This window comes from Vidua macroura, chromosome 4 (assembly GCF_024509145.1).
Source record: "Vidua macroura isolate BioBank_ID:100142 chromosome 4, ASM2450914v1, whole genome shotgun sequence".
In the NCBI taxonomy this organism is placed as follows: Eukaryota; Metazoa; Chordata; class Aves; order Passeriformes; family Viduidae; genus Vidua; species Vidua macroura.
Window position 1 is genome coordinate 45,737,271 of NC_071574.1, and position 243,793 is coordinate 45,981,063.

General features: G+C 37.2%; 1 protein-coding gene across 3 annotated transcripts; it reads left to right on the forward strand.

Annotated features, from left to right (window-relative positions):
- The first annotated feature begins 16,724 nt into the window (after window positions 1-16,724).
- On the forward strand, window positions 16,725-235,892 carry DLC1 (DLC1 Rho GTPase activating protein). Of its 3 annotated transcripts, XM_053975618.1 has the most exons (19): window positions 16,725-16,904; window positions 17,779-17,960; window positions 33,002-34,166; window positions 71,160-71,309; window positions 73,796-73,936; window positions 108,261-108,294; window positions 210,533-210,604; window positions 213,662-213,743; window positions 220,578-220,641; window positions 223,380-224,809; window positions 225,912-226,088; window positions 228,027-228,186; window positions 228,429-228,627; window positions 230,547-230,760; window positions 231,159-231,273; window positions 232,169-232,390; window positions 232,834-233,051; window positions 233,220-233,393; window positions 233,917-235,892. In XM_053975618.1, the coding sequence occupies exons 3-19, from the start codon at window positions 33,114-33,116 to the stop codon at window positions 234,035-234,037; spliced, it is 4,626 nt and encodes a 1,541-aa protein (XP_053831593.1). In that variant the 5' UTR covers window positions 16,725-16,904; window positions 17,779-17,960; window positions 33,002-33,113; the 3' UTR covers window positions 234,038-235,892. The 3 variants fall into 3 exon arrangements, with proteins under 3 accessions (XP_053831593.1, XP_053831594.1, XP_053831595.1); XM_053975619.1 differs by lacking the exons at window positions 16,725-16,904; window positions 17,779-17,960 and adding an exon at window positions 17,615-17,778; XM_053975620.1 differs by lacking the exons at window positions 16,725-16,904; window positions 17,779-17,960; window positions 33,002-34,166; ... (1 more) ...; window positions 73,796-73,936; window positions 108,261-108,294 and adding an exon at window positions 197,646-197,680.
- Window positions 235,893-243,793: the final 7,901 nt, after the last annotated feature.

Consider the following 243,793-nt stretch of genomic DNA (forward strand, 5'->3'; position numbering starts at 1 on the left):
AAAATACATACTTATCTCAATCCTTCTCTTGACATTTCCAGTCTCCTTTGCAACTCCTGACTTTTTTCTCTGAATTCCCTTGAACTTGCTAACAATCTTGTGACAACAATGCACCAAAGTAGTTTCTGACTCCACTGTTTTGGCTGTATGACTTTGAGGGGAAGGGTTATCAAGAATAAGCTATGTAAGGACATGCTTAAAATCCAATGGGATGGAAGGTTTTTTTACTGGTTTCCACTTTTTCCATACTGACCACATGGGACTCTGACCAGTCAGACTGAAGTCTGTTTGAAGCAGTTAGAAAATGCCTGTATCTTAGTCATACTGGCTGGCCACCCACAAATCCTCAAAATTTTTTTTTCAACTTCATCCACCGTTTTTATTGTCTTGAGTCCAACAAATGGAATGATCTGGATATTAGTCACAGATGTCTGTGCTACTTCATATTGAGTGTGGGCATTGCCCAGATGTTGTGTGTACATGAGCTTTTTGGACTTGCGGAGTCCAGAGGGGGAGGGGGACAAGACACACCGACACATATGTATATATAAAAGTTTATTTGTGAGTGAGCTCATCCTCCAGTATTTTTTGATGATGGGCTTTGGAATGATTTAGTGAGGCAGTTATATTTAGGTATATTTAACTTCTTGTGGGCATGCAGACAAATATTTGCTATAGCTCTACTTCACCTTTCACATGCTATAGTATATTAAACCACAAAACCACACTAGCATAGTTAAAGGGTGGATATTTAACATTATGCTCTTCTTGGAATAGATGTGTTTGAGGAGGAATGGGGGATGGTTTTGTGTGTGGTTTTTTTTGGTTTGTATGTTTTGGGTTATTTCCTTGCGACTGTGCATGCCTAATAGAAACTTTGTTTCAACATTAAAATCTTATCATTGGTGACACTGCAACTCAGGGGTTCAATTACACTGGACAAAATTACAAAATATCATCCTAATTTTATGGTGGCCCTGAAGATGGCAATGCATCAAGAGATTTTCTCATTCAACATAGGAACTTAATGCAAAGAATATTAAAACATGCCATTCTGTGTTCATTTGCAAAAAGATTTGATGTGAATATTGCTCATATTGAATTTTTATGAACACCTTGAAAAAAAAATCAAATTCAATACCAGTAACCTACATTACAGCTACAACTAATTAGTTAATACTAATTGGTACCAACCTTAATACGTATTTATAGTAGCCTCAGAGGTTGCTTCATTGAAGAAACAAGCATGGAACAAAATATTTCCTCATTAGGTTTTTGTTGCCTTAAAATTTGTCTCTTTGGCTCCTGCTTCTTGAGTTGTGTCATTGCCTAACAGGGAAATCCAGAGAGACGAAATGCTTATATTTAGTAAAAAAAAACCTTATTAGCCTGCAATGTTTTCTGTAAAACACTTGCATTCACCTCAGAAACAAACATGCTAGCAACAGCTCACTTAGTTTTACTTTTGCATCATTTACAACTTCCATCCTTGTGACACCTTCTTATGTCATTTCTTCTGCTGTTTTCTGGCACTCTCACTCTCCTCAAATCATTTCCTTGTCAGACTCTCAAGACCCTTAAAATACAACAGTATCTTGATACCATCCAAGTGTTCTCTTAGAATGAGTCACAGACTCCTGCTAATTTCATCAAAACTAATTTTTTTGCCAGGAAATTCATCAAACTCAAATTCAGGAGGCAGAGATAGGGAAATTTATTCTGTACATTATGCTGATTTGCTGTATATATTGGTTTTGTGTAATAAAAAACCTAGGTCATGGATGTAAGTTTCTACTTACCTGGACTTACCTTAAATCTGGAATTAATTTGTCAGTGCATGTACTTTTCTATTTCCACTAATAACTATTCTAAAACCCTGAGTGGTTCAGGAACACAGTGCCTGCTGAAAAATTTCAGTCAAATCATTAAAATATGTAAAACTTCTCTAATATATCTTCAGTGTTGTAAAACTTAATGGGGAAATGTTTCCTTTGAAATTACTGTATTAGAACTGAATCATTGCTAATAGCATAGGAAGCTAAAGTCTTATTGTTCTTACCTCTCTAAAAACTCCAGTAATACAACAAACTATGAAGCTAGACATGACACTGAATACTGTGCTATCACAGAGCTCTCTTCATCTTATCTTCCAAACTGCAAAAAGTACCTTCATCCTTAAAATGAATTGCATTCCTAACCTTGTATTTTGAACAATATTAAAGGCTTTGTGCAAATGTCTTGAAAGTACATTTTAAGAGATGACACAGACAAACTATGTGTTACCTTGCATAATATGTATTACTCTTCCATTGTTAATTTGTAATTTTTTGACTAAACACCTTTTAAAAAATCTGTAACTTCATTCTACTGAATGTTAACCAGTCACATCAACTGCATCATGTGACAAACTGGCATATGATTACCAGAACAATTACAACCTCATTGCCAATCTATGACTTATGTCACAGAATCATTCTACATTAGACCTTATTTTGCCATGCACAAAAAATCTTATGAGAAGGATATTTATGAATTAAGGGTGCTAAAGAATGACTTTTTCTTCCAATAATAGCAGCTAGTAGAGGCTATGTATTAGTGTGTGGTGTTTATGCTTCTGTTTAGAAACCTCATGTTCCTCTGTACAGTCCCTATTTATATACTTTCTTCTGCATTAACAGTAATTTCTTCAGTAAAACAAAGCTAAGCTGTGCTACACCAAACTAGGCCTTGACTCATAGCATGATTCATAGCAGGGGAATCTAAGTGTGTTATTGGGTATGATCCAGCACAGCTCAACATGCTCTATGGCATCTGTGGAGTTTGTTGGGACAACAAACCAGTCTTCAGGATGCGTGAGTATTGCACACTGTGTACCCATATGCATTTTGAAGCTTAAAATAAATCCACAATTGAAAAGGATGGCCGGATTGTATGGGTGAAAATTATGGTGAGGTGAAGTATGTCTGGTATCTCTTGCTGCTCATTATGATCTGCCGTATTTAGACTTTGCTTGTCCTCTCTTTCTCCAACCTAAATTTGAAGAATAAAGCGACTGGTAGCAAATAGTGATTAGAAGAAACTATAATGTCAAATTCATCTGATAGAGGAGTGACCCTGTGCCCTATGCTCTACAATGTACTTCATAAATCTTTGGAGAGCCTACAAAAAGCAAATCTTTTCTCCCTACTCCCTCTTCATTAATTAAGGGATAACTCATTATCAAATCCTGAAAATTTGAGAAGCTTCCTTACTGTTCCCAAAGTGTTCCCTTGTTCTGTTTAGTCTTTCCACTGACTCAACTTCTGGCTTTTGGTCAGGCAGCAAAAGTCAAGTCACTGATGGGGAATGAAGATCTCTGTCTATTCTGGATCACATGGCCTGAGTATGCACGTTGGACAGAAAGTAGATAACCCACATGGGATCCTTTAACAACCTTTCAGACAAGTAGGAGACCTTAAGGGTTTCTCTGAACTGGTAAATTAAGCAAGTTGTGAAGATACTTAATAAACAAATTTATTTCATTACAAAGTAGAAACTAAACCTGAATTACAAATACTGGTACCTGGGGGAAAAAAAACCAAAAAGAAAAGGGGAGGGGAGCAGGAGGAAAGAGAGCTCAAGATGGGAAAGAAGCCTTTCAGGATGAAGATCTGCCCCCAAAAATTATCATCTTATGAAGGATGGTATTGGGAGATCATTTAGTTATGTATATCAAGATTCATTTCCAAATCTTCCTGAAGCTTCCTATTATGAATAGGCTTTAAATGTGCTGATTGCAATTTGAACTATGCTGGAATGGGAAAATTTTATTGCAATGTGAGCAAAATCTCATGAACTGAGAAACTGGACCTGAACACTGAGCTTGTAATTCAGTTGTTCTCGAGATTTTTCATCTTGCAGACCAGCTCATTTTTCTAGTTCTCTCAAACCCCATGTGATACATGATTGCTTCCATCTGTTTATGAGGTTAAATTTCTGAACTGCAAGTGTGGAAGGAGAAATTCAGTTATGCATGCTGCTAGCTGGATAGGGCTGCTTAAAAGAGAAAAATGTTTTGGTAAAACTTTTCTCGAGTTGTATTCACTGTAAATCACTTACTATATTAATTTATAACTGTGACATAAATAAATTACAGTATAAAGCTACATCCCTCTTTCTACGTTTTAATAATATCTGTCATGTCCTCAGAAATGCCAATGGAATTACACCTTTCTGAGGTGTAAGGTGCAGAGTTATCTTGGCATCACAGTCCTTTGTGACAGCTGCTCTGACTCATGAGGGTTTCTCTCTTACTGAGCAATGTAACTTAAAGTCCTGAGATTCACAAGTCTTAAGAGTTTTGTTACTTGGGATGCTTCTCAAAAATATTACTGTTACATATTTGGCAATTTTCTCTGAGTTACCTAACCTAAAAATATAACCCCACATTTATTACTATTATAGAAGGAGTTGAGATTTTGATTATAAAATTTGAGTCAGTCCCAAGAAATAAATGAACAGTGTTATATATAGGCAGTATTTAGCTATAAGGCTGTTAATGAGCTGCTGAAATATTTCAAGTTGTACTTTGGTTCGAGAAGAACTTGTTTTGCATCACTACAGTTCCTTTTCAGAAAGAACTTGTCTTCCTATGCATTCTTAAGTACTTTTTATAGTTGATCTCCATTAGGAACCCTGCTTCAGTATCAGAACTCTGTGCCAGACTTGGCCATAACAATTTGCAGATCTTCCTTTTAGTCCTTTGGTATTAGGATTTTCTTCTCTTGTTCCCTGAAGTTCATCTAGGAGGCATGTGAATGTGGGAAGTATACCCAAGAAGGTAGTACTGACTAAAGTGAACAGGTCTTTATCTTCAGCTTCTTTTCAGGTTGATAAAATGCACAGTTTATTCTAACTGTTTTAAGCATAAGGGCCACTATGTACCAGGAACACCTTCTCTCCAAAATGAGAAGATTTGTGAGAAGGCTAGTTCTTTCTAACTGCAAGATGGGGAAAAAAAATTAAAAATTGGTTTGATCTTTAGAAATCATATCTAATGGGCTTTGTGGGTTACCCCAATATGCAGAACAGCATATTTCAGTGTTTCCATTTGTGTTCTGCTTTGAATCCTTAGATTAGCATAATAACTTTGTGCTAGCCCTGTTAAGTTCTTAACTTTTGCTTTTTGGTGTCTTCTAGGAAATTATGACAGTCAGCATGGAGTCAATACTTACTATCTTGAATTGTAAGAAAAGAATAATCATGTCTCCTTAACACACAGAGGAAACCAAGTAACTGAGAATTTACCATAATATCTTCTTTAAAACTAAGCTGGGATGTAACAGAAAAGCTGAGTTCACTGAAAATAGGATGCCTATGAGCCTAGCCAAGACAATTAAAGCATTGATCTTGGTTAGACAGACAAGAGTTCATGTCTACTATAAAAATACTCTTTGTTTCTGATGCAAAACTTGATATATTAAAGACAAGAGAAACTACAAAAAAAGCTTTGTGGAAATCAGTGGATATGAAAGTGTTTGATATACCTTATCTTGATATATATTTGTATGTCTGTGTTACTAAACATACAAATAGAGGAAACAACTTGAAATGAAAATTCCATGTAAAAGAGTACAATGCACGTTGTTGACATATTTATCACTTTGAACACCTACAAGTTTTGTTTGAAAATTTTGTGTGATGTAGGGGAAGCATTCCAGATGCCTGCCTCTCTCTCAGAAAAGCTGGGTTTAATTTCTCCTTTCCCCAGTATGTAAACTAATCTTACAAATATAGTGTGGTATAAAGGACATGGAAGTTGGGCACTTATTAAACATTGATAATTTTGTATTTTTCTTCTTTGACTTATCAGATGACAAAATAAGGTTATCCAAAATTCTTCTCTTGGTTATGTATATCTCTTTTATCTTCTGTTACCTTTAAATATCAGTTAGTCATGGGAGGTAGAATAAAACAGTTCCTGTTTTTTACTTTGAATATGCCATCTGCTGAATCTTCAGGTCTGATTCCAACCAGTTTTAGGTGAGAAAAACTGCTGGAGTCCTCAGATTTTTTTTTTTTTTTTTTTTTTTTGCTTCCTTTCATTTTTACCTCACTTCTTTTTGAAGATATGAAGATACCTTTTTCACTTATATGTAATTGGTATCTTTTTTCCTTATATGTAACTACTCTTTGATCTTCCCCACAAATATTTGCTGTGTAAGTTTGCCACTCTTTGTCAGGTATCTTTTCATTATCATCTTCTCTCAAGTGACTTGAAAACTATACTTTTTTCATTTTTTACCCATTTTTATAACAGGATGCAGTTTCCCTGTTCCTTTGACATTTATAAAAATCTAATTAGTAAATCAGGTAATGATTTTTAAAGAGCAGTTTTACAAGCAATGCTGAGTTGCACTGTATGTTGATGTTAATTTTAGATTGTTTTACCAGCATAAGCTTTTGTTCCAAAACCAAATTCCACAGTTATCTAATTAGTTCAGTGGGGAGGTTCCTTGCAACTTTAACACTTGTTTATATAGAGACTCTTATTGGAGTTGCTTTTATAAATTATGGAATATTTATCTTAAGTTTCCTTTACTCTCATTCTTATAATGAGAAAAAAAAATACACACAATGCTATTATTTACTCTAGTATGTTTTTTTTCTTTTGTCCCTTGTCATTTGAGATTGCTTCTCTCTGAGGAAAAAATCATTGTTACTCAAGTATTGCACACACGCAAAGCCCACTGTTGTGCTTATCATGGTTTTGCTCAAGTTAAACATGTGGTCTTGAAAAAAGATGTGAAAACAGTCTTTATCATTGTCAGTTTTGCCACTTCTAGTAGGACTAGCAGCTGGGAAGTTCTGAACAATCATGGTAGTCAGACTAAGAAAAGTAGGCAATGTGAGAGAGAGGGGGAAAAAAGTCTTACTAAGCTAAATTTGGAGAAATGTTCTCTAATTTAGAACATCATGCAAGAACCAAATACTGCCAATGAAAATATCAAAAATGGAAAGAGGAAGAAAGCATCAGCAAGGGATGAATAGAATATTTATTCTGCAAAAAGGGAAGTGGAAATTATTCAAGATGAAAGCTGTATGTGATCTTGATTTCTACTCAGAATCAGCAATGCAGTTTTAGTGAAAAAATATCATAGTGGCAATTATAGCAAATTCCATAAAATCTTTATTACTAATCTTTAAATAAAGATTAGCAAACCACTCTAATTTCTAATCAAGATCAAAAAGGCTAAGCTCCCACCTGCCCATGACAAAACCAATAAAACCAACCAAAATTTCCCTTGAGAAGGATTGTTGTATAACTCCCTTACTGAGGTTTACTCTTTTACCAGATTCCTAATATATCTACATAGGCAGGTTAATACAAATTCGAAGCATTTTTTTTGAGGCAAATCTCCTAGTCATTCCTATTTACTATGTTTTAATAGCAGGCTCTAGGAGCATGTGGTTGGAAGTAAACTGCATCACATGGAGCACACCAAATACATCCAGCCCAGGGCACCCCACTAGTTAAAGAAACACAGCCTCTGACATGCATATAATGTAGATCTCACTTCCTTAGCTGTTCCCCTCTACAGGTTTACTTTCATTGGACACTATTCACCAATGAAGACATAAGTACTATGGCCCAAGACCAGACTAAGTAGACCACAAGATCATGTAGACACTGGTACAGCAAGTGTTTCATGAAAGGCTCTGTGAATAACTGATAGTCTTGGCTTGCAGGCAATTTTGAAAAAAATGGAAGAAGTCTTGCCAGGACATAAAGTTTTAAAGGAACAGAATCAAAACATGTCTCTCTCTAGTTTTTTCATGGTATTAGGTGTTAGAAACAACTAATAAGGAAGCTTTAAAAAATAAAATTATTGGAGTGAAACAAATTTCTATTCTAGAAAAGTGTTGGATGAAAATTGTGGTCTTTGAGCTCTTTTTTGCTTTCCCCCCCCCCCCCAATAGTCTCAATGCAATTTGGTTGCTTAGTCTTCTTTGTTTTTCAAAACCAAGTTGTTTAGGTGCAGCTCTTTCTTCAAACTCCTTTCTCTTTGAGGTCAGTTTCTCAGATTAGTGAGATATATTCAGAGTTGCATACATCTGTCTTGTCTTTAATTTTTGACTGGTTGCTGCCAGTTTAGGAGTACTTGTCTTGGAGAGTAGAAGGAGAGTGAAAGCTACTGAGAGTATTCTGTAAGAGCTCAAAGCCTTTTAGGCACTGAGAAACTAAGTGTAAGAGACAATACTGTGAGAAATCTCCCTTAATTATCACTGCTGTTCATGGAGGGTGAAATACTAAACAGCTAAATGGTGTGCAGAAATGTTAAATTTAACTCTTAGTCATCAGTAGTTACACATCAGATATTTCATTTCATTTCATGGAGACATTACTTGCATTTTATTTTCCTTATATGTTCTGTGGTCAGATTAATGTAAAAACCACCAAATCCTCTGGTTTTAATTTAAATGTTGAAGGGTTTTGAGTTTTGTTGGGTTTTGTTGAGCTAAAAAGGAAAAGGCAAGAAATATATAGCTCAGCATAAGCTGAGATGTATAGAATGTGGTTACACTGGTACATAACATATGTTTGTTATCTCCCAACCCAATTGGTGCTTGTGTTGCAGATATGTCTTTGTTCATATTTATTCCCTAACAAAATTAAGTTACTGCACTCGCCCAATACAGTCCTATCCCACTCCTGGATGGAAACCACCTTTGAAAAACTTGCTGCTGCTATTGATGCCCTCCTTATTCTCATCACTGCATCCCTCTAATTACCATTGCAATTTTAATACTTGCTGGAAATATGGAAAAGAGAGGGAGAAGGAAGAAAAGCCAGGTGGCTTTCACCCAGCATTATCTAGCTCTCTGCTCTGTGGATTAGGTCTCTCCCATCATACAGGAGAAAAGATTGCAGGAAGTATTCCCCTGGAAAGCATAATGAATTCCCTGGGGGGACAAACAATTTTACTTCCCCTGCAGAAAGAGGCATGAGGAGTTACCTTCACTATGCATCTGCACAGAGTCAAACCATCTCACCCGAGAGAGAGCAACAGGTAGACTTCTCAGCACCAGCCCAGATGTTGGAGTGACCAAACACATTCCTGCCATTGCAACCTCATCCACAGCTCATTACACAGTGTGCATGTTTGCCTAGTAAAATAAGGAAACTCATCTCTTCTCTGAGTTCCAGCAGACCCAAGCTTTACTGTATTTTTTTTTTTCAGAAAGGTCGATTAGGAAAAAAGTTTGCTCATAAAAGCATTAAGTGTTCTCAATTTTTAATAAGTTAGGAAGCAGGCAAAATAGACACTCCACTACAATGCTAACAAACATTGTAAATTTCGGCTTTTACTTCTGTGTCTCCAAGGGAGAAATAGAAACAGGCATAAGGATGTCAGAAATGTTGGGTTTTCTTGAATTTGAATTGGATATTCTGTACAAAGACAGTCATAAGAAAACATGATGTAAGAATGATGGTACTGTACAGCAAAGTCAGGCCCAATATTCTGTGTCTTACAGGGGCAAAGAGCAGATTCCTGGTAGTGGTGAGTCATGAAAGATCACAAGAACAAGACCACCTCACCTGGAGGATTTCTCTGCTAGTTCTTGTCTTCAGTGCCCCAGTTTCCTCAAAAGTGTAGATGAGAAACTGAAGCCAGTGTTTGTATCTTTGTTTAATAGCCCTTGATACGTCTGTGTACAGATGGAGGAAAGGTCATTCTCTCTTTGCTGCCTTAGCTAATATGAACCACAAATTGGGACCCTCCTTAACTCATCAGAATTCTGAATAAAATACAGTAAGATTAAATACCAGCATGCAATCTCAAATATACTTTTTGTTCAAACATTTAAGTTATGTTTAAATGCATACCTTTGCACCCTGGAGGCTTTTAACATCTGTGATATTATTGATAAAGTATTGATAATATTTTAGTATATTGGTAAAATATACTAGTAAACAATGTTAGTTACATATTAGGTACTTAATATATTAAAATTATTAAATTTAATAATTTTACATCTGTAATATTAGTAAAGTGTTATGCTGTGGAGTTTTCTCCCACTAAGTCTCATTTATCTTTATGGTTACTATCTGCACTGTTAGAATGTCTAAAGACAAACTTTCTTCTAATGACCATGCAAACTGCTTTAAGTCAGCATAGCTAAGGTTAACAATACTAAATAAAATGATACCAGGAAGGAATTTGTCTGAAGTAAGCCAAAAATTCCCTATTGTTTGGCAAGTCTGAATTTATTTTCAGTAACTGGTGGTTTCTATAAGAAAACAGTGATAATTATATTTGTCTCCCAAGTATTTTCTCAGGAAACAGACAAACAGCTTTTCTTGGTTTGTTTTAAGAACAAACACATTACCATTTTAAGTATTTTCTTAATGACTCTGAAGATGAAACAGGTTAGTAATGGAATGAAAAGTGACACAGAAAGGGTAAATTTTTAGGGTATTTTGCAAAAGAGAAAATAAAGGCAGAGTTTGCACAAACTTCACAGATTCTGTAGAAATGTTAATCAGAGTATGCACATCCAAATAGAAAAAACAGAGCCCTGTGTTTTTCCAGCACTGTGTTTCACCAACTACAAATTTACATGTTATTGCAATGAGAAAAGAATGATAAGCTCCTGGGGGTTATTCAATGCTCTTATGCATCCAGCCACTCAAAGAAGGTTAGGAAATGGATCAACAGCTTTGATATTCTTATATATTCTTTATTCTTTATATTATTTTATATTCTTTTATTTTAGATAGGTGGACAAATATAAAATAATTGATAATAAATATAAATACAGAGATACCACAAAACCAGTATCAGTAGAGGGAGAGAGGAAACAGCCTCAAGTTTCTCCAGGGGAGGTTTAGATTGAATATTAGGGAAAATTTCTTATCTGAAAGGTTTGTCAGCCAATGGAACTGGTTACTCAGGGAAGTGGTAGAGTCAACATTCCTGGAACAGTTCAAAAGGTACATGGATGTGGCACTTGGGGATATGGTTTAGTGAGGAAACACAGTTGTGCTGGATTAACAATAGAAATTGATGATATTAAAGGACTTTTCCAGCCTTAGTGATTCTAAGGTTCTAGGTCTGAAAATTCTCATGTAAGTTATGCTGAGCATAACACAGCCATTAAGAGACTGGCATTCCACAGGTCTAAAAGCAATTAGGAATGATGAATCCAAACAGTTCGCTCAAGTCTGGAACAACAGGACCCAATCCTCAACTACTACATTAAATTGAAGTATCTCCCCTGAGTTTAGTAGAACTATTTTGATCCTTTCACAAGAACATTAGCAGCAATAAAATGTGATTTTTCAAGTAAATATACTTCAACATCCTTCCAAGAACATTCATATATATGAGATTTAAGGAAAGAATTGTCTTCACTGAGAGAATGAAGAATGTTGAAGAACCTGGCTGCATATTGTCTACTCGTACTCAATATTTAATGGCACTATCCTTAATATTTACCATATACAAGAATGTATTCTGCTTTATCAGTGCTTGTCAATTCTATGGATATAAACATTACGACCTGCACCCATGAGACAATTTTTAATTAATCTTGTAACCACAATACTTTTGTACAGTACTTGAAAATGGAGGGGAGGTAATGTATCTTCATACTTCTGCTTGAAATTTGTGCTTTTTAAAAGAAAAACTATCTTCACAGGGGCTTGATTTAAAAACTAATAATTGCTTGAAAGATATCCTCAAAATAGAAGATACAGTTTTCACAACAGGAAATGTAAAATATAGTTCAGCAATACACAGCTTTCTGAGTTTCTTGCCAAGTTGTGACAGATATACTGATCGATTGCTGAGAGGTAGAAGCAATGCCAAAATATGGATAGCATATTCCAGAGAGACTAGAACTACTTATTCTGTGATGGGCTCTTGAAACTGTGCTTTATCTTCAGTTTATATCATTGTGTGACACTGTTAACCAAATAGTTTTACAATGTCTTGCTGAACTTTAGTGTTAGTTGTCTAGAAATAGGAAGTTGTAGATTGTGACAGGTTTTATTTCCATGGGGCCTGCAGTAATTGTAATTTTACTGGGTTTGTCATCAATTTGCCAACATAAGAAAAGGTGTGTACATCAACCAGCATGTCCACTAACAGGTACACTTGAGTCCTAGTTTGAGGAAAGTTTGAACATTTAACTGCTCGTATCTTCGGTGTTTCTAAAATATTTTGCTCTACTAAAAGAGAGTAGCCTGAAAGGATTTCATATGAATATTAGTGAAGAAAAGGTTTTTAAAATATTGACACAGACATCTCTACAATATGAAAACTTGAAAACAAGTGACATTTGTTTGGAGCAATGGCTAACAATCCATTTTAGGGAAAATGTAATCCACGCTGACAGACACACTTCAAATAGCCTACTATGTTATAAACAAAATAATTCTTTTGATCATTTGAACCTGAATGTTAATGATCAAAAATCCCAAAACAGGAAATAGAACAAACAGTTCTAAAAATAGGCAATCTGCCTGAATGTTATCATCTACTCAATTTGGGAAGTCACTGCATTCTTTTAATCCATGTTAATCTTCATTTAGCATATTATTTTGGTGCTGGGGCCTGCCTCAGCAGCAACCTCAGATTTGAGAGTTTATCTTCTGTGGAAAAGTTAGAATCTTTGAACAAAAACCAAAAGGGCCTTAACTTTCTTTTTATTTTTAAGGGCTTAATGATAATCTTCATTAATGCATCACTGAGAACAAGAAGGTCTATAAATACATGCAAGACTAAGGGCTCCTTTAAAACATTACTTTAATATTTCTGTCTAAATTATTGAGTTAAGTCCTTGACAATTAGAATTGAATATTCCAAATTGCAGAAATGCAATTGGCAAATTCCAAATGAATTGTGTATTTAGAAGCAGTGCTTACTTTATTTGGTATGGTTTTTATTAAAAAAACCCAACACTATTTCTCACAGTGATGCACACAGATATGATTCCTTCTCCTAGTGATTTGGATGAGGATTTTTTCAAACAGTTCCAATTGTATCCTGTTAATAAAGTCTTGGGAGTGAAGAATTGTGCATTTAGACATAGTTTTAATATATTCAAATTAATTTCATTTTTCTGAAATGGTCACTTGTAAATTTATTTCAACTGGGAAATCGTAAAGAGCCTTTTTCAGACTTCCTCATGCAGCACATTTATACTGCAATTCATTGCACTAGGATCTATCAAGGATATAGGAAACGTGGTCATGTCCCTGAACAGGGTTAGTACATGAAATCCATGTTTCTCCCATGCCTGATCCCCAGCCATTCTATTATACCAATCTCTGTGTGCCTGATGGATGCTTCTCTTTCCCTCCACTTGCTCCCTCTTGTGTTTTATAATGTTTTCATCAAATCCAAAACATCTTCCTGAAATGTCTTGGCAAGAATAAAATCATATACTTGATACCTATGAAATGTGAAAGTGTGGAAATCATGAAATCAGCTAATTCCATTGTGAACCAAAAGCAAACATTGCAAGTTTGAAAATAGTTTTTAAAATAGAGCTGTTCGTATCTGTCTTGCAGTATTTTTGGCAGTTCCAGGTGTATTTAAACAAAATAGGGTTGGGTTCTTTTCCTATCCTTCAGTTTTTAAGGGAAATATATCAGGTTTAAATATGCTCTTTAAGAAAAAACAAAGATGTTAGTGACAGCTTTTGTTTTCTGTAAGGAATATGGCAACTTCTATTTCTTAAGACAAATAAGAGTGAGACCTCATGTGTCTTTTTTTTTTTTTTCTTATTTAACGCATTACTTTTTCAGCAGGATTGCTTCTTAAGCATGAAAACAGATTAGGTCTGTCCACAAACCCTGATGATACTGTTTCACAGAAGTTACTTGAATTTTGCATTCAGTAAACTATAGCTATATTATGTTAATAAGTTCCTGTAAACCAATGGTGAGATTTGGATAAATTCTCACTGCTTTATGTAGGGATTTGACTGAGCAAGAACTAAATTATGGAAGAGCCGACCAGCATGTGTAGTTTGAGGCCTAGAAAAGACCATCAGATCTTCAGACAAATAAAGAGTGTCTGAAAATATCTACATCTGCATTATATGAATGTCTGTGTAGTGCTACAACAGAAATTGTTTGACTTCTTTGCATTCTTCTTAGTTTTTTAATTGTTTTGGTAGTTTACTTTATATAGGATCATGGAAATAACATATTATTAGTTACTTTTTCCATAATATGTCATGGAGTGTACTCAGCTTACACTAGTATGACAAAAATGTTTTATGTTTGTGAATAAATAATATTATATATGTCTGATTTTTTCTACATTCTTCTTATTTAGAAATAAAATATAATAATAATAGAATATTATAATTCTTCAATTAACGTTGCTTAAATGAAAGTTGGAGCTGTTTGAATACCTGATTTATATAGCGTAGCTTTGAGACATATGTTTTCTGAGTTACAGATATGTTAAGAAAAAGACCACCTTTGTGTTTGACTTAAGCTTAGAAATAGCAAGGAGATAAATTCTATCATTTCAGCATAGTCAGTCTGACCATAGTGGAAGTGGTATTAACTGGACTTGTTAGTGAATTTCCTTGTTTCTCATTAGTACTCCATTCCGCTACTAATTTTTTCCATTCCATTTATTGTTCAAGATCAAGTAGAATTATCAAGATTTCAGACTTAAATGTTCTGATTTCACATGTTCTTTCTATTCTACCATTGTAAAGTTTTATTAAAGCAGCTCTTGAATAAGTATTCAAACTCTGGTTATTCCCCTCCTTTCTGCAGATGTGATAGCAAGGAAAGATATTTAGGAGACAGTCTGCCCTCAGTTTTCTTAGGCAGGAAATGCACAGACAATGTCTATGAGGGTCTTTTCTCTTTTTCAGCTATTCATCAAGCACTAGAATATTTGAAATAAGTTTTCTTTTTGAAACTGTTTCACATAACAGATCATGTTCTAATAATCTCATACCTTTTAAATATGTCCCCACTTATAAATTTTTCAATCATCTGTCTTATTCCTTGTGACTGGCATCTGCAATAAAAGAGAGAACACCTTATTTAATTAAAACCAAAGGTTTATGATGAAATATTAAGTGAACTTTAGCTAAAGAAAAATAATTCTTAAAAAATAATTAAAATTCTGTCTTGAAATATTTGTTTACTTTTTTGGAACAGTGTGTTACAAATTTTCATCACTTTTTTTTGCATTATAAAGCCAAACAGTTTTAGTAAATTTTAACTGCAAGGAAACTAAAGGCTTTTTGTTTTATTTTTATTCCCATAAACATAAATTTTTAAATTGTGCAATTTGTGCAATTGCATAATTGCAAATAAAATGTGTCCCTTCACAGCTTGTAACTTATTCAGTAAATTCCAAACTGAAATCTTGCAGGGGAAATAGTATAAATCACACTTCACAGTGGAGTAAAAGTTATGGATTCAGAACTAAGAGTAGCCAAATGTAGTTAAAAATAATCCTGAAAAGTTATTTACCTCTGGGGCTGTGCTTCTGGCTGTTCTGAGTTTACCAGCACATGTGCTGTTTCCTTTTATGGGCTTCAAAGACCTCTGCCTTTGAAGATGCAGAGGTTAGGCTGGGAAGTCATTCCACTTAAGGCTGTCTACCTCCACTATCCATGGACATGAAAGCTACTGGGAAAAATTTCAAACCCACTTCCATTTGGGCCTGCATAACTTTGCAACTAACTTTTAAAGCTAATACTGTAATTTTAAGGCTGAAAACTGCATATATAAAATTACATGTGTGACAACGAAGACCACATTCGGCAAATTTAGCAGATTTTAGCACAAAGTTCCACATGCTCAGGAACTAAAGCTTGACAAATTAGCTCCAGATATGGCTACATTTGTGGGAGCTGGAGACAGCCCTACAGGGCTGGCTTTTCGTTGACTTAAGAAATGTCCTTGAAAAGATTTAATTGAGCTAATGAAGGCATTATATAAACAGTTAAAAGCAGTTGTTGGAGGCTGGTAGAAACTCATGTATCAGCAGTTAGTAATTAAGATCTTCTATCTCCTTTCAGAATAAATATCCTGTCCTAGTTGCGGCAGGCCTGCTGAATGCAGACTTTCTGGTCAGTAAATGTCCAGACATTATTTTGTGTACGAAAACATCTGCAATGTGTTACCTCTGTAGCTCCCTCTCAAAGCCAGACAAAGACCAAAGTTTCCAATGAATAACCTGATCAATAACCATAAAATCATTTACTCAGACCAATAATTAATAAAGAGGGTTTACACCAGCCAAAGGGGTCATCAGACAGTAAGTGATGTATGACTGACCCACCTGGTAAGATGAATAAACTTAGCAACAGCACTACTTTCTGTCTTAAGTGTAAAAAAAAATTAAAATTGTACATGTTGATTACTATTATGAGTCACACTGACTTAAATAAAATAAATACTAAGTTATTTCACCTAAATATGAAACCAGTGGCCAAAGATGGGGGTTTGCATGTGTTTATTAGTAGAATTTGTTATGTGAATAGCTAATATTTATTACTAATAAATACACTAATTAAAGCCATACTAGTAATTTCCATTAGCTTACCCTCAAACTTCCACGGAGCTGTCCGTCTGGTTTTAATCAAAACCAAATGGTAATCCAAGTTCTCAGGCTGGAACAGCTAAGAGGAAGTCGTTCAGAGAAGGCAGAAGAAAGCACAAAAGATAAACAAATGATATTCACTAAACTTGTCTAGAGCAAAGGATGTAGATGCTGTGGGTTACTCTGAAGACATGATTCAGGCACCCTGTCAAACTGGAACGAAGTAGTTACAAGTGTTTTATGTCAGCAAAATACTAATATGATCAAGATGGAGTCTGTCCTTTTGCTTTTGCAAAGCTGGATTTGTGTGACTCTGGAGGATTCCCAAAAGAGGTAAAGCAACATATTCCATTGCCTGCAACATGACTGTTTAAACTGTAGCATTCATTTTTAAAGATCCAGCTTATTCTCTTGAGTAGGAATGCAATTTTAGCGTATGTCTTTAAATGGAATCTGCCTGACTGTGTATATTCGACAGAATAGTACTAGACCTTTTGTCACTGTGATGTGTTAAGTTTAGACCATGTTTCTCACTACCTGATGTCAAAGACCAGGTGTTTCAGAAATGTTCTTGTGTTGTTCTGGATAGCTGTTACTTTTGCATGAGCATTAGAGAAGCATAAAGTATTTTTTTAAAGGAAAAAACCCAGGAGGGAGAGGTTTAAGTACATTTTTACATTATGTAGCTGTGGTAGAGATTTTTTTTCTTTGGCAGGAATAGCCCTGCAGTGTATAAAGCTGACTGCCTTGAAACACTTGGTCTTGACGTTTTCTTTTCCCTCCATTTCTGCGCTCTCTCCCTGGCGCAGGCAGGCAGGCTCGCTGTCTCTCTCCCTCTCTCTCTCAAAGGCAGGAAATACTTTTCAGGCAATCTGGGCCTGGTTGTTGAGGCCCCCTTTCACAAAACATCAGTCTGAATTTAGTAGACAGAAGTCACTGGGAAAAGCTTGACAGGCTCGTGCTCAGCTAAGGCTCCCTCCAGCTGCAGAGGGTGTTTTTGTTAGAATCACACATTGAGCAAAACTGCTTAGAATAGAGCAATGATCTCAGTAGCGAAATCTGAACTTTTATGCTAGCAGGAGCTAGCTGGGACTGGGCTCTTTTGTTTGTTTGTTTGCTTCTTCGTTTTGTTGTTTGGGCTTTTTTTCTTCTAATGGCCAGAGATTTTAGGGAGGTCATGTCTGAATTCCTGATTCTCTTCATCTAGGTAAGGCTGTCTTGGAATCTCTCTGTACTTTCAACTACTAAATATTTTTAAGAAAAAGAAAAAAAAAAAACAAAGAAAAAAAGGAAAAAAATAAAAGAAGGTAAGAAAAACCTCAGGAAAGAAACAAGCATTATCCAGCACTGGAGTGTTCTGCGTTCAGGATCTCAGCACTAGACATAGAGGTAAAAAAATTTATAATCTTTAAAAATATACATTTAGTTGTAAACTGTGACAACTCTGTTTTTTAAAATATGCCAGACCTATAAAAAAAATTACTGCGCATTTTTCCTCATCTTTTAAAAATATGCTTGAAATGCTGAACTTTATTTGCGTTCTTATATAAATAGAGCTATATGGTATTGCTTGCATATTTTTTAATGTACATTAAATAGGAAAGTACGGTGTGAGTGATTCAGGTTTTTTCACCTCATTTAACAACAGGGAGGGCATTTAGGGCTATGTTTTTTTTTTTTCTCTCCCACCTTTCCTTCTCTCCACTCCAGAGGTAATGATGACGAGGAGTGTTTTAGGTAGATATATCAGTTATACCTCACTGGGCTAGGTCTCTAGCCTTTTCTCAGTCCTAGATGAAATTTGTAGTAGAAGTCACAATACAGTCTTAAAGGTGTATACTCTGAATCTGAAAATCCAAGGTTTATTTGTTGGCTTTAGCTAAATTAGGTTATTTTTAGTAATGCATTATTAGATATAGAGATTGTTGTGCATTGTGCTAGCATTTAGAAGAGGTAAAGTAAGATTCAGTAAATGTCAGCTGACTATAATTTTTGGGAGGATGTATGGATTTACTCTTTTTTCTTCTTAACCTAGTAAACATGTAACTAATAAAAATAACAGGAATCTGCTGTTAAGGAGTTTCTTTCACTGATATGTGAATGTATTTATATTTTATGTAAAGTTGTGATTTAATTATTAATTTGTTCTGGATATGAGAAGTATTTTTATGTCAATCTATATAGTAGTCTTTGTCTTCCTGAAAAATGTTGCTTATAAGTAATATGAAAATCTCTCTTTCTTTCTTCTTTCTTTCTTTCTTCTTTCTTTCTTTCTTTCTTTCTTTCTTTCTTTCTTTCTTTCTTTCTTTCTTTCTTTCTTTCTTTCTTTCTTTCTTTCTTTCTTTCTTTCTTTCTTTCTTTCTTTCTTTCTTTCTTTCTTTCTTTCTTTCTTTCTTTCTTTCTTTCTTTCTTTCTTTCTTTCTTTCTTTCTTTCTTTCTTTCTTTCTTTCTTTCTTTCTTTCTTTCTTTCTTTCTTTCTTTCTTTCTTTCTTCTTCTTTCTTTCTTTCTTTCTTTCTTTCTTTCTTTCTTTCTTTCTTTCTTTCTTTCTTTCTTTCTTTCTTTCTTTCTTTCTTTCTTTCTTTCTTTCTTTCTTTCTTTCTTTCTTTCTTTCTTTCTTTCTTTCTTTCTTTCTTTCTTTCTTTCTTTCTTTCTTTCTTTCTTTCTCTCTCTCTCTCCTTCTCTCTTTCTCTTCTCTTTCTCTCTCTTCTCTCTCTCTTTCTCTCTCTTTCTCTCTTTCTCTCTCTTTCTCTCTTTCTCTCTCTCTTTTTTTCTTTCTTTTCTTTCTTTCTTTTCTTCCTCCAAATGGCAGTAAAGTGTACTTTCTTTCTTTCTTTCTCTCTCTCTCTCTCTTTCTCTCTTTCTCTCTTTCTCTCTCTCTTTCTCTCTTTCTCCTCTTTCTCTCTTTCTCTCTCTCTCTTTTTTTTCTTTCTTTTCTTTCTTTCTTTTCTTTCTTTCTTTCCTTCTTTCTTTCTATCATTAAGACTCCATGTAATTCTTGGCCAGATTGGTAACTAAAGAGAAGTCATCTGTTCATGTATTTCAAGAATATTTTAACTTTGCTTTTACTATTTTTCAAAATGATTCTTGTGAAAGGAGATGACTTTGTGGTGTGAAAGAACATGAAGGATATTCCAGAATGGGGTTAAATATCTCCTATGCAATAGACTGAGAATTGTACACTTTACTGCCATTTGGAGGAAGAAATTTGTTCAGGGTGGTCAGAATTGGCTCTGAGTTGTGAAGGGAATGCATCTGAACTGGACAGGGAACAACCAATAGGCAGTAAATTGTTCCTGAGTATATTCTGGGGTGAATTTTAATATCACAATCACTTATTTGGTTATGGACAAGTCTTCTCCAGTGAGATGTTCTGGTCTGAGAGAGCTGTGATATGTAAGTGGTGGGACTGAGAAGTTGAGAGGAATTTGACTGAGTGAGTCTTTTTGTCATCCTTGTGAAATTTGTGCTGGAACACTGATGTCTCAAAGGATTTGGCTTTAGTGGCTTCTACTGCACTGTGTTCCCATGCTTGCTGCTGCAAGTATAAGTGCACGTATTTAGTATTTGTGAGTACTCCAGTTAAACAGAAGAAAATTTTCCCTATTAAGCAGTTATCTTCTGCAGCACCACCTCTAGGGTTTAAAGCATTTAATGACCTCATCTGACCTCACTTGCAGATGAAAATACTTGACACCTGAGGCAGTTGAACTACAGGGTGGACAACAGAAGAGAACACAAAAAGTATTTTCTCATTAAACTCTGAAGTTTCTTGTAGACCATAAGAAAATATAACACTGATAAATGCCTATGTTTTTGATTTAGAAGGTTTAAATGAAAGTCCTGGAGACAAATCACTATTCAACTTCTGGTTCTACTTAGTCTAATTTCTCTGTTATGCTTACCTTGTTTTGGTTTTTAAAGGTTCAAGAAAAAGGATTCACAGAAAAGTTACACTCTAAAAAACCTCTGAAAATTATTTTATAGATATATATAGCAAAAATGAACATGGCAAATGAGCATCTAGAGTTTTTTGACCTTCCTGTGTTCCTTCAGAAATGTTAAAGTTCTTTATTTGAAACAAGAAAATAGCCCAAGTAGTTGGATCAAATGACTCCCTTGAAGGAAATAATGAATTTATGTCTGCAGCCTTGAGAAAAATTAACACAAATGGTTACATCCATGTAATAGGAATTATTCAAATAGCTTTCCTTCACATAAATTTATGTGCCTAAAAACTAATTTTCTTTTGAACTTGTACCTGTTGACCTTCATGTCAAATTCCATACTCATAATACTGGGGGAAAAAAGTTTGTATATTTAGGCCTAATTCACAAAGACTTCTGTAACACAAAGCAATCCCTCCTAAAAGAAAATTAAAGACAACATCTTGGATGTGCAGTTTTTAAATAGGCAAGAGTTACAGTAATTCTTTTAAAGTGCTGGGCTTAAAATCTATTTTAAAATTGTTCTTTAGGTGATGGAACAATCTAAAGATTCCTCTTTTGTCATTTTCGTCTCAAAAGTTACTTAATTTTTATTTTTCTTGATTGTCAGAAGTATTAAGCCACATTTTATATAATAGTTTTCTGCTGTTCTTAACATGAATTTTGTTGCTGGAATGTATCTTCTTTGTTATAAAGCTTCCCTGAGGACAGCAGTAGCAGAAGGAGGAAGAGAATTTACAAATGTTTTCCTCTTTTCTCAAAAAGAATCTATATTTTAGAGTACTCTCATTTTTTCTTTTATTCATCTGATTCCATTTTCTATTACTTGTTTGTCTGGAGAAAAATAATAAAGTATGGGGGGGGTTGTTGGTGTTTTGTCCTTTTTACAAAAGAAAGAGCAAAAAGACAAAAACAGAGTAACATAAGGGCCAGAGCAATTGAAATAGCATATCCAGAAGTATCAGATCTTGATTTCCTTCCTATTAGGCGAGAGCCTCTGGAGGTCTCTGATCCAACATGTCATTCAAAGTGGGCTCAACTAGAGCCAGTTGCTCAGGTCCTTGTCCACTAGGGCTTTAAATATGTCATCCAAAGATGATCACTGTGAATTCTTAGTAAGGACTTTAAGACTGGCTGGGTGTATTTTTACATATATGTGTGTATGCATATGTATATATACATGTAGACATATGCATATGTGTATATATGCATGAATTATACCTCAAACCAAAATTATCTAGAAATTTTACATGTAAATCCTATGTATATCATATGTGAACATTATTTTATTGTAATAACTACTGATATTGAACTTCAATATATTTTATATTTTATTTCACCACTGATATTTTTTGATGCTTTCAGGTATTACTTATTTAAGAACAGTCTGTTGGTAGATAATTTCAAATCCACTATTACCATAGTTGCTTGTTTCCCTTTAATGAGAAAAATCACTTATGTTGATATTAGTAATGCCCAGAGTTTTATCTCTGGTGTATTTTACATCAGTCACATCCCAAATACCAAGTTTGCTTAGGCTGTGTGTATCATTAAAACCAATTTCACTCATACTGTGTACTCTTTACTTCTAGCCTTCACTTTCATCTAGGCTCGTCTTTTTCTTACAGTGATTTGCAATACTTCCTGATGGTTATTCTATTGTACCCTGTGTCAAAATCTATTAGCTTTAGATGAAATGCCCTTGAATTTTAGGAACTTTTATAATCAAATTTCTTACGTTTGAATTTCTATTGGTTCTCCCACCCTCTTGCTCACTCTTTATCAGTTGTAGGGTTTCCAGGTAGATAGGACTTACTGGTGAGAGTTTCACAATAGGATTAAACCACTAGTAATACTTTTTAATGCTGGAACAAATAAATGTTCCAAGTTGAACATCATGGTACTTGTGAAAGTTCACCTTATGGTAAAAAATTTTGGGATAAGAGGGAGTTGGTAGTGAGTTTGAAATAAACATCATTAGACTGAGAAGTGAGGAAAATCTGGAGTAGAATGGAGGACTGTTGCAACGTGCTGTTCTGCTAAAGGAGCTAAGGGAAGATGGAAGGTGCAAGAGGAACCAGTGGCAAATACTCCAGGCCAAAGCAATTGGGGTTACATTATCAAAGCAAATGGGGTTACATTAACTGCACCTTATAAAGGAGCTTTCATAACCTTAATATTGTATTACTAGCATCTTTGCTAAGACTATCACAAAATGTGAACTTTTTTTGACCTCCTCATGAATTTTCTCATAAATGACACAGACATGTAAAGAGCAAGGAGAACTTACTTTGGATTCACTTTTTCAGTCTGGAACATTTAACAGTCCAATTCTTAGCAGTCCTGAGAGGCTCAACACACTGGAAGTTGTACTGTTAAATTCATTGCACATTTTTTTTTGTCTGCAGCCAAATTGAGATATCCCTTTTCATTTTGCTTGAATTGTTTATCTTCAGTTAATGCTCTTTTATCAGAGAAAGTTGATGGCTTCCAATAATAACTACTAAAATGAGAAGCTTTTTCTGAAAGGACAGTTTCTATGAGTTGTATCCTCCACAGCAAAACCTGAGCTTTGAGGATTCCATATACAGAAACAATTTTACACTCTACTACCATCAAATACCTATGTGCAGATGTCACTGACAACTTCCAAATATTGAGTCACTGTCAGCTTAATTTGGTATACCATACTGGATATAAAGATTTTTTGAAAGATTTTGCATGTTGTAAGAGAATTGGTAACTGGTAAATAGATCTGAATTAGTTTTAAAATCAAGGGAAAATCTCCATGTGAGCTCACAAGTCATCTGTTTTATTTTTCCTGTAGTTATGTACTCAGAAACAGCAATTTCCAGGGCTGAGCATATCTTTCCAGGCAGGCTACAGACACTGAATAGAAGAATATCATTATAAAATCAGGAGACCAGCTGATGATTTTGGAATTGAGGGACTCTGGAAAATACTGTGAAGAATGTCTATTGACTATAGCAGATTCACATTATGCCTATGAGAGGCAGAGAGAAAGGGGATATAAAGGTGAGATACACATACTCCGTAAAAGTCCTTTGACAGACAGGTTTCCTGAATTCCAAAATAAGAATAATATAATGAAAAATAATCAATTTTGGGGTTAGGTTTGGAAACCAGGGAGGATAAATTAAATTTTTACTTTCCCTTCCTTGGAGGAAGTGGGTTTAATTAGGCTGTCCAGTGCATTTACAAAGCCCTCAGTGTACATTATATGTTATTTCTCTCTCTACTTTCAAAGGAATAGTGGTACAGCTGCCATTTTGAATAATTTTTGCTTTTTACATCTTCAGCTACGTTCCAGAAATACTTGCTCAGTTTACTCTCAGTACCTTTTTACAGGTGCAAAAAAATGAAATCCTGAATGATTCTGCTAATAGTTCATTTCCACCAAAAAGCAGAGTCAGCTCAGTAGTCATTCTCTGTAGACTCTCAATGATAAAATGTTTGTCTTTCTCAATGGGAGAAAATAATTTTCAGCTCTTTAGGTACAAAGTATAGGCAAAATAATGTCAAAAATAGTTTTTAGTAATGTCTACACCAGAAATGAAAACAGCCCCCCTACTATTCAGTAAGGAGGCTGGTTGCCAAAAGTCATTGTCCATAGTGCTTCATACGATTTCACAGCTCATGGCTATACTGGACACCAGCAACTTTTTTTTTTAAATAGAAACACCATATTAGAACCTTAAATCTAAAAAGCAACAGGAATACAATCTGGTTAATTTATATTGTTTTCAAAAAGACCTCCTGTAGCTAAAATATGTTTTTCACTAGAGTTGGCTAGAAAATTAAATGTCTTCTATGTGGGGGAAGGGGGGACATATTTGTGGAAAAACATTTCCCTAATTCTGGACAAAAATAATAGCCACAGTTTTCTAGGTTGCCATGTCCCATGGGATGACCTTTTCTCATTTAATGTCTTTTCAAGATGCTTCCAGTTCAACCAGGGAGTGAAAGGAGGTGTAAGAAATCTATAAATTATGTTATCTTTTCTATTTTCTGGGAATAGAGAGCCAAAATTATTTGGGGGAGAATTGGCAGAGTGATGAATTTTCCACATAAACCTCCTATGGAAAAAGAAGACATTAAACCTTTACACTTTAGATTACTTTTATCACAAAGAAATAAGAAATTTAGATTATGGAATCAAGACAGTATCTATAATAACCTTCACACTACTAAATACTAAAGACCAGCAGACTCACAGATCTGAATTGCTAGATGGGTCTAATTTTCTTCTTAAAAAGTCTATACTAGAAACTATTTTTTGGCTTAAAGCCCTTTTACGTTTTAGTGGGCACTTATAAATTTGATGGCTGTCGTCATTTTGCAATGGTACCATGGTGAAGGGGATGGATGCTTATAGCTGCTAAAATTACTTTAATGCCGATTATTATTAAACTACCATTAACAAAATTACAGTAAAGTGGTACCATTGTGCTATAAATACTTGAGAAAATAATATTTCAGGGTTTTATTGACTATTCAAAATAGGACAGAAACATAAAGTCGGATATATTTAAATGTTGTGTTTAATTGGTTTTGATTTGATAATTAAATTGGGTGCAAACTATATAGATCTTTAGTAAGCCTGGATAACTGTGGATATGTTTGGATCCCATCATTTCCCCTTTCTCATCCTTGAGGAAGAACCTCAGCTAATCTGAGGCTCAGCACTGGAAATGAACCAAATACAAATACAACCAAGCTAAAACCACTGTAATCACATGTTGGCTACAAGTAAAAGCTCTTCATTGTATGATGATGAGCACTGGTAGTGCAGCTGCTTTTTGAGGAAGAGAAAACTCCATGATGTATTATGTTTTCAAGCTATAAATTAAGGCATATTGACAAAGTTTGGGTTCATATCTTAGGAACCAGTAATATTTTCACAAAACAAGCAAGACTTTTGAAGTCTCTGAATGAATAACTTACCAGCTTGACCTTACATTTTGTGATGTCTAAGGTATTGAGATCTTATAACGCTGCTGGACAGTATCAGTTTTTGTAACATGTTAAATACCGTCCAAAGGAAGGATGTCTACAACCTTAAGTGTGTTAGGCATTTCCATGACAGTAAACTGTAATAAGGATGTATGACATATGTCAGAATTCGTGAAGAAGAAAAGAAAATAATTTGTAAAGGGATAAGGAAACTGATCCCTGAAGGAAAGAAGAAATTCTTATCAAGTCACAAAAATTATTTCAGGTACACGGCTTGATTTTCTTGTGTGCTATTTCTTGTATTGGAAATAACAAATATTTTGCAGTATGACTTATATTTGTTGTATATTATAGCTTCTATTTGCTTACATGGACAAGCAAAAAAAGTATTCTTTGGTCTGTTTTAATATTTCTGCTTTCTACTTCTACCTTGCACTTCTGCAAATTCCTGCTGTATGAGGCACAATGAATAAATGTTCTTCTTCTTCATGATACTGTTGATTTTTATATGGCTCTAAATTTTCTCTTGCCCAGACAGGAAACATTAATGTATTTCATGGCTCTTCAGACAGAAGCTATACCATACATTTAATCCTTTCTCTTGTTTTTTGCTGTATGTTTTCCTACTCTATTTCTGTTTCTGAGATGGAATTACCATCATTACAGGTATTTTTAAGTTCATTGCATAAGAAGAATTTAGAAAATATTTTTTATTATGCCACTGTACACTCAGCCTCTCTTTTGCCTATTGTGCTACATATCTTCTAATTTTCACTGAGCTTGAAATTCAGTTGCAGATTATCAGCCTCAGTAACTTAGTTTTGGGTTTGTTTTCTGGATTGGTAGACGATATAATAGAGACTTTTAATAGGCATTTATAATTAGAAGTTTTGGGTTTGTTTTTTTTTTTTAATCAGTCCATGCCATTTTATTTAGTACAGAGAGTTTCATATGCAGTTTTACCTGCTAGTTCTCCATTTAAATTTGGTGAAATTAGTAAATTTCATAATTTTACTTTTCTTGTTCTGAATAATCTACAAAACACAGTTTTTAATACCTGCCTTCACAAAACTATTAATAATCTCCCTCTATATATAAAAAAATGAATCAGTCACATATTCTCACTTCTGGTTTTCTGTTTAGTTTCTGGTTTTTGTTAATTTATATTTTTGTAATTAATTAGATTTTTTTTTAGCCAATTAACTGCATATGGAAATCGGACTTGCAAGTATGTAGTTCACAACCAAGTGGTCTTTTTTTTTATTTTATTTTAAACCAGCTTTTGTTTCATCTAATTATTGCCCACAGTACCCCAAGGCTAAGTGTGCAGAGAAATTCCCATTTCTCCCATCTTCTCATTCTGTGGAGATTCCACTCATGAGGCCTACTTAGGGAGATGGGAATTTGAGGGGCAGAAATCCCTCTGCTTTGTCTTCCTTTTAATGATCAGAGAGGAAGATTGGTAAAAGTCTCTTATCCTAGAAAGGCTGTACTTCCCAGCCCTACTCCAGTCCCTGCTCAGCATCCCCTCTGGCTCTGTGGCTCTCTCTCAAGTAAAGCTCATCTCTGACCCCAAAGGCATTAGCCATTAGCTTGGAAGAATGTCCCTTTTGCAATTCCCCAGATTTGCCATCTCTACATGTGTCACCCCTTTCATTCCTTAGTGCAAAGAGGGTTACTTGGACACCTTTCAGAGTCACAAGTTCAGTAATATTTCATTTGAGTATTGTTATGCAATTCTAATGTTTAGTTCCTGATCACTTTATGTTCTTGGAATCTCTCCTAACAGATGCTTTGAGGAGAGTTTGAGGAGTCATTTCCTCAGATTTATCAGGGAAATATTAGCAGTTGTGTGCTGTTCAATCTATAGCTGGGCAGCAATTTTAAAATCCTGTATGGTAGGGTATTCTGGAAGGAATGTTTGTATGTTGGACTTAGTACTATTTGCCTCTATTTCTGTCCACTGATTCATTGCTGGGAACCAACTGTAAGATCTCATCAAAGGACAAGTATCCTGTGAAAGGAAAATATTGGGATGTGGTACAAAAATCAGCAACACCTATATTTAATAGTCTGTGTTCACATTTATAAGTACATCACATGCATACACATGCAAACCTGACCATTAAAACTTATATAAAACATTTAAATTGTTTTATTATTTCATTCTGAAGACATACTTGTCTTATGAGTACTATGCTATTTCTGATTTTTAGAATAAAGTTGTAAATATTTTTAAATAATTATAAGTTCAAACTGGTCTTAGCATTTGATTTTACATACTAAAGAAATCAGAAAAAATTGTACCTGGTATTCACTAGATTAATACCCCACAACAAACCATCCTTATATTTCTACTCTACGACAGCAGGGTTTGTCATGGTCTAAAACCCTGCACTGCAAATGTTGCATATACAGAAACTGCAGACAAAGTAAGCCTCCCCTTCAGTGAAATCCTAAAGGTGCTCTATGTCCACGAAATAAGAAAATAAAGGATTGCATTTTAAAAGCAGGAGATCTTTTAAAATAAATAGCTGAGTGAAGACCTAGAGGCTTATGTTTTATCTCAAATTATTTGTCAACAACATTCTGTGTCAGAGATTGGTATGGAGTTACTGAAAGAACTGTATGCAAGCCAGACCAGGAGATGTGAGATGAGTTTACAGGAAACAGACCCTGTTCACTTAGACTTCCCTAAACAAAATTTGCTGACTGGGGTCACAGACCAATGAAGATAAAATAATGACAACAAAATAAATATTTCTGCTTGATCTCCATTGCTCACATACTCCTGCTATGTAAAAAATGTAATGGAACAGTCTTTCATCTTTGTTTACGTTCATAAGCTAATGCTTTGCCTTTTTTTTTTTTTTTTAAGAAAATATTTGTATCCCATGTAAAACTTTATCAAAAATTAAATTCCACTGGCATGATGGTGGGGCTGTACAGCCTGGGTTGTCCTCTCAGAAACTTTCCTGCCATAGACTTTGTAAGCTGTGTTCTCTGCAACTTCCTTCCTTCCAAAGCTTTTCTATTTATTGCCAGGTGATGGGCAAATATGGTGCAATGAATTGTCAGAATGGAGGAATTGGTGGAGCCAGCAGGGATGTCACACCTGGGTCAGTGGCAGTGCTTGCTTTGGTCATACAGGGATGCCACCAAGTGTCCTGCACAGCAGTGTCTTACTTAGGCCTGCCTTTGCCATAGTCCTTCCCTCCTAATGGCTTGGGGTTCACTTCCTGAGCATGTGTGCTGGCTGTCATTGCTGCATGGTCCCAAGTTTCTCTCCTTATCTCTTTCTTCCACTCTGGGAAAAACAGGGATCCACTCCCGTGTCCTGGAAGTTTGAGGGGCAAGATGTAGGACCAGAGAGCCTTGGTTGTGTGCTTCTGCCCTCACATTCTTGTAACTGGGATGTTTATGTGTCCTGTCCTAAGCCCCAGCAGGGAAGCTGCTCTGACAGGTCTGTGCAGCCACAGTTCCAGATATTCAAGTAGGTGTGCTTCCTTACATTTCCATTCTCCCTCTAGCTCCAAGACTCAGCTCTTCCTGATGCAACTTTCACAGGTGTCAGTCCTAGTATTGGGTTTGTGTTAGGATAGTTCTTGTAAAGTATCATTTTTCCTTGAGGAGGGAAGCAAGAGAATGTAAAACGTATCTTGAAAAATGTGTAGCACAGCCAAATCTGAATGGAATTTTATGAGATAAAAGAAAATTCTCTGTCTGAATTTTGAAAGCCTGCTGCAAGCAGTTTAACATGAGTTTTTCTGAAAAAAAATTCACAGGAATCCTAATTGAAGGAAAATGTTAGGCAGTCTAATTATGAGAGCCTACCAGTTCATCATCATTTTGTGCTTTATCAGTTGTAAAGTCACGTAGTTTTGTGAGACTAGACACAGTTTCCAAAAATAAACTAACCTAATGGTTTGCCCTACTTTTCATTAACATCATATTTTACAGTGAAAGGAGATAGGCAGTAAATTAATACAGAATCCATCTAAATTAACATCTAGTTTTGTAAACAATGTGAAGCATCATAGAGGGTTCTTGAATGGGCTTCTGATGTAGTATGATGACCCACCACTCAGTTTCACTTTCTATAGGTCAAGAATGACCTATTGGGTCAATGTTGCCAATATTCCTTAATTCAAACCCAGGATCAAGAAATTTTGCCCAGAAGTTTTATGCTTTGTATTTTTGTTTCAAACTTTTGTTCTTCAGAAAGTTAATAGTACTAAGCAATACCAAAGAGTGCTGTTGAAAAGTAAAGCAAAATATAAGTCTGAATTATAGCAACAGCTGAGTGGACAGTATCATATTGATAGATGTTTTGATCAGAAGGTGTTTTCACTCTGCAAAACATTTCAACAGACTGGCAATGGTTCATCTGACACTCCTAAAATTCTACAGAAATCAGATATAAAGGTTGCTAGTTGTGGCATGGCAAGAATAGAAAGTGAGAAAGAGGGATGCTTCTTCCCTTGGGCAAAAGTACAAATGGACTTGAGAGGGGTATTTCTCAGATGGTAAAATATGGTGCGTGTCAAGAAAAAAAATGAGTAGCAATAGCAGGAAAGCAGTGATCAAGGCAGGAACGCTTTCTTCTGCAAAGTGGCAGTGCACTTTGTTCTCTGGCAGAGAATCTCTTTCAGAGGTCTGGAGCAGTAAACCCTCCAAGGCACAGCTTATGTGCTTGCATGTGAGTGAAAGGAAGTAAGTTGTCCTGAGCAAATAGGTAGAAAAGAAAGAAATTTTCTTGTCAGCCCTTAAGTGTCAAGCAATTACAGCAGGAAAATAATTTCTAAGCTGAATTGTTTAACACAGTCTTTGAGGAGTGGAGAGGGAGCAGAAGAAAAGTAAGCTGTCACCAAGCTCCTTCATGCATCATGGGAGTGAGGGGATTTCAGGAACTGTTGGTGAAGCTGCTTGGGGAGCTGACATATGTACTGTAGATATTCATATTAAGTGCTAACATACACTCATTTGTTAGAGAACAATAAAAGTGCCCATGTCGTGTATTTATTTGTCTTGCATTTTAAGCAAAGTATTTTATATTTCTCTGTTTAATAATTTTTCTGCAGTCTATGAGGCAGCCAAAACTAGTGACAATGCAAGCAAAACGGAAAAGTTCCTAAAGTAAAATTTGGTTTTCATTCCCCATGAAATATAACCCACTACATCCAAAAACTGAAAAACAGTAACAGATCTGTTCTTCCATTTCTGTAAGTCCAGGTAGCAGCAGCAAGGTTAACACTTACCCATTAACTTTCTGAGAGCCTGCCTTCTGTGCAGGTGGGTAGGTGGGTTAGGTAGGTGGATGCATGAATGTCATTAGGAAGTTGCATTTTTTAGCTTTTTACCCTTAACTTCTACTATCATTATTGATTGTTGTCAGAAATGTCCCTATGTGGCTGTAACAACCATGTTTAATTTTCTCTAAAGTAGATGAGGGTAGTGTTCCAGTAGGGGAAGAAAGGGAAACTGCAAATGAGTTGCACCCGCGTGCAACTCCAAACATTGCTCACGGAGGATGTAGAAATCATTGAGCCCTTTCTAGTAAACATGCCTCTTTTCAAAGATCAAAACAAAACACTGTGGTGGCTGTAAAATTATTTTAATTGAAGACCTTTAGTGTCCATCAGGAAAAGGTGTAGCAGAAGTTAAAAGTATTATCACTATTGATTTTTCACTCTGGTAATTTTGGACCACATGCACTTAGAAATAAAGATTAAATCAGAATAAGAATGTGCTGCAATTTATACAATAATTTGAATTTGGATTTTAATATTTAGGGTTCATCTCATATTTGATCAGGAAAAAGAGTGAATTATAAAATTGTATTAACTTTTTACTACTAAAATTTGCCTCTGAAAGCAGATAATTTTTTTGGCCTGGCTCTGTGTGTTATTTTCCATTTTGCTCAGCCTCCCACACACTAATGACTTGTGCATGGAATTTCATATACTCTATGAATATATGTTCTTTTTAAGCAGAGTCTCCACAGAGGTGGAAAATGTGAATGTGAAATGAAGCTTGCCATTCCTAAAAGAAGGTTAAAGATCTAGGACTGTGTGCAAGCCTATCCTGAAAGTCAGTTTGTCAAGGCATAATTTATGGAGGTTCTGTTGCCCAGGCATAATTCTGCATTTCTTTCAAGATAAATACTTTTATACTTTCAGGCATGTGATTTGTCAAGGCAGCTTTGTGGCCTGGTGGGCAATCAGAATTTGCCTTAGTGGACTGAAATGACCCAGAACAAACTCACTACTTAATCTTCTTTATTGCTGAAATCAATAACCAGATCCATGCTAAGTGCTGACAGTTCTTGTGTAGGGAGTGAAAAGTAGAAGTGTCTGCTCCTTGAACTTCTAACATTTTATGAGCCAGAAGTTTTGTTTTCTTCTTTGACAATGAACGTGTTAATTTTATTTTATAATTCACAAATTAATATATTTTCTTTGTGCTAGTATACACATGCAATGACACAAGATTAATGTATCTCAGATGCCATCATACAGAATGCCTAATGCAGCAGTCAGTGAAAATTACCCACTTAGAAACTTAAGCAGGGACAGTGGCCTCTGGAAGAGCCAGGCAGTCCAGGTGAGTAGCAAAGTTACAGCCAATCATGCTGGTTCACAATCTACCCTTCTGGAGAGCCCTGTTCTAAATAACAGTTTTCTCCATGCCTTACACTAGAAAATCATGAATATATTCAGCAAGGGAGGTGTGTGGCAGGGTTCAGGTTTTGTAATGCATTTGAATGAGGAAATAAACCAAAAACTTAAAATGGTTTTCCAAGTGTTGTATTTTAGAGAGTAGGACTACATGACCTTTAAAGGCCCCTTCAAACCCAAGCTTATCTATGATTCTATTTTTTTTTATTATTATTATTATTACTACACAACAACTGATTTACTCTGCAGTTTCATGTAACACTTGTAATTACAACTTGGCCTGAAGAGAATGAATAGTAACAATAAAAATAAGAGCCACTGAAGGGGCCAAAGATACTCAGAAGATAAGTAGTTTATACATTTGGTAAATTTGGAAAAACTCTCAATTGTTCTCTGCCTCTTTGGGAAACAGCCAGAATTCTGCACTCCACAGGTATCTGTGGATGCAGAAGAAATAAAGTTACAAAGCAACTATAAGTTATAATGTCATTTTATACCCATTGAAAAATTATTATCTTATGAGAGAAACAGTTAAGAGGAGCTTGTTGTAAAATTTTGGCTCTGCAGCTACTTGCTTGTCCATGTGCCTGTTTATACCATTTTTGTTTACTTGATATTGGAAAGTAATCAGAAAAAAATGTTATACTGAATTATGAGTGCCGTCAAGTTTTGTATGAAAAGTATTAAAACTTTAAACAAAACAGTCTTTTAAATCCTGTCCTTCTGGTCTCACAGTCTTATCTTGTTTTACACTTTTGTTTAAACTGTTCCTTCCCTTTCTTTTTTTTTATTTGGAGTTGATTCAATAACACAGTCTTTTTTTATTTCTTACAGATGTTAAAATGATGAAACCTTCTCTCCCTCAGGAGCAGTGCACAGCAGCCATGACATCTCCTCTGGTCCTCTGTGGAAGGTACATTGCAGTCTGCTGCTGAACTGTTATGACATGTCTCTAGCAATCAGAAAGAAAAGCTGGGAAGAGCATGTGACCCAGTGGATGGGATTGGCTTTGGAGCCTGTGGAGTATAATACAGCATGTCGTCACGGACTTGTAGCTGATAACTTGCAGACAAGTATGGAAAAAGATGAGGTTTTGAGCATGGACCAGAAAGAAAAATGCGCTTCATTTCCAGAGTGCTGCTATAGCGGAGAGGTGACTGGCTTCCCTGAAAAGCAGCTGGGAAATGTTTCAAAGGAGGTGGATGAAAATGATAACCATGAGGACGAGGAATATTTTCTGGAGGCGAGCACAGAAACTCTAGTCCATGTGTCTGATGACAATGATGACTATTCTGCACTCAGCCTGGATAGTGTTAATTACCACATCACTGCTGTAGGAAGTGAATCCAAAGATGAAGGGCACAGCTTAAATGGACCAGGCTCCTTAACACAGACGGTACCAATAACAGAGGGTAACAAGGCAGCTGAATCATCTGGAATCAGTGGAGATATAAGTGAGGAACCTGGCTGTGATGCAGTTCCTAAAGAGGAGAGGAAAGAAGATGTTTGTGGCAGCATTGGTCAAAGCCTGGAGCTTTGTAATTATGAAGTCTTAAATGAAGTAGTAGATGTAGAGAAGGAAAATTTTATCAATTCTCCAAATGTGAAAGAAGTTATTATGTCTGGGAAGCAGCTGCTTCATACTGCTGTAATTGCACAACAGCGCCGGAAATCTGATGCTTTCAAAGATGGGTTTGGAAAGTCTGAGTGCAATGTGGTAGAGAGTGGGATTTCTTCTGAATCATACACCAGTAGTGATGGACAGCTCTGCTCAGCAGTGCATCCCAGCAACGACCTTATGCAATCTCCTCCTTGCTCTTGCATCCCGGCAGTGGAAAATGGTCTGGATAAAAGTGGTTTCACAGAACCTCAAGTGGCCCCTGAAAACAAATGCCTTTCAAATGTCAGTTCGGCAGAAGACATTCAGTGTTTACATGTAAGGAATCATTTGACCACACACGAATATTCAGACAATCAAGTGAAACTGCGCAAAAGAAAGGTAGGATGCTTGTAGATTGCAGAGTGTTTTTCAAATATTTTCACCCAATTTCTGATGATGGTGATACTGTGCCTAATTAGCTGGAGAGAAAAAGTGATTGTTTCATTAATTTTTCAGGCTCAAACAATTTCAAGACAAATATGTCTATGCAACAACTGAATTTTAGGAGCTTTTTTTAAGGTCTGAAAATGGCTGAGCTATGAATTTGGATGGTACCTTATATTTACTTTATATATATTATTTTATATATTTCATATATGCTGTTGAAGGATAAATGAGTATATGTCTTCTTTTTTTGGTTTTCTACTGCTATCATTATTTGATTCCTCTTAGGAAAACTTATTGTGTCAAGGGGTTTGGAAGCCTTATTGAAAAAGAGAGTACAAGGGAAAAGTGCAACAAGATTTTAAAACAGAAAAAAGAGTGGAAATATTTTTCACTAGTTCCTTGGTTTTTAGCTCAGCCCCATGAGCATAAGTTCTTGCAAAAACAAGTTTTGCTGGCTCTGAAACCATATTTTGTAATTTTAAAGCAACCAGAGAGTTTCACTGTCTTCACAAGTAAGGAAGAGTATCAGAACAAAATTTTAATTGAGAGATTCCTTGGCAATAAAACTCCCACTGACTTTAATGGAAGGAGATATGCTGATTGTGGCACTATGGAATTTATCTTAAAGTCTGGCTTTCCCAGTAATGCTGCTTATTCTAGCTAATAACCAATTTGTAATTGTTTACTTCTCTCTGCCTTTTTTTATTTGACATCATCCAGCTTCTTTTGTCTGGATTTTTTTTTTTTTTTTTTTTTACATCTGGTTTCTTTTAATTGTGTGGGTTTCATCTGTCAGCTGCAGTGCCTTGGTAGCTGTTTCACTGAAGCACAAATTCACATATCTGAAGTACTGTATGCCCACACTGCATCCTCAGCTGCTGGCTATTGCTTCCTTGTGTAGGCTCTTTGATAACAGTAACACTAGGTTAACATGGTGAGGAAGTTTTGCCAAAGGTTTCAGAAGCCCTCAAAGACAGTCTTCTTTTGATAATTTATGCAATCACAGTTAATGCAGTAACTGTTCAAATATCTCACAGTAAGAATATCTCAGAGTCACAAATAGTCATATTTTTTTTCCTTACCAGTACTAGAAATGCAATGAAAATGGTTCAAGTTTAAAAAAAGAAAATTAACCAAATTGACATTGTAGTTGAGAACTAATTGACTATTATAATTTCTCAGCTGCTTTACTTTGGCATCAAATTTTCTTTTTAAGTATAGTTACTTAATGTAACTATACACTGATGTGTACATTCATATCATTAGCAAGATGCAGCATGTTATGGTTTTTAATAGCTCTGATTTGATGCTAGTTTCCATGTATCTCCTTCGATCTTGTTTTGAGGTCCCATACTCATCAATAATATTTGAGAATGTATGTATGACTTGTGTTTGTGCCATTAAATATTTTAAAGGACAGACAATAAAAATTCCACAGAGACAATAGTGAGAAAAATTAAGAAAGGAGATGAGCATAAAAAGGAGAAAAGCAAGCAGCTTCTTCAAGGAAGTTTGAGCATTACATGGCTGCAACAACTGCAGAATTGTGTGTAATGTAAAAGGGAATGGAGTCTGTAAATCTCAAGGAGACCTCATTCTATTTTGGTTAAAGAAATCTTTGCCAACCACTGTAACATGAATGGCAAAAGAGAAAAGATATGATCTGTTATTGTTTGTGGTGTTATTTATCTCTAAGTTCACAGGACACTTCTACAAGAAACATTCCTGCATAAGGGATTTTCTCACTTATATCTAACCATGCATTATTTTACAAAAGCCTGTCTGTGTTGGTAATAGCGTGCAATGAAAAATGTGCCTATGTTTACAAACTTCCCCTGAAAGCCACTTTTGTAATTTTAAGAAAACATTAGAAAAACTGCAGACTTGAAACTGAATCCATCCATAAAAGCCAAGTATTTGCTTTGCAGTGACAGGAAGACTTAAGAGATTGGGAATGGTATATAAAACCTTTTCTCTCAAGGTCAGCAGTTCAAACAGTGCAGTTAAGGCCTAAAACACACCACTGTCTGATTAATGCTCAGTGTCAATTATAGTTGCACATAATCATGTGCCCATAAAGGTCAGAATACGGGAAAGGCAGATGGAAATGAATTGCTAAAGGTATTTGGGCACCCAAATCTTCAGGTAGCACCTTGGGTGATCTTAGGAATGTGCTGATCTTCAGGCATCTTCAGCTTCATGACAGTTAAAACTTAGGACCTTTGAGTAGACTTCTGCTTTTGCTGGTACTAAATTCTTTTTCAAATCTGTTCCTCGTTAACATATTTTAAACTGTTTTTAATTGTGGCAATAGAGCATGACCTTCCTTCTTATCTTCAGATCGGCTGTCTTCAAACCAGAGCTGAGGTGAGAGACAGTGTGGATCTGATATGCTTGCTCTGCAGACGGATGCAGGTTTGAGGGCTTAAGGGCTTAAAGTTTAGCATCTTTGACCAGCACTAACTCCATTGCAGTAAATTGCTTTAGTCATGATGGATGTACTGACACTGAAGATGCTTCTTGCAAACACGTCCAGCTGTTACAGCATTCTTTGCTCCCTCAAGTCAACAGGGTTCAAATGTTCAAAGCACAGCACCGTCTTTGCCTTCGCTTTTTCAGAAAGACTTCCTAAGGCTCGGAAATAGGAAGGACCTGAATTTAATTGTGAGAAGTTAATGATATTAGGTCTAATTGAAAGATACAAAATAATCAAGCTTTCCTGTTGTTCCTGATTTGATAATCAATTCAGTTCCTCCACAACATGAAATTTATCGTTATTAATGGTTCCCAGTAGCAGAAACATAAATGGATTAACTATATGTGGGTAAACCAGCTAGACCCTTCTGTATGCTTTCTTGGGTTAAATAAATTTAGATTTTACAATAGTCACTTCACAGAATTGTACATGAAATAATATTTGGAACTAAAGAGAAAACTGTAGTGCTTGGGGTATCAAAACAGTTCACATATATGTTCATATGTAAAAATCAACAGAGCTTTTAGCGAACAGTATTATATAAAACTAGAAGACCCCAAGTATTAAGAGAATACCAACAAAAGGAGACTATTTAATTATTATGCACTGACTTGTACATGTAAGAAAAAGGCCATTATCTCATATAGAATCTGTCAAATTTTTGTATGTGCTCCATTTTACATTTTCTCCAAGCAGCTCATCTCATCAAGCTTAGGCAAAGACAGGAAAATCCCTGCTGGGGCATATTGAGAAGATTCACAAATGAAGCAGAAATCTAAAAAATTAATTTCAGTTCTTTTTCAACACAAAAAAGAACTACTTTTTTCAGCACCAGCATAAAAAGTTGGGTTGAGGTATATAGTTTCCCAGTAAGTTCTCCGCACTCACTTCCCAAGCACAATTACCCAGCTGTGCTGTTGCAGCCAGCGATAATCAGCATTTTATAAATGCAACTCTTAAAATAAGGCTCAGACAGCTCTTTTAAATGATGAATCAGTAAAGGAGTAGAAAATCAACATTGTAAAGTGTGGTTCTAAATAGTTTGAATAAAAATCCACAAGTTTAAAAAAAAAAAGGTGCAACATCATAGCAAAACACTTAGAAAACAAATTTTGTCTTGTTCTGTATATTTCATTGTTCTTCCACCATTCCCCCCTCTTAGATTTCCTAAAGATCATTCAACATAAATAGGAAGAAAACAGCTACAGAAACAACTGTGACTGTTCATTTCTCTCCTGTAGGACAATGTAGTTCCTCATGGCAGTCTGCTTAGATGTTTTCCAGTTTCAAATAGATAATGTTATCTCAAAGTCATTCTTGCAAGGCCAGAGAATATGAGAGTCAGGGCTATTCCTTATGATCATTATTATTGCTGCTACTTTAACACAGATTTCTAGATCAAATACTGTGTGATTTGCAAAGGATGCTTAAGGACACAGCCAATGTCAGCATAACGACAGCTGCCGTTGTCAATAAGATGAAAATTAATTAAAGAGTAAGATTAACAGGAGACTGCCAGAAAATGTCAGAAGAAACCTGGGTAGAAGGTTACCTGGAATGATGTATGTCTTTGGAACAGTGCCTTTTCCCCACAGGAAAGCTGTGAATTTTTAAAACATGGTTTTACATTTCCTGTACTGTTGCAATAAATTTTATTTCTTTATTTCAACAATTATAATTATACTAATGTGAGAAAGCAAAACCATTGCTTACTTGAATTCAGATTTTTCCATCTGTATTTACTTCTTGATTATTATGCATGTCCATGTGATGTGAAGGCTGACTCTCTTCCATTGCGATCAGAATTACGTTTTGTTTCACAATGCTAAGACTATGATTTTTGGGGCAAGTTAGGAAGTTATGCTCTTTCAGAAGCTTCTATTTGTATCACCACAAACTAATTTCACAGAAAACTTATGGAGCTTTGCTTGCTGGCTCATACTAAGGTACACGGTAGAGGAAAGCTTCCCCAAAAGTAGTAAGTGTCACCAAAAAAAAAAAAAAAAAAACCCATAACAGGTACCTGTTTTACTGAAATTGTTTCTTTGCAACTCTTTCTGTGCCATCTATTCTCATTGTATGATCCTTTTCATGTAAGCACTTAAACGTAATACGATCTTGTTGTGAGCAATAATATTAAACATTGTAGGTATTTTTCTTATTTTATTGCTGTTTGTATACCAGAGTTTCCAGCCCTATCATCAGTATGTCTTTCCAAAATCTTAATCTCACTTTACCTCATTTCTGTCTTTTTTGAATTGCGATAATTTAATGACTCATTCTTTTTTACTTTTTTTTTTTTTAATTTAAAGATTCTTACACTGGTTTTGTAATTTCTATTTCATAGAAGGTGCTTTCATAGGGATCCAGCCTGTACTATTACTCCATAAGTAGTAGGATGTAGGCTTGTTAGGGTTGCACAGCAACAATAACTCGGACAGATCAACATAGAAAAAAAGCATAGAAGATAAAATCAAGAATAAAAAAAATAACAATGTGCAGGAATATTAATTAAAAGTGGAAATATGCATTTTGGTGTATTCTGACTTTGCAAAAGCAAATTAAATTTACCTTTTTCTGAGACTCAGTCTGCAAATATATGTCGGTCAGAGGAAGATGAAAGCTTTAAAAGTTGGTGATTTTCCAAGTCAATTATCTTTAATTATTCCTCTGCAAAATATGATAAATAAAGGAAGTCACTTCTCACAGTTTGTTTTCCCATTGAGTATTTTGGAAGATAGTCATCTTGCAAATATTCTAGTGAAGGAATCCAACAAGCAGGGAAGAAAACTGTCTAAACTCATAATGATCATTAGAAATTCTGAAAGTGTGGACAGTCATGAATGTTTTTTGGATGATTGTTAGAAGACCAAGGTTTCTGAGCTTCATTACAGTCATGGGAGATCAACTCCCAGCTGCTTAGATCTAGACATTGAAAAAGAATTCATGGATGTCAGTGGAACTACTGTGTTCTTAGAGTGTGCTTAAGCGCCTTGCTGAACTTGGGTGTTATAATAGTTTGTAACTGTAGAGACAACAGATGCTAGTTACTATAGAGGCGTTATCATAGTAAAATTACCTTCAAATCATATGGTTCTCTAGCTATATTTCTTGTACAATTCAGACCTGCACTTATGCCAGAGTAGCTTCACTTTCATATACAGAGATAGATAATATAATCTTGGCATCTAGGACATTATTTTCTTAGTTTTGTAAAGGACAATGGCAAATGCAAATATTGGAATTGTGATAATCTCTTTTACAAGAAGATCTTTAAAACAGTGGAAATCTATTTTATCAGGTGTGAAATTTGGATTTGTTTTTGTTCCATTTGTTCCATTTCTGTATCTCTTATAATCTTCAAACTTTATATAGGTTTTTTTAAAGATTCTCAAACTTTCTAAAAGTTTTAGAGAAGAGCATGGATCTGTTTATCCAAATTCATACTGTGAATGTGAGCACCATTAATAATTGGTGAGAGATATTAAGCCACAATAGCTTTTGAAAGGTTAACTCCTACCCACAACTCAGAGACACAGTCCATAGTAATAGTACAGTGGGCAATTATTATTGAAATCCACAGTTGCTTCACCACAAGGAATTTGCTGCATCTGCACATTGCTATTAAATGGTCATGGTTTTGAAGGCATTGGGAAGAATCTGGCAAGAGATGCAAGTGAAGCAAAACAAATAGTAGGATTTCTTTGAAAAAAAAATGAAACTTTCTTGGCTATCATGAATATTTGTTTCTCTTTTCTGCACTAAAAACTTGCTTTCTAAATTTATCACTTAATAATGAAAATGTGGTTCAAAAATATAAATGGACTGAAACAGTTGGATTTACCTTTTTTTAAATTATATGTATTTTCTATGGTAATTAGTAGAAAGTGGTCATAAAGCACTCCTATTATTGTGGTTACATGACCACGAATTTTCTCTATTACTTTCACACAAATATATACCATAAATATTATCTCCATCTGGGAAGCTAAAGAATGCTTTCCGACAGACTTCCTTTATGTTTGGACTGAAGTATGATGTATTTCAAACAATGTGAAAAGTATTTAAAACAAGTTCAGAACAGGATGGGATGATTGCCAGGCCAATACAGGATAACCTTTATGCAAATTTTACTTTGGCACATTTTTGTGACAGTGTTCAGCAATAAATTTTCAAGGCAGTGTTGTCTAGACTGCAAACCAAGAGACTGTTGCACATCAAATTATGGTCAGAGCTGAGCTACCTAAAATGGTCATGAAAGTATTTGTATTTATAAGCAGTTTGTAGTCACACACTAATGCTTCACCAAAATCATCTACATGATCCTAGGGACCCATCTAGAGATCTTTAGTTGCATGCCGTGTGTACTCAGAGATTTCTAGTTTTGTCTAGCTCTGCAGTACTGATTGGAAGAAAATTTCTAAGGTATTTTTCATTTTGTTTTTAAAATTAATCTTTAAAAACTCCTTACTGGCCAATTATTTACTGTCTGCACTCTGTAAATAGTCAGTGGTAGGTCATGTTAAATGGGCCAATGACCACTTGCTAAAATGACACCATATTTTTAATTAACAACAAACTTTTGAGGGAAGCTGTTTTGGAAGGAATGAATAGTATGTAAAACCTTTAACAAATGGGAAGTGGAATTAAGACACTTGGATAAAACACCCTGGATTACATGACATCACTGTCCACAACACACTTTTCTGTTGGTTAAATAAAAATTTTAGAAAAGGAATTTGCTCCCTTGAGCTGTTCCTCTCGCACTTTCACAAGCATAATGCTCACTTTGAAATAACCTTCAAGTGAAAACAGAGAGATCTAAGAGGCACACTGAGATCCAACTTGCATCCAAAACCAGTATTTACAGCAGTAATCAAAAAAGACAGTACTAGAGCACTGCTGCCTATATTAAAGAGCCTTTGATGCCATAGCAGTGGCAGTACAGCTTTTTTAAGCACAACTGTTTACTACAGACATGACCTGTGCTAAAAGTAAAAGGGTTTTTGTGTTGCTGTGTCAAAGAAGGAGACAGAGAAGAACAGCCTACCCTGGCCAGCTCTGGGAGCTGAGGCTTTACAACAATGTAGTTTTTGCCACTGCTATCAAGGAGTACTTGACCATGGAGATTTGGTGGTGGGTTAGTCCACAGGCATCCAACCACTCCCATGCGATAGTTAAAAGCAAGCAAAGAGAACCTCTCTTGTGAGCTGAACTGCAGCAGGGTGGAAGCCATCTGCAAAGCTTATTGTGGGATTTTTTCTTGGTGTTTTATTTTGGTTGGGTTTTTTTGTTGGTTTTTTTTTTTTTTTTGGTTTTTTTTTTTTTTTTTTGGTTTTTTTATTCTTTTGCTTCCCACCATAATGGTACCTACGATTAAAACACCTAAAATGTGTTGCTCATGCTTATTTCCTTTCATTGCTCTCTCTCAAAGGTGACATAAGAGGTTTGTAAAGGCAAGGAGGCTTATGCCACAGAAAATACACATGGTGTATTGAATATGGCTTTACAAAATGAAACAATACTCCTTCTGCTGCCAAAAGCTATTCCAAGCTCCAGATGATATGGCCAAAAAAGGTTATGAATTCAAATTTAGAGGGGTATTCTTCCTCTTTTGAAAAAAATCTAGGCAGCAATGCATGTGTGAGCATCTGTGTGCACTGAGGTAAATGTATGGCAAATGTATACCAGATCCTCGCTGTTTTTCATAACTCTGTCACAGCTGATGTCTAAAGCTTTTACAACAATGGACATAATAACTTGGTTTATGCACACAATACTAATGAGAAATTGGCTCACTGTAACATGAGGATGTCCTTCAATATTACAGCAATAACTGTCATATCTGAAGTTTTGCACTGTCTTCGCACTCTCACCTTACGTAAGACTTAGAATAGCAAATGCAATATGTATTTATGTTAAATATGTATTTATGCTTTATCCTTTTCTGTAAGTTTCCTCCTTTCTAAACCTTTTTTTCACACAGCACATCCAATTAAACCAAGGTTTCTATTTGAATATCCTGAATATTTTGGTAATGTATTATCTCATCTGACCTACAAAAAGGTCTTTAAGGAGCTGATTATATTCTTGCACTATGTGTTTTAATATCTTGGATGGTATCCTCAACCTTCTTAAAAAAAGATGGTTTGCATGCACTACTAATCATTGATATGTGATTCATAGCTGTTTGTTATGAAGGCATGAAAAAATTCACCAGTGCTAAAGCTCATGGCTTGTGTTGCATGTAATTTTAGCTTCAAAATATTTTAAAAACTGACACGTTTATTACACTGAAAATAAAAAAGCACGGCCAGAAGCCAAACTTTGGTAATCTAAATCAAACTACTTTCCTACACCCAGATTCCCTGAAAAACACTTTTCTTCTGATAAATGCCAAATTGTATTTATCTCACACAGATTTACTAGTGATTCTATGTGCATATTACACCTCAATACATCTACTGAATTTGTTCCAGCATATTAAACTCACTTCTTTACAAATACTACTGCTTGGCAGATGATGACAAGATGATCAAGTGGTAAATGAACACTGTACTGTTTTGGCTTTTTCTAGGAAGCAAAATTGACAAAGAGTAAATAAGAGAAGAGATAGTCTCTCAAGACCTGTCTTTTTCCACTATCTTAGAGGTGGGGTAAGACTAGAAAATAAAGATGTGAAAAACAATTGATTTTCTGTGTAAAGTGAGAATTCAACTTGTAATTACATGAAGATTTCTCAGCTCATGAAAACAACTCCCAGTGGACCACTCTGTTCCCAGGTCTTTTTCAATATTACTAGTATCAAAGATAATTTGAGAAGAAGTTCTTCTATGTTAATACTTTTTATATTAGTACCTTGTAGTACCTTGATTCATATTCTTGTGTGTAAGTCTTCTTCAGGACTCATAATTTATCACATTTCACAAACATTTTATAAATGTTGAAATGTTGAAATTTTATAAATGTTAGAAATGTTGTGTCTTATTTTTTACTGTAGCTTCTTTTGCAAGATATGTTTTAAATCAATGGCTTGTGCTTTTGCAGACTCAAGCACAGGAATAGTTATGACAACAGAGAAACCAGCTTTAATCAGATTCAAAAGAAATACATATATTCCTGAATTTTGCTCTCTTGGGAATAGTAACAGTAGCCTTAGATTAGAATGTCCATAATTTTTTTTTCTCTACTTCATCCATACTCTCTGTCAGACACAAAAAAAATCCTTTTTCATCCAGAGTCTTCTAGTCAGGGTGTTAAGAACATTGATTGTTCCCTCTACTCTTGCCTTTTTACAAATGCTTTGTTGTTTGGGGTTTTTTCCCCTACTTCATGTACAAACCTGAGTGAAATATTGAGAATTTTAGCCATTTGGAGCTTATGTGCATATAAGGGAAAGATTACTTGGTGACATGAAAATAATTTGTATTTTATTCCTTGCAAGTGTCATCATTTCACAGGGTTTGATTTCAAAGCAGCAGCCAAGTAGAGCTCTGTAGTCACATCCAGAGATTAGGGAGTATGAAGTTGTTGGTGAAATGGGTGAGTGACTTCCATGACTCTGCTCCACTTTGGTATGAGGGGAGAGTGGTCCCAAACACTCTCAAATGCTAGTTCTGTAGTAGTAGCAGTGGTTCCTAGACCTCTTGTCCAGCATTCATTCAGTTGCCTAAAATGTGTACTCAATCCTAAATATTATGTGTTTTTTTCACAGCTTCTTTAGTGGGTGGAGTCTGTAGTGACTTTGTCCCTGATTCTGGTCTCTCTTTCTCTCTCTCAGTCCTTTCCATTATGTTTAGTTCATGGAGAACAAACTCTCCTGTGTCAGCAGCATTGCCTCATGAAGCATAATAATGACAGTTTAAATGTCAGCACTGTTAGCACCAATGATTGTCTTAGGGTTTAAATAGAAATGTCTTACTTTTTAGCCACTCTGTTCAGAGGGAATGTTTACCAGCAGCAACATATAATTGTGGAGCTTTGATCTTTGCTTTGAAATGTCTTTTTGAGTGTAAAGAAAATTCATCTATGCTGAGAACAACATTAGACGCTATTTCTGGAGTTAGACCAGGATTCTGAAGGTGAAAGGACACTTCTCCAGCTCTCTCAACAAGTCCTTGGGAAAGTTAAAAATAAGTCTTGCTGAAAAAATATTGGCACTTGTTATTTGAGAAAATTTCTTTATTCCAGGAACTGCCTCATGTAGCAGAAATTTATTTACCATCTGTGTAGACTTGAAAAATTTTCCATCTACCAGATACACAACTGAAATAGCAACAGATTTTCCATCCCAATGGTTTCCACCGACCTCCGTTTTAAGGGAGTGTCGTAAAAACTTACGAAATTTTTGTGCTCTCAGAAGAGCGGTAGCTCAGTTAATAGACCATCTGTGAAACTCTGAGTTCTGATTGTGACCTCTAATAATGTCACCTCACTGTTGCTAAAGCATGTTACTTGGGGGACATGACCTCATAGACCTAATAGCTAAAAATTTATTAGGTTTTTAAATTATAGTTCCATTTTTAATTACTATTACAGTACTGACTTAAAAAAAAAAAAGTAGTCACTTGAGAAATTTATTTACTTTGAGTACAGATGTACTTCCTTAATTTCACAGCTCTGCAACTGCAGGGGGAGGAAAAAAGTTAGAAAAGAATAAAAGGTGCCACCACCAAAAATATCCCCACTGATTCTTGAAGTAACTCCAGTCCTTTAAAATATGAAGCAGCCTGTCTGTAAATCTGAATATCACTTCTGAGTATTCATATGAATACACCGTCTGGAAAACAATGCAAGCAACTCCTGGGAGACAGAAAAAGAGAAGAGCTCAGGAATAGATGTCAGAGTACACAAGCTTAACTTCTGTTTGTTGTTTCTGCATTGATTTCTTTCTTTAATGAATCCGGTGGATGCATTATACTTTTGCTTTTAATGCACATCAAGAATGCTCAAGAACTATGGGGGCTGATTCTTAGTTGATGCTTAGATGGATTTTTTTTTTATCCCATCTACCAAAATAATATTTGTGTGATTAGAAAGCTTGGTGTTCAAGGCAGTTGTCAAAAGTTTCCTTTTAATTCAGAGATCTGATTTGCTGAAAAAATTAAAAAAACCTATCTACCATTCTTATTATAATTGAAGGGCTTTTCTGCCTTAAATATTTCTACCTTTTTTACCTGTCACTCTGTTCAGGGTGTTTGACTGAAGATGCTTAATCCTAAACTGGCCTATCAAAGATGCTTTTGCTTTCATAATTCTGAGTCTCTGAACTAGCAAAATTGTACTATATGTGATTTTTTTTAACTAAAATTGTTACCGAATTTTCTAATCTGGTAATTCAAATCCGTATTTCAAAATTATTCTGTCTAATTCTATTTATTTTGGATATCTGTATAACTTTTCTATTTGACTGCATGTGGTAAGATAAGATACTGTTGTTTCAGCAAAATTGTATAACTGTGAAAATGAATGGGTCTAAGTTTTAAGCTGTTCTATATTCTTTCTTGCTGCTGCTAAACCACCTGCAATTCCAAACGGAGACAATTACAGCTTATACTATCAGCATTCAACTGAATGTTATTTAACAACCTGGACTTTAAAATGTGAGTTGCAGTTCTCAGGGAAACAGAAGGTTTTAGTTAGGTTTGTGCTAGTGGGTTAAGGTATGTATGTCCTGTTTTAGTTTGGTCCAGGAGCATTCTTTTGAAGGGACTTTGCTGAGTGACATGATATAAATCATGAGAGATGAATGATATCAGATGGTGAGATTAAGTGTGCGCTCTCTGATTTGATAGCTGCAGGGCAGATTTGATAGCTCTAATACATTGACTCACAAAGAAAATATGTATTTTGGAATTATCAATAGTCAGTGAAAATTTTTCAAATATTAGAAAAAAATGTACCTCAGATTGTAGCATATTCATATCTGCACAGTACAAGTGTGAACTGAAAGACATCGTCAAAGGATTTTACATTCCCATCACTTGCAATGTGAAAATGTCAAACTCTACCCTCACACCAAACAAACTTGTTGCAAGATACATAATTGTTATGACTTTGAGAACAATGACTACAAAAAAAAATCTTCTGAAAACAGATTTTTAAAATAGATCACTACATCACAGTTTCCTTTTAGGTGAATTTGATAAATATTCTCTGCTAGAAGAATATAGATTTCTAGCTATAGAATAGAGATTTAGCCCCTAAACTATGCAGTCTCTTGAGATTTTTATAGGTTTTGCTTTATCTGTCTGAAATGTATCAGATGCAATGCAAAACTAGTAAAGAATATTTTCCTCCTGTACTTGTGCTTTCTAGTTCTCTCACTAATTCCCAGTAGTCTTGTGGTAATGTGTTCATTCTGTTGGCCAGCTGTTCAGCTCTCCATGAACGCATCATCCTGATGTGCATTTCCCAGCATTTTACAAGTCAATGTTCTTTTCCACTTCAGTATAAAACTTTTTTGAAAGCAAAACTGTGTACCATTGGGAATGTAGACAGGGAATCTAATGTAAACTCAAACTCAGTGAGGAGTGAAGAAATATATATTGCACAGTATAAGCACTAAAGTGTTTTTAATGTGTGTTTGAAATAGAAGTAGCAAGAAGACTGTCTTTTGTACTAGGGTTTGTGTTGTTTGGATTTTATTGGGGTTTTTTAGGTGGCTTTTTTTGGTTTGTGTTTTTGGTGGGTTTTTTTGTTTGGTTGGTTGGTTTGGGTTTTTTTGGTTTGGTTTTTTTTTTTGGTTTTTTTTTTGTTTTTTTTTTTTTGTCTCTGACAAAATTACCTGTACTTTGCTCTTACTGCCTATAGTAGAAAGGAACTCTTTGGTTACTTTCTCTAGGCCCTTGGTAGTAGGACCCAATAGTAAAGCAAGTAATATCCTCCACCACTGCCATTGATATTAACTTCAGTCTTTAGTAAGGACAGAGTTGTGAGCAAAAAAGGTAAAGTTTGTTTGTACAGGAGGAATAGAAAGTGTACAAGCAGACTAAAACAGAATGAACGGATTTCTTTCCTCTAGGAACATGTTCTTCACCAAAAATGGCTTGTGGGATTATTAAAGAACAAGTGTTAAGAGAGCTGAAAATGGGGATTGTTTTATCCCTGCTACTGTCCCTAATTATTCAAAACAAAAGAGAAATTTAACAGCTAGAAATGGCAGTACTCTCTGGTCATTCCAAGGCCGTTGGAGGTGGGTTGTGTGGGGCTATGCTAATTAAAAAATGAAAAGGAAATGTTTGTGCACAATGTATTTGATGAATCTTTATTTGTTTACTGTGAGGAAGCCTAACATTTCATTCATTGGTATACAGCTCTTGGATTCAATTTGAAATTTAATTCTGTACAGACAGAGGAACAACTGTTGTGTGTAGGACTCTGTAATACTATAGTGTAGTTTTTAGGGAGTATTTTGAATTTGGGCCATTTGTCTAATTTGAATTGCTCCTTCTTATTTAACATCAACTGGGATTTACACCCAGGCCACAGTTTCAGCAGGCAGAAAAAGTGTGGAGTGTGACTTAACTCAGTAATGCATGAGGAGGCTCTGTGTCAAGAGGAATCTATGGCATCTACTCGATAACATTGTTCATTCTCTGCTTGAGTGATTCCCATTACTCCATGACAAATAGTAAGATTTGTCTTTCCTACCATGACCAAAGCATAAAACTTTGCCTGTGAGTCCCCATGTTGGGTGCACACATATTATATGGCAGTGGTTTTTTGATCATTTTTGGCAGTATGTGGAACAGTTGTTTTGTGATTTTATTGCTTCACGTGTTCTGTAGGGAACTAAGATAAGCAGTCATTTGTTCTAGTTTTTTCTGTTCTGTATAAATTATATTCATCTGTGTATTATTTGTGCTTTAAAAGGCAGCCTAAGAATTGCAAGAAATAATCTTTGTAGAAGCTTTTTGTTAAAAAGAGTGTATAATATTTATCACATAATCTCCAGTAAACACCCAGAAGTTTTTGATTTGTTGTTTAGGGAAAATAACCAAAATTTATCAGTCTGGGAGAAGAGTTCCTGATAACAACATGAGTACAAGCATGAATAAATAAAACCAGACAAATGACATTCTCAGTCAAAGGTAGAGCTGGTGTTAGGACTTGGCAGTCTTGAATTCCAATATTCAATAGGCTTTAAGAACATAGCATTCAGGCAAAATAATTATTTTATTGTTATGCATATTTTAAGTAGTCAGTAGAATAATATTAAATATGAAACTTACAAAAGGAATATCTCAGTTGAAATAATGTAATGTGCAGAAACTATCTACAAAGACAGTGTAAAGATAGTTTGGATGTATTCTGGAGATTTTTTTGCAAGTTTCAGCCTATTGACTGGCCTTTTGTAGCCAGAAACTTGAGTCCTGAACCTGGGTCAGGGCAATCACAAGCATAAATTCAGGCTGGCAGAGAATGGATTGAGACTAGCCCTGAGGAGAAGGATTTAGGAGTGCTGGTGGATAAGAAGTTCAACATGAGCCAGCAATGAGCACCTGCAGGCCAGAAAACCAACTGTGTCCTGGGCTGCACCAAAAGAAGTGTGACCAGCAGGTAAAGTGATGAGATTGTCCTCCTCTACTCCACTCCCATGAGATACCCACCTGGAATACTGCATCCAGTTCTGGATGCAACATAAGTACTCCCCAACATAAGAAGGACATGGACCCACTGGAGCACGTCCAGAGGAAGCAAAGAAAATTCTCAAAGGTCTGAAATACCTGCTGTGAAGACAGGCTGAGAAGGCTGGGATTGTTCAGCCTGGAGAACCCTGGAGACCCTGTAGCACCCTTCCAGTACTTGAAGGGGATGTGCAGGGAAGATGGAGGGAGATATTTTACAAGAACAAGTAGTGATAGTACAAGGGGAGTGGATTTAAATTGAATGAGTGTAGGTTTAGATTGGACATTAGAAAGAAATTCTTTAATATAAGGGTGATGAGGTACTGGAAGAGATTGCCCAGAGAGGCTGTGGACTCCCCATCCCTGAAGGTGTTCAAGGTCAGGTTGGATGTGGCTTTGAGCAGCCTATTCTAGTGGAAGGTGTCCCTACCCATGGCAAGGGAAATAGATGATCATTGAGGTCCCTTCCAACCCAAACCGTTGTATGATTCTATGATATGATCTTTTAGGAGTGTTTTGATTACTTCTACTTTTGCCAGATATTTAGAAAGTTGTCTTGGCAATTGCTGGAGCCTTCCACATTCCCTTTAACAGAGAGTCAGAAAATATGCTTCTAGGCAGTGAGGGAGATATTTCAGATAGGTTGGATATCTAATGTCAAATGAACCACCTCACCCAGGACAGAACATGGCTACTCACCACAGCAGCACAAAAACTGTGTATTGGTGAGGAGGATAGGGACAAAAAATTACAAATCTGAAATGATGCTCATTCATTGTCTTCTACCGTACCTTGACCATTCACATCAACATAAGTCATACAGAAGAATCCTATTCTTTGTCACTTGCTGGATTCATTGGGTATAACAATTGCTCTACAATCTGCTTATAAACAGTGAAAGGGTTTCGTGACTATAACATATACTGCTAGAAGGACAGAGAAAAATTCATTAAGAAGGAACCGATCTCCAGTTTTAACAAGCAAAATTTTTATTATTATGACAATATATATTGATAAAAGGACATAGAAAAATTTATTAAGAAAGATCTTAGCCTTTTATTTAAATGAGCTGCTTCATGTAAGCCAGAGTTCCTACAATTAGGCAGTCTTTGCTAAAGAACACTGCAATGGAATTTACTAACCAGAAAGATAACACTTGTTCCTTGAAAGAAAAACTCAAAAGATTTGATAATTAGCTCTCAGAGAACTCCACTGGTTATTTTACAGCTGTGGGAAAAACAGTAGAAACCTATTTATTGATCTAGCTATCTGATAAATCAGAAAGAGATCAGTGTCATGGAATCTTTTTGAACAGATCACCTCCTGACACTGGGAAAGATGCAGATGAGGTCAAAACCCTCAGTTTCCTGTCTCAGACAGGAAAAGGAGAAAAAAAAATCTGATAAACATAGAACTAAACAGAGTTGCTTTGGAAATCTCTAGAGATAAAGAGAGCAGGGGAAAACATGAAAAAACCAAACTTCTCTTGTTAAATGTAGCAAGACAATACATGTATTCAATAAAAACAAAAAAAACCCCTTCTGATTCATATTTTTTTCCAATTTGATTACACTGTCAGAACTGACCCTGAAACATAAAAAGAAGTAATGAAACATCCCCAGCAGTCAAAATCATAGCAAACACAGTATGCTGTGTATATCCCACTGACCAGAGCATTAAATACACTTTCAAATGTTACCACTCCATGGGTGGATCAGAGAAACAGGGCTCAAAACGGAGGGGTACTCAGCATTGTTACTTAGGTCAAGTTCTTCTTTAGCCTTGGGAAGATACTTACCTTGCCTATTAAACAGAGTTAATATTTTCCCTTGACATGTGTAATGTGAGTTTAGCTATATTAAAGATGAAAAGAAATGTTGTAATAAGAACTTTGCAATTACCTGAGACACATAGGTGAAAGTTCCCCCAGAGCCTTAACATCTTTTAGAGTTGCAATATAACTCCTGCTTGTTGCACTTCCTTCTATTCTCTATTAAACCTCATGGTTTGTTTCCAGTGAGGACAAGTCTCCTATTTTTACAGTGCCTGTGCTTTAAAATCAGATTTGGATGAAATTTAGCAGCTCCATGTAATATAGGTATGCCCTTACTCATTTGAATGTGCTTTCTGTCTCTCTGAGGTCTTCATACAGTAACTTGAGGAAACTGCATTTTCCAATGCCATTTTCTGTCTTTCTCTGTATGAGAAGTTCCTTTCAGTTCTCTATATGTCTTTCTTCTTTTCAGGAATAATATAAATACTCAGCATCTTTTGAGGTTGTGTCAATATAACAATTCAACTTAATTGCACATTTAAAGATATTTATCTTCTTAAGCATAGACATCTGCAGATCAACTGTGCCCTGGACATGAGACAAATTAAGTCGTAGAATGAAAAGGCTTCTCCTGCTTGCCCTGGGTGACAAACATAGCAGAAGGATGCAAATCAGATTGGTGAAATCCTAATTTTGTTGCTAGCAAAACCTGGGTTATTTCGTAGGGCCTCAGATTTTATCAAGAGTCATCAAGTAGCCTGATAATAAAATCTATTATCTCATATTTTAAACAAAGAGCCAAATGGTATTTTGCTCCTATTAATAAGCTCATTGACTTAGTGAAACAGCCATATTGTCATTTATGTCTCACATTGTTATGAGTCAGAGGAAGCAGGATTTAACTAAAGCAGTGGTGGGACTGCAGTTCCAATTTACTGGAAATTCTGTAACAATAATGCTTTTTTATTTCTCCCCTATGCAGAAGGATGTGTTTGATAATAGTGACATTCATTTCAACATTAAGTTTCTGTACAGTAAGAAATACTTTTAAATTATAAATGTCCTACTCTTCAAATTAAGCAATCACTAGTCCAGCATCACTCACCATCAGATGCTTTGAATGCACTTAAGTCCACAGTATTCTCTGTGCAGCTCTTCCTTGGGGAGGCCAGCTGGTGGTGACTAGAAAGTCACTACAGCTAGTTTCAGTGCTGGCTGTGGCCTGAGTCAGGTCCTTACTCCAGACATGTATTTCTGCTATGTGGTTTTGAGACTGTAGTGTCACTCTTTTGGCCTCACTAGTGAATCAGTAGCCAGAGTTTTCATGTGTTTCCTTCTTCCCCTGAGCTGGTTTTGTCATGGTGTGTTAAGTCAGTAAAAGTTGGCTTATACCAAGATAAATATCAAACCAAATAACCTGATATTAAATATATATATAAAACAGCGTAGAGTTGGTAATTCTTTAATTCCTCTGGGATAATGCAGTCATACCTCATGAGATAATGCTTGATTAAATTCAGAAAAAAAAAATACTGGAGAATACTTAAACACTCTCAAGCTGGTTATCTCAAGTTCTCTAATAGAAACATTTTGATTGTATGAGGACATAGGCTAATCTGTGCCAGCTGTTCTGTAGTTAACTATTCCAAAAGTCCCATTCCCCCTTCTCAAGGATTTTTTTTTCTCTGCAGACATATTTCATGCAAAAGCTATGCTGACCTTTAAAGATGTTTTATGTTTTTGTCACAAAATATGGTGACAGTGCTTATTTCTTTTAATATTAAGAAACCTCATATTAAAATGGTTCTTTAAAAATGTAGCAAATGTTTAGTTATTTCTAGCTTTGTGAAGGGTAAAGAACAATAACGGCTCTATGGTTAATTTATATAGGTGAATATAAGGGAAGTATTAAGATAGTAATGTTAATGTTTCATCATATAGAAAAGAACTATTATTTTAAAGTTAAATATTCAATCAAGAATGTATCATTTTCCTTAATTCCTCAGCACATTTACTGGATATGATGGCTATTGTTTACCTTATGAACATATGCAGAAATAATAGGTATAAAAAAAGTATTGCTCTGCTGACTTAAGCAATTTTCAAAGATCTGACCAGTAGATATTCTTTTCACAAAAATGTACAGTGTTACTTTTGCACTTTTAAGTACAGAGGATGAGATATATGTACATATATGTTTGAAAAAAAAAATCTGTTCAAGAAGTATCCTATTACCAAGGGTCACTATGTTGCACTGGGAATCTTCTAATATTCATTTTTCTGAGGTGTTAATCATAGTAAGATCAGTCACTTTTTAACCCAGAAAAGTAAGGGATTGATTCTAAAATTAAGAGGGGCATTTCAGCTTATTATCAACAAAACATTATTTTATGATAAAGGACAATAAAGCCAAAAAATTATATAACTGTTTCCATTTAAGGCATATTTTTAAACAAACATGTATACTCCATCCTATGGTGGCTTTATAACTTTTGGTGAGAGATACTCTTGTTACTGCATCATGTCTTCTTTTCTGTACATGGTAGCAGACAGTGATATATCCTAGGCTGTCTATTACATAGCTTAAAAAGGGAATGAGTCACCTGGGAAAATCCAGCTGAAATATAACTGCCAACTTCATTTTTGTTTTGCTTTAAAAAAGCTTAATTATTAAAATGGCATGTGCTTGTGCATGTTAAGATACTGAAAAACAGAATGATCAGACATTTCCATGCAAATATAATTATAAATGCAAAATATTATCCAGGCTTTGACATGTATGGATATATGAGCATAAAATTTTGCTTAAAATGTTTAATATTTGAAGTGTTCTTCACTGCAATCCACCTAAGCTGGAATATGCAGATAGGAAACTCTAATGTATACAGGCTGCTTCTTACTCCATGGTAATTCTTTGTTAGTTTTTGGTAATTCAGTTTACCAACACTCACTGAATCAGTTCTACAAATAGCTGTTGTTTGCATCTGATCATGATAGTGTCTCCATTGTCAGTACCTAGGTTCCTCCAACCTGAATTTAATTCACCGGATCATATTCAGAGACTAGACTCACTGATTTCAGTAGCACTAATGGGGAGTAAGTGGCAAGCAAATTATTTTATTCTGTTAACTTGAAGGGTTGAACTACTAAAAATGCAATTCAAACAAAAGCTGAGGATTTGTGAAAATCAACTGAGTTAACTGCTGGACTTTTAAATATCACTTCATAGTTCCAGCAAAAAAAATGATCCTTCTTATCTTCCACAGTTTCTTACACTTTAATCTTATAAGATAATTAGGGTATCATACTCTTGACTTAAATAGTTAAGGGCCAGGAGACATAGTGCTTAATATTACTGCTAAGCCCTGAATTAAAATAGTTTCTCCACTTTTACTTAGCACCAGTCTCTAAATACATTGAATTTCTATAGTGCCATAATTTTTATTTAATGGTAACACCATATAAGCCCACTAAAGATCCAAAACATTATGAATCCTTGGAAGCTATGTATTTGGATTTCAAAGAGCTGGTAAGGGTCTTCCAATGATGCTCATAAACAGTAGAGAAAATATTTTTACATCCTTTATTTCCATCAATTCTAAGATCTACTATAATCTGTCCCATCCTTTCAGTAACTTTTTGCAGTGTTTGAAACATAATACTGCAGAAACCTAAATTTTTCATTAAATATCCCGGTCACTGAGCTAACTGATCATATGCCTTCCTACTGCTTTCCTCACTGATTTTCCACTCAGTTTTTAATCAGCTGAGGTTTAAATCAGACACTAACCTCAGAACACAAGAGATATGATTGACTCAGTAGGTCCATCTTGCACATTGGACCCGAGAAGAGTTTTCCTCCTGTGCCCACAGTGCCCGTGTTTATACCCAGTCCAGCTGACTCGTCTGTGGACAATGCTGACCAACCTGTCCTTCTCAGTCGCCATGTTTCCTTGAGTCCTGTGGTTGCCTTTGAAAACTGGCAGCTCTTCTCAGAACAACCCAATTTTTCTGCTTAAATCTTTCTGCAATTAAATAATGAAATTATTAATAAGCCACAAATGACAGTAATACTCTCAATGACACAATACCAACTTTTCCTAGAGCATATAACTCAAAGAGTCAAGGAAGCAAAGTCAAAATAGACTGAGAAAAAAGATTTTCCTTCAGCACTCTTGAAAAGTGATGCTCTTGAAATTTTGAGATTTTGATAGTAATATGCTTCATGAGAACCATTCATTTTGCAGAAACGCTTTTGTATTTCAGACTGAGGAACTGAAAAGGAAGTTCATTGTGCAATTCTCCTTACATTTGAGATCTCTTCCTTCAAAAGGAGAACACTGTTGTGGAATTCACTTGAGGGTAGGAAGGTTGAATTAGAAAGCCACAATTTGTGATCACTGCCTATTAGTCTTACAGCTTTTGTAATCTATGTTACTCCTAGTCCAAATAGCCCTTCAGCCAGACCATGTGAATCATTATGGATTTGTTTAGTCAGGTGGGTTCATTTCAGTAGGAGATGTTAAAGATTTTTTTCTACTGGCCTGAAGCATGGATGAATTACGCTATGGGCCAGCTAGAATTTCTGAAAATGCTTGAAAAAAATATGTATTTTTATTTATTTACTTCTCTTGAGTTGAACTGTTGATATGACTTTCATACCATTAAGACATGGCAATCACACCATGCTGAGTTTTCCAAACAGATACAACTAAATCCAGAAGAATAAACTTCCCCTGCAACATATTCAAGCTAACAGTCTTATTGGATACCTAGTCAAAACAGTAATGTTCACTATTTTTAAAATATCCCTTGCTATTTGATGTTCATATCTGAACATTTTAACACTTCATTGATCACAAGAAACACCAGGCAACTTGTGAAGAGTAACAGAAAGTCCAAAATTATGTATTTTATATTCTTTTTTTATCTTCCTGTCTTGAATGTCACTTTCTATTAGGCCTTATAAAATTATGTTTATCCCAGTAACTGTTTTGGAGAAGATTTTGGAATTGAATCCAAGTTTGTTGAACATTAGTTAAAATATGTGATTTAATCCTGGCCCAGACATGTTTGTCTTTTTTATTCTATCACCTCTTTGTGATAACTCTTGAACTCAAACCTCCTATTTGACTTGGTAAAGTCAGACTTGGAAATAACATTGACTTCTGAATCTATTTTCCCAACTTTTATATGCCAGTATAAGAAATGTTTGTATGTGTGTGTGTATGCAGCGCTGTGGGCATATTTATAATAGAAATATGTTGGGTGTTAGTGAAAACTAGACCTTGCAACCAGCCTCACCTCCCATTCAAATTGCCCAGCTCCTAATCGCAGCCTGCTGCTTCCTTTATGGACAGACACACTGACACAGACTGACCGGCTGAACCCAATTTGAGCAGCATGTCCTTCCTGAGCTGCAGGCACTTCTGCTGCTCTGTTCCTGGGAGACAGAAGCTGTGAAAGGAAGCTGTCAGTCATCAGCTTCCCGAAACGGGGAAGAGATGTGCAGACATGTAGAGGTGCTGTAGGCTGAGCTGGGAGGCAAGAACTCACCTCCCAGCTGGGTCCAGAGCAGGGCACAATGCTTTTCCTTCCTCCAGGCTGTCAGACCTGAGCACTAATGTCATTACCTGCTGCAGCCTGGCTGAAAATGTCAGAGACAAGAAGAAAAAGGAAAAGGCTGTGGCCACAGCCAAGTCTCAGCTGGACTCAAGTTCAGGTAGGGCATTGCTAGTTAACTTCTCCCTGGGGGTAGGGGCTCAGGTTTCAGCTCAGGCTGTCATTTACTGCACTTACTCCTTATTACTCTCTTGATTGACAGTGTAAATGCAGCCTATGTTTTTCAGATAAAGGTTAAGAACTTGGAATGATACACAATAATCTGTCACATCAATATTACTTATGTGATTTTTTTCCTTTAATATTTTTTCCTCACCTCAGTACATCCATGTGAGATATTTTCAGATTTTATAGTAAGAAAACCTGAGTTTTCCTTCTAATACTGATGCATACAATTTGGAGTCTAATGTTTTGGTTACTGCTGATAAAGAAAGTGAAAATCATCAAACAGCCCTTGTATATGTTACACAATACTGATCATTGCCGCCGTGCCTACCCTGAAGCCCCCTGGCTTCGCCTGCCCGGCCAAGGCACGGTCAGCAGCAGGGAACACTCCCCTGTTTCTCAATGAGATTCGGGGAGTGGCTAAGACAGAGCGCTGCGCTGTTTGTCTTGTATGGAAGAGAGGAGGTGTCCGAGGAGGTAATGAAGGAGTCGACTCAAGGCCGGGGAAAAAGTCTCAAGTTTAACACAAGCTCCAGGGAGCTCTGAATGCCATTGGCAGCCAAAAGCGCCTCGACGCTCTCACAATCGTCTTAAGTACCGGGGCGGTGACAAGGGGGAAGGGACGCCCACCACCCAATGGGGGAATCTGGGGGAGTGGAAGACAGACAGACAGACACACAAACCAGTGGGGGAAGTTCAAGGGAGGGACCCCAGCCCTCGTCCACTCACTCAATGCCCAAGGTGGAAGATTCTGGGAGAGTGGGATGGGGAGACGAGTGATGGACAAGGTACCAGGGAGGGGACAGGGGAATGACTGAGCATTTTCAGGGAGAAAATGGGGGGTGAAGGGGCAAACCATTACAGAACTGTTACAGAGGTATAAAAACACAATGTAACAGATCATGTCTGAGCTATGTTGGGAAAGAAAATAACATGGTGATAACCCCAAGGAATGCTATTGGTGCTGAATTTTCGCTTTAGTTGCAATAAGTTATGGGTGCTTTTAAAAATACTATACCATTCTATTTGGCTTTGAAGGTATTTTTCTTATCTTCCAAATAAGATTATTTGGAAGATAATGTAGTATAATTCATTTGCTGGAAGGTATGGCTCCAGGGTATGACTGGCAAGTATACCCTCTGTGTGAAGGCCACAAGCAAAAGCAGCAATACCTGTCCAACAGCAGTACAAACACTAAGTAGAATACAGTGAAAAGGTAAATCACTGAGCAAAATGCTTAGCTGCATTCAATTACAATACTTTCTACCCAACCTGATTTCACCAGTAATTTCTGTAAGTAATAATTAATTTCCATCCAGCAATGGAAAAATTAAAGACAACCCTAGTAACTGGTTGGAAGGGACCTCAGGAGGAGTCTACTGAAGCAGGAGTAGATTTGAGATCAGATGAAATTTCTTGGTATTTTTTCCAGTTGGGTCTTGAAAGCCTCCAAGGATGCAGCCTATAGAACTTCTCTCCAAGAAAAGCTTGGCTATACCAGAGTCATTCCTGGCAATCAATCATTCATCTCACTTTCTTGTTGCTACCTGCTTGTCTCAGTGAGCTGCCAGCAGTTTTGACCTCACAAATGCTGTGAGGCAAAATGGCTTCAGCTGACATTTATTTGCTGTCACAACAGAAACATGCCCTGAGAATAGCGTGCTTTTCCATTCCTAGAGATGTGCTTTCTACATCAGCTTCACCTGCAGTGAACGCAGAGGGTTTTGCAAGTTGCTCTTCAGGAGGAGAGTCCAAGAGGGACTAAAGAATTGATGTGAGAATGGCCAGAGATGGAAGAATGTCCCTGCACTTGCATTGTGGAGGGACAGGAATGCACCTGAATATGGGGATGGAGGGAACACTATCATTTCCAAGGAGAATAAATTTTTGTTCTGGATTTCCATGCAGAACAAAAATTGGTAAAAATTAGAATTAATAAGTTCAAGCTAGAGAAAGACTGTGATTCCATGTTAGAATTAAGTTTTTAGTACTAAGGAAGGTAACACTAGAATAAGACCTTTTTTTTGTTTGGGGCAGTTTTGGTGGTTTGTAAATAGAGCTGGAAAACTATCAAGTATGATAGCCTTGTCATTGCGAGACAGATGACATGACATTTCAAGATCACTTCCAGTTGTATATTTTATGATTCTAAGACTTTCTGTTGTTAGCTCACGAACAGAGTATGTGTAAATGTGTAATATTTATTATTGTGTAATATTTCAAGCAGTTAGTGTTGATGATTTCAGATTAAAATAGTCTTGTGAAGCTAAACTTACTGCTGAAAAAAAAACAGTGAATGTTAGAACTTATAATACAAAATGTATTCATTTAAACCTCTATGAAAAAATTGCTGAAGTAACAATTATGTGGTGCAGCTTTGGGCCTCCTAAGGATTTAGGATAGAAATGAAAAAGGAAAATGAGTACTTCAAGTGAATGACAGAAACATATAAGCTGCACACTTTTAGGGGAGAATGAATTCAAGGATTCAAAAAGGTAGTGGCAGAAGAATGAGACTTTCAGAGTAGCTTTCTCTTTTGGTTCTGTGTTACGTGGGTTCTGTCCTTTGATGTGAATGGAGAGTGACCCCTAAAGGCTCTTAAAGACTGTCATCTATAGGCCAGTGTGTGTGTCTGAGCAAGCCCTCAATGCTGGGCACTGTGCACAGATCAGTCCCCTTAAGTAACATTTAATAGTTAGAATAATTCCAGTGTGCATAAACATATTTCAAAGGCATACATGAAATAGCTGAATATATTATAAAGAAAAGCGGAATTCCTTGTCTGAACCACAGACTTCCCCAAAATTCCAGTCAACCACTTACCACATGGCCAGACATTTAGCTTTGATGAATTTCAGACAACAATATACAGAAGACAGATGCTATTAAGGGGTATTTGAGGTAAACAAGGGAGTTTTGGTATTTTTTTACCAAATTTGGGCCATTATCAGCTCTTCGGAATCATCTCTGCAGAGGTGGTGCAGTAATTGCTGCAGAATTTTAGAAAAGCTTGTGTGACTGCAGCATCTTGGTTATTTATTTCAGAAAACATCTTAGTTGTAAGATATGGTCCGTGACATATAAAGGGTGATTCAGCTTCCTTTGATGCTGTATTTTTCTCAAGCCCTCTAATTACCATTCATTACTATTTGCTAAGTATTCAAAGTGAGAGAGCAAACGTGCTTTTGGTTTTTTCTGGGGTTTTTTGGGGGTTTTTTTGTTGTTGTGTGTGGGGTTTTTTTGTTTTTTGGTTTTTTTGGGGTTTTTTCTTTTGTTTTGTTTGTTTGGTTTTTTTTGAGCTATCTAGAATCTTTCTAAATGTGGAATGTGGCTGAAATGGAATAACAATTTCCTTGATCAACACTTCCACTCCCAACATGTTAGATCCCAATTCCAGTTTTGGGGGGCTTGTTTTGTTTGTGACTAAGCTTCCACATAGTTAAACTAAGAAGTCTGATATGAACGTCTAATTTTGTAGTCCTTTTGTTGAAACCCTTTTATTGAGGCAAGTTTTGAACTTTCAAGTTATTGGGCATTAACCCAAACCTGAACATCTTAGGCACAAACAAGAATGTTATCCCCATTCAAGATCAAGAGTTTTGCTACCACTTCCTCAGTAGCCAATTACAGCTCTCATAAATATCAGTGTGCAGTGAATTGTGATACAAAAGTAACTTTAGTTTAAATCTTACCGTGCAGAAGTAATTTAATAAGAAGGTAATTGTCACTGAGGCAATCCAATTTTCACATGGGAAAATGCAAGCTCTTTCCCAAGACAACAAAGCACTGAAACCTCTTCCTCTGAATATAAAAAATTAGCAAGGGTTTTTCTCATGCTATCATGTTCTCTTACAAACTTCTGACATAAAAAATATTTCTGGCATTTCTTCAGCTGCATAGGTTGGCAAAGCTAAAGAATAAATGGGTGAATTAAGAGACAGAGGACAGCAGTGTGCTGCTGTTTTTTGACAATACACCTCTCTTTCAGACCCTCAGAAAGTTACTAATGTACACACTTCCTAAGTTCTTTGTTTTGGTATTCTGAAGAAAAACATTTGAGAAGATGTCATGACCCTACAATATCTGTAAAATCAGTTTAACTGCACGGGCAAAAAGCAAGGTTGCAGTTAAATGATCACTTCAGAATTTAATTACAAGCTTTTTGCAAGAAAAAATTAAATTCAGTACAGCTTTTTGTCCTGCCTTTTTTAGTCTTCCTTGGCCAGCACTGACATTTGTAGGGTTGCACAGAAGACCTTGATGGGCACTACAACTTTCCCAGGGACTGTGTTCAGCTGGACCCCCAGTAGCTTTCTGGAACTTTCTGGAAACCAGCGCTGGGTACAAGGAGAATTGAGGGGTAGGCTGGGCAAATAGATGAGAGAACAGGAATTTGTTAGAACCAGGAATCTGGGGAAAATTAAAGTAACCATGTAACCATGACCTGTATCAGATAATGATTTAGATATCTATTTTTTTTAACTGAATTTTGAGTACAGCTATAAACAGAACAAAGTACAAAGTTGCTAAGCACTTGTTTTCTGATCACCTCTGATTTTTGAAATACTAAACTATTAATATCATGTAAGGTGAAAGTATATTTTTAGTCATTTCCTACTGTAAGATTTTATAGAGGATTTACGATACAGTGGCAAACATCCATCAGAGTTCGTCTGGCAACAAGAGAGTGGATTGATTTTCAGTGTCTTCATAGTAATAATTTACAGCTCTGTAATCTCATACACCCAGGGTGCTTATAACCTAAGAGTATGAAACTGAATATTCTGATAAGAATGCAGAATAATATCTTGCTTACCTGAATGTTGTCTTTGCCTAATATTTAGTATCTCAGAGAATCTGCTGAGTAGCCTGAAGTAGCTTGTAGGATTCAGGAGACCTCACTTCTCTATTTTTGGGGTTGATTTTCCCTGTTGTTTCCTCATCCATCTTAGTTCTAGTGACACATCTACTCTATGGATAAAGGATGTATTTTCCTCAGATTCTTGTGTTTCCCCTTAATATGCTTACTCAGGTAAGTGTTTGTCACCATTCCTGGAGATATTTAAAGGATGTGTAGATGTGGCACTTAGGGACATGGTTTAGTGGTGGACTTGAAGGGGTGTGGTTTATAGTTGGACTTAATAATCTTAATAGTCTTTTCCAACCAAAATGATTCTCTAACTAAACCAATTGTGTCACTCAAGTCATATGCAAGGGTAAGTAGCATTCTGAGAATCTGTTATGGTGGTTTTGTTGCAGAAAACATTCTGCCTCTGAAAGAAACAGTGTTATTTTGAAGTTCACTGTTTCTAAACAAATACAGTCTTATTAGAAAAAAGTTTAAAATCTCAGCTACTCTATTTGTTATTAAATGTCTGCACAAGAAAAACATGACTGTGTTATAACTTCTGCAAGTTTGCAACAGCATTTATCATAAATTGCTACATTTGCCACAATGAGAAATCCTTCAAACAATTCTCCCAGGTCTCTTGCATGAATTTATAAAAATCTTCAGTTAGTGCATTGTTTTTTGATGAAATTAACCAGATGTAGCACCAAAATATTTAAAAACATTTCCAAACAACTCTGCATGGAAACAACGGTCTATGTATGCAGGAGTGCAGGAAAGCTTTGCAGCACAACAAAGAACTAAACAAAACAACCACCCTAAATTTTGATTTACATTTTGCCCATCTTAATGGGATCATAATTGCATATTGCCATATGTAGAACACCCCACATCTCATCACATAGACTCACTTCTTTTAACCTCCATTCTTAATTTAACTCTTAATTTAATGCATTTAGGCATTTTAGACATCTAAGACAATTTTCTGCTTCTCACCTGGAAGAAGGGGGAGAGTGCTTTATTGGTTTTGATTTTTATGTGGTGCTCTGATATTTTTCCCACTGAACAAAGTAGGTCCCTCCTGCAGTAGAACAGATTAACTGGTTACACATTTAACGTAGGTCTTACACACCTGGTTTGATACTTTTTGTTCCTTGATACTGTGTGTCCTTTCAGACACGAGATTGCTTCAGCTCCATGAGATTCGATATGGTTGGAATACACCTGTCTATATCCTCTAGATTTCCATACAAGAACTTATCCCCTCCTTATTATTTTTACCACCAACCCTGAAGTTCCATTTTTTATTTCTTGCTTCTTTACAGAGGTGTTCATAATCTAGTCATGCTTCAGGGTACAGGGAAGAAAATATTCCTTGTTGAGCACCATAGCTCAGCTTTCCTTGATTCCTTTTTTCTTCTAATGGCCTCCTCCAGATATGAGATGTATTGGAAAATGTTTGTATCTGCCACAGAAGCCTAGTGAATTTCTCATGTAAAATGCTAAACTGAGCAGGATTACTAAAACCAGACGGATAAATGCAGACTTTTCTGTTTCTAATTAGATAGCTAATTAACTTACATAAGCACTGGGTGGATTTCAGTACATTGCAGTCTATGACAAAGTCTTCCTACATTTTGTCATTTATGATATAAAAATTCTCAGTCAAATCCTGATAATGAGCCAACCTCTCTGGTTAAGTAACCAGCTAAACCCATTCCTCTTGTATGAGGGTTGTTTTATGATTTTTATAGGACAAAGAAAAGTGAATAAAGGAAATTTTCTGTAATGTGTTAACTGGACTTGAAACAGTGAGTGGTGAATCTTCACCTTCACCTCACCCCCATACACTCCCACACATGAATAAAATGCAAATTGTTAAGGTAAGCAGGGGCATTGTGTTGTATATTTTTAATAGGCGTTTTTTCCATTTATTGCTGTCACAATCATATGAATGAAAATATATCTTATCTAAAAAGACTGAGTTGACGGTGCAACCTGTATTCTCAAAACTCTTAATTTACTAGGGTAGCATGAAAACCATTTAGGACAACAACTCCTATTTCTCACCTGTTTAGAATGTACAGATTTGTTTTAATTGTCATGTCTGTATTAGACCTGATTCCAAGTCCAGTGCAAATGTGGGAAGAGTTGCAATGATTTCAAGAGATTGCTCAGTACTACTATTGCTCTGTCTTCAGGTCTTGCAGGGTAGAGTGTCAGTAACAGAGCTTACATAGATACCAAGCATTCCTTAGACTCTATGTTTTCACTGGTAAACTGGAGGACAAACTAGGCTTTATATTTGTTCTTCTTCCTCCACTCCCTTTGCACTGTATTCAGTGCAGTACAAAACAGAAACAATTTGGTTTGCTTTCCATTCGTAAACAATTCCTCGCTTCCATGTTTGAAATGCACTAAATTATAAAAACATATAAAGTGTAAGTGCACAAAGCCATTCACTTTTCGGGGTATTTGTAAAAGACATGCCAACAAACATGTATCAAAGCTAAGTTTCATGTCACTGATGCTGATTTAATTGCTATTTAATAGAATGGTCTCTATTTTTCATCGTTTCAGTCTTTGATTTATAGTATAATAGATAAGAAACAAGATCATTGATGTATTTTCTTGTTCATTTTTACACAAAATTTCTAGATCTGAGGCACTTTTTCTATAATAAAAATATCAGTTGTCTATCACTCACATTCACATCACATTTCTGTTTAATTACAGTATTTCACATGTCTAATAATTAGTATTCAGATTACTGTTATAATATTCTCCACAAAGCAGAAGTCTTAGAGTCCACTCATAGCAAACAGAAATAGGGTCCAATAAAGGTAAAGATGTGTTTTTTACTTACTTTGTAAGTCATAAGCATTAAAGTATAGTCATAAAAAGTGATTTTAGAATAATTGTGATGCTAACTTAGAAAGTATCAAGAAGAACAAAGCTCAAAAGTAACTGAATCTGCTTATGCTGGAAAGAGCATAATTACATTATGTTTACCAATACTTTTTTCCACCCAGTGAACGGAAATTACATTTATATTGTGCTCTGTGTCTCTATGGAAATTGATTTTGGCAAATTTCTGTAGTCATAATCCTGGTGTGATGCTAAGTCAGGAATGCCTACTGGGAGTTGGATGTCATCAGACTGGCTACTGTAATCAAGTGTAACTCCAAAGATAGAGAGCAGGATTTCATACATCATTTATACTTTATGAAATTGTAGTGAAATTATAAGATAATTACCTTCTACATTGGACAACGTGTACCATTTTGAATTGGTTAATTTTACTTTTTTTTTTTGCTTCTCTTAGTTACTGGAACTAGTGCCACCACTATTTGCATCAATATTACGGGCAAGTTGGTATAATTTTAGTGTAGTAATGGCAGTCTGAGAAGTCGATGTTTTCCATTAATATCTACCTGTGGTAATTTCTAGCATTAGCTAGAAAGGGATCCTGAATGACTTTGTTTAATGCAGAGGTGTTCTGTTTCAAGAACAACCACTTCAGGAGTGACTGCTGCCCCATCCCTGCTGAGTTAACACAGCTGTGCCACAATGATTCCTCGGATTGTTTTGCACCAAGGTTTTTGAATGATTTTTCATTTCATCAATAGTAAATTGCTAAATTTCATTATTAAAACAACATTTCTGCTAGACAGTTTACTCAGCTGACATGAAACATGGAAAACTAGAATGCTAAAAAAAACCCCTAAAGTTAGCAAATAGTCTATGGGTTGAGTATGTGTTTAGGCAAAAAAAAACAGCTGTAGGAAGGAAATTACTACAAAGGAAAGCTTTTGTTTGGATTAAATTGGCTTTGAATGTGAAAGATGTCAAGTTTTTGCAATGGAAATTGGGTTAAGCTTGGGAGACAGTATCAGTAAAGAGGACATGAGTTTGAAAGACCTTAGGAAAAGTTAGACAAATTGAGATGCTGCACCCCACTTCTAGTGCTGTACCTCACTCCTAGTGCTGAAATCTTGTTCCTATAACTTGTCAGTTGGGTATATTTGGATTTTTTGTTCTCTGTCATTTTTCAGCACATTTTATTCTTCTTCCAAGAGTGCAGCACTATCCCTGCAAGCAGTCTGCTCTACAGAAGGAGACATATTTTTTGCCTAGAAGTAGAAAAGGCATTGGTTTTGTTGAGACAACATATTATTCAGAGATAGGTTTTCTATTATGGTTGTGTTTTTTACATTTTTCTGAGGATACAGTAGTGAAAATCAAAACTAGGACCTTACATAGAAATCAAAATCCTCTGAAGACTTCGTTTTTACAAACGTAACTTATTTGTGTGTTTAACAGAAGTGAAAAAGCACATGTATACTAGTGCTGTTGAACACTTTATATATGGAAAAACTGATCAGTGATCTAAAGTTCTTGTAAGGAAAATGAGAAGCTTTTTGAGAAGAAAAGCTATTCTCTCAACAGCAAGTATGAATGTGTAGATGAATAGCTGCAGGAATATATGAGCATGTCTCCTCATCTGTGGTGTGTACACCACTGTAGGCCTACATTATTAGTTCCATTTTCAGTCTGTTCTATCTATTAGTTCAAATATTATTTATAATAATAATCTTACTGTGATTTTTCTGGTGTGTAGGCTTGTATCTCATGTCAAAAACAAATAGAATGCTTTATCTTTGGTTTTAATGTTCTCTGCCTGCAATCCCTCCATAATCAATAGGACTCTAATCATAGAATCATAGAGTGATTTGTGTTGGGAAGGGATCTTTAAGATCCTCTAGTTCCAAATCCCCTGTCATGGGCAGATATATGGTGAAGTATAGCATAAAATTTAGAGAAAGATAAAATACTTAAGTATTTTTCAAAGTTTGTGAACTCTACAGTCCAATGTAGAAGGATGAAAATTACAACTTATTTGCATATCTGCTAGTAAAAAATCATCAGACTAATTTCAAAACTGCATATTTTGCATTCTTCATTTGTTTCTTCCCACGAAAAACTTTATAGTATTAAATCAGTGATATATAATAAAATTCTCTTTTTTCAAAAAGGATTTTTTTAGCAAGGAAAGACAAGAATGAGTAATTTAATGCCATCTGAAATATATAGCATTAATATAAGATTTTTAACTCAGTCCAGCTGGCTGCAGATCAAGAATTCCAGGCAAAACTCAGCCAGGTCTTTCCATAAATGATCTCTTTCTTTTGTGGGTACTCCAGCTCGCCTTGTCAATTGTGTAAAAATCTTTCCTCTAAAATCCAAGTTTTCCTTTTCAAAGCAATTATGAGCATCTTGACACAAGAGTGTCAGGAAAGAGGTGGTGCCCTGATGGCCCTAGCAGGGGGATGTTTAGAGTGGGATATTCTCTCCTCTCCTTAACCCCAGGGGACTGCAATGGTACTGGGAGGGTCTGCCCAATCTGGATATCAGCAGATGCTTTCAAAGAGAGAACCTCCAGGGTATGGGGGAGTGACTCAATCCCCCTGAAGGTAATAAGAGAGAGCACAAACTTAGAGTACCAATTTTTTCTGTACAAATTTTTTGCTATGAAAATTAAAATAGGTTTTGCACTTAACAGTCTACACTCTTTTCAAAAAGTGCCCTTTGCTTCAGCTCTACTCAACCAAAAGAGGTATATAGGGAAAGGGACTGCAGTAGGATCTGTGTGTGATGTAAAACAGTGGCCAGAGGTGAAAGGTGAAAACACACTTGGAGAAATACAGGATTTAAGACAGCAAGCAAGTGAAATACATCCAGTTCCATTTTTCCATGCTTGGATAAAACAAAATGGATGTATTAAATCCAAATTTAGGGTCATACCCTTAAATTGGTTTCTTCTGTTTGAGTTGGTTAAAATAATTGTAATGTATTACTATATGGGTATGAAATTCTTGAAACCATAAATAAAAAGGAGGGGGTAAGTTTTTTTCTAGAAATACTCTGATTAATACTGCCCTCATACAGGGTTTTTCATTGAGTGTTCAAAATAAAAATTACAACATGTGTAGAGAATATTATATTCAGAAATCGCCAGGTCTTCTCACACATTGCACAAGGCAACTTGGTAGAAAAAGACACACAAGCACTTGAAGACATGGGAGTGCGTAGTGGGAAAATGTACTGTTATTCTTGTCAATAATGATATGAGCTCCAAATTCACAAAGCAACTAAAAAACTGGCTAAATCTCATTTGCAGGCATGTTCTCAAAAATGTTTTCATTCTATTAACATTGTTTGCTGATGATAGCAACAGGACTTGTAGACTGTTTTCCTTGTAAAAACATTTGGGGTTTTATAATTTAGGCAATAATTCAAATAATTCAAGCATCCTTCATTCTAGGAAGAGTTACAATGTTTTCTGTTCTAAACATATGGATATATTCAAATTTAATTAGCTTCTTTATCACACCAGTGAGGATACAAATTAAAAGAAATATTGTTTTTTCCAGTTCATGACCTAAACTATTTCCTCCTTGTGTGGAGACATGTTAAAAATAAAATCTCCAGACAAAAAACATATTGAGTTTGACCTACTGTTTATATTTGTTCTGCATGCCTGAATTGCCCTATGCAAATGCCTTAAGGCAGAAATTAAGGTTGTAAGGGCTTTCTTTGACCAGACATCTTCTAATGCCCAGGTTTTGACTTCATAATGGTAAAGGTAGGATTTCTGCATAATTCTATAAATGTTATTTATATTTTTGCATTCTAATTTGGAAGGTACATAGCTACCAGTGGGGAATAATGTGAAAAAAATGGAAGCAAAGGAGATACTGTGTTTTCAAAAGAAAACAAATTAATTGCTAATACCTTGTTGGCTATAGATCGTATCATACATCAGTAATAAAATCTCAGAATATACACAAAAGTGAGATACAAAATGATAGGAAGGTTATAAAGCTCTTGGAAATTCATTGGAGACTATCAAGGCTAAAACTGTCTAAACATAAATTAATCTTATAATAATATTTGTTCTATGTGTTGTGATGAATTTCCAACTCAGGATTATCTTTTTTTATTTTCTATGTCATTTTTTTTGTATAATGCTTAGACTTGCATATATACAAATTGATAGTGCCACAGCAAAACAGGTGTTTACTAAGTTGTAAAAGCAGAAACTATAGTAAAAATGTTAAATTTCTTATGTAGATGTGAACATCAGCCAGAACCACAAAGTCAGTTAGGACTTCTAAACAGAATAGCTAAATTCCATAATGATAATATTATTGTTTTCTGAAAGAAGTGTTTCCCTGCAAAGACAGCATATAATGTCAAGCTGGAGTATCTCTTTGAGCAATATTTTGCCACCTCTTCATTTCAGCAGATTCTTCTTCAGCATTCTCAATCTGCTGCATACAAAGCAAGTTTACACTGTTTTGGCAGGATGGATCAAACAATTTGCTAGAGGAAAATGACAGATTTTTTTTTTTTTTTTTTGTCTTTGAGTGAAATACCTCATATCTTTTTAGCCTAAGGAAAAAAAAAAAAAAAAAAAAAAAAAAAACAAAAAAAAAAACAAAACCAAAACCAACCACAAAACCAACAAACTTAAAAACCCTACCCAGCCATCACCACTTCCTTTGTTGTGGCATGGCAATGAATTTCCAGTTTTTAAGTCCAGTGTCAATTTTAGGTTGATTAACCTTTACAGTGATTATTTCCAAGCAAAACCAATAGAAATAAAAACACAGTGAGGGGACTGTGTTGGGAGCTAGTTTAGTAACAGCACTGGCATCCTCTAGATGTGTGAACTGGCGACAGTCATGCTCACCATGGAGAACATGGCCCCTGTCACAAAGGAGATCACGAATACTCTGTTAGCAGACACTCAGCTGCTCCACTGGGCTTTCTGATTGATGAAATTGCATACAGATTAGATGAAATAACTGTTCTGACATTTGTAAACTTCAGGTATCAATTTAACGTCAGTTAAAATGAAGATCCATTCAGTGGAACAAATCATTTGCAACACTGTGTTTTCAATTTGGAAGAAAGTGAAACTTAACCCATTTTGGTGTTTTCTAAGGTATTTTGAGGTGATATTCTTTCACTCTAAACTCAGTTCTCTCATCACTCTAAACTCAGTTCAAAGTCATCAGGGCATCCTGCAAATTCAGCATCTTTTTAAGAAACCCTTTGCATTGTACATTGTTTACAACTCTGCTATGGACTAACAGATTTGTTTTTCTGCTTTTCTAAGATTTGGCTAAGTAACCATCACATCTGTCTTCACATTCTAAAGATCATGATAGACTGTGTTTTATATGACTATTTTATCTATACATATCCTTTAATTCTAGCAGGAATCATCTAATTCATGTTTTGCAATGCCTTTCAAGCCGTCTACGAAAATCCTGCTAATGGAATCCCACCAAGAGAAGTATTGCCTGAAAAACTATACTCTGTATAGTTTAGTGACTATAAAATAAAAGGCCAGTTTGGACACTTATATTGCCTACTTCTTGGGCACAATGATGTAATTGTAACATCTTTGCATCTATTTCTTGAGAAAGATTTAAAAAAATATTATTTCAAGTGAGTTAATGGAACTTCATATTTTCTAAATTCAAACTATGAAAATCCATACAGGAACTAGTAGGGGTTTTCACAGTCCTGAATTTTGAGGCAGGCTAGTTATCTAACTTTTGTGTTAAGTCTCTATTTAAAAGGGAAAGGGAGGAACTCCTTGAGAGCATAATTTAGTCCATCTAATTGAAGATCTTGCTTTGAGTTGCACTTTTGAGGATCTGCTCTGCCTCCTTTTTCTACACAGCATAGGGAAATTAGCTACATAAACTAGGTATTTAAAGCTGTGATGTGAATACCCCCTCATCCAGCTCTCTTTCCAGTCAGAGGATGTCTGATGCTGTGTTCACTATTTCCCTGATGTACCTCATGTGTAACAAGAATTTCCAACCAAGAAAGAAATCTGCTACAAATCAACAGAACATAGTTACACTACTGAGTTCCACAAAGAAAAGAAGTTGGGGTTATCCTCAGCTGGAAAATGGCCTCTTTGAACTTGTCTCCTGTTTCCATCACAAATCAACCTTCATCATTTGTACTGGTACAACCAAGTTAATTAATTTGGGGTGAATATATTGAGGAGTGTTTAGAATCCGTAGCTGTTTTGAAAATATATGTATCCAGGTAATGATGCATTTATTCCAAACAGTTATGCTTTTAAAAAAAATAACTGCTATAATGGATATATGTTGAATATTAATATAAAATTTTTTCCAGCAGTACATCAATACTTAGTAAGCTGGTTACAAAAAGCAGCTTTTTTTTCTACAAAAGCAACTATTTAAAAAAAATATATAATTTCTATATATTATTTAGTGTGCTTTCCTGGCAAATTAAGAAACAGGGCTTTCATAATTTAAGGTTATTCTTTCCAATTAATACCATTTCAGATTTATCAGTTGTATTTTCTGTTCTGTAGGAAATAACAGAAGATCGAGATCGTTCACGATTGGATTCAATGGTGCTGTTAATCATGAAACTGGACCAGCTTGACCAGGATATTGAAAATGCTCTCAGTGCAGGCTCTTCCCCATCCAGCACCCCGACATACAAACGGAGGCATATACCTGTAATCAATTTTTATTATTATTATTCTAAATAAGATCTTTTTTTGCTTCACCTTTTTCTTTCAGTCCTCACATTTTTCAGCTCCTTAGTTTAGAACTAAAGCTCTTTTTGTAAAGAATTTGACTTGTATTTTTTTTGTGTGTGTATGTAGATGTTTTGAAGGCAATAATATTGCCATCCATTATTTCCTTTTGACATCCTCTCACAAATGAGATCTTCAGAACTCCCAGGTAAAACAAAGGGAGATCAACAAGATTCAGAAGATGTCTGGCTGTCTAATTGTCACCTACTGTAAATGGAGAGTCAACACAGGCTCAGGGTCACACCAGTCTCAGAAGATGACCATGTGTCATTTGACATAACATAGAACTGAGCTACAGGTCTTGTTTTTCTGCTAGGGGAAGGCAAAAAGTCCTTAGTCTTTCAAAGTAAGATTCTGGGCAGAACTTGAATTTAATGTAGGGGTTATTTTTATTCACTTAAAAGGATCATTCTTTGCTGAGAATAATCCAAAAGAGGATGGGACAGCTCAGAAACATGACATGACTGATGCATTCTCTTTTTTTCTGTAAAATGTTTATACATGTAACTCTGAAGAACATTAAATGGCTGATCCAAGGTATTCTTGTGCAGGCTTCCTGTTAATTTCACCCACATGTGCTGCAGCTGTTTTTCAATTCAAGAAACCTAAGAAACCTGAGAAACACTGCCCCAAAATCTCTAGACTAGCATTCGTATCATTTGTTTTGGTTAGTGATATTTTCTTTAAAATAACAAGGAGTTTTTCCTTTGAAAGCCAGGCTTCATTATTGCTAAGTGAGTGGTCTGTAGGTGAGAAAAGTTGTATTTCACTGGGTTTGATCAGCTGAAAATTATGTGTTATTTTTAGAGGAAATCACATAATTTTGCTTTCTATCGTTAAACATTTTCCCACTGAATATCAATGTTCTCACAATATCTCCTTAAACACACTGATGACACAGGAAACCTGAAATACAATGTTGACATCTGTTCTCTATAACTCACCAATCTATGCCAGCACCATGGCTAATTTCTTACAGCAATAAAGAGAGTGGAGGCAATGTGTATGAGTAACCCTGCCTGATAATCAGAGATGGTACCTGTTCCCATGCTGCAAAGCAGCCCTGCAGAAATCTTGCATCAAACATGGAATATATCCTATCTATGGACAGTGATTTCCTAGGAATCTAGGAACCTTTGATTGTTGTGGACCAGAAGATCAAAAGATCTTGTTTTCAAGATATATAGGTATTGAGTTCAGGCTCATATTTATTTTATAGTAAGAAATCATTTGAATACGATGTAAAGACCTGGGCAATGCAGCAGAGGTCATGGTTCTGCACTGTGGCAGCATAGCTCTGCTAACCAGAAACTTCTGAGAGCAGCTGTAGCCAAACTGACTGCTACAGAGGCTTCTCCATGGCTCTGCTGCATTTCCCAGTGCTTCACATTGCAGATGACTCACTGGCAGGAAATATCTGATTCAAATACATGGTCCTACCTAGAGTCCACCTTTGTCCCAGATTTCTAACCCTTTTCAGAGCACCACACACTCATGTACATGGCATATAGGCACCTGTCTAAATGGCACTTTGGCTTGGCAGACAGATTCTTAACTGGAATTATTGAATCAAAGCGTGCTGTATCTTTTCAGTTCAGGAGCAGAACCCCTGAGATGACACTGCCCCATATTTCACCTATTCTAGGAACTTGCCATTAGGAAACTGAGGCTTTATCTGCATGGAGTTTTCTGGGATTAAAAGTTTAGGAGTTTTTTTTTTTTTTTTTTTGCATACTGTGTAACTGTATTCATGCAGGCTGCACCTCATCTAATAATCCTGGCAGTATATGGCTAGTTCTACACATAGCCAGTGTCACAATTTATCTGCAAACAGTATAATCCCTTGCCCTCACCCTATGCAGTAAATCAAGCACGCGCTAAATTTTTACTTCCTCAATAATAAAACATACTGTATATCTTCTTTTTATTCTCAGAAAGAGGAATGTAATCAGTGTCATTAAAAGTAAGAGCATTTTAACCAGAAATGGTATTTGGCTGATAAGTGTCTGGTGATTCAAAAAAACTGAGGAGCTGTACCTCTGAATTGTATAAACTGCTGGAGGGTGAAGTCATTTCATCTGCATAATGGCTTACAGATGTTCACTAGCTTGCAGTGCTGCAGAGACAGAAGGTGGGAGCACACAGGAAATACTGAATATCAGAGAAAAATGTCAAACTTCTGCATCCCTTAACTGATTTTTCTTACCTTGCATTCTACCATTTAGCTTTGATGTTAGTAGTGATTTATAATTTCAGAACAGCAGCTAATGCAAATCACCACATTGAATGAGATAGCAAGCATATGTATTTAAGCGAGCTTGCCTAAATATTTCCATTATTTAGCAGAAATATGATTTTATTTCACATTCACATTTACTAAAGAGACTTGCAATATTTTTATACAGGATGTTGAATCTGGTTCTGAAAGTGGAGTGGATGTTGCTTCAGTAAATCACTCGCAGACCAACTTGTCTTCTAATATCCACGCTCCTGACCTAGCATCTCCCTCTTCAGTAGCCAGCTCTGGAGCTAAACCAAAGGCTGGGGTGAGTACAAAGGTTATATTTTTTTAAACTTCTCTTGTGATTCCAGTTTGAAAATGAAATAAAAAAATATTATAATATTCACTACTTGGATTATACAACAGAATGTGTGTGACACTGAGGAAAAAATGAAAGTGGTCTCAAAGGGCCATTTTAGTGGCAAACAATATAGAAGTTTCATATTTAAAAATATACTATTAACAGCAGATTATTACAATAAGCTGAGATTTTATATGAGAAAATAATTTAAAGGAGATATGCTATTTAGGAGGGTAAGTTTTTCTGAAGTTGTATCATTCAGAACATTTCCTGAATCTTATGAAGGATGCTGCCAGAGAAAAATTGTGGCTGATTTATGATGTCCAAACCCAGTCATTCTGGTCCTCTTGAAGGTATCTACTACCCTACTGATCTGAGAGTGTCACTCTAAGGCAAAATTTGTCCAGTGGTTCCAGATGCTTAGGACCAGAGGAGAACCTCTGAGCCAGCAACGCTTTTCTGCCGGTCCCAGTGCATGCTAGGTGGTCAGGAAAGGCTGGCCTGAGAGCTCAGATACGGCAAGGAACCTCCTTCTATATTCATTCATAGATACACAGAACTATGAGAAGCATGGTTCTTTCTTTTGCTTTTTTTCTATCTTTTGAAGAATTCTTCTTCATAATGCTTCAGCCATCAACATGTGCAGAAATTCTCAGATGTCCTAGAAACTCCTGGTATACTATCTGTTCCCTCTTGAACTTGCTGTTTCCACTACAACACACTGCCTCAAGAAGCACAGAAATCTAGACTTCTAAGTTTTGCCTATGCTGAAAAGTCTTAGCATAACTCCTACTCCATCTGTTCATTTATTGAAATGCTTCTGGTTACCAGACCAGCAAAAAATCTGGGATAAAATATTAAAATAAAAAGTGTAGTTAGCATAAATATATGTTTAGAACAATTCTATAAAAAGTAAAATAGAGGCTACCTGTCATTTACTGCACTACAATAATAGCAAGTTAACTAATGCCTTTGATTGTGGCTAACAGAAGTTCTAATAAACATTTACATTTGGGATTGTTCACTTGTACAAAAATAAATTCACTTGTAATTTATCATCAGTGCATAACTATAGCAAATAGAGAGCTCTGCACTGTGTCACTGCATACATAGCAGCACAAATTCTCAAATAAGTACATATGTTATTCTGGAAGGTGATATCCCATTTTACCAGATCCTGAGAAGCACACAGAAACTTTTTCACTTTTTAAGGTATTAAATGTCCCTTTTAAATTTTGGTTTCTCTGCTAGTATTTGGGAAACTCTTGACACCTGGCTTTGCAGAAGTGTGATACTTCTGGCTGTGCAGAAGTATCTAACTCCTGGGAGTTAGATATTTTGTGTTAATTCAGCTTCAGCAAGTATTTTTCTGACTTTTGCTGTGATTAATGTATCATGCTGAACATATATGCAAATGTTATTTTATAATTTTATAATTTTTTAATAAGTGAAGTTAAATTTTCTCCAAACACAACTGTCTTCTAAAGTTTTGCAGTCACAACTCCTTCTACCCTGTAGCAATCCATGTAGTGATCTCCTCTGAAAATCCACAATGTGGTGTTCTGTCTATAAAGGAAACTGTAGTTTTTGAGGTTTGGGGAAATTTTTTGTTTTGTTCTTGTTTTTCTAGTTTTGATTTGGATTTTGTTTGGGGGTTATTTTGTCAGACTAGCTATAAGAATAAAAATAATTCTGCACTTGAAACTCAGTGAGGTACTTTTTAATGGTAATGGACTGTTTCAGAGATTTTGCTCCCTTTTTGGAGTTTGTAACTGTTGATCTCCAAGGATTCCAGATGCTTAGTCTCCAAGGTCAACTTCTTTTGTTGTGTTTATTAATAGTATGTAAACAGGAGTGCAAGGGTGATTAGTTATATTATGGAATGATTTGTGGTATTTTTAAACAAACTATAGCGAACAGTTGACTGCATCAAAGTCAGACTGTAAAGTTAAACACCACATTGCATGCAGACCAGGGTAGTGGGAATACCAAGGCAGGGCAATGAGACATGAATTTGGATCTAGTTCCTGATAAAGAACTTGTAAAAGATATTAACTACACAGGATATAGCTCATAGATAGAAAATTTGTGTACAGAACAAACCATGTCCATTCAGGTTCATTCAGCTTTATGTAGATTTAAACCAAACAATTTCAAACAGTGTCACAGTGTGTTGGGATATCCATAAGCAAAATTTGGTTTGATAGTCCTAGTGGAAATGTTTCACTCCTTGGTTTATGGAAAGCAGGACATTTTAAATTTTCATGAGAAGATTTTATAAAATATTAAACAAGAATTGCATTTAAAATAGAGTGTCAATTAGAATAGTCTTTGCAAATTAATAATATGTATTATTTTAAATAAAATTAAGGTTATGTGTATATATTTTCATGCACAAGTCGTTTAACATTTCGTGAAGGTTCACTTATGGATAGTCAAACCCATTCTTGTCAGTGTGAATGCCTGTGTACACTACATATCCGTATGTATAAGCACACGCCTGCGTGCTCACACACACAGAGAACTCCTTACTGAACACAGGCATGACAAGGAAAAACAGGATTCTCCACAGAGCATTGTGAAAAGGCTTCTCTATGATGCTGCAGGGTGCAGCATCTGCCTTTGATATGCAGGTGTACTTGGTATTTTGGGCTTATGAGAAGCATACAGCTGAATAATCTCCATCCTAAATTTAGGATGCCACTGTTAGATCTCATGGTGAGGGTGAAATAGCATCATGTGACCAATAGGGTGTTTGAGCCACAAATTGTACATATTTGGAAAGGTGCATATATGGACAATCCTTGCAAATATAAGGATTCACTTGACTGAACAGATATATTTCCTACATAATTTAGGATGGGATAGTAAGAAACATCTTTATGTTACTTACATTTACAGAGAAAAAAGAAATCCATGCTTCTATAATTAGCACATCTTTATGTTCTGGGGGTTTATTAATCAGTCTCCAAAATAGACAAAGAATTTTGTATATCAGCATTGAGGATATACACTTGGCTAGCACTAATCACATGAGAGTTGAAATCAGGCTAAAAAAATAAGAAATCAAGAGTCTTTTGCCCCAGCAGCCATGAGAAACACTGGAAAAAGGGAGTGTCTTGTCTGGATTTGAAGGGAAAGGAATGTAAATATTCTACGTGTCATTGCCTTCTACAAATCAGTGCTATACATTTGGACGATTAAAATATTCTTAACAATAAAGACCAGAAATTATTTATTTTTAAATGTGGTTTTTATTATTATAGAAACAATATGGGACTACATTACTTAAAATGTGTTTTAATGACTAAAGCTAAGTTACCATATCTTTCTCCAATGCCCAGTTAAAAGCTAATCGGTTAAGGAAAACTTCAATTAATTAAATCAATTATCATTGTCCTTTTTTTTTTTTTTTTTTTACTTCCTCTGTACAAAACATTGGCTAAAGGACAGCAGCAACTAAGGCATAAAACTTGTGGCCAAAATTTTGTCCTTGAACATCTGCTCTGCAAAGCCTGTTTATTTTCTGTTCAGGTGAAAAAAAACCCAGCCATAATTATTTTCTATTCCTTGTCTTGGCAGTCTTATCCCTCCTGCTTCAATAGTGTCCAAGTTAACCTTAATCACACTGTACAAAGGTAATCAGGCATCTATTATCACCAGAATAGCTGGTACCTAGGAACAGATTGTTTTTCAGATTAGCTATAATGACTCATTTAAGATGCATTCAATTCTCAAAGTGATTTAAGACATCAGTTATGCCTGCAAGTATAAAATTACCTAGTCTGGCTGAGCACTGGAATGGGCTTCAGGCATAGCTGCTGGTATCCCCGAAGCCTTGGATGAGCTCAGGAGTCCACTTCCACAAATCTTGTTACTGGATTGGGACAAAAACCTGTATTACCTAGATGGCAGATTTGCAAACTTTTAATTTCTGTGCACTAAGATAATTTAACCAAATGTGATTTTGATTCATAATCATTGATTTTAAAATTTAAGCCTTTTGAAGAAAGCCAAATCATTTTATGAAAAATAATTTTGAGATCTGTAGATTAAGAAAGGGTTCAAGATTCTTGCTATTTAACTACACTTTTTTTTTTAATTATGAAAGAAGATAAAATTTATTGTAAGTACAAGGAAACCTTTATTTCAAATTAAATATTAATGACAGAGAATTATCAAACTATTCCAAGGGTTTGAAATGCTTACATTTCCTACTGCATTAGGTTATATAGTAAATTCAGTGAACCTTGAGGTATGCAAACACATACAGAATATGTCAGTGCTGACAAATCTTTAGCAGTGGGTCGTACAATTTGAAAGGTGGTAGATTTTGGTCTCTGAATTATACTTTTATGTTATATTTGCTTATTTATCAAAGTCCTCATGTAACTTTTCTAAATTTTGCTGCCATTATAATATTCCTTGAGTTCTTATTTTAACTGAAAGTTAATCTGGTAAGCATCAGGAAGAAAGATCCTTACTGTGCAGCAAGCAAGATTAGTTCAAAAAGTGTTTCTTTAAAACTTGATTATTTTTATAAATACAAAATGAGTGTCTTCTCAGTGCCTGCTCATGTTGATTAATTTAGTATTGTCTTTCATATCTATGTTCAAAAGAAAGTGGTTTAGACAACCAAGGTAAGGGAATTATGAAATTAACTTTTCACACAATCACAATTTCATTTGAATTCTAAAAACCTGTTATTTTCGTGTACAAAAGGTAAAATACCATTAAGTTACATTTGCCAATCATGTATAAGAAAACAGCAGGATTATACTGCATTTGTTATATGAACTTCTCAAAAGTTTTCTTTGACTCAGTCTTGTTCCCCGAAGGAATCTGTATTCTGTTTTAAGTATCTCTTCCTATGATAATCCTAAGTGTATTTATTTTATCTCAAGTTAAATGACAGAGCTTTTTGTTCTGTGGAGTCTTTTAAGCACTGTAAATCTTAAAGGTGAGCTTTGTCTGGGGAGGGGGGGTGGGTTTTTTGGGTTTGTTTTGTTTTGTTTTTTTGCCATGAGCAAGCTACTCCTACAATCTGAAGCAAAATCACTAAATCCAGTCATGACACCTTTGACAGGTGTCACCTTTGCTTTGGTAAGGGACAGTCTCTCTCTCTCTCTTTATCTCTCCTTCAGTATTGAATCCTGAGTGACCAGTGTAAATTCACAATGCAATGAAAGGTTTGCAATTTTATACAGGTACAGCATGACCCAGGAAATACATCTGTTAGGTTAGCTGCTCTTAGTTCCAAGTTCAATCCCAACAAAATATTGGTAATCTAAATAAATACCCAGCTTCTGAAGTGCTAAGCATGAAGACTTCTGAGACTTTCCAAGATGTCAAGTTGTATACTTACATTTCTGTCTCTTCTTGCAAATTCTTTATAGCAGCTATGCTTATATACTGATTTTTTTTTCTCATGTTTTCTACCTTTTGTAGAGTTGCTGACACTGTCTTCAACACTATCTCCATCTGGTTGTTTTTGATAATCATTTTTTATAAACTGAAGAAGAAGTTTATGACTTCTTCAGCTGTAACATCACTAATTGTGCTGTTAGAAATATAAAGTACATTTTTTCACTGTATGCTGCCACCTGGCGTCTTGCTCTTTTAGATGAGGGGCGCTGCACGGGGGACATCAAGAACTTGGACACAGGCAGATATGTTTTTGCAGAATTAGTTAAAAGTTTAATGATCAAAATTAATTATCATAGTTTATTTTTAGTTTATATTTAGAAATGAGGTATTGCAACTTTGATAACAAAATGCTTTGACTGAAGAAAAAGCTCTAAGTGAAAATTTCAAAGACACTTATTGACTTAGAAGTTGTTCCCAAAGCAATGTTTATATTGGAAAAGTAAAGAAATATGCAGACATCAATTTGCAAGTGGGGAAAAAGTGGTTTTTATCTACTATGCATGGATAAAATAACCTGTTTAGTTATTTGCACCTCTTTCCAGCAAATAGATGCTTCTCGTCATGACACACAGATAAGTCTCCTGGCAGCCTTGTCTCCTTCCAGTGGTTTATGGATATGCCTAAACTGTCTCATTTAATGGAACCTTCCAGGTGACAATTATGAGCAAATGACTTCTTCTAAAAGCTATTTCCAAACATTAGGTTAAAGGGTTAACATAGATATTAGGGTGATGGTAACAGTGGGTGGACATTGATGCTCCCTTGGTTTAAGACAAAGAGCCTAAAGAACTTTCAAAGCACACGAATAGCAAATTTTAGATGGGCCTGCATTAACACTATGTTGAATACTCTTTTATCAGACACAGTCTTATTTTGCAGACTAGCATTGTTGAGGACAGGGATTCAGCCTCCTACATTAGATATAAACCTGAGAAGGAAGAAAGCAAAACTATGCTGTGTATAAACTTAGGGGTATTTGCACTTGAAAATAAATTTAAAGATTATTCTTCATCTGTAAACCTTCTTCTCTTGTGAAATCAACAGTAGAAGGCTCTGTTTCTCTAGACATGCTAGGTTTGACAGAATGTCAGGATATCAGCATTTTTTTTTAGTTAAACAACTCTCATATGAAGCTGGTCAAGCCTAATTTTTTGAGAATTTGCTGGACTTTACTTTCCATGACAATACGTTCTGAATGCCAGACACTACATGAAATGTTCCCATTTGTTGTCCAATTTTCATGCCTGATAAGTTTAGTTCAAGTCTGTCTTCTGTGCTCTTCCATATGGATTGAGTTGAATCCCTACCAAGTTTCCCTTTTTTCCCTGAAGTTGCTTAAATATGTTTAACTGTACGTCAGTATGAAGTTTTAACTCTTTTTCAGCACCTGCCAAGAAAAGCATACATGACATTTATATCGTATCATAGGAGTTTTTAAAAAATACTTTGTAAATTTTCCCTGTCAGTATGTAATCCATATAGTGCATTTCTGCATTGAAGAATTTCAATTCTGAGATGGAGTATGGCATTCTTGTTGCATGTATGTGGAAAGCTGGGCAAAATTCTTAAATCATTTTCCATTAAAAGGCTGTGAGTGCAAAATTGCTGCAACTTATGAAAATTGCTTATTAATGTCAGTGACATTAGGAACTTATTTAACTGAAGAAAAACAAAATCCACTAAGCACGGAAAAGTTTTATTAATGATTTTTGTTGTTGTTTAAATTGCTACAATGCAGAGTTTTATACATCTGTATGAAATTGCATTATTTTTAGTATCAGCCAACACTTGCAAAAATGATCACTGCAGGAGATGATGGTTGGAAAGGTGAGGTACACAGCAAGTAATCACTACTTCTTAAAAACAAGGGACAATCCTTTTCAAGGATTAAATCTATGAACATTACTGATATTTTGGAATTTAAAAGTAAATTGATCTCAACACGTGCTTAGGCATTTTTCTGGGAAAAAGTTTATAACCCATCAAAACAACAGATGGTGCACATTATCATCACAGGCTTACTGTCAGTCATGAAATGAAGTCCTAATGCAGGACTTGCATTTTACTCAAGAATCACAATTTGTCATTGGGATTTCCATGTTTTTATATACATCCTCTAGTCTACTGCAGATCTGGGGAGTGGAAAGTAGACCAAATGTATCCAACACATGTGGATATATGCTCTTAACCACCGACATCTGTACATGGAAGCCCTTAGTGGACTATTTCTCTTCATGGAAGCTTTCTTTCTCTTGCACTGAGTTTTATCTCAACACAAGTTCTCCTAGTGACACATGCCTTCTCTCTTTCATGATTGATAGAGCCTTTCACAGCGAGTAATAAATGCCAAACATTTCTGGGAAACTGTTGAAAAGAAGAAATCTGAAATTTCCTGTTAAAATTGTACTGAGATATATTGCATCAGTTATTACATCTGTACATCTCACCATTTTTAGAATTCTACCTCTTTGAAAGGAAACAATTGGAGGATATGATGGGGGATTAATTATACCACATGCAGATTAGCATAAGGATTTTAATTATATAATTCCTTGAAACAGCATTGAAGATCTGTGCCGAAAGGAGGAAAAAGGTTCTGTGTGAAAGCCTTTGATAAACACCATAGAAAAAGAGGTATGCATACATTTGTGGCTGTTTCCATCCTGTTCAGTGATAACTCAAGATACCTTCAAAATCACCTGGAGTAGAATTTCAGAAAGGGTCAGTAGGTCCCCTTGCTGGACAGCATGAAGGGATGGAAAGCAAGAGAACTTGGAGACTTGTTGCAGAAAGCTAGGTCACAAATTTAGTGGGAACTGGGCATAAAGGGCTTTAAAGCTATGAAAAACATGAACTTTTTGCCAGCAGACTAATAGGTGACAAAAGGTTGCAACTTTATACAGCCCAACAGTGTTGCACAGGACTTTCAGCTGGGACAAACTGTTGTTAAAAGCTGAATTGTTTGTTACCTCGTAATTGGCGAAGGACGCCTTTAATTTTAGTTTTGGGTTGCTCTATGAAGAAATACATTGTATCTCTATCAGACTCTGTGAGTACTTATTACATCTCCAAGAACTGAGATCACTGGGAGATAAGTAGTCAAACTAAATTGCAAGGATTTAAGACCATCTTGTGACTTAAAGACTTTACTTATCCCTCTGCAATTCAGAAGAACAGAAAGATCAGAGTCTTTTGAAGACGGAAAAAATAGTGTCATTTCAGAAGTTCATTTGTAAGGTAATGCTTAGGTTTAGGAGTGCAGTTCTTTCTTTCTCCTCCTTTGTGTGATTCAAGGAGGGGGTTCAAACCACCCAGCTGTCCCATGCAGTACTGCCATGTAAAACAGGTGAGATACAAAATTATTGCAGGCAATCATATTGAGCTGCCAAAAAATTACTGAGAAACCTACTTCTTTGAGTATCTGCTGTGCTAATCTCTGAAGTGAGAACTATTAGTGACCGTTTAAACTAATATTTAAAAAGCTGTCTTGACAAGGAATTATAGGAATAGGAGTTGTTCTATATATTATAAAGTAGTGTTACTGTAAAACTGTTTTTAAGTAATCCTCTGTTTTTCATATCCAAAGGTTTGGTGCTTGATGGGATTTTGGCCTATGTTGAGATGTTATGAAATTTAAATCACTTATGGCATAATTGTATATATAGAAACAGGAATTATCAGAATTATTTTAAAATTATTATTTACTTTAACTTAATTACGCTCCTGAATAATTAAGGTATCTTTTTTCCTGTTTCTTCTTCTTTCTTTTTGTTTCTTTCCCTTTTTCCTATTTTGGTTTCTTCTTTTCTTCTTTCTTCCTTCTTTCTTTATTCTCTTTCTTCTTATTATTTTTTTTTTCATTTTCTCCTGTATTCCTTCTATTTTCTTCGCATTTTCCATCTTTCTGACTTTTATTCTGGCTCTGCATCTTGCCTAAAGTCATTATAGTTACTTACACCAAATTGTACCCACCCTGCTCCAAAGTACAGTTTGCCTCCTGCATATTCCATTTCACCAGATCACTCCCAATAACATCACTGGAATGGTTGTGCAGCCATAGTCTTGCTCATTTCTGTAAGCATCTCAATTTCTTCTCTTCTAATATACAGCTGGACAGCAAGTCTACCTGTGAATTGAACAAGGTAGAATATTGGCACTCAGTGCAAAGATGGGTATTTGATGTTTTCCCAGCCATGGGCTGGAGCCCAGTGCCCCTGGGGGACAAGTACATCACTAATAATTGTTTACACTGTCAGTCTTGCTTGTATTGAATTCAGACTCCATAAATTCATGTCTGTGCTTGCAGTTGTGGTTATTTTAAGTGTGATTTGGGGGGAGGGGAATAATGTGTATTTAGCTGAAAAGAGAATATGCAAAACCTCAAGAAAGAAAAGCTGTATTAAAGGGGAAAGAAACAATGTAATATGTAAATATATCTTTTGTGAGAATTTCCTGTGTTTTATCTAAGAAAGAATTTCAGGCTTGAGTCCAAGACAAATAAAGGAGCACAGAACAAGGGAATGAAGACAGAATTTGAGTAAGAAAAGCAGTGACAACAGTTAAATCTTTCTGCCAGTAGATGGAGAGCACAGGAAAGTATAAGCATTCACATAAAGAAAGAAGGAAAAACCTTGCATCAGCTTCTTTAAGGGAGTGAGAGATGAAAGAAGAAAAAAGCAAGAAGCAGGGTGGGAGGAGGGAACAGATTGTAAACCAGGGGGAAATTGGGAAGAAAAATGGATTCTGAAAAATAAAGAGGAATTTATAATTGCTAGAGTGTCAGCTCAGATTGGTCAAATCAGTTTGTTGGCAGCAAATAAATAATTATCTTCTTTTATGCCTTGTACACAGTATTCTTTTCTTCTGGAACATGGTTTGAAAACGTGGCATGAATATTTTGCATTACTGAAATGGAATAAATCCATGTCTGCCTTTTCAAGTACTTTTCCAGACACAGACATGCTGTGAGTGACATCATGGAAAACCTTTTCTTTTTGTCCTTTGCATATACCTCTCTTATAAGGAATTTTCTTCCTCCTGAGCTCTCCTTCTTCCTGTCTCTCTCTCACTCTCTTCCATGTCTCACTTCTTGCTTGCTTGCTTTGCTTTCCCTTTTTCTTTTTTTTCTTTTCCTTTTCTTGTCTTTCCTTTTTCTTGTTTGTTTTTTTTTTTTTTTTTTTTTTTGGACTTCAAAGCCAGGGTGGAAGCAAGGAATTTGGTTAGCTCTCTATTTAATAGTTGAAAGAGTGTGGTTTGGGGTTTTTTAATGCACAAAATTCCTCTCAGTGAGACATGCCACACATTCTGATCTCTCCCCTTCAGGCAGTTACACACTATTAAATATGGGGTTGGAAATGACACACGTCTGGAAATACAGAAATGAAACAACCTTCCACTTTCTGCACTGCACTATACAATGAAGGTGTTGTAAATTGTTAATTGAATGGCATGGGCTTCTAGTTAGTGGGGCTTTCTATATATAGAAACTGTACATTCCAGTGTGTTGCCACTTTTTTATTTTCTTCAAACTGACAGAAGAACCTTTCTATGTTACACAGAGATTAGCAAAGTTTTATTTTGTAAACCACATAGGTTGTGCTCTGAAAGTTTTCTTTCTATTTACCTTCCCTTACCAAACAGTCTTTATGACATTTTTGTACTATCCCTGTTTTAAAAGAGAAATAAAATCCAGACTACATGTAATGGTACTTGATACTCCCTGTATCCTGCCACCCAATAAATGGTGAAATATGATTACTGTATTTTAAATAATACTGCACATATTACATAGAAAATAAAGTATTGCCATGAAGAATACAGAAAGGAAAGTAGGGTACTGTTTAAGATGGAAAGATGGGAGATCCTTTGAACTCCCAAAGTTATTCTGAAGTTTTGGACTCCCACCCTGAGAAGACAATATTGTCTGTATTGGTCAAATCACTTTGTTGGCAGTAAATAAATAATTATCTTCTTTTATGGCTTTTATGCCTTATGCCACTCTGAGAAGACAATAATGTCTGTATGTGAATGGCACTGGACTGGGAAGTTTATTCTCCCACAGCAGTTTGATAGGTGACAAAAAACTGCACATGGGAGACATCTAGTGAGGAATTATAGGCCATTGAGTCTGAAGACTGCAATGTGAAACTGAAGTAGGGTTTAATTTCATAGAGGGAGTGGAATAGATGATGGAATTAATCACTCAGTAGTGTGACATCCTGCAGAATGCACTTTCTTTACAAAGCCATCACTCTTAGTCCAGCATATTTTAACCACAGTGCTATAGCCCTAGGAGTGTGAACACAGTTTACTAGTATCAATGAGTAAATGCAAGATTATGTGGGAGTAAATATACTGTTCCTTTTAAATGTGATGAGTTTCAAAACACCTCAAAAGATTGACTGAGACAGGTGTCCTTGGAAGCCTAATGGAACTTTCAGATAGCAATATTTTCAATTTAAAATATTTAGTATTTAAAATTCTGAATTTTCTGCTATTAAGTTCAACAATTCAGTGTCGGATTGGAGAATCCATGGGGTGATAATTTTAAGGCACATAGAAAAAAACATGACAGAAAGTGATAGAGCCAATTTCATATCCAGCTTTCAAACCATTAAAGCAGAGCTGTGTTGGCTCATTGTAGAGGTTTGTTACACAGTCACATGCAATTTGTCTAATTCTACTTTTGCTGCTTTGCCAATACAAAAGCAATTCAAGAAAGATCTAGTTTTGCTGCTGCCAGCATTGAGTGATGTTTCAACATGCTTAGGGATTTCACATAGAGGTTTTTTAAAACCTCTATTCTTAGGAAAGGAAAAAGAATCCTTAACAGGTTTCTCACGTAGTTTAGCACATCCTGTGGATAATGTCTTGGAAATGCAGAAATTATAGGGAGAAAAATCAACGCATATGGATCCTATATAAGGAAAAGATAGAGTTGTTGTTTTTTTTTTTTTTTTTTCCCTTAATTCAGAGAACCTATCTACCTAGAAGCCATTCTTCACTTCAGGAAGACATGTGATTGTCAAATATTGTGAAAAAATTGCCAAGAAATAAATTAATTTGGGGATTTATATGTTCTCTTCCTTCCACTTTTAATAAAGAAGAATTTATAATTTCTTCCAAGAGCCTATGTTCTGCCTTGAAAGCATAACAAAATTTTCAGAAGTCTAGTTAATTTATGCTAAAAATTTCTCTTCTGTAAGCAACATAAATATTTGGGAGTCAATGGGATTAGGCTTGTAAGTACTTCCAAAAGTATGTTGCTCTTTTGCTCTTTTTCTTTTCATGTCCCAAAACTATTTGCACTTTTCTGAAGTAGTTGCTCCCTTCATCCATAACACACAGTGCTGAATTCAAAACAGGTTTTTTTAGTCATAGGCTGAAGTTTGTGCATACACAGAATGCAGGTCATTTTTCCAAAGTGCTACCACAGAGAATCTCTGATAAATTTTCCTAGTCCCACATGATATTTATACCTCATTTTTTTATATACTTATGCAGAATTTTCTTTTTTTTTTTTCCCCCTCTTTTTTTCCTGATGGGTCCTTTGACACACCTATTTGAAAATGTTTAGCTGATAGATGAGATTATTTGCCAAAGGAATTTTGAAGACCAAGAACATTTGAAGAGCAGGACCTTGAGTCACTGAGACAGAACCAATATGTCTTGTAACCTTATTCAGAATTTCACAATCCTTGCTAAACTGCAAGATAAGGGCCAAAGGCAACAAACCAGCAGGAGCCAACTCAGAATGTGCCAAAGTTCATAGAACAGTTGCTTCAGGCTAAAGTTTGTTGACCCTTAATCACCGGGGGTCATCAGTGGTTCTGCTGCAGGGCCCTGCAGAACGTGAGCCCGATCAGATCTCCTGCTGCTCCTGCCCAGGCTACCGGCGGGGCGGAGTGAAAGCTGGGATATACGAATTCCACGGCAGCGCTTCATCGGTGCCTGCCTGTAAGAATGATTTTTTGGGTTACCATCCTTCCATAACATGTGTCTTCTAATTCTAAACTCCCTTAATCTCTTGCAAATGGTGTAGGTGGGGTTAATCACAACACAGGCAAAAGATTCCTTCCAGTTAACATGCCTTGTATGCTTTTGGTACTGTGTTTTGTCACTGACTGATATTAATGTAAGCACATATATACACAGTTTAAGTTTTAAATCATTTTTTGTTAAGTCACAGGGATAACATTGTTGAGAAATGCCCTTTTCCTGTTAAGTCTCCTTTGACTATTAGTATTACCTTTAATAACTGCACTACAATGACTATATTACTTTGCTGCAGAATTCTGTGAAAGACTGTAGAGAAACAACTGGCATTTCACACTCTAATCTTGCAACAAATTCAGCATTCAAGCATGCACTGACAAAAAACATGATTTGGTCTTGTGGTCTGTAACAAGATACCCAGCAGTAGCTACTAATGAGTAAATGTAGCAATGATGCCGTTCATGATATAGTAAAATCTTTAATGCATATTTTTATGAGCTGTGCTATATATTTGGACAGTTCACAATTTTTTTACAAATGTAATCTTTATGACAGTGATAGTACTTTAGTAAAGATCTCATTCCTGCAAGTTAAAGGCATTTTAATATAGTCCATGGAGAATATAAATTGCATTAAAAAGTTCTTCAAAAGCTCCAGAATTGTCAGTGATTCTCATAATTCTTTTATATATGAAAGCAGAAAAAGAGAAAGAGGCATAAGGGCATATTGACCCCTGGAGCAGCAGTGGGCTGAAGGGGCTGAATATTTTGGAAATGGAGGATCCTCTTTAGAAGGAAAGTGGGAATGGGGAAATAAGAAGGATAACAGCAGTTCATGTTTCACTAAAAATTAGAAGATTAAACAATTAATGAAGAAAAAACACCAAAATATTCTGGATCAAAAATATTCAGTATTTTGTAATGTTCAGGATTATGAGAGCCTAGATGCTTCAGAAAAATACTTATAGGGCAAGAGTCACAATTGTGATAAAAGGCAAAACACAGGAGGCTGGAACCCTTCAGGCTTTTCCTCATGAGGGTCGTGCCCACATGAGCAAAGCTTTCTCATTGACTGTTCCAAGTGCTTTCAGTACTGTACTCTTTGCTGTGATATCCAAAAACGTTTGATTATCAGTCAAGATCCCAGTGTTCCCAGAATAATTAGAATGTTATTTATATGACACAAATGATCATTTTCCTTGTACTCCCACATCAGTCTGCTTGAGGACTGTTGCTTTATGCTGGTTACATTCCTTCTGGTGTATGGGTAATTCTTCTGCCCTGTTTGTACAGGATCTTGCACAATGAGGTTGTGGTCTCGGTCTGTGGCTTTTGAGTACTTCAGTAATACAAATAATGTTGTCAGTACTTAAAATACATTTGTGAAGTGTAATCATGTCCGATCTCGATGATAAGTAAAGCAAAAATACTAGCAGGCTACCAATATCACCATTATTCTTATTTTTTTCAATTGCTGCAAGTATGGTCTTTGATTTCAGTAACAAGAAGATTTTTTATTTCAAGAAGATTTCAGTCTAAACACCAAGGAAAGGCAGCTCACAATAGGAGAGAAACCAAAAAAAATCACAGAGTTGTTAATGAGTAAAACATTTTAAAAATTGCTCTCTCATTATCTTGTCTTCAAACAACAGTGGGCCAGGGGCAGCATTTGACATGGGAAGGGACACTTATAAGTCTTTGTGGAAAAAATTGCTGGATGCAATGACTGACTGTATTTTACAAAATAAGCCAGTGAACAAGGCATCTATGAGCCTGTTTTTGATCTAGGAAAGAAGGCATTCTGTGAGAAAGAAACAAATAAGCATGGTCATAGCCTTTGTCAGAGTTCAGATCAGAAGCAGGGAATAAAACAATAGCAATGCAAGTACGGATTTGGACTGTGCTAGGTGAAATATGAAGGTGATGACTGATAATTTTCATCTGAAATTGGTGGGTGTTGACTATCTCTACAAATGAGAATCAAAACAGTTTTAGACAACAGATACAATCAATAACTTATATTTGAAGTTATGGAAATGACATAAATATATGTAAAAGCATCATTTGAGAAACACACGTGATATGTAGCTATGATGGGAAAGTGTATATGAAGAATTAGGTAAAATGTTTAAATGCAAGACTTTTTGTATCATTTATACATGATGGATTGAGGAATTTATTTTAAAAATATGTCTGCACATAATTTTTCCTAGTTTGAAGGGGTTTTTTAAAGATTTCCTCTTCGGAAAATAAACAGTGGATTTTTTCATTATGTGAATAATTGATACCTCTACCTTCTTCCACATGTCATTGTCATCTTCTAGCAGATAGTCTTTAAGATTTACTTGGAAAAAAACCACAAATTTGCATTTTTTGCTGTCTGGTGATCTTACAGTACTATTAGCAAATTATATCCCAAAACCACTATCAATATCACCTTTCAAAATGAGAAATTGACTCAGTTCTTCCCACTGGCAAATCACCTTCCTGTGTGAATCCACATGGAATATACAACTTCCATAAAATGCATGGGAAATCTTTCTTAATTCCTGTTGAGGTCTGTGTGGTTATCTGAAATTCCCACAGAAGCTGTATGAGCTATTAAATCTCTCCTTACTGTTTTCACTGAATTCTAATAGCTAGAATCAAAGTAGTAATTACACTGTTGCTGTGTTTTTGTCCCATGGGTTGTGTACGTGCATGTATGAAATTCCCACTCTTGCAAGCATTGTGCAGGTCAGCTATAATGTCCAGCACTGGGAGTTCTGGTGTTTACCAAGCCCTTTATTTCCTCCTCTTCAACAAACACATCTGCTCTGTCAGTTTCTAGATACTCTGGAACTGACTCTCAGCTAAATAAGATTTTCCCAAATAGTGCAGCTGTCCTTCCACTAAAAGGCAGTACCTGAGGAAAATTTCACCAGTTCTGCCTTCCACTCTCCCAAGTCTTGGCCCCATCAGCTGTTCATTAAAATCATACTGATCCCACTGTGATCCCGCTGTGCTCCTCACCTGCAGGAGGAATTCATCCTAAGGAGAGAGATATTTCATTGTAGGATTACTGCTCCACTGCCTATTTTATTTTGGACTAAAGTAATTTTAAAAGATTTTGGTAATTTCATTTTTAGGTAATAAATTAGTTGTTAATGCCAAAGTTTGTATAATACATAGAAAATAATTCCATGTAATAAGATCTTAAATTACTTTGAGAAAATTACTTTCAAATAGAATAATAGAATCATTAAGGCTGATCATCTAAGATTCAACCATGAATCTAACACTGCAAGTTCCCCCACTAAACCATGGGGGACACAAACATTACATACAAACCTAAACACTACATCTATATGTTTTCTGAACACCTACAGGAGTGGTAGCTCCACCACTTCCCTGAGCATCCTCTTCCAATGCTTGACCACACTTTCAGTGTGGAAATTTTTTTCCTTTTATTCAATCTAAACCTCCATTGTCTAAACCCCGCAATGTGAGGCCATTTCCTCCCACCCCTCTGCTTGTTATTTGTGAGAAGAGGCTGATCCCCACCTTGCTACAGCCTCCCTTCAGGTAGTTTTGGTATCAGAAGTTGTATTATGTTACTAGGCATTTTAAAAATTGGTTCAATATTGTTTTTAAGGCTGCACTAATTAATTGTTTTATGACTCTTTTCCCTAACTGGCAGTAGAAAATGTACTTTGTCTTGTTGGATTTGTCTTTCTGAGTCTTTCTGATCATGAGGTGGCTCAACAGTTTGCTTCCTTCTCACATGAGGTACAAAATTACACAGACACGTCATGACCCTTCTTTGATGGGGTTAATTCAATTGGTTCCCAGGCACCAAAATTGGTTCTCAAACATTATTTCAGTAGCAGGTTGTAAAACTGACAGGGCAAATAAAGCATCTGATGAAAGTGAGATTGAATTGGCCAAAGAAACATCAATTTATTTAGCATTTGAAGTCAGAAATGATATGGGAAGGTAGTCTTCAGTGATCTAGGAAAGGAATCAGTGGTTGCCAAAGTCAAGGAAGGCTTCCCACTGATTTCTCTTAAGTTTAATTAACAAAATTACTGCAGTTGATCTGTGTTCAGGGTTTTACATGGGATCATGATCAGTGATAATTCCTGGAAAAGTTCATTTATCCACCAGTAATTCAAATTAAATAAATACTCACAGATGGAATTGAGGTCAATTTTGTCACTTCAGAAGTAAACACTTTTATAGTATATCATATCTTTCATTCCTGGCAAACACTTGGGAATCAGCCCAAAGTATAGCAAGTGGTTTGATAACTGTGTGTCGGAATGTGGAAAAGATATCTAAGAGTGACTGGCTTTTAAGTCTTGCCAGCAAAGGCGTAAGAAGATTGAGTCATTTGCTACGGAATGTAATTGAAAGTTCAACCTTGTATTACATTAATGGTAAAAAACCCAGTTAATTGTCACACCATATACAAGAGAAAGTTGCAGACTGGAATCATCTGAAGTCTTTAAAACAAATTAGGTTACTTCCTAGGGAGCAAGATTGGATCCATCTTCCCATGTCTTTGGAAAGATGTGTCATGATTTCAGAAGTCTCTCTTGTTCCAACAGTTCCCATCCACAGAAATTTCCTTCTTAGGTTATGAAAAGATTGAGATTTGTTCATGAATCAGTATGTCAGCAACTTTCTTAGGTTTTCAAGAAAATAAGAACTAAAATAAAAGCTCACACTTTACTTCATCACCTCTAGGCATTGGAACAGAATGATTATCCCTGGCTAGTCAGGGGTTTCCAAAGGACAAAAGGCTGGCTATACTTTTGTCTGAAGCATTCGTCACAAATAGAAATAAGATACAGACCAGAGAAGCCCAGGGATGGTATGAAGACGCTCTTCTCTTTAGTATGCAATCACATTATTAAACAAATCTACAAGAGGACTCACTAGATACAACCAGCTGAAATACTGATTTATTTTTCTTTCCCTTCATCATAATGTCCTACACAAAATTTTTTCTTTTTTCTATCTGGTTTATTTAAATTAGTTTATTTAATTCATTTACTGACAAACACTTTTGACCTGCTGCAGCGTTGCGTTCTTCTCCCCGGTCCCAGGTGGCTCTGGAGCCTGGCTAGGCTCTGCCCCTTCGGCCGGACTGGGGCCACCACTGGTTTGGAGGCTCTAGTGCCGAGCCTCCACGTGGGTTAGCCGCGCTCTGTAACCAGCGCTGAGAGGAGATAAAGGGGCGAAGGAGGCACACCCTGCCTTGCGGTTTGCTGGAGAACTTTTATTCCTGCATGTCGCTGCCGCGGTGGAGAGCGGCATCCGCTCCTAGCACCCGTGTGGACAAGATGGTGACGAGAAAAAGGATGCATGGGGTTTTATAGGGGGCGGGCAGACACGGGTGGAAGCCCCCCTCGCCCAATGGGGACAGGCAACGGGGGGGGTGACGTGGACCACGGCAACCAATGGGAACACGACAGGGGTGTGTACAGGGTTCTGGGACAAATAGGGATACGGGGATGGGGTAGCTGACACAGAACTCTCAGGAATGAACGGGGGGTGGCCACAAGACTGACATGGGGATGCTCCTATGGCAGACAACCTGGAGCGAACCACTGTGAGGGGAAATGGGGGTACATAGAACCAGCTAACTAACATTTATCAGAACTCCTAACTGACTCAGCCCAGGAGCAACAACCTGCAACCTGAACCTCTCCTGAAGACTATTTCTTTGAAATGCATGGCAGATAATTGTCTAGAAGACATAGAGGTCAGAATAGCTGCTCTCTTCTACTTTGTTTCATGCAATTTTTGTGAGAGGGAAAGAAAAAAAAAAAAGAAAAAGAAAAAAAAATAAAAAGAAGAAGAAAAAAAAAAGAAAATGAAAACTATATTGTTGAAATCCTTTAAATTTTACAATACATGAGTATGTTAACTTGAAAAAGAAACAGGAATAACAGGAAGTGATCATTTTCAGCACTTCCAGTACTTTTTAATCAGCGATGGTCTGAACAGTATCTAACTGCTTTCAGAACATTTTGATTTTTAATGGAAGCCAGAAAACTGTAGCTGCAGCAGCTTTTCTATAGCTTCATATGAGAGAACAGAGTTGTTGAAGATAAAGGCTATCCTGAAGAGCCCCTCTAGTCATGAAATACTAAATGAATATTTTGTGACATATTTTCCTTAGTCTCAACTTCGTAGTAACTTAACTATGGAATTTTCAGCTTCCTAATAACTTAACTATAGAATTTTCAGCATAGGAGAAAAAGAAATATCAGGAAACTTTCTGCAATGTATTTGCTTGTATGTCACGTTGTTTCTATGTATATAGGAATGACTTATGGTTTCTTTAGAACTAGATGCTTCTAGTGCCAGGATTTCAGGACTGCTCTGTTAGGAATATTCAGGTTTCGTAACACTCATACCAATCAGGAGAGCAAGTGTTAAAATATATGGTATTTTGTATGGTGTTTACTAAGCTGAAAGTTTGGATTGTTTAGTCTTGTTCAAATGTAGCTTTGAAGCTATGTACACTTGTAAATACTGTCACGTTGTCACAAACATAAATTGATCAGACCGCTGGGAAAACCATGAAATTTCTCATTACTGCTTATGGCAACATCATCTCCTTCTACTGCCATTATTTGTTTTCTTGATGTCTGTGGAAAATACTTCTGTCACATCTGCAGCAACTGTAAGGGTAAACTTTGAGCCACACTCTTTTTCCTGCTTGTATGTCAGGATTAAATTTATGCATTTCTTTGATGTCTTCACAAGAAATTCTTACACTTTGTAGGACTCAGTGCACATAGCAGGAGATATATCAGCTTCCAAAGGTTCCCAATCCTTTGCATTTTGGGGAACTCCTTGAAATATCACTGATTCTAGTTTTCATAGAATTTTGTCTTTTCCTCAGGCTGAGTGCAGAAATGTTCTTCTGTGTTCAGTGGTATTTGGCATTATCTTCTCAGCCATTTTGTCCTGCATCTAAAAGGGGCATCCAGATTCCATTAGGAACTCAGAACAAATTAGTTGCACCACATTCTAAAAACTCTAAGAGACAAGCTGGTTTTGAACTAGATATCTTAGCTAAAGATGTCAGTTTTAATGGCTTGGCAATTTTGAATTATGTTAGTCCAAACTGCTTTCAACTCATTTCATCATCTCTTTTTCCAGCTCATACTTCCAGCTTTTAAATGAGGCTGCTTTGGGAGACACTGTAGAAAATCTTACGAAAGTTAAGGTATATTATCTGCTCTCTACTTGTCCATGTAGCCAATGATTACATCTTGAAAGATAAATCAGGTTGGTCAAGGATGATTTGTTCTTAGAAAATTGCCTTCCTGCGACTCATGTCTGGTAATGGATTCCAAGGTCTGCTCTGTGGTCTTTCCCTGGTCTAAGATGGGCTTACAAGCTTAGAGTCATTGCTTCTTTGCCTCCTTTGAATAGAGGTGTAAGTCTTGCTCAGCCATCAGGAACACCCCAGAGCTGTCATGGTTTTCCACTGATGTAAGTTTCCCTGCAATCATATCAGCAATTTCTTTCAGCACGCTGGGTAGATTTCCTTTAGTCTCACAGGTTAGAATACTTTTAGTTTCTCTAAATAGTCCCTAGCCTGTTGGGTCCTCACATCTGGATGTTCCTCTCTTTTCTAAATCATGTTGAGATTGTGAGGTTAGGGAGTAGGATTTGATTACGAAAAGTGATCAGAGTGATGCAAATTTTGACTAGACTAGAAGTACAAAACAATGGAGAAATAGGCATTAAAAAGGCAGATTGAAAAATCTTGATCTAATTTATCTGTGGGTTAGCTTATCACAGCTATCACTAAATTACTTAAAAAGCAGGCAAATTTAAATAAAACTTTCATTTTTTACTGCTGTTTTGAGAGATACAGTAAGTTTTGCAACTTACTGCATGCACAGCCCATTCGTTCCTGAACTGAGTTCAGGTCGCAAACAGTTTGAAGGTCTAAAGTACATGGGTGGCCAAGGGTATTGCATTCTCCCATTCTTTCCAATGAAAAACAGGCACTTATACAAGAATTGGTACAGTGTTGTTGTTTTGTTTGTTGGTTGGACGGTTTATTTTCATTAAGCCATGTTTCTGCTTACTTTGCTGCCAAGACACAAGAAAGAAAAGTTTTTTTTTAAAGAGATATCTACCCTTCATGTAGCCAGCCTGTAATTTAAATATACATTTTACAAACTAAGGATTAAGATGGGTGGATACAAAATTTTATATTTCTCTTACTCATATAAATCTTTCCACAAAATCTTTTTTATATGAAATACAGCTATTTTGTCATAAATCTACTCCACCAGTCAGCAGACTAACTGCTTTTAAAAACGCACCTCTTCTTTTTGAGTGATGAAATGGGATTTGCAGCCTTTTATAGTTTTTTGCACTATTGTAGTGATCAGGATTTTTAACTGCTTGTGAAAAATTGGTTCTAGAAGAGTTGAGTGTGAACATAAGATTCAGTCAAAAGTGTATTGGCAGAAAATGCTTCATACTTGTAATAGTCCCTCTTAACTAAAATACAGAATAATTCAAACTCTCCTCAGGGAACTGGTATTGGTATGAAAGGCAAAATTATACTTGGACTTTTGTGTGCTGTTTTCCTCTGGAAGGTTTTGAAAGCTTAGAAACTGTGAGCTACATTTTTGTAATATGCCACACAAAGTTTGGGAAAGTTGGAAAAATTCAGGAGGAAACTGTACTAGTAAGTCATGATCCTGGGGAAATTCAGGAAATGCTCAGCACTTCACAGAATTGGACCCTCTTAGTACTCTCAGGATCTGCAGTGCATCTGCACGCCTGAGTGAGATTTTCATGGGAATAGCGTGGGAACACAGACATTGATGAGATACTTCTTTGCTCAGAAACCAAAAATAAAATTCAGAACAAAATAAATAAAGCAACCCTGAAAGAAGAACAATTTTAGAACTTCTGGAAAAGAAAGGAGTTTAAAAGGGCTCTCTTCATAGTAAATGTAGCAATTAGTAAATTTTTGATAGCAATCCTGTGTTTTAAGAGTAGATTTTTATTAACTTTTATGCTTATCCATATGTGCCTACATAGAATTGTGTCTTTAAAAAGGAAATAGACACAACACAGATAGGAAGATCATGAGCCAGGTTACCCCAACTTGAGGCTTCACTTACTAGAGTTCTGTATTGTGCTCTTATCAGTAACAATTTCTTTTTTCCCATGAATTAGAAATGTATAACGTATAGAAAACAAAAATGTTTGGAATTTATGTTAGATAAATGAATGGCAGTATTGAATCATCTCCAACTTTTAAGTACCTCATATAAGAGTTTATAAAATAAGGATTTTTCAGACAAAGCATATCCTTCACAAGCTCTAGTTGGCCATTCTTTAATTACAATATTATTATACATGTTAAATAAAATAAAAATTTCAATATAATTTCTATACATCACAGTGATATATGGAGCTGTGTCTACTCTTACTCTCGCTCTAAGTCTCGCTAAAAATCAAAGTCTTATAAACAGTTGAACTAAAATATGGAACTTCCTACTGGAAAACGTTTTGATATCAGAATGCAAGCTACAGAAATACAAAGCATGCTGGATCATTTAGAAGAGAAAAGCTTAGTAATTGTAAGAAAAAGGTGTATATGTTCAAAAATAAGATGAATTAACTTTTTTTATGTGTTAATCCTGCAATATACTACACTTTTATGCATGAAGCATAGAAAAGTCTATCATGACAATCAGAATATTTGCAGAATTGTTTTTCAGGCACTTGAAAGCCCCCAAACATTTCTTTTACTGTTAAAGCATTATTATTCACATTTTAAAGATGAGAATAATTAGATGTTTATAAGATTTTTAAGCGGCAAAAAAGATTTTCAGACTACTATTGATGTGTTAGGGGCAGACCATGGCTATCACCAGTAGTCTTGCTCTAAGAAAAGGAATAACTACTCTGCCATGTTACCCATGCAGTAAGCTCATCCTAACTTTAACCTGCAGCACATATAGCTGATTATTAAGGTGTTGAATGGAACCCAGAATCTCCTGCAGTCAGTCGCAAAACTCCTCCTTCCTCCCAGGTTTTTTAAATTTGTCAGCAGCATGTGCAAAATATCCCAGATGTATTTCCCTTGGTTTCTGCGTTTTTATGGCAGCAGAGATCCTAGCTTGGCAGACTAAAATGGAATTACTGCAGAGATGGAAGACATGTAATGTATATGTTGTCTGTGCTGGTGTCTTTCCATGTAGGTGTGTACTAGGAGAGGTTGGGTCAGGCATTACTCAGTTAAACAAGGTGTTAAAAGTCCCTGAAGATGTGTAACAGGAGTCGATCATATCACAGACCTGGAGTAGTGATCTTACAGTAGTACTTCCAGCTGAGGAAATCATACGGCACACAAAACATATATTTCTCTGATTTATTAACTGTACCAGAAGAACCAGGTACTGGGGGCTCTGAGCAGAGGAAATTTGATATTCAGTTTTACCAGAGTTTTGATGTTAAAATAGATACGGCTATAACTGGATTTTTTTTTCTCAAAGAAAGGAAAGATTAGGTTTTTAGCATAAAACACATAAAACAGCTGTGCTGATGAATCTTTTGTTTTCCAAAGAGGATTTTCAAGGGCTTGGGGTATTTTTTAGAGCTTTCATTTTTATGTATGGATTTTAAAAACTACTTTGCATCCTTTCCACAGGCCTTTTTTGGAGTCATTTGGAGCGCCCATTTCTTTTTCTGAAAAAAAAAGTTCTCATGTTTACTTGTTACATGATTTTGTTTCCTTTTTTCTGTCTTTGGGTTGTTTTCATACTAGCAATATATTTTCTTTTTTTTTCTTTTTTTGAACTTGACTATATTGAAAGAAACAGAAATTCTTGAATGAGCTAAAATGTCAATTCTCTACTTTTCATCCAAAAAAATGTGGTTTTGATTTACTGACTCTCCTCCAAAACTTTGACAAATATTTAAAGGTTAACAGACTAGGTATGCAAAGAGCAAAAGAACTCATTTTGTTTCATCTCTTTTTCTCTTGAATGACCTAGAAATAGGTCTTAGTAAGGTCACAGTATTGGTGTTTGGTTATTTTTTAAGCTCATGGTTGTTAATGTGCATGTTGAAGCATGAACAAGCTGAGATTCCAAGAATATGGACAAATAAGCAAATGAAGTCCAAGTAGCATATTTTAATTTTTATTCCCTCCTATTTACCTCCACCTCCTGCCCAAGCTAAAACCATTGTCATCTTGTGTGCTTCTAGTGCTTGTCATTTTTCTTCTCACTGTAAAATAAAGTAGGGCATTTTATGTTAATCTATGTTTCTCTACCTTTTAGTAAACCAAAAATAAATATGATAATTATCACATTTATCAGGTTTGGTGATAACTTAATGAAACACATTCGTTTTACACTTACTCTGTTATGCTCAGCTCTGCTACCTTGCAAAGTTAGATGTACTTTTTTCCCTCAGTTAAACACCCCCTTAATGCTCCCAAACCCATCACTGTTTCTGTCAGGCATGCTCCTCCTCTTCTGTCTCTATCATCCCACGATTAGCGTCACATTTTTGTGACTCTTCAGCTTTCTGAGCAAAGAACTGTGAGGCTCTGCAAAAAGTAAAGGTTTCAACATCATAGAAGAAATATAACTTTTGTAGTAATTTATTCTTTTATGCCTGAAATAAAGCTCAAGATCAAGAGCCTCCTGAAGGATCTACTTTAGATCCTTTCCCAGCTGGTCTAACAAAAGTAATATCACAGTGACTGAATACCCATGAGACTGTAAGCATCAAGATTCATTCCAAAACATACATACCATGTTTTAAAAACTAGCTTCTTGGGATTTGCTTTTTTTATTTATTTAGTTAGAGAACTCCAAACAGTTGTAATAGCCTCCTGTAGTTAAAAATGGGAAGAGGCTCTGCAGCTGGGATTATCTGCAGAGATTCAAGAGCACAAACTCACACAGGATCAGTGTTAGTAAATCTCAATAGTTGCTGCTCTCTCAGTAGGTGTCAGCTGCTGCAATGCTCTACAACTGATTTTCTTTTGCAGAACATAAAGCTGAGCACAGTGAGGTCTCTTTGACCAGCATAAATACCAATCCTTCATACATAATGTTCCAGAAACTATTGCAGAGTTATGGCTGCTAACCTCAGTGATATCTGAATCCAGGAGAAAAACATTAGTGGAATACAAAAATGTAGATAGCAATCAACCACTGAATTTGGGCTGAGTGTCAGAAAGATTATTAGAATCAGATTGCTCACTTATGTAGCTGATGATTTTTACAGCTAAGCTTTTTTCAATTAGCTCATGAAGATGCAGCATTGGTGTTATAGATTCTGGCACTTGCAAGCCACTAGGTGACCTTCCTCATTTTCATATCTGCATCCTTCAAAATTAGTAAGAGTGACTTGCTTTTCTCAGCATGAAGTGTAAAGGACTCTTTGGTTTTCTTTGAGGAGGCTAAGGAAAGACGGGAATTGTACAAATTTTTTTGGTTTAAATTCCATTTTATTCTGCAAGTAGGTGCTCACAGTTGATTTGTAACTTGGATTCATCATGTAACAAATTTTAGCTTCTATCATCACATGATACTATGAAATTTTTATTTACATGAAACATGTTCTAAGGTTGCAAGTATTATATATAAAGGGATGAGTGAAAACTGAAATCACGTAGGATTCCTGTCAGCCACATAGAAGCATTCCTCAGAATCCAGGGCTTTAAGACAAAATCACATTTGTAGACATTACATGGTGTTGAAGCTAATGTGAAACATGAGACACTAAATATATTTTACTGTTGTCTTATATAGCTGCATGCCTTCTGGTTCAGTTTTGCCAGTGTGGCAGGGTTTATTGATATGTTTGTTATTGTAAAAGGTTTTATAAGATAAATATTCGCCAAAAAGTTACTTGTGAACTTGGGAAAAAGCTCTCTGTGTAAATGAATCTTAATAGAACAGCTGGTGATTGATGAAAAGCATGAGCACTCTTGGGGCTGCTCCAGTTCGAGACATAGTGTGTCACATCTCAACTTTGGTGTTAACATTCAAGTTATGGGTTTTTTTAGGGAAGAGATACATATGTTTGGGGGAATGGAAGGAAGCACAGATTTTTGTTATTACCAAAAGTTATATAAATGTTCCTTAACATTGAATTAAAATTTAATTGACTTCATTTTCAGGTATTGTATGTCCAACCCAGAAAGTAAAGGGCAGTTTAAGTGGAAATCAAATTTCTTTTTTCATGAACTCCTGTGAAGTTAAACCTTTGCTTATATTTCGAGTCCTTATATATAAAGAAGTTGAGGTCTAGTAATTGCTAATTTGAAAAAAAAAATGTTTCTCGCAAAACGTGTGACAGTAACTCTTGGGGTATTCAGGAATCCCCAGATGCTGCTGTGAAATCTCTAGTATCCCTATAAAGAAAGAAATTAATTCTTTATTATAGCCAAACTCTACTTAATGGTCTGGACAAGCTGCAGATAGGCTTTTGTCTTATCTGTCATATGAACCAGCTTCATGTGGTCCTGGCAGATTTCAGAGCATTGGGAGCTTACCCTGATCTCTGGGAAGTCTATGATAACACCAGACAGAGCACAAGGCAGTTACTCTGCATCTTTGTTCTGTGCTTCCATTCCAACAAGTCATACTCTGCCAGCTGAATGACAGAGGAAATTATCAGACCACCCCAAATGAAGGCTCTTGGCAATTGCCTCATGGAAGGAGAACTGCCAACCATCCAGCACTAACTAGAAGAGATCTCTGTGCATGACCTGAGTGGCATAAAGAGGCTCAAGCAAACAGAAATATCTAGTCAGAAAACAAAATAAGTGTAGAGAGGCATGCAACAGACTGGAGGACAACACATGCAGGCAAGCATACAGCTTTGCACTTTCACTGGAATTAAATTCATAGTGTTGTCATAACTTTAGCCAGACACATCTGAATGTGACATTAATTTCTTTTTAAAAATGAGATCGTTGATGCAGCTTTATTGCTGGGTGGACTTTAATTGCCTTCCGCTCTATTCTTCAGTAAAATTAAAGACCACAAAGAAAGAACTTGCTAAATTCCTCTTCTAAAGCTATTCTATCCTGAAAGTTGATGGTTTTATTTCTTCTTTCCTCATCCAGATGGAAAAAAAAAAAAAAACACCTTAGTTTCAAAAGCCACCAGCTTAATAAAATGTTTTGTAAATAAGTCTGAATGATAAACTAATCATTACTGGGGTTTTTTTTTCTATATTATTGCTAATATTTCTGTTCAATGAAAATACTAAAATATTGTGACACAATAAATTAATTAGAATTGTTGAAAGGGTTTTCTACGTGCTTACTCTCTTAATCTGATTCATTAGCATGAAAGGCTTTGGTTTCAAAAGATCAGAATTTACCAGTAGAGATACTTATTCAGTATTTTGGTGTAATGGGGACATATTACTGAGGAAAATTCTGCTTATGGACTGCAGTATTTCCCAATTCCAAACCATCTGAATGATCATGGATTTTTTTCTTTTGTAAAACAGCCCAGTTAATTTTTAGTTACTACTTATCCAAATTAAGAAAATTGGCACATACTTTCTAAATAAAATAAAATTAAAAGTCTATTTAAGGATTCCAGATTATACAGAAGATAGTCCTGTTTAATGATAAACTGAATAGTGCTTAAAATTTGTTTTCTATTTGAGCATTTTTTGCCTGTTTTCAGGTACAAACTACTTCTTGTTTACTGAAATAGAGTTCTCTATTTCACTTGGTTCACTATCTTTCCTTGGTAATTGTACATTATGTTGATATCACTTCCTTTCTTTCATGTTAGAAGCTCAGTACAACATCCATATTTAAAGGATTTTAGATTTTTGTTTTGATCAGTTGAGTAGAAAGAGGAAAACAGACATATATTTCAATCTACATGGTTGTTTCTGGTCTTAAAATTAAAGATCCTTTCTAAAACATAAATATAACATTTTCTATGTTTGCAGGTTTTGGAGGTTGATCTCTTTTCTGCTTCTATTGCAGTATAAAGCTTCTAGTTCTATACATTAGGAAATCAATTTGGTCTTGAAGCAAATTATTTCAGTGAAAGCCACAGTTTTTACTGTCTCTATTTTTCCTAACAGAAGCATCCTCTAAGGTGAGAATTTAGACCATGCTTTTTAATTGCAGGAATAAGAAGTGAATAGCATAAAAGTGATTCTAAAAATAGGGTAAAGTATTTATAATGTCTTGAGGTCAGCAATTGTGTGCCACCTTTGAAGGCTGGATTTTCCCTTTCTAGTCAAATACCCATATGTTAAGCTTTGCCCTGGAGTTCTCCCTTCACCCTGGATAGTAAAAGATATTATCTCCTCATGCAAAATTATCAAGAAATGCTTACAAATCAAGACCTGTTGAATCACTAGCAAGGAAATTCCTCAGCATTTCTATTCAAATACCTGAAAAAAGCTGAATAGCTGACAGATCTTTACAATGGAAGGACTTTGTAGAATATCCATTGTCGATTGGATGGCAGTAAATAATGTGATTTGCATAATGCCAAATGCACTTTATCTCCTGTAATTATTAAAAAAAAAAAAAAAAAGTGGATTTCTTAACTTTTTAATAGAGATGCTGTGTCTTTTTTTTTAATATTGAAATATAGAGACATTCCAATGTGTTTATGAGATATTCCAACAATAAATAGAGATAATGTATAGTTATTTCAGAAATAGTGTGATACATGCTCCTCTGCAACAACTTGCCAGTTTATACAAATATTTGCCATCTAGTGCAGCCCTTTGCAAACCAGTCATTCATGATAGAGCTGTTTATGTTATGTGAGTGCAAGGAACCAAAACAAAAGCTAGTTTTATTTTATTCGTAGTGGCTTTCTCTGCAGGTTTGGAGTCAGTATACAAATAATCTAGCTTTGCCTACACTTAAGGGAGAACCAAGCCGTGTTCAGGTTAGACTGGGTGTGCCTCAGCTTTTTACAATGGCAGTCTTGCAGCCCAGCATACCCTCACCATTGTCCCCAAACATGATCTGTCTTCTTTGCAGGTGATGCTTCTTGCTTTCACCACCAAGACACTGCACGCATTTATTGACTACACCTCTTCTATTCTGGAAAACTATGGCTCTAATTTTTTATCCAAGGTCAGAGATGAAATATGTGAATGCTGACAGTGTAATGGAAGGAATATAATTTGGAGTGTGGGGATGGATTCTTACTTGCCTGATTTCATAGCAAAGAACTGCTCATGGCAAAAATGAATTATTTCTCTATGAAATTGTGGGTCTTTTCATATTTAATACCCTTTCCTGCTAAAATATTCTTCAAAGCTCAGAAAAAAAAATTACTTTGGTCAAACAAAACTTTTAATTTGTGAAATTTTTTTATTTTATGTCTTGATTTACAAGAATTTTCACCATTTTTTTCTTGCTGGAAGAAAAGGATCTTCTCCATAAAACTCACAGGAAGTGGCTAATTAACCCGGTATTACTAGGTAATAATATCTATGTGTTCAGGGTAGCAGCAATTTTAAAGAAAAATAACCAATATGTGTTCAAAATGTCCAGCACAGCTTCCGCAGGGGCATATTCTGCCTGACCAATCTAGTTGATTTCTAGAATCTACTGATTCCACATCAGTGGACAAGGAGAGGGCCACAGATGTAACTTCTGTAAAGCCTTTGACTTGTGTGTCCCCCAGCATCCTTCTCTCTACATTTCAGATAGGTGGATTTGATGGTTGTACTGTTTGGTGGATGAGGAATTTGTTGGATGGTTGCATCCAGAGGGTAGTGGTCAATGTCCCTATGGACATTAGTGATAAGTGGTGTCCCTCAGGGGTTCATACTGGGACTAGCATGGTTTAATGTCTTCATCAACAGCACAGACAGTAGAATTGGGTGCACCCTCAGCAAGGTTGCAGATGACACCAAGCCAAATGGTGTTGTTGACACACCTGAGGGATGGGATCCCATCCAGAGGGCCAGCTTGATGACTGGGTCCCTAGGAAACTCATGAGGTTCAAAAGGCCAAGTACAACGTCCTGCACTTGGGCAAGCCCCACTAGGAATGCAGGCTGGGGAATGGACAGATCAAGAGCAGCCCTGCCAAGAAGGACTTCGGGGTGCTGGTGGAGGAGATGCTGGACATGACCAAGCCATGTGCACTCAGCCCATAAAGCCAAACTTGTCCTCGGCTGCATCCAAAGCAGCGTGGGCAGCAGGGTGAAGAAGGGCATTCTTCCCCTCTGCTCTGGTGAGACCCCACCTGGAGCACTGTGTCCAGCCCTGTGGTCCCCAACACAGGAAGCACATGGACATGATGGAGCCCAGCCTAGGGCCACAATGATGGTGAGAGGGCTGGGGTACCTTTTCTGTAAGGAAAGGTTGAAGAAAGACTGGGATTGGTCAGGCTTATAAGAAAGATGAGGGCACAATTTTTGGCAGGGCAATGGTATTGAAAAGAGGGATGATTTAAGTTAGATATGAGGAAGACTTTTTTTAGAACGAGGATGGTGAACTACTGGAGCAGGCTGCCCAGAGAGGTGGTAGATGCCCCATCTCTGGAAACATTCAAGGTCAGGTTGGATTGTGCTCTGAGCAACCTGATCTAGTTCAAGATGTCCCAGCTCATTGCAAAGGGGCAATCTCTAAATGTCCCTGCTAGCCCAAACTATTCTATAATTCTATAGCATTTTATATACACTTTACAGTCACATTTGCACACACAATATATTTTTAGTGACGCAGTTGCAATACAGCAAGGATGCACACAGAAATTTCACATAACATTTCAAGTAAGATTTTCATAATTTAAAAATCACATCCTCTAATTTGGAAGACAAAGCTGAATATATTTCAGCAGTGGTCTAGTTTTTTCCTTTATTTCTCTCCCTTTTTGTTTCCTTTTCTTTCTTGGTGCTGCTAAGAGCACAATCTATTAGAAACATAGAAAGGAGCCTGACTTTGGCAGACGTTTGTTGAAATCTTTGAAGGGTATGTGTCTGCTTTTTTTCTAAAATACACATGATCTGATCATACAGAAATTGTTAGTCCAGTTCTTCAGTTCTGTGAGGAAAGTGAGAAATAATGTGAAGTTACAGTGAACCCATCTGGTCAAGCAGGAAAATCCGGTTTAATTGCTCTATTGCCAGAAATGTTAAATCACTTCCTGGGAATGTAATTCATTTGGAACATATGGAACTCATTGGAAGGTCTCCAGTGAATTCAAAACTGTACTGAAGATGAGAGCGTTTCTCATAAGTAACAAGCATGTTTTCCCACTGGGCAGCATGTAAGCAGCATGTGTAGCTGTATTGACAAAAAACTAAACAATAGGAGGACTGTCTGAGATCTTGTTCAACAAGATTTACTCATGGTTTACTTTATTTTAGATTTTCAAGAAATGCTATGTCCATTTAGGCTTCTTTCCTTCAGTTTTTGAGCAGCAAAAGAATGTTCTGATGAAACTTTTAGCTAACTTTACATCTTAATTCAGAAGCACTGCACTCTAGAAAACAGATACTTGAAAGCAATCTACCTCATTCTACCTTTCGATTTTCTGGAACTTAAAGTGCTTCTTCATCCTACTAAACAGAAGTAGAAATTTTGTGACTTCCACATCTGCCCTGAGGCTTGACGATTTTATGTATTTCCTGCAATTAAACCCTAGCAACCTTTAAGACTGCCATTTAACAAATTCACTAAAATGTATATTTCATTGTACATCAGCATGTATTAATGATCATCAATTATAAATACTGTATATTTCCAGGAAATAAATTGATGTGACCAATGGCATTATTACCAATATCTAAATCTGATAAGCCAATATGAACAAAAAGCTACATGTTGATGTGAATGATTATGACAGCATTTTAGGAACAGTTCATTCAGGCTAAAGGCACTGCCAGTGGCTCGCAGTGCAATTATAAACATAACCAAAGTCCATTCAAGTCTATCACAAAGCCACCAGAAAATTATCTTCTCTATTTGTCATTATCATATCCCCATGGAGTCCTGTAATTGCTTCCCCAGAGCTGTTCCTCTTGGCTTTGCATTTAGACCTTCCCCATCAAATCGTTATCTCTTTTCCATGACACAGCTTATGATTTCAGTGCAGACACTCTTGGTTGCCACACCTTCAGCCACCTCAGTGTTCTTTAAGCTTTTCTTAGAGGAAGCCATCATACATTTTCTAGCTAACAAAACTCAACATTAAAGTGTGATGTTAACATGTTCCCATCTTTCCTTCTTTTGTCTTGACCCTCCCATTTGATTCACACTAATGTTCTCTCTTTTTTGTGCCATTAAGGGGTTTTATTTCCTGTTTCTTAGCTTATTTCTTACCTTCTCCTCTTTACAAAGTTCTGTCTTTACAAATTTCCTTCTTGGACTAAAGTGAATAGTGAATCTGAGCTTTTCTTTCTTATTTTCCTACTTATCTTAGCCAGTGAAACCACTTAAGTGTGGGAAAGATGAGAAAAAAACACATACTAATTTTCAAAATTATATAAACTTTTTATAAAAATTGATATATTATACCCTTTTTCTTTCTTTGAAATGAAGACCTTGATTCACTCACCGTGATTTATCTTTGGCATGTTAATTTTCCTCAGTCTATGTTTCCTCAGACTTTGTTGCATTACTCGTCCTTCTTCTGAACAAATATATGTTTGTAATAATGCAAGGAAAATGCCTTTCCAGCAAGAGGCTATTTTTGGTTTGAATAATATTAGTCTGGTTGTGTAATATCTTTGGATGTCAAAATCAACCAATGCACATTTAGCCAGACAGAGTACAGGTGAAACAGAAAGAATCACAAAAGGCATATATTAATGTTAATCATCTAAGACATAGAATTTCTAATAGAAATTTTGTTGAAATTTGATCCAGAAAGTTCTATAAGCACTATTGTATATAACAGAACAAATCAAATGAAATTAAAATTTCAAAGTCTGTTTTGAGAAATTCTATAGCAAGTCTGAAGCTGGTTGGTTTATTTCTGTCCATCTCTCCCCTTGTCCTTTTTCTTTGAATCTGCAGCAGGAAAATCTGCTGAATAAAGACTAAGCTAACATAAGGGAAAAGGAGGCAAAATTGATACCTTAACTCATGAGGCAGTTCTGCATACACTGCATACCCAATTCGATTTCTCATCCAGCCTTTCTTACCTGTATCCTACCTCCACATTTTAAAATTCTTTCTATATGTTTGACATATAAATTTCACTTTACTGTTCATTCAATCTATAACCTAATTTTTTAGGGAAAATGCACTCAGAAAGTTCTTAAATATTAGTCTGAAAGAAAAGCATAATATGAAAGCAAATTTGCATCCATTTCAAAAAAAGAAGTCTCATACTATTTTCCAAGTCCAGAAACAATAATAGCTGATATGAAAACAATTCTATTACTTGTCTCTGAAAATTTACACAAAAAGTAAAAAACTAGTATATTATAGAACAGCATATATTTGAGCCTACAGAAGAAAGACTTGGCATTTCTAGCTAATCTTCAGCCACATGGATTTTGTCTTCCTCCCTCAAAATTATTAAGTAATTTCCCAGTGGAATTTTGTGATCATGTGTTCTTTGGATGATTATTTCAAAATGTAATCATAGGAATATCTTATTAACTCCATCTCCTCCCTTCTCTCCTAGTTCTTTCTAGTGGTAATTACTTTCACGATAGTTTATAAGACTCTCCAATGGGAACTGTATGTTTCTCTCCAGAGTGCTTAACACGGTGAGACTGCAGTTTTTTCCAGATCTTCTAGACACTCACAAAATTTACCTCAAGATTTCATAAAGTTTCCCTAATATTACGGGCATCCCCTAAATACTCCCTAATATTTTTTAATAGTGGTATTATTTTTTCTTTCAGGCTATGCCAGTTATTTCAGAGAAGGAGAAGGCTGGTGAGTAAATATTTACTCATTTTCTCATTTCCTTGTTGTATTTGTTTTTGGAAAACCCTGTTACTTAACTAAGTGATAAAAGACAGGCTTCAACTGTGGGCTTTCAAACGTATAGGATTACAGATCTGACCAACATCTACGTAAAGGCTATCTGTTGTTTCCTGAATAGGGTAATTAATAAGGATGTTTGAAACTGTCCTACAAAGTTGAATTGCAGCTGCTCCATACACGTCAGTATTCCTGTAGTTGCTAACTTGTTATTTGGTGTTAACATGTCGTATGATTTATTAGAAGTCTCAATCAACAAACATGGATGCAAATGGTTTTCTCAAGTCAGTTGAATTTGACTTTTGACTGTCTATCTTTATATATGGTAAGAAATTTCAGTTATCTGGAGTATTTCACTGGAGATAGTAACATTTGTTTTGGCTAAGTACTTCCAGAATATTGAAAATTTGTTTTTCTGTTCTTTTCTGTTACATGTGTCCTCTGAACATTATATGTGCTTTGGTGTTGGTATGTGAATTCTATTACTGATTGTCTGCTAGACACTGTCAAATTCTTGTGATAAACACTAGGGAACTCAGCACTATCTCTCTTGAGAATCGCTGTTGGTTGTCTTTTAATTGATAATTTGATACTGTTCTTTGAATATAGCTTGAAAAATACCTCAAAATATCTAAATTCCACCTGGCATTCAGATTTATGTCTGATTTTTATTGGTGATGTTTTCTTGCATTAGCCTGGTTCAGATTGTTTCTTTTCTTTTCTTTTGCTTATTAAGGGAGAGGAATAGGTTAAAAAATTGTTTCAGAGAAAGTCCACAGTAACAGTCAGTACTTTAAAAACTTTGGAGCTATCTACTCAGGAGGTTGCTACTTTAGCTGTTGAAGTTGAGAAGTAATTCCTAAACTCTGACCCATATTTAATAAGATTTTTCTTTATAGATTTCTTAGGCAGCATTATTTGGTGTTTCTTTTCCTGAGGTTGTAAATTATGTCAAAACATGCAAACTCATTATAACTGGTCGTACCATTTGTAGCTAATTTCAAATAAAACTCAAAGATCTATGCTTACTTTTTTGGTGTCAAAACTACCTATCATGTCAGTGTTGGTTATGATACAAAATGAATGTATTTTTGACATACACTTTATAACCTGTACATATGCATATGAGCCTCTCTTTTCCTTCTTTCTGGTCAGACTCCTGTGCTATGTTTTTCTGTGGACAGTATTATATTTAATATTACAAATATTAAGTGGAACTTCATGACACATGATGTCAGTTTGCTAACATTTCCATGCACATGAGCACAAGCTAAACTGACAATAACATGTGGTTGCCTTTTAATCAGTTTTGGCTTTCATTTAACTCTACAGCTCAGGAGTTCTTGAGGTTATGATGAGTTATTTTGCAATATTAAGAATGCATGAGGGAGATGATTATTAAGATCAGGGCTAATCTCGTGGTTCTAGGGGCAGGAAGTGTTATTTTAGTTAAGTGCAACTGGATCTTCATTCAGATAGTCAGATCCCATGCTTCACAAGGTAACTTGCCAGTGCTTGATCATTGCTGCTCTCACTTCACCAGAATGACATTGCCTATAGTCATGAATGAAAAAGACATACCTAAGCCTTCAAAAAGCCTTCAAAATAATGTAACATATTTTCTTGTCTGCTGTAAGAGAACAAAAGAAATACTAATTTTGATATTTATTTGGAAATACCAACAATCTAAAGTTTTCTTGTTTATATTATCACAAGCAAACTAAAATGTATCACAAAATCTTACAGAACAAAAAGAAGTTGTTTATTTTATTGCTGGAAAAGCTAATAATTTCATAGGTAAAGCAACTGAATGACATTGTATTACAATTGGATAGAAATGCACTCAAAATTTCTAGTGAAACATCTTTTCTCATTTTGAGAATTTGAACTACTATTCTCTTGTAAGTTCCTCTTTTCCACTTACACTATTCCATCTGGGACTGGAACAAGAAATACAAGAAAGTAGAAAGGTTATTATTACAATGTTCCTGGTTTAGAAATTTTATATATACAGAAATAAAGCCCTGTTTTAACAAGACTTTCTATTCTGTAGACTCCAGATACCTTGATATTTTCAAATGTTTTCCTATAGGCAACAAAACATTTAGATCTTTAAATGGACTAAGCTGCCTAAGCAGCTTAGAAGTTCACACATTACTGATTATGTTTACAACATTTTTTAATCCTTGAAATTAAATATTTTTTCAATTTTATGTATTTTCCAACAAGCAGTAAATTTTGACATCAAACGCAAACTCCATAAGATGGAGTACTTATCAAAAAAAGCCAACACTCCCATACCATTTTTAGATTTGGAGCAAAGCCAAACATCTGAAAACGTTGGTTTTGTCAATTAATAGCTCAAGAGTTGCATAACATTTTTTTTAAATAGTGGAAAGCGACGTAAAACATGCAATTGCAAAGTGCCTTTGGGAAAAATCTATAAATGATCAGTATACTGAGCAGAACATTGGTCATGCCTAAACACATACACGATTGCTTCCACTTGTGTGAATTAGGGCATTGCAAATGATGTACTGTGGCATCAGCTACTTCTGAGTAATGAATTTTTAAGAAGTCTCAATATTTTTGACATTTCTGGCAATGTTGAAAAAATAAATCTTTCAAAATAATATTTTGAGGTAGACATTAAGATCAAGCAGTATGCACAGTCAGAGAAAATGGTGGCTCAAGCCAAGAGATGACTCAGGACTAGTAATGTTGGCACCTACATTAAGAATGCAAGCCAGAAACCAGATTCAAAACACTGTTTTTTTCAGATTCATCTGTTTTTCTTTTGAGAAAATTACATATTTGCATGCCTTTACTTACCTTGCTGACTGTTGTGATTTATATTCTCCAATTCTGTCCAAAAACTGTGAAGAAATTTGACGGATGGAGAATTTAGCACACCTGTCAATAATGGAGGTGTCCGTGTCAGGGTTTGTAGTGTTGACTCCATTTATAGTCTAAAAATAATCAGCATCTGAACCTTTGGTTCACATGGATGTATATCAGCATCTGTTTTACTGAGGTAATTCACATAGGAGACTTCATGAATGGTATTGGTTAACTCTCCACTAACTGTAGACTCGACACAGCTCCTGACATAGATACCAATATTCAGTTCAATGAATCCACTGTGAGCTTCCTAATTCAGGGCTAACTTCTGTTTCTGGAACAGTGTTCCCAAAACAAAGGTGAAATGACTTAAAGCCAATGTTAGAATTATTGCCTAAGTCTCTTTGTGTACCTGCTTCATGCTTTCCCAATTTATCCTCAAATATTTGTAGGGAATAGTGAACTCTGTGGCTTACAAAGATTGCTACAACAGAGCCAGTGGGAGAGGCAGAGCAAATATCCACATCTGGTCACAGACTAGCACAGCTTATTTCTCTTGAGGTGATGGAACTATGTGCTATCAATAAACAGGGCAGAAGGTTTAGTCTAGCCCTAAACAAATTTTAAGTAAATATTAACACCATAGGTCCATAATGTTCAGCATTATAATAAATAAGTGAGAATAGCAGTTGAACATGCTTTTGAGTTTTCATGACTTTATCAAAATATTCCCTTGTGCCTTAAAAGTATACTGTGAGAAAAGTGCACAGCCTTTTTGGGTAAATCTCAGTATTCTCTCTAACTTTTAGGTTAGAGAGATCTACTTCAGCACAAATAAAAGTGTCAGTCCACGATATGTAGGACAGCAGATTTGATAGCCCATTTCTCATCTGTGTTTTGATAATCAGCAGGCCAACAGGAGGATAAAACATGAAGCATAGTAAAAAAAATCAGTGGATCTCTTGCTTGCATACAGTTCTTGAAAGCTCCCCAGTGTCAGTATTAAAATATGGGCCTAGCAGTGAACAACTCTTTTTTTTTGTTTTTGTTTTTTTTTTTTTTGTTTGTTTGTTTGTTTGTTTGTTTGTTTTTCCTGCATCTAGTCTAGATTTCTGGCAAAGACTTTATATAATGAAGTACAGTTCTATTCTCCTTTGGTGTTAATTTTTCTGTTAATTTTGATTCAGAAGGAAGACAAATACAGAGATGATTAAAGAGGCCTTAATGGCAGGGTTTTTCCTCTCACAGGCTCTAATTGTCAGTGTCAGACAGCAGAGGACACTTGGTGCTCAGCCCCATGGTGAGCTGAGCTGCAGAACAGGAGGTGATGGAGTGATGACAAGGTGGGTCGGCTGTCTGTAAGAACTCACAGCAGGAGGACCTGGAAAATCCAGTACAACAGGTTCACTATCATGTAACAAGGCACATAAAAGACCAAATGCTTGGCTCATTAGGTAGAGGTCTTTTCATTCCATTTAATTTAACTGCAGCTCTAGTCAAAAGGGAAAAACAATCTTCACTAGATTTTACAAACATATTCTAGATCCAGAGAAAGCAATTTTTTCTATGAGCAGTATTCACTAGATGCTTTGTTTTCATAAAGTCATTAAGGGCTCATGCATATATAAACTGTTTTGAACCTAGAGCAAACATTACAAAATTCAATTTGGCTAGAAGATATCAATTTCCACATAAACTGGAGAGAAATACAAGGTAATTGGCACAGTTACTAGTTTTCTGGCTGCCTTACAATAACTTTAGCCAGTATTGTGGAATAAGCTAGGCAAAATGAATTATTAATTGCTCCATTTAGCAAGTGTTTTATCTGGTTTTAGTAGAACAATCTTACTAGAGTTTTTGTGAGACCTTAATATGAAGTACTAGCTTCCAGTTAGGTAATCCCTTTTTTTGTCAATATTGCAACAGTTATAAAATTTGGTGTGTGTTTTCTAAATAACAATGTCAGGTGAGCACTTACTTCAATCTGTCATACTGAAAAAGAGTTATAGAAGCTCTGCAAGAAAATGCATGGATGGCTACCAAACACTAAAAATTTTGATAGATATATTTTTATTCCATTGCTATTCATTTTATTACTAGACAAAATGATTATGCCAATAGATACTGAAAGCTGACCTCTCATGCTAAGATTCCTAATCATTTTTGGTTGTTTAGTTTTCTTTATTTTTTTCTAAATGCAGTAAAGTAGCTGATGTCAGGATTTTTGGTATTTGATTTTTAGTGGCTTATTAACCACACACTAGTGTAGTTGTTCTTCTGAATAAATTACTTCACTTTTAAAAGTCATACTATATTCACTGGCATGCAAACATAAACATACAAACTTTAAAATCCACATAGCACTGTGTGAAGCCAAAGGCGCTGTTGAAGTTTTCTTTATGTTTTGGGGGAAACAGGAGGTCCTAGGACTGCAGCTTTCGTATAAAGGTCCCCTTTAAACCATGCTAAATGCACTAGAAGCAGGATGATGCCTAAAAGTCCTCATGGTTGCCTCTAGTACATTACTTTTGCTAATCTTAAAGAGTGAAGGTTAGGGCCAGGTAGTGTGAATGTGCTCTGAGGGGAGCCAGTGATAACAAGGCTGTGCACCATTGCAGAAGGACACAAAAGTTCAGGTACCAGCCTGGACAGGAAAACAGGTGTTTTATGGAAGGAAACTATCTCCATTAAAAAATTTTATAATGATTAAGTACCTCTGCAGTATCTGGGAAGTAGCAGAACCTGTTGTGCATAAAATTCCTTAGTCAGCTTCTATTTTCTTTCCCCACATACTTTGTGGAGAAAGTATGGGCTCTTAGTATGGACCTGCTTTTACATTTTTTGGAAGAGCTTCTTAAATCAAAATATGCTGTTGTTATCTTCAAAGGAGTTTAATTTTTTTCATATCTTTCATCAAATCTCATTTATTTACATCTTTAAATGCTTAGACAAAGAAGCTTAACTGAATTATTTCAGGCTAGTAACAAGGCTAGGCCATTATTTTTACATTGTATTATACATACATATACTTTATCATACACTTTAGGGTATTTTTAGTCATACTATCTTTCTAGGCCCCTCAATGATTTTGTTAATTGTGGAAACAACTCTAAATATTTATTTGAAAAATATTCAATTGTCCTTTTTCATTTTAGAGGAGACAAGCTGTGCCCAGGTGCCTTATATTTCTGTGGTGAGCAATCAAATCTTGATTTCTCTGCCGGTTTAATGTCTTTTCTTAAGTAATAAAATTACCTTATTCAAGTCAAGATAGTTCCCTGATAGGAATAAAATTTTATATAATACCAGCTGAGTGATTACTGCTCCCAGCCATCATGCTAAACCTTTCAATCCAGTGTGTTTCTAAGGCAACATGTACTTCCCTATTTAATGCAAGTTGCTTTTATCACAGAAATTATGTGATTATAAAAAAACCCAAGCATTAGCATTGAATTATTTTAAAGATATTTGATATTAATATTTCATCACAGATTGATGTATTGTAAGAACATATAACAGACTTCACCACCTGTTAGTGAAATATAGTTAAACAAAGAATAACTCTCAAGGAGTTATTCAAATAGAGCCTCTTTAGAGGCTCTTACTCCAACTTTCTGTTTAAGCAGGCCAGCCCTGAGTTCAGACTAGATTGTTCAAGTCTTCGTCCAGTCCAGTTTTGAACACTTCCAAGAACAGAGCCTGAGCAACCTCTGTAGGCTGTGTGCTCCACTGCTCCACAGAGGAGCCTTTCCTGATGTCCAGTCTGGTCCTTTCAGCTTATGCCTCTTGTCTCCTCTGTTGTCATCCTCACATGCACAATATGATGAGCCCAGCTCCCTCTGCTTGTTGCCCTACTGTGAAGTCCTGGGGAGCTGCTGGTAGGACCCCAAAAGCCATCTCTGCAGGCTGAACAAGTCCTGCAGCCTCAGCTCACAGGCCAAGTGACCCAGACCCTGACCTGCTTGGCTGTCCCCTGCACGTCCCTTTTATCAGTGTCTTTCTTGTGTTGGGAGGATCCTGAGGCTGGACTCACTGTCGCAGGTGTGGTCTCACAAGCACTGCACAGAGAGGGATAACCCCTCCCCTCCATCTACAGGCCATGTTTTTATTGATCCATCCCAGGCTGCTGCCAGCTCATTTTACTGCCAGAGCACACTGCTGGCTCATGCACATCTCACTGTCTGCCAGCACCCCAGGGCCTTTTCCACAGAGCTGCTCTCCAGCCAGTTTTTATCATTTATTTATCCACCCTTACAGACTGTAAAATCCCAACTTACAAACAAAAATACTGTGGAAATTGTGATCTTTGTTGTCAAAACAGAAAATAGAGCAGGAAACCCACGAATTTGTTACTTTCAGCCAAATTCAATTTTGTATTACATTATAAGTAATAATAATATGCTCAGATTTTAGAACACCACCAAATAGACTGTAAACTGGTACTCAGTATATTCTGGTTAGTGTCATATAATTAATTTTAATCAAGTGGATTCTCAGTATAAAGTTAGGTATCAGTTACACAGTGACTTGGTAGCATTTATTTTACCCAGGCCACATTGTAGCCTCTTTTTGAACTGCACATCAGAAACATTCTAAAAGAGGTAGTCCTTGACCAAAAATAGCTTTTAAATCAAACATGATCAAGTTGTTCTTTCTTCCCTTTTTTGGCTATAACAAGTGTAACAGAGAATGGTGGTAACCAATTAATCAAGTTATTTCTAGGCTAATTTTCTTCAGACTGAGTTCATGGCAAAGACATGTGTTGATTCAATTGAAATATAAACTAGTTCACTTGGTCCTAATTGATACTGACATGCAGTCATGAGGTTGTGGTTTCCAAAGTAATGATGTTACTGTTGATTTGGAAATCAGGTGATGGCCTTTCTTTTTCAGTGTCCAGACATAGAGGCGGCTTTTGAAAAGCTGAGGTGCCTACAGTCAAATTTTAAAATTAACTTTTGACTAAGTTTTAATAGTTATTTATGTACCTGAAGATGAAAAACAAGCTCTCTGTGACACCTGCTAATTTTGCACCAATTCCCTGTCAAGGTTACTTCTGAGCAGTAAAGTCTGCATGTGACACAAAATTATGATGATACCTAGTCATTTCTGAAAAGCATAAGATGCTCTTCTTTGCTTCTGTGGGCTCCTAGACAACATTCAAAACATCTGTAATACATTATGCTCCTGTGTCCATATTTGAAAATAGGACTTGAACTGCTGAATTGTTTCAGAGTTGTTGAAGATGAACCAAAACAAAAGTTGAAAAATTTTAAACCATGTTTAATATGAAGAGCTTAGAGTACTTAAAATTAAGTGTTACAAGATAACCTATTTTTGTGTCTGATAAAACAGAAGGGTAAAAAATGGTTTCAGTTCCAAACCACTGGAACTCGTTTTTTGTTCCTTATACACTTGAGGTACTTACATGCTCACTTTACTAGAATAAGAAGTTGCTATTCAAAAATTCTTAGGGAAAAGAAAGAGGTCTTCGATTTCTGATGAGAAGACATGATTACTTATCTGTGATTCTGTGTCATGATTATTTACATTTCTCTAAGGACATGCTGAAAACTCAGGTTTTCAGAGAGACACCCAAAAGCACACAAAAGTGTCTTCTTGATGCAGAACCATCCTTGGCAGGACAATGATAGGTCTGGCTGTAACTCCAGAGTCCCAGGTGGCTCAGACTGGGGTTTCTTTATTCCTTGATGGAAATATCAACCTGTGCTCTGAATGTCTTCCCTTATAGCAAGTCATGTTTGAGAGAATTGTGGCTTCTGCACATAGTGTGTTCTATGTGTTCTATAGCTAGCCTGAGCAGCTAGACATTTTATCTATAAACTGAAAGATAGCAACTACACTGACAAAAAGTGTTTTCATCATCCTGAAGATTTTAAATAGCTTGTGATATCTAGTCATCAAGTTTAACCATTTTCTCAAATCTTCTCTCCAAATACTGTTGTAAAATTAGAGTGCTTTCTCACATATCAAGAAATGCTGATTCTCCAACATGTAGTATATGCTCATGGTCTTTAAAATGCACCAGTGTACAATTCTTATATGTAAAGTCAGTCACTTGCCTCATGCTTTATTACCTCTGTCAATCTACCTCTGTATTAATTTTGACTGTTAGTGAATTTCCCCTTTGTGACATTTTAGGAAAGAATAAGATAACTACTTGAAATGGTTGCTTAATTTATAAGTATTACAAATCAAGAGGTAACTGAAAAAAAAAAAAGTTTATTGATAGACAAAACTGCCAAATGGTCTCTAAACTATAAATCTGCAAGGAGTTATTCATGATCATTCAGACCAGGAGTTATTCAAGATGATCATTCTAGTCACATGAGTATGGACTAAGCTTGGTAGTAGAGATTTGCTAAATCTCAGTCTAAATGATTTCTCTGGAAGTTTCTCCATGTGAATATTCTCTTTAATTTATTTCGTAGGTCATTAATTTAAATCCCAGTCTATTCTGGATTGAGTTGCACCTGCTGCTGTACATTGGCCTAAAAGAAGAGGAAATATTTGGTAACCAATTTCAGAGTGCTAGCCAGGTATATCATATCTCAGTAGCTGCCTATGAGCAGAATTGAAAGGCAAAGAGGAAAGTAACCATGGATTTTAATACATATCAAAATACAGGCTTGAAATTAGAGAAGAGTAGTCAAAATATCTGTTAAAAGGCAAGGAAAAGAATTCAATAAACCATAACATCCTCTAGGCAGGTGTCTAATTTACAGTGTTATCCTGGGATGTGTTTTCTTATTGCAAGGAAGAAAAAGAAAGACTGATACTTTAGTCAAGAATTTATCTATCAATTGGTTAACATAGAATACTGTTTACAGAGCAATCCATCAATACACCAGAAATATTTTTCTCATATAGTTATCATGGGAGGCTCTCAAAATAGGGATGAAACTACAGAACTCTCAGAGAATGCCAAGGCTTTGTTTTGGTGGCATAGCTCACCAAGTTTGTGAGTGGGACAACTGTTTTTGTGTCAGCACAAGTGTGCCTTCAGCAAGTGTCTGCTCCACATTTGTAACCCATATACCTGGTCTGGTATAACTTTATCATCTGTATCAGGTTAACCATTTTTACCAGGAATAAATTCATCATTGTCAGTGAATTTTTGACTGGAAAATGAAAAATATAATTTTCCTAAAATTTCTTCCCCCTTTTAGAAGATGTCAGACTAGTGCTTTTTATACAGAATGCCCTTAGGACTTAAGTCTGGCTCTGTGTTTTAAACCATGGATCCAGCCTAGCACTTGTAGGAAAATGTCTTTTAGCAGCCATTCAATGAGCTGTTGCAGGATCAGATAATAACAGTGGATGATGCAGAAGAAACTGTTCCTGGCAAGCTAGAGGAGGATTTTCTTCTCCTAGCTTGGAAGTGGTACTGGCTTTTTCAATCACAGATCTTTTTTTTTTTTTTTTTTTTTTGTGTCCCAGTACCATACTGTACATGTTTTATCACTCTGTGTTGACAAACATTTGACTTTTATATGCAATTGCTTGTCTCTTCCTGTAAAAGAATGAGAAGACATCAGAGGTGGCAGATTCAAAACAAACAGGGGGAGGCAATCTAGAACTGAGCTGTGGAGCTCCTCACCACAGTAGACTGCAGATGCTAAAGTTATACACAGCTTTAGAAAAAACTTAAGCAAACTAGTAACAGAGAAATTAATTAGTATAACCCTTTCTTCAATAAAATTAATAAAAGTTCTTACATGGCTTCTGCAGGACTCACACAAATAATAATTCTCTATATACCAAATCAAAACTTGCCTAGAATGCCAAATTAATAATGCAATGCATTCTGTAAATATTGAGTTTGATTTTAGTGGGTCAAAACTGGTATTTGTAGTAAAAATATACTGAATATTCAGTCTTAACATGTACACTGAATATACTTTTATTGCATGGGTCTTTCTTTTCTTTTGTAGGAGGCATGGTTTTAGACAAACTAAGACAAATAAGAAACAGACGTCTTTTCATAAAGCAAATCTAGATAAAAATCTTCAGCAAAGTAAATTGCATTTATTTATATTAAAAGACTGGGAGATAAGAAATGAGCCATGATTTTTTTTTTCTTAAAATAATCATTATAGCTTAAGTAAGTTAAGCTAACTCTACTGATCCATAGAAAAAATTCCACATCTGGAAAATCTTTGCTTCATCTATTTCATGCTTTTTGGTGCTTTGTTCACCAGTTCCCATGACTCTAACTTAAACCTCTCCTTAGGAGCATTCCAATTCCAATGGAAGAGCATTCCAATTCACCTGAAGATATAGTGATAATTTCATTTCCTGATATATTATTTAAGCTTCCTTACCTGTTTCCCTAAACAAAGCAAAATAAATCCTCAAAAAAAAAAAAAAAAAAAAAAGTGACAATGTATCTTTGAAGCATGCTGCAGTATGGACAATTATTTTAATAAGATGAAATGAGATCAAAAATTGTAATTGTCAAAGATAACAGAGAAGTACATTTTTTGTTATTGTAGACTTCTAGCTGTTTTTTAGCAAATAGAAGTTTAGACACACTCCAGCACCAAAATCCCCTGTTTGCCACGGACCATTCACAAGCAGCACTGCTTAAAATCTGAATTAAGTATCGGCCAAATGCACACAGTGCAGACAACCAGAAAATAATTGCCTCCTGTATTCCCTTCTGGCTGTATCCTATATAGTGCTACACAATTGCTTACTCTTTGCCTCTGTATTTAGAAATCCAGGAGATAGATTTAGAAATATAAGTATGACAGAAACAAAGTAGCACAACCAAAGTGTTTCCAAAACTGGGATTTTTTTTCTCTGTTAAAGGAGCTGTGGGCTGAGTCACAAATGTTTGTTTCATATGTATTGTCAGAAGAAGGTCTGGGCTAAATAACAAAATAACTGGAAGTGCACACATCCAGTCACCAAGGTTTAAAGGGTGCCTGTTTCAAGAACATAGTCATACAGCAGCATCTGAAAAAGTAAATTAAACAAGAGAAGGACTCAAGTACAGACACAGAGTTGTCCCAGTTCTTTAGTTATTATTCTTCCTGCTTGAGTTTTGGCCCATGTCATTCAGTAGTTTTCTAGAAAAGACCCATGAATGCTTGGAAGATAAGAAGATCCAGGTAGGAGATTCACACTTACTGTCATTGAGTGGTCTGGATCAAAAAGGTCAAAGAGATTAATTCATTCTGACATCCTTTGTCTACCACAGACTTCTCCTGGTTTAGTCCTTGCTTAGAGGATTCAAATAAAAATTTATGAGCAAATATTCCTCTCAGTGGAAAGGTCTTTAGCCTCTTGTAATGCATGGAAAATACTCCTCAGTGAGATTCTAGCAGAAAAACTTGAACCACTGCTTTCACTTATCTCTTCTCTCCACGTTCCCTCCTTCTGACAAACTGCGTTCAAGGTTTTTATGTTTGAACTTCTGCTGCAAAGGAGATTTAGGAAATAATTTTTTTGTTTGTTTACAGACAACTGGATCTGATAACTGTACTTTTGTCTTTTAATTGTTTACCTATCATGCAACAGTTACTAGTTCAGGAGGGGAAAAAAAAAAAACTGTGAAAATTAGCTCTACTGCTGCTCTGTTACAAGTACCTGGAAAGTGGGGCACAAATGACTTTCAGCTGCTTCCCTAAATGGCAGGACAAGGTAATCCCTGGCATAACTGTAAAGAAAGGTGTGGCTGACAAGGGCAGGCATTAGCAGCTGTCCAAAATTATGTTCCCTGTAGAGCAGCTTTTTGTACCAGTTTGCTGCTGCACTGCTCCCCCTCCTCTGGGACAAACCTGTGGAATGGGCAGTTATGCTGAGCCATGCTTAGCACCTGCCACTTGTCTATCACTCCCAAACCATGCTGAGTTATTAGAAGGGGTAAGTGGAAGTCACTGTAGCCATAATTATAGCCTGCGTGCAAATTGTTATCTGCATGAATGCTCACTCTATCAGCAACCTAACAACAAACTGATGAAACTTGAGAAAGCCTCTGAGTGTGACAGAATAAAGCTCAGGTACAGGGCTCCACATTAATTCAATAGAAAACCACCCCACTTTTAACATCCTGACCCTATCAACACTGAGGAAGTATTGCCTTGCCAATGTCCTCACACAGCAGGAGTCCAGATGGAATTTGCTTTTATTTCTAATGGACCTTTGAACAGCAGATCTCACTGATAAGCAGAAGATTTCACTGATTCAGTCAAGTGACTGTCAAGTGAACTCAAAAGCATATTACTTTCCTGAGCCTGCAGCAATTAGACACTCACCCATTCATAGAATAGTCCTTAAAGAAGCAAGAAAAGTGTGCTGTGTTCCCTGGCTTATGCTATAAATAGTAAAAATTTTGGAGCAAGTTATCTTGATCAAGAAAAAGTTAATTTATATTCCCAGACATTAGAAACACCCCTATGTTAATACAGAGACCATCAGCTGACCCTATATAACTGTAACTGAGGGATAAAATAATTTCAGAGGAGCACATAACACCAAACTGAAATTTAAAAGCTGCCAAATTTTTAATTAAGGTTTATTCCTGAAGAGCATCCAAATAGATTATAGTAAGAAAATCAAAGAGGCATAGTTCTGCTCTTCAATGACATTAGAAAATAGGTATACCATTATGATTAAGCTAGCATAATTTCTGCAATATCTGATTATCTTTAACTGATTTTGAAAATGCACTACAGTATTTTTTATTTCCTACTTTGCCAGCTGTGGATCTGTTGAGAGAAACACAGTGCCTAACTTGCAGTCCAAAACCTGTAAATCCTTTTACATTTAACCCTGAAAGGACACACACCACTCTGTAGCTTAGGCTGCAGTGCTTCATGTTGAGAGCAGTATTAATTCATGAAGGAATGTGCTAAAACATGTAAGTCACTGATTCAATTTTATTGAGACTTGGTTACATTTCCTATCCACCCTTCTAATTTATTCTGGACATTTTGGGACTTTTTGGATTTAACACCCAAATGAATGTCATAAAAAATAGGGACTTTGTTTCCACTTTCAACAATCAGGATTGAGCTGGACTCCCGTCCAGCATAGCTTCAACTCTATGCTCCTCTCCAAGCCATTCTGTCTTCACTGCCTTACCCCAAACATCTCCTGATGGATTTTCCCAAGGAAGGCCTGTGCTGTTTCCAGCCTCCAGTTCCAAAGCTGACCCCAACTAGTTTGCCAGATCTCTGACTGTGAACTCACATCTTCATTCTAAGGGACAGTTAATTCTTCTAGAATAGCTAAAGTTTTTAAATGAACCAACCAGTTTTTTTGTAGTGTGTCCAGTATTTTTTAATAATATACTTTTTAGTTAGCTTACACAGAAACAAAAATTACAAACCCAGCATTCTTTTTCTTGAATCACTTTCCTTACTTTTGTGATATATACTTCTGGCTTAACTCCAGTCATCTTGAATAGCTTAGGATATTACTGTAGGTCATGTTGTGTCACTTGAATAGGGGAGGCTTTCCAGCTCATTTTTCAGAGCATTTTCATATTCTCTAGCACAATCATCAGAAAGCAATGACTCAGGCTATGATAAACTGTCAAACTAAGTTTGTCTCTACCATTTACTGCTAAAGTTTTCTTGACGCCTATTCAACAATTCATTTCATTCATAGTTTCTCTTTGATAAGTTTCCATTCCTTCAAGCCTTTTCCTCCCAGCTAGGAAAGAAATCTGGTACCCTTGGGGCTATTTGTCATAAACTCTCCACCTGGCAAGAGCTGACCAGAAAGCATACTTAGAGTCTGAACCAGAGCCTGGAATGAAACTTCCGCATTCAGTAGCATCTACAAAGGCTCACAAGCACATTCCTCTATTAGCATATATAGCAGCTAATAGAGTCTACTGATTCTCATACAGTGGGTGTCTTGTATCCCTTGTCCACCTTTCCTGTATGTATTTTTTCATGGTTCTTTTAGAGTGTTCATTCAACATACTACCAGGTGATCACGCTTAATTATCTCATATTTCATACAGAATAGTTTACCAATTGGAGACCATGCAGCTCTTCAAGGGCAGTTGAATACTTTTCTTCACATTCTTGCAGTGTCTATACTTCATTTTTCATCTCTTGGTGTTACAGCAAACAGCTGTAGTATGTTCAGATTCTAGGAAGTCTTTCTACCTGAAATGTTGAGATAGGCATCTCTAAAAGTTATCCTAATTGTTTAGCTACGTATCTCAATGTGGATTTGTGATCAAATGCATGCTGTCAGTTTTTAAATGGAATTTATAATCTGGCTTAGAGTTCAAGCAGTAATTCCTGGGTTTCATTATGCATGAATCTGCTATGTTTGCAAAATATATATATCCCTTCTCATGTATTCAGTGGGCCAGACTGTGATTCACCTTGGCACAAATAGATTGAAAGTTGTAACTCCCTGAAAGAGAGCTTTGTTTTGAAGGTGAGTCACAGTGTTGCATCCCCAACTTTATTTCATTGCCTTCTAAGTTCAGGAATTCAACCATTTGCTGTAAACTGGATCATTGAAATGATTCATATTAGGTCTATTTTTTACCCTATGTTGTTTTAATGAGCTGACTTTCAGCAAGCTGTGCAAACAGTCACCCCAGTACCATATGAGAGGACAGTTTGGTGCAATAAGGGACACAGGCAAAAAGACTTTGAATTATGAAATACTTCTTGTAGCAGCCTTCTGCTGCTGGTGTCTTGGGAACTAAGTGCCTTAAAGAGGCTGACAAGACTTAGTGAATTTGGTAAAGAAATGTATTTAAATACTAAAATATGCAATTCTAAAGGACCAAGGACTATGTGGCTACACAGCCATTCAGATGATACTACAACAGCCTCTGTTTTTTAATAGAAACTTTGGAGTCCCTTCAGAAATTTGAGACTTTTACAGACTGTCTTTTGCAGACTAAACATCTCCCCTTCCACTCTCGTTTTTGCTGTGCTGGCCTATATGAGCTGCACAGACATCCTCATCTGGACTCCTGGTTCATATAACTTACCTCTCTTCTACTGCCTTTTGTGACTCTCCAACCTGTACTGTGCCCATGGCATTGGTCTCCTAATCTGTTTCAGCTGAACTGATTTTTCTGTCAATCCTTTAGTATTTCCAAAGCTATGTCACACATTCACAATCAAACCATGCCTTTACACACGCTGTTGATATAATACCATGCTCTAGTCCTTCCTATTCTTGCTAAGGGCTACCATTCCTAACAGAGGTCCCCACCATTAACATCCTTTATTAGCTTTCAGGAATATAAAGATCTTGTAACCTTGGTGCAGAGAGTGCTCTGCTGGGAACTGTAAAAGCAGTGTGTGTTTACAGTAACACTAGACACTGAATTTCAGAATAAGTCAGCATTTTTTCCCAACAGGAATCCAGCACATCGGTTCTCAGGCAAGGAGGAGCAGAGTGGACCTAAGGTCAGCATGTGCTTGCTGTTAACGCACAGTTCAGTTCTTTGTTTCAAGCTTCAGCCCCACACTTACCTGGCTTTTTTGAGTTTCTTTGCTTGGTAGATCTTAGGAGTTAAGAGCTGGTCTCCCCATATTTTTCTGAGAGCTCCTTTCGTGGGGCTGTCATTGATAAAATAAATATAGTAATTGCAAAGGTTTGCATGACCTTTTTTGAGTTCCACAGATTCATTCATGTCTTTACAAACCATGCACAACAATGTGACGAAGTCCATTTTTTCCATAAAAGGGTATGAAAATATCTAACTTTCAACAGATTATGAAGTTTTGCAACTAGCATGGAGTTAGATCTGACAAGTGAACAAGGCATTTATAGAAGAAATTACAATGTTTTTAAAAATTGATACAATTAAACTTCCTTGGTCAAATAGAAAAGATTTCCTTTGGATATATTTACATTTACTTCGTATTGCCTCTTAGAGAGAAAAACCATATCTACTGAGGATCAAAATATGCAGTGGATTTTGGTGAGCTAATCATGATTAATACATCATAGGTAACTATGACACCCTGTTTTGGTTGATGATCAGCAGTACTTTACTGAAAACATTGTACAAAATGCATGGGCACAGATGGACACTGTACATATGAAGGTCTTCTCTTGAAATTAGAGTGAAAATACTTTTTCTGCAGTATTCTCATTCCAAGGCATGGTAAGCTTTAAAAATGGCATCATTCCTCTAGATGAAGGCTAATAAAAGGTGTTTAAACTTTGAAATCCAAAATTTAAAATCTAATTTATCTTTGATCTAAAATAATATTCAGTATCTGTCAAGGATTTAAAAACTTTCTTGAAATGTATTTTAAATGATACATTATTTTTAATCCTAGGTGCTAGAATTTATTTTTTACTAATTTGGTTGTCCAGATGCTGAAATTTTACAATTCTTACATAGAGAAGGAGGTTTTCAGCATCAAGTAACTAGGTTAATTAGGTTGAAATGAGGTTAATTAGTAACAGAATCTAGTCCTATTAATTGACGTTCAGAGCCGTCATGACTTGATAGGGACAGAGCTTTTCAAAGTTTAGTATTGAAGGACTTATATTAAAACCTGGGGTTTAGTTGCCCCTTTGGATTTTCTTATGCATTTTGATATACAGTTTATATTTAAGTCTTGACTTTTTGAAATATATTTGTTTTATTCCTGACTTTTATAGAGAGTTACCCAAGCTCAAATTTTTATCAGGACACTGACAGCTGCTCACTTCAAATTTCAAACAGTCTATAATCAGTCTTTTAAGAAAAGTACATCAAGACTAGAAGGGTATACTTGCTTGCTGTACAAGAGTACATTTTCTCCTATAACTTGTTTTGGAAGTTTTCATTGAATGTAAAGAAATATTTAATGCCTCCATATGCAATTTTTCTACTGCTTGACTACAGGGTAGTAAGTTTGGATTGAAAAATATTAGCAACATCTAAGTTTTGACATCTAAACATGCCATCATTTTGTTGCATCTTCTGAAGAATTTTAATGTTTCTCCTTATTTTGGTTCCTTATGCATAAAGTGTTATAGAGCACCAATGACATTCAAAAAAATCTCCTGGATATCTTTCAAATGTCTCCTAAAGACACACTTATTCTATATGCCTTCAGAAAGTTGCCAGCGTCAGCAAACAGGGATGAGCTGATTAAAAAAAAAAAAAAAAAAAGCCAGTTATATTTTAATTAAACTTTCAGTTATGACTGAAGTTTTGATATGACAAATTTTATGTCTGAATAGCAGGTCCTTTTCCACATGGAAGGGGTAGCAGGTTATCAAGGAACTACAAAACTTTCTGAGCAAAGCAAACTCACTTTCAGAAGATGTTCTTTCTAAACAAGTTATGTACTGTGGTACTGATAAGGTTCCCCTAACATTATATTCTGCTCATTTGTCATATTTAATCTTTTTTTTCAATTTTGATCTTTCTAATTCCTATGTTTAAATACTACATCGAGGACTTGCACCACAGCTGATAGATGTGTCATTCGGTTTTACATTTGCACAGGGCTTTTTCCTTTGCACACACATATTTTTTTGTCCATACATAAGCTCCATAGATTAATTAACCTTAGTTTGGAGGAAAAACATACACAAACACAATACTCTCCCCAATACCAAGTCAGTGTTTTGAAACCTTGTACTACTTTAAATCATGTCCACACTTTCCTTTATATGCTCATGCTTTAAATACTTCTTGGCTCTTATCATTACTCTTCCCTTGCATTATTAGCTGTCATTTGGCTGAGCAGAAGAGGTTTTCATCTTTTCTTGTAAATCAAACTCTCTAGCCCCTTAATAATTTTTGTTGGTCTTATCTGAATTCCTTCAAATCTTGTTTATGTCTTTGTGGTACTGGAGAGACTAAAATTACATGCTGCATTTGAGAAGCAATTTATTTGTGCCAAACAGAGTATGTCTGGTTGCTCTTTATGGAAATATTGAGGAAGTAAATAATAGGGTTTTTTTATAATACAGATGCATAAAAAAATATGATGAAAACTTCAGAAATAATAAAGAAGCAATTACACATATTTTACCACACTTCTCAGTGTGGTAATATTTGACATTATCCTTTCACCATTACTGCAATACCTTATTTTTAAAAAATAAGCCTTTAAAGTATTAGTTTGACCTATCAATCTCAGGTGTAAGCCTTGTTTTCTTGTCTGTTTTCTTCAACTTCTTTGGGAGTGTTTTATTCCCTTCTTCCAAATACCACTTTTTTCCAAGGAATTTCTACATCATCTACTCACAAATATGAAGTAACTTCTCCTATATTCCACCAGGTCTTTCATTGCTTCCCTCCCTCCTTCTGCTATGAAGCACTTAAAGAAACACTTGTACTCACTTGATTCTAGTGCACATCAAGATTTGTAAGTAGTTTTTCTATGTATGTGCTGCAGCTGCTATTTTAAATACATTTTTCAAGGCCTAATTTGGATTCTTTCAGAGCCATTAATATCTTTCATTGAACCTGAGTACAAGACTAATTTTTCTTATTTTATTTATGAACTGCATAAATTCATTATTGTAATGATGTCTCTAAAAACTTTATGTTCATAGAAGATAAATAGAATTTTAGATTCTCTGATGTAACCCACCTCATCATCTAGATATCTTTTTAACAAGAAATGACAGAAGTATGCTCAGACTGAAGAAGAGCAGAGCAGATAATTTTCATCATATGCCACCATATATGTCTATTTTCAAAATTATCTGACAATAGAAAAATATTAGGTTAGATATAGCAAAATACAGATCAGGCTGCCAGCCCTACAAACACAAGGGTCACATTTTCACCTTGCTTTTGAGACTGTGAAGTGTACAGTTTACTAAATATATACTAACAAAAGAACCTACTAAAATAATTTAGGGGAACTTGCCATCCAGTAACTAGTCTAAGGACATAAAAGACAGACTAAATACTGCTGTATCCTGTCAACCTCCTTTTCCCCAAACCATCTAGTCCAAGCTCACTATTTTTCCACAGCCAGCCTTCAAATACAAGTGTCATAACCTGAACTCTAAGTGAAGATTTTCCACGTGCTGCAGTGGGACTCCACAGGGCAGATATGTCATGGCTGAAAAGAGATGCCAGCAGGAACAGCAAATTTCATGCAAAAGCAATTTTCGATGATTAGCTGTGAAATAAATTAAGTGAAGATTTGGAGAAATCCAGTTCCTAGAATAATGGTGTTGCTAGCTTCATGGAGTAAATATGAAATATTAACATCTAATAACAATTTTAGCTAGAGTTTTAGATTTCTTTTGTAAGTTTTTATGGCATGCTGTGTACATTCAGTATTCACAAAGGCTTTATTATGGAAAACAGAATGTATGTTTCAGCTGAGATGATGATTACTTTAATCTTCCAGATAATTAAATTTGACACAGTCCCCATAAAGCTTCAACTTGCATCTGTGATATATTAAACTTAGAAAAGGTAAAGCAAAATATTAGATTCTTTATTTTTTAAAGGTTAGGCATTAGAACTTGTAATCAGCAAGATTTCAGTTCAAATAACAAACCCCAGAAGAAAGGCATCCTAAAAAAATTGCATGAAACACTTGGAAAATCATGGGTTTGATGGGTTTGCTTCTTGATTCTTTTTTTTTTTTTTTTTTTGAAAAAGTAATCTAATTGTAGCCAATTGTTCTGAAAAAAAAAAATCTGTTCAGTGCAGAGAAGCTAATTGTTTGAAATTATGTTTATTTAGTCCCATCAGAGCAGAACTCAAGGAAAGTTCTCACTAGCTATGTAGTGGCTGAATTTTAATTCCCAAATGGAAGCATGCAATTAAAAACCACAGTAGATGACAGATACTCTCTTCCCCTTATCTCTTTCCCTGTGTTCTTGTCTCTCCACCAAGCAATGTGTACCCATCTCCCTCTTGACCCTAGCAAACCTTTCTCATTCTGTGTTAACATTTAATGAGGGACCAACCCTTTTTCACCCTTCTGTGAAATGAAGGTGGAGCAAGTAAAAGCCCTAGAGAGATAGGTTCTCTCCTTCATCTTGCAGGGCTGGCAGCAGCCTGGAGCTGTGTTTGCAAATATTTGCCAGCCTGTACATAACCCAGGAGAGAAAATATCTTCTGGGCTGTTGGTCACTAACATACAAAGTTGCAAAACTGCTGAGAAATAGAATTTCTCAGAGGCTTGCCAATGGCTACAACAAATGAACTTCCAGAAAGATGAAAATTGAATATGTCTACAAAAGAGCAAGTTGCCTTACCAAATCACTATCAATTATTTAGGGATAAATTGCTAGAATTTCTCAATGTCAGGAAAATAACATGTCCTCTCATTCATCTCCCAAAAAAACTGGTTTTATTATGAATACACAGATAAAGCACCTCAAAGAAGTCATGTCACAAACAACTCCAGAACAAAGAGTTAAAGCATGGCGGATACGTCAAACAGAAACCCAGAGTTTGAGGAAGTTAAGCACCTTTAAAAATAAATCCCCAATTTAATTATGTAAATGAACATTTGCACAAAAAATGGCACAAGGAGAAGTTACCATTAATAAACTGTCCAGCAGTGCCTTAATTAGTGAAATCTTGAAATCTATTGAAGGTTTGGTCCAATACCTATCCAAAAGCTTAGATTGAGTTTGGATCCTACTTTCTATGTCATTGCTCCCTTTGAAAATTCCAGCTTTTTTGCTGTTTTCTTTACCAGTGAGGCCACAAACCAGAAATTCAGGGATGGTTATTACATCCTACTTTTCATCACAGTAACAAACCTGCAGAGATTGTGTTTCACACTACTGCAGTGGCAGCAGCAGGGATGAGAAGGCAGGAAGACAGCTCTGCCTCTTTGCATCACTTAATAAAACACACATTACACAGAGCAAAGATAGTTGAAGATGACTTACATGAGACCCCTAAATCTCACTAAATCTTCTCAGGAATAAGCATTTTCCATTTTTCCCTGCAACCACTGGGACTTTCTCTTTGATTTAAAATTTCTTGCCGCTCTTTGATCTCTCTGTTCAGAATGATCTCTGTACTCTGAATTTTCCCTCTGCTCTCCCTCTGACTTCGATGAGTCCAGCTCACATAACACTCCTCACTCTCCCCTTCTGCTCCCTGCTCTGTACACAGACACCAGTCTGCCACCATTAGATTATATAGAACTCATTCTGCCACCATTAGATTATATAGAACTCATTGAACCAAATCTGCTCTATTCATAGTCTCTGGGTATGTTGGTCACTGCAGACAAGCTCAAAGGTTTTATTTCTTTGATATCTTATTGTGCCATTTTGTACGAGATATGTCTGAAGAGGAGGATTTGTAATTGAAGGAACTTGCCATCTTAGTATGACCACATAAGCACCATCTTAGTATTACCAGGAGGGACAGAGAAAGTGGAAAAGAGAAAAAAGAGAAGAGAGGAAAGGAAAATTCCCAATTATGAAACAAGATGGTAGAGAAGATTTTAAATAGGCAGTAACATTAGTGAGTTGGGGGTGGTTTTGGAAGTGTTGGGCTGTTTGTTTCGCTTTGGGGTTTGGGGATATTTTTGTGGATTCTGTACTTTTCTATTACTGCAATTTCACATACAGCCTAATTTGCATTTCTACTGGAAAGAAAGAAGTTCCTTCTGCCATGCCTTTTATTCTATGAAATTGTATTCATCCTGCTCTAATTCCAGTGATGGGACCAGTGAAGTCATAATGCATTACTCAGCTAACAAAAAGCTATGTATGGGCATTTTGCCTGACAGGTCACTGAAGGAAGGAGAAACAATGCTGTTTAATACTCTTCTGCAGTGGTGAAGTATAACACATGGCTAATGCTAAAAACTAATCTCAGTTCACAGCTTATTGCCATCAACTACTTTATAACCAAGACAGTTCTGTTGCTCAAGTTTAGATATTTGGAAGTGTTTGGACACTCCCATGGATTAATACTCTCATAAACTTCTCTAAGCAGGTGCCTCACATATGGCTAAACAGAATGAAGATTTAACACTTTCTTTCTCATTTGAATTTTAAACTACAGCACCAGCACTAATGTATCTTTTTTTCTTCAATATGTAGTATTTCAGAAAACATTTGTCTGCAGGGGCAGAACTTCTGGGTTCTTTTTGGTTTTATTCTAATAAGGTAAGAATAGTTTATAACCAGCTACATTAAAAAGAGGTTAAAATGGAACGATGTGAAAATGAAACTGGAAGCACATCTTTCTTTCATGTTATTCAGTTAATTATTATTTTGTATTTATGACTGTGATTAAGAATTCTTTCTGCGTTCCTGTGTTGGTTTATTTATTATTCTTGGAGCACACAGTGATAGTGAGAGAGCAGTTCAGAAACAGCCAGATAAGCTCACACTTTGAAGTGCACAGAACTCTAATTAAGCTCTGGGGCTGTTACAAAGCAGGGCCATAATCACACCATGAAGATTGTTAATATTTATTTGAGATCATGTTTAATTTGAGACTCATGGATGTATATTAGAAGGCTACACTACTCAGTTTATATAAACCCATTAGTATGTATTTAACTCACAACAAAAGCTAATTAAGGTAGATACTTTGACAAGAGCTTCTCAGTGTTCCACCAGAAGAAGGCTTCAAGGTTAAGACATCAAAAAATTCATGAAAACAACAACAGCTGTAGTTTGCATCACGTACTGCTGCTGGGGTGGGTGGATTTTGAGCATTTTCTTTCTTAAAATTATACATCCCTGTTAGAAAATACAGGTCTGGACCATGGCATGAGCGTAAAAGGCATGTACATCTTGCAAAAGCAGTGTGTACAGAGGCAATTATGGTCACCTGGAGAGTGATTGTCCTTGGGGCTTCTCCACCCCTCTCCTACCACGAGGAAGGAGAATGCAGAGATGCCTGGCAGTGCACTCTTGACATCAAGGAGGGCACTCAGGAGACTTTCTCTGTTGGTCTACTGTCTCATGGTCTACTATGACTGCACCCATTTAGCCCCTAGGCTGTTCAAAGGTTAACACCAGTGTGTTGACAGGAGTCAAATGGGCCCTCTTCTGAATGCAAAATATGGTGGGACACATAGGGTTGAGTCCATGGACTGATAAATTGCCCAGATATTTGCACAGTTACAAAAGGACACATATGTGCTAAATGCAACTTCTGGATATTTTTAATTTACCTAATTGAAAAATAGATATTTTTTTAAAAAACAAATCCAAATGAATCAGAATGTGGCTTTGTCATATCAAGAATTTTGTTGAGATTTGTCAAGCTTCTACTGAAATGTTTATGTTTTAACAGAATACATTTTATTTCCCTGTCTTTCCATAGGAACTTCTCTAAATCTTTCCAGTCTGCCCTGATTGGTGGCTGCTGCTTAACCTGATACATATCAGATTTCTCAAATACTGCAGATATTGCAGAACCAGATTTTCTTTTGGAAAGCAGCACAAGTAAAATTCAAAATTCAAAGTGCTTCTTTCCCAGCCTGGTCTCCTAGATAGCATTTGGAGACATCTCCTGAGACATGAAACAATGACACATGCCATGTGCCCAGTAGCCTTTTTTAATTGGATATAAAATTCTGATTCTGAATCATTCTTTTGTTTTGTCATACTTTCGGGGAATTATGGCATCGGTTTTTTGCTTCTCTAACAAGGGGAAAGAATGCATCAGATCAGGTAGGCTGCAAAACCACTTGGCAAAGACACTCTGGATTTGCCACACCATTTGTTGCAGTCTTTAGACAAGTCACAGCAAAGCTCAAACTGGTGTCATGTTTTAAAAAATATGTATCTCTGACTGCTTGAGCATATTTTGGATCCATACATCCTTCCAGACTCAAGGGGCCAGAATCACACAGAAGAGCCAGAGATATACATACGAATTTGATGAAGAGTCAGAGCAGAAGTCAATGTATTTTAGAGCAAGCTTGAAGAGCGTGAGGCTTGTGCAATTGTTAGTTTAGTTCCTGAGAGCTGGACTTGCCAGAATTAAAAACAATATCTCCATTCCTGTCCATCCTAGTACCCAATGCATTTTGTCTGGTCTTTGTCTTAAAGAGCAAAAAGGATCTTTGGTATTATGTTTGCAGACCAGAGTATGGATGGAACCACTAAGGGACAAAAATCAGATAGGTTTGGCAAGTGTAGGTCCTTCAGCTGGAAGTGCTGAGTAAGGGTAAGGTTATATGGAATTAGCCTCTGCCTCCTGCCCGTGGCTGGTTTGAGAATTATGTGTTCAAGAGCAATGAGCAGCACTTACAAGTAGATTCAGCCTTGAAAGGAAGATTGGAGAAGCACAGCTTTGCTTATGCTAACAAGAGGTTTCTAAAAATATTTCCAAAACAAGAAGTGGGAGGAGTCAGTGTTTGCAGTCCCAAGGCAGGCCAGGCCTGGGGGACAGGAAAGACACTGCCCTGGGAGAGTCAGGGGTGGAGCTGGTCTGAACTGGTGGGAGGGCTGGCAGAACAGGGAAGGTAGGCTCTGCTCCCTCTAAATATTTGCTTCCGGAATTACACAAAGACTCTTCCTGGGCATGCATGAAGTGGGCAGCTGTCTCTCTCCTGAGGATGTGCTATCACCTCACCCCTTCAACACCAGCTGCTGCAATCTGCAATCCCCTCTTGTCAGCAGCAGAGCCCTCTCCTTCAGATTCCCCTCATATTATTTTTAATTCAGCACACATCTTTGTTGACCCATCCCTTTTTTAAGAATTTACTTTTTGTGGTTTTTTTGTTTTGTTTTTTTTTTTAATCTCAACCATTAAACAGAAAAAACTGAATAAAATGAAATTATTCTGGACGATAGCTGGAGTATTGATTGCACTATGATTGTGGTCAACACCAAAATTATTCAAATACAAAATTATTCAAATACAAAAACCTGTGTCTGATTGTGGTCATTCTTAAGTTTCCAGACACAGTGAAGCCAAAAGATAGAGCTGCATCATGAATTTTATCTAGACGCTGGTTGGTGGTTTAGGACTTCGCTTATTTTTGCATGCATTTTGCTGTAACATCTCTATACAGCTAATTGAATGTAAGACATGGAAGAGTGCATTTTCCCAGTTACAGAAAGGGTATTTTATTTTCAGGAGATTTTCCAGTACATTGTCAAATAGAGCAGCAAAACATTTTCCATTTTCTTTAAAAATACATTCTTGCCAACCCATAAATCTCAACATTAAAACCTTTTGCCCTTTATGTCACTTGCAGTTCTCCAGGTCAGCTGTTTGGTTTAAGAACAAATGAATCTAGTACACTCATGCTGATCAACATCAAAGATTCACCTGGTGCGGTCTCTACCATGTGTACTTGGTACCAATGGCCCCTCTCTCAGTTCAGACTGTAAGCATGAGTTTACCAGAGAAATGGAGGAAGCTCTTCCACACAAACAGTCTGCAAGTAACTGCAGGCCTGTGATTCAGGTAGATGTCTCTGTGAAAACAGCTACACCTTCAAGGGGAGCGGGAACAAGCCTGAGCTGAAATGGAAAATATGTCCACATAAGCAGACATTGTTTGGGCAGTAGCAACTGGGAATGTGGGAGGTGCTTGCCTGAGATTCAGAGTAGGGCTCTCAACAAGAATAATGGCACAGTGGTGGTGGCAGTTCAGCAGCTATCCCCTGAACACATGGCTGTTTTCCAGCACACACCTCCTTGTCATTGTCACCCTGGCCCTGCTGCCACCACTGGGCTCGGGGATGCCTTTTCAGCATCACGTGGGTATTGAGAGGTGCAGAGCAAAACTGAGTGTATTGTTCCACAAGAGGCTCTGCACTAATATGATCTTTTAACATGATTTAAAAAAACTTTAAAGATCATATGCTTTCATATTGCATGGCAAATTCTTACCTCATTTTGTGACTATAATGGATGTCATGAATCTCAGATTTCCTGCTGATCATATGTATTTGCTTTTAACTATATTCCCCATTTCCATTTATATCTCTGTCTACACTTTTCTAAAATTAATATCCTTTATTTTCTATCCATATTTCTTGCCTATCTATATCTAATTATTTACCTGCCCATGGCCCATTAAAAATTTTCTGATGTTTAATTCTTTACACAGTTTTACTTAGATTACCTATTAATTTGTGTTGTAGCATCACACAAACAAATGTTTTTAGCAATATTTCTCTGCTTCATCACAGTTTATTCCTCCTTTGCCATTTTCCAGACCATTTTGTTGAACAGGTTATAAGAAGTATTTTAAATATTTTAAGTATATTTATGTCAACATGCATAATATAACCCACAGTAACTCTCAAAGAATTAAACCCTAATTAGAAATATATGTATGTTGCTGATTTTATTTTTAAATTCTTAAAAGTTGTTTTAGCTTCTAAAATGAATAATGGTCTGCATGTTTTTATTGACATTGTAGCCTGGACTAGGCACATGATTTTGAAAAGATTCCCCTAACACCATCCTTTGGTTCACATCTCCAAGCAGTCTTGGAGCATGTGAATTGGATGGTTTTCAAATGAAACTAAGCCAAAAGATGCACCCTGGTAGTGTGCCAGTGATCTCCAACCCAATCATGAAACCCAAGGATTCATTCTGTTCACAAGATGTAGGTAGACATAGTTCAAAGCAACCCTACCTTGAGACACGTCAAAACTTTGGTACCATTTATTTTGCTGTATAAATCCTTTCTTTCTGTGCTATGTTGCTGGTAACATAGACACAGCCAGTGGTAGTTAAAACCTTTTTGAGACTGTCTTCACCCTTGTTGCCTTCTAAAATAGAGAAATTCAGCTCCTGATTAAGTTATCACTTACTGCATCTTTATTTAAAAGTGAATAATGCTCTTCTGAGCTGTTCACTCATAGCAACAACAGCAGATCTCATCTGAACACAGTCTACATGTTTCAAAGCAGATACGTTGTGCTCTGGTCATCATGTCAGCATTTGCCTATGTAAGCCTATGTCAGGATTTGCCTGTGCAAGCATTGCACTTGCTCTACCAGACATTTTTGCAAGAATAATAATTAAGAAGAAAAAACCAAAACACACACACACAAAAAAAAAAAAAAAACAAAAAAAAAAAAACAACACCAACAAAAAAACCACAACCACGCAAGAGTGTGTTATCATATTGAATTTCTCTGGAGAGTTGTCTGCTTCTTTCTCCATCCAGCCTCAAAAAGAAGGAGGGGTGTAATGAGAAAAGCAACTGCAAACTATAGAGATCACTCTCTGCTGTTTTGGTCAAAGATACACACAGGACATTAGTATTTGCAGGTGCTCTATAAAGATAAAAGACAAAGGCCTAGATGGGAAGAAATTATGATCTGCATGAAATAGATGGTGAGCCAGTTATTCCCTCAGTCACACTATTGCGAATCCCATAAATTTTATTTCATTGTCAGAATGAGCTAATGATTTCTGTTAAAGGAAATGACGACTAGTGAAAATGAAGGGAACTGAGAAGACACCAGAAAAAAAATTACAACAAATAAGAAAGTGTGAAATAAATTATCTAATGTTATGAAAAGAAAAACTATTTTGTTTTAGGAAATTCAAAGGGAGTGAAAATCCCCTTGTTAAGGGTTAAAACTCTCAATTCTGTAATTTCGTCTCTGTATGCCAACCTTGTGAGAAGTTAATCAATCAGTTCTAATGATAATACTTCTATGGAAAATAATGGTATCTAATATATCCATACCATATCTAATAGCTGTAGTTGCTGTAAAAGAAATTAAGGACTACCTGTAGAATGAACATGAAGACAACTTTATTTAACAGTTTTTACTTTCCCATATAACGGAGGGGATTAGGTTTTTAAGCTGGTATCTCTCATCCCTTCACACATTAGCACATATAGTATTAAAAAGGGAAAGAGTCTCAGGCACTCCTTCATTCCTCCCTTTCTCCCTCAGGGAAGCCACAGGACACAGTAATCAATTAAAAAGGTCAAAACAAGCAAGGTCAAATGGCTTCATTTACTGTGACTATTAATCTCAGTTACATTCGTAAATATTTTTCATATGGGAACTTATCTTTCCACTCAGCAAAGATGTGGGGGCTTAGTTCCCTCTCCTTTTTTATTATCTCCCCTCTTCCTCTCATTTTTTACTTCTTTTCATTAGTGTATTGTCATGAAGTACTAAATATAGGGAACTCAGAATCAGGCCCTATTCTCTGCCTAAACTAGAGTAAAATGCAAAAAAAAATATGGTAACAAAATAAAATACCTGATCTCTAGATATTTAAAATTACTTTATCTCTCTTCTATTTCTTACCTTTTTCATGTCCAAATATGAAAGATTACCTGAAATATCAGCTAAGCAGGGAAATATTATCCTAATAAATGAGCATGCAAGTATGTGCCTGGTAAGTTATTTGATTAAACAGGAAGCTAGAATCCTATAGATATCCACAAATAAAGCCCCAAATCTAAATGACTGTATCGTTAGCTCATTTGTAAACTGTTCCAGATGTAAGATTTTGGCAGCTTTCCAGTAGGCTGGCTGCAGTCTGAGCTTTCCTGCATCCGCAGTGAGAACTGCAATGCCTGACTCTTCAAGGAAAAGCTCCACAAGGCTGATGACAAATTATATAAAGTAACAACCTGCCTGCCTGGCAAAGAGAAATCCAAACAGATCCCCGGGCAGAGAATGCCCTTTTTCCTGGGGCTAAGCTACAGCCGTTTGACCTGGATGTGTGATCGATCTGCATTATGCATCACCCGGTGAAAGCCCCTCTGAGGAGATCATTTAGTGATCATATCAGGGACTCCACTGCTAGAGCCTTGGATGTTATCTGGAAAAACACGAGAGACAGACGACTGGCAGGTGAGAAGGACATTACATAAATATATTTTTAAATTCTTAAGGGATCGAAATCTCTAACAGTAATTAGTGGTGTCATTTGCATGTGTATCAGTGTAGCCTCTGAGTATTTCTCCAGCCTTTTGTTTGTGTGTCACGTTACATCTGTGCTGTGCCTAGGGTGGAACTGTGTGTGCTCCTCTAACTAGATGAGACAAACTTCGTTTAAAAGAAGAACAACAATGAATTTTGGTTCAGTATTATGGCACAAATTCCTCAGACTAAAGTGTGCTGAAGCATTCTATTTTGCTGTTAGGTCAGACCTTGTGCTTCACTGCTGTGATGTGCTTCAGTGAGTTGCGTTACGGAGCGTTTTGTAGCCAAGAAGTGTGTCAGTTGGAATATCTGGGCTGTGCACTGAGCAATTACTGGTATTTCCTCTGGCAAGGATTTCAGTGCTGTGAGCTCCAAGTGAGTATCAGGTATGCCAGAACTAGGCTTCTGAGATATAAATTACCAGCCATCTATATAGTTTCAGTCCACATTTTTATTTTGACTTGCAAATTTTCAAAAACTCAGGGCAGAGCATAATAGAGGGCTGGAGAAGAAGATAATTTAACTCACTTTATTTTTCTCTTCTGTTATTGTCTGTTAGATGAATGCTTCTCATTCACCCTGCTGGGGTTGTTACTTTTATTTTGCAGCATTTAGAGGTTTCAAAAAAGGCAGCAGAAATGCACAATGGGTGTGACTGCCAGAGGGATCATTTTGGTTTGTTTGTATACTTACAGTGGGGGTGGTTTATTCCAGGGGGAAGGAAGGAGGGAGGAGAAATGTGAATAATGATAAGATCGGATGAGATGACCAAGAGGCAGACTTTATGGCTTACTAATGTAAACTGAACTTTTACATTACTCTCCTACGTTTATGTTTTGGAGAAATAAGAGTAGCTAAGTGCGTAACAGACATTTGGTTGAGTACTGACTCCAAAACTGATTACATTGGGTAATCAGGCGGTGAGTGGCCATTGCCTATAAAGAAGCACGTGGGCAAAAGTCTGCTCTGAATTAGACCTACTCATAAAAACCTTGTTCTGTCCACGTGTATAAGTGACTGGATTCATTCTGTGCCTATTCCCATAGATGGCAAAGGAAAGTGGGTTTCCTAGGCAGAGGAATTCAACTTTACACTATTTTACAGTAAAAGCTCATGGTCACAGGAGATGGGGCCATCATATTTCCTTTAGTGCTCTGTAGGTGGTAACAAATATGGCAGTATCATAAAAGCACTAGACATTAACCTCTCTTCAGAGCAAACAGAAATGGTGAGACAGTCCATCTCTCAAAAGTGTGTTATAAAACTGGGATTCTTTGGTAGCCTTAAACACTGCAGGGCATGGAGCAGCAGTCACAACGCAGGTCCTGATGTTCAGGACATTGCTGAAACTCCACTGCAAGAAGCACTGAGAGGAAAGAATTCTGAGTGAAAATACATGGATGTTACACAAATCTATAAAAGGGAAGCCAGTGGGGCCAAGTCAGCCTTTGTTTAATCTGCGTGTTGCCTGGTCAGCTGGACACTTGTTTACTCTGAGATTCGTTGCCATTCTACCTGCTGGAGATGTTTATGTGAATGCTTTGAAGTAAGATTTTTAATTTATCATTAAATTCAGAATGCCATCTGCATCAACAGACTCCAAGTACCTCTGGCCTGTGTCCACATACAACTGCTACCAACTGTCTTCTATAAAATAGTTTCCCTCTCATCAGCTGACATAGGAAAGCATTTAATGATATGTAATTTACACCTTCAGAATGTGACCTACATATGAAAGTATGCAGATTTTATCAGGATACAAAGAGAACTTGATAAATGTGTATATTTAACCTTGCATATGATTATCAAATATTTGGAGGCTAAACAACTGCTAATTATATTTCTGGAGACTCTGTCACATTCCTAGAAACAGGGAGTGAATGTGAACCCTTTAGCCCCTTTAGCTGCACTGATAAGGGTTGGCATGTTTTTATTCTACTTGGCAGCTGGTTATGAGCCATCACAGTTTTTATCAATACAAGGCTTAGATGTTAGAGGACCCTTAAAAACTGTGACAGTTCCATTTTCCAGGCTGTGCTGCTGATGTAGACTTGTCAGTCTGCTAGTATATTCGGGCTGCTGTCAGTCAGAAAATCTAGAAATCAGGCTAAACCCCCAATAAGAAGTACAGTATTTAGTTGGAGTAGATATCAGGGTGTATTCCAGAAAATACTTCATGATTCACAGAGATCCAGGGAGAGAAACAAAACAGCAAGTTGTATTGCTGTTCTCTTTGTTCTCTGGGATATCAGCAGTTTAAACTGCTGACTACCTGAAAATGGTCAAGAAGGGTCATGACACTGAAAGAAGAAATCCTCTTAGATCAGCAATTTGTGTTATCAGGACCCGCCTTTAAAAAAAAAAACATTATTTGCAAAAAAAAGAAGAAAATCTGAAATACGCATTCTTCATGGCATATTCAAGACAAAGTAAATGTTTTGCCTTCAAAAAATCCTTCTAGCCTGCACACAGAAATAGCACTTCATGAAATGTAATTTGATATAATCATCAAACAGGGAGTACTATCTATTTCCTAAGTAGAAAATATATAATGGAAAACGTTTTTTCCATTAGATAAGAAGAAGATTTGGGAAGACCTTGTTAGCAGCCTTCCGGTATTTAAAAGGAGCTTACAAGAAAGCTGGACAGGAACTTTTCACAAGGGCATGTAGGGAAAGGACAAGGGGTAATGGACTTAAACTGAAAGACAGTAGGTTTACACAAGATGTTAGGAAGAAATTCTGTACTGTAAGGGTAGTGAGGAACTGGCACAGGCTGCTCCTTGTCCTTGAAGGTGTTTGAGACAGGGCTGGATGGGGCTTTGAGCAGCCTGGTCTAGTGGAAGGTGTCCCTGCCCACGGCAGGGGGCTGGAATTAGATGATCTTTAAGATCCTTTCCAACCTAAACCACTCTATCATTCTAGGATTCTATGATCATGTAGTCTTACTGACACAAAAGAAAGGGAGAGATAGTCCTGCATAAAAGGTACCCAAAATATTTGAGATGCTGTTAAAATTGCATGGAATTAATTGACTGTAGCTAAAAACATTTTGATTTTGAGTGGGTGTAGTAAAGGAATGCAAATGAATGCAGACTGCCCTCTCAATGTGCACTGCCATATTGGGAGCTGTAGAGCAGCATCCTCATGCTGCTTTCAAACCCCAGCACCAGGCCCAAGTCACTGCCTGTGCTGTCTCATCACGCGGCAGAGCAGCCTGTGATTCAGCCTGCTGGGGTGGAGCATGCTCATATAAATATATTGTTATACCATATTATGGTATATTGTTATGCTTGTATATATTTGGTATAGCATATAAATATGGTATATATTTATAAAATACCTATCCTGAGAAGCGGTGAGCTGTAGCTCATCACAGTCACATCATAGCAGCACAGATCATGGTTTTCCACTGTCTTTTTTCCTCCTTCTTGATTTACGTAGAAAAAGAACATCTAGACACATGTGTATAGTCTAGTAGTATAGTGGTGTATATAGATCTGATGATCTTAAAATGTGGAAAATTATTCACTAGGTAAATCATTAAATATTTTCAATTTCTGGAACACCTAAAATGCCCACTATAGGTGAGAAAAAATTTGGGGTAACAGATAATAGAGTGAACAGCAAAAAATAAGGTCTAAGAAGAGAAGAAGACTTAAGTTGACAGAGCCTCTAAATAGGTAATTTAAAATTGTAACTATTCCTGTTACTGCATTCACAAGAAATATATTTGGAGTTCCCAGTTAATTCCCCTTACTAATGTCAGACCACATCCTCAGCTGGGAAGGAAAGAACATTCTGGCTTCTTCAGTGGACAGACCTCCCAAAGAGACCAGGATTTCATGCACAAGAGCAGCAGCACAGAATGAGCTTTCACAGAACAGGAAGCATCATTCTCAGCTCTCAGATGTACACACCCTCAAAACATTTGAGACAGATTTCTCCTAGTGCCTTCACTGTTTTCTGAATTTACATTACCCAATGTAGCATTTATCTGCAATGTACTAAGAGCCATTGTGTGCACCATACAATATGTCTAAAGATCCTGGCTTTTATATTTTCACCAGAATTTTTTGGAATGCATGATCAGACACTGAGTACAACTGATTACTAATGTGCCTCTCTTTTAAATTAAGGGGGTTTTTTTATGGTGCAAGGGTTACATTGTTTTCTGAAATTATGGTACTATAGACAAAAAAAAAAGTGTAGGTAGTCTGAGGTTGGTGAATTACTGATAGTTTTGCTGCACTAGCTTAGCCATTGAAAGTCTGAGGTAAAAAAATTGTTACTTGGTATTTTAAAAATAAACTTTCAGCTATTCTAGTTGAAATATTATTATTTATTTACCTACTTACTGTTTCTCATAGTAAATTGTCCCTTTTTTCTAATTTAAAGTTCACTAAAATTTCTCAGTGTTGTATTTACCTCAGGAATGTATTTAATTTGAACCTTTTAGCCACCAATGGTGGGCTTTTGCCACCATTGTCTTTCTTGGTTTGTTTTCTGTTCATTACCAAAGAAATGCAAAATTACTCAATTTCCAAGATCTGTTACGGATAATTCTCATTATGCCTATTTTGCTAGTACTTGAATCATCCAGAAAGATTCTACATGACCTCATAAGCTATTGCTAAAGATACAGCCAAAGAGGGAATTCTGGGGTTGGTGTACAAGTAATCCCATCAAACAATTCATTTCCATTTAGATTACTTTTCAAAGTCTGTCAGTCAACTTTCATCCACTTTTCATGGTTTTGTACAGGCTGGGTTATTTTTAAGTCTCCTAATGAAAAGTTTTCTGCAAGACCCTTTGGGTAGACCTTTTATTCTCTAATTTATGATGATTAGCTAAAATAATACCATTATTTAATTTTTTCTTTCTACTGGCCATTATCAATTTGCAGGACTTGTCAAGGAACACTGTGTTCATCTGCTACATACTCTCTGTCCTTGTTGATGCCTAGTTTGTTCTCCATTATCAACATCCACCTATTTCCAGTGGATTTATAATTGCTGTTTTCTCTTATACTTTTCTCTTACGTCTGATGCCTTAAAACATACCCATGTACAGATTGTGAAGTCTGTGTATATATATATCTAATAATTCTTAAACATTTCCCAGATATTGCTTATACTTCAAAGCATGTCTGTAGCTGTCTATCACAATTAAAGGAAGGAAAGAAAGGAATTTTTATCCTTTGAAATTTTTTAAGCCCCAAGTTAAGTGAAGAATTTTGCACTACATTTCAACTGTCTTCAAAATTTATGCTCATGCAGAAGAGAAATTACATCTCGAAGTGTTTGCTTTGTTCTGAGATTGGAGAAAGATGTGTGTAGGTGAAATAAGGTCTTAGAAAATGGATACATCGCAGAACCCAAGACCACTTGATATATAGCTTCAGATATATCACTGTTTGTCTCCATCAGCATTTTTAGGAAATTACTGACTCCCAATCTGGAGACAATCTCCTACAGGTTTGGTGCTTTACTCAGGCTATTATATAAATACTAAACATAACCACCTACCATGATGTAGAGCATGATCAGCTATTGATTTGATACATATTTGTAAATAGAGCATAATTTATTGAAAAGAAACAGGAAATGGTAAACAACAATTGCCTAATAATTAAAGGAGCTGTATCTATAATAAAGCAAGTGTAGCACATCCAGTGCAAAACATATGAATAATTTATTTTGGTTGAATGGTTAAATATCATTACCATGTACAGTTTCCTCCCTTTGAGAGTGCTCATAAGCTTTGCTGTTATCAATATAATTACTAAAAAAGCTTATAGTGTAAGCATGTTTTTTGAGAAAACATCAGTTTCATTCTTGTAGTTTATTATTGCTCACATCTTTCAAATTCAGATATCAAATGCAAACAGAAGTAATACATTTCATAAATAGCACATGCTTGTCTAGTTTTTGAAAATATTGCCACACTAAATTCCAAGAAAATATCTAGAGTATTGTATGCCTTTTTTAGCACTGGTGTTTTTATCATGGAATGACTATCATTCATTTAATGCAAAGTCCTTCAGTCAAAATACTCATTCAAAATGGCATTGGGAATTAAATGCATCATTGAATTCTTATTCCATATTCTGTTTCTTAATTTCTTACTGTCTATATGAAAAAGTAGAGAAGTGTCAAAAAGGCTGTAGGTGCCTGTAGTTTGAAGCTGCTGTTTATTTTCAGCTACCAGAACGTCTTGTTTCCAACCCTCTCACACTTCTAATTTGAAGTCTAATACCAAAAGAGGTTGAAGCTCTCAAAGGGAAGAGAATGTATGCATACTCTGTCACCTTGTCTATTTGTAATAGATATTTTCATACAACGGAGCTAAATTGCACTGCTGGGAGACTGGACAATTTGAAAGCTTTATATATGACTTTCCCATTTTCCTCCATTAGTGAAATTTTAAACATTTATCTCATGGAGCTCCACCATCATTTCTGTAATCAGCCAACAATAATGGCACTGTTTAGTCCAAGTTTATAATAAGAAGAACACAGTATACTAAGCATATTGAAAAGTAGTTGCTACAAAATCCTCATGCATTCAAATTACAACAGCTGGAGAGGATTGTGGAATACACCCTTTTTTTAGAGTTCTGATTTTTTCTGTAGTCATTGTAGCCAATTCTAGGACTGCAACAATCAGCCAGCAAGCCCATGTCCTGTCCTGCCTGAGATTTTAGAGATGTGAAATATCCCGTCCTCAGACACTTCAGCAATTAGGAATTTTTAGAAATAACTTCACTGTTTTCCTGGGGACTCCAAACTGATTCTTTATTAGCATGGGTCAAGGAGGAAGGGAGCACACCCAGAGCCATCCTGAAATCATGTCCAAGAGGAACTGAGCAATCGTGTAACTCTGCACGTGGAGAATGAGCACCCAAATGAGAAAAATGTCACTGTTCCCTTAGGCAGCTCAGACAGGAGTGGAAGGAAAGATGCAATACACCTGGCAACCACCTGTTAGGAAACCAGCCTCATAATTTATATTTTTCAGCATGCAAGGCTTGTATGTGTTACACGTTGTCAAATGGGGATTAAAAATGAGTGAGAAAGATGAAAATTATGGTCTGCTCTCTCCAGGCCCAGTTTTGTCATTCATCATTGTAGATATTGTTAAACTCTAGTCTTAAACACTGGATAGCACAAGATAAGCAGCATTGTGTCTCTTCTAGAAGTCTGTGCTAGTGACAGACAACCAGGAGGCCTCATCTTGTCCTGCTCTTTGAACATCCATGTGCAGTTACCAAAAGCAGAGGCTCACAATCCCCAGACCCGGCTCCCCAGACTGTGTATTCTTTCGGCACTGAGCAGGCCTTTTGCACATCTAAAAGACCACTATATATTTGAAACATTCCTAAAAACTGCTGAAAGTGCTGAACTGCTTTGTATCTGATTGTTTGGAAGGAGTCTTGCTCACAAAATATTTCAACTGCTACAGTTCTGCTAACATCTGGACATCTTCTTTACGTCAGAGGTGGATGATGAGATCCAGATGCTATGACTTACTGATGTTTTCATTAACTTCTTAGCAGTTTTGTCTTTGTTTTGTTTACCAACTGCAACTTCTTAACTTCAACTCACATATGTGAATGTTACTGGAGAGAGGGGGGAGAAGAGCTGGAAAGGAGGGGGGCAGCCAGAGAAATTAAATTAGTCTTTGGCCCAGATCCAAAAGAACTGATTTCTCTTATTACGATGCTCTGTTCCAGGATATGCAGTCTGTGGGAAGGTCAGCCCCAGATGATAAGAAGCATTTCACCAAGCTGCAATTTTCAGTAAAAATGAGCTATATGATTTGCTAATTATGTTCTAATTTAAAAGTAAACATGTTTAGCTATGAAGACAACAGGAAATGAGGATGTAAAATAATATTAATGGCAACGTTGTGAACTTTGCATTTACAATCATGCCTAAATCCAATTGCCATATAGAGAATATTTATTACTCTGAGGGAATGCCACTATTGGAGCAGACACAGGAGGGAGCCTACCTATATTGTAGGCTACACATTAGGAACTCACTGAATAATTCTTTGGCAACAAAGCAAAAACAAAAACAAAAATCCAGAAAACGGCCAAACATATCCAAAAATCTGTATAGTATCTCTGTGGCAACAAATGCCTAATATTTGCTAATTACACAAATTATTACTGTCTACCTATTATAGAATTGCTTATATGAGAATTTAAACCATTTCCAAAGACTAGTTCCTTCAGCTTTTTATTACTGAAAATAGAACTAGTGCTCACAGAACAGCTTTCCTTGCAATGTACATGCTATTAAGAGGTTGAAGTGAATTTTCAAAAACTGACTAAACTTGCATTTGCATTTTATGTAGCCATGCACTTAAATTTTTGAGAGGGTTGAAAGAGAGAGAAACATCACAGCACACTGATAGCCTGACTGATCAATACCCTTATTAATAAATGTTGCAGCATGGTGAAAGAAATTGAGATCAAGAAAACCCTGTTTTGAAGATATTATAATCTGTTAAACAATCACTGTCTGTGCTCAGCAGGAGGAGGTAAAATCAGAATCCATAGAAGTATGTATTATGTATCCAAAAAAAAAAAAATGCAGCAGCCACTCAGACCAGCTTAGGCAGATAATTTATCAATCCACTGAGCTTCCTCCTGCACTTCCATGTTCACCAGCTTGGGAAAACATGGGGGAAAACATATGGGAAAACAAAAAATAGGCTAAATTATCCCAGTGCAGGAAGTATCTCCCTGTACAGAGTTTGCTCAGTGATACCAGTATTTCCAAATGCTTAGAAGGTCAATTAGCAGTATAGTTTATTTTTTGAGTTATCGATGTGTTTGTCTGAGGGTGCACATATCTGTGTTAATCTTATACAGAGGCAGCTAATAAAAATAATAGGAGAGAAATGTTTAGGCAGATTCTACTTCCAAGTGGTAAATTAAACATACAAAAAAAAGAATGAACAAAATAAATTTATAACAGCTAGCCAGTCAGTCAGTTAGTTGGGCAGCAGAAACAAATACAATAGCACAAATAGGTAATAAAATCTGAGAAGTTATTTTCAAAGCAATATATTAAAAATTTGTGACCAGATGTGCAAAGATGTAGGATTTTTTTTTACTTCATCCTACTTCACACCCATGTCTCTTGTGATTTGACTTCAAATCTTTCATTTCTCATGTTCTCTTATGTGAAAATAGAATGGAGCCCATCCATTACTGTAGCTTTTGGATTATACTGTATTAGAAATTAGAGTGGTTTATGTTTTGTGGTTTCTCACAAATAGGGATGAGAGTTTCAAACATTTTTCTGAGGGACCTGAACTAATAGAAACTGATTGCTGGAAAGGCATAAGGAAAAAGGAAATCTGCATTCTGCTTTTCTCTTCTTCTTTCACATTTTGAGGTCACTCTTGTGTACCAATACAAGTTTTACCTCTCTCATTTGGCAGAGAGAGATAAAACAGAACCAATACAAGGCTGTTCAGCTTTAGATGATCTTTTAATTGATGCTCTAAAAGGCTTTTAATCTCTATCAGTATTCTGTTCAAATTTCACAGCATTCTTTCAGAGTTTCTGCAAGAGCTACTTGATGATGAAGTTCTGTTTTGGCAGCCATCTGCAGTAGCAAAGTATCTGCCATGTGAGCTGAAGGAACAACCGGTCTGCCCTGATGAGCCATGGGCAAGAAGAGTTTGGTGGGCAACTGCCTGTCACTGCCAGCAGAAAATCTCAAGGCTTTAAGTTGATGCTGGTCCATGAGACTGAGGAAAATAGAAATTTGTGTTGTCTCATGTATAGTTCATATATCATTGAATGTACAAGATGGCCTTTTTTGCTTTTACTTTTTTCATTAATCTGATAGTCTTCCAGGTGCTATTTGTGAAGTACATAAAAGAAGGCATGGTTTCAAAAGGCTAAGTAAGCAGTTCGTTTCCATCCAAGACTCTTGTATAACATCTTGTGTTTTGCAGTATCATTTGTCCATCCTTGCAGTCAGTATTCAGAGCTGAGGGACAGACACATGACTGTGAAGTGTTCCCACAAGGCTGGTGCAAAAGAAGCCTGCCCTCAATCTTATATTTTCTCTCCATATCCACTATTTGTCAAGACATGTCTATTTTTCCCTCAGCGAGGTACACAGCTGCTTTGTGTGTTGTGCTTACCTTGATACACTAGCTCTTACCATGTCTACTTCTTTTCATCCCAGACACATTCATTTAAAGATGGTAAATTAAACCTTCAAGCATGTGATATTCATCTGCCATGATGTTACCTCTGATCAGCAGTTAATCAAATATTCCTGGTTTTTTGAACCCCACACAGAGACAGAAAGCATAATGCTTTTCAATGCAGATGAAAACAACTTTACTGAGCAACCTGATTGAGAGAGTGTTTACTTTACTATCAATTAGTTTGTTAAGAGTGCTTAATAATTTGGGGGAGATATAAATTTGGGTGATCTTGCTATAAAGCAGTTCAGATTAAGCTGAAAGTCTGGTAGGTTTCAAAAAGCTAAGAAACCTTGGATAACAATTTTTGAGGACATTTGATGAAGTCAAGCAGAACACTGATTTTGTTTCCTTCTGCTTTTAGTTGATGACACAGGGAATGAATTTCATGTAATGGATCTGAAGAAAAAAAACTCTTGTCCTTTTCCTAATATGAGAAGGTGCTGCCTAAAAATGTCTCATTGTGCAGAACGAAGACAAACAGAATTGCAATCAGACATTTATGTTGATTAATTTGTTTGTTTTTCTGCTGCAAGAATTTGCTGAATGAACATAACCACAACTCCAATTTCTAATACAGAAGTGCTGACCATATTCTTCTGTGCACTACACATTTTAGAAGCCTGAGAACCTAATGAGGATTACAGTATTGATAAAATCCTGACAGTTGTATCAACAAAGAAAAGGAAGATGATGTTTCCATATGATTTTTTCAGTCTAGTAGATATTACTACACACACACACACACACACACACACACATATATATATGCTTCTTGCTATATTGATTAATCTTCTGGATTTCTACAATAAACTGAATTAGATAGGAAGAATGCTTAAGCAAAAATAATCTCATAGTCACAATTTCTCTAAATTTCTCTAATGAAGTTCTCCAATAAGACTGTTCCTTGGCTTTAAATCTAATGTTGGGGTCAATCCAGAATTCCTAGAGAGCTCTTTACTAGTTGACTGCCAGTTCATCTTTTTTGTGTCTCAGATCATATGGAATAGCCACAGTTCCTTTTCTGAGGCCAAAAAGAATACTATGACCAGCAGCTCTAACCTTCTACATCACAAATCCCATAAAATCTTACACAGTAACTTGCACATTTGAGAATTCTATATGGTTCATTTTAATTTATGAGTCCTGGTATCTATTTTCTGAATTTTCATACTCTAGTAGCAACCTCTATAATTTGATTTTGAGTCTTTTGTTCACTGGAAGATGAAATTATCTATAGTCTGTTAGGACCCTCAAACAGCACTCAGATACTTCAAGCAGGAGGGAGAATGACTGCACAAATATTTATCACTGGCATCAGCACAAGTATTGTAGAAACACAGATTCCTTGGCTTATTTCCCAGACATGGCAGCTTTTAATATAACTTGAAGCCACTTTTCAGTTTGGGTCTGTCCTTTGAAAATATTTGATAAAATCTGTTCCATTTCTTATGGGCATATGTTGTCATCTATAGGCTTTAAGGGTTTGGCCTGCAACCTGACATGATAAGATATTACATATGTTCACTTCATATGATTTCAGAAGAAACCTCCTTCTGTACCCCTTAGAAATGTTGTACTGCAGTGAACTATAGACACAGTTACGTTCCATGGTATACTAACCTTACTGAAGCTGACTGGTGTATATCTGTCTTTTAATATTCTGGAGATTTTTTTCTTCAACTGAATATGCAGAACATTTAAAACAATGGGCACTCAGTGAAAGTGGAAAAAATGAGATATTAGGCTAGAAATTAAATTATCTCAATTTGTGGATCAAATATTAGATCTAAATGTAGACATTGCCAATGAATTTAATCTGAGAAATTTCTTAAGTATCTTATAATAGGCTATTGTATGTGAAGCAATAAAATAAGATTATCTCAAATTGAAATACTTTCACATTATAGAAAATTTAAATAGTTTTTTACTTACTAGGAGTAAGGAATTTTGCTAATGTGAAAGCAACAATAACTTTGCTGAGGAAAGAATGTAGCCCAACAGAATATCTGTATATTGAAGATAGGTATTTTGATGAGATCTCAAAGATCAATAAAAGGATAGTCCATATTTCTCAATCTTTCCAACTACCATGAGAAGTAGAAATGATTTAGCAAACCTAAGTATAAATGTTTGTAAATGTTTTTTTTTACACTTTACTGCCATTGCAACATTTATGGGTGACTATAAAACCTAATTCCTTTCCCACTATCTGAATTCCTATATTGTTCTATTATCCATCAGATCTATGTGTTTAAGAACAGAAATAATGACCATCTCCTCTCTTTTTTTTTCCTCAGACTGCAGAAAGCACAAATGATTGCTAAGAAACTTGTATTACTCCTTTCACAAGTTCACCTTCTTCTTCCATGTTTTAATTAGTACCATTTATAATAATTATTTTTCTCATAAGACATCTTATATTGTAATGTCATTGGGGTTAGCATCCTCACACAGCCTGTTTGAAAGCTGAAACCAGTAGTTTCTGATCCCTGAGAGCCCACCACTGCTTTTAATAAGATCTACTGAAGCTGTTAGGAATTAAAGGTCATTACAGCCTTGTGTATATTTGGGCTATTTGGCAAAATTAGCTTGCCATGGTGGCCTGATGGGTAATGATGAGCACATCTGGTTCCATTTCTTTGGAGCTACCACAGCAAGATGTAATTTCAAACATGAGGTTTCAGTATTTACCACCTGGGGAAATCCTCACAGGGATTTAACTCTTCTCTGCCCACTTTAAGATCATTTACTCTGGTTCTTCCTTTGTCTTCAGTGCATCAAACCATTTAATTCCCACCATTTCAGATTTCTGCCAGTTCACAATATGAAGTAGAAGATTGTTTGTGACAAGGACAGACAACACCATATGTTCGTGCAATGCCTGGAACAGGTGCTGGGCACACTCTAACTTATACATCTCTCCATAGAGTGACAGTGCTGTAGATGAAATTTTGCTTTAGAAGGTTCACAGCAATGAGCAAACCTGATTTTTTTTCAGAATGGCAGAAAGCTTACATACTGTATAATGTGTTGCAAGAAAGAGATAAGAATTAGACCACCAGGAAAATTTATCTTTAATAAGTAAGAGTATTTAAAGAAATTATTTCATTGAAAACATTAGAAACTATGATTTCATTTTTATGTTTTAAAGACAGTTCAGTTAAAATGTTAAATCCATTACCACAAAAGGCATAGCATAAAACCCCCCCACAGATGACTATAGTGCAGTTTCTTAGTGCTAGAAACACATGCAATTAATTACCTTTATTACAAAAATTCTATCATATTTAAAATATTGCTAAAATCTACTGTTCTGTACATCCTATAATTTTTCATTATTTTTTGTTATTTATTTTGCTCATCATAACTCATTAAATTGAAAGGACATGAGTGGAAATGAGGAGCGGCACAGATGTTGAGCTACACACAGGAGTACACCAGAACTTCCATTGATATTTTCCTGTATTCTCAAAGTAGATAAGGTTAGATTACACACCTGCCTGTTTTACCATTAATGCTCACTAGAAAGCATAAGAAATAATAGTAGATTATTCAGAAGTATAAGAGGAATTTATAAAACCAGGAATAGATCCATGGGACCAAAATTAATTTATAGTTGTTCTTGAAAAGCAGAATGCATTTTATACCCGGCAAGTGTGAGCTTTTTCTCTTTTGTCTCAATTATTTGCATCTTTCTAAATCATCATGAGAGCTAGGGAGTGGAAACACATCTTCCTGTACATTTAACAACATGACTAAAGTCTCTACATGGATTTGTTCTCTATTTGTTCCTATTTGTGTGAAAGCTGGCATATAATGAAATTAAAGGCAAAACCAAAACAGGCACTTGGTCTTGAAGCAAAAAGCAAGTAGGGTCATCATCGCTCTGATTGTGTAAGCCCATAAAATTGGATTTGACTTCAGGTTCTTAATTGCCATCAGACATCAGACTCCTCCTGGTACTTGGCAAAAACATGGTACTTTTAGCAGAAAGGTGCCCCAGCGTAGCTTTTTGAAGAAAGCTAGAACAGAAGACTGATAACTCATCAAAAAAAAAAAAAAAAAAAAAAAAAAAAAGGAAATGTAAATAAAATTCCTGTACTGAGACTGAATCTTATCTGCCTGACTGAGACTTGCTCTCCCATTTGCCTAACACTTTGCAAAAAAATTCTCATGAAACATCTGCAACCTATCCAAAAAACTAGTCTCAGAGGAATTTGTGTCATCATGCTGAAAACACTTCTTGTACTTATGACTAACACAAATAAATCAGTATACCCGAACTAATTTATAATGGGAAAAAAATCACACTTTCCCCCTCCCCTGATTTTTAATTTGTTTACTAGATGAAATCATTCTACTAAAAAGTCCAATACATTACATAAAAGTACTCATTTTATGGGTATAGAATAATTAGTACTTGTAACTGGTGAACTGGGTTAAGCAGGAAATAAACTTTGCCTTTTCATTAGCAAGACACCAATTTTAATCATATTTGAATTTTCTTCACCATTAAAGGATTTTTCATATAATTCACAGCTTAACTGAGGTTGTGAACATCATATGATTCAATATGTTGTGTTGCAGGGAAGTCCTACTCCAAAATATTTTTCCTTTTCCCACAGACCCATTCTGAAGCATGCTATGCACCCTACTGTGGCTGAACTGGTTTTCTTGTCAAAGAGAGCATTGTTAATTTTAATAGAGTTACAACAAATACTCAATAGTAAAGTGATAGTAACACTAGAAAAGACCCAAAATACTTGAGCAAGTCTTCCTTTTCTCTTGTCCAGAATCAATACAGAAAGTCCTTTCATGCTGGAAGCCCCATGTGTAGTTCTGCTGCCATTCCAGTACTCCACATATGTACACAGAAAAAACACTTCCAACTCTGAAATTCAATTGTCCAATGAAAGGCAAAGAGGAAAAATCTGCACATTCAGCAGTTTTGACCTTTTAAGGCTAATGTGTAAGCCCACCCTTTCCAGAAGAGTGTTCCTTGCAAATTCCATGCTGTTCAGCAGGACCTCCTTAATGCTTTCCCTGCAATATGCATATGTAGTGACATCATCCCATAAAAATTCCCCTGGTTCAGTCTGCTCCCAGTGTAGGTGTGCAGGATATGAGTACAGCCATGGCTCCAGAGAGTTCATCTCCTCACATGAGGATAGAGGAAACTTTGTAATGCTTTTCTATAGCTCTGTCCTTTTGTTCTTGTCTGTTACACAAATTAATTCAGAAGCATTTTTGTGTACACAATGGTAAAAGGATTCAAACTTTGTTCTCATTCACACTTGAGCCCTCGTAACAGTGCTGAATACCCTGCTTCATTGAAGTCCCTTTAAATTCAACAGGCTGATAGAAATAGCAGTGAAACTCCATGCAGCTTTAGAAACCATCTTTCTCTCTGCTCAAGGTGAGGATAAGCAGTGCAGCAGTGGCTGGAACTGCAGCTTTTTAGGCAGAGTAATTCCTTTTAAGAAGAGAATAAAACTGCTGAATCTTTACAGCCAGTCAGACATGCTCAGCTGGTAGCGACTATGCCTCAGTCTTACCTTATTCTTCACCCTGTGGGGACAGACTAATGCAATTCTGATCACTTGGCCTACAAGCAAGCATGAAGGTGGGTTTTCTGCTTTTTTCCCACAAACTCAGGGTGAGCTGATGGGTTTACCACTGAATTTCTTGCATGCAAATGAATGCATCCACACTTCACTGGGTATGAGAACTTAAATATGGGAATAGCTTTGCATAAATAAAATACAGTGGGGCTCAAAAACAAATTTTATATTCAAAATATAATTCCACTGTGTGGCAACAAAATAGACTTCAGGAGAATCAGAATCTGTTTTCTGAATTGTAATTTTCTATATTTTGCCACCTGTACCTTAATTTTAACTCAAAGCATGTTTTAAATATTAATGTATTTATTATTTTAAATATTACTGTAGCATTAAATAATTTGTAGCAAATTGGAATGTCACTACTGGAAAAAAATGCTAAAAAACTCTGCTGAGATATCTATTAGGCAGTTTTGTTAATTAAGAGTGAAAGGAGAAATTCAAGAGCAAAGCTCAAAATTACATGCACAACACAAGGCACAAACAAAAATCATCCAGCGTTGACATTCACTAGAGGAAAATGAAAGGAACTCACTATTTAACTTACTACTTTCTGTAAAACCTTGTGAAACAGCAATAAAACCAAGAATCTAAATAACCCATCTATTTCAGCAACAGCTAGTAAACTAAACAAACAGCAACATGGATGAATCTTATTTTATCTGTCTTTGGCATGACTCTTCACGGTTTCTTAGCAGCTGCTACATTAAAGAGCACCCCTGAGAGAATTACCTTTGGGGCTCTGCAAGTGTCTTTAAAACTCTGAAATTTAAAATTGGCAGACTGTGTTCAAAAAATATTTTGTATGTATGTCAGGACTGTCATGAATTTGAGACACTGTGTGTGGTCTTATGGGTCTCATTAAATCCTGTGACTAGGATAGCTAACTACATGCAATATACTATAAGTGTAATTAATAAGAGTAAATGGCACCCCCTTGACTTATGCAAATAAGGCAGCATTAGCTTATTCAGCCATCTGTTCTGATTTGAGTAGGCATTTCCCAGTATGCCAGAAATTACATTTACTTTAGTTTTCCACAAAAATTATTATTAATAATGACGACTCATTCTGAAGAAGGATTTCTTTCTTCTCCCACCTGAGTTCATTCCTTACAGATAAACAAAGATCAGCTCATCTGACAGGAAATTACCTCTGTCCTCACCATTCACACCCTTAAAATATCATCAAGAAATCATAGCAGCTGTTTCCAAATGTATTGCATTTAAGGTGGAAAGTGACACGAGTGCTTTATAGCTCTGTATTTACAAGATATCAAAGTGGTTTCTTAGAGAGTAGTGCAATTTCCCTTCTGCTCTGGGTGCATAAAATCAGTGAACCCAATAAACTAGAAAGCCTCATTAATGGAATCAACTGTCCTTTGTAAGTGAGCAGCAGAAGCCAGCAGATCAAAGGTGCCCCACTTCCTTCAGTAGTGCCTGCACATCTGTTTTTGTTAGATCAAATATGTGGCTAAGCTTTCTGGTTGACAACAACAAAGCTTTTTGCTATTACTGTTTTTCTAATATATGCTGACTTCAGTTTTCAGCCCATCTTTTTCTATAAATACTTGAGCGTTTTAACATGATGTTATGGGTCTGATTGATATAAGCTGTGTCTAAGTTTAGCTACAGAGTTAGAAGAGATGTGATGCCCCTCATCTGGCTCATGTAAATAAAAAGATTAGACGGCACTTTGCTGGAGTTAAGTTTCCTTCAAAATAACACCAAATGCAGATACTTTTTGCATCTATATCTAGCTACAAACAAGCCCAGGACTGGATCTGCTATTCTATCAGTAGGTGTGCTCTTGCTTTTGAAAAAGAGATACAAATCATAAAGAAAGGTATAACATCTGCATAGTTTAAGAAAAAACAAAATAAAATTATCATTTTTAAAAAACATATTTAACTATCAAATTAAAACACTGCCTACCCAACACCGTCCTTACTCTCTTTTGTATATTTTTCTACAAAAGATTTTGCAGTAGGTCATGCTTATTGAATACCACCTATATCCCATAAGCACAGACTACCCCAACGTAATAGACTGGTAATTGGAAAATGTACTAGAAGCTACTTTGTGAACAAATGTTTTAGTTCTGAAAGTGGTCATGCATATATATGTGGCTAGCAGCCCATTGAAATTGTAAAACAGTAATCTGATTGTGATGAACTGTAATTATAATGAACAGAGACAAAAAAAAGTGAGGGAAAGGCTAATCTAGTAATGTCCTTCACAAAATTTTCTCTGAGAGGACAGTAACAGGAGTCCTTTAAATTGTTCCCTCTCCTTCCATCTGGCATGCAGAGCTGAGGAAGTTGATCAAAGAAAACAAAAAATGCCACATATTTTTGCGTGGTACTGCACATGTCTGATTAAAGGCAGTGCTCAGTGCCTGATGCTGGTGTGACCCAATGCCCATTGGAATGCAGTTGACTCCTTCCTCCTGGTTTGGCAGATATGTAAAACAGTATTTACAAGATGACAAATATTGCAAACCCCTGAGTTAATCCAGCCTCCAGTCCAGGACTTCATGATCAGGGTGATTGCATAACTTGCAAGAAAAAAAAAAAAAAAAAAAAAGGAAAAAAAAAAAAAAAAACAACCCTCCTGTTTATCTGTTAGAATGCAGGAAAAATCTGAACAATTTGGAAAAAAAAAAAAATAAACAACAAATCTCATGTAAAATAGCCCTTCTCTCTACTCAGGAAGGAAAACAGATAATTTTAATTCTAGTGTTTCTATTTGTAACCTAACATATTTCTTCAGCAAAAGGAGACAAGAAGTGACTTTAAATAGGTCTGCTTGTTTCCTCTTGTTCATATCACTCCCCAAAGTGCTCTCCACCCTATCCTTTTTTGAGTGATATCCTTATTCATTCTTATTTATGAAGGTTAGGTTATCCAATTCACTTACAAAGACAGCAAAGCAAGTTAACCAGGGCTTTGGACCAATAGCAAATGTAACATTTCCTATACCCTAAGTAAAAACTAGAAATAGCATAAACATTTATAAAAGGGTTCAAGAAAAATGGATGTATGAAGAATGTTTATTTGTTTGCTTATTTAGGTTTCCTTTATTCACAGATAACTTGATATTTGTTTAAAAATATACAGTGGTTTGATTCTTACCAACTTTAGATAGCAGAGCAAATATGTTTATATAAAGCTGAATTATCCTTCCCAAAGATGGATATTACAGCCAAAGATTATCCTAAAGGAAGACTGAGCTCTTACAAGATTTATTCTTCACACTATGAACCAAGTATGGAAGATAATGAGCATGCAATCCTAAATTTTCTAACTGCACATTATTTTGCATGCTTGTCTCATAGTGAGTCCAGCAGGGTCTGGGCTGTGTGAATCTGTATACAGAATTTAGAGCAGAATCATAGAATATGTTGAGTTGGAAGGGACTTATCAGGATCATTGAGTCCAGCTCCTGGCCCTGCATAGGACATTCCAAGAACCATACCATGTGCCTGAAAGCATTATCTAAACACTTCTTGAACTCTGCCAGTCTTGGTGCTATGACCATTTCTCTGGGGAGCCTCTTCTAGTGCCCAAACACCCTCTGGTTGAAGAACCTTTTCTTGATATCTACCCTAAATCTCCTGGAACTCAGTTTCATGCTGTTTCCTCAAGTTCTGTCAGTGTTCATGAGTGAAGAAATCAGTACCTGCCCCTCCTCTTTTCCTCAGGAGGAAGTTGCAGACTTCAGTGAGATCTCCCTTCAGTCTCCTCTTCTCCAGGTTGAACAGACCAAGTGCCCTCACCTGCTCCTCATGCAGCTACCCCTCAAGGCCCTTCACCATCCTTATGGCCCCCCTTTTACACTCTCTGAGAGTTTAATGCCTTTTTTATATTGTGGCACCCAAAACTGCCCCCAGCACTCGAGGTGAGGCTGCCCCAGTGTGGAGCAGAGTGGGACAATCCCCTCCCTTTCCTAGCTGGTGATGCTGTGCTTGAGGTACCCCAGGACAGATTCACCCTCCTGGCTGCCAGGGCACTGCTGACTCATATTTAACTTCCCATCAACCAGGACCCCCAGGTCCCTTTCTGCAGCTCTGTTCTCCAGCATCTCATTCTTTAGTCTATATTCAGTCCAGGTTTGCCCTGGTTGCAGAATCCAGTACTTGTCCATGTTAAACTTCATATGGTTGGTGATTGTCCATCTCTCTGATTTGTCACGATCTCTCTGCAGGGCCTCTCTGCCCTCAAGGGAGTCAACAGCTGTTCCCAGTTTAGTGTCATCAGCACAATTACATAATATTCTTAGTATTCCTTCAAGTCTTGTGTCCAAGTCATTTATGAAGATATTGAAGAGCACAGGGCTGAGGATGGAGCTCTGCTGAACCCCACTAGTGACCAGATGCCAGCCTGATTATCACACCATTCACTAAAACTCTTTGTGCCTGACAACCTTGAGCCAGTTGCTCACCCATCACATGATGTGTTTATTCAGCAGAGTGCCAGACATTTTGTCCAGAAGGATCCTGGAAGACACAGTATCAAAAGCTTTACTGAAGTCCAGAAAGGTTACATCTTTCTTTCCTACATCATCTAGGTGGGTTACCCTGTTGTAGAACGAAGGTTCAACAAGCAGGACTTTCATCTTGTGAAGCTGTACTTGCTGTGACCAATGACTGTGTTGTCCTCCAGGGGTTTTTTCAATACTTCCCAGAATAATCTTTTCCATAATTTTGCCAGGCACTGAAGTGAGACTGACAGGCCTGTAGTTTTCAGGGTCCTTCTTCATGCCCTTCTGGAAAACTGGGATGATGTTTGCCAGTTTCCAGTCAGCTGGGACCTCTGGTTTACCAAGACCACTCAAAAATGATCAAAAGAGGTTCTGGGAGAACATCAGTTAGCTTATTGAGGATTCTCAGCTGAATCCCATAAGACCCCATAGATTTCTAGGGATCCAGCTGAAGAAGCAGATCTCGCACAAGTTTAGGGTCTGGGATTTGATAATTCTTGCAGCAATGGTCTTCCAGCTCAGGCCACTGAGACCCCCTTGGTCTGTCATCTGTGTTGAAGACAGAGGCAAAAAATGCATTGAACACCTCTGCCTTTCCTTGTCCCTGTTTATGAGGTGACCATCCTCATCCTATTACAAACCGATGTTATTTCCACCTGGCTTTTGTCATTAATATATTTGTATCAAATTGCTCACAAACAGTGCTTTTAATCTGTTGGCAGAATTAGGCCAGAACCTAAAAGTATGTCAGTAAACTAATTATCAGTACGTTGAAAGTACACATTTAACAATCCGAATTATCCAATAAAGAGCATTTCTTTTCAGCTATGTCATGAGTGTTAATTCAAATCCATAAAATTTCTGTAATCCACTTTTTCATTTCAGAACTGACCAATCTTATTTATACCTAAGTGATGGTGCTGATGGATAATTATCCTTATAGCAGACTAACAAATAGCAAGACATTGTTTTCATGAGGCTTTATATGTGGTTGGTTTTTACCCAGTTTAGGCTAATCCCCATAACAGATTAGAAATCTGTCCTGGTTAGTAATGTAGTAACATGTGAGAAAGAAAACATGAAGATTTTTGGTGTAGCATTAGGGTATTTCTAGAAAGTAGCTTGTGTTCAAGTAGTGGTACTCAGGACATAACTTTCTTTTCTCTCTTAGATATTTGCTTTTTTCTTAGGATCTTAAGAGAGCAGACTCCCAGTATTCAATCTTCTCCAAGACATATTATTCCAAAGTAGTCTATTTCATGATTTATTTTGTATCTATCAGTGTGGTTTAGCTGAAACCTATTCTCAGCAAGGGAATCTCCATATGTCATCTTCTACTACTGCCACAAATGTGCCAGTCTAGATATTGCCTGGCAGCACTGATTTTAGATGCCAAAAATTTCCAGTCTTTCTCTAATGAAACATTTCAATTTAAACCCTGTTGCATTGAAGGAAGTGGGAGTTTTGCCAGGATTTCATCCTATCTGCTTTCTGAGACTACCCATGAAAATGTGCTACATCACGTGACATTCCCAGCACAGCATTGGGTAGGCTGTATCCTGCAGAACGACATCTTTTGTAAACAAGATTTAGAAATCTTGGAGGGAATTTCCTGCTGCTGGTCAGATTGTTTTGAACACCATTGACCTTGCTGCAGGTTTCTATTCTAAGAGCAGCTATTCATCTGTGTCCCATCCAATTGCTTTGATGACAGTAACTGCTGGGGAGGTGGATAAGGAAATCTAGAGACACTCGTTCCAGTTGTGAGGCCTGCTGATAACCAGCCCAGACTGTGCTCTGGCTGGTCTATACCAATTGAAACAGTTTGGAAGGAAATAACTTCACTGAGGAAGGAAGCAAGGGAATGCGGAAAGCAAACCAAAAAAATTTCCAAGTACAGTGCTAACCTAGACCACATCATTTGCCATCATACTGCCAACATTCTGCATCAAAACACAGGGTGACCATGCCTCAGACTGCACTAAAAGTATATTTCTAAAATGCACTGGCACTCAAGGCATTCTCAGACACTCTTCAGATTGCTAGCCCTTATTAAGCAGATAAATCTGCACCATTTGTTCCTCCTTTGCAAAGAATGTTACACTCCTTAACAAGAAAAAAATACTTCATACACTTTGAATTGTAATGACTCATTCATGGATTTTTTTTCTGAACACAAGGAGGATATCAAGGCACAAAAGCCAAACCACAGGGAGAAAAACTGATTTACTTAGCTTCATATCTTCTAAGTTAAAAACTCTTCTAGCTTATCTCTCCTCTATAAAAATGTATTTGTGTGAGAATTATGTTTTAGTGGACTTAGTTTCTGGATAGTATTCTTGTCTTTGCTCTCTTTTGATGGTATGACTTCACAATCATAAATTAGTTTTCATGTTTCAAAGAATTCAGAGGTCTCACCAACTGGGGCCTCTCCAAAAGCAGTTCCTAATCAGATCATAGAAATTTAAAGTAAAAAACAGACAATCAAAAATTTTGTCGATCACACCGCATGAAGAGTATCTGCTTAGCAGGGATGGTTTCTCTAAACAGTCTCAACATTTAATAGGAAATCTTTCCATTTTCTGTCTGTTTTACTATATAATAAAGAGCAGATGTAGTCTGAAACAGCCTGAAATTATTAGAAACGTTAAACAATTTCCATAGCCTACATAATGAGGGTCAAAGATTTAGTAAATATTCAATATCATCATTGATATTGAAACCTTCAAGTGTATTACATAATTTTCAGTACTTTAGATTTTTATGGGATGAATAAAATTATTTCTATATGGCGACTTACTAATAGCTCTAAAAGAACAGAATGGAGACTCAAAGTATCAGTTTTTGTAGGCATCTAGAACTGGAGTTCTGATTCATATAAACTATACTTCAATTTAGTATGTTTTGTATTATGTTTAGTGCATTCCTGAATGTAAATGATTCATTAGTTCTTCAGGTTCTTGATTTCAACAAAATTGTATGTCTTCAGATGGTTGTGGTTTTTACTGGTAAAACTTGCAATGTCTTCAGAAAGAGTTATGTAATAACTCCACCAAGAGTTATGTAATGACATCCCAGCTTTAATATCATATGTAAGATATGGCTCAAAGACGCACTGAAATCACTGATCATATTTCCACTGACCTACAGTTTAAGAGAGTGGCAAAATTATGTTCTAAGTTTGCACATCTATGCGACTTTGGCTGAAACAGAAGTTTTACAGAACTGTTTAGGATCTCAAATGATGCTCATCTCTGAAATGAAAAGTAAATAATACAAACAAAACAGCTTAGAGCTTAGATATAGCTTGAAACTTATAGGGTACAGCATGCAAAACGTAGATAAATAGAAATTATATTTGATATTCATCCTGAAATTAAGTACAGAAGGATAAGGATAAAATATTACCTATAAGATGAAGGAAAATGTTCCTTTATTCAAAAGCAGGTAAGCAGAATTTATAATCTGGACTTCTTTTTCTTCTCTCACATACAAGAATATTAGAGAAATACAAAACAAATTCAAGATACAAACAAGAACATGATTCAGAGGACAGCAAGGGTGATGCAGTGATGAAGGACAGCACAAAAGCGAACAGCCTATTTCACTGTCATCTTAATATTTCATCAAAGAGTCAAACATTGAGGCTGTATAATGTTTTTCAGTTTTGATTAGGAGAATAAGAACCAAGTTCAGACCTGTATCATAGTTATCTCAGTTGTTAAACAAACAATAGGCTCTGAAGACTTCATTGTGGATGCAATATAGATTTTCATCTTAGGTCTGCAGAATAGCCAGTTTCTAGTGTGACTGAGCTTTCTGTGGTCATGGACCACATGTTGTAAGAAGAGTGCTTAACTTCTCTCTATACAAGTTAGTGGAACCTAGGCCTGAGGTCATGATTTTGGGGATGATTTTGGTCAGCATTTTCTAGCAGGTTTAGCTACATACTCAGATGGGCTTAAGATCCCTGACTAATAACTGGATTTTGGCATTCTTTCTACAGAAAACTGCACTGTCCTATGGCAGATATAAGAGATTATTAGTGTATGATTTTTCTGAAACTACTGTTTAGAAAATTTGATTTTCCAGCAGTTTTCATGCATTTTTCGGAATGGAAGCTGAGCCTGATCTAGTCATCCTGGTCATGTGTTTAGCTGTCATTGTACTGGGGTTTGTATCTTGGACTGAGGTTAATTTAATCGACTATTAGAAGAAATAAGTGACAATACACTTCTTGGATGTAACTGCATCAAGCAGATCCCCACCACACTCTTGAACACGTCTAATCCTCCCTCCATCATCGTGGCATTTACAAGATATGATTTTTTCATAAACCCTTATACTAAGAACAAATGGCTTTCTAGACATCTTTGTTTTAAGGAATCTTCTTTATGTACCCCATGGTAAGGCTACTGAAAGTTTAACCTGTTTTGAAATATCTTCAACTGTTAGAATGCTGCACAAGCAGGACAGAAAAAAACCAAAACACACTCTCTACACTTTCCTCTGTGATGTTTCCACCCCAGTATAAAGCTCTCTGTTAGGCTTACATAACAATCAGCTATCACCTTGCCTTGTTTCTGTGTTTCATCACTCAGTTTCCCTCTGGTCTTGCTGACACTCCTGCCACACCTTTCTTGCAGTCACTTGCATGTCAGTCAGCAGCTGCCTTCTCACACATCCCAGCCCTGACGATCTGCTTGTGAAGTACTAGCAGATAGTGCTGTGGATGAAATTCAGTAATACAATCGATCAAAGGTTGATCATACATTGCACTACTGTAAATGTTAGTGTTGTCAGGTGCTGAGCTGAAATAGGAAACCCACTTAGCTCAAAATAAGTAGAGGGTTATTGGATGTGGGGTTGATTTTTCTTTGTTTGTTTGTTCGCTGTCAGGTTAGGGTTAGTTTTTAGCCATGGTAATTCCTGATCCAAGTCTTTGTGTGGTTTCGTGATCTTTTGTGGTAGAACAAAGGCAGGAATAGGAGTGCATAGGTGGGGATGGAAAGCAAAGGAAGGAGGCAACATTTTGATTCTAGCTCTCATTTATATCAGCTTTAAATTACTTTGAAACCACAACCACCTTTACAGAGGTAAAAAAAAAGTCCAGGACACGAGCACCACTGATGAAGTGTTACAACATTTGTCAGAAGTGCAGACTAAATAATCGTTCCCATCCCTGGCCTCACCACTACCTAAACATCAGTATCAACATTTGTTACCAGGAGTCAGGATCTCCTGTACCCAATATCATCCTCCCCATTCTTCATATTATCCATATATATGCATTACTTAAAACAACCATTACACAAGATAAAATCTATGCTACAAGAAGATCCACTGTTACCCTGCCTTTCAGCTACAATATTTAAAGTAGATGTTGGTAGTCCTGTTACAAATATCTTTGAAGTGGATTTTGTGATGTAATGCAATGTATGTGACCTGCCGTGAGCCGCTGCTGTATGAGCCTAGGGTTGGAGTTTCTTTCTATGACTTCTTTTTATAATGTTCTAAATCAAATAAAAAACCCAAATAATTCCTTTTCTTTTGAGATTATTCATAAGCCATTTTTAAGATAATTTGCCAGGCAAAAAGGGTAATATAAGTGGATAGAAAATAAGATATTCATCATTGCAATCCCCACCCCCAAAAGTGGTCGTTAATCACTTCTGCACTACACGAGCACGTTGTCCTTGCATTAGAGAAAATATTACTAAAATTCCTCCAATGTGCACCAAAGAGTACAAGGCTCTCTAATTTTAATAAACATCCACAAACACACTTGATATGCCAAGACAGGAGGCCTGGAGTATTTGAGACAAGGCGGCAGCACCACGCAACAATAGTGCAGTTTGTATTGCTGGCAGCACTGGCATACCACTGGCCAGAACTTCAAAAGTGTCCAAAAGACCAAAGAAACTGCTGCAAACAGAGAGCAACTTTAAATGCTGATGGAGTGCTTTGAAGTGATTATTAACAATGCATCCCATAGCCCGAGGCATGCACAATGTCTGTACACCAGGCTGCTGAATGGAACAGGATTTGTTTATCAGCCCCTCCACCGAGACCACAGAGGCTCCCTCTGAAACAATTTATTCTCCTCATCTCCTGCAGCTGAATGTTCTCACAGGCATTTTCTCTGGGACAGATTCAGCTCATAAATGATTGGGTCAGTGGAAGTGGCAGTAAGTCCTAGCTGGAGAAAGCTGTAAGCCATACACCACACCAGAGAAAAACAGGCCCAAAGACAATATCGTGTGCTTGTGTTTGTGTTCCATTCCTGGAAACACTGATTTGACTTTTTGTGGCCCAATGCAATTTCTACGCAACTGCTGGCTCTCTGGATGTGTTAGGTGGGCACAGAGGTATCAGGAGAAATCATCGGACCTGTCACAAAGGGAGTAGCAAGGGACTTCCACTAATTACTATTAAGACTGGTGCAAATCATTTTTCCTTCTGCAGGCTCCTGTTTTTCTGCTAAACTTTGGCTGTTCTACTGCTGTCATGCAAGCTCAAATTGTGCCTCCATCATTTGTCTGTATGGGTTGTCTGTCTTTTCCTGGGACCCGGACAAAAGGCTTTCTGGGCATGAATGGCTGCTTTGTTTCCCCGCTCTGAAGAGATCTTAGGCAAATGTAGTCAAACTCCCAAGTTTGGTAGGAAAAAAATCTGGCCAGGTTTGTAGCCTTCAAACCCATGGTTGAATACTTTGAAGTTAGGATAGAATTTTTCCTCATGTTTTCTGTTCTCTGTGAAGAAATTATTTTGTAGCCACTCTTCACTGTGTGGCGAAGAAACAATAGTCAGGCATGAAATAAGACAATTTCTATAAAGAGGATGACTTAGGATCTCATTCAAAGTGAATATATCCTTTAAAGCTCAGAGAAGCAAATAATGAAACTAAGAAATAGGATTTATTGCAGAAGCTGAAGTATAAAAGACTCATTAATGACAATTTCTGGTTTTGTATGTCTGTCAAATATTCATACCCTGTTGCCCTATGGATAGGTACTGTATCAATACAGTTTTGGCTAAAAGATACAAGAAAGCCACAGAGCTGCACTGCATATTTCAGGAAAAGAGGAATTGGTTGCATTTAGCTTGCAGTGTCCCTTTATTCTTTAAGACTCTTCTAGCTGCCTAAAAACAGAGCCAAGTTTTTTATTAGAAGACTAACTTTAGCTTTTGCTCATCTATTTCAATGTATTTCCAAGAGAAGTCAATAATGAATGTTTAAGCTCCTTTTTCTTTTCCTGTAGTAGGAGAAGTTTAATTAAACAAATATCCTGTTTTAATATGTGCTGCTACACTGAGGTCTGAGCACCTGAAAAGATTAGCTAAAATAAAATGTCAGCATTTGGTTTTGTTCACTGGTTACTAGCTAACAATCAGGAGTATAAATTGATTTCGGCTGCATGGTCTGGCTAGAAATGAAGCTCTGACTCAGAGGGGTAGAAAAGATATTACAATCCAAATTTCTCAACTTAATTTCTTCCAAGTAGGGGAATGACAACAAGGGGGAATTCATCCTGTATTCATTGAAGTATTTTGTTCTACCCCCAAATAACTGCTAACTCTTTCTAAACAGTGGCATAGACCATTGTGAAGCCTTACTCCCCACACCATTCTTCTTATGCCATGCCTAAAATCATCCCCCACCATGTCTTTCAGGGTTTCCCACAATCTTGCAGACTAGTATGGTTTCTAACCATCAAAGCAAAGCAGCAGGAGGATGGATTTTGAATAAAACAAAATAACAATTTGGGGAGAAATGTCTGGTTTATGCTAAAGTGGAGAGACTTCCTTCACTTTGAATCAAAAAATTATTTGTTTGTACCATAGGCATTTCTAACCATGCTTGTAAAAGTTTCATATGAGGCATCAATCACAAGAATGAAACAGAAAAGAAGGCAGTGGTGACATTAATCCCAAGTGCTTTTAATCACTAGCCCAGCAGTTATGGTATTTATCTAAGATAATTAGGACACATGTACGACTCCTTGCACTGTAGTGTGTGGTTATAGCAGCTCAGGACTGCACAGCTCACACCTCTGCACCACTTCCCACCTGCTTCCCAACTTCACCAAACTCCTAACCTTCCAAGGAGAGCACAGATGGGTGTCAAATTTTCAGAGCCAACAAGCTGCTAGGTGTTTTGTGCAAGGTTCATCCTCACATGAGCTATGCAGTCCCCAGTGGGATAACCCAAGCTCACTGGTGTGGACAGAAAGCTGTGGGTCCCAGTCCTGTCAGGTGACAGAGAGAGAGAGAGAGAGAGAGAGAGAGAGAGAGTGAGCAAACTGACACAGTCAGGTCACATTCTTTTTAATGCAGAGTGGTGTAGGTGAGCACTGCTGGGTTGAACTCCTACTATGCACCTCTGTAAAAAACTGATCAAATATCTCTTCTGAGATGTGGAGGACTAAAACACAGCTAGATATTCTTTTTCTTAAATCAGTAACATCAGAGGGCCTATGACTTGGGTTTAAAGGGAATCTGCAGCAGCTGCAGATACTGTATTTAATTTGGCTGTTTGGGACTATGTGTAGGGAGCGTGTACTTCCTTTGGCCTCCAGTGCCCAGAACAGTGTGCTGTAGTATGGATGAAATACCTGGCATGATAATATTAATGCCATTCACTAACCAATAAAATTCCATGGGGGACTGACTTGACTTTCCTATTTTGAGGCCGGCAATTTTTCCTTTGAAAATGGGTATCCGGCAAGTAGCAAGTAACAAACTCTAGGTTCAATTTGCAGCTTGAAAACAGGCAAATGTATTATCTAGTTCTGAGCTAAGCTTGATCATCTACTCAGCCTTTTCAAAATCTGTTTAAAGAAAGTCTCATCCCAAATTTAGCTCCTAACAAAGCCCCTGTTCCTTTGAGTGGCATACTTTTATTCATGACTGAAGTGTGGCTCTAATTCTGCTAAATGATTAACCACCACAGGGTTTAACCATATGAACATAAGTGTGTGGAGCCCTTCAAAGGCCTTCCAAGTTGTCTTCATCCTCTGGACAAACCCTCAAGGGCCAAGTCACCAAAAGATGTTTTTGTCTTTCCTTCCCCACCCTTTGCCTTTTTTTTTTCCAGTTCTAAGCAACCATAAAATATGTGCTACACACTTCTGTGATGCAGGGAGAATAATAAGTTGCCCTGGGCCAAGTCACGTACAGAAGCAATAGAAGAGTATTTTAACTGAGCAGGAAGTTATTTAAAATTACTTATGTTTAAGCACACTTTAAAAAATCTTCTTCTTTTGACCAAATCAAAACAAACCTCCAGACACAGATGTTCACTAAGTATCCAAACATGAATAAAAAATATTCAGAGAAATTTGTGAGAAAGTACTCAGAACCTAAATCTGAATGTCCTTACACAGATTTTATTCAGTCAGAACTTGCTCTGAATTAATTGAAGCTAAGCAATGAGTAAAGCTTTCAGAATTTAACAATCTCCTTACATAATTGCATTTTTTTAATTAGGCATTTTAATCTGATACTTTCATACAGCATTGCACCAGAAAACTCACAAACTATAAACTGTCTCCTAAAAGCCATGAAATTGAAACCAAGAGCTTTTTACGAACTTGAAATTTGCTGCTGCAAGGGATAAACATGCCAGATCCTAGTATGTGGGTCACTTGTTTTGCCAGACCATTCAGTGTATGAACAGATTTGTATTTCTTACCCTGAAGAGGGCAGAGAATAAGTATTTTCACCATTTTTCAACTTTTTGTGTTTTACAATTAAATTATTAAATGTGTGGCAATCAAAAACTGGAATATGGAATTAATTATATTTAGATCATAACAGTGAATTTTGTCTTTCATTATATCTGTGCTGTCATTTCCCATCCTAACACTTCAGTATGCACATTGCAACATCTACCTACTGCTAGAACAGGCACTAGTTGGCTGAAGAGTATGTATCAGTAAATTGAATTACTGCCAAAGCACATCGAAACAGGATAAAAGACTATTTGGAGGGCATTTTGAACAAACTTGTATAGCCACTGCCTCTGCTCTTCCTCTTCTGTTAACAAATGCAGAAATTCAAATACCAAAGCTCTCAGTAAATTTCACAACTGATAAAAAATATAGTAGCCATGGTTTTAATTACTCTTTTCTCTGGGCATCACAATAACACATAGTCCTATCTTTGCAAAAGGAAATTTTCTTAGGATCATGAATCAACAATACCATTTCTTACTCATGTAATATGAGAGCATATCACATAACTGCATGGTCTGGAAAGTATGAATCTGAATCAAATAATGACTAAGTTAAATTCTTCATAGTTCAATTACAATCGCTAATTTTGGTTTATTTCCCATTTTCCTTAACAATTCATTCTGTTGAGCATTAAGAGTGCACTGTATAAAAATCTTTCTACAGTCAGACTTTAGGAAAGCAAGATAGGAAAAGTTATAGAAGAATCTGGTTAATGTAATGAAAGAATATTTTGTGAAAAAATTGATGAAATTTTGGGTTGTTAAGCATATTTTTGTAGAAGCTTGGTTTGTTTTGTTTTTTGGTTGGGGTATGGTTGGGGTTTTTTCCTGTGCTTTGTTTGAGTGACCTAGTCCTTCATTGCCTATCATGCACAGGGCAGCTGTTCAGATTAATAGATTTGAGGCTGAGTTATTCAGATATGCAGGGGTTTTGTTTTCAAGTGCAGTGTTTCTGTGCTTTAGTTTTTCAACGTGTAACATGTGATCTTTGTTAAAACCCTGCTGTGGAATGCTGACACACACAGAGGATTATTTTCCCTGCCAGGGGTTCATATAGATTTATATGAAACCTGAAAAAAATGCAGACTCAACTTTTATTTTCCATTCAGAAAGAAATACAGCTGTCATGTTGGTGACAAATAGCTTTTAATTTTAAACTTTTGGATGAAAGGAACAGGCATCTTTCCTGACCACACTGTGCCAGGATAAAACTCATTACATCCTATGAGTTACAAACCACATATGGTATCTGTAGGTAACTGAATATTACATTTTACCAAAAGCTTCAGACAGGAGCTATTCTTAAGGTCAGCTTTCCTAAAACCAGGCCATGGACTCTGCTTCCTCCTATAGTGGGGATCCACTGCTCTTCCAAACCTATCTGACATTTCCATCTATGAATACAAAGCAAAAATGAATAAAAATGAAAATTTACACCAAGATTGGGAGTAAGGCATGACTGTCTTAGCCAGAAGCTAGTAAAAGCAAATGTTTCCTTCACAAGAAAACTCCAGGCTAAGATACTGTCAGTGGGAACATTTCACAGGATAAATATTCAAGGGAAGGAATTGCTTTCTCAAACCTTGGATTGATTGCAGGACAAGTCAACAAGCCTTGCAGAAAATGGTCTCAGTGGCAGCATAGACTCTGTCTGAACTAACTGACATGATTTCTGTAGTAATCCCCTAAAATCTTTCCCTTGCTGGAGGGTTTGCACCTGTAGAGTGCCAGATTTCCTTCTTTGTTTCTTCTTTTAAACCCCCACCCATTCAATTTGCTGAGACAATGCAGTGGCAGGACAACCACAATACAGCACTAGGGTGTGGAAGAGAAAACCATGTGTGAGCCATCTGTAGGGCGCTGGGCTCCCCAGCATCTGCTACCCACATTCCAAGGTTATATGGCCAGATCATCTCCTGAGGTCAGTGAATGGGATGTGCCTTGCACAAGGAAGGGAGTGCTGCTGCTTCTGCTGCTGCTGGGCTTCCTCTAGCTGGGAGGCTGGATGAAATAATTCTGCCCTTCTCACCACAGGAAAATATGGTTTCTGTAGCTTTTGTTGTTTTCTGTTTTGTGGTGTAAACCCTACTTTGATGTGGTTTTAGGGTAACCACACAGGCAGTGTCCCTGACTGGGTGGCTCTCGGGGGCCCACAGTGAGAGGAGGCATCTGGGCATCGGTCTTGTGACTCTACACAGGAGAATCCCTTGCTGGGGTCCTCTTACCCCCAGAAAATCTCTCAGTACTGCTATAAGAAATATTTTTCTATCTGCCTGTCTGTCTACCCTCACCTGTACTTAAGACTCCCTTGTCACTGAAGGAAATCAAAGAGATTTCCTGGCTCAGAAAGTCAGTCATTATAAATAAATGTGTTTTCTTTTATGACGCTGGCATTTTGCCACTTCACAGCAGCTCGGATCTGTGCCTACTATTCAAGACAGATAGAAATGTTTACACAGTCCATTCCCAAGCTAAAATTTTAAAATATAAATAAAGTAAAATATAAAATTATTCTGAATATGTTAATATATTATTGAGCCTGAGCCTGAGAAAGGAATTGCAGGATATTTGTCTTGTGTTGGCTGGAGAGATTTCTCTGTAGCAGTTGTGAATATTATTTTTGCTATGTGGAGTTAGGGAATTTTCCTACACATTAGATAACTTTAATTAATGAAAATTATATTTAAATCTGTTGCCACCACACTCACATCAGGGGGACCATCCAAGCACAAGACACAGTGAAGTGAAAACAGTTTCTTTGGTCTTTTAAGAAGTGCATTTGCCCCCATCCTATCCAATTTCATGTTCAAAATCAAAGCTTAATTTTTACAATATAATGAAAATTAATTAATTTATATAAATCATCAGAGTAGTTTCTCCACCTCAGAAAAAAATTACAGTGGGAAAATTATCTACCAAAAGCTATTCCAGTCTTCTGTGAAACTAATAAATAAGTTAATAATCTGAATGACTGAATGTTGTAAACAAAGCATATCTAATAGCCCTTTAAAAACTTTCCAATTGTCTAAAATGACATCTGCCTGAAATTTTATTTTACTCATAAAATATTCTATCTGTAATGTAATAGGAGCTTCAAATCATTATACTTTTCGTATAATCCTTTTTTTTTTATTAGTTCTAGGAACTGAGTATCTGTAATGAGAGGAAAATGTTGCTCTGAACTTACTCCATCTTTGGCTATGTATTTCTAGGTAAAAAGTCAAAGGAAAGGAGTTTGAGCTTTAACCTATCTAAACTTATCTGCAAAATATACTCAGATGTAGTTTGAAAGACAGAGACAAATAGTGTGTTTAACCTTAGGAGGTGCTTGGGTTTTCCCTAATCTCGACCTGCCACATAGCTGAAAGTGGAAGCCTTTGAAATGTTTTTACAAAAATATTTACTTTTTTTAAAAATTAGGAATGGAGAAGATTAGCAAGTCTTTTCCTCTCCCTTTCTTTTTAACCTTGCAAACAGTTTAGTCATGAACCTCTGCAGGCTAGCATGTTCTGTTGTGTTTATCTGATAGTGACAAAACAAACTTCAAATATCTCAAGGGCTCAGTTTAATCCATTGAGCACAGAACAGCCTTTTATCTAAAGATGTCTAATTAATAGACCAGTCATTCAGCAATGAGCCCTGCATAATGTTATTTTCATTAGGAACTTCTTCATTACAATTATGCATTAAAAGAAGAGAAGAGAAGTCTACAAAATGACTTAAAACTGCAGAATTTGACATCCTGGAATCATGTACTGCTTAAAGTCTGAATGCTAAATACACTGTGCATCTGCTTCTCTTGCTGATATATTGACCAACCCCATGAGCTATTGATGTTGAGTATTTGGGTTCATATACTGGGAGAAGGAGCCAGCACCCCAACCCAGCAGTCTGAACCACACAAAACTCTCCTTGATCCCAGTGTTACTTTTCAAGATACTCAGTGTAGATTTGCTGCCAAGTCAAGTAAGGACAGGAAGAATGAAACCCTCAGGACTGAAAAGGGCAGTTACCTTGGTAAAGAATAAACTGGAGGGAGTATGCAGGCATTGTGCAACTGGGTGAAGAAGTAAGAGTCCCAGCACTGGGGCACAACTTAGTAAGGACTCTAGGACTGCTTCTTTATACAAGAAATATCTACAGCTTACTGATTCTTTGTTGTGGCCATTTTTCTAACAAAAGGTCAGTTGCTATTTAGTATGTTCAATCATTAGCAAAATCTAAAAGTGCCAGAACTAAAAAAGAAAATGCAGGCTGAGAAAAGTAGAAATATATCTTTTTTCTTTAAAAGAAGAAAAATCTATTGACAGCAAAATAAAACAGAAATTTGGCACCACACTCAGTGCATCTTCATAGGCAATAACCACACCACAAATTAACGACACATTGAATACTTTGGCTATTTCAGTTCTTTTTCATAGCCCCATTGACATTTCCATAAGCCTCTTGGCAGCAGAGTCAATTTTTCTGCATTCCAGTTTGCCCCATTTTAAGAGTGTGTTTTCGTGTTTCTAATCATCCGTAATTTCCCATAACCCTCACTCATTACATCAATCTCCCAGCCAGCATGAGGACCTGATGACAGCACACAATGCTTGACATCTCCATGCTATTCCTAGATGCAAAAATCGTCTTGTGTCTCAGCCAAAACAACAAATACTAAAATGACTGATTGAGAAACAATTAAGACAAGAGAGGATTTGATACCTGAGTATATGGTAGAACTTCAAAAGTGTGGAGGAAAGCTTGAAATTTCTAAACAACCTCAGTTTATTTTATTTAACAATATTTTCTTTCTGTTTTAACTCCTATTGAAGTTACAGTTACATGATGATACAGTTATTTGTGAACCAAAGAGAGTAGTGTATTTGAGGCTTTCTTTCTCACAGAAAAACTTCATTTTCTGTTCAGAGATGAACACACAAGTGGCTTGTGGAACGATTCACTTGGAAGCACCATTAAGTTGACCCACATTTCTCATAGAACCCTTGACCTGAGGACTCCCTGCTCCAGCAGCTTGAGAAGAACGCATTTTCTAGTGCTGTTTCCTAGCATTCATTTTGTTGATATGGCTGTTGAGCTATGTGGAAGACAACTTGAACTGCAAGTCAGCCATGGATACACTTGTCTTAAACATGTTAACTCATTCCCACAGTCATGACAAAAGACCAAGCCAGCTGCTAATACATATTAAATAAAGACAGGTGGTTGAGCTTTATGTTCAATTTATTTACTAGTTTATTATGTGGCTTAAAAATCTGAGAAGAAATTTTTAAAGGTTTTATCTCAATTACATAGATATAAATGCAAAATAACATTCCTCTCTACCAATAATAGCAATCATGAAATATTTTCAAGCTTTTTCTACGTGCTACTTTTGCAAAATATACTTAAGTGTAACTAGTCTGGACAGGTACTGAAATAAATATGAATTGTCCAATAGGTGATAGCAGTAACAGTAGCAATAAGCTTTAATCAACATAATTTGGGCAGAAAGCTTTGGTTGCCAATGGAAGTATTGACAAAATTTTCTGAAGAAATGTGGCTTATGGGAGAACATTGGTCCTTCTTCATCCATCCATCCATTGGTACATATTTCTCCAACTGGATATTAATCTCAGAGCTTACATGCAATTTGTATATCCATTATTTTCTGTATTTAAGAGCACAATATTTGAGTCATACTCTCAGCTCCTCTCTTTATGTAATCCTCCTACTTCTTGCTGAGTCCCCCTGTGAAAATAATAGCCCATCTTGGTAGGTTATTTACAAACATTACGAAATTATTCTTGTTTCAAAGAGAACTGAGACTCCTAGTTGCCTGTACACTTTTTTTTTTTTCTCTCTCTCTCTCTTTCCCTCCCTCCTTCCATTTTTTAGTCTGACAAGACCTTGTTTCAGTCTCCTATCTAGATTTTTCTCCCTTCTTCATTTTCCCACAAAGAAGGAAAATACATCCTCCTACTGAACAGGACTTCTCTTCAGAGATGGTACAACTCTCCTTGGGTGCTACAAAATTACACAGCTCCTAAACTGCTCATGCCTGAGCTTGGCTGGATCAAAGCTCTCTGAAGATTGTCTGCATGAGTCACAGTTACTACAGTGTTAACAGTGTTACTATGCTGACATGTTATAAATTTAAATATTATTCTAGCTAGAATCACTCCTAGAGTACCAGGAGTTCCATATTCCTCTTAGTATATTGAACTCAAGTCTTCCTCACTATGAGGGTGGTGAGGCTCTGAAACAGGTTGCCCAGAGAAGAGTTTAAGGCCAAACTGGATTTGGCTTTGAGCAGCCTGGTTTAGTGAAAAGTGTCACTGCCCATGGCAGAGGATTTGGAGCTAGATGGTCTTTAAGGTCTCTTCCAAACCAGACTATTCCATGATTCTAACTGATAATATATTTCAAGTCTTTCACAGTGCAAAATTTCTGCATTTTTTTATACTAGCATGTCAGATGGGTAGTAATTTTAGAGAATTAGGTATCTCTACCACTATGGTTGAAATATTTCTTAGGAAGTAACATAGCCAATATTGCATCTAAGGAAAACCTGTAGAAGCTGTTGTTTGATATATAAACTAATGCTGCATTTTTATTTTCAAAGCAGTAGCATTGAATTATTTTGAATAAGTAAGGGATTCCTCTCTGCACTTGTGATATTAACTGCTCTGCTTTTTTAATTAATTCTGCTTTGCAACATTAGATAATAGGTAACATTCATGAAGAGCTCAAGATCCTCCTCTGGCTTTGAAACATGGAGAGCTCCATCAGAATATTGGTGTCATCCCCATTGTGACCCATTAAATGGGAAGATACAACAGTAGGAAGATATAGACGTTACTTGAATGGTTTCCTCCATACATTGGGCAGAGCTAATTTGGCAACACCTCCTGCTGCACCAGGAGAAAGTTGCAAAACTTTATTGTCAACCACATGCCAATAAACAAAGAAAATTTTAGTGGCTGCTTCTATTCATGGCTGGCTGTGGAGGAACAGGTAGCTCAGCATTTTCAAACCACCCTGAAAATGAAGCTATCTGCTGGTAATAGCTAGATCTGAGCTGTGGAATGGGCTGTGCTTATTTGCACCGCACACATAATGCTACCCACTGCTTCACACCCTAACAACAGGATTTTCAGTGGGATTTATATTACCTCTATGCTAACTTGGCTTGTGTTACTGTACCACAATTTGCACCATTTTCCTTCTGTAGAAACTGGCAGATAATATTTTAAGGTCAGATAACCGAAATTATTTGATTCTTCTTTGCTGTGGAGTTAAAATAAATTAAAGTTAAATAAGTTAAAATTCTCTTTCTGCTATATGTATATTCGAGAAATATCCAAAAACATGGATCTAGCCCTGCAAGCTATTATTCATATGAGTTAATTCCTTAATTTTATGGAATTACTCATAGGAATGTTTCTTTTGCAGAATGCAGTCCTACTATCAGTGAGAAGAAGACTTCTTTTTGCCAAAAACAAAGAGTTTATTTGTATTTGTAAAAGTAACATTTATTATAGTTTTCACAAGAAACATTAAAATTTTAGCTAAAGCAACCAGCGGTTTTACTTTCTTATTGAACATCTTTTGGGAAAAAAAATCTTGAGGGACCTGAAAAATTCCAATTGTGTCTTGTATTAAAAGTGTTAAAACCTGAATTAAAGAACATAATTCAGATGGAGTTCTGGTGACTGCGCCAAAGATTACATCGTTGGCTGCTGACTGCATCCAGATTTTTAGAGCAGGTGTGTTGACTCATTCTCTGAGAAGCTGAGGAGAAATGCTGGCCTCACTCCAACCCCTTAACACAGAGCTAACCCAGCTCCATTGCTGCTTTGGGACAAACCATTGCTGTCAGACAGTGCAATCTTCATGGAAATGCAAAATATGGCTTTAACATGATATTCCAGAGAGATTAGCAATTCTCTGTATGAAAGCTGGAGAATGATTTACATCCCGAGTTTAGTCACTCCGCTGCTAACAGCTCTTGTCTATTGGGAGGTTTATTGTTATTGCAAAAGCAGCAGCCCCTCAGATGGCCATTTTTCCTGAGAAAGTTGCTGAATGCTTGGCCTGTGACTCTTAACTGGTTTTGAAAAACACATGCCTTTTCCAAAACATTTTGAACATTGTTGCCACTTCTGTTGGAGGTTGTCCATGCTCACTTTGGTATTTAACATGGCCTCTGTTTCCCGGTGTATTGTCAAAATCACCACATTTGTCATCTTGCTGGCAGTTCCCTGCTTACCTTTTCTTACCCAAATGATGTGTGCTACAGGACACAGAGATAGTAAGGATTTTATTTTACAAGTTATTTTTGTTCAATGAAAAGATGCCTTTTTAGCAATCTGAGGAGCATATTCATATGCTGAAAAAAAAGAGTTCAGAGGTAATATCTACCTCCTGTCCCCTTCCCTCCTTCTTTGCAATATTTGGAAGAACCCATAGGCATTATAGAAATACCTCAAAGCAAACTGTAATCAAGAAAAAGATGCCTTTACAGAAAGCTTTCCCTGCAGCTAGGTTGCACGTGATTAAATACAACTGCTATTACTGTCACTGCCTTAATTATTTCTAAAAGTAGCGGTTGTATCTATCTGAAGTGCTAATGTTTGTGATATCCAGTGTCATTGCAATTAAAGTCTCAAGAGTTCAACAAGTACATCCAGTTGCACAGAGAAGCATGGTGGAAACCAGAGAGCCATTCTCTAGACTAGCTGAAGTTCAAGATGTATCTTTCTACCCATTTGGAAAAAAAACAGGTAATGAAGTAACGAAACCCTACATTACAATGTTGTTCACATTTGCATATAGGCAACAAAAGCATGCATTTGCCAAGTCTGTTGGCATGTGGCAGAATAAAACTGGGAAAGGAATCAACAGCTCTCTCACCTTCCCCGACAACCATAGCTGACAACATCCAAGGGAGGCTGGGTCTGCTCTCTCGTTTCGGTGCAAATATGGAGCACTTCTATGAAAGTCGGGAGAATGACGGCAGTCAGAAAATTAAATTTACTTCGAACAGGGGAATTTGTTCTACCAGTCTCATGATAGCAACTGATTAGGACTAGGTTTTCTGGGCAGATTTACACAGCCTTCACAGATCTGTCAGGTGAAGAAACAAGATTTTGTGCAGAATTTGCAAGCATTCACCTTTCACCCTCAATCTGATTATAAAAAATAAAATCACCCAGAAATGCATCACTGTTATCCCCAGACATTCATTTTGCGAGTTTTGAATTTCATAGTGGAAACTGCCCTTTGAAATATATTTTTAACTGCTGAATATACATGATTATTTTATTCAAGGCATCTGTGTGCTCAAGCAATGCTTTCCAAGAATGTTTTGTATTTTTTGTGAAGACTAGTAAATTTAAAAAAACAACAAAAAATGTTTAGTAGGCTGATTCTACATTAGGCTCACCTTATATTCTTGTTCTGAGTCTCCTCTCATTTGCTCTCTTTTGCTTACACAGTTCATTTTCCAAACTCAACAGGGATATTTGAAATGGGAAATCAAGACGTGAGAGAAGATGCCTGGTGTGGTAACTGCATGGCAACCCACATTCCAGCTCACAGCCAATTACAGGCAATGCTGACATCTGAGAGCTGGGAAAAACTGGGACGTTAAATCTGCTTATTTGTACAGCAAAATTTTTTCCACAAAGTATTATTTTACTCCATGGAGCCAAGGGCAGTCTGTGACATCAATGCTAGCAGAAAGTTAACATTGTGTTAATAGGGGATGGTAAAAGACAACGTAGCTTTAATAGCTTAGCATAGAGATAGACCATGGACCAAAACATTAATCATAAGCATTCCTTTATTGACCTCCTGAAGGGCCAGACTCCTCTAGCTAGGCTTATTAATCCCCATGAGAATAATAATATCCCATTTCAACAGTGAGAACAGAACACTTGTCTTGGTTTTAGTTGACGGATGGCTTAACTATTTTTACTTTTTTTTTTTTTTAAGACAAATAACATCCCTCTCCTTTTTTGAGATCAGACAGCATGGTTACAGGCAGAGTCTGAGAATATCTGGTGGATGGGATCATTGGTGATGTACTGAGTACTCCCTCTCATTGATACCAAGTTTTTTTTCACTGGGCAGTTTATTTTCTTGATACTATTTCCAACATATGGAAAGCTCATTGTCTAGTACAGTAGGGCCAATAATTCTCTCTCCTTATGTTGTATCCAAAAGTGATCTAAACATGGTGAAATAATAACCCCACATTTAATAATATTGTAAGGCTATCAGCCAGCTGCAGCAGATTTTCCAGAGGGTATATTGACATCTTGCATGTGTGGTTGCAAATATACGGTTTTCAGCTTCTCTAAATTATATGCGTTCATGACTAAAGCTTGTCAGAGAAAATACTCATAGCCTACTTATTTTTGCCAGCATTTAAAAGGATTGATTTCCTGGGTTTTCTGGAAATGTGGGAGAATCAAATTCAGCTTCCTCTAAAGCACTTAACTGATATATCAGCAAGGAATGGACTGGCACAACTCTTCAATAAGTCATTTTCTATCCACTTTTTCCAGCTGTCTCTTTCAAAAGATAAGAGAAGAGAGCTGAGGAAAAAGGATACATGCTGAAACATTTCCCATCTCACATTTACATTTAAACAGTCTCCTTGTTGCTTTTCCAGGATCATTATTCCAGAGAAATAATTTTTTTTGTTATTCATCTCTTCTTGCTAAACAATTCTGTTTGCCCTCACAAAAACACAGAAACTGAGCACAAGCTACAGAATAATATTAAGATCAAGATTTCCTATTAGCAAGTGTATTCAGTTCATTATCTTTGAGATGTGGCAAACAACATAAGTTAGATCCTCTCCCAAGCCAGTGGACATAATAAGGAGTTTAAATTATTCCTTACTTCTGGACGCTATTAGGATTATTACAGTTATTAGTAAGCCCATGTGCACTTTGCTGTAGCCCTCAGAAGATCACATTCCTGTGATTCAGGAAAAAAAAAGAGATTTCTTGTCTTTCCCTGACCTATTACCATTCAGTTTCTAACCTGTGGCCATCTCTTGGCCCATGGCAAGGGTTTAATGAATGTGTCCTTTACCTAAAAAAATCTCACTTTTAATCTAAATTGTTGTGGATATGCAATAGACAGTTCAGGGGTTGAACCCAGCATGTTGCCCTGAATAGCAGAATAATACGTGCATGTATTTTATTTACTCTGCTTTTTCCTCCTTTTTTATGTATATGTCCTATCCTGTTACATCCAGTTGGAGAACAGACATATTTACATCAATTTTCATGCATCAACTGAGCCCTAGCCCCAACAGAGACTCTTAATTTTCTTCCCTCCCCATGCAGAAGGCAATATTTAAGAAAAAACATTTAGCTAGCTGCCATGAGATGACTGCATGGAAATCTCATGTCTTCACTATAACCCTGAGCACATACACAGTAAGGGAGAAAGGCATTCCTCTTGCTATCCAAGTTTCGGGAGGGTGGAGAGTGAAGGTTGGAGGTACAAATCCAAGGTCCAGGATCAGTAAATCAGTCTGCTCTGCAATATCCCTCCCTCCTTTCTACACAAGCCTTCTGGCTGAAGTAGCACCCAGAGCTCTCGGCCAGTTCTGTGGTGAGAGGATCCTGGGCAAAATTTCAGGCTCCCGCAAGGGCTCTGGAGGAATTGCAGTCTGTCAACAAAGTTTCCTTGGAAAACAAAGCAGAGTATGAATAAGCCACTTCCCTTCTGACACAGAGAGGTCCAGAAACAGAGAAGATTTTTCTAGCAATTAGGCTGCAAGAAGACTCTACGCAAGCATGATAGTAAACATGTCTGGGAAGCAGTGCCTGGAGGAGGGCCACTTGAGTTTGGGGCAAATCAAAAGCCAGGTTCATAAGTCCGTGGTAGATCATGAGAGCAAAAGATGCAGAGCCTGTGGTTCCCTGCACAATTCAAAGTAATTGTTAATTCCTATGTCTACTCAGTGCATGTGTACATCCCCAGAAAATGTTGTGCATGCCATGTGTGTGCCTGCTGCCATGGATGACCCTCACACAGAGTCGCTACAGGCTATGAATTGTGAAATGAATTGTGAAAGCCTTTTCCTCTGTTTGTGCTACAGGAAATGCTTTCAGTGTGTTTCCTCGTGTCCTTTAAGCTGTCATCTAAAATTCTCTCTGTTGTTCCCATCATTTTGTTAGCCCTTCTTGCACCCTACAGAGTTTCTGCAGTATTATTTTTACTCTGTTTTGGTACTGCATCAAACAGCTAATTTCATCTGTTACCACAGGGTGCTTGATGCTTTTTTTGCACAAGCTCAGCTCTGAGAAAAACCAATTATTTGCACTTTCATGAAAATTTTTGCAAAACCTTTTGCAAGCCTTCACTCACTTACTCACATAAGAACAGCCCAATCAAATACCATAGCATTAAAGGAAGTAAAAGTGGAAATCTTGGAAATCTTACAGAAAAGACAAGTAATACACTGACTCCTTGAACAAAATAACAGCTGCAAAAAGGGAATGACACAAACTTTAAATGTTATCATTGCAAAACCATGAAAAAATTGTAATTTAATTATGTTCAATTATCTTTCATTAGAAGAAAAAAAATATGTGCTACACAGCATTTTCAAATGTAAGGCCTCAGTAAGCCTTTTATTTTTTTGTGGAAGTGTCATGATGTCAATTACACATTCATAGGCCTATGATGAAGAACTGATTAATCTATGCTTAATCGTTCAAGATAATATACTATACTGTGTGTGCAAAACCAGTCAAAATATATGAAATTGTTTTGCTGTCCTACTCTTGCAAAATGGAGCGATTCACGTTCTCCTAATACTTGATATCATTGAAGTTGTTACTAAAAAATCTACTTTTGCAGCCTGTGCTCTTCCCAGTTGGCATGGGTGACTAGTGTATAACAGGAAGGTTTCCAACACTTTAAAGACTTCTTCAGCCATGCCTCAAATTAAGTTCTTTCTCTTCAGTTGTCTTTCTGAGAAATATTATAATCAAGACAATCAGAAATATTATAATCAGACAATCCTTATTTTATTTCAAAACCAGTCCTTGGCACCAGAGTCTGCATATAGGTATTTAAAAGAGATGCAGCTCATTATATAACTAATCTGGTTTCGAGTTTGAGAAAACTTAGCTCTAGGAATCTGAATTGTGGATATTAAGTTTAAACTAAATGGATGTACAAACCTTTTGGAGATTTACCCATCGCTGAATGCCAGAAAATATGAAAGTGATCTATCTTAGAGTACTTTGTGTTCCTAACAGGGAGTTCTGGGGACTCACTGTCTTATTGCATAATGTTGAACACTAGTAACCAAACATCTGTTAGCAGAGAATGGAAGTTGCAAATAACTGTGGGTTTAATATGACCAAGAAATAGACATCCTTGGATACTTAAAATTACTTTGGTAAACTGGTACAGAATAGCTACACTGGCAAGATTCTGTCTTGCATCAAGGATTCCAAATAACACAGCATAAACACTAAGGTTATCCCTAGATAAGAAAACTATAAGTGTTATTGATAAGGTAAAAGAACCAGGTGAGATGCATACTTGAATACCTACCTTGCACCAGATACTAGTCTATACATCAAATTCGTTCTGTATTTTCTCCTTCTATAAAACAACACAGAACTTGATATTTTTCATGACATCCTATATAAAACCTTTATATTATGACACTGACTTGCATTAGAAACAATGTGCAGTGGAAGTGTCAGAAGCAGACATTTTTTTTTGTGTGAAAAAAGAGAACAAAAACTTCAAGCAATTTTGAGTCTAGTACTGGAACCAGTAACGTTTTCCTTCTTGCTACAAAGGTGCAAAAGTGAGGCACAAGCCAGTCCTGGAGTGTACGGGGTGCTGTGAGTGGTACCTAAGGGTAGAGTCCAGAAACGGGCAAAAGACTGGCAGACTTTGTGCACAATTTTCTCAGCCAGTTCAGAATGTAGCTGTGGAAAATGCCCATATCGTCTTGTGTACTTCAGTCTCTCTAACTGTAGAGTGAGAACTCCTGCATTAAAATTACTTCGAGACTAAAACATTATTTGTAGAATGCTTTGCAAACCTCTGTTGAAAGTGTAACAGTAGTGCAAATGTGTGCTTTTTCATTTAGTATTGTAGGCACCATCATGCAGGAATAGCACATATAGACATGCATGTTCTTATCATCTTTTGCCTTTAAGTTCCTAATGTACAATCAAACACAGAACAACTCCCTTTTCTGAACTCAAATTTTAACTGTAAACAAAAAAAAAAAATTTTTTTTATTTTCTTTTCCCTAGGGAAGCTGTAAAATACTTAGGTAGGCAATAGCATTTAGGCTGCTAAAGATCTCCAAGAAATTACTGTCAGTAATTATAAATTAATTCTTTTCTGTAACATATAATCAGCAATCAAAAACTGCTATGAAAAACGGTGGTGACATGAAATCAGTCACCATAATGTGTTTTGACAAGTCTCTTAATTAAGAAAATAATTACCCAAACCACTAAATATGTAGGGAAAAATATATCTTGCAAGTCTGGCAAAAGATGAGCATGTTCCTTCTAATTTTCATCATTTTTTTTTCTATGAAATGGAATAATCTTCGGCAATATCTGTAACTGGAACTAAACCTCCAAAGGGAGGTTATCCAAGATTGTTATTTCTAGTGCCAAAAGAAAACAGATAGTTGGCAGTCAAAGCACACCCGCCTATAAAGTACATTTTGGTCAAAAGTAGGCAATTCCATTTTGACTCCAAGGCTCACATCCCATCCTTAGCTCATCACAGATGGGCGCCTCATCAGTCACAGCTGTCTGAAACACCCAGATATCCCAGGCCCAACAGGGAGTGAGGAGATTGCATTGTTTTTTAGTCAATATGAGCTTGCTTTTTTTGATATCTCTTTTCTACCTTCATATAACACTGACTAGTATTTCTAGTATTGTTCGGGATTTTCCCATTTTAAATCCCTAGTGGGAGATAATCCCTAACTTTCAGTGTGGAGTCAATCACTAGGCAAGGGAGTCCACGTAGTTTAGGAATTTTGTATCACTCTTCTACCCCTTCCTTCTTCCTCTTCCCATGTGATTTTCTGTAGAAGTCATTCCTCACATTCTTCACGTCTTGGCATAAAAAACAAAAATCAAAATTGTATCAGACTTGGCTAATCCTATCCTTGAATTTTCTGAGGGATCAGGAATGAGTAAAATAGACATCAGTGTCATCTAATAAAATAGAATTCAGTATTAACTTGGAGCTGCACCTCTGCCAACTGCAGAGGCTATCAGTCATCCATATCTACCCTTAGCATGTTTCTGAAGATCTTTCACATGCACAGATGTGATTTTTCACCAGCTGTGGCAAGTTCTTGTTTTCTTCTGGCAGCACTCAGCCATAAATGCACACAGCAGCCCTCTCACATGAAGTGTCTCTCCGATATCCCATTCTGGGTAACTTTATATGTTAGAAAGGAAAAAACATACAACCACAAAAACAAAATAGAAGAAAGTAACAAACTGGAAGGCAATAAAAACTGGTAACATCAAAACAAACAAAAAAAAGAAACCAACCTGGGATCAAACCCTAATCAGGGAAAAAAAAAAAAAGATTCCCACCCATCACGCTGCCATTAAGAAGAACTCAATCCTGGAAGAGTTTAGAAATGGAAAATTATTGGGCAAAAAAACTATTTCTGAAAAGATGAAATTTTCATGCCCAAATGTTAAGTAAAAACTTTCTACCTAAAGCAAGGATTGATCGTGGCTTGAACACATGCAAGACTCAGGAAATGGGACGCACGTTCCTCTGATACGGATGGCCTCTGGCAGTGCTGTGGATATCCTGCTTGTTTTTGCTGAGAGGGTTATAGCAGTACACATATATTTTTTACACATTTTCCTGCTGGTTTTGTAGAGGGCAAGAAGACAGTTGTAATCACAGCTTGTCATTTGGCTGACTTGCATTTTAGATATTTTCATATTGGCTATATATAAAGGTGTTGACAGGTTACAAATTTGCACAATTTAAAGATTGAGAAAGCCTACTACATTGTAATTTCCATTCCACCTGAAACGCAGGACCATATCTCTTGCTCATTTCCCAGCAACTTACCTGGTATCTTGTTCAAAAAACTATTCATTCCACTTTCTTTGTGAGTTAATTCCACACTTGAGTGATTACCACTGTCAGGAAGTCAAAGTGAATACAAACTGGACCTAAGAAAACCTCTTCTTGAGGCTCAAAATAGTTCTTTTGTTTTTCTTAAATATTCGTGCATCTTTGACTTGCTGATTATCTCCCAAAAGCAGAAGTTCCAAATTTACTTCTAAGAATACTTTTCCTGACCTATCAAAAGCAGAAGATACAGGAAATTGTATAAGAAATGTCCATGTGTCTGTCACCATGTTTTCTAGGCTGGAAAATTAGAAGAAATTTTGTGAAAATTGAGTTGTTTCTCTGAAGAGTTTTTTCTCAGTCTCATGCATGAAAATGATACTCTAAATAGCTCTATATATGAGTTTTGCAGTTAATGTTACAAAGGAGTATTTTGACATTTTTATGGTCTGTTTTAATTAAATGAAGAAAAATCTGCTCTTTAGAGTGATTCATTTATCCTATCAACCTTTCTATTTTTGTAAGATTAAATCAGGAAGTTCGCATTAAGCTTCCTTTCCTGGAATTCCAGTTGAACATTATTACCCTTTGTTTAGACTGTATCACTTACTCAGCTGATAAGAGTAGACTATTCCACTGGAGAGACAGAGATTCAGCAATTTAGATCCCTTAAAGAGCATTCTGTATTTTACAGTAAATGACTATACTACATGCTTCAGGAAGCTACTGAAAATTACAGCATTTTTTAAATCTGCAGACATGAAACTGTACACTAATGCAATGATGTGTCTCAGCAAAGCACACATAATATTTTTTGTCCTTGACATTAGGAGGGATGTTACAGCCTTGCATCATTTAGTTCTCATTGCAATCCCACAGCTTAATTATGATCTCCAGGACAATACAAAAGAACACTGGTGAAATGCTAGATTCTAAGAGGATAAAAATTTGTACTAAGACACACGTTACAAATTCTGAAGTAATTTGTCATGTTTTAAACTTTGAAGCCATCATTTGAAATCTTAAAAGCAAGGTGCATTCCTAAGGGAAGCATTTTAAAATGCCAGAGATTCAACTTGAAGCAGGAAACCTAAGCAAGACTTGTGGTTCAGGTTGTTACAATGATCTTTAAAATCTATGATCAGTGATGTAAAAATATATACACATGTTAATTCTGGACTGTTTCCTGAAATTATGATGCCTAATTTCTTTGACTATTATGCTTGTTTTACTCTGTATTATCCTGAATTCTGGTATATGTGTGAAAACTGCCTAGATTTACAAGGTATTTAAGTATTCATATTAATTTGTTTTGGTTTTTTTTTTGTGGAGGTGGTTTTTGGTTTGGTGGTTTTGGAGTTCATTGGTTTTGTTGGTTGTTTGTGTTGCTTGGGTTTGGATTGTTGGAGGTTTTTGCCTAGGACAAAGTCTAGCTTTGCAAACAAAGAAAAACACATTTGTTCTTAAACTAACACCTGAATTTCTTGTTATGTTTGCACCACAAGCAGATAACAATTCAGTTATGCTTCTAACTTAGTCTAGCTAAATCCCAAATTCTTATTTCTCAGTATTTCCTTGGTGCCTAGATCCAACTTGTCTTTTAGCACTAATTAGAGTAAAAGGCTGCTTCTCTCTGCAGCCTGACATATTTACTGATACTCATAAATGAGAGCCCTAATCCATACCCTTGCACAGAGCGCAGATTTTCCAAAACATCTAAACGAGAGGCAAGCAGTGTGATGAGCATTCTGAAATTGTTAGAAATTATATATATACATATATATGTATGTATGTATGTATGTATTTATACAATAGACACAGACAGACAGAAAACTGATCTTTATATTTTTTATGTATTTTATGTTCTCACATTTCTAAAATATGAAGTAAAATTTAATCTGCAGAAAAAAGTATTTTTCTTCTTCTCCAAATCTATCACCCTCTAGTTCCCTTGAATATTAGGCAAAATCTCCATAAATTAAAGCAAATAATAAAAACTTACTAAATGTGGTTGTTTGCTTAGGTCAAATAACTCATATTCATATTAACTAAGTGGGGACTAAACCTGAAAGGGTTCATAAAATAACTTAGTGTCTAACCCTAATTATTGCAAACAAAGATCAAAAGAAAAGCTTATCAGAAGTGGAGACAGTTTATTTCCATCTTGGAACAAAGGACAAAAGACACTGTGTCTTGTCCTTCCTTTGAGGTTTCTCTGTCAGCTCCTTTCCACTCCCTTTCCTGATAGGTTGAAATATCTTGATGGCTGTTCTGTTGATTAAAACACAATAATCAATTCTGGGGAACATGTCAGCTACTTATTTTTATAACAGGAACAATGGAAATAGCATCACATTGTTAATAGAGGTAAAAGTGATTAAAAATACCCTTTTGAGTTTTCCTTTCTAGTTCCTATCATCACAATGCACTGGAATTGATCCAGAACAAACTATGACTGTAGATACACACATTTTTACAGGAATCAGAGAACTTTGATTCATCCTTAGTCTATGAAGGAATGCTTGTTTTTTAAAGCTGCTGCTGTATGAACCAAGAATAACTAGTTTCCTTTTTTATGTATATATTTATTTTTTCAGATTTCTGATTCAAATCTATAGCAAAGAAGAGGCATTTGTCTCTAAATTAGTCTCAGAGAGAATATTTATTTCTTTACAGTATATGCAGACATAGTTGCAGCAGGTTGACCACTGACCCTTTTTCCTCCTCACCAAAAATTCAATTAAGGCAAACCCAGGACAGCAGTCTATGTCAAACTGCTACAAAGAAAACTGACTAAGAGCCTTTATTTGTCAACTCTGCCAATTGCAGAGCCGCATTCTGTGACATCACATGGAGTTTGCATAGTACCATGTACTTAAAATGATACTTAGTAATTAAGTAAAGAATGAAAAGGACATCATGTTCATCGATAGCATCTTCAAAAGATATATTAAACTCGTGCATAAACTTCATAAAATCTGCCTGGCTTAAAAAGATAGCATAAATTTCTCCAAAATTTTAAACAGGCACAGAAAATTTTGTTCCCTGTCCAACAGAGAAATGCTATTGAGCACACCAATGTAAATATTCCTACTGTGTTTTTATTTCCTTATTAAAAAAATAAATCCGTGTGTTGAAATTGAGGATATCATATCCTGAATAAGCTTCTTGATATAAAGATAGCTAAGAAAAAGATCATTCAAATAGGTGAACTCTATTTCAGAGTTACAAAGATCAGATAAGCAGTGCTTGACACACTCCATTGAGACAAACCACTCATTCAGTGCCAAGTATTATTAAAAATTCATTTTCTTAGCTGACACATGGACTTTTCATGCAGAGAGACCATTATGAAAAGCCTTGCTGTTCTGATAATCTGTACTTCGATTTCTGGTATTATCAGTCAGATCAGAAATAGTGGGTACAAGTGGCCAGAGGATAAAGCATCAGCTTTTCATTCTTGAGGAGATATGCTTAATGGAATGAGTTTAAGAGTTTCAGATGAAGTGTGGCTGAGAACATAGAAATAGCGTGTTAAGGATCCTGGAAATCCATCACCAAAAAATTAAGCACATGATCAATCCTGCAAGCATTAATGCACTCCAATTTCAATATACTCTTCAAACCAGATAAAATTGCATACATGAATTTGTATGAATGAGGTTTAAATTCCTTTCCATTCTGAAATAAGCAAAATCCTTCCTAACCAAGGAGGGAGATCTTGTAAGCAGACAAATACTATTGCATGTCAAACAGAGCAACCCATCACAATTGTCTGGGCTTTCCATGATGCTCTGCAATACATTATAGAGAAGCTATAAAGTGTTAGGTAGCTCTCATATTGGTTTAGGTTATACTCACTGTACTCTGATAATGTTTGTCCTAACAGAACTAATTGCTATATAAAGCAATTATTGCAGAAATTCATCAGGATACTTGAAGGCCATTCTCCTTCCTCCTTCATTTAGTACATTTGTTCATATCCAACGGTTCTGAGCACTGGAAATCAACTGGCTCCATGGAAGCATTAAATTAATTGCTAGATTTGTGTTACTACAATTGGAGATACAGTTTACTTGGTCACAATTCACTCTGTCTGGCAGTGATCTTGTCTCTCAGTCTTCCAATATTTACATTTTGAATCCTAGATTCTCACTTCCTCCTAGGGAAAGGAAATGGAAAAAAGGAAATGGAAAGGAATTTCCAAAAGGAAATGGAAAAAAAAGAGGTGGAAAAGATGGCAGTAGGTGAACTAAATATCCAGCATAGGTGCTACAGACATGAAGAAGAGAAATTCCTTTTCAAGGTACAAAGCTTTTTATATGGTTTAGTGGGGGAAAGGGTGTTATCATAAGGCAATGAAGAAAGTTACTTTCCCATTTATAAACAGATGGAGCACTCAAGAACCCTAGGTTAGCTAAAAGGTTACCTTGGTGGGCAGTAACTCATTACCTCAGAAGCAAATCTAAGGATGAACTGCTCCTGTTCTCATTCTGTATGCTAGCCAGGAAGTTTCCCTCATAGCTCAAATCTCATCATAAAGTCCGCTAACTTTCTGAAGTGCTACTGAAATAACAAAGTAGATAAGCTACTGAGCATTTCAGATATCTGTCTAACATAAAGGTGGGGATTTGGTTCATTTCTTACATATTTACAATCACATAATCTTCTCATCTTTGATATAAAACCACATTCAAAACAGTATATGATTTTGGGATATCTGGCTCATATAAGGCTCATCATTTTTTGATAAGTGGGATTCTTGCACCCTAGGCCATGTGACATGTGGCTTTTATTTCCAAATACTTCAGTTCACTTGAACAGCTCAGAAATTCCATATTTTAACCTGTTAGCATCTAAATTTTCAGGATAATTTATAGCGATTTTTCTTGGTGGTAACACTGATTTACATCAAGGAGCTAAGAGGCAATCCTAGTTTCTTAGATCTTAGGTTATTAAGTTTGTAAGGTCAACATGACACGCACAACAGATTATAAAAATATACTGGTAAATCAGATGGAAAGTTCTGCCTATATACCTTTTGAGTCATTGTTTATGCTTCCTGACTAAAAATCAAAGGCCAGGAACAGTGTTAATCTTGAGATCTGTGGTTGGAAAAATAAAGATTCCTCAGCAAAGAAAATTGAGAATATTTCTGTACGCCAATGCCGCTCATGAGAAATACAATTCTACTGAGTGATGTAAAGGCTCTTGTTTCAAAGGAGGGAAAGTTCTGGTTTGAGTATGAAAGGTTCAGGATATCCTATCACTGTTAATCACTTGTCCCATTGATCCTAGCAGAGGTATGTCCCTGGCTGCCTTGAACTCTCTGAGGCTGTGATCAAACAAAAAGCAGGATAGCTCAATGAATTTTTCCTCCCGTATTACTTTTCTCAAAATGGATCCTTATCATTTTCAAGTACTAGACCAGAAATGATCCAAACCCTTGTTACTACTGCATCCTATAAATAATGTTGTTCATAGTTTTAACTTCATTTTCCATGAAGAAATAATCAGGTTCTATATCTACTTCAGGCTTTATTTTCTACCACCCATCATATATATTAATGAATATTCAGTAAAATCAACGGAACCAAAGTTTCAGAAAATCCAATGGCAAAAACATTTTTTAAACATCAGACTATTTGTTCCACGTATGTAACTTTTCAGATGTCCACAGAGGGCATCACATTACTGGTGCAGCTGGCCACTTGGTGGTCATGGAAAATCAAAGTGGCTCTTCAGAATACATTTGCTGCTATACTAAAGGTGTCATACAGAAATGTGAAATATTTGATATAGAATGGAGTAAGATAAACTTTGCCTGTTTTCAATTTCTTGAGTCTAACATTAATTCAGAAATTCTGGTAGATGCATAGCTCTTGCAAATTACTATGCAACCACCGGCTTTAAAAAAAAGACCAACTACAACAGGAAAGAATCTGTTTCATAGCATGTTTGATTTAAAATAATAGAAAGCAGGTATAGGGATTACTTTTTTTTGCTGTAGTGACAGAACTGTTGTAAAATTTAATATAACAGCATGATGGTAACCTCAGTTTATCAGGTGTACTGGGCAAAGACATTTGGTTAAACCATTCTCCAATCACTGCTATCTGTATTTACATTTTGAAGTTGAATGCAAAAAACCAAAACCAAAAACAAAAACAACAACAACAACAACAAAAAAAGACATTTCAGAATATGACAGAACCCTGATTTTTTTACTTTAACAAAAATAATGTTTTTTCATATATTCCCAGTCATAAGAAACAGGAGTTTGGGGTTTTTTAATTCAGAAAATAGGTATTCAAAAACTGCTCTGGGCTAAGATTAGATATAAGAGATTTACCTCTCTCAAGAATTAACTATTTTACCATATATCTTTGTAAATTGATATGAAGACAAATGTAAAACCTCAAAAACAAGGAGAGTAAAAAAGGCAGCCCTTCATAATGTGACAGTGTTGAAATATGAAAGCATACTAATCACTTTTCATGTTCCTTTTTCTTGTGGTCATGTAACAGAATATGAGACTTTGTTTTTAAAACACTAAAGCTCCTATTAACGTGTCAGTCACTTCTTTGCATTGTACCATGTTCACAAATAACATCATGCATTGTTATCATGTTCACAAATAACATCATGCAATACTTTCACTCTCTAACATAATGGCCTAAAAAGAGAAATGTAGCAAGAAGGAGGAGGAAACATTTTTCAGCTAAACTGACCATCTATTTAGAATTCATAACCCTAAATTTTAAGGTGATGAATGAGCACCCCAACAATTCTGTTACTCCTCCTAATCCTCGTCAGGTCTTGAATCTGTTGACGAAGTCCAAACAGCCACTTCTTTCTGCCTTGCTATTGCTGGCTCTCATTCAAGTCAGGATCACATTTATCTGAGCAATATACACCTAATAAATCTTCTCCAACTCAGTTTGTTCTTGCTGGCAAGACAGCTAGCTTCCCCCTCCACTTCTCTTGTCTTTCCTCAGACATCATTATGGGTGTTGACACTCTAGCAAGTTACTTAAGGTGCTCTTAAATAACTGTCTGCATGTACACATCTCCCAGTAAAAGGCAAGGTAATTGCTGCTATAAGCCAGGTTTCAGTTACAATAAGCAAGAGCATGGGCATGGACAATGAAAGAAGCAGACAAACTAGCAATCTGCAAGAGGATTTTTATTAGATATAAATAAAAATAATTTCATACAGTACTTTCCACAGTATTTCTCAAACACTTTGCAAAAAAAGCATGTACTATTTTCCCTAATTTATCTAAGGAAAAATGAAATATGAGAGGGGGAATAGATAGACCAAGGCTTCCTGATAAGTTAAAACAAGACTGCAGATAGGTATTTTGGGTCTCAGTCTCCTGTGCTGTCAAGAACAGGACCAAGGATTATGAATCTATTATGACTTACACCAGACCTCACTTTGTTCACTGGGCTTATTAACATGTGTTTTCCTTCTTCCCTGTCTCTGTAGTTTCACATGACAATGTGACAATAACAATAGTTACTCTCCATGCTGTAGTACCAAGCTAGTACCTCCCCTGATGAATGCTGATGTGAAATTAGCCATCACGATGTATGTGTTCCAGTTGCCATAGTTATCATGCTTTACAAAGTCATGGGTTTAAAATTATTTCCTGAGTCAGGAGATTTCCCCAAGGCTAAAACAGCAACATAATAGGTCAACTGGTCCAGGTGGGTGCATGTGCTTATTTCCTCCAGAGGAAATAAGTTTAATGAATATAGAGTTCATTTAGGTAAAAAGCCTTGGATCTCACAAGATGGAAGATGGAAGATGGAAGTAAGAAAAAATTTGCTTTTAAAAATAAATTTTTCATTGTTCATAACTGTTTAGTCAATATAATTAAAAATACCTCCAATTAGCCAAAAAAAAAAAAAAAAAACCTACCCCAAAACCTTTATTTCCTTTCCCTTTACTCCTTTTAACTCCAACTGGGCACTGCAAGGCTGACAGTCCCAGGGTCTCATGCTGAAAAGTCTAGCATCTCATGTGTAACATAAGAACACAGCTGCTTCATAAACCAATTTTTGATCACTGTTTTGACATGTTCAAGGCATCAGTCTTTCAGTTTTCATCTACTTTAATGGGCAACTTACATCTTGTTTAATGAAAGGTTACTGTTGCCTCTCTGTAAATGCTGACCTTTTTTCTTCATCAGACTGGAGGTCATGCATGAACAGAGAATGAGGTTTAAAGAAATGCATCTTAACACTGGAATGCCTTGGAAACTGGTGGTTTAAAAGGTGGAGGGTAAAATCTACTTGCTTTTAAAATGAAAAGTGAAGAGCAAGTTGATTTAGTGATGATATAGCTGCTGTCACAAGAACACAGAGTGAAAACAACAGCATTGTTCTGAAAAACAATTTAATTTCCCAGGCAACACAAATTTGAGCTTTATTTCCTGACACCATTTTACACCATCATCAAGTTGCTTATCTTTTCATCATTTTGTAATACATATTTTGAGTAAAAGCATCCTTTGTGCCATCTTCCTCTTACACTTGATTGCACACTGTGATTTGTAAGCACAGAGGAAGAGAACTGGGATGAGACTTGGGCACCGATGTCTCCTTTTAAATGACCGATGAAGAAAGGAGAGGGCTCAGAGATGGCTCCTGGTGCCTTGGAGCTCTGCTGCCCCACAGCCACCAAGGCAATTACCACCACTGCACCTAGGGATGGTGCCTTGGCCAAAACAAACCTTCATTGCAGCTTTCTCTAATGCAGTATAACAGTCAGTCCCCCTTAACTTGCATATCCATTAGGTCTCACTTACACAACCATTTTTACCACATACATGCAGAGGTTTTAATCCTGATAATTTCAGGTTTAGATTCCTTTCTGTGAAGCAGCAATCAGTTATGAATGCTGTCTTTATCAGTAATAGTACAGTTATTCTGAATTTTTCTAAATATAAGAAAGAAGGACTTCTATGTGTCACAAGCCATACACTTACTCTGGATCATCTCTGAGCTCTCATCACAGGTTGGAAATTCTAACTATGCTTCTCTAAGCACTTCTTCTAGATAAGGTTTAGTTTACCTACTTTCCCTGCTTTCTGGAACATTAAATTCAGTTGGTTATTTTTGCAAAGGTGAATCACCTTTTTTAGGTAAAAATATAGGTTTTAATTGAAGGGAAGGCTGACCCATTAACAGCAGAAAATTCTGCCATCTTTAAAAATAAACCTTCACCTGTGACAGCATCTTAACCATAATATGGGAAAGATACCCTACATCTCCACCGATTTCTATAAACCAATGGTGTTCCATGTAAGCTAAAGAGCTTATCCTCTCTGCTTAAAATGGAATGAAAATACTGTTTTTCTCTCCTATTTTACTTTCCATATTTATATTTAATCAAATAGTATCTTTGTCAATTTAATTATATTTTTGTTTCTTATTCTGTTGTGCCTTTAGAGATTAGAGTCTTTCTTAAATACAGTGTGAACTTGGTTATTTCATTTCCAGCCTGACCTGTTGAACTCAGTGTTTGATGGCATTCAAAAGTAGGCAAGAGCTCTTACCTCTTGTTCTAAAATAGCTGCTTATATGGACCACAAAGAATAAGGCAATGTTAATTTTCTTTATTGTTTTTTACTGTTTAAAAAAAAAGGGGGAAAACACCCAACTGAATGTTGCCTGGGATCAGTTACAAGAGTCTAATATACATGACAAACTGGTAACATTTCTAATAGTGTTCATTTTTACAGGAAGATTTCTAGAGCAGAGAGCCCATAAATTACATGCTGTGGAGCAGCACCTCTGTTTGTGCAATATAGTGAATTTACTATATGTTTTGTGAAAAAGTATTTTGGGTAGATGCTTTCTTTCATTTTGTGATTCTTGAGTAGGTGAAACCATGTCTTTCCTCCTCTGGAAGCAAGGCACTGTTAGTGTCACTTATCTCTGCAAAGTGATAGTGCAAACACTCTTTGTCAAGAGGCCTGAACAATTACAAACTTCTTAAAGTAATTACTTTCAGTAAAGTCAAGTGCTAGAAAATTCAGACTTAATTATTTCACTGACAATGGTTGGAACATGAAAGTGCTTTGGACTGTGGAAATACTAGACACAAATATACTCCAGCCAAGAAGGAATCCAAGCCCAGAACCAGAGGCCTGGAAACTCAGTTTGAAACTATCCATAATCCATCATGGTGTTCTAAAAGGATATTAATACTAGCATTTAGAACTGCAGTCGTGTGTCTGACAATCCTGTGTTTGTACCAGCAGGTCAGTTGACTAATTGTGAATTGGAACCTCTCTGTGTACTGCACTATTTAGAAGAAAAAGGATGACAGGGGTACAGTTAACCATTAAGGCATTTGGGCCTGGGAGGGAAAGTAGAGGACAATCAAGTCCTTATTATTAGATGCCTTCCTGCAAATCACTCCCTTATGCAGTTACAACAGAAGGAGAATTCACCTTTTAAACTGAGTAATTGTGCCTGTCGGGCAACCCTTTACAATTACTTTACCATCCAGTAAGAGCTCATTGATTGCATTAAGGATAACAGTACTCCACAGAAACAATCCTCTTAGGCAGGCTACTTCCAAAATCCTGTGTCTCTGTCAGGCAGCTGCCTGCTCTTTGAATAGCCAGAGAGATAAAGAAATAAAAATATTAAAGGGCAAAGCTCTTCTGATTTCACAACACTCTTTAAAGCTGGATGAGTGATTAGGGTGTTTGTAGCCTGTTAAACACCCATGCCTCAGGTGGAATGCTCCTCTGAGCACGTTTTACAGCAAATGTGAGACTGGTGCCTTGCTTCAGCTCCAAAAATACGCCTGCTTAAGCAGCCCCTATAGAATTCCAAGTTAAAATGCAAGCCCGAGTGACTGTGTGTCTTCAGCAGTTGATAACAAACTATAATCAAAGCCTTTCTCTTTTAGATTACCAGCAAGAATCTAATCCAGGTCAGTGATAATCCTCCAGCATCTATTTAGCAATGATCCCAACAGACTGCTCCAACACAAAAGTCACTGTTTCTGACATGGCTGCAGAGACTGAATGAGGATGGAGATTCCTCCTTTACTGTGGAAGCTAATTAGATTTGCAAGTAGAACAGGAGTGCTGAACTAAAGCAGAAGCATAGTGTTTCATTGTCAGCATCATCATTAAATAACATTCATTTGCTATTTAACAAAGTGGTAGAGGGGAGAATGATAACCCTTGATTTAATTACTGAGATTTTCCCATCTTCTGTGTCTGGGACGCATTTGTCAAGTATTCGCCAATCTTATCATGCACCCCTCTCAGAACCTTCAAATGAAACTCTGACTTTAAATTCTTGATTTGCAACTATCACACAACCCTCTCAATTTGGATTTTACTTCACTATTGTACATGTCTCCTGTCATTTTTAGATTTCTTTTGAGTTCCCTTTCACAATGCCAAGTTGCCCCAACCTTTCCCATTTTTTCTGTGAGGTCCATTCTCTCCTCCTTCAAAAGCTTCCTGTGGGTCCTATACAAAAGCTTCCTATACAAAATGAAGGCTTGGTCCAGGAAGCAGCCTAGGCAGTCTGTGTTTACAGGAACAAAACCTGACTTTTACAGACGGTATTAACTTGACACTTGGTGGTCTCCTGGTTCCAGCATTATTATTGTGATAAAAATGCCTTTGGGCCAGCATGTTTCCCTACATGCTCTTGGTAATTTTTTTTTTTTAAATTTCCCCCCCCCCCTTCCTTTTGAGGATATTTATTGGAGAAAGTTCTTTTTTTTTTTTTTTTTTTCCCCCCTGGAATTCAGACTGAGAATCACACACAATATGCAACCAGTATATTTCATCTTGTCAGGACTACTCTGACACTTACTAGTCTATCAACTGCATGAAACGAAAGACAGTACATACAGAAAGCCAATTAGATAGGGATTACTTTGGCTGTTCAACAGCTGGGGCATAGCATATGTCTGATTCCCCATGCTAGAGTTTGGAATTAACATTTTACGTGCCTGACCTATCTAATAAACATATATCCTGACCTTACAAGAAACATTCAACAATGAAGGCCAATGTGGCTATGCCAAAAAAGTGCATGAGCCAGGTTAGATACGAAGAGGTAATTGATTAAGCAGGTAACATATGTAAAGTTAAGCTCAAAGATATAGTGCATTTCCATCCTCTTCTGGGCTATTAAAGTAAATTAATGATCTAGAGCTGTGTAGGGGTTTCCAGAAACAACACTACAATGGCCAATTGGCCACAGTTTGCAGCCTCTAGAAGGGGGAGATGTTTATTCTTCAGGAAATTGCCAGCTCAAGCATCTCACTATGTATACTTTATATCTGTGTTCCAAGTGCAGAAATTACAACTGAACATTAGAATAACACCAGTGAGTACAAAATATGATGTTGTCTTGGAAGAAAATTAATCATAATCTTTGACAGGGTCCAGATATTTTCAAATTTTCACAATACATTTTTCCATGCTTATAGTTTGGCAGCTGCTCAAAAATACCTGTTTTGTGCTGTTTTACAGTCCTGAATATGTCAACCAAGCAACAAGAATTCAAAAAAACTTTGCAAAATACAAAGGGGAATAAGTGGCATAGGGAGAAACTCCTAGATACAGAGCTATGAAGCCAGGCTTTACTTCACTATCCTCAAGACTTGCCTATCACCGGTCTGTGGTCCCCATAGGAAAAATGCTTGTTTTCCATCCAGGTTCAAACTGAGACTTTGATGGTGCTCGAGAATTCTAAAATTTCACATCACTCTTCAGCATGCTGTCTGGAGAGGGAAGGACTGGCATGCCCTGGCCACCCTGCATGGCTTGCTTCTGGCTGAAGGCTCAGCATCCCCCATGCCTTGGGCTGTCCAGGCCATTCCAAACCTCTCCAACTTGTAACACCAATGAGCCATGATGCCTTTTCAGTCAACTCTCTTATTGTGTTTCCTGGAAAAAGTACTGAGAGCTCTGCAGACTGGTTTTTATAAACCTGGTCACCGCAAGAGCTGACAGCCATTACAACCCAAAGGAACAAAAGGCACAGAAGCCTTTATGTCCTCTTTGAGCGCACTACCTTCGGTTTATGTCATTCCCCTGGACTCCCCAGACGCGCAGTGGAGGGACAGGGCAGAGGGGTGAGTATGTGTGTGTGCATGTCCATGTGCGTGTGTGTGTGTGCGTGAGCGTGTGCACGGCTGCGTGTGCGGTGTGTCCGCGTGTGTCACGGCTCTCCCGCGCTCAGGGGCCGTCACCAGGCAGGGCCGGCTGGTGCCGCGTGCCCGCGCTCGGGGGTCTCTCCGGGCGCGGCGGGGGCGCGGAGCGGAGCGGGGCCGGGGGCGGGGCGGCCGCGGGGGCGGGGGCGGTGAAGGGGCCGGGCGGGCGCTGCGCTGCTCCGCGGCCGGTGTCACTTGCGAGCCGCCGCCGCCGCGCAGGCAGGCGGGCAGGCAGGGACGCAGCCAGCCGGCCCCGCAGGCAGTCCCGCGGAGCCACCGCGGCCGGCGGAGACCATGATCCTCACACGTAAGCTCGGGGATCCCCTCCGGGCCCGTTTTGGGGGTGGCGGCTGCGCGCCGGAGGGTGCAGGCTCCGCGCATCGTGGGCGGCGTTGCCGGAGAGCGCCGCGGAGGCAGCGCGTGGGGCAGAGGGGAACGGGACCCCGCTCGTGTTATCCCGCAGCACCCGGGAAGGCAGCGCTGGCACGGGGCGGCTGCCCCGGCCCGCGGGGCAGTGCGTCCCCAGCCGCGGGTCTTGGCCCCGCCGCCCGTCCGTGTGCGCGGGTGAGAAGCGTCGTCGGGGCGGCGGCAGCCCCAGGTGAGACGGGAGCGCTGCGGGAGCCCGGGATTACTTCTGTGTCCGGGAAGCGCGGCCGAAAGGGTTAGCAGCGCAGGAGGCGCGGGGGTACCGCGGGCGCGGAGCGCCGTTCGGGATGCGGTCGCTCCCTGAAGATCACCGTGGCGCATCTTTCTTTTTCGGTGGTTTGGTTTTGGTTGTTTTTTGGGGTTTTTTTCCGTTTCCTTTTTTCCTTTTTCCCCCCGCTAATTTTCGTGTGTCTCTGTTCTGGGTGGTTTTTTGGTTTTGGTTTTTTTGGGGTTTTTTGGGGTTTTTTTTGGGTTTTTTTTGTTTTTGTTTTTTTTTTTTTTTTTTTTTTAAAGCCTTCGTGAGACAGGAATCGTCGAGTTCCTTTTGAAGTTTTTCCGTAATTAGCCCGATGGCCTCCAGGAGCCCGGTGGCTCCCCCCGTGCGGCGGTGGCCAGCCCTGATGTCACCCCCGGCGGCTTTGATCCCGGTGGAGGAGCAGCATCTCCTGCCAGACGGGCTCACCCTTACCCCTACCCCCCTCTTCCTTTTTCCCTTCTCGAGGAAAACAGAAAGCCGATGCCGTTTTCCAGTCGGTCAGTTTTACGTCCCGTGTCACCCTCCCTGTCTTTGCAAACCACAGCAATGACTTGGTTCCACCGAAACTGTGAAGTTGTTGAGCGATGTGTTGCCATTAACCTAATGAGCTCTGTTGCCAGTCAAGGCGCCTACTATTGGTGCAACAGGTTTCTTTCGGGTTTTTTGTCCCCTCGTACTCTCTTTGGGAAAATTTGAAGAAATAACTACATTTAAACAATGTATTTAACTAAGTCAGAAGGTTCTGCCTGATGTCTCATAATACTTAACACACCTGATTTGAAAGACTGAGGAATGCAATTTATCTTAGCCATCAATTAGAGGTGCTTTTATTTTTTTTTACAGTAGTGTGATCTGTTTGAATTGCCCTGCCCTGATCAAGAAATTCCTGACAGCAGTTCAATAACAATTCTCTGAGTCAGGTTATGTTTTAAGGCTATTTGTAGTGAACTTAAGGAAGATAATAGGCAGATTTCTTATGAGCCTCTGAGTATGAATCTGTCAACAGCTCAGTGCCAGACTGATTCAGCATCTGTCTGGCAAGCAGGCCATTGCTGGGCTGACAGCACATGGAGTTGGTATTCGGTGTGTCTGTTGATTCCACAGCCGTTGCTGTGTGTATCTATCAGGTATTATTACTGCTGTCCTCTAGGCATCCTGCTCTGCATCCCCGGTAGAAGCAACAAAAATAAAAAGAAAAAGGCTGAGATGGCCAGGAAGTGGGATGGATGTCTCTCAAATGAATGGGTTTGGGTTACTACTTCAAGTTTGCTGATGGGATCATAATTAGGACTGAGATTCTTTGATTATGGAATACAGTATATGTAAAAGATGTAGATATTGTTTTGACAAGATTCCTTTCACCTACAAGTTCATAGAAATCAGAGCATTTGGAGCTATGTGACCTCTAGGACTTCTTGATCCCATCTTCTTTTAAAATAACTTGGGTTATTAATTGACACTTTTTTTTTAATCAAAAGGAAGTGCTGATACATTGTTTTAAACACCATAAGTCTTAAACTTCCTACCTGTCATAAAATGTTATTTCTGAGTGGTGGTTAGCAGCAAGAACATATCTGGTGGTTTTATTTAGTTTTATTTCTCAGTAGTGTAGATTCAGTCTAGGATTTTTAACTCTTGAATCAGGGTCTTCCCAGCCACTTCTGCAGCTGCCCTTGCTGGGCCAGAGAGGAAGATTGATGCTACTCATGGAAACTTACAAATGCCCAGTGTATTTTGCCTCTGGTGAGGTGTAGAAAAAAGGTACTGTAGTTGTACTCATGTACTAATATCAAATGTTTATATTAAGATTCCTAGAAAAAGGAGATGAGGTGGCTTGGTTTTACTTTTCTGGTTCTTCTGATTCATTACATTCTAGGCAGTGGTTTGTGTGAGGCATGTGAATTTATGAGTTCCGCAAATATTTGGAGATGCAGTTTGCACTATAAAGTTTTGGGTTTTTTCTAGGCAAAATACCACAGTATGTTATGTTTGGACCTCTTGAGAGATTCAGGCTTCTCTTCCAATTCTCCTCTGATGGGAGTTTTGCTACTGGCTTGAGCATAAACACAATGCACCCTCGGCTGGTTAAAAGGAGACAGAGGAAGAGAGCTCATGTGCTTTAACAGGATGGTCCTGTACAGTAAACAAGCACTTTTCATGCTTAACTATCCTTCCTAGCGACAGGAAGAAGGAAATGAGGCTATGCAAAAGGACCCTGACACATTTCAGACAATGCCAGACCCACCCTAGCATTCATACAGTATAGCCACAAGACTTGGGGAAATAAAAATAACTTCAGATGTTTCCCCTTCCTTCCTGTGCATATTATAGAAATACAGCAACCAAATGATATTCAGTTCACATAAAATTTGCTGGTTTGGTCTCCATTAAATAAAGAGACGATGCCCTTTATAATTTATATATATTCTTTACATATCATATTGTTTTGCTTACAGTTTGAATCTCGGTGTTTCAAGGTGAATTCATTCCAAAATTCTATATTCTCTACAGTAATGTAGTAAGTATAGATATACAGTAATTTTGGTAATTTCAGGCTTATTTCTTGCTTGTACCTAAGCAATCAGTAATTCTGCATGGGGCAGGGTATCAGGATTGTCTTGCATCATGTTTTTTGATTTCCAAAGTTTTTTGCAAAGTTTTTCACAAAGTTTTTATTTTTTTTTAATTTTCTCATCTACTTTCCCTCCTCCTGTTCAAAGGAAAAAACAAATTATGTCTTCAATGATGAGCAATTCTCATGAAAGGGGCACAGGACTGGGCTGTGATTGGAACTTTCTGGTTCTTTTTACTGGACACTTACTCGGCCATTCTTGCTGACAGTGCTACCCTATCCCACTCAGCATATCTTTGAAATCAGTGGATCTGCTAGTACAGTATACCATTGGCAAAACTGGCAGAACCAGAAGAGAGTTGAGAATGACTTAGCCAGCTAGCTGTACTTCACTGAGTTTCATTATCTGAAAGTTACAGGTAATAAATACTATGGACAATTCTGAACTACTTTGGTGCCTTTAGAAGAGCATGACAAGCACTTTTATTTTTTAGGATGAATATTCTTTCAAATATTGTCTAGTATTTGTTTCCCTTGGGAAGGACTGTGATAGGTGAGACAGGATCAGGAAACAATTTTGTCTCTCTCCTAATAAAGACACAATAGGATGGCTCACTTATTTCTTGTGGGGCATTTTTTTGAAGTTTAAAAGGGTGCAGAATTCCGTAGATCTGGGTTTAAATATATTTATTTTATAGTTGTCTAAATTTTTCTATTCAAATGCCATTCAAATGTACTAGGAATGATTCCTGAGGAGATACTTGAAAGACATTTGCTGAAGCCGGTGGTGGACACAGTTTGACCTTCCCAGATCTGTTCTTGTAATTTACTGAAGTTTCAAGATTAACAAAAATACATGCCTCTCCCCCCTCCTCCCCCATGGCATTTCTGCATTTTGGGGATGTTCTCTCTGTGACCCTGTGGACCTATAAAATTGGATGTTCTGCTGGCCACCCTTCACTCTATTCTACATGAGCTGTAAGAACAGATTTCCTGTGCACATAAGATACAAGAAACTTTCCAGTGTAAAGCTTCATGATCTGTTTTAACTTTCCTTCTTCATCCATCCATTCAAAATGTGACCATTAGGTCTTGGACTGAGAGAAGCATCTTCAAGTATGCAGTATCACAGACAATACTGTAACTGTCTCTAATATCTGAAAACAGGGCGTGCATAGTAATATTTGCTTTGGAAAAATCCATGTTTGGATCTTTAATTCTGCATCGGGGAAGAAGGCATTTGTCTGTGATGCAATTAGCTTTATCCTGGGCTGTTCACTGCCACTGGTAGTTTGTATCTAGTGTTGTATCATCCACACAGGATATAGTTTGGGACTGGCTCATCAATGAGATTGGCCATAAATGGTTATGATGTAAAGGTAGTCATTCTTCCATGCAGTTCTTCCTACATGCTTGGATAGTTTTGAGGTTGAGGTTTAACAAGCTCAAAGAATAAACTGTCTAGAAAATCTATTTTCTTTGGTATGAACCATTGAGCCAGCTGAGATCAGTTCTTACAGCATCATTATTTCCTAGATCTGAACAGGTAGCCCACATTTTGTGCCTTTTTTTAGATGAAGTACCAGTCCTGCTGGGCCTACTCACTTTTGCCTCCCTCTGGAGCTGAATGAGCCTTTGAGCTGAGCTTTGCACACCACAAGTTTGCAGACAGGGGGCAATTGGAGGACATTAGTGCTGGGCTTGGGACTAGCAACAGTTAATGTTTGCCCTTCAGTATGTTCTCAAAGGTCATGCTGACCAAGTAATTTCTGAAAGAAGGTTAAAGTCATCTTCTATTTCCCACTCTTTGGAGGAGGATTTGGTTCTCTCTCTGGAATCTGTCAACATGACCTCCATCAGAGGATTTGACTAACTGCTTTCTCTGCCCCAAATAATCCTCCTCCAAGACCACCCTGTGTTAAGCAGGCCAGATAAATAACCCACGTGCCTAATTATTTCTTGAGGGTTTTTTAAGTCACTTGACATGTTGTTCCTCTTCATCTGTGAACCTTCTTAAAAACAAGATGGGAGAAGACCATCTTTAACCTATAAAAAGAGTTCTTATATGACAGGATAGCTGCCACATTAAGCTATAGTTTTCTGATTAAACAAAGTTGGTTTTTGTCTTCAGATCACATTGGTTTTTAAATTTCTTTCTGAATTCTCCTGTATATGCTCAAAATGCAAAAAAAAAAAAAAAAAACCACCCCAAAACATCATCAAAACAAAACCCTATTTAGGAATAAATTATTAACTTGCAGTGTAAATCAGAAGTTGTGATGATTCTTTTGTGTCCTAGAACATGCTTTCCCGAAGTCTTCAATGAGTTAGGAAGTAATGCAGCTAACATTGGACATCTAGAAGCATATTTAATGGTGTGAAAATAAGCAGTAATTGCAATCTGTTGTAGAGTGTATAGGGAAAGGATTTGACAGACACATGGGGAATATCCTTTATTTTAGTAGCCCTTTATTAGATCCTGAAAGTATGTTGATTTGGTGCTTTTCAGAGCTAATCAGTTGTACTTGGTCCTCTTGACAGAGAGAAGGACCTCTTGCCAGCCAGGGCATGCTCTGGAGGTGGTGGTTGTGCCCTCTCTGACCTGCCATCAGGCAGTGTCCTTTCTTGTGCTCTGATGAAAACCTGGCTTTCACCCCGTGCTAAAAATAGTGAAACTGACCCCATTTATTCCTGCAAAAGTTTTGTTGAGTTTCAGAGACCCACGGATCCACACTGGGAAAGTCCTAGTTAAGACCTCTGAAATTTACAGAGGCTCCCATTGATTTTAACAAGTCTTGGCTCAATCTCTAAATGTTTGAAATATTTTCAACAAGTGTTGTTTCTCTTTTTATGTTGTGAGCTGTAGAAGTTCTGAAGTGATTTTGATATGCTGAAGACTGTGAAAAAGAGATTCAAGTTTAATATTTAGGTTTTGGTCCACAAAAGCAGTATTGTGCTTGCTGTGCTAGCAAGGGTATTAGTGAGCAATTAAAAGTACTATATTCTGTAATTTGGTATAGTTGAGAAGGAGGGAAGGTACATACACCTCTGTAGATATTTTGGAAGCCAGTCACATTCTTTTATTTTTTTTTTAATTTTTATTTTTTTTTAGCTTTCAACAATAAGGAAATAAACAAACTGAAATCCTACTAGTGGAAGTAAGCCATTTGCTTTTTTCAAAAGTTCTGCTGACAAAAAAAAAAAAAAAAGGGGTGTTCAAGCTTCAAGCTTCCTGCTTTTTTTTTCAGAGAAAACATCAATATATGATCTTAAACATCTGTTTCCTTACTTCTTCATCTGTTCCCACACAAATTCCAAACATACTCTGTTTCTTCTCCCAGTGTCCTGTGGTTTATACATAACATCAACTGCATAGTTACTGTCTTGCTTCAAGGCTCTGTAACTTGAAAAAGCCAGTCAGTCCCACATTTAACCCAAAGCCAGCAGGCCACAACACAAGACTATTTTTTTAGTCGTCATCATATAGTTGTGGAATATCTGAGTAACTTTCATCGTTGCTTTTAGGGGTTTTATGACTAGAAAGTAGTATATGTATTCGGTGTCATATATGATTTGTCTTAAGAATTCGTGAGTCCCCCTCTCCCCATCCCTCTGAAAGTTTTTAATAAGAGGTATTTTCTTAAAATTGCACATGCATCCATACTGGCTCAAATTGATTGCTGAGGCAGGCAGCAGTAAGTGGAGGTCACAGCATGTATAGTTTGACTTTAGAAGATAAATTGAAGCACAGTAAAATACAGGAGCACATCAAAAAAGGCAGCTGCAAATGCGAAATGCAACTTGCACTTTAAAGGTGAAAGGAGAAAAGTTACTCTCTTGGGAAGGTTGTTAGCTTTCACTTCAAAACCTGCAAGCGCATACTCAGTTCAAAAGCCGTGCTTTATATTTCTCTTGATCTCACTGCTTCTTCTAGAAATGCATCCAACATGAATCTGAGTGTGTCAGACTGTTATTCTAGAGCAGTTGTGTAAGATTAGATTGTTCTCTTAGAAACAGAAGAAATTCCAAGTGTGTTAGAAATTTGGCAAGAGCTTTTAATGGGATTTTCAGAATGCTGTCGTTTTTAGTGGTTGAACGTTTATTGACAGACTTCCCAAGTTTGTGTTTGAGCGCATTATCTTTATAAAATGCTGTTCTTCATTAATTATATTTTTGCTTTCTTTAGTCCTTGCTATGTGCTGCTTTCTTGAAAGGTGTGGAGCGCTAAGTTAATGATACTGCCTAAGGAATATTAAACTATACAAGTTTGAGAAAAAACAGGCTTATGAGAAGGAATTTAATTATTTTCAAGCAACAGTCTCATATCTTCAAAGTGAAAACCATCTGAGGCCCTGGACACATAACAGGCTTACTCTTAGGAAGTCAGTCATACTGTCCCAACTTTAAAGGGCTGCAGGCATATGACATTACACAGAGCTGATTTATCATTTTCAATGCCTGGACTGCTCATTTGTAGACAGCTGCCACAGTGCAGTTATTTCCCCGGTTTGTCTCAGATTTCACATCTGTGTTCATGTATCCATAGACTGAGTGGATGGATAGTGTGATCAGGTCTAATGCTGGGACCACAATTCACATGTCAGGGATTCAAGTCAAGCACTAGGAAAAAGGATTGCTTGTACTTGGGCAGTGGAATTCTATCCAAAGAAGAGTATTTCTCACATATACCACAGCTGGTCTTAAAAAATACAATCCTGAATGATCTCAAATTTCTTAATAGCTCAGGATAGTGCTTTTGAGTTGAACAAAAATTTTGCAAAGCACCAGAAGTTTCAGAGAGACATGAGGTGTAGGGAGAGGCAATTTCTGATATAGACAGAAAAAGAGAGTGCCAACCATTTGCAGCCATTAAATTGGACTATTAGTCCTGGATGGGGAAGAATCCTTTGTGCTCTGTGTGTTCCATGTGCTTCTCTGTTCCTTAGCAAACATGCAGATAGTGTATGGAGTTTTAGACATTAAAGTAAGGAGATAGTGTGTTCATTTCCAGCTTTCATGAAAATCTGGAATCATTCTCTGCACTGTATGGAAGAGTCTCTCCTGCAAGCTGATTCAGGAAGATGATTTTGTATTCAATTTCTACAAGTTTTTGTTTTCTTTTTTTTTTTCTCTTCTGAAAGAAAAGTCAAATAGTGAATTTCAACCAGAATAACTTACTTAATAATTAAGACCAATATGCAATTAAGAAGCTCAAAAAAACCAGTTGTTATATATGACATTGACGTGAACCTTCAGAAGTGAAGCCCATTTTTTTTCTTAAATTTGATTTTGACAGTGCTGATTTTGCCAGTCTCACAACAGATTTTTACAAGCTGCTCTCTTAACAGAGCCAAAAGGTGAGATGTGTAGAACTGATGTGTGGAGGTGCTAATATGATTGTAAAGGTGTCTGAGTTGAGGCAAGAGGAAACCATCTGCTTGGAAAAACTGTTCATAAGATGTTTAGCACTTAGGTGAAAATTGAGTCAATGCATGACTGTACAAAGATACATCTGCTTTGCACCTTGTCCTGAAGACCCTGAAAGAGCTAGTGTTTAAAGTGCCCATTATTTCATGGAAGCAAAAAAGAAGAATGGAAGTAAATGTTGTTGCTGTCTTAACTGGACTGCTATGATGATTTTTTTTCTGAAAGAATGTTATTGCAGCATCACTGTGTGGTTTTTCTTTTCTGTGGGAGAGAGGGTATCATTAAACAAAAGATTACATCTTACAGTTCTCCCTTCTGCAACTGCAGTTTCAAACAAGGTGTTAATTGAGATATTTTTACTCTGAAGGTCTAAACTTGCAAACTTACAAGACCAGGAACCAAGATTAACCAAAGTTTAACAAAAAGTAAGTTAGACTTTCCCATTTTCATTTACTACTCTGGAGAAGGATTGAGTTCTCCTAATCCCTCTGGAAGTGGGTAAATAAGGACTAATGGTTCCCAACCATACACAAAAGGAACTCCTACCCTTGATTTGAGCATGGAGGACTGCTTTGTAAAACAGACTAACAAATAAAGCTGTTTCCAATAAAAATTTCCTGTTTCCTCCTTAACGCATTTGCCTGTTGTTTGCTTACAGGACACCAAGAATAAAGACTTCATTGTACTTTTTGGAGTTTTGGGGGATTTGAGTGGGGTTTTTAAAATTTGTTTTGTTTTACTTTCCAAGAGGTTTTTTGGGTTTTTTGGTTTTGTTTTTTTTTTTTTTTTTTTTTTTTTTTAATCAGGACATTTGGAAATAATAGCACAATTTCTTTCTTTCCAGCAGTGTTTTGTACAAGAACCTCCTGCTGCTGGGGGAGGGCACAGGATGCACATCTGAAAAGCTGCACATACATTTCTTGCTTGGAATGTATACTGAATGGTAGTTTATTGTAAAGGTTTTAACTGGCAAGGGTGTTTGATTCAGAAAGGAAGTGGCACTGCAGGGATGGAGTGGGAAGGAGGGAGTGAGACCAGTCCTTTGCCTGCAGCAGCTTATCAGTTCAGCTGCCAGGTCTTCATCAGAAATTGCTTTGCAAATTGTGGTTGAAGTAGGACTTTCCTAAAATAGGTTGGAAAGCAGTGTAGAGTTCCTCTGCAAGTTTCCTCTCCTCCCTGTGGCTATCAGCTGGCCCCAGCCAAGCAAATGCTGTGCTTGACAGTGAGTTCCTAGCTCAGATAATTATCTGTAACCTATGTCCCCTGGGATACTGAACAAAGGCTATTGAATGCTCTATCCCTTCTAAATGTTTTTAGAAGTAGTTGGAAAATCTGAATTTGAAAGACCTGTTCTTCTTTTTTTTTATCTCTTACTATCTTGATTGCCATTGATCAGGAAGACAAGGACTTGCACATAAATATTCTCATGTCCACTTGGATATGAAACTGGCAGCTAGCAAACCAATAGTCCCAGGGCTAGTGCTGCTGAGCTGGAATTTTGAAACTGTAGGAATGGGCTTCTTCCTCTAGGGTAGTTTAAATGATTTGGCCAGAACTTCAGGTTTAACCGGTGTGTGTTATTCTCAAACACAGTTAAGCTGCAGTAATGAACTTTTTACCTAGACAAGCTCTCAGCTGTTTAAATTTGTATCTCTTACTGTGAGAAAGCTCGTTCAGTGTACTCGGCTTTCTATGCAGCTTATTCAGTGTACCTTGGGCTGGATTCTCCCTCTGACTATATTTTGATCTGCCTGAATTTCACACACATACACAGTTTTGTTCATACTCTGGCTCCTCAGTAGCCAGCAAGGTTCAGATAGGGAAGCTGGGTTAAAAAATTACCTTTCCCTTTGTCTGGCCGCACCGCATAGGAGTACAGTCTAGGAGGAATCCTGAGTTGAACAAAACGAGCTACTCTTTTAGGTCCCACCTCCACTCTGTCACCAGTACCCATCATGTCCCTCCCTCTCTTAACCATGCTTTGTGTGGGTGGAGATGAGATGAAGAGAGCCCTGGTCTCAGGGCACTCCCTGGCCCCTTGTTCAGGATAGTACTCCAAACCCTTCACCCTTGCAAGGGCTTGCAACAGGACTTCCAACCCTTTGCCCTTCCAGGACTTGCAACAGGACTTGCAACTTGCCCTATGAAATTGGGGCAAATGTGGCTTTTAAACACTTAGCACTGTCTTGTACCCAACTCTAGGCACTTACAGAGCCTAATCAGGGTGGATAGGTGCACTTGTGTTTTATTGTTCTCTGCAATTCTTGTGGACAGATAGGAAAAACTCAGGTGTTTCATTGCCTAAACTTCTTGGGGGATTCACAAAGGTATTTTGAAAGCAAATATGCTCTGAAAATTCCAAAGGCACGTGACAGCTGGATGCCCATAAAATGTAACTTTAACATAACTGGCATATACGTTTGCAGAAAAGATACACAAAGCCTCTGTAGAGAGTGGTGAAAAAAGTCCAGTGAATGCATATTCATAATTTTCTAGCTCTAGAAACAATTTACAGAAATATACCTGGGGTACTCAGTAAAGGACCTGTGAACAAATATTTAAACACATTGAAGAGTGCCTGTAGTAGTAAGGAATCTGACGCTTTTTTCAATTGCACTGCAAGCATCTTTTGCCAAAAGCACTGCAGCGTTTTTTGCCAAATGCTTGTTATCTGGGATCATTTTTTTTCCAGGTTTTAAATCAAGCAAAATTTTCTTTCAATCCAAGCGGTTCTGCAGAATGTGACCTATAAGATACTGCATTTTATTTTAAGTACTCTTAAAAATTAGTTGCAGATTTTTTTGCTTTTCTACTTTAATTGCTCCTGAAATATTAATCTATCGTCTTGTTTGTTCTTGCTTTAGCCGTACAAGTTTAATATTTTTTTTCTTCTTTATTAAATTTCCCACATATTTCCTTAGCATACTGAAATTCAAATACTACTTTAAGCAAAACTTTGTAACAGTTTGCAATTGGAATTGAAGAATGCCTTTTCTTAATCAGTAGCTAAGTCAATATGACTGTACGTGCTTGTTCTCATGTGGTCCCATAACCCAGAGGTGAAGCAAACACAAGTTGCATAAATGCCTGCTTGTCCTGACTTCAACAGGAGTGGATTTTTAGATGTTTATTTATCTGGACTGTTGTGTTTTGGCTCACCTTAACCCTTTGGTTTGGATATGTTTCTTAGCAAAGTAGTCTGGCAAAGCACAAATATTTTAACACTATTGTAGCAATTTGGAAAATGAGAGGGGGGTTGCCATCGTTTTGGAGACACTAACATGTGCCTGCCATTTTGTCCAGTTTTGTGTACCTATATCTCACTGGGAATATTTCATAGCGCAACAAAATCTCGTGATATTTTACTTACACCGTGTTTAGCTTTTCAATGCCATGTATGCAGTAACCTGTATTTGGAGCAATTCTGAGAGGGCCCCTTTGTGCATGGCTTCTGCAGCAGGTAGCCATAGTATCCTCTCCAAGTAGGTGGCAAAATTGTGTACTCAGTTGTGCATAATGAAGCTTTTGTTTCCTGGTCCATCAGGAACAGTGAATGTAATGAAAGCCAGACAAACTTTAATTCTTTCTGATTTCTCATTGTTTGTTTGATCAGTTGTAAGGAGGGAGCTAAATTCCCAGTAGCACTTTATTGAATTTTTTGAAGAGCATAATTAGCCCAATCCATTTCTTCAACACTTGGAGAATACCCTAGGTACCTTTTATATTTTCCTAGTTTGAGCTAATAGGAAAACATGTTCTTTATCTCTACTTGTATTAAGTAGCAGATGAATTTATATGTGATTTATTCACAGACTAATATTCCTTTCTTTCTGTGTAACATATATGTGTGTGATTAATTTCATTCTGTGCCATGCTGTTTTGGGCAGTGTGAGGGAAACCTTCCTGTAATACACCAAGTAACTCATAAATACCTCATAGACTTTCAATGAAACTAGGTTCTTGTTGGGTAGTAAATATGTGCTTGAGTGAGCTGCAGTACAGTGTGTCAGTTGTTCTTGGACTTGAGTCTGTCAGTACTATCTACAAGGTGTTAAAGTGCACAGTAATGCGAGCTCTGCAAGGAATTTCTGTCAAGACAAAGTAGTTGTGCCAAGAGGACCATAAGATTTGCTGAACAAGCGCTGCTCATGTTGATTGCAGATTGTTTTTTCTAGTGTTAACAAATACTGTACAGGATAATCCATAACTGCTGCAGTTTTCATTAGTGCTGTTTCTCTTACTGTTAAAATGATGAGCTGTTGATAAATAGCAGCTGAGTGTCAGTGACTTTCCAGAATCTAAGATATGTTTGATAGTGAGAAGAAAAGCAAACTGGGATAAGCAAATGTGTGTCTCAGTTCAAAGTTTCTGGAAACCTTTGTGCTTATTTTGCAGTTGAGATAGTAGAAGCGGTGGAGAGGAAGTTTTATCTCTGCAGATCACTAATCAGAGGGTGATTTGTTTCTGTCCTCTTTCAGAAATCGAGGCCAAGGAAGCTTGTGACTGGCTGCGGGCTGCTGGGTTCCCACAGTATGCACAGCTTTATGAAGGTAGGCACCTGAACTCAATCCTCCCCCAGCAACTTTTGGACAAGGAGATGTACTATTCACCAGTAAATGAGATTCAGGGACACCACTGAAGTTCCAGACATAAGATTACTTTAAGGGACTGGGCTGCTCTCTGCTACCCACCACACAGTACCAAACACAATGAGACTCTGAAGCATGCTGGAGTTTTGAATTTGTTTCAGGTTTCTGTTTTAGTCTGAATCTTCGAAACAGCATCATAGCACAAATGTAAAGGTTATTAATGTGGTATGTTCCCTCTGATTAAAACAGAAAGGAACATAGCCAGACACTGCTACAAGCCCAGTCTTGGAGAAGTACGAAAGCTGTGTACAGCTCCATTGGCCAGCTCTCCTAATGGAACAGTAGTAGGAAATTCTGCATATGCATGGGTACAGCTGTGTGCCTCATGATTCCCAAGTCCTGTGTGTTTATTCAGAATGGTTTGGGTTGTAGTTAGACTTAGGCTTACTATGAAGAGAAAAAGAACATACAAGCTGTTGTTGTGCAGCTGCTTCTCAGAGGAGTGGCTGCCTCCTGCAGTCACTTGTCCTTCTCTGGGACGCATTCATTTTGTGTGTCTGCTTTTACAAGGTTTTGCTTAATGAGAACTGTTTTCTTCATTGCCTCTCCAACCTACTGGAAACCTGCAGGTTTGGCATACAGTTCTTACACTGATGCAGAGTAGCCTATAGAAGTTTGTTTAAAAGTGTGACATGCTTTTTATATGTCTATATTATTGTTCTATATTATTTGCCCCCACACCACTTAAAATTACTTTCACTGGAGTGAAATTATCATGCACTCTTAACTGACTCCTCATTTTTACGAAGCAAACTCCAGCTGCTGCTTGTAAGAACGAGCATAGAAAGTTCATTATTACAGTGAATAACTGCTGAAAATTACAGCAAATGCTGAGCTGACCTTCTTGAAAAATGATCTTGTGTAGCTTTGATTTGCAGCTGCATTTGCAATATGAGATGATAATAGCACTTTCAAAAGCTGCACTTGGCAAAACTTTTCTTTGCCTGTTCAGAAATTAAATTTCCTTTTATTTTTTTTTTCTTATTTTCTTTCCTTCTTTTTTTTTCTGTGCTAAAGGAGATGCCAAGATTTTCTTGGGATATGGAGCTGGAACTGTAGTTCCAGTCTTTGTTACAACTGAGACAAAACTCTCAGCTGAATATGTGGGCTTGTGGGTTTTTTATAATGCTGAGACATAAATCCCCTAATAAATTACATGTCCTACCTGTGTAGGACCATTGCCCTACCTAGAGATTCTAAACTTACATGAAGTTTCTATTGTAACAGCATGTCCTGCCTAACATCAAAAGGACCACAGAGGTGAGAGGGAAGCAGCGAGAGCAAGGCCAGTCATACCCATTGAAAGGACAGCTGTCCTTACTGAAAAACAATATACCATTGTCCTTTGCAAGTCCCCCTGATGGCAGCAACAACAAAGCCAGCAATGGCATAGATTAAGCATTAAAAAAAGGATCTTATGCAGACTATCAGCTTCTTTCAAGTCACCTCTCTCACTTAAGTTCTCACACATTCTCTTGTGGACATTTAAAGATATGACTTTCCCAGTGGAAAAACTTACATCAGGGCTGCGAAAAAATATGGGTTGGATGTGCTCACCCTATTTACTTGCACTTTCTACTTAAAACAGTGAAGGGGAGACCTGTGAATCAATTGGGTATAGTACAAGAGTTCTGAGAAGTTGCCTATATGGTGTGTTCCCACACAGTGTACATTTAATATGGGAGATTAATCAGTGAACCTTTGCCATTTGCTTTGCTAAAACTGCAGTTTTCTGTAGAAAATACAGAATTTTTAGCATTTTGCAGAATATGTCATAATTTGTATCCCTGAGGCAGTTGTGGAAGCCCTGGATACCCTGTCTCTGAAAGTGTTCAAGGCCAGGTTGGATGGGTCTTTGAGAAACCTGGTTTAGTGGAAGGTGTCCCTGTCCATAGCAGGGGCCTTGGAAATGGATGAACTTTAAGGTCCTTCCAACCCAAACCATTCTATGATGCTATGAAAATGAGGACATAGAATTAATTTCTGTTGTTATAGAAAATGAATTATTTTCATAAAATTCATAGAGTTCACTTTCTGTTAGTATAGAAAGTACCTTTCTAGAAATTAATATCAGTCTTAATTCTTTTCCTCATTTCAATTCATTCTTCCCAGTCTATAGAAATTAAAAAATTAGTAGATAGTTCCTTGGATCAGAAAAATTGTGTGCAACTGCATCAGTCTGCTCATAGATTGACCTTGTATTTGTGGGTGTTCTGAAGAACCAGCAGCTTTGGGTGGGAGTCTTAGCTGTGCAAGGAATGCCAGATCAGGACCTGTATGACAGTCAGGAATCTGTGGAGTACAGTAAATGATATATATGTGTTTGCTGCTTCAGAGCTGTAGTAAATTTTCAGCTCTCTGCCCACATTGTTTCCTCCCCCTCACTCTCCCAGTTGTTTACCTAAATAATCTCCTAAGGAAAGGAGGTAGTATGGTCTCCACGCAGCTTGGCTTGCTTTCGTTTTAAACCATATCTCATTAATGAAACAGTGTCAAACTTAAATAGCTTGAGGAACAGCTAAGGAGATTCAAGGCTTTTTTTTTTTCATTCTTTCACAGAGTTTTGGCATTTACTGGCCTTTTTTTCTTTAGTGTGAGATATTAGTATTTTGATGGAGATTGCGTATTTATTTTAAATAAAGCTAGCATGAATTAGTTTGCACTTCGGATGTCTGGTAGGGAAGTTTGCATTTGCCTTTTTCCATCTCCCATTGTTTCATCTCTGCTTTAATAATTTTTCCTCTATTCTGTGTATGAACTCCCAATTATCAAGGCTGCATGTCAAAAATTTGTAGATGAAAAGGTAACACCTCTGGCATTTGAGGTGATAGCATGTGTTTACCTAAGCACCAATCACTGGCATCTTGATGGGCTCAGCTGCAGGCAGCTGGTTGTTTGAAATAACGCATCACTGGAATGAGCGTCACTTTGATTTTTGATCTGTTTCTTTTCTTGCAGATCTCCTTTTTCCAATTGACATTGCTCTAGTCAAGCGAGAGCATGACTTTCTGGACAGAGATGCTATTGAGGCGTTATGCAGGTAAAGTGAATAAAAATCACACTGCATTTTGAAACAAAGCCCTTCCTATGTAATAGAAAGTACCTGGGAAAAGCACAACAAAAAAGCACACAAAAGTATGGGGTTTTCATTAAAATACTTTATTGGGTTAAGTAATTTTGGGGATCTTATTTAAAAGAAAGGTGGGAGGAGAGTGGCAGGAATCTTTGTGAAAGGGATTTCATAGGCATATTTTGTATTATTCCTCTTTGTTTGCTTTCTTTCCTAATTCCCAAGTTAGGCATGTGAAAGCAGAACTGTGCTGGCTATAGCCCTCTGCACGTACAACTGCAGCACCAATTCCCACTCAGGAACTGCATTTTGGAAGTAGTATCAGCAAAGCAATGCTGGTGCACTCCATCACTCTCCTTTCTTACCTTGGTGGACAGCTGTGTATACAAACAGAATGCTGTGTGTATAAACAAAGTGCTCTATACAGACCCTCATGCTGGCCTCAGTGCATCACCCTGTAACGTGGGTATGGCTGAAAGGGATGATGTAAGGGAATCTATTAGTTTATCACTACTCCAAAGACAGGTCTGCCCTCAGCTACATGCTCACGTTAACTCATCTTTGTTGTTTATGGGCTTCTTCCACAAACCAGTTCAACTGGCTCACCTCACAGAAAGGGTCTTGATAGTCCTTTTCTGGGTTAGTAAATTAAATCAGTGAAAAACCATAATGAAGTTCACAGTAGGTGTGAAGAATGGGGCAGGACCCCACAGCCAGCTGCAGAAGGAGGAGAAGGGATAGGTAGAGAAAAAGAGGGAGCAAGACTTGCTGGTGTGTGGCAGGGTGTTTTTTACAGAACTACAGCCTCAGCATTACCAGTTTGGTCATAAAAGCAATCACAGTGGCCCCATCTGACATCATCTAACATTAATCCATCCATCAGTTAACTCCTCTAGTGCGAGTCCACAATCTTAAATGGCAAAAGAAAAAAAGCTTTAACATCTCATATCTCCTCTTCCCTAGGAATAAGTGCAGTTTTATGGCTTTGTCCTTCAGTGTGGCAGCTTTCCAAACTGCCTGCAAAATGAATGCTTTTGGATACTGCATGCATGGTGTGTGCAACTCTAAATGTCAGTAATTCTAATGAATTACAAAACCCTTTTAAGAACAGCTTTAAGTTTATAGTGTTCTAATGCCATCACTGCCATACTTGGAAGGGAGAGAGAGGGACTGGAATTTAAAGTTCTTCAGAAATATTTACAGGATTTTCAAACTAAGAAAACAGATTTGTTGCCCAGTCATAAGGAGGGGAAACATCTCATTAATGTTAATTTCATGCAAGATGGGCCTTACTCAAATGTGGAACATCTATTCCATCGATATTTAAATATGATGCGTTGGTCTGCTTATTTGTGTGCTCTGGAACTTGTGAAGTCATTGAACAGAAAGTACAGTAATGCAAATAAATGCTGATTCCAGAAGCATGGTCTTCCCTTGCCAGGAAAACAAAATACAGCCAGGCCAGCATATTTTGCTTTTGGTGCTCTCCTCCAAGAATACTTGTAACCTGGGATTACTTAATTAAACATAGTGGATTGCTTTTCACTGATGAAAATAGCAACATGTGCTCCATATCTCTGTGAGACAAAGATTTTAAAGGTTGAACTGTATCATTCTGAAGCCTGTGGCTTATGCATCAGATTTATCTTTTACAAAATAACTTTAAAACTGACACTGAAGTATCTCCAGAATCATTCAGATCCCACCTCAAAATAAAATTGAAGTAATTCAGTTAACCATCACAGATGTCTGAATTTGGCCTTTGATTGTGTGTGTTGGCCAAAAGCAGTACATTATCACAACATTTCCACCTTTCGATTTTTTTTTTCCACACCTCTGTGTTTAATTTTGCAAAGCTCATTAAAAACTGTGGAGAAACACAGTTTGGAATGCTGCCTTTCTGCCTGCAGTCTGGATTTATTTTGACTCATGCCACAGTCAGTGTGTAAACAGTAAAGGGGTTTACTCAGTAAAGGCTTTGAACAGTTTCACAACTGTAAGTCTATGGCTGTTTCTTGACTGAAAATCAGAATACCTTGGGAGTTATTTGCACTTTCAGCACTTTCAGAGCTAAGTGAACATTTTACACAGTGGATGGTAACAAAATAGTAAGATGTCTGTGCTGAGAATCTGCTTTTCACTGTAACAGACAGTGTTTCCCAGAAGTTCTAATTACCTTGTTCTGATAACTGTATGTGAAAGAATTGTTTTAAAAAGACTGTAGAAATCACAGTGACAGGGATTTCTTTTTTAAGTTTGAAGCAATTAAATGATAGCTTACATCTGAACAGTACTGTTAATTATTATTTAATAATCTTATAAATGTACGTAAGTTTTTTAAGGAAAATTTTCAGGTGAAAAGTGAGTTGAAACTTGAACTACAGAGATAGCATATGGCACTCAGAAAGAGTGCCATATTAAGAAAGAATTTAAGAAATGTCATTTAGTGATCTTACCATGAAATGTAGGGTTGAAAATGTAAGAGTGATGACCACATTTTAATTTTCTTGAATGCTTTCTTTAGTGTCTGTGCAAACCAGTGCTGGCCTTGGTTTCATAAAACTTTATTAGATTAATGACTGGGAATTTATCTCCAGTAGATAACTGGATGCATCATGTGCTGATGAAACTAAGTACTGAAACATGCTTATCCTAGAGGTTGTTGCTAAGTACAAAATACATAGCAAGCCATGATGGAAATCCTTTTAAATCTCCTTATGCATGGCTCGGAATCTGTTTCACTATATATGCAAGAGGTTTCTTAAATCTTTTATCATCAGGACTTCTCATCCAAGAAACTGGTTGTAATATAGTCACTGTTTGTATCATTTGGTCTGTGGAGAGCTGACGTCCTTTGCAGAAGAACATTCAGACAAACCCCAGGAGCCAAAGTAGAGGCTGTCCACTGAGACAAGAAGGCCCTTGTGTGACAGTTAGTTACAAGTATAATAGAGCTGGACTTTGCTCTATAAGCAGAATTATGAATTTAAGTCCATCAAGAAAATATTTTAATCTTTAAAGCTAGAACACACAGTTCCTCAAATTCAAAATCATAATTTAAAATGCATAAATCCAGTATTCTGCATTGCTACTACTTTATTTGGGTGCATGGGGTGAGAACTTCTGTTAATGAGAACATAATTAATTACCTGGTGTCATACCCAACATAGAACTGACTAGTACCTAGTTTAAAAAAGACTTCATGTCATAAACCCACATTTTAATTTAGAAGTTAGCTATTCACACTACAGTTTTTCGTAGTGAGTGTCTTGTTCAGGCTGACTCTCTTAAAAGAAGTTCAGGCTAAACTAGTTTGGCCATTTCTGAGAAGACTAATAAAAATGCATCATCTGCATAATTTCTGAGAGAAGCTCCAGTGCCTCATGATTTGAGTGCAACAGGTTCAGACTGTGTAGTGGCCACTCAGGGCTGATATGGGCTGACTTGGGGTCTAGGATGGAGAGGTAGGTCCTGCTGCCTTGGTCACCCTCAGGAGGAAGGGGTTTGCAGAGCTGGGTTGAAAGAAAATGAAAACCGAGGTAGGAGTCCATGAAGAGTGAGGAAAAGTGATGTCTTGGAAATAGACTGCTCCATGGGAGTAAGATAACATCTGGCTGTGAAGATGTATAGAGAGGGCTGACTCAAAGACGTTTCTCTAAATGATGGGGAAGAATATTTTCTTGTCATCCAGACAGTCATGTAGAGAGTAGCCAGGGTAGGAGGCATGGTCAGAATTGAGACTGAGACAGCCAGGCGGTGAAAGTGGCTGTAACTGCTGTCTGCAGCGATCCTGCCCCGTCCCTCCTTCTCCCATCTTGTCTTCAGGAAGGTGTTACTGAGACAGGTTTGGGCAGAATAAGACAAACCTAAAGAATGAGGCAGGTCTGCTGACTGTCAGTAAGGAAATGATAAGTGAACTTATACCTGGGAGTGGAGTTAACAAAGGAGAAGGTCCAGACCCAGAAGAGAAAATTGTGGTTTGTTAGCTAGCATCAGTTTGATGAGATCTGTAGGAAATGAATGTGTGCTTATAGGCTGTAAAGCATATGTGAAGTTTATTAATGACAGTTGTGTAGGTAAATCTCACCCTGACAAACCAAACTGTAAGCTTAGATTTTAAGACACACTAATGTGTTTGGAAGGCAGTTCTGCATATTGTACTGTATTTTCAGTGGTGTGTAGTTCAAGGACCTTGGCACTCCTGAATTTGTGCAGAAGGTGAAGCAGGATGTGTGATGTATGTAATAGAAGTTGCAGACCTGATGCAATTGCTGCAGAGCATTTAGATTTTAAAAGGAAAACTGGTTTTGAGATGCATCCATGTCAAATATATAACAGAGACTTTATTTGCCTCACTGCTATTGAATTTAACCTCAGTCATTGGGGGTTACCTTATCTTGCCTTTGTACTAATTTTTGTGAGATGTGTGCCGGGAGATTTTTTTTTTTAAATACCCTCTGTGAAAATAAAGGTCTTTGCTTTACCCTTTTCCCCCTATCTCAGGGGTTTTAGTCGAGCAGGAGAGAAATCTGGGGATGTAATCTTTGTGAAATCAGAGATTGTCTTTATTAGTGGTCAGACAGGCTGGAGCAAGATAAAGCCTGATCCAGGGATTCAGTGGTAACTTCTCTCTGCATAAGTCAAAGGTTGCAACACTGTGAAATTTGTAAATTATTACACAATATATAACTAAAACCGGTTTAATATTTCGTGGTCTTGAGGTCCAGGACTTTGAGAGGAGAATGTGTTTATAGCAGAGAGGGAGGCAGCTTTCTGATGCTTGTGTGGCCTCTTGAAAAAAAACCAAACAGTTTTGTGTCTAGCATGTAGATGGGACATTCACCCTTCACCCGTACCATAAATACAATTCCTCTGAAATCACTGGACTTGTGCATGTACCCACCAGCTGCAGCCTGCAGGACTGAGCCTTTTGCCTTCCAAATTCAGAGCAAAGATGAATCTGGATAAAAAAGAGAGATCTGGATAACTTTTCTAACCTGCCACTGCCCTGCTATTTGACCCATGGCAATTCTTCCTGTTTCTCTTCTTCTCTGCTGTGTTGTGGCTGGGTCTAATTATAGATCAAACTGTCTTTTCTTTTTTGCTTCATGACCTGCAGCGAAAGCATCAGTAGCAGCTTTCCCATTTTCTTTGATGGCTTCGGGATCAAGCCTTGTGTAAATACCATCTGCAGCCAATCCTGTGCATAAAAGGCAAGGGAAAAGAGAAGAAACTAGTAATTCTCTCTGTGCACACATTTTCTACATCCAAGTGCAAGTTTCATGAATCTGAGAAAATTCATTTGAAGCAATAGGGCATGTCAGCATTTCTTTTCTTTTTTAGTTTTTCAAAACTGCAGATCCAGGGTCTTCTTTGAACTTTGCTCAAATGAATTTGTATGTGAAAATGACATAACTTCCTTTGGAATAAATTAGGCTTTTTAAAGCTCAGCTTTGCTTCCGTTGAATTTGGGTTGTGGTCCGGTTTAATGAAAGGGGCAGCCCTACTCATGTGCCTCCTCCCTGCACACACTACTCTTCATGCAGCTCAGGGTACTGACCCAGGGGAAATTCAACTCCAAGAAATATTGAAAAATTGGTTTTCAGCTCAGTTAGTCTCCTCATCAAACCCACAGTACAGCCTCATGAGCAGAAGTATTGACACAGGACTAAACTATCACTTCCATGAAACTGCTGCTTCACTTTTTCTGCCTTCTGCATTGTGCCCAGCCTGTTTCTTCCTTTTGCCTTCCTTCCTTTTGGTTAGAGAACAGGCAGTTCTCTAACCACATCTTACCAGTACAGATTATAGTTGAACCATGTCCTTGGAACAGTTCCTGAGATGGCAAGGACATAGAGAAAGGCAGGAGACCATGGCAGCCTGCACTTAGCTGAGCCTAACCTGCCTTGGAGCTGTGTCACGAATAGCACTGAGTTTTGCTATGTTTTAAGCTGCTTGTGCTCAGTCCTGCACAATGAGTGACTGGGGAAGAGAGAAGAAGAAAGATAATTTTTTAGTTGTTTTAGGGATACCTACCAGATGACTAGATTAGCTCACTGAGGAATAGAGGAATGCTCATATGTATTCATACTTTACTTCAAGATATTTTTCCAGACTGCTGTCACATTTTACAAAGAGGCTGGTTAGCTATTGCTGCTGCAGCAATTTATTTTTGTTTAAATTTTAGTCCTTCAGAAAAATATTTTTATATGTGACAGAAACTTTCAGGTTAGGAAGCAGAAATTGGGTCTGTGTTCTGGTTGAGTTTTTTTTTAAACTGACGAGTGGTCTTGTCCCAGGACTGTATTGAAAATAATCATTGTTCAAAAGCAAAATAGGCATCTAGTAAGTGGAAAATAAGTTTTCATATGGGAAGTTTCAGCTTGTAAAGTACAATTTTAAAGCAGCATGCTTTTTTTATTATAGTCACATATTTACAGTGTCAAACTGGAAGACTTTTATTTTTATTTCAGGGTTCAGATGTCTGCTATTTAGAACAAATGTAATGATTACAATTTGTAGGATGTGATGTACTTCTCAATTTAGTCCAAGTTTCCATTAACTTTTCTTTACTTTGGTTCAGGTAATTGTGACAAATAGTCATCCATCTCTCCCTCTGAAGTTAGAGTACAGCCAAATGTAATGGGTTAATAGTTAAGTAAATTAGGGCTCTAATTGAAACTGCTTGTGGCTATTTGTATGCAGAGCAGTTTGGGGACAGCCTTCACAAAAGCTTTGAACTGGAATAGCCTATGTCAAAACACTGCTGTATTCTCTTAATATGGTTTCCTTTCCTCTTTGCAGGCGCTTAAATACTTTAAACAAATGTGCAGTGATGAAGCTAGAAATTAGTCCCCACAGGAAAAGGGTAAGTTTATTTAATTCTTCTGTTCCAGCACTATGTATTAATAAAACTGAAAAAAAAAACCCACATCTAGCAGATTGTTTAGCTTTAGTTTAGGATTACACCTGGAGTAGAACCTGGCAAGGACACAGCAAAAAAGTCCAAAATCTGCTTACATTTCTTCTTGTGTTCTCACGAAGTAAAAAGTGCAAGGCTTGGCAGTGGATAAAGGTTGTCTAGCAAACTCTTCCCTGGGATGCTGCTTCCAGTGTGAAAGGCTCCGGACTTCTCTGCCAGTGAGGTTGTTGTTGATGCCTATTGCCTGCACTCAGGCAGGATTTTATAGAGTAGGCTTGATGGCCACAGTGAGCTGACCTTAATGTTAGACCAATCTCTTGGACATCATCTTCAGTTTTGGTTCTGTCATCATGTTAGAGTTGTATTATTTTATTATGATGTAGACATAATCAGTTAGACTGTGCTTGGTCTGCAAAGGAAAGGATTAGGCACATTGGTTCCTTTCCAGTATATTTTCAGAATACAACAGCTACCTTTTCAGAAAGTTCACATGTTTCCAGGGATCTCAGCAGGAATTAAAAGTATTTCCTGAATCTTCAGGATTCCTGTGGAGCAGGGTAAGAAATAAGAGAGCATCTACTGTAATTTCAGTAAAGTAGTACCAACTTGCTAATAAGGTACCACTCAATAGCTGTCTTAAAACTATGTGTGTGTCCTAGGAGGGATCAGTAATTGATACCATCCCCTGGGATATGACAACTGCAGATAAAGATGACTGAGTTAAGGCAATACAATGCTGCCCTACCCCTAACAAGAATGCATACAAATGCTCTGAGGTTGTTTACCAGGAATTAATCCCCTTTCCCTATCTGTTTGAGGTATGTTGGAAAGAGCATCCAAGCTCCAGAAGATAACACACTGAGGCAGCATATGTAGAAACTCCTTAAAAGTAGGGGTAGACAGCTGGATTGCCATTTATGACCACCAGAAGATTTCTCATCGTTTTTCCTGAGCCTTGTTAACAGTGTTGATATTAGAGGTCAGGCCAGACCTGACTTCAGGTCCAAACCTCAGATCTTCCAGAGTCTGGATGTTACGTTTTGTTTCAGTTCTTCCTGAATTTCATTCACCACCCATGTTCTGGAAGATGGACTTGGAGCCTATTCCCTTTCATTATTGATGTCAATAAAATCAATACTTAGCTTTTAAAGCTTTTTAACACTAGAGAAGAATTCTGCTGACAGAAACATGTTTCTTTATGTTTCCACTGGTTCTTTGCAAATTAAAATTACTTTACTTCTCCTTTTTTCCTTCCAATCAATCTCATTCATCCCCAAACCATCATTATTATCCACTGGCAGTTTCAGATTACTTTTTTCCTGCTGAAAACTTTAATAAGCAAGTCAGAATTCTTGGGTTTTCACCTGAGTCTTGGACAAAAGTAGCTTGCAGTAGTGGGGAGGCAAAGAAAACTATGCTTGCTCTGTGTCACATGTGTTTTTAGTCATAAGAAATAAATACAGTATTTCACTTACTTTCCTGAGTTGATGAAATGTCCTATAAAAAGAAAAAAGTGAAAGTAGGAGATAATCAGGATCTGAATTATGCATACATGAACTACTTGAAATATGAATAATTTACTTGTTTTTCAAAGAATAAATGTTTGTAGTCTTAGCACATAAATAGTTACAGTTTGGGCATGCATATGTGTTTCTTTTTAAATTAAAGCAAGTTAAACAAATGAAGTGAAATTCATGGAGCTGGGTGGCAATTAGTGTTTCTTACTCTAAACACCAAAGATTATTTTGTGGTTTCCTGGTGTCATATTAAAATACCTTCATTGGTTTTATTCCTCCAATGTGAAACTTTCTATATATTTGGAAGACCAACTATGTCAGGATCATTCCCTTTCAGTTTTTAGATGAAAAGATTGTAGGCGTAATTGATGTATGCGTAATTGTACTCTAAGCATTACTCATACATCAAACATGTTATTTACAAGTTACTTACGTGCTACACTGTCAGTGAGCTCTTGCTGCTCACTATCTGTGAGTGTTAAAAGTTTGCCTGAAGCTAGACTGAAGTAGAGAATTCACAGAACATTCTTAAAATGTTAGCTGCTAGCCTGTGGGAGGAAGAGTGGACCAGGTAAGAGCCTGGAGCCATCACACTCTACCAGTGCAGGAGCTTCTTTTGTTGTCTCATTAGTCACAGAGTTCCCAAATGGGTAAGGAATTAAGCCACTGAAATTCAGAATGTATGAGAAACATCTCATAATTGCAAAGAGGAGTATAAACATATAGCCACTATCAACAAAGTGTAGCTTTGGAGAGAGTCCAGAGGGACCCCAACCCCTGACTGACTCCAGTTTAAAATGTTATGCATGCCAGGAATTTCCATTGATGTGAGGGGCTATCCACTGTGACCAATTAATTAAGTCTATGGATACTAGGGTTTCTAAAATAGAACAATTTAAAGTAGATTATATTGTTTGTTTCTTTTTATGAATGCTATATCTTCTGCATTTAAAAACAATTAAAATATATTGCCTGTACCATGTTATCTTTTCCCGTGACAGGCTTTATGACCTAATCTTCCTCTCCCTGAAGTAAGACGGTTTTCACTTTAAATTCAGTGAGAACAAGGTCATGCTTAAAGCAGTTTAGTGGACATTGTATTTAAATGCAATTGCCTTTGCTGTTTGAGCAGTTTGCAAGCATTACTTTCAGGGTTCTTCTTTGCAGAGTGAAGATTCAGATGAAGATGAACCTTGTGCAATAAGCGGCAAATGGACTTTTCAGAGGGACAGCAAGAGGTGGTCAAGGCTTGAAGAGTTTGATGTCTTCCCTCCAAAACCGGACTTGAATATCCCGTCCCCAGAAGCTCCTCCTCACCTGACGAACGCAGCAAGCCGGGAGAGTGTGCTCACAGACCTCAGCGAACGCCAGGAGGTGGCTTCTATTCTGAGCATCAGCAGCACCAGCAGCCACCAACCAACCCTGCAGAGCGAGGCGTCTACCACCAGGACAAACTCGGTAGTGAGCGTCTGTTCATCGAGCAATTTTGTAGCCAACGATGACTCATTCAGCAGCCTGCCCTCGCCCAGGGAACTGAATAGCTTCAGCTTCAATACAAAAGCCAATGAGAAGAATGCCAAGTCCAAAACAAAGAGCCTGCTCAAGAGAATGGAGAGTCTTAAAATCAAGAGTTCTCACCATGGCAAGAGCAAAGCTCCTTCAAAGCTTGGCCTGATTATTAGCGGGCCAATCCTGCAGGAGGGCATGGATGAGGACAAACTGAAACAACTTAACTGCGTGGAGATTTCCACCCTCAATGGCAATCACATCAACTTCCCTATGGTACGAAAGAGGAGTGTCTCCAATTCCACCCAGACCAGCAGCAGCAGTAGTCAGTCTGAGACGAGCAGTGCTGTCAGCACGCCCAGTCCTGTCACACGAACACGCAGCCTCAGTGCCTACAACAAAAGGGTGGGCATGTACCTGGAAGGCTTTGACCCCTTCAATCAGTCAACGTTCAGCGATGTGATGGAGCAGAACTTCAAGAACCGGGGCAGCTTTGCGGAAGACACCGTGTTTTTTATCCCTGAGGATCATAAGCCTGGCACTTTTCCCAAAGCGCTTTCCAATGGCAACTTCTCCCCTACAGAAAGCAACACATCTGTGAACTGGAGGACAGGGAGTTTCCATGGACATGGCCACCTCACCCTTCAGAGGGAGAACAGTGGTGACAGCTCCAAAGAGCTAGGCATGGGAAAAAGGCGCAACTCCTCCAGTTCAATGAGCAGCCGCCTGAGTATTTACGACAATGTGCCAGGTTCAATCCTGTATTCCAGTACAAGTGACCTGGCCGACCTCGAAAATGAAGACATATTCCCAGAACTAGACGACATCCTATACCATGTCAAAGGGATGCAAAGAATAGTGAACCAGTGGTCAGAGAAGTTCTCAGATGAAGGGGATTCTGACTCAGCACTCGACTCCATCTCCCCATGTCCTTCCTCTCCAAAGCAGATTCACCTTGATGTAGATAATGATCGAAGAACACCAAGTGATCTTGACAGTACAGGGAATTCACTGAATGAAACGGAAGAGCCCACAGGGATCCAGGACAGGAGAGACTCTGGGGTTGGTGCATCGCTGACACGTTCCAGCAGGTGAGATCACAAGTGTTAGGACTTGGGGTAGCCTGGGAATGTCCCCTCCAACCCAAGCAGCTCTATAGTAGCTGCATCACACTTAGTTAAGGTGCAGTAGAAGCCGTGGCTGTTCAAGCACACATGTGCTGTTCCATTGTTTCCCAAAACCATTATGGACAGGAGAAATATTTGGGCAAGACTTTGTGGTTCCTACAATTCATAGCTGTATGTTTGTATGTTCAGCCTTGAGTTGTTGTTGAAAAAGCAATGTTAACACAGTTTTGGGGCACAATAATTCTTTAAACTGAAATGGTGCATGGGAGGTGAGGGCCATCAAGTAGGATTAATCACTTTTTAAGTTGGCTAGGAGAACCAAGAGTAAGTATGTTCTGGTTTGTGTCAGTATGTAGTAAAAGCCTTGACTTTTAGACTGTTTCAAAAAATTGCATTTTTCAGTAGCAGGCTGTTTCTAATAGCATGCCAGGGCACTAAATCTGTGGGGAAAATGAGACTTGATTGCTTTCTCTTGATCACTGTAGCACAGTGGGAGACTAGGGGAGTTCCAATGCCCTCCAGATTCTGCTGGGAGTTTTACCATGGCTGTATTTTGTCGTGTGAGCAGAGCAAGGATTTTAATTCTTTCTAGCTTTGTTTCCAGTTTTCCTTTAAAAGTGATGCAAATAATTTAGTCATCTACAGCTGCTTGTATAAACTTAATGGGACTTTTAGAAGTGCAGAGTCCCTATTTGATATGTCTTAAAAATTCAGGCAATTTTTTCTTAATGGATATTTTTGATTCCCACTGCCCTAATACTGAAAGGACTTTGGGAGAAAGGCATTGGAGCCCTTGGAGGATATCTGCTAGGGCATGGTTGTGTAGCTAGCACTGAGCTGTGGGTCAGCTCAGAGTGCACATTCCCATGTGAAGCACCTGCCCATGCTGCATCACGCCAGGTGAGGCAGAGACGCCGCTGGCTGATGCCTGTAAAATCTCAGAAGAATGCAGCTGCCAAGGGCAGGGATCTCAGCAGTACATTTGCATTAATTCCTGCACGTGTCTTGCAGAGACCTTGCAGAGACATTTCAGTAACCTGCCCTTTCTCTGTCATCTTCTCCACAGGCACAAGCTAAGGTGGCACAGCTTCCAGAGTTCCCACCGGCCCAGCCTCAGCTCGGCATCACTGCAGATCAACTGCCAGTCCGTGGCACAGATGAACCTGCTGCAGAAGTACTCTCTCCTGAAGCTGACTGCTCTCCTGGAGAAGTACACACCTTCCAACAAGCATGGTTTCAGCTGGTAAGGACACAGAGCTGTGTATAGAGAGCCTGACTATGCAAGCATGACAGTTGTGTTTGTCCCAGACAACGTTTGGAAAGATGTAATGCATCCATCCAATCCCTCTTTTTCCATATTTGCACTTCTTCCTCCAGCCTGTGCTGACAGTGATTTGTGGTTTCCTAAGACGGGGCTAAAATCACTAACCCTTTACGTAAGTGTAATCCTATTAGGCATCAGAGATGTGTTTATGGGGACATGTGAGGGAACCAAAGCGATGAAGTACAGACCAGCTTTCACAAGAGGAAGATGTTCAGAAGAGGAAGAAGTGTCTATAGCAAAAGAAGGACCACTTGTTTATTGAGGCAGTTAGCAAGCAGTGGCACAAATTGCAACCAATCTTAATAGGCTCGCTTTTTTTCAGTTATTCTTAAATATTTGCATTATTTCCTTTACATAATTATGTAATTGAATAGTGTAAATTTCTCTTAATTCTAGTATCTAGTAGTAATAGCCAAAATTCTGTTTTCCCTTTCTAAGGCACCATAAATCAATTAGCAAAAGAGATGGAGAGAAGTAGAAAGGTTGAGAGAACCATGGATTTTTTTTGTAGGCAGCAATTTCTGCTGTGGCCAGGTGTTTGTAACCCAGTTGAATATTTTTTGTCAGAAGAATGAAATAGAAAGCTCTTTTATTATAGTATCTGCAGTACAGCTTGTGTAACCTTCAGGATGCAAAGGACGCAAATAAAATTTTTCTTGTCCCTACCACAGGCCAGCCTCCTCCCTTCCCCAGGAGTCATGGAGAGTATTTAGCTTCGGCATCAAAGTACCTCCTGTTCAAAGGCTGTTATTATGTCAGTCTTTCTAAATACAGAAGTTGTTTGTTCTGAAAGACAGAAATAAGTATTGACCAGTTATCCCTGCATGCTTCAGATTCTCAGTGGAGATCGCAATGTGTTTTTTCACATTCCATTGGCATGTTTTTTGACAAAGCAAGTATTATTCATACATGTATCAATAATGCCCTAAACTTAACTATATGGCAATACAAATTGGTTCTGTTTTACTGTGTAACAGATTAGTCAGCTGTAAATCCAGTGCACTGTTTTTATAGCTGTACTGTATGTTGAAATGTTAAATGTCTCCCTGTTTTCATTGCTACTGTGTCCTATTAGTTGTTACGCTGGACCTTAGCTTTCCTCCTTGTTTAGGAAAATGACCTCAATATTTTCACATTTTAGTGCCTTTTTTTTTTCCCCTTTATAAAACCAATACTCTGGGGGACTCAGGGGTAAATCATTCTTTTGTGTTTAGTAACTTTTTCCTTGGAGTCATAAGCAGATGGAAAGGCCTCTCAATGAAACTGGAGTGGGAGGTGGGGGTAACAAAAGTCACTGGCTGACAAGGAGGGGGGTCCCTCAAAGGGGTTGTTTATAGAGCCAAAGTTTTTAGCTGACAAACTCAAATGTATTACATCAGTTTCCTGCTGTTCTGCACACTGGTGGGTGGTGGACCCAGTTTGAGGACTTTGCAGAACAAGTAGTTGACATACAAAAGCTCATTGTTCAAATGCCCATCTTTCCTGAAACCTAAAGAAGCAGTGTTATAAGGGGTCACTGACCGCAAGATTTATTTTGACTCTTTTGCAATTCAATCTGGCCCCTGCAGTTTTACCCTGTAGCTTTCGTCCTCCTAATATTGATGGAGTAGCACCACATTAATACTTAGAGGCAGCATACTGCCCCAAATGTCAAGCCTTTCTCTTAGAGAAACTCTTGTTTTCTTTTCTCTCACCCTTTCCAGCCCGGAGTGGATTAACTAATTTATACCGTCACTATTGTTCATGTTACTAAAAGCGTTTCACTTATTTTCACTTACTTTCCAAATCACTGGAAATACAGGAGATAAATAATCAGCAGAGGTTTAATTCAATGTGTCATTCCATTTGCTTAAATAGGGCAGTACCAAAGTTTATGAAAAGAATAAAGGTGCCAGATTATAAAGACCGAAATGTGTTTGGAGTGCCACTGCAAGTGAATGTGCAGCGCACGGGGCAGCCTCTTCCCCAGAGCATTCAGCAAGCCATGCGGTACCTCCGCAACCACTGTCTGGATCAGGTGTGTTCTGTTATTCTCTTATTCCACATGCATGCACCACCCAAAACCCAGCTTTCCATGTGTTTTTATTGTTCCTGGGTCAGGCTGAAAAAAGTAGACTCAAAACAGGACAAAATAGATAATTAGTATGTGGAAAGCTTTCCACAAAATTAGAGCCCATACTTAAGAAGCTAAAGAGCATGCTTACATTTTAAATTTTCTAGATTCATTATAAATGTATTTACTTTTATACGTGTATTTAGGTTGGACTGTTTAGGAAATCTGGAGTCAAATCAAGAATTCAGGCTTTGCGTCAGATGAATGAGAGTTCCACAGACAGCGTCAACTATGAAGGCCAGTCTGCCTATGATGTAGCAGACATGTTAAAGCAATTCTTCCGTGATCTCCCTGAGCCTCTCATGACCAACAAACTCTCCGAGACCTTCTTACAGATATACCAGTGTAAGTGTGAGATTCTGCAGCAGATAACAAATGGTCATTTGTGTAGCAAGGGTGGAACTTTGTAACAGTGCTGCTCTGGGCACTACAGGTGTTTCTTATGTTGGTCTTTGCCTTTCTCCAGCAACTGCTACAGTTCAGGCCACCTCTAATGAGTGGATTTTTTGTATTGTAGTTTTATAAAAATTGATAGTACAATTTCTTTTAATTTCACCTTTCTCTCTAGTTCAGGAAAAAATATAAATCCTTCATCACTTGCTCTAAATTTTCTTCTCTTCTTTGACCATACTTGATATTATGATTTGAAAATAAGCCACATCTCATGTGGCTAAGTAGACAAGCAGAGTGAACACTACATGAACAGAGTTTGGGGCTTTTGAGGGGATTGGTAAAGCAACCAAAAATTTTTACTTTCTTATAGTTCATTTTCTGCTACCCTTCACCTCAGCTGTTTAAAAACAACCTCTAAATGGTAAGCTTTTCTGTTACTGACTTGTAGCTACTTTACAGATAAGTACCATGAAGTTTTCAGAGTAAATCACATAAAAAATGGAGTTGATCAATGCTTGTGAAAAGAAATAAATACAAAAAGGTTACAGGAATTTCCATCAGAGCTCCAGAGGTGGAAATGATGTTTTAAAATATCGTACAGACCATTTTTTCAGTGCAAGCATTTTTGTGTGTGTGTTTGGATTCCCAAACAGGTTTATGGAGAAAATTAAGCAGACTCTCCACTTCCATGCATATTAAACAGCAGCTCTATGGGTTTAGAGCCAAAAAAAGTTTGACAGAGCATTGCAGAGTTTCTGTTCCTTTCCTTTTGCAGGTGGTAGGTCTGAGGAATCCCCAGAGGTGGTCGGGAAGTATTATCTATGTGTAATGCAAAGAGCCTTAAAACAGCTGTAAATTTTGCTTCCATGCAAAGGGAAAAGCTTCCCTGCAAAGGGAAAAATTTCCCTTTGCTTTGGTGCTATGCAGCAGGCTGCACACTGGAACACACATGGCTTGAATATGCTCTGAACTGATTGAGAGGAAAGCATGGAAAACAGTGGATTTTTGCTTAAAGCTGCTTTTTAAACTGACCTGCTAGCCTTACAAAGTTGCTGAAGCCCAAAGCAAATACCAATTAAGTACCTGGGTAGCACCATGTGTATTATGACACATGCAGTGAGGGTGGTAGGCTGCTAATGATGATATAAATGCTCGAGGACTCAAGACTCTGATGTTGTCTTCAGAGGTGGCTTATTGGAAATCGCTTTATAAGAAGCAGATCTGGTCTGGGTTGTTTCATTTGGAGGAGAAAGCTTTATATAAAGACACATCAAATCTTTCCAATGGCTGTTTGTTTTTCGTAACCAAGGAGCTGTTTAATGGTATGGGGCTTCACAGCGTGGACTTTCTTTTTCCACTGCATGACTTTGAATGATCTGCTCAATAAAGTAACCCTCTCTGTTCAGTAAAGCACTTTCTGGATGTTTTATGACATCACTGTTGAAAAGGTTTGCTAGCTAATTTATTTAATTTACCTACTCTAAAATGCATTCATGTTTTAAATTTCTTTGCAACCCAAAGAACTTCTAAGTTGGCTGGACTATGTTTGCTCATTCCTTGCCTGAATCCAGGCTTCTGTCCTTTTAGTGCATCCGCAGGAGCATGTAGCTGTTGAAGCTAAATCTAAAATTAACTCTGGCCTAGGCACAGCTTCTTGCTTGCATTTCTTGTGAGGCAGGAAATAGCTGAGGGTAGTTAAATCAGTGGGTTAAAAAACATTCCTTCACAATTCCTACAAATGGTATGCATCCTGAAGGAAATCACTTCAAACTCGAGTCAAATATTTGAAGCTGGAGTTTGCTTTGGGATGTATTCATGCTGTGTGTGTGGAAAATCAATGGGCTGATGAGAGAATTACTAATATTATGCAGATGTGCCAAAGGATCAGCGTCTCCAGGCTATCAAGGCTGCCATTATGCTTTTACCTGATGAGAACAGGGAGGTCCTCCAGATTCTTCTCTATTTCCTGAGTGATGTCACAGCTGCAGTGAAGGAAAACCAGATGACACCAACAAACCTGGCCGTCTGCTTAGCACCTTCCCTCTTCCACTTGAACACTCTCAAAAGAGAGAATTCTTCCCCAAGGTAGGTTTTTGTGAGCAGGGCTCACTGCTGCTGGTCCCGTAGCACAGCTGGCAGTGATGCAACAGGCACAGTCTGGGATTGATCCTGCCAGCTGTGATCACCTCAGAGAGCACCGGCTGTAGAACGGTTATGGGATCTTACCTTTTGTTGAAGATTTGTTAAAATATAAACAATTTCATAAGAAAGAAAAAAAATGTGGGTGGAGGAAGGGTTTTCCCAAAAAAAGGCGTAGAAAGAGTAGCAAGAGAAGTTGGCAGCCCCTTGCCAATATTTGGTACCAGGCAGCACTGCCCTAAATCACGAGCAGATGTGGGAATCCTACTGTTTTCTTCCCAAACATGTCTTTGCTCTGCAACAAATAACTGGATTTGTGTATGTGTGTGCTCTTTTCCCTGAAGGGTGATGCAAAGGAAACCAAGCCTGGGCAAACCCGATCAAAAGGACCTAAATGAAAATCTGGCTGCAACCCAAGGGCTAGCTCATATGATTGCTGAATGCAAGAAACTCTTTCAGGTAAAACACCTCTGGTGGCTGGAATATTGATTAAGATGTCTTAGATCTGCTGTATACTGAAAAGCTAGGAATATCTCTTTATTTTAATGAAGTTTAACACATGATAAAAAGCTTTTTAAAAACCTTTGCATCCTGATCTCTGTGCATACATGAATTAGAAGTGGTGCCAGAATGGAAGAGAGTTGATTTGTTGGCACTGGTGCTCTCAAGTCAGGAGGCAGTTGTGGGGTTTGGCACATTTTTGTTGCATCCAAGCTGCATTTGGAATACATTTTCAAATTTTTATTGTGCAGCCATGAGGGTCTGTGAACTCAGCTCTCATTACAAAGCAAGAAGCTATTGCCAGGAATTTCAGTGCTCATTTTATTCTTAAATTCCCAAGAGTTAGCAAGACAGGCCACAAAAGCATCCTGGAACGTAACACTGTTAAATCATAGGTTGAAGGATCTGTAGAAACTAAAGCATGCTCCCTCTAGGGCCTGTGATGGAGAAGCAGACAAGTCAAGTCCTGGTTTTCCTCACTGTCATCAAATCTTTTCAGAGCCCTCAACTGAAGACATGCCTGTCTCTTTTCTTACAGCTGACAATGTTCCCTTTTTCCTTCAGTTTGCAGGATAAACTCTGCTGTGGGAATGAATCTAGTTGTGTAGTAAAGGGGGATACTCCACAGAATAAAATAAGACACCCCATAAAAGAGAGACTAATTTGAGTTAAATCAAAGTCAAAAACTTAAATTTGGCATTTCTTCATATTGAGCACTTAACCTGACACATACACATTCCATCACTTTCAAAAGTGACATACACATGTCCCTGTGGCTGTTGAGCTGCTAGACTAATGCAGTGATCTGGGGAGAGAGCTGCAAGAGGATGATTTCACCCTTGTCACCTCTCAGATACCGGAAGAAATGAGCAGGGGTCGGAACTCGTACACGGAGCAGGACCTGCGTCCCCTCAGCCTGGAGGAGCTCCGGGGCAGCAGCAGCAACACTGAGCCCTCTGACTACCACTGCTACCTCCAGGACTGCGTGGATGACTTGCTCAAGGAGATGAAGGAGAAGTTTAAAGGCTGGGTCAGCTGCTCCACATCAGAGCAAGCAGAGCTGGCGTACAAGAAGGTATGCACCCTCCCTGCCACTCACACCGCAGCTCTGGGTTTTAGCTCTCTTGTGACATAGGATATTACAGAAGGTTCAGTACACATCTTTACTTTGCAGACAGATACTAGAAAAAACCCTTGATCTTGTGATGTAGTTGCACACCATATAGAAACACCATGTCTTTCAGCAGTAGTTTGCCAACATACAGTGATTTGTGTTCTTCTGTTCATCCAGCCAAGGAATGTTCACTGTATTGAATTTACACACCTTCACTCACACGTGCAAAGCCTTAACAAGCTGAGTCACTTTGCAGGCAGTAAGAAAGAAATTTCTCATCCCTGGTCTTGTACAGCTCAGAACTACCAGATGGAGAAGTATTTCAATAAGATTCTTAAAAAAATAAACTTGAAAAAGAAAGTGTAAGGAAGAGTAAAATTAAGGACTCTGCTACTTTTCCCCAGGTATGTGAAGGTCCCCCACTCCGATTATGGAAAACTACCATTGAAATCTCAGCTACACCAGAGGATGTTTTAAATCGTTTACTTAAAGAGCAGCATCTTTGGGATGAAGATCTTATAGAATCCAAAGTAATTGAGCCTTTGGATAGCCAGACAGATATATACCAGTATGTCCAGAACAGCATGGCACCTCACCCAGCCAGGGACTTCGTAGTCTTAAGGTAAGACATTCATATGTTTATATCCTACACATATGGCAACCTTGCTTATTTCTTTATAATATCAGCTGTACTGGTAAACATCTATTTGTGCCTAATTTGAATTCTTCTTAGATGCTTGACTTCCTGTTTGTCAAATAAAAGATATTTGGTTTTCTTCTTTTTTCTTAGGACATGGAGGACAAACTTCCCCAAAGGAGCCTGTGTGCTTCTAGCAACCTCAGTGGACCATGACCGGGCTCCTGTGGCAGGTGTTAGAGTCAATGTGCTCCTGTCGAGGTATCTGATTGAGCCCTGCGGGTCAGGAAAATCAAAACTTACCTACATGTGCAGAATTGATTTAAGGTAGGAAATTCCATTTTGTCCTTTGGAGGTGGTAACTTCTCTTGTATAGTTTCAGTGTGGTCAGTGGAAAACTTAGTTCAACAGACTTTAGCTTGGCCAGTCGTACATCCTTCCCAAAGGCAAGCACACAGGTCTCTGAGATGTCACAGAAAGTTGGCTTCAGTGCACATCTGGTGGCAGTAGTTTGTTGCATTAGAAGCCTCCAGTATGTGATCCACTACCACTACTGGTATACAACCCCAACCTTTCCTCTAACAGTCATCTTGGATGCAAGGACATGTTAATTTTAATACTAAGCTAGTAAAGAGAACCAGGTTGTCACAAAACTTTCCATAACTTTTCCTTACTGCGGCAAACTTGTTTTTGAGCAAATCTACTAGGGTTGAGCTGTGCAGTAAGCAGTACTAAGGAGATTTCCTAGTCAGGCATTTAACCAGCTAGATACAGATTTGATTGTGACTAAGAAAATACATACAAAGTCACTGGTACCTAACTCATCATTCCGTTTTCCTCCATGAAACAGGGGCCACATGCCAGACTGGTACACCAAGTCTTTCGGACACTTGTGTGCATCAGAAGTTGTTAAGATACGAGACTCTTTCAGTCAGCAGAGTCCTGAGAGCAAGGAAGTAAAATCCAGGTGACTACTGAAGAGGAACAGCCATGCACTCCCCACCTCAGCAACATAGACATTACCCAAAACTGAGACTTGCACGCTGCAGACCAGTCCTGTGTTCCACCTGCAAGTCATGTCATGAAGGGATGACAGCGTGAGAACTTGACTGTGAGCATTACTATAGGACTGTGGCCATACCATACACTTTAAAGCTGCTTCCTGTCTGTGTAAGGTCTATAGTAGGCCTCGACTGGAAAACATAGGAGAACTGTGCAAAAAATAAAAATATAAAAAATAAAAAAAATTACTATTAGATGGTTTGAATTGCTTCTGAGAAGCAAATTTCTTTAAATGCAAAATATATTATAAAATATGGTGAAGGCTCATCATTCCCATGTGAAATACTTAGCTTTATGTACATACTCATGTCATTTTATTTGTAGTGCATTGAGGGACTGGTGTATCCACTGGAATAGTTGGTACTCTTCAATGTGTTCTCACTGAGATAAGCAGAGAAAGGTTTGCACAGAGATTAAAGTGTGAATGAGTGTGTTAATGGTTGAAAGGATAGAAGAAGTTGAATTGAAATGTGTCTGGTACACTGATAGGCAGCCAGAATGGATTTTAGTATGCTGGATACAGTTCAACCTAGAATGGGACTCCCCTGTGGACCAGGAGTAGCCATCCTTCGAATGTGTTAGTTCTGCCTTTTGCTCAGCTCTAAACTTGTTGAAAACCCTAAGCAGATGTTACAAGAGGCTTGCTTCAGCTACTGTCCACTCCTTATCCAGATGATCTTTTAGGAGTGATGAGCAATTCTATAGCAAATTTTAAGTAAATACACTTTTAAGCAATGTAGCAGCTTTGAAATTAAATGTCTGCAATGGTGAGGAAAACCAATAACATCAGTTGTTAAAAACCAAAAATGTCCATTACTTTTACTCCTAACTGCGTTATCTATAGGTGTTTTAATGAGCTTTTATATATTTTATTGTATTCTAATGGCTCAAGAGGAAAAAAGTCAACACTGGAGTTGTGGTGCCAGGAGGTGGCAGGACTCCTGCAGTAGCAGCTGGGGTGACTTGGCTAGGGAGAATCACACAAACTCTTTCTCTTACTCACCCCCACTTTGCCTGTTTTTCTAAAAGCTGCATGTTAACATGAACAGAACCTGCATGTGAGCAGTTTGGAAGGTTATATTTGGAGGCAGAAAGGAGGGTGCAGTTTTGTCTTTGGTTTTGTTGTGTTTTAAACCCTTTTGGGATATTCTCCTCTTCTTGGGAATCAACTTACATGAACTGTAGGAAGTCCTGAGGTCCTCTGGAAAGATGTCTTTCTGTAGGTTTTACTGTAAAGGTAAAGATTTGCTTTCAAGGTGCAGTATTAAGTGATAAATGTATTTTGTGGCTAGGGTATGAATGAGTTGCAAGATGGAATCTTGACTGAGACTTTTTTACCATTGTCAGTATTATTTTAAGCTTTTTTGATGAAGATTTTTTTTATAAATGGCAAATAATGTAGTACTTCCTGTAACAATGTTCCTCATGAGTAGGAAAATCTTGTATATTCTTCTACATCAAACACTTTTGAATTTGTAAAATTGTATGTTGTACATACCATTCTATTGTAAACATGTATACTTGCCCACAGTGTACTGTCAAACATAGATTAAGCATGATAAAGATTATTTAAAATATACCTGTATTTATACCTCAGATATTCTTTTTGGGTTTTTGTACCTCAATTATGTTTTCTATTGTAAATGTGCTTTACATGAGTATGATCTAAGCAAGAGAAAGGAAAATGTTTAACTTGGTATAGATGTTTGTACAGAATATACTCAATAAGTGCACTATTAAATGTTTAAACTTGGATATTCATAATGAGTTTTATTTTATTTTGCATTCTTCCTTCCACTCTCATACCAAGAGGGGGAGGTGTTTTTCTTACTGGTGGTTCTTTACCTACTCTGCCAAGAGCAGAGCCACCCCTGCCCTCTCCCAGGCTGATATTTATAATATTAATATAATATTGTTAAAGGCAGGTACCAAAGTTGGTTTTTTTTCTGCAAAGTTTTTGGAAGACAGGACATCACCATGACAAATAGCTGGACAGAAACATTCCCTACTCAATTGCTTCATACTTTTATAACAGTGAGAAGAAGCCCCTGGTTTGCTGCGGTCCTGTAGAAAGGTATGCTTGAATTTAGCAGGGTGGAAAGCAGCAGTATGCAATGCTGGAAAATAATGCATTGCTTTCCTATTCTCTAAAGAGACAACCAGGACATGATGAGTTGTGGAGTCATAGGTTTGCTTCAAAAAATGCAAGTGTAAAAGTAATTGGAGAAAGTTAAAGCACACACAGCAATAAAATGAAGCCAAAGAGGAGGCCAGGAAGATATACAAACAACTGACTGAGGTGAAAAACCAAGCCAAAGACAGCTGTTAATTCAAGCAACTTTTCAAAGTTTTTAAAGTCTTAGCCAACAGAAATATAATTTGGGCATCTGAAGGAGGGTTTTGATTTTTGAGGCTTGTCTGATACAGCAGCTGTGAGAAGACCTGCTGCCTTTCAGTTACCATCATCCTATTCTTTCTCTGCCTGAGCATCCCAAAGTCCTGGTCACTATCACTTCCCACTTCATTCCCCCAGGAGCACTGAGGGATGCTGCTTCTGTCTGCCAAAAGCAAAACTCTTGTTGCTATGGTATTAGTTCTCACATACCAAAGAGTTTTAGAGAACCTTTCTGATAAAGGACTGTCATTACTTTGGCTGTTACAGAACCTTTTCCCAAGTCAATACTTAAACAACTAAATATTAAAAAAAAATACCAAACAGATTTGTTCACAGTTTTGGGCCCTTGGAACAAGCAGAGTTAGAGCTATTTTTTTTTCTGTAATGATGGTTTTCTTTGGATCTTTAAGCACACTCACTCCTGACACTCCTCTGGCAACTTAAGGATTTACACTGTATTTTGTTTAAAATGCATTTAGTTTACTTTCAAATTAGCATCTTCCTAAACATTTCTACGAGTTGATTTTGAATCTTCTAAGTAGTCTCAGCCTCCTGAATGTTTGTGTTCTAGGCACCTTCATTTGCAGATGTCCATGATGTTGCAGAACAGAATTCAATCTTCCATGTCTGTGTTTTTTTTTATCAGCTGTCACTCAGGGCTGCACTGGCTCCTCTTGGGATGTTCTGCTTTAAGCAGTAGTTGCCACAGAGGAAGGGCAGGCTGGACCCCTGTTCCATTCTGTCCAGGTGCTGCTATGAATAACTGTGAACATCACATCCCTGGTGTAACACGGGTCCAGTCTGCCCTGTGCTTTGTAATGCTGAATTTCAGTACTTCTTTCTGACAAATTCAAACAGAAGAAGCCATTTCTCATTGTCATTCCTCAAGTAATGCACTCCACAGTTAGATATTTATGAAGCTGTAAATAATCAGTAGCCTTCACCTTAAAGGCCAGAGATGTCACTAATGCACATAGACAGTCTGCAAAAGGGAGACTGAAATGATGCAAAGCAGTACCTCTGCAGTCTGGTACAAGACCTTGAAAAGAGCAGGACCTGGTATCCACAGTAGGCTGTGCCAGGAGAGAGTAAATATGAAAACAGTATCCATTTCTTGGGCTACATTATAAAAGGTGGATATATTCACTTAAGGTATATGAAAATTAACTGTTATACACAAATCTGCTAAGTGCTGGAAGCAATGCCCTACAATCATAAGGAATGAAAACATGCTGTTGTTTTAACAATGCACTAATAAATACTAATTCCTTCATCTCTGTTATACCATAACTTCTCAATACAACCCTTCACTGCATCTCCGAAAAGTTACTTTCATCTGCCAACCCAGAACGTTTTATACCTCTCGCAAGGAAAGGTATCAAATTCTAAACCAATTATTTCATAGCACCAGAGATTAGGGTGAAGATCTGATGCTAATATGCAATGCTTGCACCCATGTGCCTTTTGCATTGAGTGCTCTCCTAAGCTCTTGAGTCTTGCTAAATTTCTCCTCCCCTCTGCACCATCCTACTGTATTTTCCTGTATATTTTGAGGTGTCCAAATTACTTGCAAGAAATGAACTTGCAAGCTGAATCCAGGGACAGTAAAATGGACTGAAGTATAGGAAAGAATTCAAAGAAGAAAAAATTCCATCAAAAGAGATTAAGGCACTGAAGGGGCACATTTATAAAGAGAGATTCAAGACACAGGCTGGCCACTAGACAAGAGGGATGTAGTAAATGTCTACTAGCACTAGAAGGTCATAAAAACCCAGAAGAAGAGTTCAAACTAGCTGAGTGGGTGTACAAGATGGGATAAAAATTTGTTAATGGAAAATGTGAGGCAGAAGGGAAGGAAAAGGCATTTTCCACACAGCAAGAGGTCTTTGAGACTGTGGGACAATCTCTCCATGAGAAGCAGCAAGAGCATAAGTAATTTAAAACTTTTCATGCTCAAACCCTGGAATCATTGCTTCCTAGCTTCCATAAAGCATCACAAAGACATAACAAAGGTCCTGTCTTCATTATTTGCCATGATAACAGGACTTATAGGCTACCAGTTTTGACCTTAAAGCACTGTCAAATAGCACTGCCTTGCTGAGCAAGAAAATATCTGGTGTCAAAAATAAAATATCTCAATTATTTTGAAGTTAATAATAATAAAGAAAGAACTAATAATAGTCCTTTCTCTAAGAATTATATTTGAGGCTGTGGAGTGCAATTTGCTTAGATTTTATTGAAGTGGACTTTCACTTAAATTAGAAGATGCTGTGCCTTACCACCATGGGCAAAGAGCATGAAGATCAGCATGGGGAGGTTACCACATGGAGACCTTTGATTTCCTAAGTTTTACTCAAAATCCAGAAAGATCTATAACTGATTAGCATGATTTCCTCAACATAGAGAGAATCAAATCCATTCTTACATAGGCTCAGGGGATTTTCCTTACTACAGGAGGAAAAAGACCTACAGCAAGTGTGTTGTGCATGTTTTTCCAGGTACCAGTGTTCTACTAGTCACTTCATTAGCTCAACTAATAAAAGGGTGATGTGGTGGGTCTGAATATCACAGTTGCTCCTAACCCACACAGACATTTCTTAAGTCTTTATAACTAAAAATGGAAAAGCCCCTTAGGAACAGAATTCTCAGTGAATGAAAGAATACTACTATTCAAAAAATCAAAAAGTAGAGTGTTAAAAGGGCTGGTACAGTTATGTATGCTTTCCAGGGAAGGAAATTAAACAGCTTTTTCCATGATATGACGACATAAGTATGTTATAAGCTGGTAGACAGGGTGATAATAGCCAAGATGGCTCTGATTTGAAGGAGCTTACACCTTCATTTATTAGAGATGTAGGAAGATGGTCAGCAAATGAAAAGGGAATTTCAGGGAAGGGTGTCATTAATTAAAATACTTGAATGTCACTTGAGAGAACTGTCATTTTTTAAAATAAGCCATCTTAAGTGGCTTTATATTCATAAAGCCAGATTATGTTCATAAAGCAGCCCAGACTGTGATGTTGTGCAAGGTGTGTGTAATAGAAGAATGGTTCTTCTAAAGTTTTGGCCTAACACCTCCAACACGTTTAGTGACAGCAACCTGACAGGTCTATTCAAAACAAGCAGGTCATCTGGTAAGTATTTGCCTTTTATTTCAAAAACAACTAAAAGAAAATAAATTTCAGTCAAGGCATTGTTATGAGCTGGTTCAGCACGTCATCTTCAGCTAGGTTATAATTCAAGTTCATAGAAACACTGACAGTATAGTTAGTGAAGTATTTAATAGGCTACTTTTTCACCCAAATCTCTGGAGAAAGTTGTACAATAGAGTGTATTTTAAGTAGTCCATTTAAACATATGAAAAGGAATGCAAAGACACTAAAATATTTGTTTTAACTCAATCATATAATCTCTAGCAGTCTGTACTCTTTTCATTTCTCTCTCTCAACAGAATGTCTGAAGAACACACATGGGCTTTTTTTTTTTTGCTTTTTTGCTTCTTGCCTTTGTCACCTTCATAATTTATCAACTAGAGCTTCCAAAGCATAAAACAAGTAATCAACCATACAATAATATAAGCAATAATCCAAACTGAATTTGAATATCACACCTCACTGATACCTCACCTCACCTATAGCCTACAAAGCTAGAACATTAAAATTGGTACTTAAGTAAAAGGAAGAAAATGGTAAAACTTTGCTGCCTACAAACAATTTCATTCAGCAGATAACAATGAAAACTGCTTTAAGATACATAGAAAAGCAGCTTTGAAAGCCTTCTAGACCTTCTTAAAAAGAGAGGGAGATTCATTAAGGTAATGTGTCTGGAGAACAGAAACTACCCTCCCTCTACTTAGGTGCTTTTACTCCATTATCTAAGACTGGGAGAAGTACGTACAAATTACTGAAACTGAAAAACTCTGATGGTGACTCCTGTAATCCTCAGCAACAGTAAGCACCTACCTCCCAATGAGGGGAAAAGCGGATGAGGATGATTCATGTCTTCCACGGTGAGAACTGATGGTAATTCTCTTCCCCTAAGGGCATCCCTGTGCTACTCATCAATTCAAAGTATGCACAGAACCACAGAATCCATTTGGGCGGAAAAGACCTCTAAGATGGTTGAGTCCAACCATTAATTCAGCACTGCCAAGCCCTCCATTAAACAGTGTGCCCCAAGTGCCCCATCTATACATCTTTTACATAACTCTGGGGATGGTGACTCCACCACTTCCCTTGCCAGCCTGTTCCAATGCTTGGCAACCCTTTCCAGAAAAAGATTTTTCCTAATATCCAATCCAACCCTCCCCTGGAGCAACTTGAGGGCATTTCCCCTCATCCTGTCACTTTTTCCCTAGGAGAAAAGACTGACCCTCACCTCACTACAGCCTCCTTTCAGGAAGTTACAGAGAGCAATAAGGTCCCTTCTGAGCCTCCTTTTGTCCAGGTCCACCACCACAGCTCCTTCACCACTCCTCAGAAGTCTTGTGCTCCAGACCCTTCACCAGCTCTGTTGCCCTTCTCTGGACACACTCCAGCACCTCAATGACTTTCTTGCAGTGACAAGCCCAAAACTGAAAACAGGATTTGAGATGCAGCTTCAGCAGTGCCAAGTACAGGGGTGTGTAGCATAGAAACACATAGTCCTCATAATGCAGGGCAAGTATTCAATAAAGTAGAAACATTTAGATGGAGTCACAACTGCTCATGAATTCCAGAACTGTAATGGTACCCACAGCAGCACTAACACCGCACAGTGCTTGGTCTGCCAGCTACCTTACTTGGCTTTGGAGACCTCTGAAAAGACATTAAATTGCATTTGAGGCCTTTTAAGAATGACCTTGAGCAAGTAGAAAAGCCAAGATTTTCTAGCTATCACCTGAACCTCAGTCCAAAAGAAATTATATTCACACTCGCTGTCTTCACTCTTTCAACCTGAGATAAGAATAAATGATTGTGTATAAAATTATCAACTTTCTAGGTAAAGCACTGGCCTTGTCATGTTAGTTGTAAACAAGATCAGGCAGAGTAGCTACTGAACTAGGTTCAATTCAACAGACATATGGACTGGGAAAGGAGGGGAAGCTCTGTTCCAAGCATCCTACTGGCAAGATCATTGAGGGAATGAATGACACCTCAAGAGCAGTGATAGAGTTCAGAGGCCCTGCTGCTGAGGAGCACAGAGGTTTAAGCAGGCCAGTCATGGCTAACACACTAACACACTTTAGGCATATATTTGATAAAAACCTAAGCAATTAGCAGGCCCTGGAAAGCTTTAAGTATCTAAAGTTTTAGGCTTGCAAAGAATAATATCCCCAGTTTACTGCTAGAAAAGAGGGTAGAGACACTTAAAATCTCACCAAGTGGTCTGAGGAAAGAAGGCAAAATAAGTTGTTTTCTGGCATCATCTGCTCTATTATAAAAGTAATTATTTTCATAATTTGGAATTTCATAATTTGAAACTCTACATTTGGAATTCACTATTAGTTTTTTTTGCAGAGCTTTGAGAAAAATATAAGTACCAAAGTTCCTGTTATTTTCAATTTCTGCACTAGGCACTTGGACTCACTCCTGGATGTATTTTTCACAAGAGCCCGCAGGAAGTTTCTTGTGCTGGTGTGCAAACAGCCTTGCAATGGTCACTATCAGAGACAGCATTTGTTTAAATTGATCAGCAGGCAATTTGGGACACAACATGATATTTACTATGCTCTTTTGTTATAATGCACCATGTAAAAAGTCAAGCTTATCATACTTTTTGGTTTTAATTCCTTGAAATCCACCATAAACTTCTTACTGTTTAAACATTCTGTCTTACTGATGTCGAGATTTTCTCTGAGGCTTTATACATTTTTTTTAAAGCTTCTTTCCTTTGCCTCCTCTTCCTATCCTGTTAAATGACTAAAACAGTTTCCAGAGCCAGCCGCTCCATGTAGTGGTTTGCTGGTTTGTGATGACAGAGTTGCTGCCAAATTTTGTAAAGAATGTTCCCTGGGGCACAGAGGGGAGGGAGGTATTCTTCATGGCCTCTGTTTTCCTCCCATATTGTTTAACAAACAAGCAAAGTCGCTCTGACCCCTATTTAGACATATTCCTTTCAGGCAGCCACACAAATGAGCTAGGAAGGAAGTGCCGTCACAGCCCTTAGAAAAGACAGAGAGAAATAAAGGCAAACATTGTGTGTCTAAACAAACAAGCTCACTCTGCTGCCCTTCTCTTCTGCCTAATTCTTACAGAAACTAGTCCCTGAAGTAGTATTTAGGGCATGAGCATTTTCCATATTGTGTAGGACTTGGTTACCCACCCACCACGTTCCACTGCCCTGCCAGTTTTTGTCCCAGCCTCAGAGATGAATGAATTATCCAAAAACCTTTGGTATAAATAGGAACTCAGCCCAGGCTCTTTGAATGACTTAAGCCTGTCCTTCAGTCAGCTTTCCTACATGAACTTCATTCCCTCTGTGTCTTGCCTTTCCTAGTTAGACTTCCCCAGAAGACCAAGAGGAAAAAAAAAAGATAAAAAAGATTATTTTTCTTCAGTAATCATAAATTTAAAGTGCAAGTTTTGCAAGAAACTGAAACAAAAATATCTAAAGCCAAGCTGAGAACAAACTTTCCTTTGAGCTCCTTTTAGTCTATACACAACTCCAGAGGATTTCTAAATCAAATTACTTTTGGTAGACAAGAGATGAAAAAGATGTGCTATCAACTACATTTTGTGATGGGGAGCTAAAGTATAAAGGATTTTGAACTAGAGATGCAAATAGAATATTTGAACCTTAATGTTGCATGCTAATCACAGGAACAAGTTTTGACATATCAGAGATTATAAACCTCATTAAAAGAATGCTTACATAAACTCAAGGGTAAAAGAAAAAAGAAAATACTGTCATTTAAAAGATTACAAGTGTGATTTTTTAAGTATTTCTATATTTTCCTGGTAACATACCTTCATATTAGTAACCTTAAGGTGGTTACAGAATCTGAAGCCAGCACTGGATATCAAAGACAAGTCTTGTCACAGGATCATGACACAGCACAAACACTGCATCACCCTCACACCCCCTGGACTGCTGCAGGTGATCTCTGCTCTGCAGGGCTCTTCTCAGTGCAGCAAAGCTTGGGGCTGCTTTTGCCCAGACATCAGCTTTAGCCTAACTGAAAGACAAGTCAAACAAAATGCTGGGCTGATTGCAAGACTGAAGTCTTATTTGCAGTCTACTCTCCTGCTAAAACAGACTCCTAGATTCTGTTTAAAATTTGCCAGAGAAG

What these genes read in the sequence shown, in the direction of transcription:
- DLC1 (XM_053975618.1), top strand. Translation starts at nt 33,114, where the DNA reads ATGTCTCTAGCAATCAGAAAGAAAAGCTGGGAAGAGCATGTGACCCAG. An exon ending in CAGAGCTGGCGTACAAGAAG is followed by an intron (nt 232,391 to 232,833) that starts GTATGCACCCTC and finishes ACTTTTCCCCAG; the next exon opens with GTATGTGAAGGTCCCCCACT. An exon ending in AGGGACTTCGTAGTCTTAAG is followed by an intron (nt 233,052 to 233,219) that starts GTAAGACATTCA and finishes CTTTTTTCTTAG; the next exon opens with GACATGGAGGACAAACTTCC.